Source organism: Chiloscyllium plagiosum, unplaced genomic scaffold, assembly GCF_037043375.1.
Source record: "Chiloscyllium plagiosum isolate Xiang-an unplaced genomic scaffold, Cpla_swu_hap1 HiC_scaffold_42, whole genome shotgun sequence".
NCBI classification, from domain to species: domain Eukaryota; kingdom Metazoa; phylum Chordata; class Chondrichthyes; order Orectolobiformes; family Hemiscylliidae; genus Chiloscyllium; species Chiloscyllium plagiosum.
In genome coordinates, this window is record NW_028270180.1 from 13542148 (window position 1) to 13830505 (window position 288358).

Genomic DNA, 288358 nt, shown 5'->3' on the forward strand with positions numbered 1-288358 from the left:
CCGAATGCTGGCAAATGGGAGTAGATTAATGTAGGATAACTGGCCGGCATGGATGAGGTCAATTGTAAGGTCTGTTTCTGTGCTGTACATCTCTATTATGAGACTGTGTCTTTCACACTTGGACCTGCAGTGGTGCAGATACACAAAGAAGTGGGATACTACTCTTATGCAAAATCCACCTTCTCCCACATAGTTTTACTCAGCTGAAAGCTGCTTTTGAATTCTATTTATAAACAAATGACTTGCTTTTCCATTTGATCCTCTCGTTGACAATGCTGCTGTTTTTGGCTTGTTTTAGTTGTACCTCACTTATTGTACACAATAGCAACAACATCAAATGTAATAAATAAGGAGCCCTTCACAGCATATTTGAAAATTTATTTTGCTGTTTACATTTATGACAGGAGCACAGCTACAAAAGCAAACCGTATTTAAGATTAGATTAGATTCCCTACAGTGTGGAAACAGGCCCTTTGGCCCAACCAGTCCACACCAACCCTCCGAAGAGCAACCCACCCAGACCCATTTCCCTCTGACTAATGCACCTAACACTATGGGCAATTTAGCATAGCCAATTCACCTGACCTGCACATCTTTGGACTGTGGGAGGAAACCGGAGCACTCGGAGGAAACCCACGCAGGCACAGGGAGAATGTGCAAACTCCACACAGACAGTTTCCCGAGGCTGGAATTGAACCTGGGTCCCTGGAGCTGTGAGGCAGCAGTGCTAACCACTGTGCTGCCCCATTTTTCAATGGAATACCTCAAATCGTTGTTGCTGCTGCTCAGTTTTATAGGTTTGCTTGCTCACTGGAAAATGTTGGCTTGCCATTAATAAAGTTTTGTGACACTGACTTGTGCTATGCATAAAAAAAGAATCACAAAGCCTTGCTTATTCCTGATGAAAATGCACATTTCCTTTCTCGACTCTGCCATTTTGTTGAGTGTGATTTTAATCTCCTGCCTGTAATAAAGATTCCATTCTTAGAATTTAAGTTATGTCTCTTCTTCCATGGAACTTGCTGCGTGGAGTGCAGTATCTGGCACGAATGGGTAATGCTGCAAATACCCAAATCTTCTCACACTGCGTGCTTGCTGAGCATGAACAGAATGTGCAAGGTTGCCAAAAAAAATATGTTTTGGGAGATAAATAAACTTTAATGTTTTAGAAACAGTTCACATGACAGAAAAAAGAAGTTTGGGAGGTCTTAAAGAATAAATCTCTGGGACCTGATCTAATGTATGCAGAATGCTTTGGGAAGTAAGGGAAGAAATTATGAGACCCCTTGTAGAAATATTTGCATCTTCTGTAACTAGGAGTGAGATGCCTGATGACTGGAGGGTGATTAATGTTATATCTTTGTTTAAGAAAGTTTGTAAGGAGAAACCAGAGAACTTTTGACCTGTGAGTCTGACTTCGGTTATCGGTAAATTGTTGGAGGTGATAATAAAAGATAGGATTTATGGACATTTAGCAAGGCAAAAATCAATTAGGAATAGTCAGCATGGTTTTGTGCTAGGAAATTCGTGTCTCACAAGCTTGATTCAGTTTTTTGAGGAAGTTACCAAAAAGATTGATGATGGCAGAGTTTGGATTTTCATAAAGTCTTTGACAAGGTTCTGCATGGTAGACTAATTGGTAAAGTTAGGTCACATGGGATTCAGGGCGAGCTTGCCAATTGGATACATAATTGGCTTAATGGCAGGAGACAGAGAGGACTGGTGGCGCGTTGCTTTTCCGAATGGAGGCCTGTGACCAGCAGTGTTCCATAGGGTTTGGTTCTGGATCCTCTTCTGTTTTTCATTTGTATAAGTGATTTGGATGAGAATATAGAAGGCATCATTAGTAAGTTTGTGGATGGCACCAACATTAGTGGCATAATATACAGTAAAGAAGGTTACTAAGATTACAAAAGGATCTCAATCAAGTGGATCAGCAGGCTGAAAAATGACAGATGGATAAATGCAAGGTATTGGATTTTGGTATAACAAGCAAGGGTAGGGCTTATACAGTTCATGGTTGGGCCTTAGGTCGTGTATTAGCACAGAGGAACCTAGGGGTGTAGGTACATAATTCTCTAAAGTTTGTATCACATATAGACAGGGTGGTTAAAAAGATATTTGACATGCTTGCCTTCATTGCTCAGTCCTTTGATTATGAGAGTTGGGACATTATGTTGAGGTTGTACAGGATGTTGGTGAGGCCTGTTCTGGAATACAGTGTCCAGTTCTGGTTGCCCAGTTACAGGAAGGATATTATTAAGGTCGAGATGGTTCAGAAGAGATTTACCAGGATGTTGCCAGGTGTGCAAGGTTGGAGTAATAAAGAAAGGCTGGATAGGCTGGGACTTTTCTTACTGGAGCGCAGGAGGTTGAGAGGTGACTTGAAAGAAGTTTATAAAATAAGGAGAGGTATAGATAGAGTTGATGGTAGTTGTCTTTTCCCTCAGATGGGGAATTTCAAGACTAGAGGGCACATTTTTAAGGTGAGAGGAGAGAGATTTTAAAAAGTGATGAGGCAAATTATTTTACACAGAGGGTAGTTCAAGTGTGGAACGAACTACCTGATGAAGTGGTGGATCCGGGTACAATTACAACGTTTAAAAGACATTTGGATGGATACATGAATGGGAAAGGTTTGGAGGGATATGGGCCAGGAGCAGGCAGGTGGGATTAGTTTGAGATTATGTTCGGCATAGACTGGTTTGACCGAAGTGGTGTCTCTGTGCTGTATGACTCGATGACTTTATAAGACTATTGTTTAGAATTCCAGCCGTAGCATAAAGCATAATCTGTGGCATCGGGTTTCCCATCACAGTGTAGCTCACCACATCAGACACATTCTCAGGAAAATCACTGATCGATCTCCCATTCGGAAATCTCACTACCCGACTTCAGTGTTGAGAGCAGCCCTTAACTTTCATGTGTTGGCAAACCTTCTCCTCCATCCGGAGCTTAAAAATGTGTTGCTGGAAAAGCGCTGCAGGTCAGGCAGCATCAAAGGAGCAGGAGAATCGACATTTCGGGCATAAGCCCTTCTTCAGCCCTTCTCCTCCATCCGGATCACTGAGAAAAAAGTCCTGCATTTTCATGTTGTTTACTAGCTCCCCCGAAGGTTGTGGAGCAGTCACACAAGTGCAAGCAACATTGAAGATATTTAATCTACCTATTTAGACATATTACAGGCACATCCAACTCATCTTCACTGATTTATGGTCCCTATCACCAGCTTTTCTCTCTGACTGGCTTACCATCATTCAGCCCTTCCTCTGCCTGTCTGTTGTTCTGTCTCTCTGGGCTCTATCTCTATTTCTCCTCTCACTATCTGGTCAGCATTTACATCATCTTTTTCTAGTTGCTAACAGTTCTGAAGAAGGATTACTGACCTTGAAATAATAATTATTCTTGGTCTCCACAGATACTACCAAACCTGCTGAGTTTCTCCAGCAATTTCCGTTTTTGTTTCAGATCTCCAGCAATCCCAGTTCTTTGTTTATTATTACAGACGTGTTTGGGGCGGGTGGGATTTGAAGTCAGGCCTTCTGGCCTAGAGTTAGGGACATCCTGACACAAGGCCCTCCAAAATCATTCAGCTGGTCATTCGAAAAGATTGAATGGGGAGAACACAAATTCAAAATTGGCACTCATTAATCAACAAGGGTCACTGTTTAAAGAAATGACTTGAGTTTTGTTGCATCTTTCACAACCTCACATTGTCCTTAAGTGTCTAAGAAGACAGCTAATTGGTTTATCAAAAAGTGAAAATGGCAGCTGTCAAATTGTTGTGATGGTAAAAGTTAAAAGAGTAATCATCATTCACAACAAACAGAAAATAAAAAGAGCTGTGCAATAAGGAATGTACAACTATGAGCTTCTCAGTGTATAAATAATTGCAATATGTCAGTCTCCTTAATTTATAAAATGAAAGTGGAAGAATTTGTGCACTCTATATTTTGTATTAAAGTCATGGGTCAGTTGCTTATTGAATTGACCTAATTAAATTCTTAAAAACTATTTGAGAGTTTTATAATCAAGAGGGACAGACAACCTTGTAATCTATATTTTTCCAAGTCTTATTTGAGGAATGATATTTTTCTTCCTTAATGTATTACATATTTATGTTTTTGTACCCCGTTTTTCCTAAATTTATCTGCCCCCAATGCATACACACACACACACATGCGGACACATACTGTCTGGTGCTTTGGGAGAATCTTCCAGACCTTAATTTTGCACCTCTTTCTCTCTTTCACTATCATTAGCAACCCTCCACACCATCTGTCTTCTTTCTGCTCCTCTGTCAGAAGTATACAAATAAACCTTTTGTTTCTGAGGAAGAAGTTTACCAGGATGTGGCCGGGAATCAAAGGTTTGAGTAACAAAGAGAGGCTGGGACTTCTTTCACTGAAGCGTAGGAGGTTGAGAGGTTTACAAAATCATGAGGGGCATACATAGAGTGAAGAGCCAAAGTCCTTTCCCCAGGGTAGGGTAGTCCAAGACAAGAGAGTATAGGTTTAAAGTGTGAGGGGAAAGATCTGAAAGGGACCTAAGGGCAACTTTTTCACGCAGAGGATGGTGCGTGTATGGAATGACCTGCCAGAGGAAGTGGTGGAGGCTGGTACAATTATAATATATAAAGGGCATTTGGATGGGTATATGAATAGGAAGGGTTTGGAGGGATATTGACCAAATGGAGGCAAATGGGTCTAAATTAATTTAGGATATCTGTTCGGCATGGCCGAGTACAACTGAAGGGTTTGTTTCAGTGCTGTACATCTCTGTGACTCTGTAACTCTCATTCTGGCCAGCACCAAAACGGTGAAGCCACAGTATAACATAAGCCAAACATATCAGCAGAAGTAATTGGAGGATCTGAGTAATCCTTCAAATTATAAGGAAAAAAAAAGCATATTTAGACGGCCAGTTGTCCAAAATTTCTTCAGCTGGAATTTGCCCCACTCTTGCTGTGTGCAGTCATGGACTGCTTCATGGTCTGAGGAGTTACAAATGAACACCATGTAATATTCTCAGTTCTAATGTTGGATGAAAGTCATTGATAAAGTTAATGAAGATAGCTGCGCTCAAGTACCTCCTGTGACCATATTCTGGAGCTGAGATGATTGGCCTCCAACAGCCGTACCATCACCTTTTGTATATTTCAGCAATTGAATTGTTTCTCCTAAATGCTATTGCAATTAATTTTAATTGCACACTTAGTCACATTCTGCCCTGATTTCGAGGGCAGATATGTTCTTCACTCCTGAAATTCAGCTCTGGTGCCCAGATATGGATCATTGAGGTTTGTAACAGAACCCAATGTGGGCATCAATGAACATTTCATTACACACTAAGCACTCCTTGAAATCCCTTTCCATTACTTTGCTCATGATCGAGATAGACCATGTGATATTTTCCAAAATGACCAGTGCTGGCATTTTGTGGTATTTGCCACCTCTCCCATTATGTCCTTTGCTGCCACTAATCCTCCTTTGCTTTACCTTAGGCTAATCCAATGATTATTGATTGACGATACAGCACAATATTGTATCTTCAGAAGAGGCACAATTCTTAAACAACAAGATGATTTATTCCATGATGGCAGTAGCTACATATTGTCAGACACAATTATAGGACCTTAGGGAGTTAGCAGTCATATCTGCTCCATTTGAAAGCAAGGTAACAGACTCTGAGAGGCAGTGGTAAAATTGGTGGAGCTGATGTAAAATGACCACTTTCAGAAACATTACCTTGTACAACAGACTGATTCAACAAAAAATATTGGCCAGAATGGATTTGACCTATGTTTTATGGACAGGGCAATTTTCCTCACTGTTTGCTAGATGCTAAGGTTGTGTATGCATGAGAACAATGTGACTAGGAGTGTGGCTAGTTGTGGAATGTTGTCATGGCTCCCAACCTTTGCTCTTCATAATAGGAATGTGGGTGTCCCAGTGAAAGTCAGACTGGGATTTGTATAACATCTTTCAAAAACATGAAAAGATGTTCGCAGAGATCTTTGCAGCCAGTTTTAAAGTGATGTCACTGCTAGAGTGTAAGAAATAATTCATTTTGCATACATCAACCTTTCCATGAACAGCAATCTGATTTGATTTTGCCTTAGTAATATCTTTTTGGGGGCTTAATTTTGGCCAGTACACCAGAGAAAATTTATTTCACAACAGTGACAGTGTACCTGATGTTTACCACTCTGTTTGCTTGCAGGGGTGGCACAGTGGCTCAGTGGTTTGCACTGTTTCCTCACAGCTCTAGGGACCGGGGTTCAATTCTAGCCTCGGGTGACAGAATGTGTGGAATTTGCACACTGTCCCCATGTCTGTCTGAGTTTCCTCTGGGTGCTCCGGTTTCCTTCCAAAGTCCAAAGATGTGCAGGTTATGTGTGTTGGCCATGTTAAATTGTTCAGAGGCGTGCAGGCTAAGTGAGATAGCCATGGGAAATGTGGGATTATGGGTGTGGTTCTGGTGCAATGCCCTTCAGAGATTCAGTGTAGATTCGATAGGTCGAATGGCCTGCTTCCACACTGTAAGGATTCCATGATTGGCACCTCAACAATCCCCGAGCAATGAAGTGATTCAAGATGTTCTGTTCTGAATATTTCTTGAACACAAACTTCTGACTCTGTGGCAAGAGTGTGATGAACTGAGACACAACGAGAACCCATTTGTTTCCAAAGAACTGCAGACAATGGATTACATGGAAATCAGGCATTCCTCAATGGGCAGAAACAGCAGCCATTGGGTGCTGGCAGATTCCCATACACAACAATGGGACGTTAAACCAGTTAATCTGTGTGTCATGCTTCAGAGGACGAGCTACGATCAGGACACCAGGAGAACCATGACCCTTATTTGAATTTCAGCCCAGATTGTTGGGGTGAGGTGGGTTACGGTGCCATTTCAGATAAGCAGAAAATTTACCTTTGCACAAATAGAAATAGTTCCCATTCTTTTTCTAGATTGTTTTGTGGACAGAAGGCTGCTAACTCTCGAAATAGTCAATACTTGGTGTGGGGTGGATATGGGGTACGATTCACAAAAAACATGAATTAAAATAATTGATGCATGCTTTTATTAAGTCAGTTAGGGGTGTGTCATGCAGGAATCATTTTAACAATGTGGCTTAGTGCCACTTTTAAGGAGTGTTCCTTTTTCCATCAAGATGCAGTCGTCACAGATTTTATGTAATCAAGTACTTCTTCCTGTACCTTTGTAGACGGAATATAAATCAGCACAGAACAAGTCTCTCTTTACTGGCCTAAAGCTTTATTTAACAACTCAGCACGAGTGATCTAGCTCTCTGATGGTGAAGCACTACATGAGTAACAGAGAGCAAGCAAGTTTCCACAAGGTGGGTTGTCTTCGTTACTGAATGCTTTGCAATAATTTTAATGCCATTATTTTTAATCCCTGGTCTTTAAACTTTTCATGACGTAAACAAAAAGTCAATTCTACTGAAGTTTGAAATTATCATGCAAGGCAAAAGTTACACTTAATGCTTATATTAATTTTATCTATGGTATGGAATTATCATATTACTGAAAAGCATTTTCAGCATAACATAGAAGTAATTTATGTAAATATAGTTACTTTATTGTGAATGAAAATCTGCATTTTCATTTTCAAACTGTCATTATTTATGCCCGTATGATATAACATTGCTTTGGATGAGCCAGTGAAATGTTTTATTGTTTCTGTCGTTTTCACGTTTCTCCCTTTACACCTTCTTCAATTGCTTTCTCTCTATCTTCCTATATTCTGTCCACCTTGTGTCCTAGCATTCTGTTCCATTTCCTATTATCTCTCCCTGATATTATGCTTCTGCCATTTCACTATTTCTATTTGGCTACTCTTTTGCTGCCCTTAATTTTCTTCATCTATCTCTTCCTTTTTGTCTTAGTTCTTTCCTTTCTCTGTCTCACTTGGTTCTGTCATTTTCATGGAGCTAATGATTGGTGGGATATTTTCCCGGAACTGGCAAACATCAACTCACTCCCTTGCTGTAGAGCTGTTGTTGTAATCCTGCCATTTCAGTTGCCACTTTTTTGTTGAATTTGATTTCGATGAAAATCAGGCACTTCCCATTACGGACAGTTAAAATTCGGTTTTGTATTCAGATGTTAAGTTAGAAATTACAATCTAATCTCAGTTTTAGTTCAGTGGCAGAAATCTTGCCTCTAAGCCTTAGAACGACTTGAGCTCATTTCTGTGCAGGTCTGAGGGAGTGTTGCATTGTCAGATCTGCCATCTTTCAAGTGAGCTGTCAAGTCAAAGTCCCCTCGTGAGCATTTGAAGAAAAACAGATATGTTCTTGACCTTATCCTTCAACCAATGTCACTCAAAAAGTTGATTTGCTTGTTGCTGGTTCATAAGATTTTGCTTTTTGTATTACCTATGGTATTTAACTCTTTCACAGAGTCTTACAGTGTGAAAACAGACTCTTCAGTCCAACTAATTTACATCAACCAAATTAAACTAGTCCTACTCACCTGTCCTTGGTGCTTAAAGACTTAAAAAATCTTTTGGATGTTCTGTGGTAGTAGAGAATTCTATATAAATATACATTCTTTCTTAACTGAGTGCTTAGGAGTATCTCTAGTCTTTAACAACTATTTTCAACATCAAGACCTTTAGGAAGTTGACATTACATATTCATGCCTCAGCTGGAGGACACTTTAGTGAAGTAGACCTTAGAGGAGTTGGTTCCTTTATTTGCCCTAGGCATAAACAGGGTGTTGGGAGCGTCCAGAGGCAATTATAAAGTGTGAAAGTGTTATCTCTGATGATCATGGGTACCGCCAAATAGGCTCTGATGCAAGCACAGCATTAAATAAACGGCAATACAGCTAGTGGGCATTTTAAATATTGCATTGTTTGTCATGAACCCAATTAGACAAACTACAACTGTGAACAACAGTGAGATGTACTGTAAACGATATACATATCACAGCTCATTTGGACAGTAACCACTTTTGGAAATGGTGACATTAGCTAGCTCTAATATAATTCAACAGCCAGCACAACCTCATCACCTGCCAAGGATAGTAATGGCTCGAGAACGTCTATTATGGGTATTCTGAGGAATGGAAGATATTAATTCTGAATGGGTCTGACTAAATGGACCTTACGGTAGACTCCATATTTGAGTTCACATAAGGAAGACAGGCATGGAGAGTAGCAGTAAGGAGACAAAGATAGAATCTAAAACTCAATTTGTAAAGAGTAGTGCAAATTTCTCTTTTGTGTTAGCCTTTAAGCTTGAATGATGTTCAAGCAATTGTCACTGTGTTGCATTCTGGAGAAACTGCTTTCCTTCCGTGGGTGATAGCCTTAAGACAGAAAGAGCTTGCATTTATATAGTGTCTTTCACTACCATAGTACATCTCAAAGATCTTTTCAGGGTGACACCAGAAGTGATTATAACTATTCAGAAACACTGGATAGTCATCATCATTTCTCTCTAGAAAAGGCAGTGGAGTGATCTAATTTATAGACTGGAACTACTTGTTAAGGGGAACCCACATCAAGGAACTTCCAAAGATAAATCAGTCACCAATATACTCAGAGGAGAAATGAGTATAACCCTCATTTCCCCAGAGCAATTAGAATGTAGAAGTTTATACAAAATGGAGTTATTGAAGCAAATGCCTTAAAATGGAAACTAGGTCAGTATTTAATGGTGAAGGAAATGGAAAGCTACACAAATGGGTTAGATCGTGGAGGTAGGGGGAGGCTAACAGAGCATTGATAATGATGAATTGAATCTGAAACTTCTGTAACTCTGCTGGCAATTTTGAATGCTTTATCAATGCTGTCTGATCCCCGATTTACATCTCATAATATTGGAACTTGTGTTCTTCAAGATTTCTTGGAAGAGGGTTCATCTCGTTTAATCTCATTCAGATAAACCTGTTGGACTATAACCCAGTGCCGTGTGATTTTTGACTTTGTCCACCCCAGTCCAACACCAGCACCTCCACATCTTGTTTAATCCTGATCAGGACTTTGCGGAGATCTTGTTTTGCCATAAGTGACAAAAACTGATACTCTCAAGAGGCCAAATCTCTCAACTGGCTTAGACGTCCTCGTCCACCCCCTGTTTATCCTACCCTGACATATCAAACTTCACTGCCCTTTGAGTACTACATTTCACATTCTAACCATTCTCCAAGCAAAGTGGTTCTTCCTAAATTCCCTGTCAGGTTTATTAGTGACTGGTTCCTATTTACACTGGCTAGTTTTGGATACCTGTACAAGTGAAAACCTCTTTTCCACTTCAACTCTAAGAAAATCTATCATAATTTTAACAATTCCTTCAGATTGTGCCTCAAATTTACTTGATTTCCAACAAAAGAGAGATCCAGTCTGTCCTAATAAGGAAAGTTGGCATAATCCTACCAGACCACAAGGCTACTCTCTCACTAGATCCAAAGTCACACAACACCAGGTTATAGTCCAACAGATTCGTTTGAAATCACAAGCTTTTGGAGCACTGCTCCTTCATCAAATGAGGCCCTGACAAAGGGACAGCGCTCCGAAAGCTTGTGATTTCAAATAAACCTGTTGCACTATAACCTGATGTCGTGCGGCTTCTGACCTTGTCCAGCCCAGTCCAACACCGGCACCTCCACATCACGGCTCTCACTTGAGACAGACAACTGGTCGTGGTTTAACCTACGGGTCACCACACCTTATACAGGGAGAGAATATAAGAAGGAAAATCCTTCAAAGTAAACTGAGTCAATGCAGAAATTGAACTCATGCTGTTAGCCATCCAGCTAACTGACCCATCTGCTAATAAAGTAGTTATTCGCTGTCAGTGCTGGTATCATCCTTATGTCTCTTCTTTGCACCTTTTCCAATGCCTCAATATTCTTCATATAATACCATTCAGACTTCGCCTGCCTGTGCATGTAAATGCACAAATTGAATTGCACTTGTGTCAGGTTTCATGCATATAAACATATCCTATACATTTATTTACATCTCTTCTTCCATTCTTTTTTTTTACTGTAGTTGACAGAACAAGGAGGAGCCTCCAAATCGCACAGGTTTAAACAGTTGAAAGATGAAGACTACAATGAGTAAAGAAGTACCTCTGGCCATTCTCTGGCCCCTACTACTGTGTTGCCTTTCATTTACCAGTAAGTTAATACTGCACATTGTAATCTCGAGATGGAACTCGTTACAGTAAAGATTGGTAGCCCTTAGTGCTGGCTTACTTTTAAATAAAGGAGTGACAAAGAATAAGATAATTGTACCAGATATGTGAATGAATAATACATCAGCAATTATATCTAGGAAGGCTGCTTTTACCAACATAATTCTGACCTAAATATCCAGAACCAGAACTAACACAAGCAGAAAGCTATTTTACAGAGTCACACAGTCGCATTGCACTTTTGTGTATTTGCCCGGAAGTAGTCAAGAACACGGAGCAGATAGTTGTGCACAAGCTAAATTTAAAGGAAACCAATTAAACATGGAATAGTAACACGAAAATGTATGCAGGTTTTCATACACTGTTTTGCAAATGTTTGGCTTGCAGTCGTGGAATTTAGAATCTCAACCTAAAGCTTGAACTTCCAAATCAGACACATTTCAGTGAGAGAATTACTTGAGGGAATCAAGATCGAAAAATATAAATGTATAAAATTTTAATAAGATGAATAGCAACTTACATGCATTTCATTGATATCCGTTTTCACAGTGCTGTTTTGTTTAAACATATTTATTAAAGGATGCACACCTTTGTTCAAAGAGGAAGGTGTTATATCTGTATAGGACACACATAGTGCAATCAGACCTGATTGCCATTCTTCCACCAGTCTTTCTTTGAGAAGTTATCATGTTGGGAAATTTCCATTGGAAATCCTGTAGAACTGTCAGAATCAGTTTCAGGGAGCTGTTAATGACAAGGACTGGACACCACACTAGTGCAAACCAATGACTTCCATTAACTAAAAGTAAATAAAGAATTGCGGCTGCTGGAAATCTGAAACAAGAACAGAAATTGTTAGAGTAACCCAGCAGGTCAGCATGCGTGGTGAGAGAACAGCATTACTATTTAGGGTCCAGTGACCCTTTTTCAGAATGTCCAACAATTTCTGCTTCTGTTTCAACTTTTATTAACTATTCAACTTTGAAGAGAAACATGGCAGAGGAGGAGTTCACCAGAGCTGTCTTGCCCCAGGTCTTAATCCCTTGTGATCTGACATCCTCAATGTTCTTGTGATTATCGTGTAGCTATCTTTCTTAACTCTTCCGTGGGATGTAGGCATTACCCTCAAGGCTGGCATTTGTTGACCATCCCTAATTGCCCTTGAAATGAATGGCCTGCTCAGCCATTTCAGAGGGTTGTTCAGAGTCAGCCGTTGCTGTGGGTCTGGAGTCAAGGACGTCAGATTTCCTTCCCTCAAGGACATCAACGAATCAACTGTTTTCAGAAAAATTAATGCTTATTGTTATGGTTATCTTTGCTGAAAGTAGCTTTTAAATACTTTGCACAATCAATTGGTGCCGTTAATGTTTGCTTAGTAGGAAAAGCCAAGATTACAACGGAGGAACTTCCTCTTCAACCTCTTCCCTCACCTGAGCTGTGCAGTGACCCTCAGATTAAACCACCACCAGTCATCTCTTTCTGATGAGGAAGCAGCCCTATTGTCCTGTAGGATTATAGTGACGTTACCATGAGTAGGAAAGGGAACTAATGCATAATGGATTAGATTACCTGAAAACAGGTCCTTTGGCCCAACTAGTCCACACCTACCCAGACCCATTTCCCTCTGACTAATGCACCTAACACTATGGGCAATTTAGCATGGCCAATTCATCTGACCTGCACATCTTTGGACTGTGGGAGGAAACCAGAGAAAACCTACACAGACACTGGGAGAATGTGCAAACTCCACACAGACAGTCGCCCGAGGCTGGAATCAAACCTTGGACCCTGCTGCTGTGAGGCAGCAGTGCTAACCACTGAGCCACCGTGCCAGCAGTGATCAAAGCAAAAGAGAAAAAAAAACTTCAGAAACTATCCTAAAACTGCTGACTGAATCTTTCTGTAATCACATTTAAATAAACATAATTCCTTAACAACCCTGCATGGCTACTGTAAGGTGCCGGTGAATGTCTCCTGTATCTTTAACATCTGAATGATGGAATGTAGTATCAAAATGAAAAGAAATGTATCAGTCATCTTCACTCTTGGAAGCAGTCCTGTCTCTGAGCCACAAAGTTGTGGATAGAAACCCCACTCCCAAGACCTGCGACTTGAAATCCAGGCTGACATTCTGGTAGAGTACTGAAGGAATATTGCAGTGAGGGAGGAGGTGAGACCTTAAACAAAGGAACTATCTGTCCTCTTTCAGGTTAATGTAAAAAGTCATGTCACACTACTCTGAAGAGGATCTGGGACGGTCACTGTTGTATATTGGTCTGACAGGCTCTAAAACTGAGGTATAGGCCTCATTGTGTCAGTGAAAATGATTCTGTGTCCTCATAGAACTGGTGAACTGAGCAGACGTCAAGGATCACGTGAGACGAACCAAAACTCCCTTGAACAAAAGGGGAAGTCTTAAATTTCAAGGTATTTCAGGCAGAAACAGCAACTTTTTAAAAATATTGCAGTTTTGAATTACCATATATCGCCCCTACAGGCCGAGACCGTTGTGAGACAGGGTCAGAAAAATGGAACTAAGAAAACTACAAGAGAAAACCTTTATAATCTAGGACTGGAAGGCTAACTAACCAAACAACCAACCAGGCGAAAGTGAGGCCTGCAGATGCTGGAGATCAGAGTCAAGATTAGAGTAGTGCTGGAAAAGCACAGCAGGTCAGGCAGCATCCGAGGAGCAGGAAAAGCGACGTTTCGGGCAAAAGCCCTTCATTAGGAGTCAACCAAACAACCAACCAAGCATATAACTGTTGGCCAATTTAAAGATGTACGTGATTTTTAACCGAACACAGCAGGCATCTTACCAAGACTCAGAAAGGCTGGAAAGCATTAACTGCAGCTACACAGCATAGGATTACCCTTCACTACATCAGCAAAATGCAGGAGGTGCACCATTACAGTACAATCAAACCTTTAAAGATAAAATAAGAAATCACATTTGCAAGCTGCAGAACTTAAACAAAAAGCAGAATCCTCTGAAGTTAATTGCATTGCAATAAAAAAAATATTGTTTATTCCATAAATGAGATAGCAAGTTATGATTGTAATTGTTTGGATGAAATGATTTTATTAAAATAGTAGAGTATTCAGATTCCAAAACTGCAAGCAAAGGGGCAGCAACTGAACAGTCTGCACCATTCAAGCAGAAGCCAAACCAGACAATAGAAGCACCTACTACCCTGAATCACATTATAATTCAGCACAGTGAAGAACCATCCTCTTCAAATTCAAGTCTTCCTTCGGGACTGAGTTGATAGGAAGGGACAAAGATCAAGAAAAGTATCTGCCTTCCCAACAAACAAAAATCACATTTAACAAGAATATCTCTTCAAGTAACCTAAACTGAGTGAACTAGCTGAACAGAGGCTGGTATCCAGTCACCGAGTAACCCTTATTTATATGTGCACCGTTTATGGGCTCTGACCAGCCAGCTCAGAGCCAATCCCGAGAATTAGGAGACTTTCTGAATCCCCTGTTTATTCTTTTACTTTTTTATTTCTTTTAAGACTTTCCTCTGCACTACTGCCTAACTACGGTAGTGCTTATTTTTCCTCAGCACACAATGTCGTGTGTTTGCAGGTGTCGGATACAGTGAAGAACAACAAGGTGTGTAAATGTTTAGATTCCACTACCAGGAAGAAAGGGAAACACCCAAGTGGCCAGTGACAAGCAGGGCCCCTCTTGATAAAGGGCAGTACTGCATGCGAATCTCCTGTTTATCCTTTCTTTCTTACCCCCGCACTACCACCTAACTGCGGTAGTGCTTATTTTCCCCAGCACTCAATGTTGTGTGTGTGATGGTGTGAGACACAGTGAAAGACACAAGGTGTACAAATCTTTATTCAATTTCCACCACCAGGAAGAAAAGAAACATCCAAGTGGCCAGTGACAAGCAGTGCCCTTCACATCAAAGTGCAATGCTGCGTGAAATTTCCTGTTTATTTTCTTTTTCTCGGACAGAACAGAACCTCTGATACTCTTGCTTTTTTTTTTCTTTTTCTTTTTTTGCTTTTTTTTAATCTTATTTTACCCCCACACCAGCGGCTAATTGCAGTAGTGCTTATTTTGTCCCCAGCACCCATATTGTGTGTGTGCAGGTGTGAGACACAGTGAAAGACACAAGGTGCATAAATCTTTATTCAGTTTCCACCACCAGGAAGAAAGGAAACACCCGAGTGGCCAGTGACAAGCAGTGCCCTTCACATCAAAGGGTAATGCTGCATGAAATCTCCTGTTTATATCTGTCAGCCGGGGCTCCCTAGTTGGCCCAAGTTAACAACCCCACTCAAGGATCTCACAGTGAATGAGATTCACCTGGTCCTGGTTCCAGTCATTGCATTGGGTCATGAAGAAGCTGGTTTGACCAATAGTTTATCACTGAGAGTCCAAGACATTCAAGAAGTTGAAGTAATATATCTGTGTACTTCAGCACAGATCTACAGGCAGAATGAGAACCAAATTCCACTGACACAGCGTGACATTGTGCTGCATACAACTCCATGGAATTTACCAATGAGAAGAGACAAAGAGAGATTCTACAAAAAAAAACTACCTGCCAAAGCAGGAACCGCACAGATCAACATAAAGCATAAATGCACATCACTGATGTCCTCTCTAAATGAGGGACAAGTAGTTTAAGACCTTCCAGTTCAAGAGAGAATGACAGACCTCAGACCATCCGGGAGAGAGTCAAACTCAACTGCTTGCTGCTGAACAAATAGTTTTATTTCAAGTCCGAAGAAAACATATTCAGGAAGAATAGTGAAACCTCCAGGTTGTATGACTGACTTTATAAAGTCAAAGACTTGAGAGGCGTTTCGAAAATGGTAGCTGTAAACCTGGAAGCAAATGTATGATGCTGTGATAATTGTGAGGGAAAAAGACTTAGTGGAGGTGAGCACAATCATGCATACAGGTCTGAAGGGTTAACACTTGATTAAGTGGAGGAAAGTAGTAGTGTAAAGTAGTAAACTAAAGAAGGAAATTTTGGGAGATAAGCCAAGGATGGTTGTGTCCTCCTTTTAGTTTCTGTAACAATGTAGGTCATATTCGTGTAAATTGTCACTATAATGCAATAAACTTTACACGACAAGACTGCTCTAGTTACACCAGAATGATGAATATTGTAGTCCATCTTGACCATTTTGGGTTTCAAGGAACTGGCAACAAGCTCCTCAGTATTCCGGTCAGTGTTTGGTGGCACAGTGGCTCAGTGATTAGCATGTTGCCTCATAGCACCAGAGACCTGGGTGGCGATTCCAGATTTGAGTGACTGTTTGGAGTGTGTGCACTCTCCCTCTGTCTGCGTGGGTTTCTGCCGAGCGCTTTGGTTTCCTCCCACAGTCCAAAGATATGCAGGTTAGGGTGGATTGGCCATGCTAAATTGCCCCATAGTGTCCAGGGATATGCAGGCTAGATGGGTTAGTCGTGGTAAATGCAAGGTTAGAGTGGGGACTGAGTCTGGATGGGATGCTCTTCAGAGGGTTGCTGTAGACTTAATGGGCCAAATGGCCTCTTTCTGCACTCTGGGGATTCAGTGGTTCAATAGTTCAACCAATAATTCAATCGATAATTCAACCAAAGTCACTCAAAGGGATTATCTGGTCGTCACAACATTGTTGTTTGTGGGGACATGCTGTGTGCAAATTGACTACTGTATTTCCTACTTTACAAAGTGACTACTCTTTGAAATGGTGCTGACTAGGGTTTAGGATGTTCTGAATCTGTGAAAGGCGATAAAAATGCAGGTATTTTCCAGTAGATCTATATCAGTGGGATCTTCCTACCTTGTTTGAAATGCTATTTGTGTTCATTTCAGTCTCTGTTTGCCAGCTGTGGAGCATATTGAATGTCTCAGGTCTGGCCCGTGAGTTATGGACCTGTTTGATCAAACGAGGCTGGTGTTCGGCATATTTCTCTCAGAGACAGCTCAGTTGGCTGGTTTGCGATGCAGAGTAATGCCAATTGCACAGGTTTGATCCCCGTTTCAGCTGAGGTTACTATGAAGGTCCCACCTTCTCAACCTCTTTCCCTCTCCAGAGATGTGGTGACCCCCAGGATATACCACAACCCTGTCTGATAAGACAGCCCTCTGGGACTATGGTGATATCACCTTTTACGCAGTGCTAGAAAAGTAACTCTTCTCCTATACATGCCTCAAGTGCTCACAGGAGCAACACAGCAAAAGCAGAGTTAAATATTCTATGAGATAAGAAATCCAATGAAATTATGTCATTTTAATTTAAATATATTACTCGTGGTGTTGATTCTGCCTGAGGTATGCCTGTTGCCAGGCATATTTTAATTATGGGTTGGGGTACTCAGGGAATGGCGTTGTTAATATTCCTCCAGTGGGAACAGCTCAGGAAAGTACAGAATTGCTCAAGCAATTCTGTCACCATGGCCACTGTTCCAAAAAAGGTTGCTTTGTATATTCTGCTGGCTATGAGTCACTCTTCAGTTCACAGGCTATTCAGAGTAGTTTTACAATCAAGTTCTCCCCATGCATCACAACCAGACCAACCAGATTTTTTGCGAGTGTTTCTAGAAATGAAAAGCAGCATTTTGCTGCTGGAAAGTAATTAATTAAGAATGGTTTGAAAGTAATTAGCACAGGATTGGAGTGACAAATGATCATGTTACTTCATGTGTTACCTACTTAACCAGTTTTTCTTTTGTAGATTGCCACAACCTCTGTAATGAATGTAATGAGATCAGCCAGCAGTTCCCAGATTGGGGCTGTTAACCTGGTCCAGCCAGGGCGCCCTGGATGACAGATGTAAACAGGAGTATCAGGGGCTTCTCTTCACTCTGAGCTGCCTCTGAGAAAGCGGACCAGTGTCAAATACTGTGCACATATAAATAAAGAGTGACTTGGTAATAGGATACCAGCCTCTGTGAAGTTATTTTAACTTCCACCAACAGCCGAAGACTATATCAAAGCCAGTGAGGAATCCCAATTGTGTGGCCAGTGTTTGCTTGAACTACTTATATTCAAAAATGGAATGAGAAGTGCTGGATAATCTAAAACATCTCCATCAGTAAGCTGGAAGCCAAAATGCCAAGTTAATGTTTCTGGGGAGAGACGTTTTGCCTGAACTGTCACACTGACAAGGGTAGACACTGAGATGGAGTAGAAGATTTGAACTAGGATGCAAACATGTAACGTAAAAGGATAGGCTTTATGAGAGGTCAGGTTTAGGTAGAGAATTTGAGCAAGTGCAGTCGTGATGTATGATGAATTTGCTTCCAAAAAGGGAGGAGCATAGCTTTGAATATGCATTGCCACAACATAGGATTGAGCTGAGAATCGTAAGAGGTAGAGAGGGACATCTTGATGTTTGTGAAATATGAATTAGAAATAAATAAACATACAAATTAGAAGGAGGAGGAACAGACCCAATACTGTACATGGTCTTCCAGATTAACCTGATGTGACATGGTGCAAAGTACCTGTAGCTGTTGTCTACATGACATCAGACATTGAACTCCAAATTCAAACTCATCATTTGATGATTTCTAATAAATGTAGGGGAATGGATCAAGTGTAACATTCAGCTTCATTCCTAGATTATAAATTTGGCACCTGGCTACCATCAAAGAGAGAATTATATCAATTTTTAGATACATTGGTCTTGGCTTTCATTGTTATTGTTTGGTTTTAATCTGGTGGGTCAGATCGGTTGATGTTCTAGGATGGTGGCTCAACAGTTAGCACTGCTGCCTCACTGCACTAGGGACCCGGGTTCAGTTCCAGCCTCTGTCTGTGTGGAGTTTGCACCTTCTCCCCGTGTCTGCATGGGTTTCTTCTGAGTGCTCCAGTTTCCTCCCACTGTCCAAAGATGTGCAGGTTAGGTGAATTGACCATGCTAAATTGCCCATAGTGTCCAGGGATGAGTAAGTTAGGTGCATTAGTCAGGGGTAATGTAAAGTAATGGACTAGGGGAACAGGTCTGAGTGATATACTCTGCTGAGGGTCGGTATGGACTTGTTGGGCCAAGTGGCCTGTTTCTATACTGTAAGGATCCTATGATTCTATGACCTGATCTGCAGTTCATTGATTTTTAGTGGGCTGCAGCTCATGTGGTGAAGATGAAGCCTATCTGAGAAGTGGAGAGATAGTGGAAGCATTGATCAAAATATTCCAGAGCTCACTGGATTCTGGAAGGGTTCCAGTGGATTGGAAATCCATTGATCTAATGTCACTGTTGAAGAAAGAAGGAGATAGAAATCAGGAAACTATTGGACAGTTAGCCAAACATCTGTCATTGGGAAAATGGTAGAGTCCATTATTAAGGATTAAGTATGAGCAGAACATTTAGAAAAGTTTAAATTATTCAAACATCATCAAAATGATTTTCTGAAAGGGAAATCATGTTTGATAAATTAGCTAGCGCTTTTTGAGCATATAGCAGGTAGCATTGATAAAGGAAAACCAGCAAACAGAGTATATTTGGATTTCCAGAAGGCATTTGATAAGGTGCTACATAAAAGGTTATTGCACAAGATGGGAGCTCATGGTATTGCAGGTAATGTATGAGCAAGGATTGAGGATTGGTTGGTTCACAGAAAATAGAGAGTTGGGATTAGTGGGTCTTTTTTAGGATGGAAAGGCATAACAAGTGGAGTGCCACAAAAATCAGACCTGGGACTTCAAGGATTCACTAACTATATTAATGATTTGGAGTGGGTGCAAAGTGTAATGTATCTAAATTAGCTGTGATATAAAAATAGGTGTGAGAACATGTTGTGATAAGGACATAAAGAATCTGTAAGGGAAATGGATAGATTGAGGGAGTAGATAAAATTTGGCGGTTGAAGTTTAATGTAGGAAAGTATGAGGTCATGCGCTTTGGTTAGAAAAATCAAAAAGCAGTCTATTATTAAAATAGAGAGAGCCTCCAAAAAAAGTGCATCAGCGAGAGACCTGGGTGTTCTTGTGTGGCGACTTCAAAAGTCAGCATGCAGGTATAATGAGTAATTATGAAGGCAAATTAAATTTTGCCTTTGGTAAGGCACTGGTGTTTAAATTCAGGAAAGTCTTGTTACAACTGTACAGCGTGTAGGTGAGGCCATACCTAGAGTGTACAGTTTCAGTGCCTGTGTTTAAAATAATATTAACAGATATTGGAGCAGTTCAAAAGAGTCTGCTGCGGCTGATTTCCAGATCGAAGAGTTTGACTTACCAAGAATGGCTAAACAGGTTAGGCCTTTGTTCATCGGAGTTTTGAAGAATGGGGGATGAACCATGCAAGGTTTTAAGGGGGTTTGACTGAGTAGATGTAGAAAAGATGTCTTTACTAGTGGGTGAGTCTCAGACTAGGAGACATGGTTACAGAATGAGGGGACTTTAATTTCTCCTCCCAAAGGACAGTGAATGTCTGACTGCCTGGAATTGTGGAGGAAGATCACTGAAAGTTTTTAATGAGGATGTAGATGGATTCTATGATTAATTATAATCTAAGCAATATATTCTTAACTAAGATCTTTTCAGCATTGATCATACAATTTCTGTTCCACTTTAGGTGCGGAATTGAACTGGGAAGTTCAACGCTACGATGGATGGTACAATAATCTAGCACATCACAGCAGGGGTACTGTTGGTAAGGGATATTTCTTTTACTCCAAATTAACCTGACAGAAACGCTGAGTATATCCAGTCTCTCTAAATAGTTATTATCTTTGCGAATGTCTGTGCATTTATTTATTTCATCAAAGTAAAAATATGAAGCATTGGCTCAGTAGTTAGTACTGCTGCCTCACAGCGCCAGCGACCCAGGTTTGATCCCATCCTAGGGGACTGTCGATGTGGAGTTTGCACATTCTCCCCGGGTCTGCATGGGTTTTCTCCGGATGCTACGGTTTCCTCCCACAGTTCAAAGATGTGAAGGTTCGATGGACTGGCAATGCTAAATTGCCTACAGTGTCCAGGGATGTGAAGGCGAGGTGAATTAGCCATAGGAAATGTAAGGTGATAAGACAGGGGATGGGTCTTGGTGGGATGCTCTTTGGGGGGTTAGTGTGGATTTGATGGGCTGACTGACCTGCTTTCACACTAAGGGATTTTATGATCTATTGTGAAACACTCTGAGCTGCAACATTTTTTGTCTGTCACTGCCAATGTTTATGAAACCATTGAATGGTTTGGTATTGACTAGTGAATAGAATTGCTGACAGAGGTACAATGGGCTGAATGGTGTTCTGTGCTTCATCACTCAATAACACAGCCATTCCCATGCCTTGGGGATAAGCAGGTGGTAGATTTTTTTTTAATAGACAAGGGCGTCCAGAGTTATGGAGGGGCAAACAGCAAAATGGAGTTGACAGTACATTCAGTTTGGTCATGTTCCTAAGCCACTAAACCACATAAATGAGGAAGAGTTCCGACTTCACTCCCTGTTATTTTTGCTGAATTTGCTGATATCAACAAATAGAGAGCACTTTCACTAGAATAGAGGGAGTGAAAATAGTCCCAGAGATCAAAGCAAACTCATCGTGAGTCAGCAGCCTATTTTCACCTTGCCAGTTTTGACTTCCCTCTGCCTTGGAAAACATTGGCAAGGTTTGTTTTGCCACCTGAAGTACAAATAAAAGTGACAGCAAAACTAGGAAATAAATCTTCAAAAAGAATGTGAGCTTATTATACCTTGGAATTCTCTGGAAGGAAGATTGGGTGTGATGTAAAACTGGCAGCCAATTCACTGGGAGCCTGTTTCACCACAGTATTGGCCCCAGAATCTTCTGAGAAGGACGGATTAGCTCAAGTTGGTTCGCTCATGGTTCAGATTGACACCAACAGTATGGGTTTGATTCCTGTATTCCGGCTGGGACCTCCCTTCATACCTTGCCCCTGAGAATGCAATGGTGATCTACCACTGATAAAAAAAAATCTGCCAAGGAAACAGCTCAGGTTGAAATAACCGCAGAGAATAGGCCAAAGACCTGGCATGAGTAGAGCACACATGAAGAAAGGGAGTGTAATTCAGCAGCAGCAAGCAATAGTCAATATGGAACCCTAACATTTCTCTAGCGATGCCCACCGGCTGCTAGGTTGAGGACAACATTGGACTTGGTACAAAGTCAGCCACAGTTGGACAGGTTGCCTGAACTCAATGACTTTTCATGACTCATGCCTGAATTTTTGGCATTAGCTTTGCTGAGAACGCAAGGGATTACTGGGGTGTTTGGGACATTGCGTAAGTGAAATAGTCAACACCTTCAGGGGAGAAGGAAGCAAAAGGAAGAACGTTTTTGGAGTTTTGATTTGGACTCACCTGCCTCAGACGTAAAACAGAATGTGCAGTTCTTAAAATAGCACATCATTTGAATAAATGAGCTGGGAAAGAAAGGTGGCAGGAAGTAAGTTTGTAAAATAAGGGTTTAGAATGCCAATTAAGCCACTTATTAATAATAGGATTGATTATGTAGAATTTTACAGCACAGAAGCAGGCCGTTCAGCCCATCATATACGTGCTCCACATGAACTTTCTCTAACCCTACTTCATCTTAACATATTCTTTATGTTCTACCATGTTCTTTTCTAGCTTCCCCCTTTGACAATTAAAGGTAAAGTCACCAGAATCTAATCAGACTATAGGAGCTGCTCTCTCTCATTAGAGTTGATGGGTGATGGTTTGACCTTAGGGTCACCATGCCTCAGGTGAGGAGTGAGGTTGAGAAAGAGAATCCTTCAAGGTAACCTCAGCTGAAGCAGGAATTGAACCCACTCTGTTGGCGTTACTCTGCATGGCAAAGTAGCCATCCAGCTAACTTTACCAATTGCCTCAACTGCACCATATGACAGAGTTCCCAACTGTAGTGGCTTCCTGGGTCAAGATATTTTCACTCAGTTCCCAGTTAGATTTATTAGTAATTGTCAAGAAATTGGAGCAGGTGGTGTGGTGAGTAGTGTCCATTCCAGATGCTCTGACTGTTGTGCCTGACTTGTTGGCCATGGGAGATATACTTGTCATGTGATCCAACAGGTTGATTGTCAGTCTCTAAACATTAGGTCAACCATCTTGAGGAGACATTTCCCAAACTATTGCTGTGCTTAGCCCATAAATGTGGACCATGTCAATGGAAGTCCATGACCCAACCATCGGAAACAATAACTGGAGAAATATAGGTTTATGGTAGAGGTAAGTGAAAGAATATCAAAGACACAAGATCAGAACTAGGAGCAGGAATAGACAATCTGGTGTATCAAGTATGCTCCCCCATTCATTATGGTCATGGTTGACTTTGGGGTCAAACAACTCTGCTTTCCCACTCACTCCCCATGACCTTTGATTTCCAGTGTGTCTATCCCAGCCATTAATATATTCAAAGATAACACATTCACAACCTTCTATGGTAGAGAATTTCAAAGATTAACAGCCCTTTGAGTGAAGAAATTTCTCATCAATCTAGTTCTAAATGATTAGCCCCTCACCTGGTAAACTGTGCCCTCATTTTTCAGATTCTCTAATCAGCTTCCATCCTAATGAGCCCCTTCTGGACTTTATTTGATTCGTCCTACATTTATATCTCCAAAGTTTGGTCTTCCTGAAAGTGGAAACATCTTCTGTGCCCTATCGAAGGCTTTCCTAATTTTAATGTGGTTCTGTAAGGTCACCCAATGTCTATTTCTTTATTAGAGTAAAGAACCCAACCTATTCAGTCCTGCCTGCAAATTATAACTTGTACTTTATATCATCATGTTTGTCAAAGGTTTGTGAGGTCTGCTTTGAAGTCATTCACCAAAAATATTATGTTGCTGCTTTCTATCCAGATGTGCCTTTTGTACGCTTACTGCCTGCCAATTATGCTGACGGAGTTCTCGAAGCTGTACAAGAACCCGAGTTACCAAATCCCCGGAACATCAGCAACGTAGCAATGCAGGGAATGTCGGGAATACCATGTGACAAAAACAGAACTGTGCTATTTGTCTACTTTGGTAAGCTGACTGAAAATTTGGAGATGTCTATAGAATTCCTACATTTTCACAGAAAAACGTGAGGTGCTGCATTATGGAAAAGCAAATCAGGACAGGACTTATTAAGGGTAAGGTCCTGGTGTGTGTTGCTGAATGAAGAGACCTTGGAGTGCTGTTTCATTGTTCCTTGAAAACAGAGTCACAGGTAGATAGGGTAGTGAAGAAGGCATTTGGTATGCATGCCTTTATTGGTCAGTGCATTGCGTATAGGAGCTGGGATGTCAGATTGCAGCTGTACACGACATTGGTTAGGAAACCTTTGGAGACCAGAATCCGTTCTGGCCTCCCTGCTATCGGAAAGATGTTGTGAAACTTGAAAGGGTTCAGAGAAGACTTACAGTGATGTTGACACGGATGGACGATTTGAGCTAAAGGGAGAGGTTGAATAGGCTGAGACTGTTTTCCCTGAAGCATCAGAGGATGAGGAGTATGATGGATAAGGTAAATGCTCAATGTCTTTTCCCCAGGGTAGGGGAGTTCAAAACTAGAGGGCATAGGTTTTAGGTGAGAGGGGAAAGATTTAGAAGGGACCTATGGGACAACTGTTTCATGCAGATGGTGGTGTGTCTATGTAATGAGCTGCTAGAGGAAGTGGTGGAGGCTGTTACAATAATAACATTTAAAAGGTATTTGGATGGGTATATGAATAGGAAGAGTTTAGAGGAATATGGGCCAAATGTTGGCAAATGGGTCTAGATTAATATAGAATATCTGGTCAGCATGGACGAGTTGGATTTAAGGGTCTGTTTCTGTGCCGTACATCTCTAAGACTGTTAGAGCATTGCAAAATAAACTCAAAGTCATGATTAGTCAAGTAAAAACATGTTAGGAACATAGGAACAGGAGTAGGGCATTCTTCCCCTCTAGCTTATACTTCCATTCCAAGAGATCATGGCTGATCTTTGGCCTAACTTCATTTACCTGCCTTTGGCACATGTCTTTTAATACTTTTACCTAACAAAAATGTGTCTCTCAGATTTAAAATGAGCAACTGTCATTTCTGGAAGAGTACCAAACATCTATCACCATTTATATGTCAAAGTGCTTTCTACCATCTCTCCTAAACCATGTGGCCCTAACACTCAGACTATGCCTCCAAGCTGTAGAATTTCTGACCAATGGAAATAGTCTATCTTTATCTACCTTGTCTTGCTTTATTGATATCTTTGCTCCAATCACCCCTTAACCTTCTAAATTCTAGAGAAAACAGACCTCATTTGTATAATCTCTCCTCATAACTTAACCCCTGAAGTTCAGGTATCATTCTTGTACACTTAGAGGTTACTAACATATGGTCACGGGCAGAGAGTAAATCTACTTTACACTGAAACCAATCTCAGAAACTAGAGATGGACAGCAAAGAACCTTTAATGCAGCCATACTTCTGGACCACAGATCTCTACCTGATCTTTTTCCTTATTCATTCCTGAAACATGGACATCATTGGCAAGACCAAAACTTATTGCCCATTCTTCATTGCCCTTAAAGTGAACTGCTTGCTCGTCTGTTTCAGGGGCGTATTGCTGTGGGGCAGGAGTGACATGTAAGTTTGCACACTCCAAGAAACCTGGGGGAGTGGGGGGAGGATTATCTGTCACTATATTGGTGCCACACTCTCACTATACCTTGGCTTTTTGGGGGGGGGGGGGGGTCATGTGTTTTAATCTCCCCTCCTTTGGCCTGATGTCAAGTTTTGTTGGATTATACTTCTGTGAAGCAACTCAGGCTGTGTTCAAAGGTGCAATATAAATGCAATACATTGTTGGTATATTACCTTCAAGTTTGACCCTACCTCTAGGTTGAAGCCAAGATTATTTCTAGGTTAAATTGCAATGTTTTGTTGATGCTATGAACACTCACATTTCTTCTCATGGAGTATAATGAAAGCAGGAATAAAAGAACAATGTACAAAAATTACAAATTTGTACCTAACAAGACTAATATCGCAAGGAAAATCATATCAGTAAGTGCTGTTTAATTTCTTTATTAAAGATTGAAATGATTAAAGCCATTGTTTTCAGCCCCAGCTCCAAACTCCACTGCAGCCACTGCATCCAATATTTATCCCTCAACTAATATTATTAAAATAAATCTAGTAATTTATTTCATTCCTGTTAATGGAACTAGTCATGTGGAAGTGGCTGCTGTATTCCTGAACGTCTATATTTGAAAATTACTTCACAATCTGTGAAAAGGTATGGCAATTCCTCAGGATGTGAAAGTTGTCAGTTAAAGATGCAGGTAGTCTTTAATTAGTGCTCTTTTAAATGGCATGGTTTTGTCATAACACAGATGTTATTTTACTTTCCATTATTCTAATGGTATACGTCCAGAAAGTCTGCAATTAATGCAGTTTTAAATAATGCAGTTTCACAGTAATATGGATTTTATTTTGCTCTCTATTATTCTAATAACACATGCCTAATTTGCAATAGTGTGAATTTTATTGATCACTGATATGTTAACAATGCTAGAGTGACTTTTAATGGATAATTGGCATCCTATCTCACAGAGGGCAGTGTTTCTTTTCTAAGTCTCTGTACTCAGCTGTTTCCACCTTCACTGTCTTTTTTCTCTTCGTGTGTTTAATAATCAATGTCAAATCCTACATGTCAATGAGCCTTTTTTCAAATGTTCAATAAAAGATGTCATCAAGAGTTACCCATAAATGACAAAGATCCCCTAGTAATGAGAATGGAGTTGGCATTATTCAATATAGAGGGTGTCCTCAATTTACGAATGCTCATACAACAAATGCAGTCCCATCTAGAGGTCAAAAATTAATATCAATCATATGAACATTTCCTATACTTATGAACAACTGCTTTATATTGTCATGCATTGTGTTCTGACTTGCATATAATTCAATTTGTGTCTCAGTGAACTGTAGTGATTAGAATCATGTGGATTTTGTTGAGTATGAGATTCTTGATTGGGGTTGTTGGCCTGGCAAAAGTGAGGACTGCAGATGCTGGAGATTAGAGTCGTGAGTGTGGTGCTGGAAAAGCACAGCAGGGCAGGCATCATCCGAGAAGCAGGAGAATCAACATTTCGGGCAAAAGCCCTTCATCAGTTGTTAATCTGGGCCAATCAGGAAAGCCTGGCTGACAGATATAACAGGGGATTTTTTTTTATTTTAAAACCCGCCATGTTGCTACCGAACAGCAGTAGTGCTTACTTCATCCCAGCACCCATCTCGTATTCAAATAGGTGTGGGACACAATGAAAAAATATCAAGTGCAGAAAACTTTATTCATATACCACCACCAGGAAGAGAAAAAAAAGAGTATATAAAACCAGGAGACTGAAATCTCCTCAGCTCTGGGGGAAACAAAAAAGAAAAAGATACAGAAAAAAATATATAAAGAGGGGATTCACAGTCTCCTCAGTTCAGGGGCAGACTCCAATATGGTTGGCCACAGCCAATGCACTTTGCAAAGGAAAATAAAGGGTGACTTGGTGATGGGATACTGGCCTTTGTGCTGTTAGTTCATGAACCTGTGTGTATAGGAGAAGCCAAACAGTGCAAGAACAGGTATTCCATTAAAAAGTTGCCAGATTAGTCTGGATGACTTCTGGGAATGTATCCCAAACTTTTATATAGGTTTCTTTGGGAACGTATGTTTCTAATCAGTCAGCCTCCGCATTGCGAAAAGAATGCATCTTGGATTTTTAATGCAGGTCAGAACACAATGTGAGATAACATAAAGGAGAGGTTTTCAAATATAGGAAACAATTGTATGTCATCTTTAAAATTACAGCCTTTTTTTTTTAATTTATTCAATGGATGAGGGTGTCATTGATTGGACTAGCATTTGTTGGCCATCCTTAATTGTTAAGAGTCAACCACATTGCTGTGGGTCTGGAGTCATATGTGGACCAGTCCAGATAAGGACAGCAGTTTCCCTCCCTAAAGTGCATGTGTGAACCAGATGAGTTTTTCCAACAACTGATTCATACTCATCATTAGATTCTTAATTCCAGGTATTTTTTTCACTGAATTCAAATTCCATCATCTGCTGTGGCAGGATTTGAACCTGAGTCTCCAGAGTCTCCTGGGTGTCTGGATTAATGGGCTAGTGATAATATTACTAAGCCATCACCTCCCCTTATGAGATCCTGTTTATAAGTATGAATGTTTGTCAGGCAGACCTTGGCAAATCAGGTCGGTAACATGGTTTTGTTTAATGTGCTGAGTTTCAGGATTGTAGCTGCCATGTTATTTGAGGACTACCTCAATTTTCACTGAATGTGCAATGGTTGAGTATTTTCTTGAGTAAAGTCATTAGTCCCAGTATGCATTTGGGCTCAGTGCTAACATGTTGAGCATCTGAATAATGACAAAATGGAATAAAGCTTTTACACATGAGAGTTCTTTGAACTGAAAGGATCTCGCTTTCTTTGGAGAATTCAGAGTGCTTTCAGCATTTTCTAATGCTAAATTGTTGTTTTTTCTAATCAACCTGTTGAGATATTTGGCGAGGTGGGACTTGACCCAGTCCTATTTCAGACCTTTAACATCTGTGTTCTATGCATGTTCTTTTATTGTGGCTGATATGAGAACCAGTTCTCCTGGTTTCCTGGCTGGCATCTTTTACAGGTTTACCTTCTTCTTTACTCGAAAATTTACTGTATATATAATTATATATACAGCTGTATTTGCCCATTAGCAAGTGTCTTTACCTTTGAAAGGACTTTGTGTCATGTGAAATGCTTGAAGGTGTTCTTCAGTAAGATCACTTCAAAACATTTTGTGACTTCACCTGGAAATAAATTTGGACATAGTTTAACAGGAGTTGCTGTCTCAAGAGCCTAATCTTGTAAAGAATTCATAGCATGCAAAGAGACCTTTCAGACTCTATCCGTATCTCTGCATTCCCTCCACAACACCCCTCTCAACTCTGTACGCCTAATCCCATCGAATGTCTTTCCCATCTCACAACAATTCAAATGTACCTTATTGGGTGTGAAGTGCTTTTGTATTTATTTAGCACCTTTCCAGTAGTAAAACGTCCCAGTATGCTTTATAGCTGTAATTATCCAAAAGAAAACCTGACAACCTGCTGATCGTGACAATTCTGGTGATTCTAATTGCTGAAGACAGATGGCCAAAAGTGTTAATCAAAGAAGGTGGCTTGATGGAGCATATTATTGGAGGACTGAGAGATAGAGAGGTGGAACGGTTCATTGAGTCATACAGCATGGATACAGGCCCTTTAACCCACCATGTCTCTGCCGACCGACAAACATCAAATTACACGAGTTCAGTTTCTCGGTATTTGATCCATACTGTGCCCTGGCCTTTGAAATGCTCATCGAGATGCATCTTAAATGTGGGACGAGAACCAGTCTCCACCACCCTCTCAGGCAGCACATTTCATATTACTGCCACCTTCTGGGTGAAATTTATTTTTCAGATCTCCTCTGAATCACTTACTCCTCATCCTAAATTTATACCCTTTGATCTTAGGCAAGTATGTAATGCAGAAAATATTCTCTCTATCTGCTCTGCATACCTCAATCAGATTCCCTGCCTAAGTCTCCTCTGCTCCAGGGAAAACAAACCCAGCCTATCCAAAGGTAGAAGACTGAGGGTGGTGGTGGAGGGTTGTTTTTCAGACTGGAGGCCTGTGACCAGTGGAGTGCCACAAGGATCAGTGCTGGGTCCTCTATTTTTTGTAATTTACATAAATGATTTGGATGCGAGCATAAGAGGTACAGTTAGTAAGTTTGCAGATGACACCAAAATTGGAGGTGTAGTGGACAGCGAAGAGGGTTACTCAGATTACAACGGGATCTTGACCAGATGGGCCAATGGGCTGAGAAGTGGCAGATGGAGATTAATTCAGATAAATGTGAGGTGCTGCATTTTGGGAAACCAAATCTTAGCAGGACTTAAACACTTAATAGTAATGCCCTAGGGAGTGTTGCTGAACAAAGAGACCTTGGAGTGCAGGTTCATAGCTCCTTGAAAGTGGAGTCGCAGGTAGATAGGATAATGAAGAAGACGTTTGGTATGCTTTCTTTTATTGGTCAGAGTATTGAGTACAGGAGTTGGGAGGTCGTGCTGTGACTGTACAGGACATTGGTTAGGCCATTGTTGGAATATTGCATGCAATTCTGGTCTCCTTCCTATCAGAAAGATGTTGTGAAACATGAAAGGGTTCAGAAAAGATTTACAAGGATGTTGCCAGGATTGGAGGATTTGAGATATAGGGAGAGGCTGAATGGGCTGGGGCTGTTTTCCCTGGAGCGTCAGAGGCTGAGGGGTGACCTTATAGAGGTTTACAAAATTATGAGAGGCATGGATAGAGTAAATAGGCAAAGTCTTTTCCCTGGGGTGGGGGATTCCAGAACTAGAGGGCATAGGTTTAGGGTGAGAGGGGAAAGATATAAAAGAGACCTAAGGGGCAACTTTTACACACAGAGGGTGGTACGGGTATGGAATGAGCTGCCAGAGGAAGTGGTGGAGGCTGGTACAATTGCAACATTTAAGAGGCATATGAATAGGAAGGGTTTGGAAGGATATGGGCTGGGTGCTGGCAGGTGGGACTAGATTGGGTTGGGATATCTGGTCGGTGTGGATGGGTTGGACAGAAGGGTCTGTTTCCATGCTGTACATCTCTATGGCTCTATGACTCTATAACTGAGACTATTCACCCCAGGTAACATCATGATGAATCTCCTCTGCACCTTCTCCACTGCAATTGTGTCCTTCCGATAGTGTTGTGACCAGAACTGCACAGAGTATTCCATCAGTGTCCAAAACACTGTTTTATAAGGGTGTAACAAGACTTCCTTGCTCCTGTATTCTAGGGAGGGCATTCCAGAGCTTAGAGCTTAGGCAGTCCAAAGCACACAACAATAGGCTTTCGTCCACTGAGTGGGAGAGACTAGAACTAGGGGACACAGTTTAAAATGAAGGGACGTCACATTTAGGATGGAGATGAGAAGGATTTTTTTTCTCACAAAGGGTGTGAATCTTTGGCGGTCCCATCCCATAAAACAGTGAAAGAGGGGGTCATTGAGGACTAGGGCTTTTTGAATAATTGCTGTATAAAGCATACTGAGACATATTACTAATTGAAAGGTGCTAAGTAATTGCAAAAGCACTTCACAGCCGAAGCATTTGAAGTATTGTAAAATGCAGACACGTTCAAGGGGGTGAGGTTTACAGAGATGAGAGGGTATGCACAGACTGGAATAAAGGCTGAATTTGGTCTCCACGCATGCTATGGATTCCTGATAAGATTGGGCACATGAATCAGCAACTCAGCTGTAAATTATACATACAGTCAATTTTCCAATGAATAAGAAGGTAAACAGGAAAAAGATAGCAGCTAAGAAATCAGAAGAACTGATTCTCACACGACCACAACATAGGCAGTGGTTGACAGATTCTTGACGAGCAAAGGAATCCGTGGTTGTCTGACATAGACCGAAATATGGAGTTGAGATCACAATCACATATTTGATTTTATTGACTGGCAGAGCAGGGTCATGGGGCGGAATGGCCTTCTCCTGCTCTTAATTTGTATCTTTATATATTAATATTGGAGTAATCAGAATCAGTGATGCACTATATCCCGGATGAATTTCACCCTAAGCACTGCCTACGCAGTAATAAGGAGCCACACAGACTGCTGACTGTCTGAACAGCATTTAAAGCCATAGAGCTATAGAGATGTACAGCATGGAAACAGACTCTTCAATCTAACCCGTCCATGCCGACCAGATATCCCAACCCAATCTAGTCCCATTTGCTAGCATTTGGCCCATATCACTCTAAATCCTTCCTACTCATATATCCATCCAGATGCCTGTTAAATGCTGTACCAGTCCACACCACTTCCTCTGGCAGCTCTTTCCATACACGCACAACCGTCTGCATGGAAAAATTACCCCTTACGTCCCTTTTAAAATTGATGAATCATCTGGGCTTTTAATGTTACTTTAATTCTAATTCCTTTTCTAAATAAATTACTGGATTTGTTGAATTGATGCAGAGATATGCCACAGCCGAGTTTACACTCATCACCCTCTCGATCACCGATCTGTTAACAGGATCATGGTTTAGCCTTTGTGTGACAACGTTGTCAAAGGCTGACATCTCTGCTCGTGGTTCTTCAGGGCAGAAAATCTATTCCTGACAGTTTCTGCCTGAGTGCTGTTTGTTCATTGACATCAGAGTGCTCCTGTGTGAGAGTTACCTAACATACCTAACCCCATTTCGATCACGAAAGAACAGTAAGCTGATGATGGTGTGGCCAAGTGATCTATCATGCTGGGTTAAGTCTTTAATCTGATTAGAGATAGGGATTTGAATTCTAGTGCTCTGTAGTGTATTGTGGTAAACTCTTCCATGACAATGGTGTGCAAACCTATGTAAGCCTGGATTTTAAATATATGTCACATATTAATTACTATATGACAAATGTATATATAGGAGGATGAGGGGTGATCAAAATCATGAGGGGCATAGATATGGTGAATAGCCAAGATCCTTTCCCTAGAATGTGGGGAGTTCAAGACTAAGGGGTGTATTTTTAAGGTGAGAGGAAAATGATTTTAAAAGGACCTGAGTGGCAAAATTTTCACACAGAGAGTGGCACATATGTGGAATGAACTGCCAGACAAAGTGATTGATGCAGGTACGTGAACAGGAAAGGTTTAGAGGGATATGGGGCCAAATACAGGCAAATGGGACTAGTTTGGTTTGGGAGACTTGGACAAGTTGCACCAAAGGGTCTGTTCTGTGCTGTATGACTCTTTATTAACATATATAGATCAAATATATTGCACATTTTTTTATATAAGCATATTTTATCTTCTGTTTTTCTATAAGGTTGAAAAGTCATCAACTATTTTTGACATTAATTCTGTTTCTCTCTCCATAGATGATGTCAGACCTGTTGAGTTTCTCCAGCATTCTCTGTGTTAGTTTCAGATTTTCAACATCCACAACATTTTGCCTTTATTAAATGATTTTCAAAAGTTTGGATCAGTTTTCCATTTACTGAAGCTGGACATTTTGGATTGCCTAGGTAGTGAATGTATGGGAAACTCAAGGCAAGCTCTTTCGGGTGTGTCATCTTCCTTGTTACCCTTATTTCCCCCATTATGCCCCCAGCACACAATCCAATACATCTGAGTGCAATAACAAATCTGCACCTTGCATTGCTGAAGATCAGCAATAGAAATAAGCAAGAGAATGGCCGATCTATGGAAGGGTAGGCCGAGGGAGATGCTGGAAGAAACTAATATCGATTCACTCAAATGAAAATTCACTTCAAATTCTTTCAGAAAATGAACATTTTGAATATATTATGTGAATAATTTGAGATGCAATATGTGGTCATTCTAGCAGGCATGGGAGAAATGTGAGTTTGGACCTATGTTTCCTACAGTTAAGGATTTTCCTCAGCTCATATCTGATCATGTTATAGACCTGTTGATGGAGGTTTAGTGCCATTGTTCATCAATAATTCTATTATCACTACTTTGTGAGACTATCAGGAGGTGAATTATGGATTTTGGCTTTTTTTTTGTCAAGCAGTTCCAATGCTCCTATGCTTAAACACCAGAAATAATATTTATGTTGATACTGAACAGATTAAATCTACATACTCACACTTGCAACACTGCCCTATTGCAACCAAACAAATTCTTACCCCCACCCCCGCCGAGTTTTTTGTATGTACTTAATGGAAGAAATACAGTTTTTCTTTAGACTGAAGCCTTTGCAATGATTTTTCTTCGACTTTGTTTCAGGGTTTCATGTCATTGATGAAATTTTGGAAGCAACTGGGTCTGGTTGTCCCGCTGAATTCCTGAACATTCAGATTCCTTGTGGAGACATAGTTTTTGATCCCAACTGTACAGGAGATGTGCAGCTCCCATTCCTACGTGGTCGGTGGACAACAAGTTCAGGCCAAAGTCCCAACAACCCACGATTGCAGGTATGTTATAGACAGAGAGCCACATATTCATTGGACCACCAAGTAAGACACACTTCTTGTTTTTTAAATATATAGGAAACAGATTTAACTGTTTGAGATGCATTTATCCACTTGTTGAGTCCCAATCTCATGTTAAAGTTGGATAGGTTGTAGGTGAGGCCGCTTCTTGAGTACTGCATGCAGTCCTCCTCGTCCTGTTATAGGAAAGATATTATTAAATTGGCAGGGTCAGAAAAGATTTACCAGGATGTTGCTGTGAATGGAGAGTTTGAGATGTAAAAATAGACTGGAAAAGCTGTGACTTCTTTCATTGAAGCGAAGGTAGTTGAGGGGTGACCTTGTTGAGGTCGATACAAATCATGAGGGGCATAGATAAGGTGAATGGCAAGGATCTTTTCCATAGGACAGGCGACATATTTTTAAGCTGAGGGGATAAAGATTTAAAAAAGGAAATGAGGGGCAAATCTTTTACACAGAGACTGCTTTGTGGAATGAACTGCCAGAGAAAGTGGTGGATGGATGGACAGTTACAAAGTTTATAAGGCATTTGGATAAGTTCATGAATAGGAAAGATCTGGAGGGATATGGGCCAAACACAAACAAGTGGGGACATGGTCAGTGTAGGCTGGCTGGACCAAAGGATCTACTTCCATGCTCTATGACTCTATGACTCTATCACTCATCCATTCCCTTAGTGGGAAGTGGGTAAGGGCAATCATTGAGGGGAATAATTCTTAGTTACACATGTTAATTAAAAAGGCAAAGCTTTATCCTTTTGGTGGTCCCCAACAAATACTGACTGTTCATGGAGCAAAAGTTGGCAGGACCCTGTGAGACACCTCACCTGAAGAATGAGATATAAATGTAATGGAGGGAAAATACAAAATAATTAAAGTGCAAAGTTTGCTCAAAGCACATTAATCGGGGATGAGGAAGGCTCATCATTCCATATATATCAATTTAAGAAAAATAATCACATACGTCATCCCATTGCACCCTAAATAATTAATATAATTTTTGCTGCCCTCACACATCCTACAATCATCCTCATTCTGTCTTGACATTTTTGCTGTTTGAACTTTTTATTAAATTTATTTTGTCATATTTTGTGGGTGTTGCTCACTCGACCAGCATTTATTGCCTATCTGAATTGCCCTTGAGAAGGTCGTGGTGAAGCCACCTTGTTGAGTCTCTGCATTCTACATGCTGAAGGTCCACCGACAGGCTGTTAGGAAACAGGTGACAGGATTTCAACCCACATCTCCTTCTGTTGAAGTTTACTTGGAAGTCATGTTTTAATTCAGCCTTTGTATGCGATGTGCTGTCCTGTTTGCCAGTCTGTAAGATCTTGGTGTAGCTATCCCCTTTCAATGCTAAAGGGACCAGGTTTCATTAGTTTTCAGTTATAACTCTGAAGTCTTACACTAACCTTTATAGTGATTTATAAAATCATGAGGGGCACAGATAAGGTGAATAGCTAAGGCCTTTTCCCTCGGGGAGGCAAGTCCAAAACTAGAGGGCATAGGTTTAAGGTGAGAGCGGAAAGACTTAAAAGGAAGCTGAGTAGCAACTTTTTCATGCAGAAGGTAGTTTGTACATGGAACAAGTTGCCAGAGGAAGTGGTAGAAGTGGGTACAATTACAACATTTAAGAGACATTTAGGTAGGTGTTTGAATAGGAAGGGTTTAGAGGGATATGGGCCAAACACAGGAAAATGGGACTTGTTTAATTTGGGAAACCTGGTTGGCATGAACGAGTTGGGCTGAAGGGTCTGTTTCTGTGCAGTATGACTCTATGATTTCATGCTTATTACTATCATTACCTTTCAGTGCATTAATGTCTCACTTGCGTTTGGATTAGTGACCAAAAGTTGACATAATCTACAAATTCAACCCTACTGGAATTAGCTCTAATTCCTTTTGACCAGATTATACATAATTCAGCTATGTCTCAATTGGTAGCACTTTTTCCTCTGGGTCAGAGATATTGGGTTCATCTGGAGGTTAGAGTGCAAAGCCAGCTTGATTTTAAAATTTTCTTTGTTGATTTCAAATCCCTCTCGGGCCTTAATACTCTCTATATCTATAAAACCCTCCAGCCCGACAACCTTCCAACATTTCTGCCCTCCTCTTGAGTGTCCACAATTATAAAGCACCCAACTATTGATGGTGTACCTTCAGTTGCCTGTGCTCCAAGCTCAGGAATGTACTCCCTCCACCTCTGCATCTTGTGTTGCATTTCAAAAGCACACCTTAAAAGGTGTACACTTTTTGACCAAACCTTTGGTCTTTTGTCCCAACATCTCATCATGTAGTCAAGATTAGAGTGGAGCTGGAAAAGCAGGAAGTTTTCCTGTTCCTCGGATGCTGCCTGACCTGCTGTGCTTTTCCAGCACCGCTCTAATCTTGACTCGAATCTCCAGCATCTGCAGTACCCACTTTCACCTAGCTCATCATGTAGCTCAATGTGATACTTTAATTCGTAATGCTCCTGTGAAGTAGCTTTAAGTATGAATGATAAAGGCACTATATAAATGTAACTAGCTATTATTATCATTAACTGACGTCCGTCTCATCCCTGGTTTTTTTCAGGTAAACCATGTCACTACCTGGATTGATGGAAGCTCCATCTATGGGTCATCCCATTCTTGGAGTGACGCCCTGCGTACGTTTTCTGATGGGCTTTTGGACACTTCCTCAGGCGGTTTGTTACCGAGGCCAAGTACTGGGTTGATTCGTTTGTGGAAAATGGCAGATCCTGTCGCCAAAAAGACTGGACTTCAGGGACTTTACGGTAACTAGTTCGATTCCTCAGTAAAATACTCGGGTTCATAACCGATATCTGTTTGCATTTCCTATTTTTCTTGACAGGAAATGATACCAGGTGTTGCATGGGCTTAATTTGCAGATTATTAGAGGTGGGAGAAGACTGTGGATGAAAATCATGAACGGGCCAGGTAGAGTAAACAGGGAGGAACGGTTTCAATTCGTAAAATGAGCAAGAATAAGAGAGCTTAGATTTAACAAGACAAGCAAGAGTGAAATGAAGAGAAACCTTTTCAATGAGCGAGTAGTTAGGGTATGGAATATACCTGGAAGTATAGTGGAGGCAGGTTCCATTGAGACATTCAAGAGGGCATTGGATAGTTATTTGGATAAAAATAATGTGCAGGAGATTGGCTCATTTAATGAGCTGGTGCCGACACAGTAGACCGAATATCAGCACCCTGTAGAGTAACAATTCTATAATCTGTGATGTGGGGTGGGGAGGGGTGGAATTGTCAGTGGTGGGGGAGACAGAAATTCCAGCACTGTTAAGGGGAAGGTGATGGCCTTGTGACATTATCGCTAGACAATTAATCCGAGAGACCCAAGTAATGACTGGGACCTGGGTTCAACTCCTGCCATGGCAGATGGTGGAATTTGAATTCAACAAATATCTGGAATTAAGCGTCTAATGATGACCATGGATCCTTTGACAATTATTAGGAAAAATCCATCTGGTTCACTAATGCCCTTTAGGGCAGGAAACTGCTGTCTTAACCTGGTCTGGGCTATGTGTGTGACTCCCAAGGTAAACTAAGCAGGAGGCTGGAAGAACACAGCAAGCCAGGCAGCATCAAGTGGTGGAGAAGTTGATGTTTTGTGTATAACCCTTCTTCAGGACTGGGGGTGGGTGTATGGGGAGCAGGGTCAAGGGACTGAATAGCCTCCTCCTGCTCTTAATTTGTATGTTTGTATATTAATATTGGAATGGTCAAAATCAGTGATGCACTATGTCCCAGATGAATTTAATCCATTCAGCATCACCCACACAGCAATAAAAGGCCACTTAGACAGATGCATAGGGCCACCAGGTAGGGTTGCCGAAGAGCACTAGGTGAGTCATCTGGGTTTTTAAATTCACTTTCATTCCCATTTCTTTTCTAAATAAATTTGTTGAACCTACGGGGGCTGACGGGGGCAGAGTGGTGGAGTGGGGATAGGTGAAGACAGGTCGAGGGTACAACCTTGTTGGTCAATGGGAGGGATAAATCCGGTTGGTGGCAGAGAGGAATGGAAGGGAGGGGAGGGGCTGGGCAGGGAGTAGGGTGAAGTGAAGGGAGGTTATTTGAAATTGGAGAACTCAATGTTGAGTCCTCCAGGCTGTAGGCTGCCCATGTGGAAAATGAGGTGTTGTTCCTCCAATTTTCAGTGTGGTTAATTGTGGCAATGGAGGAGGCCAAGAATGGTCATGTCAGAAAGGGAGTGGGAAGGGGAATTGAAATGAACGGTGACTGGGAGGTCCGGTCAGGCCCCACCGGCCTGGCTGAGATGCTCGGCGAACCATTCCCTACGTTTGGTGTCCCCGATTTTTTTTGCCTCTAACATGTGACTCCCACAGCAATGTAGTTGACTCATTACTGCTCTCTGAGCAATTTGGGGATAAACAATACTGACTGAGCCAGTGACACCCATTTCCTGGAAATAAATATTTTAAATAAACAGCCACTCAAGAGCTTCTTCACCATTGGGATCCAGTTGCAGAATATATGAGCACATGAAGTCTGGTTGACTTTTAAACTGGACAGAGTGCAAAAAACATTGACAAAGATGTTGCCAAGACTGGAAAGTGTGAATTGTAAGGCGAAGCAGGATAGGCTGGGACCTCTTTCCCTGGAATGTAGGAGGCTGAGGGGTGACCTTATGGAGGTTGATAAAATCATGAGGGACATGGATAAGGTGAATAGTTAAGGTCTTTGCTCCATGGCAGGGGAGCCCAAAACTAAACTGCATAGGTTTAAGGTGAGAGGGGAAAGATATAAAAGGGACCGAAGGGGCAACTTTTTCACATACAGGTGGTACGTGTATGTGAAAAAGTTGCCATCGGGAGTGGTGGAGGCTGGTGCAGTTACAACATTTAAAAGGCATCTAGATGGATATATGAACAGGAGGGGTTTAGAGGGATATGGGCTAAGTGCTGGCAAATGGCACGAGATTAATTTAGGATATCTGATCGGCATGGACTAGTTGGATCGAAGGGTCTGTTTCCGTGCTGTTCACCTCCATGACTTTACAACATCTGGATAAGGTTTAATAAAATCTAAGACGAAAGACTCGTTGATGATGGGAAAGAAATTAGTGATAAAGTTTTGCCTATTCTTCACAACATTTCTTTTTGTGTTATTTTCTGAAAGATTTTGGAAATGCACGAGCAAATGAAAGTCCCTTTCTCCAGGCGGAAAGCATCGTCTGGTTGCGATATCACAATTATTTGGCTCGCTGGTTTAAAGATAAGAATCCCAATTACTCGGATGAAGAGTTATTCCAGAGAGCTCGAAAGCAAGTCATTGCCGTTTTCCAGGTAACTTACAACTACAGAGGTGCTGCTCATTTGTATTCTTGTGGCTCATTTTCAATGCGAATTAGGTTTTATTATCACATGTACTCAAGCAAAAGGTTGCAGTGAAAGGTGTACAAAGTCACCATTTCTGGCCCTGTCTTAGGTGCAGAGGTGCCGAGGTACAAAATCTTCAGTATAAATGTGAAAAATAAAGACATAAAGCATTACAGTCCTTCTAAAGCAGAGGAAGAGAAAAATAAAGCAGATAGAACAGATGAGTCCTTGCTAAGATCCACCTCAGGTGGCATCGTGGCTCAGTGGTTAGCACTGCTGCCTCACAGCACCAGTGGCCTGGCTTCGATTCCAGCCTCGGGCGACTGTCTGTGTGGGGTTGGCGCGTTCTCCCCGGTTCTGCTCTGGTTTCCTCCCACAATCCAAAGATATGCAGGATAAGTGAATTGGCTATGCTAAACTGCCCATAGCGTTCAGGTATGTGTAGGTTAGGTGCACTAGTCAAGGGTAAATGTAGAGTAGGGGAATGGGTCTGGATGTGTTACTCTTTGGAGGGTCAGTGTGGACTTGTTGGGCTGAACGGCCTGTTTCTACACTGTAGGGATTCTATGATTCAAGGCCAGGAATCCGCACTAGGCTTCACCTTGAGGCCAGGAGTCCATGCTAGGCTTCACCTCAAGGCCAGGAGACCATGCTGGCCTTTACCTCAAGGCCAGGAGTCCATGCTAGCCTTCACCTCAAGGCCAGCAGTCTGTGCTAGCCTTCACCTCAAGGCCAGGAGTCCATGCTAACCTTCACTTCAAGGCCAGGAGTCCATGCTAGACTTCACCTCAAGGCCAGGAGCCCATGCTAGGCTTCACCTTAAGGCCAGGAGTCCATGCTAGACTTCACCTCAAGGCCAGGAGCCCATGCTAGGCTTCACCTTAAGGCCAGGAGTCCATGCTAGGCTTCCCTTCAAGGCCGGTTGTTCGCATTAGGCTTCACCTCAAGGCCAGGAGTCTGTGCTAGCCTTCACTTCAAGGCCAGGAATCCTCTCTAGGCTTCACCTTGATCTCAGGAGTCCTCACTAGGCTTCACCTGAAGCCAGGAGTCCTCACTGGGCTTCACTTCAAGGCCAGGATTCCTTACTGGGCTTCATTTTGAAGTTTAAAATTAATTCACAGGATGTTGTCATCATTGACCGGGCCTAGCTGTCCTTGAAAAGGTGGTAATGATCTGATTTCTTGCACTGCTGCAGTCCATTTGGTGTAAGTAGACCCATAATGCCATTATGGAGAGAATTCCATAATTTCAACCCTGCAAAACTGATGGAACAGTGATATATTTCCAAGTCAGGATCGTCAGTGACTTGGAGGATAATTTGCCCATTGTGATGTTCCCATAACTGCAGCCATTGTCCTTCCGGATGGAAATATTGTGGTTTTGGAAGATGCTGCTGACTTGGTGAATTTCTACAGTGCATCTTGTGGATAATGTACACTGTTGCTACTGAGCGTCGGTGGCGGAGGGAGTAGATGTTTGTGGATGTAGTGCCAATCAAGTGGGCTGCTTTGTCTTGGATGGTGTCAAGCATGTTGTTATTAGATATACCTATAGAAGTTTTGTTTTGTGAAAAAAGAAACTTTTAAAAACCATCCTTTGCTGTAAAGAAAATAGGCACCTTCATTGTGATTATAATGCACATTAGTTCAGCTTGGTACTGAATGATTTGGACTTCTTTGAATAAGATTGGATTTAAAATGTATTGTTTTGTTCAGTTTTAAAAGCAACTTTGCTTCATACTGGAGTGAGATATTAACCAAACTGTCAGTGTCCGTTAACTTACATGCAACATTAATTTGCACTCAGTTTTGTTGTACAAGATAATGGTTCTGAAATAGTTCATGTTCATGTTACATTGAGCTCCACTTATTTTGTGGATGCCACTCACAGTTTATGGGCAGAGACAGGAGGTTTTATCCTAACCTTCATCGGAAGAAGTTGTGTTTTGTATAGTTCCTGAGAGTCTAACTTAATTGTCAGTTGTACGTATTGCTGTCATGCAATAAACCACCCTGTTACTGAAGAACAATGTCTCTTCTCTGAAGACTCTGTAGTCCAACAGAGTCTACCCTACCACAGGTAGACCCTGGACAAAGAATTGACAAAGGAGAATAGGTGGCAGCATCACAAATCCCTTCGCTCTGAAACACATACCTATAGAGGTAACAGAAACTGTGAGATGCGGATAACAGCAATCAGGACAATACCACAACAATCTCTGTCTTACATCTTGTGTATGTGAAGTTTCAATCCCTTAATGTACAATAGAATAGCAACCAAAATGGGCTGACGTTCTGAAAACAATTAATTTGCCTTAATTCCCGAGTTAAAGGGATATGTAATCTATTGTTACAGGGATATATTTCAGTGGAACTCTGTCTAGCCCAATCTCCCCATGGGATTATAAATTAATTGTATGAGTCCAGGCAACTGGGGTCTTGTTTGCTAGGTGAAGAACTGTTAAGAACCTGCATTACCTCATTGAGAGAAGGCCTTCTATGTTAAGTCCCAGCCAAGTATTTAAGAACATCAGATCAGAACTAGGAGCTGGAGCAGGCAGTTCAGCCCCTTGAGATAGACCATTCGATATGATCGTGGCTGATTTCATCTTGACCTCATCTTCACTTTCCTGCCTGCTTTCTATAGCCCTTTAAACTTGAAAAATTTGTCTATCTCTTTAAATTTAGTTTAAAAATCACACACACAACACCAGGTTATAGTCTAACAGGTTAATTTGGAAGTACTAGCTTTCGGAGTGCTGCTCCTTTATCAGGTAGCTGTCCTGATGAAGGAGCAGTGCTCCGAAAGCTAGTGCTTCCAAGTAACCCTGTTGGACTATAACCTGATGTTGTGTGATTTTTAACTTTGTCCACCCTGGTCCAACATCGCCATCTCCACAACATCTTTAAATTTACTCAAGGTCCTGGGATTCGCCACACTCTGGGCTAGTGAATTCCACAGATTCATCACCTTATGAGAGAAGCAATTTAAGTAGCCAACAGCCAGCCTAGCCAGCAATCAAGGACCAGCCCCAGAGTGGACATGCCAGCCATTGATAGTTGCTGGGCAATAACATATCATCCATTGCACAAGGCATCACTAATGGCAGCTGTTATATCAGTGAGAGACCAGGTCATAGGTGAGTGGTCACAGGCAGGATGGGGAGAATGGGGAGGGAAACAATGGCCAAGTGCAGAATGTTGGTTCTCAAGGACCCCTCTCAGACATGGATCCCTTGGTGAGACACTAAATGCTTTTGAAGGATGCCTCCCAGTTTGGAGCCCATAAGTGAACATGACTGGAATTCATTTCCCATTTAAAGGCATCATTTGCATTTGTGGGACAGCAAAAATGTCCTTGTGCCTTCCTCCCCTAATTAAATCAGGCGTCCCACCCACCGTCCAGCTTCCTCAGCTCCAAATGTGCCTTCGGGAAGGGTCCTTGAGACTGTAGGAATAGTTTTGGTTTCAGACAAATAATACTGATGAAGTGATAGCATTGAGGCTAATCTATTTGAGATGCAAGGCAGATGCTACAAGATAACATAAATGATAAAAATCAGCAGCACTTTCTTGGCCTGAATGAACATTTGAATTTCCTATAGCAGATCCACATCATGCTCTCATTGGAACCAATTCTTAGACTGTTAGACTGCGGTGATTAGATTATCTTCAGGGCAGTTTGATTTGAGTATGATCTATCTCTATTCAACTAAAAATCATATCAGCAAATCTCATTTTAGTCTGAAAGGTAAGATGCGATTGTGTGGCATTTTCATCTTTTTGGAACAGACGGGACTGCATGGTATTTAATTTCTTCAAACTCTAATGCAAAGTCATCGAGTAAGGTGAAATTCCATTTTTATAGTACACGCTTATCTCACAACAAACAGATTGTGCTGAGGATGTGCTGTTACATTGAAGACCACCTGGTTGACACTGTTTCCTTATCTTGTGCAGAATATTGTATTTTATGAGTGGCTGCCAGCCTTCATTGGACAGAATGGAAGCAAATATGATGGTCAGTATGATTTATGGTTGCATGGTAACTCCAGTGAATTGGGGCAATTTGTTTTTTTAAATCCCATACATTTTTAGGAAGTAATGACTAACACCTTTACTTTTTCCATCTGTGTTTCAGGCTATAAGAAGCAGGTGGATCCTGGTATCTCACCCGAATTTCAGTCAGCCGCTATCCGAATAATCAACTCCTTGGTTCCACCAGGTGTCTACATGAGGTGATAAAGAAGAAAATTTAATGTTTCTCTGTATTTTTACAGGTGGCCCAGTGCATTTCATCCACTATGACAGAACTTTAAATTTAATTTGTGTAAATAATATAGAAATTATTTAAGGTCAAGTATCAGTTTGATGGTATAAAAGTCTGTGATCTCTCACAATAGTCCAATTGAGTTGATTATGCTTCTTAAGTGGTCTCACACTCTGCTGTAGAACTTAATCACCTAAACGTAAGATGCCATTTCAGTGCAGTACAAAAGAAAATAGAATGCACCAATGAGATATTAAGCCAGGGGTCTGTTTTCTCTCAGTTTGTGGTTGTAAAAGATCCTTTGATGTGTTTTGGAGTTCTTTTAGAGTCTTAATCATTGCGGTTCCTCAGCCAACTTCACCAAAACATATTTCACTAACTTTGGTGTGGTAGCAACATTGTGTCTACATTTCTGTAAAGGGTGGCATGGTAGCTCAGTGGTTAGCACTGCTGTCTCACAGTACCATGGTCCCAGGTTCGATTCTAGCCTTGGGTGACTGTGTGGAGTTTGCACATTCTCTCCGTGTCTGCATGGGTTTCCTCCCACAGTCCAAAGATGAGCAGGTTAGGTGAATTGGCCATGCTAAATTGCGCAGAGTGTTAGGTGCATTAGTCAGAGGGAAATGGGTCTGGGTGGGTTACTCTTTGGAGGGTCGGTGTGGGCCAAAGGGCCTGTTTCCACACTGTAGGGAATCTAATCTAATCAAAGAACAGAAATGAAACCTCAAAAATAATTGATTATCTGTGAAACAGTTTTTGACATTCTTCATGCCTATCTCTGTTGTAGAACTGTTGACAGAGATTAATTACTATGTTTAGTTTAGGGGTTGATTAGTTCAGTTGGCTGGAATGGCTGGTTTGTAGAGCAGTGTAATGCTAACAGTCTGGGTTAAACTCCTGCATCGGGCAGTGGCTGAGCTTATCCTGAAGGACTCTCCTTCTCAGCCTCTCCCCATATCTGAGGCATGGTGACCTTCAGATTAAACCAGCACCAGCTGTCTCTCTGTAATAAGCGGCTAGGACAACAGCACATTTGCCTTTAACCATGTTTAGTCGTTAAATGCATTTTCACTGTACCATATACTCCCAGAATGGCAAAAAAAAGATTTTAGTCTAATTTCATCATACAGAAGTTCCTAAATTCCAGTTCTTTTCATGTCATATGTAAGTGGGTTGCATAAACTGCTCTGAAATTTACTGTGATGCCAATATCAGCTTTTATTTGACTTTTCCAGGAACAAAGACTGCCAGTTTCAAAGTTTTTCAAGTAATGTTGGAGAAATGCCAGCACTTCGAGTGTGTAATAACTTCTGGAATCGAGAGGTATGGTAACAGAGCGGTCACAGACTGGTGTGACATTAAATTCAACCCTGACAAATTGTGAACTTGAATTTTGTAAGTCTGCATATCTGAGGAGTGATACTGTAAAATTACCATGAAACAGATGGAATACAATGTGTTGATATGTGAACAAGGTCAGAAGTCACACGACACCAGTTTATAGTCCAACAGGTTTATTTGAAATTACAAACTTTCGGAGCGCTGCTCCTTCGTCAGGTACCTGTTGCACTATAACCTGGCATCATGTGACTTCTGACCTTGTCCATCACAGTCCAATATGGAACCTCCAAAGCACTGCTGTGTGAGATAATCCACAAAGGCTGACACTGCAGTACAGTACTGGCCGAATACCAATCTGTTGAAATTGCTGAGTGAGACATTAAACTCAGGCACAGTCTGCCTCCTCTAGCAGATGTCAAAGGCATATTAACAAATATTTTGTAGCGAAACAGAAGAATGTTTCAAGTATTCTGCAGCAAAACAGGTGTTTTCAAAGTCTCCAAGCCAGTCACTCAGTCAATAGTTTCAATGAAAACAGATTTATCCAGTCACTACCTCCTTAATGTTCATGGGAGCTTGCTCTGCTCAGAAAATCTACCCATTTCCTACAGCACCACAGTGACTACGCTATACAAGTATTTCATTGTTTATAAAGCACTTTGTGGATGCCTAGTGGTCATATAAATGTAGGTCAGAACCAGTTAAGGACAACATATTGCCTTCCCTAAACAAACAAATTCAATTGGTTCTTATGGTCACCAGTACTAGTTTCAAAGCTACTGTTAGAAAAAAAATGAGAACTGCAGACACTGGAGAGTCAGAGTCGAAACGTGTGGTGCTGGAAAAGCACAGCAGGTCAGGCAACATCCGAGGAGCAGGAGGGTTGACATTTTGGGCATTAGCCCGATTCCTGATGGAAGGGCTTATGCCCGAAATGTCAACTCTCCTGCTCCTGAGATGCTGCCTGACTGGCTGTGCTTTTCCAGTACCACACTTTTCAACTCAAAGCTACTATTATTGACTGAGTTTTGCATTCAGCTTCAGAGTTTTATTAATTAAATTTATTAATTGGATCTACATTCTACCAATTGCCAAAGTGTTTGGGGATGGATTGACTGCATGAATCACTTGACACTCAGGCCCACTTTGTTGTCAAAGAGGTTTGTTGTTTTATACCAGTGAGGAGAAACCTTCTGGCAGTCCAGGAACGTCTCCATTGAAAAAAAGGGAAACATACACTTTCTTTAAATCTGCTTTTAGCCTGCCTTTGGCTGTTACAAAAATTAGCGTTATTATCAACTTGCACATCCAATCAGGTTAATCATGTGACTGCATGATCAGTCTTTTGACAGCTTTAGGTCATCCCATAATCTATATTGTTTAAAGGGCTCCCTTCTCAGTTATCCTTGGGCTTTCACAATGCCTGTATGTCTTGTTCAACAACATTCCAGACAGCACTCCCTTGCTGATAAAAAGGTATCTCTCAATCCGCCTTCAACTGAACTTTCAGTTATATCCCATAATGGCTGTATATTTAAAACTCCAGTTTGATATTTGATAGGTGGCTATTCTTTGTTATATTACTTTATCCAGTACATGGCTTGACATGACTATGCTTTGCTATGCCATACAATGTGTTACTATGGGTAGCTCCACCATAGTTCTCTGCACAAGCGTCTACATCAGTTTTGTGTAACAAATCTCATTGTATACTTTCAGAGGACCCTTTGTGTTATCTGTATCTCGTTACCTTGAATACTCGAACTTATACTTTGATTTGATTTGATTTAGCTGTTTCAGCTAAATATCTTCCCCAGCCATTTTATATCAACTGAGAACCACTTTCAGCTGCTTTATGTTGCTTTAGCCATGGGCAGCCCTAACATCATGACTCCAAATTATTTGTATGGGCCTCTGGATAAAGAGTCCAGTGACATTATCCCTTCCCATAAATTATAATCTTGTATAATTACACTATTTAAAAAATTTTTGGTATACGTTTGGAAGGATGGGCTTTGACACTTTGAAATCCAGGCCTTCTCTTGTGAGAATACTGTCAATTCTGATCGTGACTTCAGAGCTCATTTTTCTTTCTTGCCCACTGCAAAGTTCTAAGATGTTGCCTATAATCTCAATGAGATCTTGATGGTCTTAAACAAGCCATTATTGTGTGTGTACAGCAGTACGGAAGTTATGTTACTGAACTTGGGATCCTGAGAACTGGAGTAATAATGTTGGGCCATGAGCTCACATCCCAATATGGCAAATACAAAACTTAAATTAATTTAATTAAATTTGGAATAAAAATCAATACCAGTAAATCTCGGAGGAACCTCGACTTGCTTCGGGCAGCACGGGGGTGCAGTGGTTAGCACTGCTGCCTCACAGCACCAGGGTCCTAGGTTTGATTCCAGCCTTGGGCGACTGACTATGTGGAGTTTGCATGTTCTCCCCATGTTAGTGCGTGTTTCCTCCCACAGTCCAAAGATGTGCAGGTCAGGTGAATTGGCCATGCTAAATTACCCGTAGTGTTAGGTGCATTAGTTAGAGAGGGGTGGGTTGCTCTTCGGAGGATTGGTGTGGATTTGTTGGGCCGTAGGGCCTGTTTCCACACAGTAGGGAATCTAATCTAATACCGATCACAACACTTCTGTATTAATCAACTGACTCTCTGATGCCTTTTGGGACGGGAAACCTGGTACCCTTACTCTTCACACCCACAGTAATGATGTTGACTCTAAACAACCATCTGAATTGGCCAAGCAAACTCTGTTGAGACCAGCTACCCTAATGGCAATTGGGAGTTGGCTTTATGGAATTGCCTTATCAGCAATTCCCACAGTCTGCAAATAATTAATGAACAGGATAATTAGTGAACAAAAGCAACCCCTTTTTTTGTGCGAATGTTAGGGGTGGGTCGGATTAGAGCAGAAAAAAATCTTCCACTATCTGTTTCTACCAACTTGCAACCCAAAATATACTACTCACATATTTTCACAACTGTTCACCTACTTTTAAGGATGTTTATTTGTTGCATTTGATTTTTGTTGGTTGATTTATTTGCACATTTATTTGCAAGTTTTGTTGTTTACCTGTTGCTAGATTCTACATTTCGAAAAACCACAGAAGGTAGATGAGTTGATTATGGGCATGGCTTCGCAAATAGCAGAACGAGAGGACAATATTGTGGTGTCAGATCTAAGAGGTAAAAAAAACAGTCTTTGAGAAAGTATTTTAAAAAAGCTGACTGTGGTGAAATTTCTGAAACTGCCATAAAACAAACCTGACCAAATTAACCTAGATCCATTAAGAGTTTGAAACAAGTGGAAGATTTACACTAGAATCTTTTGGATCATGCAACCTTGGTCCGGCACTTTTTTTAGCATTAGTAAACAGAATGTGCATTGATTGCAACAGCAACTGAATATTGGACTATTAGCTGCTACATTAAGGAGCTGTGCTTGCCTTCTTGGGACAAAGCACATTAAAGAGATTCAGCAGGAAACCCTATGATGTTTTCAAATGAAACATGTTAAATCATTTCACTTTGAATGGGAATGGAAAAGGTTAAATATTCGTTTAAAATGCACCTCAAGGAAATGAAAATATTATAACTTCATCATTCCCTTGTACTCCTACCCCAGAATCATCAAGTAGTAATCAGTGAGTGTAATGATTGAAACTGTTGTCTGCTCAAATCAGTCACAATAAATTCTTAAAGCAATGGGCATGACATTGGAGCAATAAGCAGTGACACTTTCTGTGTTTATTTAAAAACCTGATTATTTAACCATATCTGATGCCAATGGCACACAACTTAAGTTAACTTCAAAACTTTCCTTCCCTTTTATGCATTCACATTGGGTCAAAAATTTGGGAAGTTGAACATTCCATGTTAATGTTAATTCATGGTACTGTAAGCACAAGGACAGGCCCTTCGGCCCACCTTGTCTGTGCCAACCATGATTCCATTCTAAATTAATCCCGTCTGCCTTCATATAGTCTGTATTGCTCTTTTCCCTGCTGATTCACATGCCTATTTAAATAGCTCTTAAATGTTCTTAGTGTATCTGCTTCTACCATCTCCTCCGGGAATGCCTTCCAGACACCTACCACCCTCGCATTAAAAAAAACTTGCTGCACACATCTCCTTCAAACTTCTGCCCTTTCACTTTAAAGCATTAAGCTTTCCCCCTCTCACTTTAACATTATGCCTCCTAGCTTTTGATATTTCCACCCGAGCCACCCTGAAGATGCCCCCATCTGTGCCTCTGATAATTTTATATACTTATTTTATGTTGCCACCTCAGCCTCTGATGCTCCAGCAAAAACAACCTAGGTTTGTTTAACCTCTCCTGGTAACCAATACACTCCAATCCAGGAAGCATCCTGGTAAACCTCTTTTGCACTCTCTCCAAAGCCTCCACATTCCTTCCAAAAGAGTGGTGACCAGAACTGCGCACAATATTTCAAATGTGATCTAACTGAAGTTTTATGCAGATGCAGCATGATTTGCCAACTTTTATAGTTAATGTCCCAATCAATAAAGGCAAGCATGCTGACACTGCCTATACAGCCTTATTCATTTGTGTTGTCACATTCAGGGATCTATGGACTTGCACCCCAAGATCAATCTGTATATCAATTTTCCTAAGGTCCTGGCATTTACTGTATATTTTGTTCTTGCATTTGATCTCCCAAAATCCATCACCTCACACTTGTCCAGATTAAACTCCACCTGCTACTTCTCCACCCAATTTTCCTACTGATCTATATCCTGTTATATCCTTTGACAACCTTCTTCACTATCCACAACTCCACCAATTTTCATATTGTCTGCAAGCTTACTCTTCAGACACCCCATATTTTCATCCAAATCATTTATACGTATTATAAACAGCAGAGCTTCCAACACTGATCCTTGCCTAACACCACTTGTTGGAGGGAATCCTGAGGGACAGGATGTACATGTATTTGGAAAGGCAAGGACTGATTAGGGATAGTCAATATGACTTTGTAGGTGGGAAATCCTGTCTCACAAACCTGATTGAGTTTTTTTGAAGAAGTAACAAAGAGGATTGATGAGGGCAGAGTGATAGATGTGATCTATATGGATTTCAGTCAGGCATTTGACAAGGTTCTCCATGGGAGACTGGTTAGCAAAGTTAGATCTCATGGAATATAGGGAGAACTACCTATTTGGATACAGAACTGGCTCAGTGGTGGTGGAGAGATGTTTTTCAGACTGGAGGCCTGTGACCAATGGAGTGCCACAAGAATCGGTGCTAGATCCACTACTTTTCATCATTTATATAAATGATTTGGGTGTGAGCATAAGAGGTACAGTTAGTAAGTTTGCAGAAGACATCAAAATTTGGAGGTGTAGTGGACAGTGAAGCAGGTTATCTCTGATTACAACGGTATCTTGATCAGATAGGCCAATGGGCTGAGAAGTGGCAGATGGAGTTTAATTTAGAGTCATAGAGTATTTGGTTTCCCAAAATGCAGCACCTCGCATTTATCTGAATTAAATTCCATTTGCCACTTCTCAGCCCATTGGCCCATCTGGTCCAGATCCTGTTGTAATCTGAGGCAACCCTCTTCACTGTCCACTAATTTAGATAAATGTGAGATACTGCATTTTGGGAAAGCAAATCTTAGCAGGACTTATACACTTAATAGTAAGGTTCTGGGGAGTGTTGTTGACCAAAGAGACCTCAAAGTGCAGGATCAGCACTCCTTGAAAGTGGAGTAGCAGGTAGATAGGATAGTGAAGAAGGCGTTTGGTATGCTTGCTTTTATTGGTCAGAGTATTGAGTACAGGAGTTGGGAGGTCATGTTGCGGCTGTACAGGACATTGGTTAGGCCACATGGAATATTGTGTGCAATATCTGGTCTCCTTCCTGTTGGAGAGATGTTGTGAAACATGAAAGGGTTCAGAAAAGATTTACAAGGATGTTGTCAGGGTTGGAGGATTTGAGCTATAGGGAGAAGGTGAACAGGTTGGGGCTGTTTTTCCTGGAGTGTTGGAGGCTGAGGGGTGACCTTATAGAGGTTTATAAAATCATGAGGGGCATGGATAGGATAAATAGACAAAGTCTTTTCCCTGGGGTGGGGGAGTCCAAAACTTAGACTGCATAGGTTTAGGGTGAGAGGGGAAAGATATAAAAGAGACCTAAGTGGCAACTTTTTCAAGCAGAGGGTGGTACGTGCCAGAGGAAGTGGTGGAGGCTGGTACAATTGCAATATGTAAAAGATGTCTGAACGGGTATATGAATAGGAAGGGTTTGGAGGGATGTGGGCCAGGTGCTGGCAGGTGTGACTACATTGGGTTGCGATATCTTGTCGGCATGGACGAGTTGGACCGAAGGGTCTGTTTCCGTGCTGTACATCTCTATGGCTGTATGACCATTGGTCCAAGACCTCCAGTCAGAAAAACGTCCTTCCACAACTACCCTCTGTCTTCTATGACCAAGCCAATTTTGTATCCAACTTACCAACTCACTGTAGATCCCATGTGTCTTAACCTGCTAGATCAGCCTGCCATGAAGGAACTAGTTAAATACTTTTGTAAAGTCCATGTAAACAATACCCACTGTCCTACCTTCATCAACTATGTTGTCACTTACTCAAAAGAAATCGCTTAAATTTATGAGGCAATACCTCCCCTGCACAAAGTCATGCTGACTATCCCTTATAAGTCCATTCTTTTCCAAATGTGAGTAAATCATGTCCCTAAGAATTTTCTCCAATAATTTCTCTGCCACTGATGGAAGGCTCACCGACCTATAATTTTCTGGATTATGTCCGCTGCCCTCCAATCGAAGAAACAACTTTGGCTTTTTACATGTCTCCTCGGACTTTGTCTATGGATAAAAAGAATGCAAAGATCTGGCCCAAAGCCCCAGCCATCTCTTCCCTTGTTTTACTCGGTCTCTTGGGATAGATTCCATCAGGCCTTGAGGATTTATCTACCTTAATGTTTTTCAAGATGCCCAATTCCACCGCCTTATTAATATTGACATGCCCTAGAATGTCAATTACTCCTCCCTAAATTTACTATCATCCATGTCCTTCTCCTTGGTGAATATCGGTGTAAAGTACTCATTAAGGACCTCACTCATTTCCTCTGGCTGTACACATAAATTGCTTTTTTTTGTCCAAGAGTGCACTTACCCTTTTCCTAGCCAACCTCTTACTCCTAATAGTTTCACCAGTTTCCTCATTTCCCCTCCCCCCACCCTGTCTCAGTCAAATCCATCAAATTCAGCACCGCCTTCCTAACCTGAGATCTTCTTCCCGACCTCTCCGCCCCCACCCCAGACTGACCTATCACCCTCACCTTGACCTCTTTCCACCTATCACATTTCCGACGCCCCTCCCCCAAGTCCCTCCTCCCTACCTTTTATCTTAGCCTGCTGGACAAACTTTCCTCATTCCTGAAGAAGGGCTTATGCCCGAAACGTCGATTCTCCTGTTCCCTGGATGCTGCCTGACCTGCTGCGCTTTTCCAGCAACACATTTCCAGCTCTTACTCCTAATAGACATCTGATGAAGTCTAATATTTATCCTTCCTATTTTTTGATGCTGTAAGATACTAGTATAGGAACAACATTAACTCCTGCTGTTCTACAACTGTCAATTGGCTGGTTGAAATAGCATACCATTCCCTTGACTATAGCCTTTATATTTTGCAGACTTCATGTATGGGCCACTGAGGTTCACAAGATCAGACTTGGTGGCTCTTGATATCCAACGGGGGAGAGACAGCGGCCTTCCAAGTTACAATCAAGCACGAAGAATATTTGATCTTCAGCCAGTTGCTAACTGGTCAAGTATCAACCCTCGACTCCACAGTGAGAAGCCACAGGTTTGGCAACTGCTAGTTGCTGCTTTGAAAGGAGGAATGAAACAAAATGTTGCCACAAGTTAGGCAGTGAGAAAATAAGAATGCTGTAACTATCTTTCAACATGCCAATTGTTAACAATATCCTGGCATTAAAAGATCAATTTGAAAAGTATGGGCCAAGTCAATCATTGCGATGACCTCAAAAGATCTTTCCTTGCCATCCGTCCACTATCTTGAATTGTTTCGTCAGGGATGGCCAATCAAACAATCCTGCCTCTGCCAGCCCTTTGAAAGAGCTAACAAATTAGTTGCATTCCCTTTCTCTTTTACCCTAGCCCCACATTTGTTTTGTTCGTTTTCAAGGAAGCAGCAACTTGTCTTCTGGTATTGAAACTGCCTCCACTGCCTTTTTAGACAGCATATTTCCAATCATCACCACCCACAGTATGAAATACTTCTATCTCCCGTCTGGTTCTTTAATGTCAATTTTGTATCTTGTTTCCAACAGACCAAACTATGGAAATAATTTCTCCCAATTTACTCCATCAAAACTGCTCAGAATTTTGAACACATCTATTAGAGTGACTGTTTAAACTGCTCTAATGAGAAGTCTCCTTGTTTCCTTACTCTCCAACTAGTAGAATTTTCATATCACTAGTACCTTCTGGCAAATCTTTCTACCCACCACTATAGTTTAGAACCCACAATGGGCTCCATCCTAAGGCCAAGACAGTAATTGACAAAGATTTTGTTGAGCTTCCTTGTTCCTATACTTCACAAACTTGCAAAACTGAAGTTGGATTTAGATCAAGTCACCGCAGTCCAGAGGGCAGTGCTGTCAGAGGTGCACCAGATGGTGAGTTTAACCTGATGATCACAACACCTCAGGCAAGGAGTGAGGTTGAGAATGTTCGACCTTCCTGGTGACCTCGCCCAGTGTGGGAGGCGAACCTGCGCAGTTGGTGTTAGTCTGCATCACAAACCAGCTATCCAGCCAACTGAGCTCCAGATGTTTTGATTTACCCCTGTTTTGGCTAACTCCCACTTTCTGCCCCGGCAGTGATAATGGGGTCAGTTTAGCTCAGAGGGCTGGATGGTTGGTTTGCGACGCAGTGTGATGCCAACAGTGTGGGTTCAATTCCCATCACTGCCTGAGGTTACCACGAAGGGCTCTCCTTCTCAACCTCTCCCCTCGCCTGAGGTATGGTGGCCCTCAGGTTAAATCACCACCAGTCATCTCTTTCTAATGAGAGAGCAGCCTTATGGTTTGGTAAGAGTATGGTGACTCGTTCACTCACATTGCACAATGAAAACTGGGTCTCTTCATCTGGGTTCCTGAAACAGAAGTGGCTGACCACCAGTGCCCAGGTCCCCAAAGGTGGAATCATTTAACTAACAATATGAAGTCAATGGTCGCAGCTCCCCAACTTGCAGCCCAAATGTGGGAGCAGGTTTGTTCAGTGCTGACTGACTCCACGCCTACACCACTGAGAAGACTTAATGGATCGCAAGCCAATTGGCTTGTTAAAGTTGACCCCAGTGAATGTCACGGCGAATTGCAGACTTTGATAATGGATTCTGTCTCATCAGAACCTGGCAGCCAATTGGCCTTTTGATTTCAGCCTCGGGCAACTTTCCGTGTGGAGTTTGCCACATTCTCCCCTTGTCTGCGTGGGTTTCCTTCGGGTGCTCCGGTTTCCTCCCACAGTCCAAAGACGTGCAGGTTAGATGGATTGGCCGTGTCAAATCACCCCATAGTGTCTAGGGATGTGCAAGCTCGGTGGGTTAGCCATGGCAAAGCAGAGTGTGGGTGGAATGCTCTTTAGTGGGAGAGGGTTGGTGCAAACTCGAATGTTCTCTGTCCTGCACAGTAGGAACTTGATTCTAATTGGTATATTGTCTCTCCCATAATCCAGCTCTTTGACGAGTTAGCAGCCATGTACAATAATGACATTTCTAAACTGGAGTTGCTGGTTGGAATCTTTCTGGAAAGTAATGGGGTCTCTGACCGACTCTTTCCCAAGCTTATAAAAGAACAGTTTGAACGCATCCGAGACGGTGATCGATTCTGGTTTGAAAACACCAAGAATGGGTGAGCAAAAGTCACGTGTTTTTTTTTTCCATTTGAAGATCAGTCTGAGGGCTGTTGGGAAGTACTGAAAAACCTTCTGATGACCCACATAGTGTCACTTTGAACTCACTGTAGCAGTCTCGGCTAACTGTTGATGGTCCTTCAGATGTGAAGCCCAGGAGATGGACAGCTTTATAATGAAATGGAGCGATTATTTGGGCATTCTTTTGTTCCAATAGAAATGAGTTGTTAGTCTCTCTTTTTTAACCTGTAAAACTTCTGAAGTATTCAATCCTTTAAGGAATAAGGGTCATTCTGTTATCTCTGTTTCTACAGCGTGTACTTTTAAAATGTGTGTTGGCACTTTAAGCGCTGTTTCTAAAGTGCGATTTTTCTATAACATGGGGTTTCACAAGGACACAACCATTGTGTTATAGAAGAATCACTGTGTAAAAATCTTTAATTGTAAAATGTAGAAATGATATTTTGACAAGGGCCTATGTTAAGTGACTGTATAATTCTTTCCCTAAAGACTATTGGACATTTTCTCTGCAGCTTTTAATTGTATTTATTTCCTGTTATACCTGTTACTCTACCTTGAAAGAGTAGTACTTTATAAGTAGGACAACAGCAATTTCTAAACCCTTCATATCTACCATCTTGGAGGACAAGGGCAACAGATGCATGGAAACAACACCACTTGCAAGTTCCCCTCCAACGATATGTTGTTGTAGCTGCACTGTTACAGGGTCAAAATCCTGGAACTCACTTCCAGAGGGCACTGTGGATGCACCTACACAACATGAACTGCAGAAGTTTGAGATGGTGTCTCACCACCACCTTCTCAAAGGCAATTGGGGATGTGTTGGTCTAGCCACTGATGTACACACCCCATGAAAGAATGTTTCTTTCAGAAAGGAGAGCTAGTATGGGAACTGTGTTTGAGTTAAGAAGCTTTTGCAGGAACTGTAATTGTTATCTACAAACACAGTTTGAATGTTTGTACAGATACATATGAGGAGTAATCATGAAAAGTTCTTAACATTGCATATCTATACAAATCGCTCAGATCAACTGGAGAAGAGGGCCTCAAACAGGGGACTGGAAAGGCATGAGCGTTGTATTGTGTCACGGGCAATTAAAATGAATGCTGTTTGGCAAGCCCCATAACATTATCTTCTAGAATGTTTACAGCCGGAGAACTTCAGGAAATTAAGAAGACCACATATGCTGACGTGTTGGGCGCGATAGGAATTGCAGCATCTCAGAATGACGTTTTCTTCTGGAAAGATGGTAAGCAACGTAATACCATGGTTGCCTCGGCCTTCAGCAATAAGCTAACGGACAGCAAGTTGTTCAGTTATAAATCTACTATTAATCTTTTGTGGTAAAATGGACTGTGCAGTCTTGGAAGCAGAAAGAAAGGCAGATCTCAGATTTACTGCAGGGTTTAGGTTTAGAATGCTCCCAGAAATAGTCACACCAAATCCTTGTTATACGCATGAGGATGTGTCAATGAGAAAAAGTTGGCATGTTGGTCTGACCTCGCAATTGCACAGATCCAGGATAGTGAATCAATGGATAACCAGGACTGAGCATATTAGATTAGATTACTTACAGTGTGGAAACAGGCCCTTTGGCCCAACAAGTCCACACCGACCCGCCGAAGAACAACCCACCCAGACCCATTCCCCTTCACCGAACACTACAGGCAATTCAGCATGGCCAATTCACCTAACCCGCACATTTTTGGACTGTGGAAGGAAACCCACGCAATGTGCAAACTCCACAGAGACAGTTGCCTGAGGCGGAAATTGAACCCGGGTCTCTGACGCTGTGAGGCAGCAGTACTAACCACTGCTCCGCTGTGACACAGGATTCACCTATTGAGACGTTCAACAACCAACTTGTTGTATTGATATGGACCAGGCCAGCCCCCCTCAAAACATTTCAAGAAAGTGACCCAGATCCTAACTTTGCTGGTTATGTAAAGCAGGTGTAACACAGATATTCCAGGAGGGGTGCAGCTGGTTAAACCACTTAGTTTTAAGCAAAACAGAATTTATTTACAAGATTACCGAATGAATGAAAAGGGAACAGAATACAGATCTATCTGTTGGTTTAATCTATGTGTAAACCAACAGATTATCCCAACTTAATGATGCTGTTCCCAATACTTGCAACAATCCCCATAAACACCCCTTGGCACAAAAGGTAAAATCAAACACAGGGTCTTACAGGAGAGAGGTCAGAGAGAGAGAGTACCAGTATGGAACCTGCTTCTTTGGGTCCAGCAGCTTCCAAACACTTCTGCTAAAAACCAAACTAAACCAGAGAAAAGCTGAGCGGGGAGAACTGGCCACTCCCCTTTCATTGTACAAGTATTCTTTTTCAAAGACTTGAAAGCCTGTTGCCAGAAGCAGTATCTGTTAGCTATAATCAAACTGGCCCAAAAACCCAAAAACCCGGAGAAAGTGAGGACTGCAGATGCTGGAGTACTAGAGTTGAAAAATGTGGTGCTGGAAAAACACAGCAGGCCAGGCAACATCCGAGGAGCAGGAGAATCGACGTTTCGGGCATAAGCCCCGAAACGCCGATTCTCCTGCTCCTCGGATGCTGCCTGGCACAAAAACCCTTCAACTTAGACTTTTCGGAGTCTGTGTCTCTCTGAAAAAAACAAAACTAAGGACAGCATAATCTTGTTAAAGGAGCAGTATCATCACAGTATCATCGTCCAGCATTCTTTTGATGTTGTTAAAAGAAAACATTTGCGTAAGGGAATCTTGTAATTGGTGGCATGAATGTTCTAAAAGCAGGTTAAACTATTCTGTCTGGGGGTAATACAGAGGCGCATTTATTTGCGGCATTCAAAGGGAATTGGGTGGTTATTTGAAGAGGAAGAATGTGTAGGGTTATGGGAAGAAGGTGGGAAAATGTCACTCGGTAAGATGTTAGGTTGGAGAGCTGAAGCAGAAACTGTAGACTGAATGTCCTTCGTCTGCACTGTAGGCTTTCTGTGATTCCAAATGTTTAAGTGTTCCATCACAATCTCTTTACTGATTTTTATTCTGCTTTCCTGCAGGTGACCCATGTGCACAACCAAGGCAGCTGACAGAGAGTGACCTGGAGCCATGTGTAAAAGTCAGCACCACGTATTATTTTGATGGCAGTGGAGCAGGCTTTGGGATACTTGTTGTGGCACTTTGCTGTTTCCCTCTGGGTTTGTATATGATATCCTTATATATAAAGGAAAGAAATTTAAAATACCACTTAAGTCCATTGTATGTAGTAAACATTCAGAACCAAGTAAGAGAAATTTCCTTCAAAAATGTACCAGGAATTCTGAAACCATTGTCTTCAGACCTTGCATAAACTTTGTTCCTGAGCCACTAACTCCATCGTTCTTCCTAACAACTATCCGAAGCTAAACCAGACTATTCACAATCTTGGCATTGCATTTGACACTGAGTCAAGATTCTACACCTTCATTAAGACTGCGTTCTCCCATCTCTGTAACATGGTCCAACTCTGACTTGGATTAGCTTATCTTCTGCTGAAGCCCTCACCTGAGACCTGACTGCTCAAACACATGATAAGCATGTCTTCAGGCTTCTGCCCTCCATTACCTGAGATTGTCCAAACCTCGACTGGCCGTGGTCCCACTTGTACCAAGTCCCATTCCTCCTCACTGCTGTGCTCACTGACCTACATTAGTTTCTTGGTCAAGCATTTGCACCATTGCATTCAAATTCTTCTATATCTAACTCTTCCTTATCCCTGCAATCTCCTTTAGTTGTAAACATTTTCTAGTTATCTCTATACTTCTGATTCTGCATCATGGTAGATCATGGATTTTAGTCACTAACCTGTTGCTGACTGTGGTTTCAGCTCCTGAGACCCAGAGCCCTGGAATTCTTTCCCCAAACCTATCAGCTTCTTTTCCTCCCTTTCCTCCTGTAAGGCAATTCTCACAAACGCTTTTTAACTGAACTTTTGGTTACCTGCTATAACACATCCTTTTGTGACTTGGTGCCATGCTTTCATTAATGTTTGCACCTGTAATTGTCCTTAGGATATTTTAATATGTTAAGGGCAGTATAAGAGTAAGCTATTGTTAATTGAAGCAAAATCAGAACAGAAACTTAAACTCCAATTTATACCATGTCCTTCACTTTCTTTGATTCAATACATAAATTTAACGTATATACTAAAGTGAACAAACATTAGTGAGTTTGGAGAAGATTTGTAGCTGAGGTTGAGGTTCTGGATGTAAGTTTGCTCCCTGAGCTGGAAGGTTCATTTTCAGACGTTTCGTCACCATACTAGGTAACATCATCAGTGAGCTTCTGGTGAAGCACTGGTGTTATGGCCTGCTTTCTGTTTATGTGTTTAGGTTTCCTTGGATTGATCACAGGAATCACCATTGCCTGTGGTGATGTCATCTCCTGTGTTGGTGATGTAATTTCCTGTTCTTTTTCTCAGGGGGTGATAGATGGGTTGCAAATCGATGGGTTTGTCACCTGACGAAAGAGCAGTGCGCCGCAAACTCGTGATTTTAAATAAGCCTATTGGACTATAACATGGTGTCACGTGAGCTCTGATTTTGTCCACCCCAGCCCAACACTGCACCTCCAAATCATTGCATATAACTTGAAATCTGTTTATTCCAGTCGATATTGATTCTCTTATTTTCCAGAACACACAGCCCTATCCGTGATGATGAAACCAAATTATACATAGATTCTATAATTAGTAAATCATCCTTGACCGAATATTGCTTCCATTATTAACAGAATCTAGTTTTCTTATCGAGATGTGCAATGTCAGTGCTGGAGAGTGGGATACTTGCCTTTTCAGTCACCCAGTGTTAAGCGTCAAGTGGTTCCAACCAGCTGGAGCACAGATGCAGTTCTTTCAACAGTGCCAAGAGAAAGTGCTGGAGAAGCTCAGAAGGTCTGGCAGCATCTGTGGAGAGAGAAACAGTTAATATTACGGATCCAATAGTTTTGTTTTCCAGAGTAACAATGATGAGCCATATCAGATTCGATGTTGATTCTGTTTCTCCCTCCGATCTCAAGCACCCACACTATTTTACTTTGATTGGAGTTCATTATTCCATCCCAACAATGTGTCCCAGCTCCAGTCTTGGAAGAGCCCTTCTTGTATTAGAGTGGCAGGAGCCCGCTTCCCAAGCAAGTTCTCCTTAGCCGTGTCAAATGGCACTATCAATGGCACTAGTTTGGTGGCTGCATGTCATTATAGGAACTAAAATAAGGTTAGGAAAATGCCAAAGTTTGATACTGGGAATCACAGCCAGCAGATGCAGGGGACTATCATCCCTTTAGAACATAGAAAAGTACAGCACAGAACAGGCCCTTCATCCCACGATGTTGTGCCGAGGATTAATCCTATTGTTAAAAAAAAACCTAACCTACACACCCCATAATTCACTGCTGTCCATGTGCATGTCCAGCAGTCGCTTAAATCTCCTTAATAACTCTGCTTCCACCACCACAGCTGGCAACGCATTCCAATGCATTCACAACTCTCTGCGTAAATAACCTACCTCTGACATCTCCTCTTTACCTTTCTCCTGATATCTTTAAACTATGACCCCCTTGTGCCAGTCAATCCTGCGCTGGGGAAACGTCTCTGGCTATTGACTCTATCTATGCCTCTCATTACCTTTATTCTGGCTGGATTTAACTGCTCTCTTCCAGAGGTGGAAGACAAGAATCTAATATATTCACTAAGTCTTGTACCTATATCTTGGCTCACTGTGGATTCTGCAGTACCTTGAATGTTTTTGGATTCTCAAAACATCACGCTCAATTTGTATTTTATCCTTAATTTCTGAATCCTATTTTTGTGCATATTTATTTGGATCTTCCCTTCGTTGACATTTAGTTCCTGCAGACTTTTTTTAAAATGCACTTGTCAGACCTGTGTGTTGCTGTTTGGTTAGCATGTGCTGCTCATCTCTGAACATCCTCGAGAAGGTGGTGGTGAGTTGCCTTCCAGATCTGCTGCTGTCCGTGCATTATAGTCAGACACCTGGTGCCGTTAAGGAGGGAATTCCAAGACTTTGACCCAGGAATTCACTTTAATGGCACTTGAATATTACAAATATTTCATCTGTTGTACAATCTACACAATCACTTAATTTGCAAGTTCATACCTAACAAATGAATCTAACTAGATGCAGAACTGTCCAAATCAGATCATGTTTAATTTGGAAACAACTTTGCAGTTCATTATTCTACTCCAGAAAACTAGGCAGTGAATGATGTAATGAATGATGGAGCTGGGGCCAGTATTTACACATGTTATCGACTTTTATTTTCTGCATACATATTACAAATGTGCCTTCAAGCTCACCAAACACATTTTTCGTAACCTGCTGTATATAGAAGCACAAGTGATTCTCCAATTAAAGTCCTCCATTTGAACACATTCAAATACTTCATTATTGTGCATTTGGCATTGATCTATATTATAATATAATTTATTAAAGTTTCTCCATTTTATGATTAACAGCGGCGTTGCTATTGGCTTTCATGGTAGCTGGCATTCGAAAGAAAGAAAAGAAAAAATTACAGAAAAAAAAGCCTTCCGTGAAGAAGTCGCCTAATTCAGCAGTAAATATCAAAGGTATTAGTTCTAAATGTTATAGAGTCATAGAGATGTACAGCAGGAAACAGACCTTTCTGTCAACCCGTCCATGCCGACCAGAAATCCCAATCCAATCTAGTCCCACCTGCCAGCACCCGGCCCATATCCCTCCAAACCCTTCCTATTCATATACCCATCCAAGTGCCTCTTAAATGTTGCAATTGTACCAGCCTCCACCACTTCCTCGGGCAGCTCATTCCTTACACGTACCACCACCTGCGTGAAAACATTGCCCTTAGGTCACTTTTATATCTTTCCCCTCTAGTTCTGGACTCCCCGACCCCAGGAAAAAGACTTTGCCTATTTACCCTATCCGTGCCCCTCATAATTGTGTAAACCTCTATAAGGTCACCCCTCAGCCTCCGATGCTCCAGGGAAAACAGCCCCAGCCTGTTCACCTTCTCCCTATAGCTCAAATCCTCCAACCCTGGCAACATCCTTGTAAATCTTTTCTGAACCCTTTCAAGTTTCACAACATCTTTCCAATAGGAAGGAGACCAGAATTGCACGCAATAGTCCAACAGTGGTCTAACCAATATCCTGTACAGCCGCAACATGACCTCCCAACTCCTGTACTCAATACTCTGACCAATAAAAGAAAGCATATGAAACACCTTCTTCACTATCTTATCTACCTGTGACTCCACTTTCAAGAAGCTATGAACCTGCACTCCAAGGTCTCTTTGTTCAGCAACACTCCCTAGGATCTTACCATTAAGTGGTTAAGTCCTGCTAAAATTTGGTTTCCCAAAATGCAGCACCTCGCATTTATCTGAATTAAACTCCATCTGCCACTTCTCAGCCCATTGGCCCATTTGGTCCAGATCCTGTTGTAATCTGAGGTAGCCCTCTTTGCTGTCCACTACACTTCCAATTTTGGTGTCATCTGCAAACTTACTAACTGTACCTCTTATGCTCGCATCCAAATCATTTATGTAAATGACAAAAGGTAGAGGACCCAGCACCGATCCTTGTGGCACTCCACTGGTCACAGGCCTCCAGCCTGAAAACCAACCCTCCACCACCCACCCTCTGTCTTCTACCTTTGAGCCAGTTCTGTATCCATATAGCTAGTTCTCCCTGTATTCCATGAGATCTAACCTTGCTAAACAGTCTCCCATGGAGAACCTTGTCGAACGCCTTACTGAAGTCCATATAAATCACTTCTATCACTCTGCCCTCATCAATCTTCTTTGTTACTTCTTCAAAAAACTCAATCAAGTTTGTGAGACATAATTTCCCACGCACAAAGCTTTGTTGACTCTCCCTAATCAGTCCTTGCCTTTCCAAATACATGTACATCCTGTCCCTCAGGATTCCCTCCAACAACTTGCCCACCATCTAGGTCAGGCTCACCGGTCTATAGTTCCCTGGCTTGTCTTTACCACCCTTCTTAAACAATGGCACCATGTTTGCCAACCTCCAGTCTTCCGGCACCTCACCTGTGACTATCAATGATACAAATATCTCAGCAAGAGGCCCAGCAATCACTTCTCTAGCTTCCCACAGTGTTCTCAGGTACACCTGATCAGGTCCTGGGGATTTATCCACCTTTACCCGTTTCAATGTTACAGTGTAAAATGTTTTGAGTGAGAGAGTTGGAACTTGGAATCACTCACTGTATCTTCTTGTTATCATTTACTAATGAACAATTTCACTCCATTTAATGGAAGCATTTTCATTAATATTATAATCATTTCAAGATTCCATCTGTATGGCCACTTCCCCAAAAAACACATTATTAACTGCTTTTCAATATGAAATTGGCAATAAGAATAAAGATTGAAGATAAATATCTTTTTTTTCCACTTTGTGAAAGATGCAAAGCTCAAGTGCTGAAGAAATATTTGTGCCCACTAACTTGACGATATTAGGATCAATACATCCTGGAGATCACCTGTTTGGTTCCTCCAGCACTGTAAATGTACATGTTCCTCATCATTCTGCACAGCTGTGTTAAAATCAGGACATCTTTTTCTACTGTTGTGGTCTTGGTAAGGGAGGGTCCTGCATGTCAGCACAGAAAAGTGGGATAATACAGAGGTATTCTGAGGTTCCTCAGTTTGAGCAAAGCTTTTCTGACTGCCCAGGCTTTTAAATGGACAGAGCATTTTCTGGCTTTTCCATGGAGCTTATTTCTCCCTGTGTGCTCGTCCTCTGTTCATTGAGCTCTGCATTATTCACTGGGCCCAAGTTCATCAACAAGGAAGTCTGCCCTCACTATCTTGGGCTACGTTTCCAATGTTGTTTTGTTTAGTCAAAGACATGAGACCCAAAGTGTTAAGAGGATCTTTGGTTATCAATGTTCCTGACATTATGTACGCATTTGATTTTTACTTAGTCTTTGAATGGCAAGGTCCAAAAGTATCAAACCGACCTATCAGCATCAATTTTGAAGCCAGCAAATGCATTAAGGTCACGGACAGCAAAGGTGCTCTGATCCGATTCATCAATCTCTGTAATGGGGGTTCCGCAGATATTATTCAATCTACCAACAATGGAGAGAAAACTTTGCTGTTGAAGGTTCCGAAGGAATATGATCTGGTAAGCAAAAACCCAGCCTTGAGATGACCTTATTTCTGAATGTTGTTTTTGATTTTCACAGAGCCCCTTCTTCATTAATGCATTCTGCATTTGTAATAGTTCTCGTCCATCATTTAGATTCAAGCTTAACATCAAACATAAACTTCAGCACTCTGGTATTTGCATGTAGTTGAGAGTGTGTTGCTGGGAAAGCACAGCATGTCAGACGGCATCCGAGGAGCAGGAGAATCGACGTTTCGGGTCGGAGTCCTTCATCAGGAATGAGGCTCTGCTTTTCAGCAACACACTCTCGACTCTGATCTCCAGCATCTACAGATCTCACTTTCTCCTTGTATTTGTATGTAGGTGGTAGGTATTAATTAGAATTTTGCTTGAGCACGTATTAGTTGATTTGATTTGATTTATTATTTTCACATGTATCGGGATAAAGTATTATATTCCATGCTAACCAGTCAGATCATACCTTACATAAGTCCATCAGGATAATAGAACAGAATGCAGAATATAGCATTACAGCTACAGAGAAGGCGCGGAGAAAGATCAATTTTAATACATGAGTGGTCTGTTCATAAGTCTGATAACAGTGGGGAAGAAGCTGCTCTTGAATCTGTTGGTATGTGTTTTCAAACTTCTGTATTTTCTGCCCAGTGGAAGAGTATAACTGGTCTTGGGCAGAGCAGTTGCCGTATCAAGCCGTGGTGCATCTGGATTGGATACTGTGTAAGGTGCAGCTATAAAATTGGTATGAGTCATTGTGGACATGCAAATTTCCTTAGCCTTCTGAGGACATAGAGGCATTGGGCTCCTTTTTTGACCATAGCATTGACATGGATGGACAAGGACAGATTGCTGGTGATATTTACCCTTGGGACTTGAAGCTCTCAACCACCTCCACCTCATAAACTCTGATACAGACAAAGGGTGTGTCCTTCACTCCACTTCCTGAAGTCGATGACCTGCCCCTTTGTTTTGCTGACATTGTGGGACAGATTGTTGTGTTTACAACATGTCACTGAGCTGTCTATCTCCTTCTCATCGTTGTTTGAGATCTGACCCACTACAGTGGTGTCATCAACAAACTTGTAAATGAAGTTAGAGCTCTATTTGTCCACATAGTTGTGAATGTATAAGCCATCGGATAAAGGGGGCGCAGTGCTAGTCTGGTGCACGACCTCTACACCGCTGAAGCCAAACGCCAACTCAAGGACACCTCTTCCTACTGCCCCCTCGACCATGACCCCACCCCCCCCATCACCAAACCATCATCTCCCAGACCATACAGAACCTCATCACCTCAGGAGATCTCCCACCCACAGCTTCCAACCTCCTAGTCTGGGAACCCCACACTGCCCGGTTCTACCTCCTTCCCAAGATCCACAAGCCTGACCACCCTGGCCGACCATTGTCTCAGCATGAACTCATCTCTACCTACCTCGATACTGTCCTATCCCCCCTAGTCCAGGAACTCCCCACATGCCTTCGAGACACCACCCACGCCCTCCACCTCCTCCAAGACTTCCGTTTCCCCGGCCCCCAACGCCTCAACTTCACCATGGATATCCAATCCCTCTACACCTCCATCCACCATGACCAGGGCCTCCAAGCCCTCCGTTTTTTCCTCTCCAGACGTCCCCAACAGTACCCTTCCACCGACACTCTCATTCGTTTGGCCGAACTGGTCCTCACCCTTAATAATTTCTCCTTTGAATCCTCCCACTTCCTCCAGACCAAAGGGGTAGCCATGGGCACACATATGGGCCCTAGCTATGCCTGTCTCTTTGTTGGCTACGTAGAGCAGTTGATCTTCCGTAATTACACCGGCACCACTCCCCACCTCTTCCTCCGCTACATTGATGAATGCATTGGCGCCACCTCGTGCTCCCGCGAGGAGGTTGAGCAATTCATCAACTTCACCAACACATTCCACCCTGACCTTAAATTTACCTGGACCATCTCTGACACCTCCCTCCCTTCCTGGATCTCTCCATCTCCATTAATGACGACCGACTTGACACTGACATTTTTTACAAACGCACTGACTCCCACAGCTACCTGGATTACACCTCTTCCCACCCTACCTCTTGCAAAAATGCCATCCCATATTCCCAATTCCTCCGTCTCCGCCGTATCTGCTCCCAGGAGGACCAGTTCCACCACAGAGCACACCAGATGGCCTCCTTCTTTAGAGACCGCAATTTCCCTTCCCACGTGGTTAAAGATGCCCTCCAAAGCATCTCGTCCACATCCCGCACCTCCGCCCTCAGACCCCAGCCCCCCAACCGTAACAAGGACAGAACACCCCTGGTGCTCACCTTCCACCCTACCAACCTTCGCATAAACCAAATCATCTGCCGACATTTCCGCCACCTCCAAACCGACCCCACCACCAGGGATATATTTCCCTCGCCACCCCTCTCTGCCTTCCGCAAAGACCATTCCCTCCGTGACTACCTGGTCAGGTCCACGCCCCCCCTACCACCCACCCTCCCATCCTGGCACTTTCCCCTGCCACCGCAGGAACTGTAAAACCTGCGCCCACACCTCCTCCCTCACCTCTATCCAAGGCCCTAAAGGAGCCTTCCACATCCATCAAAGTTTTACCTGCACATCCACTAATATCATTTATTGTATCCGTTGCTCCCGATGCGGTCTCCTCTACATTGGGGAGACTGGGTGCCTCCTAGCAGAGCGCTTTAGGGAACATCTCCGGGACACCCGCACCAATCAACCACACCGCCCCATGGCCCAACATTTCAACTCCCCCTCCCACTCTGCCGAGGACATGGAGGTCCTGGGCCTCCTTCACCGCTGCTCCCTCACCACCAGATGCCTGGAGGAAGAACGCCTCATCTTCCACTTCGGAACACTTCAACCCCAGGGCATCAATGTAGACTTCAACAGTTTCCTCATTTCCCCTTCCCCCACCTCACCCTAGTTCCAAACTTCCAGCTCAGTACTGTCCCCTTGACTTGTCCGGACTTGTCCTACCTGCCTATATCCTTTTCCACCTATCCACTCCACCCTCTCCTCCCTGACCTAACACCTTCATCCCCTCCCCCACTCACCTATTGTACTCTATGCTACTTTCTCCCCACCCCCACCCTCCTCTAGCTTATCTCTCCACGCTTCAGGCTCACTGCCTTTATTCCTGATGAAGTGCTTTTGCCCAAAACGTCGATTTCGCTGCTCCTTGGATGCTGCCTGAACTGCTGTGCTCTTCCAGCACCACTAATCTAGAATGAATGTATAAGGAGTATAGTAAAGGGCTGAGTATGCAGCCTTGCAGATACCAGTGTTGAGGATTACGGAGGAGATGTTGTTGCCTTTCCTTACTGATTGCGGTCTGAGGGTCAGGAAGTCAAGGATTCAGTTGCAGAGGGAGGAGCAGAGTCATAGATCTTGGAGTTTGGAGGTGGATTTTGTTGGAATGATGTTGTTGGAAGGGAACCAAAGTCAATAACTAGGACTCTGATGCAGATGTCTGTGTTATCCATATGTTCCAGGGATGAGTGTAGGGCCAGGGAGATGGCGTCTGCTGTGGACCTATTGTGACAATCGGTGAATTGTAGAGGATCAAAGCAGTCTGGGAGGCTGGAGTTGATATGTGCCAAGACTAACTTCTCGAAGCACTTCATAATGATGGAGGTCAGAGCCACCAGATGGTAGGCATTAAGGCACATTGCCTGATTTTTCTTTGACATTGGGATGATGGTGGTCATCTTGAAGCAGGTGGGAACCTCACATTGTAGTACGGGGAGGTTAAAGATCTCTGAAAATACTCTCACCGGCTGGTCTGCACAGGATCTGAGTGCACAGCCGAGGGCTACATCCGGGCCTGTTGCTTTCCGTGGGTTCACCCTCCAGAACGCTGATCTGACCCCTGTGGCAGTGAGTGTGGGTATAGGTACACCCGAGGCTGTCAGGGGCAGGTGACACCATTTCACTGACCTTCTGATCAAAACTAGCATAGAATGCATTGAGCCCATCAGGGAGGGATACACTGTTGTCAGCGATTCTATTCAGCTTAGCTTTGTAGTCCATTATGTCATATTAGCCTTGTCACAGTCGATCTATGTTTGTGTGGTTAGTCTGGGACTCTAGTTTAGTTTGGTATTGTCTCTCGGTGTCCCTGATGACTTTGTGAAGATTGTATCTAGATTTCCTGTATAGGTCAGGGTCACCTGACTTGACCGCCTCAGACCTGGACTTCAGTAGGGAGTGGATCTCCTGATTCATTCATGGTTTCTGGTTGGGGTACACTCAGATTAACTTCTTTAGCACCACAGTCCTCTACACTCTTACTGATGAAGTCTGTGATGGTAATGGCATACTCATTTAGGTTGACCATTGAGTTGTTGATGATGGATCAGTCCATCGATTCCAAGCAATCACTTCGGAGCTCATTCATTACCTCAGACCAGCGGGGTACACCTTTCTGTACCAGATCCTCACACTTCAGTTTCTGCCTGTGAGCTGGGAGAAGGAGCACAATCTTATTGACTGAGTTACCAAAATGCGGGAGTGGAATAGAATGGTAGGTGTCATTGCTGGTTGTTCAGCAATGGTCCAGGGTGATTGGTGGGACAGGAGCCATGTTGATGATATCTTGGTCGCACACTCTTGAGGTTATCCCTCTTGAAGTCACTAGCTGTGATGAACAAGGCCTTGGGGTATTCCGTCATAAGGCTATTTGTGGCAGTGTATATTTCATCAAGTATGCTCTTTACTTTTATATGGGGTGGGATATAAACTGCTGCCAGGATAGCAGAAGCAAACTGCTGTGGAAGGTAGTTGGGATGGCACTTCACCATTAGATATTCTAGGCCCAGGAAGCAGTATCTTGCCAGTCATCATGTCCAAGCAACAAGAGTTGTGTTGATCAGGAGACAGACCCTGCCTCCCTTTGCGTTGCCCGAGGATGCTGTGCTGTCCATCTGGTGGATTGAGAAACCCTCAGGTTGTAAGGCACAGTCAAGTGTAGCAGGAGTGAGCCATGTCTCCGTAAAACAGAGCACACAGCAGTCTCTCAATTTCCTTTGGTCGGTGAGTCTATCTTTCAGCTCGTTCACCTTGTTTGGCTTGGACATTTAACAGGCATATGCTGGGGAGGGGTTCTTGAAACCGAGTTGTTTAAACAATTGTCAATTTTGTGGTTGTGTCAAGAAGTATATACTTGTAATATTTAAGTCTATAGTGAAATGTAAAGCTGAGTAAATATTGGCTCCAATTCAATCCTTCTGGCTGTCTGAATCATAAGAACAATTGTTGCTTTCTTTACCATGACATTGTTTCGAATATTTACTATTTTTCAAGCTGATTGGCATTCTGTCAATTATTGAAGGTATGTGGTCAAACCCTCTGAATTTAACTGAATTGAATTGAATTGAATTTATTGTCATGCATATCGAGGCACAGTGAAAGACTTTGTCTTGCGAGCAATACAGGCAGATCACAGAGTTATTAGATTACTGATAGTGTGGAAACAGGCCCTTCAGCCCAACAAGTCCACACTGACCCGCTGAAGCGTAACCCACCAGACCTACATTTACCCCTTCACTTAACACTACGGGCAATTTAGCATGGCCAATTCACCTAATCTGTACATTTTTGGATTGTGGGAGGAAACCGGAGCACCCGGAGGAAACCCACGCAGACACGGGGAGAATGTGCAAACTCCACACAGTCGCCTGAGGCGGGAATTGAACCCGGGTCTCTGGCGCTGTGAGGCAGCAGTGCTAACCACTGTGCCACCGTGCCACCCTAAAGAGCAACCCACCCAGACACATTTCCCTCAAACCAACGCACCTAACCTATGGACAATTTAGCACGGCCAATTCACCTAACCTGCACATCTTTGGATTGTGGGAGGAAACCGGAGCACCCGGAGGAAACCCACGCAGACACGGGGAGATGTGCAAACTCCACACAGTCAGTTGCCCAAGGCTGGAATCGAACTTGGGACCCTGGTGCTGTGAGACAGCAGTGCTAATCACTGAGCCACCATGCCGCCCGTTATGTAGCATAGAGAAATAAATAATAGGTAACAGCAACAAAAACAAAAAACACAGGTATAGGAGTCCATTCAGTATTCTAACAACAGTAGGGTAGGAACTGTTTTGAAACCGGCTGGTGCATGTGTTCAGGATTCTGTACCGTCTCCCCAATGGTAGAGGTTGTAGAAAAACATTGTCAGGGTGGGATGGATCTTTGAGAATGCTGGCGGCCCTTCCTTGACAGTGGGCCTGGTAGATGGATTCTATAGATGGGAGGTTGGCTTTTGTGATTGTCCAGGCTGAGTTCACCAATCTCTGTAACCGTCTCCGATCTTGAATGGTACAGTTGCCATACCAGATATTGATACATCCAGACAGAATGTTCTCGATGGCGCACCTATAAGAGTTGGCAAGGGTATTTGTGTCATGCCCAATTTCCTTAGCTGCCTGAGGAAGAAGAGACGTTTTGGGCCTTTGTAACCAGTGCGTCCACATGAAGAGTCCAAGAAAGCTTGTTGTGGATGACCACTCCCGGGAGCTTGACACTCTCCATTTGTTCCACCTCTTTGCTAAATTGGTTTGAGAATTGTGTGAGCTACTTTCACTTGAAAACATTAGAGCCAGCAATGAGATGAAAAGAGACATTGATTTGATCCCAGAGTTGAACGGACAGAGCCCTCTCCCCTTATGCACCACAAGCCTACGATGTCAGACCGAGGCTAACGGTTTTATATTTGTCGGGAATTGCAATATGTTTGAGAGCAGCAACAGCATAAACAGACTGGAGGCTTGTGACCAACAGTGTTCCGCATTGATCAATGCTGGGTCCACTGTTGTTTGTCATTTATGTAAACAATTTGGATGAGAACTTAGGCAGCATGATTAGTAAGTTTGCAGATGGTGCCAAAATTGGTAGTAAAGTGAACAGTGAAGAAGCTTATCTAAGATTACAAAGGGCTCTTGATCAATTAGGCCAAATGGGCTGAGGAGAGGCAGATGGAGTTTTATTTGGATAAATGCGAGGTGTTGCATTTGGTAAAATGAACAAGGGCAGGACTTTCTCAGTTAATAGTAGGGCCCTAGGGAGCACTGATGAACAGTGAGACCTGGGGCTGAAGCACATAGTTCTTTGAAAATTGGTTCACACAAGTCAGGGTGGTAAAGAAGGCGTTTGGCACACTTACCTTCGTTGCTCAGTCCATTGAGTACACGAGTTGGGATGTCATGTTGAGGTTGTACAGAACATTGATGACGCCACTTTTGGGATGCTGTGTACAGTTCTGATCCCCCTTATGATAAGAAGGATTTATTATTAAAATGGAGAGGTTGCAGAAAAGATTTAGGAGAATGTAACCAAGACCGAAGGGTCTGAATTATAGAGAGAGGCTGGATAGGCTCGGAGGGTTTTCACATGAGCGTAAGAGGGATGAGCTTATAGAAGTTTAGAAAATCATGAGGGGCATAGATAAGGTGAATAGCAAAGATATTTTGCCTAGGTTTGTGAAGATCAAAACTAGAGGGTGAGAGGAGGTGAGGGGAGAAGGTGAGGGTGAGAGGAGAAAGATTTAAAAGGGACCTGAAGGCCAACTTCTTCACACAGAGGGGGTGGTTACATATGTGGAGTGAACTGCCAGAGGAACTGATAGATACAAATACAGTTACAACATTTTAAAGATATTTAGACAGGTACATGAATGGTAAAGGCTTAGAGGGATATGGAGAAAGTGGGGACTGCAGATGCTGGAGAGTCAGAATCGAAAAGTGCAGTACTGATAAAGGACAGTGGGTCAGGCAGCAACTGAGAAGCGGGAAAGTCGATGTTTCGGGCAAGAGACCTTCATCAGACAGGGATATGGATAAAATGCAGATAAATAGGACTTGTTTAGTTTGGGGAAATCTGGTTGGCATGGACAAGTTGGACTGAATGGTCTATGACGCTATAATTCAATGACTGTTATGAACTAAACTGTCACCAAGGTTCAGTTTGTTGTTTATGTGCGCCCAACATTTAAAAACCAGGAAGTCTCCAGATTTGATTTGCTCACTGACTCACATTGCTTCCTGATCTAACAATGATTCAAATTTACATTGCTCATCCTTGCGTTCAAATCATTCGATGGTATCAATGCACCCTATGTCTGTAACTATCTGCAGATCTTCAACCTCTGAAAACTCTGTCTTCTTTGAATCCTGTCATTGTGTGCAGCTTTGATTTTTAAAAAAATTTCAATCCAGAGTACTGGAATTCCTTCCTTAAACCTCTACAGCGGAAGTGGTGGAGACTCGTACAATTGCAACAATTAAAAGGCATCTGGATGGGTATACGAATAGGAGGATTTGGAGGGATGCGAACCAAGTGCTGGCAAATGGGACTAGATTAGGTTGGAATATCTGGTCAGTATGGATGAGTTGGACTGAAGAGTCTTTCATGCTGTACATCTCTATGACTATTACTCTATCTCTTTACCCATCTCGTGTTTAAGGTGCTCCTGAAAAGTGTACAATCATCCCAATTGTATGACTCAATATTTCCTGATTGGTCTCCTGTGCAGTGTCTTTGGATGTTTCTTCTGTTTAAGGGCACTGTACAAGTGTAATTTGTGGCTTAAGCTTGACCTCGACGAGTCTCAAATGAATTGTACTAAATGTCTTGGTCCCATACCCAGATTGCTACCCATTAAACTCTGCTTTCACTCCATATATGGGAATTCTAACAAGGGCAACTATGGTTGGTTTTGTGGTCAGGAAGAGGAAAATCAATTATATCATTCTCCTAAGATGATGAGAAATTGCTTTCCCCTTGTTCTCCTTGTGGAAGTCCTTGGAACGAGAGTATGCAGTGTCCACCAATACTCTCAATCTCTTCAGAGAGAGGTTGGTGCTGCAGGGGATGGAGCGCCTGGAAACCCCTTCCAACTCCATCTTGACTTAATGCTTTCCCTCTTTCCCCACCTTTCACTCACCTTTGGTGTCATTGTATTGCCTTTGAGAGGTTCTTCATGTAAATTGATAATTAATCAGAAATACGGATGGATACCATGTGAAAAGTAACATGGGTGATTTGGTGTTGGGGAGAAAAGAACATCGAGTTGTGCAAAAAAGCATTTCTGGATATAAAATAAGAAAAAGAAGGGAAAAGAAGGGGATAAAAGACAAGAAATCTGAACAGGGGTAGACCATTTGGCCCTTTGAGCCTGCTCTACCATGGCTCATCTCTAACTTCAATTATATTTTCATGCCCCCTTCACTCCTCCCCCGCCCCTGATTCCCTGAGACACCAAATTCTACTTACTTCATGTACTTGGTGATAAAATGTCCACACAGTCCTCTGGGGTGAGCAGTTCCAAAGATTCACAGCCAGAAAGTCTTGCTAAAAATGTGGGCAAGGTCAAAGCTAGATGAAGCCAAAATGGGTCTCAATTTCCATGTTGAATAGCCAATTACCAGATTGTCAAGACTGAAAGAGTGCTGGAAAAATACAGCCAGTCAGGCAGCATCGGAGGACCAGGAAAATCGATCTTTTGAGCATAAGCTCTTCATCAGGAATCCTGATGAAGAGCTTATGCTTGAAACCTCAATTCTCCTGCTCTTCGGATGATGCCTGAGCTGCTGCGCTTTCCCAGCACCACACTCTTTGAATCTGATCTCCAGCATCTGCAGTCCTCACCTTCTCTTGGTTGTTAAGACTATCCATGATTGGCCATAGTATCAAATTATTCCCAGGGCCTATGGTTCTGGACTTCAGAAAGGGCAAGGGTTCACTTAGTTCACTTGGCTGGATGACCGGCACTGCAGAGTAACGCCAACAGCAAGGGTTCAATTCCTGCACTGGCTGAGGTTATTGTGAAGGACATTCCTTCTCAACCTCACCTGAGCATGGTGACCCTCAGGTTAAAACATCGCTAATCACCTCTCGCTGATGTGAAAGTGAGGACTGCAGATGCAGGAGATGCAGAGTCAAGGTTAGAGTGGTGCTGCAAGTGCACAGCAGGTCAGATAGCATCCGAGGAGCAGGAAAATTGACGTTTCGGGCAGGAGCCCTTCATGAGGAAACATTCCTGATGAAGAGCTCCTGCCTGAAACGTCGATTTTCCTGCTCCTCGGATGCTACGTGTCCTGCTGTGCATTTCCAGCACCACTCTAATCCTGATCTCTTGCTAATGGCCGAGCAGCTCTTTGGTCCAATAAGGACTCAAGCTATTTTATCTTTACACCAGAAAGGGACCCTTTTTTCAGGAAAATGGGTGGCAAGCTGAGGGAGAAAAGCATTTACTTGAATATATGGTTTAAAATCCCACAAAAGCTCCAAATGTTTGCCAGATGGTCCAGGACAGAGTACAATGAAGTTCTTCATTAATACTGACAGCAGGATCTGCCTATTGTTTCATTAGGAACAATTCTGACCTTCCTGTGAAATATGACACTGGTCTATCTGAATGTTTTGTTGGGCTTCATAAAATAGTCAATAACAGTTTATTTGCTTTTTTAATGTGGTGTGCTATATAATCATATGGTTTTGTTTTTACACTGAACTGTCAGGTTAGTGCTCTCGAAAATGAAATATTATTCTGCTATTTAACTTGCAAAATGTCAAAGCTGCCCCACCTTATAAACTGATGTGTCAATATAAAGCACAGATTCATCAATTTACAAAGGAGTTGCCTAACTGGTTCTGGCCCAGTTCTGTGGTTGTTAGTCATGTAGCTAATGCCAAAGCTGACAATTAATTTTCTGATTTTAATTAATTAGCCAATTTAGAAAATGATGCGCTGACATTGAGATTAACAGTTTGAAGGATCAGTTTCTTTCAAGTCCTTTTTTCCAGAATGAAAATGTTCATTAATGGGATTAAAGTGTTTCTGCAAAACAAGCATTTATTGGCCATTCTGATTTGCTCTCGGGGAGATGTTGTTGAGACACTTCCTTGAGCTGAGCAACCCTACCGTGTTGTTAAATCACAACTTCCATGGTTTTGATGGAGGACTGGTGATATACTTCCAGTTCAGGGCCGTGTCCGATAAGGAGAGGGATGTGCAGCTGCTGATGTGCCTGTGCTGCCCTGGTTCCTTTTAAGTAGTAGATGTCACAGATTTGCAAGGTTATGTTAGCACAGTTGTGAGTTTTAATTTCATTCTGGATTTAGAGTTCAAAAAGACTAAACCAGTAAGGCCGCTGGAGCTGGTTTGGAGTCGTGAAGCAGGACACTTATTGAGAAGGGCTGATGAAGGGCTTTTGCCTGAAACATCAATTTTCCTGCTCCTCAGGTGCTGCCTGACCTGCTGTACTTTTCCAGCACCACTCTGATCTAAACTCTGGTTTCCAGCATCTGCAGTCCTCACTTTTGCCACTTATTGTGAAGATTGAGAGAGGCACTTAACTAAGGTAGCAAACTGATAACTTAGTCATAGTCATAGAGTCACCCTCTATGTCGAAAAAAGTCCTGCATGTCTTTTTAAAATTTCTCTCCCCTCACCTTAAAGATGTGTCCCCTAGTCTTGAATCCCCCATCCTAGGGAAAAGACAACTACCATTAACCTTATCTATACCCCTAAGTATTTTAGCAAATTTTATAATGTTTTGATTTAACTTTGTTATGGTCAAGCAGGCTACTGTGTTTCAGGATGGGGTTTCACCAGCTTCTTCTTAAGAGCAATTAGGAATGGATAATGAATGCCTTGGCCCATCTTGTTATTTATTCATGAACTATACCTAGGCCAGCATTTATTTGCTATCCTTACTTCCACTTGAGAAAGTGATGGTATGCTTCATTACAGAATGACTGCGATCCTTGGTTTATATGGATACCCAGAGTGCTGTTAGGAAGGAAATTCCAGGATTTTGAACCAACAACACTGAAGAAATGATAATATAGTTTAAAGTTAGAATAGTACCACACAGATGATGGTGTTCCCATGCACCTGCTGTCATTGCTCTTATAAATGGTAGCTATCGTGGGTTTGGAAGGTGCTATCAAAGGGGTTACTGAAGTGCATCTTGTAGATGATACATATGTTACCATCATGTGTTGATGGTGAAGGGAGTGTTTGTTGAGGATGATGGTTGAGGTGCCAATCAACTGGGATGCTTTGGGTGGTTTTGAGCCTCTTCATATTGAAAAGTTATTCCAGTATACTTTTAACTTGTGCCTTGTAGTTTGGATGCAGGAAACAAGTTACTCACTATAAAAGTACTAACCTCTGACCTGCTCTTGAGCTACAGTATTTGTATTGCTGGCCCAGCTTAGTTTTTGATCAGCATTAACCCCAGGACTTTTGTGTGTGATTCCGTGATAATGATGCTCTTGAATGTCAAGGGGAAATGGTTAGATTCCCTCTATTTATAGATGGTCATTGCCTGGAAGTTGGTTGGATGAATGTTACTTGCCACTTATAGGCCCAAATCTGGATGTTGTCCAGGCTTACAGCATATGGATACAGACCAGTGCAGATGCAATGAATCAAAAGGCCTTTTTTCTGTGCTGGAGATCTTTATGACTCAATGACCTATAACCATTTTGAACAAAATGGAAACAGATGTATGGGGAAAACCACACACCCTCTACTTCCCTTCCAGTCACTCACCATCCTGACTTGGAAATATATCACTGTTTCTTCAGTGTCACTGGGTCAAAATCCTGTAACTCCCTCCTGAACACCATTGTGCATCTACCTCCATCACTTGGACTGCAGCGATTCAAAAAGGTAGCTCACTACCACCTTGTCAAGGGCATCTAGGGATGGGCAATAAATACTGATCCAAACGGTAATGCCCATATCCTGTGATTGAATAAGAAAACCTTCTTGTTATATGTGAAGTGGATTGTATTGGCTGAAGACTGCCATTTTTGATGTTGGAGCCTTCAGGTGGAGGCATTGATAGATCATCCCTTTGGCACCTATGATTGAAGATGGTATAGATGCTTCAGCCTTGTCTGTTGCAGTGATATACTGGGTTCCCATCATTGAGGATTGAAATAGTTGTGAAGCCTCATTGTCATGTTAATTATTTAATTGTCTATCACCATTAATGGCCAGATGTGGTAGGACAGCAAAGCTTAGATCTGATCTGTTGGCAATGAGATCTCTTAGCACTGTCTGTTGTACACTGCATTGCTATTTGGTGGCAGAAATTTTCACCATTAACTGCAATTCAAACAACTCAATGTGTCATTATACGAATACTGTCATCTGAAATCTTCCAGTGATTCTGTAAGGTTTATATTATTGCATGTGTTAAACTTTTATTTTCAGAAGTTTACAACCTTGAGCAACATTCTTGTAATATACAAAAACAGGATTTGCTGGAAAAGCTCAGCACGTCTGGCAGCATCTGTGAGAGAAATCAGTTAACGTTCCAGGTTAAGTGACCCTTCCTCCGAAGTGAGGAAGTTCTGAGGAAGGGTCACCCGATCCAAAACGTTAACCCTGATTTCACTCCACAGATGCTCCCAGACCTGCTGAGCTTTCCCAGCAATTTCTGTTTTTGCTTCTGTTTGACAGCATCCGCAATTCTTTTGGTTTTAATTTAACATTCCTGTAATCATGGTTTCGATATCACAGTGCACAATTTTGATTTCTACTCTAGGAACTTAACAACAATACAATCATTTCAACCGTTTATGACATATTAAGTCTGGACAGTCATGAAAGAAACGTCTGTTTATGTCTCAACATTGCATGCACATTTTCCAATGAAGTTCCATCAATGCTTTTATTGTGACATGTATTACCCTCCCCATCTTTTATTTACTATTTGTATCTTAATTGACAGATGTAGGTTTCATCTTGGTTGCCGTCATCGTCACAGGAATATGCATGGTCTTTAAGTGGCATCTCATGAATCTAATCTGAATGCTACATCTTGCACACAGGTATTGATGTTTACTGGGGAAGAAGATCGTGCTAATTTTGTGGAAGAATTGACAGCACATCTCCAAACGCATCGCGTAACTCCACTGATTCATGAAGTGAAAGAACGGACGCTTTTGAAAGAAGCAGTGACAAAGCAGCAGCGGATTAAAATCTTAGATACTTTCTTCCGTCGTGTATTTGCAGAGGTACCGTTCCAGTTACATGAATTGCACCGTTTAAATAATCCTCTTGGTCATGCGTAGTGTTCTATTTGTTTCCACTTGGTACTACAATGAAATAGATGTACAGTTTCTCCAGATATCATAAGGAATTTTAAGTCATGGAAAGCTGTGATTATTCTCGTTCAAGGTGTTTGTCTTCATTAACAAAGTCAGGAATTTATTTTTGTTTTGAAGTGAGTAAAACTTCATTGTAACAGGGTGATGCCAGGTTTAACCCATTATTGGTAGTTTAACAAAATTGGTACGTTGTTCCAGCTCACTCCTGGCTGATCTCTCACATTCACCACTCTGTAAACGTGAAATCTTCCAAAACTGCAGTTTAAATCTTAACTCAAGTTTTTGCCCTCCGTCTTTTACTCACAGATCTACATTGATTCCCAGTCAAGCAACATCTTAACATTCATCTCTTGCATTCCCTTTAGGTCCACAACCCTCTGAGGTATCAGTGCTTCTCTAATTCTGGCCACTTGTGTATTCTCAGTTATATTCAGGCTACTATTGGTATGCATACCTTCAGGCCTAAGATTTGGAATACTCTTCCTAAATTTCTTTGTCCCTCCGCTTCACTTTCCTTCATCAAGACACTCCTTAAAGCCAAAAAATAATTTTTGGTCATCTGATCTAATTCCTTCTTTTATGGCTCAGTATCATGTATCATTTGATAAGGTGCCTATTCAGCAGCACTAGCTCATACACCAGACACATGCATCACACACTGCACCTTCACCAACTATATACACCCCACACATGCACACACGACACAAGTACAAGTTGCACACCACACGCACACCATGTACACTGCCCCATATTGTATTCACCCACATATATGGGAAGTTTCTGAAGACTGATCACTAAACCAATTTGCAGAACTAGTTGAATCAAGAGCATTGAGGCATGTAAATTATTGTTAAGGATTTTTATGGTGTTGTGCTTATTACTTCAATGTATACATTAACATTTTAATTGTAAATAATTTAACAAATTCAGTTAAAAAAAGAAAAAGGCTATGCAAATGTTTATCTGATAATATTGTCAGCAGTAGTAATCAGGGTCATGTTTTATCTACTTTTATGCAATGAAGAGTAGAAAATGGATTATTCTATACTATCTTGTTGCCACATTTAGGTTCTGGAGATTGATGGTTCAGATGCTGGTGACTTTGATATTGAAAGTTCAAAGAAAGCTAAAGAGTCCCTGAAGTGTGAACTGACTACAACAGAGTTTGCAGATGCATTGGGACTAAAGGAGAACTCTATGTTTGTGGAGCAGATGTTTGCTTTAGCTGACAAGGATGGAAATGGCTACCTATCTTTCCGGGAGTTTCTGGACATCTTTGTCATCTTGATGAAAGGTAATCCAGAGCTGAGGACATGACACCTATTTGAAATGTCATTTAGACGTTTGCTTTGTCTTGAAGGCATTGACGATTGACTGATAGAGGTGCCAGTCACAAAGCCTGGACAATGAAGAAAATGTCCTGTGCTATGGCATCTGCACATTCATGTGTATCCTGAACACATTTGTTCCTGCATTGTCGAAACTTCTCTCAAAACAGAAATCTTGTTGAGATTATATGGAGGTTTAAGATAAGGTGCAGAAGGTTTAGAGCAGATGTGAGAAAAATCCTTTTTACCCAGAGGGTGGTGGGAATCTGGATCTGTAAGGGTGGTAAAGGCAGAAATCCTCAATACTGAGAAGTGTTTAGATGTGCATTTGTGATGCCAGGGTGTACAAGGCCATGGGCCAGGTGCAGAAAAATGGGATTTGAATAGTTAGGTGGTTGTTTTTGACTAGTGTGAATGCAATAGGCTGAAGGGTCTTTTTTTTCTATCCTGTAGATTTCTATGACTCTATAACTTCTTGTTTGTTAGTTGAACTTTTTTTTTACATTTACTTTGATTAATCAGGTGTCATACTACTCTGATATGTATAAAGAAATGACCAAAACATTGATGTTCCTCACTCAGCTCTGCCTGTTAGAGTTAACATAAAGAAAGTAGCCTTGTATTTACATAGTGTCTTTCAAAACAACCAGCTATCTCAAAGCACTTTACAGCAGGTGAAGTAATTTTGAAGTGTAATAGCTGTTGTCATAAGACCTTAAGAACATAAGACATAGGAGCAGAAATTAGGCCATTTGGCCCATCGAGTCTGCTCCACCATTCAGTCAAGGCTGATAGGTTTTTCAAACTCATTTTCCCTCGTTCTCCTTGTAACCCCTGATCCCCTTGGCAATCAAGAATCTATCTATCTCTGTTTTAAATATACTCAATGACTGGGCCTCCACAGCCTTCTGTGGCAATGGATTCCACAGATTCACCACTCTCTGGCTGAAGCTGTTTCTCCCTATTTCTGTTCTAAAGGGTCTTCCCTTTCCTCCAAGGCTGTGCCCTCAGGACCTTGTCTGTCCTAAAATTGGAAACGTATTCCCAACATCCACTCGGTTCAGGCAGTTCAGTATTCTGAAAGTTTCAATCAGATCTCCCCTCATCCTTCTAAACTCCATCAAGTGTTGTCTCAGAATTCTCAAATGTGTAAGAGACTTAACAGCGAATTTACACAGAGCAAGCTCCCACAAACAGGGCAATGATTGCGAGTGCATGATTTTGTTTTATGTAGTTTTTGTTGATGGATAACTGTTGGCACAGACATTGAGAAGAACTCCCTGCTCTGTACATTAGTGCCATGGGATCTCTCACATTTATCTAAGCAGGCAGATGCCTCATCGGCTGAACATCTCATCCAAAGAGAACAGCACCGCTTCACTGCTGCCCTGGAGTTAGCCTATATTTTTGTGCACTGGTGTGTGACTTGAATACAGAACCTTATGATTCAGAGAAAAGAGCACTAACTGAGGTAATCATTGAATCCCTACAGAGTGGAAAGAGACGCTTCAGCCCAACAAGTGCACACTGACCCTTTGGAGAGTAACCCACCCGGACCCATTCCCCCTACCCCCCCTCCCCACCCTATATTTATCCCTGAACATGATGGGAAATTTAGCACGATTCACTTAACCTGCACATCTTTGGACTGTGGGAGGAAACCGGAGCACCCGGAGGAAACCCGCACAGACACGTGGAGAGTGTGCAAACTCCACACAGACAGTCACCTGAGGCTGGAATTCAACCTGTGTCCCCAGCACTGTGAGGCAGCAGTGCTAACCACTGAGCCACCGTGTCACCCTCAAATTCCTTTTGAGAACTCAGTGGAAGTCAGTTTCGTGGCTAATTAAACCGGCTAAAGTTAGCGAGGTGCTCATCATGGAAACAACTTGCTTTTCAGTCCCACAGTGAAAAGAAAATATGTGCATGTTGCAGAAGATTTGGATCATTTACCTGGAAAGTTTGCAGCTACAATCAATGAAAGTGAAAACTTTGTGGCTTTGATTGGAAATTTAAAGATAAGTTTCTGCTTTGCAGATCCTAGTCTGATTTTCATTGTAGTTTAAAAAGGAGGGAATGTTCTTTGAAATACCAGGCTGGTCAGCCTGTCTCCAAAACAATGACTGACAGCTCCTGCTTTGTTTGACACTGTTACTGTGAAGCTCCAACTCTGTGTTGTGCAGAAGCTAAAATCTGTTTTGTTACTTGCAAATATTCTGCCATATCACAAAATTACAGAGCAGGTTAGAAATGTTAATACATAAGACCAAAACGTCAAGTTTGGAATAAGTAAATGGATTAGGCACACCCCCGTCTGCGATATTTTACTGTTTTTCTTAGAAGTTTTAACTAATACTCGTTAAAATGTTTCAATCCACACTTCCTCAATCCTGGAGATTAAACCCGCATTGTAGGTTCGGTCACTGGAGGAAGGGAGACTGGACTTGAAACGTTAACTCTGATTTCTCACCACAGATGCTGTGAGACCTGCTGAGCTTTTCCAGCAACTTCTGTTGTTGTTGAAGGTTTGGTCTCCTGTCGTGAAAGCATTCAATTTTTCATTTCCACAATTTAATATTTAACTATTTGATTTGTCTAGGTACTCCTGAGGAGAAATCAAAGCTAATGTTTGCAATGTATGATGTCGATGGGAGTGGTTCCATGTCAAAGGAAGAGTTCTCACAACTGCTGAGGTAAATGAAATAAACATTATTCACATTTAATATTGTTCTTTATCCAGTGCGCATGTAATTGTTTCTCTGGACAGTACCTATTGTGCATTCACAGGCTTGCTTATATCTTATACTGTCTGCTTTAGCTCAAAATATTCCAGAGATGGCACTTGTTCTAAATCCAAACAGGTTTTATTATAGTACTTTGAAATATCTTTGAACTTTCAGGGTTTTAACACACATAGTCTCAATCCACAATCCAGAAACATTGTCCCTGTAGTTTTCATTACTTAACTCTCTAGTCTCATCAATAGGCTTAAGCAATCAAGTGGAGTTAGTAAGTATCAGTTCCCAGAAATAACATCATCAAACACTCGACAATAGAACCATTGAACACTAAAGTACATGTTGTGATATTATAAAAGTTTGATTGAGGATTTTCTCTGATGTGTCAAGTTCTGGGTGGTACACTTTCAGAAAGAATCTGAAGACATTAGTGAGAATGCAGAATTCACAAGAATGGTTCCAGGAATTAGTTACCTCAATTGTTGCTTTTCTTGGAGAGAAGAAGGCTGAGAATAAAATTGATAGAGGTATTCAAAATTTTGTACCTGGGCAAAGCCCTTCCCATTGGCGAAAGGATCAAGAAGGATAAATCACCAGATTGAAAGTGAATAGTAAAAGAAATATTTGGAGACACAACCAGAAATATTTTCATGCAGTTGGTGGATGGGATCTGGAAGCCTGAGGTTGTGGTAGTGACAGGTCAACTGAGGCATTCGAAACGGCATTGGGTTATTATCTGAAAGTGAAGTTCATGTCGGTCTATAACAAGAAGGCTGTGGCAATAGGTGAATTGCTCATGAAGGTAGCTGGCACAACACAAAAGGCTTTGTTTTGCGCTGCATCTCTGCTGTTGCACCTCTGCGATTCAGTGCCCTGTTTAGAGTAACCAAACAAATAGGTTGTTTCAGATAAAAAAAAGGGGACATTTTCTCAATAGCTCTGAAAGTGCTGTTACAGAAATCATGTAGATCGGTGCGTGGTAATAAAATCAAATATATTATTTGAGTATATCCAAACAATTTCATCATCATCTTGTTCCTCTTATAACTGAGGGGTCCAACATGAGATTGGCATGGATCTGGCAGCTCATGTTGATCCCCTAACCCTCACCCTCATCCTCAACTCATGCTCACCCAGGAGCTTCTGCAGTTGTGCAGTATCCGGCCTTCCTCTGGGAGAGGTGGGTATTGTGACTTTGGCATAGATGTTCCATGACACAGACCAAACCAGATTCTGATGTTTGCCTCCACTTGGGCCAGTCAGCTACATTGCTTTCCCAATAGAGGAGGCCTGCATTCCAAAAATTTGGAATGCCCTTTTTTAAGATCGTCCTGTATCATTTGTACTAACCACCTTTATGTGGCTAGCCTTGACACAGATAGCCATTGAAATCTGCCTGGAGTATCTTATTGTTCTTTAGACCTCTTGCCCCTAGAGCATTATGGATATTCCATCACTGATTATCTTTATTGATGTAGACTTTTGATCTCATTGAAAACCAGGGATGTTGGGGATTAGGAGAAAGTGAGGTATACAGATGCAGGAGATCAGAGTCAAGAATGTGGTGTTGGAAAAGCACAGCAGGTCAGGCGGCATCCAAGGAGCAGAAGAATTGATGTTCCGGACATAAGCCCGATTAGGCAAGAAAGTGGATTTGAGGCACAAGATCAGTAATAGCCACATCATACTAGAGCAGAGACGTGTAGAGTCATATAGTCTACTCTTGCTCCTTGTTTATTTTCTTCAAACAAACAGCAATTGGCCATTATCTCGCTATGAAACTAAATTAAACAGAGTACTACTCTAAAGATACTTTTCTGATTTGATGAGAAACATTAGTAACGTCTTTGTATTGAGTGGAAAGTTAAAACTCATGTGAGTATCATAATTTTTTGTTCCATTTGCTTAAAGGCAGGGCTGTTTTCCTTTTAATATTTTAGGTCTTTCATCGAGATCTCAAACAACAGCTTGCCAAAGGGAGAGATAGAGAATGTGATGGAGTCAATGTTCAAAGATGCAGGATTTGAAGATAAAGAGGAGATAATGTGGGAGGATTTCCATTGCCTGTTCCGTGACCATTACCAAGAGATGGAGCTTTCTCAGCCTGCTCTGAAAGGTCATCAAACCTTTTAGAGTATTAAAGACCGGTGAATCCTATGTTTCCAAATAGTAAAGGCAAATTGGTATTTTATAGCCATGATTATCTGGGTCATTATTTGGGGGCAATATAATGTGCAGGTTCGTTTATGTAAGGATTGGATATATTGCTGCACTCACCAAATCACTGACTAATACCTTTCCTTTCAATTACCTTCACCATGTTGGCTAATACCTTCCCTAATTTTTCCTCCTGATAAAATCTTTCTGTCTTTATTTGAAATAGGTACAGTAGTTAGTTTATGGCAGCATCTATGAAACAAGGAGCAAATGGTTACTGTTTCAAGTTAATGCTCATTCATCACACCTGTTCATCAGAAATGTTAATATTTTTCTTTTCACTAATAATGCCAGGTTTAAAAAGAAAATTGTGAGATCCAAGGGCACAATTCATTGTCCAACCCTAATTTCCTTTGAAAGGCTGGTGATGAGACGTCTTTTTGAACCATTGCAGACCTTGTGGCATGGGTATACTCAACAATGCTGTTAGGGAGGGAATTACAGGATATTGGCTGAATGACAGTGAAGAAAGTGACAATGTGTGGAGGTCAGAAGCTTATTATTTTGTAGCAACGGATTTCCCAAAGTCTGACCACCATCTCTAAGACACAAGTTAAGAGTGTGAAGAATACTCCCTCTTTGCCTGGATGAGTGCAGCTCCAAGATCACTCAAGAAGCTCGACACCAACCAGGTTAAAGAAATCCACTTGATAGGCATCCCATCCACCACCTTCAACGTTCACTCACTCCACTCCACAATGATGACAGTATGTACCATCTAGACAATGCACTGTGGCAATTCACAAACTTTTGATAGATACCACAATCTCAAACATGTAGAAGGACCTAGTCAGCAGATGCGATGGTCCCTACTAGCCGTGAGTTCCTCTTAAAGTCACAGATCATCCTAACTTGGAAATATGTGGTCATTCCATTAGTATTGCTTTGTCCAAATCCTGGAAAGTCCTTTTTGACAGCATTGTGGATGTAAGTAACCACCACCTCCTCAAGAGCAGTTAGGGATGGACAACAATTATTGGCTTCATCATTGGCATCCACGTCCCACAAAACAATTTAACCCAACCACAAGTCGAAGTAAAACTGAGAAGATGTTATCAATGGTACTTTTACTAACTTGTAGCTTGGTACTTTTACATTTGATGTTAATTGTTGTGAATTTATCACTTCAGGACCTGAAGGAAAGAAACATGACAAAGCAAACCGGGTTTCCTTCGTAATAAAGAAAAAGAATGAGTAAGTAAATCACAACCAATTAACGCGATCCAATAGAGGAATTCAAAATTATGTGGACACTGGGATACAGCGGGAAAATGTTACCACTTGTACTGGGGCCATTTTAGAGACCATCATTGTAATTGTGGGACTAATAAATTCTGTAATAAATTCAGACTCTAATCTCCTGCATCTGCAGTCCTCACTTTTTCTTAATGAATTCAATAACCAATTTAGAAGATTGACGAGCTTACTATTGCAGAAAAGTGATAAAGGTAAATAGCACAAATGCCTTTAAGGGGAAGTTAGATAGGTGCATGAGAGAGAAAGATATTGCTATCTGGGTTAAAGTAAGTATAGGTGGAGGAGGTCCATGGAGATAATATGGACCAACATAATCCTTTTGGATAGAATTGCCAGATTCTGTGCTGAATATTTTTTATTTCAAAAAATGCACCTTAAAGAATGATGGGCTCACACTACCAGTAAAAATACAGTGAAACAGACCCCTAATAAATTTGGAAATGGACTCATTTACACAGTTGGTACTTCGTTAGGGTGTATCAGTGGCACAAGTAGATGAAATCACAACATCTCTTTCATACTACCTCACTTGGAAATGTAAAATTTTTTTATCGAATAATAGAATCCCTACAGTGTGGAAACAGGCCCTTCGGCTCAACAAGCCCACACCGACCCTCTGGAGGATATCCCACCCAAACCCATTCCCCTACCCTATTACTCTACATTTACCCCTCACTAACACATCCCTGAACACTATGGGACAATTTAGCATGGCCAATTCGCCTAACCTGCACATCTTTAGACTGTGGGCTCATTTCTGAAGAAGGGCTTATGCCCGAAACGTCGATTCTCCTGCTCCTCGGATGCTGCCTGGCCTGCTGTGTTTTTCCAGCACCACATTTTTCAACTGTGGGAGGAAACCACAGCACTTGAAGGAAACCCACGCAGACATGGGGAGAATGTGCAAAAACCACACAGTCGCCCAAGGCTGGAATTGAACCCGGGTCCCTGGCGCTGTGAGTCAGCTGTGCTAACCACTGAGCCCGCGCCATCACTGTCACTGAATCAAAATCCTGGAATTTCTTCCCTAGGGATGTTGTGGAACTATCTTTCATTTTCTATTCCCTTGTGGGATGTAGGGGTCACAGGCTGGCCAGCATTTATTGCCCTTCCCTTGAGCTGCCTTCTCGAACTGCTGTAGGTCGACCCAACATGTCCTTTGGGAAGCAATTCCAGGATTTTTGACCCAGTGATAGTGAAGGAGCAGCGATATATTTCCATGTCAGGATGGAGTGTTGCTTGGAGCAGAACTTGCAGGGGGTGATGTTCCCATGTATCTGCTGCCCCCGTCCTTCTAGATAGAAGTAGAAGGTTCTGTCTAAGGCTCTTTGGTGAATTTCTGCAGCACATCCTGTACCTACAGCATGTGGACTGCAGCAGTTCAAGAAGGACACTCACTGCCACCTTCTCAAGGGCAACTACGGATGGGCAAAAGATTACTTGCCAGCCAGCAACACCCACATCTCACAAGTGAATACTCTTAACCTTAAGGTCTGACCTGGGCCCATTTGTGTGAAGATATGGTCAGTGCTCACAAATCAATATGCTTCTATTATTTTAACAAATTATCATACTACCAATAACCTAAAATGTCAGTATCCTGTATAACCAAAAGACGAGAGGCAAATGTAGGCCATTCAGCCCAACAAGGCTCCTCAAGAGATCTGGGAGGTGCTTAAAGACATATTTTATTGATCCATAAAATATAGGAAAGTTGTAGGTTTAATCAGAAGTCTACATTAATTATTCTTGTTTAAAGCAATGCAGTGGGTGTCAATAGCCATGGGGTCTGGAGAACATTGCTCAGAGTTCCTCCCCTTGCAAAAAGGGTCACTGCTTATAGTCATAAAGTCATAGAGATGTACAGCATGGAAACAGACCCTTCAGTCCAACCCATCCACACCGACCAGAAATCCCAACCCAATCTAGTCCCACCTGCCAGCACCCGGCCCATATCCCTCCAAACCCTTCCTATTCATATACCCATCCAAAAGCCTCTTAAATCTTGCAATTGTACCAGTCTCCACCACGTCCTTTGGCAGCTCATTCCATACACGTACCACCCTCTGCGTGAAAAACTTGCCCCATAGGTCTCTTTTATATCGTTCCCCTCTCACCCTAAACCCATGCCCTCTAGTTTTGGACTCCCCGACCCCAGGGAAAAGACTTTGCCTATTTACCTAATCCATGCCCCTCATGATTTTGTAAACCTCTAAAAGGTCACAATGGGTGTCCATGTCTGCAGATAGGCAATCCTGCTTCTCATTACTTTACATGGTCCTATCCTTCTGGTTAAACACAAATCACTCCCTTGCCAATGAATTATCCCAATCCCCTCCACTTTTGACTGTCCATGCTTCACTGTTGCAATAATCCTACATCCTGTGTTCATGAATCCTGCAGTAACATATGACGGTGTTACAATGAGAGAGATTCTGGCTGAACAGCATCATCAGGTTGGAAAGTGAATTTCACTTTAATGAAATCCATTCTGGGATTAGCAACTCCATGGAATACAGGTGTTTTTTTCAGACACAACCAAGTATGAAGCAGAAATAGCCAGAGAAACTCAGCAGGTCTGGCAGCATCTGTTGAGACAGGAACAGTCAGCATCTTGAGTCCACTGACTTTGCTTCAAACCAATCTAAAGAAAGGTCCCTAGATCCAAAATGTTGAGTGTGTTTCTATAGAAAGTGCTGACTTTCTCAGCTATTGCTGTTTTTGTTTCAGATTTCCAGTTCTTTCATTTTGTTATTCCAGATAGCATGACTCATTAGTTGTGTATTCACAGACATGCAGTTTGGCCAAACTAATTCACTGAAAAACACCATTTAACTGCTGATTGTGAATTTATCACTTCATGGTGGCACACTGCTGCCTCACAGCGCCAGAGACCCGAGTTCAATTCCCGCCTCAGGCGACTGACTGTGTGGAGTTTGCACATTCTCCCCGTGTCTGTGTGGGTTTCCTCCGGGTGCTCTGGTTTCCTCCCACAGTCCAAAAATGTGCAGGTTAGGTGAATTGACCATGCTAAATTGCCTGTAGTGTTAGGGGCAGGGGAATGGGTCTGGGTGGGTGGCGGGTTGGTGTGGACTTGTTGGGCCGAAGGGCCTGTTTCCACACTGTAAGTAATCTAATCTAAAAGTGATACAATCAGACAAATGAGTAGCTGCATGCTAATATATTCAAGAGGTCACTTTACTAGGTCTGGGTTTCATGATTTATGTTTTAAGTCCCGTTCCAAAGTTTCATGCAAGACATGACAATTGTCTGACCATTGTCCATTATAAGTAGCCTTTTTAATTTCCCAATACCGCACAAATTTTAAATCCTTTTAAATTAAATGTGTTCTTATCTGGAGGATTGGCTGCTGGACTGAGCTACCAGAACTAAATCAGACTGGGGGCGGAGGGGTGCTCACACCATTCTGATAATGGAAAACAGGCACAGAAAAATTAGATTCCGTACAGTGTGGAAATAGGCCCTTCAGCCAAACCAGTCCACACCGACCCTCCAAAGACTAACCCACCCAGACCAATTTCCCTCTGACTAATGCACCTAACACTATGGGCAATTTACCTGACCTGCACATCTTTGGACTGTGGGAGGAAACCCACGCAGACACGGGGAGAATGTGCAAACTCCACACAGACGGTCACCCAAGACTGGAATCGAACCTGGGACTATGAGGCAGCAGTGCTAACCACTGAGCCACCATGCCGCCCCAAATCCCAACCAATATGAAGCTTCTCTTTCCATGTTTTCCCAATGGAACAGCCTCCACTTTCCTAAAGTAATTATTTCCCACAGACTGTTTATCTCAAGTGGTACAGGCCTTGTGATCACAGTAGGACTCACGCCATATCTCAGCTTTCTACTGAGGCCCTGCTGAAACGAGTATCGTCTCACATTTCTTAAGTTAACCTGAGATGTGCCCAGCACATTTGTTACCTTCTCATGGCTGAGGGAGGAGACAGATTAATTGAGTTTTCCCTAGCCTGATGGAAAAGCTATCACTCATGTAAACAAAAGAACTCGTGACAAAACATGTCCAGAGTCCATTTTCCACTTCGCGTTATCTGGCAATCTGCCTCTGATCAGAGGAAAGTTTCGAACTGCAAAGACCTGAACATTTGGTTAGATACATGGATTTTATTCATTGTAACTGATCAGTTTAAAGAAAAAGAACTTTTTTTTATTTGTGATCTCTTCTCTGTGCAACTTCAGGATTTGCAAGGCTTGTTGCTTAATTCTTCAACCATTAACATTATATGGCGTATCTCAATGTGCCAAGAGATGGGCAATGTGCTTCACCTAACTTGGCATTCATCCCGCTTAACTATTGCCACACCTCCTGTTCACTGTCAGCAGACACTATCAAAAAACTGATTTCTCCCAGGATACATCCATCTTCCTTGCTGAAGGAGGTCATGCAGAATTAAGAAGCCTTTCAGAATAGGAGGACAGAAATCTTCAACAAAAAAAATGTTTTGTTTGTACTCCCACACCTAGACTTTAAAAGAATGTCATGAAACTTTGCCAAACTAAACATTCTTTTAACTTCATAATGACATCCAACTAAGTTTATCAGTTTAACTATGTTGGTTAAATTACTAAAATATACACAGGTATTTGTAAGATTCAGATGTTCCAGGTTTAATCCTTGCCATCAGGCTCTGAGATTTGATGTGTTCTATATTTCACTCTGAGCATGCCGTATCTCAGATTTTAAATTTAGTGTTGATCTTGCTGTTTGTGCACCTCCTCTGCAGCCAGACATTGTGTTCTTCGCTCTGTTCGGTTACCCTGATGTACTTTGTATGGTCTGGTCTGCCTGTGCTGCACACAAAACAGAACTTTTCAATACATGTGGCAATAATAAATCAGTTCACATCAAATGTGTTGGGCATCCAATCTACTTGTGAGCATGAGTTTGTGAAAGAGAGGACTATCAGTAAAATAAAGCCACAGGTGTTCCTTATCTGGCTGAGCCTCAGGATTAAAAGATAATTATTTAAATATCATTGATTGTCTCCACAATGTCTTAATTAGATTCCCTACATTGTGGAAACAGGCCCTTCAGCCCAACAAGTCCACACCAACTCTCCAAAGAGTTACCCAACCAGACCCATTTCCTCCTGACTAATGCATCTAACACTATGGGGCAACTTTGCATGGCCAATTCACCTGATCTGCATAGCTTTGGACTGTAGGAGGAAACCCACGCAGACGCAGGGAGAACGTGCAAACTCCACACAGAGAGTTGCCCGAGGCCGGAATCGAACCCAGGTCGCTGGTGCTATGAGGCAGCAGTGCTAACCACTGTGCTGACCCCAAATTTGTTGTTATTTATAATATTGTTAGGTTATTTTCCAAAATGTGTTACATATGGTAGGAAGGTGTCATATGATTCCTGTGTCAGAGAGGTGTTCACTAGACAACAGTACTTTAGTAAATCAGAACATGTCTAATCAAGACTTAGTAGCCTCCTTGCTTTGGAAGCAATAGGTTGTGAGTTGAACAGATTCTGGATCAGTGGTGCTGGAAGAGCACAGCAATTCAGGCAGCATCCGAAGACAGGCAAAATCGACGTTTCGGGCAAAAGCCCTTCATCAGGAAGGTCTGATCCATCAGTGCAATACTGAGGGAGTGCTGCACTGTTAGAGGTGCTGGTTTAGAGATAACACATCAGTGCAGCCTCATTTGGCAATTCAAGCAATAATACTATTCAAAGCAAAGAAGGGAGTCTGCATGTGTACTGCCCACCACTGATTTCAACAAACACAGCACACTACATGAGCTAATTGTTTGACACAACTAATGCATTTTATGGGATCTTGCTTAGCACAATTCAGCATGCCTGTATTCCTGTGTCACAGCAATTATACTTAATTGATTAGATAGGAAGTGTTTTCGGATGTTTTGCAAAGGTGGTTGTTGCTACAATAAACCGGTATTTGTTGTTCCTGTTTCTTAAAGGTGTTTTTGATTCACGTCAGTATTTTCTTGTGTAAACCTGGTAAACTTCATTTAGACAACAGCTGGGGAAGTTGCTTTCACATGGGACTTAGGTAAATTTTCTTTCAAGCCTCACAAGCCATCACTTTGACATTTTTCAGAGGGTCAAAGGGCACAGAAAACCAACAAGAAACCAGTCCAGCTGAAACCTTGAGCCCGGATCATTTTGTCCTGGATTTGCGGAAACGATTTGGCAAGAAGTAAGAAATGAAATACAATATTAGCTAAGTATCACAGCCGCAGGATTATTCAATCAGTTTAAGTCACAAGTTGCTTTTATATCAGGAGCAAATCTTTGCTAAATTTCAATCGGGGTGGGGGGAAGAATAAACATAGAAACATAGAAAATAAGTACAGGCCATTCGGCCCTTCGAGCTTGCATTCAATAAGATCATGCTGATCTCAGTATCTCACTCCTGCCCTCTCCCCATACCTCTTGATCTCTTCAGGGCCGTGTCCAGCTCCCCTCTTGAATATATCGAACAACCTGGTTCCAACAGCTTCCTGTGGGAGAGTATATTACAAACTGTCTGAATGAAGAAATTCTTCCTCATCTCAGTCTGAATGGCCTACCCCTTATTCTTACACTGCAACCCCTAGTTCTGGATTTCCTCAACATCAGGAACATTCTTCCCACATCTAGCCTGCCCAGTCCCATCAGAATTTTATATGTTTCTATGAGATCTCCCCTCACCCCCCCCCATTCTTCTATATTCCAGTCTATACAAGCTCTGTCAATCCAATCTTTCCTCATATATCAGTCCTGCTATTCTGGGAGTCAGTCAGGTGATTTTTCTCTGGACTCCATCAAAAACAAGAATATCCTTCCTCAGAAAAGGCGACCAAAACTGCACACAATACTCAAGGTGTGGCCTCACTAAGGCCCTGTATAACTGCAACAAGACAGCCTTTACTCCAATACTCAAGTCCACACCGTACAAAGGAGAGCACGCCATTAGCTTTCCTCATTGCCTGCTGCATCTGCATGCCAACCTTCGGTGACTATTCCACCATGACATCCAGGTCTCGTTGCACCTCACTTTAAAGTCAAAGAAACATTCAGCGCTCCAAACGCTATTGGATAACCTTCCTGCTTTTCTAACAAAATGTAAAAACAATTCTCTTTTTGACGATTGCTCTGTGAAATTTGGAGCATCTTTTGATTTACCTCAGTAGCAAATAAAATCATATATCTGAGCTATCAGCAGGGATAGCATCCTAGCAAGTAAAAAAAATCAAGGAATTGTTTTCATTTATTGTCTACACAGCTTTAGAAAAGAAAACTTTCTTTAGAGATGTTGATTTTAGAGGTTGTTTTTTCTTGATAGAAGAGGTTATCTTGCAAGATACAATAAATGCTGCTTCTCAGAGGACATTAAACTAAGGCCTCCTGGCTTTTGGTGCAATTTTGAAAAAGATTAGCATTGTTCATCTCTGCCCTGGCCAATATTTATTCCTTCACAAAAATTGCTAAAACTCAGATTATTTTGTCATTATCTCATTCCTGTTTATGAGAACTTGCTGTGCAGAAATTGTCAACTGCTTTTCCTACATTGGATAGTGAAGACATTTCAAATGTGCATCATTGTCTTTAAAGTCCTTGAGGCATACCAACAGCATGAAAGATGCTTTATAAATGTAATTCTTTCTATTCTATTCTGTTTGTGTTTCAAGATCTTCTCAAGCCATGAGTAAAGTCTTTGCAGAACCAAAACGGGAAAAGTATACCAAAAATAAATTTTACCAGAAATACCATGAATATAGACAATACATTCAAAATCATCAACGTCAAATTTTTTGTGTAATCATCTTCTTTGGAATTACTGCGGGTGTCTTTGTTGAACGTGCCTATTGTAAGTACCATGTTATATTTGCATAACCAACCATTTACAATTAACAGACCATGTTACCATGGGAGCAAGAGGAGGCTTTTTTTGGGCCTTTTTTAACTGCTTTGTTAGATTATGACTTATCTGTGACGTAGCTTCATATATTTGCCACCTTGGTTACAAACAAAATCTCAATATTGCAATTTCTATTTTACCCTCTCACCCTGACCGCAGCCTCATTAACCTTTTCCAAGAGAAAATTTAAGACTTCCACAACCCTTAGGTGAATAAATGATTCCTTGTTTTAACCCTGAATGACCCAATTCTAATTTTAAGCTTACATCCCTTTTGTTTTGTATACTTCTGTGAGATGAAGTGGTTAACTACCAAATGAAGAGTAATTATGCTTATCAAATGATTTGACGGTTTTAAATCCTCAATTAAATTGGGGTTGTGATCTCCAAGTGGTGTAACTGCTTCACTGTTAATCCAGCGAGCCAGTTAATGATCTGGGGACCTGGGTTTGAATCCTGTCATGGCAGATGGTAGACTTTTGAATTCAATAATAATCTGGAAATAAGGCTCTAATGATGACCACAAAACCATTGGAAAAACAATCTGGTTCACTAATGTCCTTTAGGGAAGGAAATATGCCATCCTTATTTGGTCTGGCCTACACGTGACTCCAGATAGCAATGTGGTTCACTCCTAACTGTCATCTGCACAATTAGATTGGACAATGAATGCTGCCATTGCCAGTGATGCTCACATCCCTTGAATGAAGAAACAAAAATCACTCTCTAATATTCTATTGCCTCAAGTGAAGAGAGGCAAAATCTTGGGTATCACTCTGATGTATCAATGCTACATCTTCTCCAAGACAAATACTTATTTTCTGAGTTGCGATAGCTGGAACTGAATGTGGCATTCCCCACATGATCTGATCAAATTTTGCTATAACCACAGTGCTGTTAGGAAGAGAGTTTCAGGATTGGAGCCCGGCAGCATTGCAGGGGTGGAGATATAGTTACAAGTCAGGATGGATATGACTTTGAGGTACAACTTTTCACACCTATCTGCTTTTTAAAACTATATGCGGCCGTACAGGACATTGGTTAGGCTACTTTCGAATATGTAATTCTGGTCTCCCTCCTATAGGAAGGACGTTGTGAAACTTTAAAGGGTTCAGAAACGCTTTGTTATTATGTTTGGAGGGTTTGTGTATAGGGAGAGGCTGAATAGGCTGGGGCTGTTTTCCCTTGAGCATCGGAGGCTGAGGGGTGACCTTATAGAGGTTTATAAAATCATCAGAAGCATGAATAGGGTGATTAGACAAAATGGCAAAAGTGAGGACTGCAGATGCTGGAGTTTAGATCAGAGTGGTACTGGAAAAGCACAACAGATCAGGCAGCATCCGAGGAACAGGAAAATGGACGTTTCGGGCAAAAGCCTGATGAAGGGCTTTGAATAGACAAAGTCTGATCTGAATAGACAAAGTCTTTTCCCTGGGTTGGGGGAGTCCAGAACTAGGTGAGAGAGGAAAGATTTAAAAGGGACTTAAAGGGCAACTTTTTCACGCAGAGGGTCGTGTGTGTGTGGAATGAGCTGCCAGAGGAAGTGGTGGAGGCTGGTACAATTACAACATTTAAAAGGCATCTGGATAGGTACATGAATAGGAAGGGTTTAGAGGGATATGGGCCAAATGCTGGCAAATGGGACCAGATTAATTTCAGACCTGGTCGGCATGGATGAGTTGGACCGAAAGGTCTGTTTCTGTGCTGTACATCTCTATGACTCTAGGACTGACCTGGTAATCACCAGCTCCACTTTTCTGCCTTTTCCCCATAGCTTTTAATTCCCTTACTGATTAAAAATCTATCTCAACCATGAATATAATTATTGACCAAACCTCTGTGGCAAAGAGCTCCACAGATTCACTTTTTCTCTGACAGAAGAAATTTCTACTCAACTCTGCAACCCCTTATTGTGAAACTGTGCCCTCTGGTCCTAGACTCAGTGACATGGGGAAACATCGACCCTGTCAAATCCCTTAAGAATCTTATATGTTTCAATAAGGTTGCCTCTCCTCATTGCAAATTTAAATGAGACAGTGATTCACAAATGGAGTGGTTGCTCGGAGCTGGACAGTTGGTTTGTAATGAACAGTGATACCATCAGTGCAGATTCAATTCCCACACCAGCTTCAGTTAACGTGAAGGTTTCACCTTTTCAAACTTTCCCCTCGCCTGAGGCGTGGTGACCTTAAGTTAAACCATTACCAGTTGCCTCTCAAATGACAGAGCAACCCCACAGTCTGGTCAGGCTTTACCGAGTTGCTAAGGATATCACTTAAATCGAGTAGTTACATTCACAGTTATGTGAACAGGCAGAATATTTTCAATGTATTGAACTGTTGCTAAGATAGGTGTGAAAAGTTGTACTTCAAAGTCATATCCATCCTGACTTGTAACTATATCTCCACTCCTGCAATGCTGCTGGGCTCCAATCCTGAAACTCTCTTCCTAACAGCACTGTGGGTATACTACCTTACCCCAGAGTGGCAATGGTTCAAGAAGGCATGTTTGTGATATGTTGATGAATGCTCCCTTTCCCTTCAGACTATGCGGTGCTGAGAGAACATTCGGGAGTGCCCCAGACCACAAGAGTTGGTCTCATAATTGCCCGTGGGTCGGCAGCCGCAGTCTCCTTCATGTACTCGTACATCCTTCTCACCATGTGCCGGAACCTCATCACGGTCCTACGTGAAACGTTCCTGAATCACTACATTCCCTTTGATTCAGCCGTGGATTTCCATCGTTGGGTTGCGATGGCTGCTGCCTTTTTCTCAGGTACTGAGTATGACAATACGCGTGCGTAGTGGTGAACGGAGATTCCGCTGACTCTGACCTTGAGCTTTCAAGGAACCACGTCAATCATGGCTCAGTGTCGGGGGGAGGAGGGTAGTGCTCTCGCCTCTGAGTCACAAGGTTCTGGGATCAAATCCTCCAGATCTCAAAAAGCCCCTCCTCTGCAGTACTGCATGATTGGAGGGAGATGCTCGCTTTCCAAACAAAAATTAAACTGAGGCTCTCTGTGCCTCCCAGGGTGCATGTAAATGATCCATTGGCACAGGTGAATTTATCCCTGGTGTTTTGGATAATACCCTAAAAGGAAACAGATGAGCTATTTCTGTGAGCATACTCTGCACAAAGTTGCTGCCATGTTTCCTACATTACATGTCAAAAAGCACATCATTGACTGTGATGTTGAATTGTTTTATAACTTTGAGCTGTGGCAGGGCCAATTTAGCATTGGCCTCATAATTATATTTTGAGTAAGTTACAATCAGGAGTCAATAATAGTTTCTGTAATATATGCAGTCCTGGTAAATTGATGAGTTCCCTGCTCAACAATAGCTGTAACACGGTGGAAGCTTCAGTCCCATCCACTTGTGTTATATTTGAATATAACAAGAGGTAGATCTCTAACCCACTGCACACTCTGCAGTATTGATTACCCATTGTAGAACTGGGATATTGCTCGCAGCTAATTACACAACATATTTAGTTGGCTTTTTTTTATTTGTAGTGCTCCACAGTGCGGCTCACGCAGTCAATATCTACACTTTCTCAGCCAACCCACTCAGCGTACTAGCCTGCCTATTTCCTGAGGCACTCTACGATGATGGGTAAGCTAAGTTCTTAATCAGAAAGAATTTCGAACATTGGAAATCAAGCCTGTTGCACCGCTCAGCAAAAGCATGGCCAATCAGATTTCGGTCTCAACCTCACTTCCCTGCTGACTCGCTCATCACCTTTAATTCCCTGATGCATGCTAATTTGATTTGATTTATTGTAGGCACATGTACCTAAGTACAGAGAAAAGCTTTGTTTTGTGAGCAGCGCAAGCAGATCATAGCGAACAAGGACTTATAGATCATAAGGTGCTTAGACAGAGCAAGGTATACAAGGTTATGGCTGCACAAGAGGGGGCAAGTAGCAAGATCAACATTAACAAGATCAATATTATTTGAAGTTCTCTATATCTCGAAGTTCTTTATATCCTGAAGTGATCTGTATCCCAAAGTGCTCTATATTCCAACACCCACAATACTACCAGGTTTCCCTATAGTAGCTCGACAGTGATCCTTATTCATATTACTTTTTTGTTACCATTTAAATTCTGTTTTTGGTATCCAATCGAAAAATCAGTCATTCATGCGATTGATTGATTCAAGTCAAGGTGAGATCTCCACTTTTGAAGTAGATGAGCATTGAATATACTTGATCTTTCTGGATCCATCAAATTCTTTCATCTGGTAAAGTCCCGGTCCATAGCTGTCAGAGAAACAAAGTCAAACCTGTAGTTAAAAACCTGAATGGCTAAAAGGCCAGGTATTTAAGAGCTGGGAGCAGGAGTAGGCCATCTGGCCCCTTGAGCATGCTCCGCCATTCAATAAGATCTTGGCCGATCTTTCCCCAGACTCAGCTCCACTTACCCGCCCGCTCACCATAACCCTTAATTCCTTCACTGTTCAAAACTCCATCTATCTTTGCTTTAAAAACATCAATGAGGTAACCTCAACTGCTTCACTGGAGGGGAATTCACAACCCTTTGGGTGAAGAAGTGCCTCCTCAACTCAGTCCTTAATCTGCTCCCCCCTTATTTTGAGGCTATGCCCCCTGCCAGTGGAAACAACCTTTCTGCTTCTGTCTTATCTTTTCCCTTCATTATTGTATATGTTTCTATAAGATGCTCCCTCCCATTCTTCAAAATTCCAATGAGAACAGTACCAATCTACTCAATTTCTCCTCATAAGCCAACTCTTTCAACTCCGGAATCACTCTAGAGAGCCTCCTCTGCACCCCCTCCAACACCTTACTGCATTTCATAACTGATGATGTCTCTTTTCTCCTGTAGGTCTGAAATTCCCTTGAAGTTTTACTGGTGGTTCTTTCAAAATATTACAGGTACTTGCATCCCCTCACCAAGGGGGTGAATTACTTCTCTAAAGGAAAATTTGTGCACAAACAGTAAGCTTGTGATACCATGTAATGTCTACTGTTGTGTTAACTGGTTATCATCCAAGTGATCTTCCTTAGATAAAAAGTGTTGACTGTGAGGATCATTAGAACCAAGTGTGCCATTCCTTGTCCACAAATATAGACTTAGCATTCAAAGTAATCTGATCTGCAAACCCAGGATGATTTTCTTCCTCTCCCAAGTTCAGGGGTCACACGTCACTAGGTTTTGATTCAACAGGTTTATTTGAAATTAAAAACTCTCAGAGCACTATTACTCCATTAGCTGAACCTGATGAAGGAGCAACACTACAAAAGCTTGTGATTTCAAATAAACCTGTTGGACTATAATCTGGTGTCATATGATTTCTGACCTTGTCCACCCCAGTCCAACACCGGCACCTCCACTCCTTTTCCAGGGTGCTATGTGAATTTTAATTATCTCAGGTAAAGTTAAAAATCACATCATGCCAGGTTATGGTCCGACAGGTTTATTTGAAAGCATAATCTTTCAGAGCGCTGCTCCTTCATCAGGTGCTAGTGCAAGTGCTTCCAAATAAATCTATTGGACTATAACCTACTGTGGTGAGATTTTTAACTTTGTCCTTCCCAATCCAACACTGGCACCTCCTTACATGGTCTGGCCTATCAGGCTCCAGGTCCAAGCCAATGTGGTTGGTTCTTAAATCCCCTCTGAAAAGGCCAATTGTACGAAGAATGAACTAAGGATAGGTCATTCTGTGCTACAAGCCTGCTCTGCCATTCAGTGCAACTATGGTTGATCTAACTCATTCAATGCAATTAAGAATGGACAACAAATGCTAGCCCGATCAGTAATACCCACATCCCATGAAAGAATAAAAAAGAAATCAGCTAAAGCTCAGCACAGCACTTAGATTTATAGTATGCTGTCGATCTCTCAGGGTGTCTGAGTTGCTATGGTTCCTTGCTCATTAATAGTTGGGAATTATGGATAATGATGGCAGCAATTCTGATGTTATTTCAATTATATGGCTTACCAGAATGTCTTGCCATTGGCGTGTGTTGGAAGGATTTGCAGCCTGTTTGGCTGCATTATGAATCCACCTTCCTTGATCCCCAAGCCCTTGAATGGGACTCAAATACAAAGCATCTGACTCAGCGACACTGATTCTCAGCTGCTGCGCCACAAAACCTCCTGTACATAAACTGCATGGCGGTAACAACTCCAATCCTCATTCCTGTCAACCCCCTATCTCCTCTGAGAGCAGCTGCTAATTTAACAACGACGAGCATTGCAATGGGTTACCTGGAACTGCAGACTCCACCATCTGGAAATTTAAGTTGTAACTGCCTGAAAGTCATTGAATTTGTGACCATGGGAAAAGGAAAGGAAATCTGAGCTGTTAGGTTGGGTTAATATTCATCTCCCGGCCCTTTGCTCAACCTAGTGTTTGCCATTGTTTCTCCTGGATTACGGTAGACTTACAAGAAATTAATAGTCTCTGTCAGAAGTGCTGAGTCATGCATTATTGAGGAGTAATCCATCAGTCAGAACCTTAATAGGCGGTCATGATATTTATATTGTTTTTCAGGGATGACTGGAGTGCTTCTCCTCTTTTTCTTCTCAATTCTGCACGTCTTTGCCCTGCATCATTTTCGGCGCATTAGCTTCAGAGCGTTCTGGGTGTCCCACCATCTCTACATAGCGATATATGTCTTGGTAAGGAGATATCTTTAGAACTTCACAAGAGTGTCTACAGGTCCTAGTGAAAAATCACATTGGAATCAAAGGTTAGGTTAGTTTGAATGTGAGATTTGTTGAATGCCCATTTACGAATGTGGCGTAGTAATGGAATGACTGTGGTACTGAGTGAGCCACCCTGAGGCTGGGGCAAGTTCATAAATGTTTTTCGTTTGCAACTTGGTATCAAAAGTAGATCATGCAAGCATCCAAAGTGTGAGTAATAGAAACCAACTGATTCATTCATATCCTCAGGGAAGCAGATCTGCTACCTCTGCTCAAACTAGCCTGTGGTTCATTCTCGAGCCATATAACACTATGTAACCTTGAATTTCCTCTAAAGTGGTCTGGCACGCCAATTAGTTAACAAAACAATCGCAAGAAAGGCTGCCAAGCACCCACTGCCTCAGGGCTTTTAAGGATCAATAAAAATATGACCTTAATTGTGTCTTCTGCATTTTGATAATGGCTAACCAAAACAATTTCAAAATTACAGGAACAATGCTTACATTTTTGATTCACATCATGAGCGGATAAATGTGCCCACTGTCAGTGGGAAAGCCTATCCTCATTTTCCAATCTTTAAAATGTACTGTCATTGAATTTGATTCAATATTTATTTATTTTAAGCAGCTCTCCTCTGCAACTTTATGATTTTTTTTTCTTTTCCTGCCTACTTTCTATTCTCCTTTCCCTTCTCTGAGACATGGTTCCACCTATGGACGTTACCTTGTTCCTCAGCACAGTGGCTAGTTTTGATGTGTGGGCCCTTCAGGAAAATAGTAGTCAGCTATTTGCAGTGATGATGGATGGGAAGCATTCAACCTTTTATTCTTAACTGAACATCTGCCCAAGCAGCATTGTGTATGCGTCAAAAAGGCTTAATACAGGCAGTCCCTGGGTTCCATTCTGGAGTTTGATTGCTAGTTCATTTGTACGCAAGTTGGAACACAGTGCAGGATTACGTTAAATGAAAGAAATGTTCATATGACAGGTCTTTGAAATTACACCCTTTTTATGGGATCATATTCATAAGTACAGGCATTTGTAAGTCAGATGTTCATAAATCACTCGACTTGATTGAGTACAGTAAGCAGCACTCCCTGAGGGACTCAGTCAGTGTAAAGAAGGAGTTTGTAGGAAACAGACCAGAGCTAGTGTGCTGTGAATCTCTGAAATAATGAGGGTCATATTCATGCCAACTGTAAGTGGTTGCAGTTCTACAATAAACTGCATATTGTTTGCTCGACAAAGCTCTTCGAGGGCAGAGAGATAGATATCCTAATCCACTATTTTAGGCTTTAAAGAACCCATGCACAACAAGGCTCACTGGTCTATAGTTCCCTGGCTTGTCCTTACCGCCCTTCTTAAACAGTGGCATCACATTAAACAACGTCCAGTCTTCCGGCACCTCACCTGTGACTATTGATGATACAAATATCTCAGAAAGAGGCCCAGCAATCACTCCTCTAGCTTCCCACAGAGTTCTAGGGTACACCTGATCAGGTTCTGGGGATTTATTCACCTTTATGCATTTCAAGATATCCAGCACTTCCTCCTCTGTAATATGGACATTTTGCAAGGTTCCACCATCTGTTTCGCTACTTTCTACATCTTCCATATCCGTTTCCACAGTAAATACTGATGTAAAATACTCGTTTAGTATCTCCCCCATTTTCTGTGGCTCAACACAAAGGCTACCTTGCAGATCTTTGAGGGGCCCTATTCTCGCCCCAGTTACCCTTTTGTCCTGAATGTATTTGTAAAATCCCTTTGGATTCTCCTTAACTCTATTTGCCAAATCTATTTCATGTTCCCTTTTTGCCCTCCTGATTTCCCTCTTTGGTATACTCCTTCTGCCTTTATACTCTTCTAAGGATTCACTCGATCTATCCTGTCTATACCTGACATAGGCTTCCTTCTTTTTCTTAACCAAACCCTCAATTTCTTTAGTTATCCAGCATTCCCTATACCTACCAGCCTTTCCTTTCACCCTAACAGGAATATAGTTTCTCTGCATTGTCGTTATCTCATTTCTGAAGGCTTCCCATTTTCCAGCTGTCCCTTTACCTGCGAATATCTGCCTCCAATCAGCTTTTGAAAGTTCTTGCCTGATACCGTCAAAATTGGCCTTTCTCCAATTTAGAACTTCAACTTTTTGATCTGGTCTATCCTTATCCATCACTATTTTAAAATGAATAGAATTATGGTCACTGGCCCCAAAGTGCTCCCCCATTGACACCTCAGTCATCTGGGAGAAAGTGAGGACTGCAGATGCTGGAGATCAGAGCTGGAAATGTGTTGCTGGAAAAGTGCAGCAGGTCAGGCAGCATCCAAGGAGCAGGAGAATCAACGTTTTGGGCATGAACCCTTTTGAAGAAGGGCTAATGCCCGAAACATCGATTCTCCTGCTCCTTGGATGCTGCCTGACCTGCTGCGCTTTTCCAGCAACACATTTTCACCTCAGTCACCTGCCCTGCCTTATTTCCCAAGAGTAGGTCAAGTTTTGCACCTTCTCTAGTAGTTACATCCACATAGTGAATCAGAAAATTGTCTTGTACGCACTTAACAAATTCCTCTCCATCTAAACCCTTAACACAATGGCAGTCCCAGTCTATGTTCGGAAAGTTAAAATCCCCAACCATAATCACCCTATTGTTCTTACAGATAGCTGAGATCGCCTTACAATTTCATCTTGGGCAAGTTATTGGAGGGAATCCTAAGGGACAGGATGTATATGTATTTGGAAAGGCAAGGACTGATTAGGAATAGTCAACATGGCTCTGTGTATGGGAAATCATATCTCATAAATTTGATTGAGTTTTTTGAAGAAGTAACAAAGAAGATTGATGAGGGCAGAGCGGCAGATGTGAACGATATTGACTTCAGTAAGGTGTTCGACAAGGTTCCCCATGGGAGACTGATTAGCAAGGTTAGATCTCATGGAATAAAGGAAGAACGAGCCATTTGGATACAGGACTGGCTCAAAAGTAGAAGACAGAGGGTGATGGTGGGGGGTTGTTTTTCAGACTGGATGCCTGTGACCAGTGCAGTGCCACAAAGATCGGTGCTGGGTCCTCTACTTTTGTCATTTACATAAATGATTTGGATGTGAGCATAAGAGGTACAGTTAGTAAGTTTGCAAATGACACCAAAATTGGTGGTGTAGTGGACAGTGAAGAAGGTTACCTCAGATTACAACAGGATCTTGACCAGATGGGCCAATGGGCTGAGAAGTGACAGATGGAGTTTAATTCAGATAAATGTGAGGTGCTACAATTTGAGAAAGCAAATCTTAGCAGGACTTATACACTTCATGGTAAGGTCCTAGGGAGTGTTGCTAAACAAAGAGACCTTGGAGTACAGGTTCATAGCTCCTTGAAAGTGGAGTCGCCGGTAGATAGGAGGGTGAAGAAGGCGTTTGGTATGCTTTCCTTTATTGGTCAGAGTATTGAGTACAGGAGTTGGAAGGCCATGTTGCAGCTGTACAGGACATTGGTTAGGCCACTGTTGGAATATTGCGTGCAATTCTGGTCTCCTTCCTATCGGAACGATGTTGTGAAACTTGAAACGGTTAAGAAAAGATTTACAAGGATGTTGCCAGGGTTGGAGGATTTGAGCTATGGGGAGAGGCTGAACAGGCTGGGGCTGTTTTCCCTGGAGCGTCAGAGGCTGAGGGGTGACCTTATAGAGGTTTAAGAAATTATAAGGCGCATGGATAGGATAAATAGACAAAGTCTTTTCCCTGGGGTTGGGGGAGTCCAGAACTAGAGGACATAGGTTTAGGGTAAGAGGGGAAAGATATAAAAGAGACCTACGGGGCAGCTTTTTCACACAGAGGATGGTACATGTATAGAATGAGCTGCCAGAGGATGTAGTGGAGGCTGGTACAATTGCAACATTTAAAAGGCATTTGGATGGGTATATGAATAGGAAGGGTTTGGAGGGAAAAAATCAAGGTAAAAACAATGACTGCAGATGCTGGAAACCAGATTCTGGATTAGTGGTGCTGGAAGAGCACAGCAGTTCAGGCAGCATCCAAGGTGCAGCGAAATCGACGTTTCGGGTTTGGAGGGATATGGGCCGGGTGCTGGCAGGTGGGACTAGATCGGGTTGCGATATCTGGTCGGCATGGACGGGTTGGACTGAAGGGTCTGTTTCTGTGCTGTACATCTCTATGACTCTATGACTATAAGCAGTGATCCTTTTTGCAAGGGGAGGAACTCTGAGCAATGTTCTCCAGACCCCATGGCTATTGACACCCACTGCATTGCTTCAAACACGAATAATTAATGTAGACTTCTGATTAAACCTACAACTTTCCTATATTTTATGGATCAATAAAATATGTCTTTAAGCACCTCCCAGGTCTCTTGTGGAGTCTTGTTTTACCATTCTGTTAAAATTGCCCTGAGACTCTTCTTGTAATAGGAAGCTAACTCTCCTTCTAAGATTTTACCAACCAGTAACATCTGCCCATCCTCTTTCCAGTCATGTGGCTAAGTTTGTTCTTTACCAGACAATAGTTAATGTGCATGCATGTGACAAAAATCCATAGAGTTTAGAAATTTGCTTCCCGTTCACCTTCTCAGCTCCTACTAATATGTGTCGTCTATTGTATTGGTATTAATTAGTGGCAATTAAATTACTCATATTTCAGTGTGACTGGTATTCATTTTCAAGCCATGGTTTGTGAGCTGGAAACAAACAAAAGGGGTGACTCAGTCGACCAAGAACTTGCCAGAATTGCAGGCAACAGTACAAGTACTTAGTGAAGCTGCAGTCAAAAGTTCATGGTCTAATGGTTTATTTATAGCTGCCCTGGCACTAAGGATCACTAAGAACAGGACCCCTCTGACATTTAATTACATCACCTTGTTTGCAGTATCTAAGGAATCAGTCCATAATTGCAGAATAATCTAAACAACAGGTGTGAAGGACATTAACAGTGCCAAATGAAAATGAATGTGAGCATGAGAAATATATTACACAGTGGAAAGAGTGTGTAATATTTTTCACAGAATGGCGAGCAGGTATTTTAAGAGTTGGCTGCCCATAACATTTACAGAGATAATTTTTCGGTCCATAATGTGGTTGAGACACCCCAGATCATATTCACACGTCACAGAGACACGGTTAAAGTGTTGGAGTTCATCCATGGAGCCAGAGTTGCTGTGGGAATGTACACTTTTACGTGGTCTGGAGCTGTGGATAATGACAGTAGGGGCTTCGACTTCCTTTCCAGCACAAGGCTGTGCAGGAATTGCTCCTGCACTCCCCACCTGTCACTGATAGGTTGTAAGTATTAGCAGACTGACATTCAACACCTTTTGGCTTTGTTGTGAATCTGGTTTTCCGAGCCATCAAATTCTCGTGTGGAACTCAAACCCAGGACACAGAAGCAGGGCCCCTACCCATCGCACCAGAAGACTCAAAGACTATTGTTGTCCTACGGGCAATTGGAACCCTCAGTCAATAACATAAATGTTGCCAGACTTCAAGGAGACCTTCAGAGTGACTTTGCAACAAATTCCTTGACCATTTGAGAGTTGAGAAAGCAGGACATGGTGGGGTAGACACTTTTTATCCATCCGTCACAGTGTCAAGTTCATCTTAGTTGATTTTACTTGAGGTTTTACCTGAATGTTTATGGAGCTGGCTTCAAGAAGGACATTAGAATTTGTTTGATGATCTAACCAGAGAATGCAGCAAAGACATTGTTGGGGGAATTTATCTAGATTGGATAGCAATCTCCTGTTAAAACATGTCATCAGCCATAATTGACTCCAATCAAATTGGCAGCCATATTGTTGCAGAAGTCTTTTAGTCTTCATAAATTAGACCGTCTGCTACTTTGCATAGTCAAGTTTGGAAAGATTAGGAGCAATGAGTGGTAAATCAAGAAGTCGTGCATTGCAGACATTGGGCTTGGGCTCTTTACAGTCTGTTGGTTGCAAGAGGAACACAGTAAGGCATTTCAGAGATTCGAGGTCGGGGGAAAGAATGTTTAATATTTCTCAACTACAATGCGAGAAGGGGGAAAATGATGTACATAAAGTTTATGAGAAACGATAAGTCAAAACTCAGATCTTCATTGCTCCATCAATCTAAGGAGAGAAAGTATGTGATTATGTGGAGACAATGAGTGAGAGAGAAAGTGACATTGGTGGGAAGAGACGAAATAGAGTGCTGGCCAGAAATGTGAAAACATAAATAGGATCAAAGGAGTAAAATCAACTCTAGAAATAGACACATCTGCATCTTTTTGAAACAGATCCTTTTACACGGCAGTGCTGCTCTCCTTCAGCCGCAAAGATTCCATGTGTATTTTATCATCCCCACCCTCTTCTTTGTTGGAGACAAGTTCGTAAGCTACAGCAGGAAGAAGATCGAGATTCCAGTCGTCAAAGCCGAGCTTCTGCCATCAGGTAGGGCTTCCAATTGAATACAATATTATGAAGCAATCCCACGTGTCACATATTACAGGCTTTCTTTACCTCCATTTGATGCCTCCAGTCTCTGAGGCCCCACTCTGTCTGGTGGTGCTACCAAGGCCTCAGAGCTAGAGGAATCAATTGCACGTGTCATCACAGCTCAGCTCGAGTCGGAAGACTGTGGGTTCAAACCCTGGGCCCAGTATTTCCTCTTTTGTACCTGACAGTGCTAAGTCCTGCAGGCAGCGTGCCAGGCAATCCCAAGTTGCCGACGGCTTATAAGTAGTGTTCCCTCTGATTTTCTTTCCAGTTGTGCAACCCTCAGAGATCCATGTGGGGCAGTGACTTCGGGATGGCCATGATCGGGTCCTTCAGGGAGGGAAACGGTGGCCCGGTGGTTAGCATTGCTGCCTCCCAGCGCCAGGGACCTAGGTTCGATTCCAAGGATGTGCAGGTTAGATGGATTGGTCATGCTAAATTGTCCATAGTGTTTGAGGATGTGTTGATTGGGTGCGTAATGTAGGGGAATGGATCTGGGTGGATTCCTCTTCAGAGGGTTGGTGTGGACGTATTGGGTCATGGGGCCTGTTTCCACACTGTAGGAAATCAATGGAAAAAACTCCATGAAATGGCCCACCTTACCTGGTCTGGCCTACATGTGACTCCAGCCTCACTGCAATGTGCTTGACTCTCAGACCTATCTATAATCAGTTCTGAGGAACGGTCACTGGATCTGAAATGTTAGCTCTGATTTGCTTCCACAGACGCTGCCAGATCTTCTGAGTTTTCCCAGCATTTTCTGTTCTTGTTGCTGATTCTCAGTATCTTCAATTCTTTGGGGTTGCTTTTAGTTGACTCTTGACTGCCCTCTGGGTCTTTAGGGATGGGTAATAAATGCTGGCACTGACCAGCAACACCCTCACCTGTGAATGAATTCTAAAGAGGAAAAAAGAACAGGAACTGCAGCACCTGTGGAGAAAGAAACAGACTTGACACTTCAGGCCGATGACTGTTTAGTTCCGCCAAGATGTGAACCAGTAACTAGTTTTCTCTGAGTCAACCTCCATTTTGAGACCCCCATGCTGTCTGGTGGGGCTGCCAAGGTTTCAGAGCTAGAGGAAGCTTTTTATTAATGTCAAAGTACACTTAATTCACATCCTTTACAGACATAGACAGTAACAAATGCTACTTGGTTCCGTTCAGAGGCATATCAAGGAAACAAGCAAACATTGGAGTTTGACTCTATCCAAACAAACCAAAGTCATCTCTTACTTGAACCAGACCATATTTACATGTATTTGAGGCAGCTGGAGGGTCAGAGCTAGAGGAGGCATTAGGGTTGAGAACGGCCCGTCATTATGCAGCAAGCTCGAGGCAGCCAGTTCTCGGATTATTGTCAAGTGTTCTCACTCTCAGCGAGTTTGAGCACAAGACCACAAATGGGGATGGGTGAGGCCCAAAGCCGTAGTGAAACCCAGCCCTAATGGCTCAAAGGCAATGTGGTCCAGCAGAGACACTGTTGGACCTGGACTGAAACTCCCTGTGACCTGTAGCAAACTCCAAAGAAATTCCAATTCCCAAAACATCACCACTTCCCATTCCCCAACCAGCAGCACTCCCCATTCCCCAAACAGGAAGACTTCCCATTCCCCAAACATCACTACTTCCCATTCCCCAAACAACAACGCTTCCCATTCCCCAAACATCACCACCCCCCAGTCCCCAAACAGCACCACTCCCCATTCCTGAAACATCACCACTTCCCATTCCCCAAACAATACCACTCCCCATACCCCAAACATCATCACTCCCCATTCCCCAAACAACAATGCTTCCCATTCCCCAAGCATCACCACTTCCCATTCCCCAAACATCACCACTTCCCATACCCCAAACAGCAGCACTTCCCATTCCCCTAACATCACCACTTCCCATACCCGAAACATCACCATTCCACATTCCCCAAACATCACCACTCCCCATTCCCCAAACAACAACACTTCCCATTCCCCAAGCATCACCACTTCCCATTCCCCGAACATCACCACTTCCCATACCCCAAACAGCAGCACTTCCCATTCCCCTAACATCACCACTCCCCATTCCACAAACAACAACGTTTCCCATTCCCCAAGCATCACCACTCCCCATTCCCCAAACATCACCACTCCCCATTCCCCAAACAGCACTTCTTCCCATTCCCCAAACATCACCACTTCCCATACCTCAAACATCACTACTTCCCATTCCCCAAACAACAACGCTTCCCATTCCCCAAACATCACCACACCCCATTCCCCAAACATCACCATTCCCCATTCCCCAAACATCACCACTTCCCATTCCCCAAACATCACCACTTCCCATTCCCCAAACATCACCACTCCCCATTCCCCAAACATCACCATTTCCCATACCCCAAACATCACCACTTCCCATTCCCCAAACAGCACTTCTTCCCATTCCCCAAACAACAACGCTTCCCATTCTCCAAACATCACCACTCCCCATTCCCCAAACAGCATTTCTTCCCATTCCCCAAACATCACCACTTCCCATACCCCAAACATCACTACTTCCCATTCCCCAAACAACAACGCTTCCCATTCCCCAGACATCACCACACCCCATTCCCCAAACATCACCATTTCCCATTCCCCAAACATCACCGCTTCCCAGTCCCCTAACAGCACTTCTTCCAATTCCCCAAACATCACCACTTCCCATTCCCCAAACAACAACGCTTCCCATTCCCCAAACAGCGGCACTTCCCATTCCCCAAACATCACCACTCCCCATACCCCAAACATCACCACTTCCCATTCCCCAAACATCACCACTCCCCATACCCCAAACATCACCACTTCCCATTCCCCAAACAGCAGCACTTCCCATTCCCCTAACAGCACTTCTTCCCATTCCCCAAACAACAGCACTTCCCATGTAAATGTGCCATTCCCACCAGCTTGTGAAGTCTCTGAATGTGGGTTTGCCAGTTCGGGCACTGGTCTGGGACATCGGAATTCCATTTACACCAGGTATTTCATTGACCACAAAAGCCTGTTGCTATCAACACCAAAACGATGTGGCCTTTCATGGAGTCATACAACAGAGAAGAAGGCTCTTCAGTCCAACTCATCTGTGCTGACCAGGTTCCCTACACCGAACTAGTGCCATGTGCCTGCATTTGGCCCATATCCGTCTGAACTTTTCCTATCCATATACATGTCCAAATGTCTTTTAAATGTTGTAAATTTACCTGCCTCTACCAGCTCGTTCCATATATGCACCACCTTCTGTGTGAAAAAGTTGCCTCCGGTCCCTTTTAAATCTTTTCCCTCTCACCTCAACTCATGCCCTCTAGGTTTGGACTCCCCTACCCTGGGGAAAAGACTTATTCACTTTATCTATGTCCCTCATGACTTTATAAACCTCTATAAGATCACCTCTCAGCCTCGTACACTGTAGGGAGAGAAGTCTCAGCCTATCCAGCCTCTTCTTATAATTCAATCCGTCTGGTCTGGTAACATCCTTATAAATCTTTTTTACATCTTTTCCAGTTTAATAATATGTAGCTGGGTGACCAGAATTGTACACAGTACTCTAAATATGACTTTATCAATACAGCTATAACATGATGCCCCAAATCCTGTACGCAATACTCTGACCGATGAAGCAAGTATGCCAAATGCCTTCTGCATCACCCTATCTACGTGACACCACTTTCAAGGAATATGTACTTGCATCCTGAGGTTGGTCTGTTCGACAGCACTTTCCAGGGTCCTACCATTAACTGTGTCAGTCCTGCTGTGGTTTGCCTTACCAAACGACTCTGGCAAATAACCTGTTGCATTTTTCTTTGTAGGGGTTACTAATCTTGAATTTAAACGCCCGAGAGATTTTGAATATAAATCCGGTCAGTGGGTACGTATAGCAAGCCTTGCTTTGGGAACGAATGAGTACCATCCTTTCACTCTGACTTCAGCTCCGCACGAAGACACCCTCAGCCTTCACATCAGGGCAGTAGGACCATGGACAATTCGATTACGGGAAACCTACTCTCCAGAAAATATATCGCTTCTCGGTAGATACCCCAAGGTAGGGAGAATGTAGAGATTTCTATCAGCAATAAATGTAATTTTATTTGGAATGTAATTGTCATTGTTTCTGTGTGCCAAGCTGAGTGGCATCATTGCAACAATGGATCACTTCTTGTTGTCTTTGATGTCACTTCCTTAGGGAAACACTTCTACACACAAAGGATGATAAATGCTTGCAACTCTATTCCACAAACTGCAGCACATATTGGATTAGAGGATAAATCTGAGATAGATAGATTTTTGTTAAGCAAAGTTATTCAGGGATATGGCAGGTATATGGAATTAGGTCACAGATTAGTCATGATCTCACTGAATGAAGGGACAGGTTTGAGGGGGTGAAAGGTCTACCCCCATTCTTGTGTTCCTTCACTGTCTCTCTTTTAATCCACCTGATGATGATTAGGCTCAATCCTCCCGCACTGTCACCTTTCAGTATTATTTCAGAATTATCATGAACTTCGTTCAGCCTTTCTTCATCCAGCTTACCCTCAGGATTCTTCTTGTGGATCTCATTCTGAAACTGGCCATTTGCTTCCACCTTCTCCATGTTCCAAGTGTCCCCAGAATGTTGCTAATTAATTTGCTGCCAAATGCTTTGCAACATCCTGAGGACATGATGGGCAATGTCCAAAACAAGTTATTTCTTTGACCGTCCTTTGTCCGTCTTAGGACATTTATAGCAGGACTAGACCCTGAGTATCTCCACTACAAATCTTGCCACCTAGACTGCCAGACAACACCACTCTGAGAATCACATTATCTCTCTCTATAAAGAGTTGTTGCCACTTTGAAAGTATCCTCTCTACACTGGCTGTCTGTTAGCCATTGGCTCATAATGAAGTGACACAATCCCTGGAGACTATGATCAATTTAGCATGGCCAATCCACCTAACCTGCACATCTTAGGACTGTGGGAGGAAATCAGAGCACCCGGAGGAAACCCACGCAGACACGGGGAGAATGTGCAATCTCCACACAGACAGGTGCCCAATGTTGGAATTGGACCCATGTCCCTAGCACTGTGAGGCAGCAGAGCTAGCCACTGAGCCACTGAGTCACCCATGTTTGTTAGATGCTCCTTCCCTCCTATACATGACATGACAGCACAGGAGGAGGTTACTTGACCCAAGATGCATGTACTGGCTCTTTGACTCTCACTTCCTTACTTTCTCTCTATACTCCGTCAAATATTGTTTTATCTTGTAATTATATAGTGATACAATTATTACTTAGTGGATTATCAAGTCTAGTGACATAACTTGAAGCAGTAGTCATATATAAGCAGTGGCTCTAGGGGCAGCACGGTGACTCAGAGGTTAGCACTGCTGCTTCACAGCACCAGGGACCTGGGTTCAATTCCATCCACGGGCGACTGTCTGTGTGGAGTTTGCACACTCTCCCCATGTCTGCGTGTGTTTCCTCCCACAATCGAAAGCTGTGTAGGTCAGGTGAATTGGCTATGCTAAATTGCCCATAGTGCTAGGTGTATTAGTCAGTGGTAAATATAGGGTAGGGAAATGGATTTTGTTGGGTTACTCTTCAGAGGGTCGGTGTGGACCTATTGGGCCAAATGGCCTGTTTCCACACTGTGGGGAATCTAATCTAAACTGGTTCCACTTACAAGTAGATTTGATCCATTTACAACACCATAGGGGCTACAAAAGCAGGTCAGAGCAACTCAACTCCTGATGTTCCAAAGCCTGCCCACGATTTACAAGACTCAGGTCAGGAGTAAGACAGAATACCCCCCATTTGCCTGGATGGGTTCAGTACCAGCAACACTTAGAGGTTTGATATCATCCAGGACAAAGCAGCTGGCTTTATTGGCATTGCATCCACAAACATTCACTCCCTCCACCACCAACGCACAGTAACAGCAGCGAGTACTATCTACTGCAGAAATTCACCAAAGCCCTCAGATATTACCTTCCAAACCCACTACCATTCCCATCGAGAAGGATAAATTCAGTTGATTCATGGAGCACCACCACCTGCAAGTTCCCTTCTAAGTCACTCACCAGCCTGACTTGGAAATGTATGTATTCCTTGTTTGTCACTGGGTCAAAATCCTGGAATTCCCTCCCTTGAGGCATTGTGGGTATACCTACAGCATATGGACTTCAGCAGTTCAAGCATGCAGTTTCTCACCATCTTCTCAAGGGCAACTAGGGGTAGGTCATAAATACTGGTCCAACCAGTATCACCAAGTCATGAGTGAACATTAAAAAAATCTCATTCAGCATCTCTCTGACAACTTTGTGGAACGTCAGTCATTTCAAGCATAACTAAGTTTATTTTCAGCTCCAGCAGTCACGAAATCCTAGTACAACCTTTTGTCCTCCAACTTGGCACATTAATCACCCACGATTAACAAGTGATGGAAGTTTCAGCATGTGTTTACAGACAACTCGTAAATGTGAATAAGCTGATGGGTCATCCGCAGTAACCCATGGTGCCATGAATGAGATATTTTCAATGGGATAGAGACCTTCCAAGACAAAATAAAAAAATGTTTTGTTCCTCTCTTTATTAAATCCACCAGGTTATACCTAAAAGTAGTGTGGAAACTATTCATTACTGTCCAGCTAATAACACAGTTGTGGTCTTGTCATTGTTTGTGGTCTTAGCTATCAGCTGTACCTCAGTTAGTAACCTCTGAGTGACAAGATTCTATGTTCCATTCAAGCTCAGGACTTGATGTAAAAATCAAGGCTGTTACTCTGAGGGGGTGCTGCACAGTCAGAGATGCTGTTTCTCACAAGGTCTGTTGAGCAGAGACTCCATCTACCTTCTTAGATAAATGTGGAGGATCTCATGGCACCTTTTCAAAGAATAGCAGGAGTGATCTCTCCAGTTGTCATCACCAATATCTATACCTCAATCAAAATCACAAAAGAATGTGATGGAATATTATTCACTTGCTTGTCTGAAACATCAACATCACTCAAGGACCTTGACATCATCTGGGACAAAATAGCAAATTGGAACAGCACCCCATCCACCTCCTCAAACATTCATTGTCTCCATGACATCACAGCAGGGTGTACAATCTACAAGATGCACTGCAGGAACTCAGCAAGTCTGCTTCAGTAGCACCCTCCAAACCCACGATCTCAACCACGTAGAGGGGCAAGGGAAGCAGGTACAAGGAAACATCACCCCCCTGGAAGTTTCCTTTGAAACCACCCTCTGCTCTGCCATGGAACAATATCGCCATTCCTTTATTGTCACTGGGTCAAAATCCCAGAAATCCCTCTGTGATCTGTGATGGTACTCCGCAAATACCTCTCCCAAATAAACCGCAAACGATCAAGAAGATCACTCGCCTTTACCTTCTCCAGGGCCGTTATGAGTAGGCAATGAATGGGGACCTTGCAGGTTACACCCATTTCTGTGGAGGAACAAAAGAAAGTTCTGGGGCCTTTTGTGATAGCTCGAGGCTACCTCGAGGCTAAGAGGCCTGTGTTCAAGTCCCACCTGCTCCAGAGATGTCTAATAACATCTCTAATTAGAAAATATCTAACAGAAAGTCCTGGGGGCTCTTGCGGTGCAGTGGTAGTGTCCCTATCTCTGGACTAAGAGGCCCAGGTTCAAGTGCCACCTGCTCCCACCTGTCCCATCAACTCTGAATGGGTTGCCTTAGAAATACCTAAAAGAAGGTTCTGTGCTAGCACCATGTGAATTAAAATTGCCATGTGAAATGGAAAGGGTATGATAACCTGAATATAGGGCAGACAATTTAATCATTTGTATTAACAATGGGATTTAAGCGACAGCAGCTCTGGACGGTTTCAGGAGTGCTTGGCTTTGCCATGGTGCAGGAGAGGGATGGGGAAAGAGTTCTTGTGTTCGCAGTACATTGTGGCGTTACAAATGCATTCCTGAAAACCCAGCAGTTCAGCAATTCTATAGCAAGGGTAAGTGGGGAATATCAGCGAAGAGAGATGTGTCATGATGCAACTGGATATCTCACTGCAGCTATTATGATTGTATTTCTTCTGGAAAATGGCAAGAGTTTTGCCCATGATGTACAGAAGGAAAACACAAATTCCAATTCATTGCAAATTATTTTCCGCAGCACATTTATATGGCACCTTTAATGTAGCAAAATTAAATATTTCACAGACATGATACAGAACAAAATTTGAATTGAGCCACATAAACAGACATTAATACAGACATCCAAATTTTTGGTCATACCAAGGGCATTCATAGTGTGAGTTTAACTATAATGCTGTATCTAAGACCAAACCTGACACAGACTTTTACTCCCCTTAGATCTATCTGGATGGACCTTTTGGTGAGGGTCACCAAGAATGGAACAAGTTCGAGGTGTCTGTTCTGGTAGGAGGAGGGATTGGTGTAACTCCGTTTGCATCTATCCTCAAAGACCTTGTCTTCAAGTCAACAACCAACAGCAAAATATTATGTAAGAAGGTAAACTGGCCTAAATGTGTCCTGATCCATTTTTAAACGTGACGCAGCCTTTGAATAAGAGCAGCGGGCATCCCTATGCCAGATTCCTCTCCTTCACTGCCTCTTATCGATCCACTGATCCATTTGACTGGCAATTAGTAATCATGTGTATGCCTGATGAGAGAGAGTGTGCCAACCACTAAGTGAGCAGAAAGGCCATAACAATCACAGCCTGTTGCACATTTATGCAAGACACCCAAGATTAGAAACACGGACAGCTCTCAGGAGCAGGTTAAGTGGTGAAATGCTTGCTCCTTTGCCTTCCTTCATTCCAAACACACTGAGGTCAGTTTTTGTAGTCGAATGACATTGTAGTTATGTTGCCAGAATAGCAATCCAGAGGCACAAACTATCCTACCGTGGAAATTTAAATTCTCAATTATATAAAGGGAGGAATGGCGATCAGGAAACTTCTGGACTGTTGTGAAATAACGCCAAATTCACCAATGTCCTTTAGGGAGGGAACTATGCCATCTGTGCCTGCGCTGACCTACATGTGACTCCAGGCCCATACTAATACAGTCAACTACTCAGAAGCCCATGCAGTTATGTTTAAGAATGTGGCTTATTACTGAATTGAATTGAATTTATTGTCACATATGTACCGAGGCACAGTGAAAAGCTTAATCTTGCAAGCAATACAGGCAGATCACAGAGTTAAGTAGCATAAATAAGTAAATAATAGGTAAACAGCAGCAAAAACAAAAACACAGGTACAGGCGAATGTTAAGAGTTTGAGAGTCCATTCAGTATTCTAACAACAGTAGGGTAGAAACTGTTTCGAAATCAGCTGGTGTGGGTGTTCAGGCTTCTGTACCTTCTCCCCGATGGTAGAGGTTGTAGAAAAACATTGCCAGGGTGGGATGGATCTTTGAGAATGCTGGTGGCCTTTCCTTGACAGTGGGCCTGGTAGATGGAGTCTATAGATGGGAGGTTGGCCTTTGTGATTGTCCGGGCCGAGTTCACCAGTCTCTGTAACCGTCTCCGATCTTGAATGGTACAGTTGTCATACCAGGTATTGATACATCCAGACAGAATGCTCTCGATGGCACACCTATAAAAGTTAGCAAGGGTATTCGCTGTCATGCCCAATTTCCTCAGCTGCCTGAGGAAGAAGAGACATTGTTGAGCCTTTGTAACCAGTGCGTCCACATGAAGAGTCCAAAAAAGCTTGTTGTGGATGACCACTCCCAGGAGCTTGACACTCTCCACTCATTCTACGTCTGTGCTGTTAATGTGTAAGGGGGCATGAGTAACATCCCGTCGGAAGTCAGTAATGAATTCCTTGGTTTTGCCAGCATTGGAACTAGATTGTTCTCAGTGCACTATTTTTCCAGGTCTTCCACCTCCTGTCTGTAATCTGTTTCGTCGCCATCTAAGATTCGACCAACTATGGTGGTGTCATCAGCAAACTTAGGGCAATTAGTGGTTGGCTGGAGAAAGAGGAAACGAAATGAAGAGATCAGCTAACCTTGTCACAGACCATGAATTGGTGTTCTGACCTTTGTCTCAGTCCCACACCAACAGTACACTCAAAGAACATAAGACAAGGATAGTGTTCTTATAATCATGAGGGACACCAAATCACAATGCTGTCTTTGTTTTTTTTGAAATCCAGAGTTAATCTGATTTGGTTCACATATTCCTCATGCATGTATCATATTATGCGTGCTTTCAGAAAACAAGGAAGGAATACATTTTATAATTTCTTCATATTGTTTGCAATATTTCACTACTTCCGTGATATATGACTGAATGTTCTATCCCATTATTTATCTGGAAAGTATTTTGAAGAGCAGTGACTAATTTTAGTTTTAATTAAAAGATTCATGCAAATAGTTCCTCAGGCACTTGATGGTATGATATCTGCAGAACACTAATCTTGCCCACCTGCTGACCATTCAATGTCGCTTTTCTTAATCTAAAAATTTACAGCGCATTCCAATCTGCCAGGCTGTAATCATATGGTGATAATAAAAGGGAACACCTTTCCTGGAACATGATGCAAAACTGTGATCTTTACTCTGCTTTCTCATTTAATAACCTGAGGAGGCTTTATACAAGATCTCATATTGGTTTTGAAACCTGCGCTTAGGATCATAGAATTCTACAAGGCAGAAAGAGGCCATTCAGCCCATTGAGTCTGCACTGACCCTCTGAAGAGCATCTCACTCAGATCCAGCCCACTACATTATCCCCGTAATCACATATTTACCATGGCCAATACACCTACCTACACCATCCCATGATATTAAGGGCAAGTTAACCTGCCCAATCCACTTAACCTGCAAATCCCAGAACACTATGGTGCAATTTAGCCTGTCCAATCTACATAATTTGCACATCCCTAGACACTACAGGGCATTTTAGCATGTCCAATCTACATAACCTGCAAATCCAGGGACACTACGGGACAATTCAGTCTGCCCAATCCAACTAACCTGCAAATCCTGGGACACTATGGGACAATTTAGCCTGACCAAATTACACAACCTACTCATCCCGAGACACTATGGGGAAACTTGGCCTGCCTAATCCACCTAACCTGCACATCCCAGGACATTTATCTTTCTTCATCTTGTGTCCCACAGGGTGGCCAAAGATTCCACTTCTGCAAAGCAAAGGGCTGAAACTCCCCTCTGTCTGAATCCCAGCCCCCCCTTTCCCACAGCCTTGCAATTCCTTCTTTTCAAATATATATCTGTCTTCCCCAGAGAAAGCTCGATCACTGCCCGTGAAATAACTCCATGTCATTTCCTGTTAGCAGGAGAGACATCCTGGTAGCAACCAGAAGCTCAGAACTTCTGGTTCTGAGCATGTAGTTGCAACAGCATTAAATATCCAGGACTTTAGGGTCCTGATTAAGCTTCCCTTCACTTGTGGTTACTTTGCTAATACCGTGTTTCCCACATTTATACATTGCATGGATCCCCGTCAGGAGAAATTAAGAAGTGTTTCTTCACCCAGAGAGTGGTGAGCCTGGGGCATTCCCTGCCACAGAAAGTGATCGAGGCCAAAGCTTTGAATGTTTTCAAGAAGGAATTAGATACAAAAACTCTAAAGAGCTGTGTTGCTGGAAATCGGAACCACCAAGCAGAAACTGCTGGAAAAGCTCAGCAGGTCTGGCAGCATCTGTGGAGAGAAATCATGGTTAACGTTTCGGGTCCAGTGACCCTTTGTCAGAACTGATGGTAGCTAGGAAGCTTTTTTTTATACAGAAGGTATGGTGGGGTGAGAGGTAAGAAGCAAACAATGGGTGGGGAAAGAGCCTAAAGAGAGAGAAGAACAGTCAGACAGACAAAGGAGTTGGAATATTGCGTGCAGTTCTGGTCTCCTTCCTATCGGAAAGGTGTTGTGAAATTTGAAAGTGTTCAGAAAAGATTTACAAGGATGTTGCCAGGGTTGGAGGATTTGAGCAAAAGGGAGAGGTTAAATAGGCTATGGCTGTTTTCCCTGGAGCGTCGGAGGCTGAGGGGTGACCTTATCAAAGTTTATAAAATCATGAGAGGCATGGATAGGGTAAATAGACAAGGTCTTTTCCCTGGGCCGGGGAGTCCAGAACTTGAGGGCATTGGTTTAGGGTGAGAGGGGAAAGATATAAAAGAGACCGAAGCGGCAACATTTTCATGCAGAGGGTGGTGCCTGTGTGGTATGGGCTGCCAGAGGAAGTGGTGGAGGCTGGTACAATTGCAACATTTAAAAGGTATCTGGATGGGTATATGAATAGGAAGGGTTTGGAGGGTGCTGGCAGGTGGGACGAGATTGGGTTGGGATAGCTGGTCGACATGGACGAGTTGGACTGAAGGGTCTGTTTCCATGCTGTACATCTCTATGACTCTATGACTCCTAGAACAGTTCGACAGACAAAGGAGTGGATAATGATCAGCCTGGGAGAATGAATTGCTACTAATGGGGACAATTAGGTACAGGATTTAGATGCAGTTCTTAGCGCTAAAGGGGTCAAAGGGTGTGGGGAGAAAATGGGAACTGGGGACCGGGTTGGATGATCAGCCATGATCATGTTGCATGGCGGAGGCTCAAGGGGCCGAGGGGCCTACTTTGGATCCTATTTCCCACGTTTCCATGTTTTGCTTTGCTCTAATTCCTCTTTAAAACTCCACGTTGACAGATTTACTTCATCTGGGTGACTCGGACACAGAAGCAGTTTGAGTGGCTGGAGGATATCATCCGTGAAGTTGAAGAGGCTGACAAAAATTCCCTGGTGACCGTCCACATCTACATCACTCAGCTGGCGGAGAAATTTGACTTGAGGACCACCATGCTCGTAAGCATAAACTGGAGCCCTGATTTGTACAAGGCCTAGTCAGCACTGAGTTAACCAGTGACTTATTGGCTCTTGTTCTCTCATCTCCAAACCGTGAGGGATGAGACCAGGGTGTAGGACAGTTCTGGGCCTAAGAAGTAGGTCACCTAGAATCTGGTCCAGGGCGGGTGCTGCTGGGTTGGCGTGCAAGTCTGTGGTCTTTGGAGGTCTGTTCCAGGAACAGCAAAGCGGTCTGTCATCTCTATCCCTGGCCCCGATCAGGACCCTCTGGTTGTCCTGGTGCTTTGACATACCTGGGAACGCCATGGGATATTTAAACTTCTGACAGGCTGGATTGTGACCCTGCAAAAGTGACACTGACCTTGAACTCAGGGCGAAGGGACAGACCAGAGACATGTGATTTATCCTGGAAATGTTCACAGGTTTATGGTAACCCCAGAACTGACACAGCCCCTCACCCGTTCACCTAACAACACCCTTCCTTGACCACCCCCAACCAGACCCGAGTACCCTTCCAACCCATTCACCTTCTACCTGATTACACCCGAGCCATTCTGACTTCCCACCCCTCCAGCTAACCCCCAACTAAAGCCATTGACACTTCTCTCCCACCCAGGTTACCTGACTACCCACTCACCTATCGAGCTGCCAAACCAGCCAGCTACCTGTTCACTAATCCACCCACTCGTCCACTCACACATTCACACATAGATTAATAGAGTCATCCAGCATGGAAACAGATCCTTCAGTCCAATCAGTCCATGCCAACCAAATTTCCCAAACTAAACTAATCCCATTTGCTTCCATTTGGCCCATCTCCCTCTAAACCTTTCTTGTTCATGTACCTGTCCAAATATCTTTTCAATGTTGTAACTGTACCTGCATCTACCACTTCCTCTGGTAGTTCATTCCACACCTTCTCTGTGGAGAAGGTTAAAATTATGCCCTCCAGTTTTGAACTTGTCAACCCTAGGGAAAAGACCTTTGGTAGTCACCTTATCATACCCCACATGATTTTGTAAATCTCTATTTGGTCACCCTTAAACCTCCCACACTCCAGTGAAAAAGATCCCAGCCTATTCAGCCTCTCCTTATAACTCAAGGCCTCCAGTCCCAGTAATATCCTGTTAGATCTTTCCTGCACTCTGTAGGAGGGCAACTAGAACTGTACACAGTACTCCAAAAGAGGCCTCACCAATCTCCTGTACAACTGCAACATGACGTCCCAACACCTATACTTAATGGTCTGCATCATGAAGAAAAGCATGCTAAACACCTTCTTTACCACCCTGTCTACCTATGATACCTGTGTACTCCTAGGTCTCTGTTCGACAACACTCCCCAGGACCCTACCATTAAGTGTGTAAGCTCTGTCCTGGTTTGCCTTACCAAAATGCAACACCTTACATTTATCTGAATTTATGTCCGTCGGCCGCACCTCACCCATTGGCCCAATTGATCAAGATGCCTTTATCATCTGAGATAACCTACTCAGCCACACTCATTCATTCAAAGACTGGGACCTTTAAAAACATGTCTGAATAAAGTAGCTACTGTCATAAAGGCAGTGGGAGAAATGTCCTCTCCTTCCCCTGACTCGACTCCACTCACTGGACTTGCTCAGGAGATGTTGCATCAGTTGGGATCAGAAGATCCCTGGAGAGATGTGTAATGTTGTTATTATTAGATCAGACGTTCATGAACAGTGGCACCCAACATTGCCACTGACTGGAATATCAAGGCCATTGGGCTGTCTTCCTGACCTCACAAATGAAATGTTCTGTGTTTCTTGCTTTAGTACATTTGCGAACGTCACTTCCAGAAGGTGTCAAACCGCAGCTTGTTCACTGGACTTCGCTCCATCACCCACTTTGGACGTCCCCAATTTGTCCCTTTCTTCCATTCACTAATGGAGGTGCACCCAGACGTGAGTACTGGTGTAAGGGTTCGACATTGTGCAGTCGGTTCTGTTGTAACGCGTGTTTCTGCAACGCGAATTGGCTTTAATGTGATTGAAGAATTTAGACCGCTATTTGCAAAACGTGAATTTTACTTACCTATTGCTTAAATGGCATGACTTTCTTCTAATTTGAGGCCACACGATATATCAGAACCCACTGTATTTCACACCGTTAGATCTTCGTTGTGAGGAACATCATGCCTTTGGCAATTGATGGCTGGGGCGGCGGTGACAGTCTTGAGAAGGAAGTTCTTATCTGTCCTTATAGGTTTGTCCCAGTCTTAGATACGCTTCCAAATTGAGAAGATATGACCAGTGCCTCAGGAATTGCCACCTCTTTTTTTGTGGCCTTGCATGTCATTGAGAGTGTCAGCTGTGACTCAAGAGGTCAAACTCTTGTGTCTGGGTCAGGACGCTCAGTGTTGAATCTCATTCCAAGACTGGAGCATCAAAGTCAAGGCTGCTATTCCTGTGTTTTACTGAGGGAGTACTCCACTATCGGTGGTATCTTTCTAACGAGGTATTAACTGAGGCCCTATGTCTCTGTCCAGGGGGATGTTAAACATCCTGGAGCAGTTTTTCCAATACATATATTCTGGCCAACATTTATCTCTCAATTAGCATCAGGAAAAATCAAAATTATGTGTCTGCTTTCTCCATCCCAGCTTCAGGGGCCGGGATAATACTAAGAACCCAACACACTAGCAACATGAATTATTCTCCCTGAGCATTTCTATATTTGCCTCCCAATGGAAATGAAAATGCAGCAAGAAGCAGAAGTATGTGAGGTATATAAATAGTTACCTGACCATAAGAAAGTGAAACTATCAAAGCTTTTGGTCTTGCACACACCAGGACCGATGCAAGAATACCAAATTTCAAAGGAAGTAACAATTTATGTTGGGAGAAAGTGAGGACTGCAGATGCTGTAGATCTGAGTCAAGAGTGTGTAACTGGAAAAGTACAGCAGGACAGGCAGCATCAGAGGAGCAGGAGAATCGATGTTTTGGGCATAAGCTCCTGCTCCTGCTCCTCGGATGCTGCCTGACTTGCTGTGCTTTTCCAGTATCACACTCTCGACTACAATTTATGTTGCACAGTTATTTAGAATGAAAACAATATTTCCTATTGTATTCTCCATAGCAACACCTGGCCCAATCAGAGCTCACTTGCCAACAACTCAGCACCTTTTTCTCATGCAGTATAAATTGTTGCTCTCTTTGAAATTTGGTATTCTTGCATCTGTCCTGATGAGTGCAAGATGAAACGCTTTGGCAGCATCTGGTTCCTCAGAAATGCTCTTGTATAGTATATTTTGGAGCTTGTGGAATCAAAAAAGTAAAGTTCAGACGAATACTCGATCCTGTGCATAAAACAGGGACAAAACGTCACAGGAAAAAAAATCCATTGAGACAAAGAATGTCAATCTTTATGTAATTGTTCAGGCTTAGTGAAAGAGGTATGAAGTCCGAACTGGAGTTAAATAATCTCTTCGGAGAAAGTGAGGACTGCAGCCTCCTTGGGGATCCCCCACATTCCTGATGAAACGTCGACTCTCCTGCTCCTCAGATGCTACCTGACCGGCTGTGCTTTTCCAGCACCACACTTGTTGACTCAAACAATCTCTTGTTCATTTGACCAGGTTATGAAGATTGGGGTCTTCAGTTGTGGACCTCCTGGTATGACCACAAATGTAGAAAAAGCTTGCAAGGACATGAACAAGCGACATAAGATCCAATTTAGCCACCACTACGAAAACTTCTAACCTCGCCGTCAATCAGGGAGCAACCTCCCCACGATTCAAACTGATCAGTTTTGTACAACTTACTTGGAATGAAAGAATATTTTTTTTGAATGATGAAAATGTTTGACTCTTTCTCTCACATTAGATGCACATCTAAGGATACTTGTTATTTATCTTTGTGTCTAACCTTGTTGCATAATCTGTAAATCTGATTTGATTCTCCGGCAAGTTAATTTTTCAATTGTAAAGATTTGTGACAAAACATTGTATCTAATGATCCAGGTTTTGCTGAAGGTGTATTATCTGAACCCATCATATGGTTATTCATGTTTTTAATAATTATTAATATTAATCAGCCAGTGGGTTGCATAAAGGAAGGGATGTCTTCTGACCTGAAGCCTGATGATGGCAATATCACTGTGATAGTGGTCAACATTTGTGCTTTCGGAACATGGGTTCGAATCCTGCCACGACTGACATTGGATTTATGTTGAAATGAATAAAAATACTGGAACTGAAAGCTAGTCTCAAGACCATGAAGCTACTGTGCACTAAATGATCTTATGAGCAAAGATTAAACAGGTTGGAACTCTGCTCACTGGAGTTTAGAAGAATGAGAGGTGATCTCATTGAAACATTTCAGATTCTGAAGGGACTTGACAGGGTAAATGCTGAGAGGATGTTTCCCCTCATGGGAGAGTCTAGGACCAGAAGGCATAGTCTCATAATGAAGATATGCCAATTTAAGACTGAGATGAGGGGTTTTTTCTTCTCTTAGAGGTTTGAGAGTCTTTGGAACTCCTTGAAAACTGTGGGGGCTGAGCCCTTGTGTATATTTAAGGCTGAGGAAAGTTCTTGGTCAGTCAGGAATTAATGGTTGTGGGGAAAAGGCAGGAAAGTGGATGTGAGGAATATCGGATTAGCCATGATCCCATTGAATGTAGGAGCAGGCTCGAGGGGCCAAATTCCTGGTCTTGTTTCTTATGGTTTTGATTGTCCAGAAAAAGCCATCTGGTTCTCTGATCTCAGTTAGGGAAGGAAATCTGTTGTCTTTACCTGGTCTGACCTACATATGATCCAGACCCACTGCAATAGGACTCTTACTGCCCTCTGAAAGGGCAGAGCAAGCTATTCAGTTTGAGGATAACTGGGAAAAGGTGCTGACCCTGCTAGTGATGCCCATATCCCATGAAAGAGTGTTTTTTAAATTACCTCAAGTTGCTACACAAGGTCTGGACTTAAATGCAACCTATTTGTCTCTGATCTATTAGCACAAATTAATCTGGACAGCTTAGTGCTATTCTCCTTCACGTTACAACGTCCATATCCCACTCTTTAACTCTGTTGCATGAGAGACAAATTGTCCATTGAGTTCATGTCCCAGTCATTTCATCAAGTTTGCTCAATCCTTTGGTAAAATTCCTTAAGGCCAAACGAACTGGAATGAATTGGTCATTTCAGTTTAGAGTCGTCCTGAGGGATATGTTCTGGTTTTGTATCAAAGCTGTGTTCTCCCTCAAATGGACCATTAACTCGAAACTTAAGCAAGCAACGACGGAAGGAAGTAACTTTCAGTTTTTACATTATGGTCGGGGGAGTGTTGCTGAACAAAGAGACCTTGGATTGTAGGTTCATAGTTGCTTGAAAGTGGAGTGCTGGGTAGATAGGATAGTGAAGAAGACATTTGGTATGCTTTTTTTTTGGTCAGAGCATTGAGTATAGGAGTTGGGAGGTCATGTTGCGGCTGTACAGGACACCTTTGGAGCATTGTGTGCAATTCTGATTCCCCTCCTCTTGGAAGGATGTTGTGAAACTTGAAAGGGTTCAGAAAAAAATTACAAGGACTTTGCCAGGTTTGGAGGGCTTGAGCTATAGGGAGAGGTTGAATAGGCTGGGGCTGTTTTCCCTGCAGTTTCAGAGGCTGAGGTTTATAATATCACAAGGGGCATGGATAGGATAAATAGACAAAGTCTTTTCCCTGGGGTCGGGGCAGAACTGGAGGCATAGGTTTAGGATTAAGAGGAGAAAGATATAAAAGAGACCTAAGGAGAAACTTTTTCATGCAGAGGGTGGTACGTGTGTGGAATGAGCTGCCAGGGGAAGTGGTGGAGGCTGGTACAATTACAACATTTAAAAACACGTGGATGAGTAAATGAATGGGAAGCGTTATGGGCCAAGCGCTGGAAAATGGGACTAGATTAGTTTAGGATATCTGGTAGACCTGGATGGGTTGGACTGAAGGGTCTGTTTCCCTGCTGTACCATCTCTATGATTCAAAACAAACACTGAAGAGGCAGCAGTTGTATTTTCGACAGGAAGTGGCAGAAATGTTGCAAAGTTGGGTAGAGTACTTGAAGATTGGGAGGCAGGAAGTTAGAATTTGGTGTTATTAAAAGGGGGAAAGTATTGCGTGGTCCTTTTAAAAGATCATGTGCTTTTTCTATGCTTAGAGTTTTAAAATGGATGTATATGAGCAGTAGCTTTAAAGTTTGCAAGTATACAGAGAGCCTGAACTGAAACATTTATATCAAAAGGCCAAGCAGTAGTTTTTACCAAGACAACAGGCTTTTGAATTTAGGCAATCGATTCAAACAAGGTACTTAGTTACCAAAAATCTGTTAAATTTAAGTCTGATGGTTTTGACAATATAGGACCAATCCTGTTGTAAGAAATACTGATATGTCATCACGGGTATAAAGGAAGGAGTAAGTTGGACAAGGATCCCAGAGTTAGCTGCCATCTGCCAGAGCTAATGGCCCTCAAGAGAGAGAGAGAGAGAGAGAATCACTGGCTCTCACAGTCTCATCGATGTCTTAGAGAAAACATCATCTAAATAACAACAGTACCGACGGCACAACTAGTTAATATTCCTGACAGAAGAATAAATGGAGAAGGCGCAGAACATTCTGGAAGACAAGTGACCTGGCTGTAATTTTGAGAGACTAATTTCTATTTTTTTTAATATGAGTGGAATTTGTTTTTATTGGAACAGCATAGCATTAGATTCTTGCTTTATTCAGGAATCTTTAGTAGTTAGAACGGGTTTATTTGGTTTGTTAATAGTTTAGTTACTTTGTATACTGTTAGAGTTAGATAAATAAATTGTTACCTGTTGATTTTAAACTGAGTGTCAGGAATTTAGTTTGTTTAACCACTGGAAGTTGCTGAAAAGCAGGTTACGCCACCTTTCACACTCAGACAGATTATACAGCGAGGTGCTCCTCTTTGGCTGTTTCAGTTTTAGTTCTCAAAAAAGGGGGTCAACCTCCGCTATATACCAGATAGAAATTGAAAAGTATGTGCTTCATGTGTCAATTATCTTTTCAAAGGTAGGATAAGTTTACAGTAATATGATCCTAACAAAAACTAAATCAAAAAAAGGTAATATGAACTCTATTCTTAGTTTAAAGTTTCATAATTAAAATAATCTGGCAGTGCTTCCAATTTGCTATTTTACTGATGTTGTTTAAGACAAATTATTGTTGAATAATATGTAATTTTTAAATGCAGACAGTGATTATGAATTGCCAGTCGTATTCAAATAAAGTTTAACACCATCTGAAACAGAGAAACCTACTCAAGCGACACCCCATTCCCCACCTTAAGCATTCACTCCTGCCACTCTGAAGCATAGTAGCAGCAGTGTGTAGCATCCCAAGATGCATTGCAGCCATTCGCCAAGGTTCCTTTGATAGCAACTTCCAAACCCATGACCTCTGCCTTCTGGAAGAGCAAGGGAAGCAGACGCATGGGCACACCAACCACTTGCAAATTCCACCCCACCCCCAACCAAGTGACACACTATCCTGACTTGGAAATGGTGGAAGGACGATATAAACTGAATGTCGGGCCCGAGCAGTGAAAAGCTCGTTTGAGTTGAATTTCTCAGTTATTCTACAATTCGGAAAATTTTACAAACGCAACGATTTGATGGGAGAATGTGGTGTGCAATGACCAGGTATCCACTATCGATCATTATCAAAGCAATTCCCCTGATGGTCTGAGACAGGCAAGTTTGGGTCACATTCAAAGTCGCACCTTGACGAATAGAAGGTTCTAGACTTTGGGAGGCCATGCGCTCAGGAGGAGGACTGGTCTACTGTTGACTGAGAGCCAGATCTGGTTAAACTTTGGCAAGACTAAAGCTTTTCTGGATGGCTCATTCCATCACAACCTCCATTCCGAACACTCGCCTGGTAGTATAGAACTCAAGTGTTAGATTAGATTCCCTGCAATGTGGAAACAGGCCCTTCGGCCCAACAGGTCCACACCGACCATCCGAAGAGTAACCCATCCAGATCCCTTTTCCCTCTGACAAATGCATCTAATTGACAATTTAAGCATAGCCAATTCACTTAACGTGCACATCTTTGGATTGTGGGAGGAAACTGGAGCACCCGGAGGAAACCCATGCAGACACGGGGAGGATATGCAAATTCCACACATACCCGAGGTTGAAATTGAACCCGGGACTCTGGTTCTGTGTGACAACAGTGCTAACCACTGAGCCACCGTGCTGCAATGGGAGACTTGTTGCTTAATCGGTTCTTGTCTTGTGCTCAATAAAACATGTCTCCACTTCAGGAATACTTGTTATGGACCAGGCCAGACCCCCTGAAGAAGGTGGCCCAGACCCTAACATTTCGACTTGTTTTAAGCAGGTGTAAGGTGGATAGTCCAGGATTGATGCAGCTGCTTACACCAGTTGGCTCCAAGTAAAACAATTTATTTACATACCACTGAATAAAACAAGCAAAAGAAAACAGAATTTAGAATAATGTCTACGTGAAAACCCAACTGACACTCTATCCCCCCCAAACAAAGGAACTCTTGCAGGAGACATGGTAGAAAGATGGTAGAAGGAATTAGGCAGAGACATTGGTTGAATCAGGGAACCTTTCCAGCAGCTTCCAACAGGCTGCTTGCGCAAAGCAAACCAAACCAGACAAAAACCCAAAGCTGGGAGAACTGGCCACTCCCCTTTCATTGTCCAAGTGTTTTTAAAAAGACCTAGAAGCCTTTTCCCTGATTACTGCCTTAAGCAGTACCTGTTATCCATTAGCAAAGTCCCTAATCCCAGACAAATCGGAACTTCTGCTGTTTTATCACTCCTCTTGAAAGAAACCAAGGACAGCATAACCTTGTTAAAGGAGCAACATCGTCACGTAAACAAATTACATTCCCTCACCTTCGATGCAACACTCCTCTTTCATCACAGTCCGTTCACAATCCCATCTAACTGACAATGCATAGAGTCATAGAGCACAAGCAGACCCTTCGATCCAACCAGTCCATGCCGAAGGGAATCCCAAGCTAAACTAGCCCCAACTTCCTGCTCCTGGCCCACATCCCTCCAAACCTTTCCTATTCATGAACTTACCTAAGTGCCTGTTAAATGTTGTAACTGTACCCACATCCTCAGGAAGTTCATTCCACTCACAAACCACCCTCTGTATAAAACTTTTGCCCCCCCATGTCTTTTTCAAATCTCTTTCCTTTCACCTTAAAAATGTGCCCAGTTGTCTCGAAATCTCCCATCTGAGGGAAAAGAAATCTCCTACCCTCCAGTGAAAAAAGCCCCAGCCTATCCAGCCTTTCTTTATAACTCAAACCTTCCATACTTGGCAACATCCTGGTAAATCTCTTCTGAACCCTCTCCAGCTTAATAATATCCTTCCTGTAACTGGGTGAACTGGGCACATGATGTTATAGTCTATAGTGCCTGCTCCCACTAATGTAATATCATGCATTACCATTTCTGTCTCAGCCCATCTGAAAGCCTCACCCATGCCTTAGCCACCTTCTAACTTTAATATTCCAGTTATGCTTGATGGGCCATCCATAAAGGTCTTATTTTCAGACAGTCCCGCAGCCACCATCTGCCTTGAGTACCTGGCCACCAATCATCTCTTTATTCTGTGCTGAGTCTGGGGACCTGTCTAATTATCGATGGTAGAGGAGCGACCACAAGTGAGTCTAATGTTCCTGCCCAGTTACAAACAGTAGATGTTTTTGCATATTGGACGAATGTGATTACCACTACACTGTAGAAGTTCTCGCATTAAAAGCTTTTTACATTTTTACTGTTTGCAGTTTCCCATTAATTAGTGTAAAGTTAGGTTCCAATCTGGACTGAGATATGTAAACCTCTGTTTGTCTTCACACTACACTGCAGAAACATAGGACCACTGGTGCGTCAAAGCAAACGAGGCACTTATATAACAGAAGTATTTTATTGCATCATGCCGATACGTTAAGCATATTTATGAAGAATTCTCCAGAGTTGTACAGAATACATCTCTTCCATTCGGGTGCTTAAACCCGTAGTGATTGGAATGATGTCAGCCAGCTCATTGAATATGAGTTGGGGCTGTTAATTTGGTCCATTCAGGGAGCCCTGGCTGACAGATATAAACAGGAGTGTCAGGGTTTCTGCTCACACTAGGAGCTGGCTGGGTCAGTGTCACATACAATGCACGTGTAAATAAAGGGTGACTTGGTGATGGGATACCGGCTTCTGCGGAGTTACTCCAGTACCATCTCCTGTACATCCATTATTTCTATGCTGGTTGACCTACATTGGCTCCTGTTTTTGGTTTAAAAGTTCTCATCTTTCTTTTCAAATCCATGAATGGCCTCATTCCCTTCCACATCTCTGCAACTTCTTCAAGACCTATAGCCAATCTATACTCCTCCAGTTTTAATCTATGGTAGGTCTCCCAGTTCCGTCACCGTTACAACAAAGCAAAATATTGCAGATCTGAAATAAAAGCAGAAAATGCTGGAGAAACCCGGCATCATTCGTGGTAAGAGAAGCAAAGTTAAAGTTTCATATCCGCGGTGGTTCTTTCTAAGATCCTTTTGGTCAGCGATGGTTTGACCTTGCCTTTAGTCCCCAGAGGTCGTTCCCAAAGTCAACCTCATTGGAAACGGAGGATCGAACCCAAGCTGCCAGTGTTGCTCTGACTGGACGATAGCCAACTGAACTAACCAGGACAAAATGAGGACTGGAGATCAGAATGGGGAGTGTGAGGTTGGAAAAGCACAGCAGGTCAGGCAGCACCCGAGGAGAAGGTGAGTTGACATTTTGGGCAAAAGCCCTTCATCAGGAATGATGAACTGAACTAACCAGCCCCCTTCATAAATCCATGATTTAGGACATGCTCAGTTACAGGGAACAGACCCACTGTCCCTTCAAGAGATCATGAAGGACTCTAATTCTCAGTCTGTCACCTCACCCAAAGCATTATGATCGTCAGGTTAAACCACCATTAGTCATCTCTCTCTAATGACGGAGTGGACCCCATGTTCCAGTAAAACTTTGCCATTATCATCAGGAGAGTTAAAAATCACGCAACACCAGGTTATAGTCCAACAGGTTTTTTTTTTAAAGTTGCATTCTCAGGTTAACTGTAACAATTGGTGTTAGCTAGACAATATGTTGGTGTTAGAAAAGGTTTTGTGATTTACACATGAAAGAGGTAAAACTGTCATGATATTCGAACAGATGAAATACTCAACAGACAATCAAGGTCTTTTTCAATGTATAATTTCAGTTACATCACACTGTAAACTTTTGCTATAAATTCTGTGCCCTACAATTGTGTCCTCCACAATCACCTGATGAAGGAGCAGCGCTCCGAAAGCTAGTGTGCTTCCAATTAAACCTGTTGGACTATAACCTGGTGTTGTGTGATTTTTAACTTTATACACCCTAGTATAACACTGGCATCTTCAAATTATCTTCAGGAGAAACTTTGGACCAATTGAAGAATTAACTGGTCACAATAATGGTTTCTTTCTGCCACCATGTGGTTGTGGTTTGCTATTACATCAAAGTAAATGCTCAAGCCCGTCTCCCTTTTTAACACTGGAAGTTTTGAGGTTTTTTTTCTGTGAATTCTCTTTCTCCTTTGCTCATCGTAATATCTCTAGAAAGAGTGAGAGAGAGACTCAGAGAGAGATTAAAGAAAATGAGCAGAGCCCCAACAACACTGTATAGCTGGGCATCAATTAGAAATTTCAAAACACTGTGAGGAAATTTGTTGCACATTGGTAATAAGAATTATGGAATCAATTTTGGAGACTTTTCCTTTCCTTCAACTGCTACTTGTGCAGTTAAATCAGAACAGGGATTTTTATTACAGTTAAATGCAGAGATTTTAATTTTGATTCTATAGATTTTATGTTTTTAAAATTTGCACTTTTATTAATACAAGCCATTGTAAAATCGCAATAGAATTCACTGCCAAAGTCACCCAATCACCGCCAAAGTTTCCCATTCAATGCCAAAGTCACCTATTCATCACCAACGTCACCCATTCACCGCCAAAGATACCCATACACTGCCGAAGTCACCATTCGCTGCCAATGTCACCTATTCATCACCAAAGTCACCCAATCAACACCAAAGTCAGCCATTCACCGCCAAAGTCACCCATTCACCGCCAGTCACCCATTCACCACCAAAGTCACCCATTCACCGTGAAAGTTTCTCATTCAATGCCAAAGTCACTTATTCACCATCAAAGTCACCTAATTACCACCAAAGTTACACATTCAATGCCAAAGTCACCCATTCACTGCCAAAGACACCCATTCACCACTAAATCACCCATTCACCACTAAATCACCCATTCACCACTAAATCACCCATTCACCACCAAGGTTTCCCATTCAATGCCAAAGTCACCGATTCACTGCCAAAGTCACCCCGTCACTGCCAAAGTCATCCATTCACCACCAAAGTTTCCCATTCAATGCTAAAGTCACCTATTCACTGCCAATGTCACCTATTCACCACCAAAGTCACGATTCACCAGCAAAGTTATCCATTTGGCCATCTGACTCCTGTTTAGACTAAAAGCAATTCATTTCATAATTTGTCATTAACAGAAAATAAGTTGAATTATTGTATCAGAATTAACTATTAAAAGGATTTGTCTCTAAATTATCATTCAGTTAGTATGGCAATGTTTGGCTATTGTCTGACTAGTCTATGAGTCACCTCTCCCAGTTTTGGTGCGAGCCCTCAGATGTTAGTCCCTGCTCAGGCAGCAAGAGATTCACGTGACTGCCAGTCAGATTCACTAGTTAACTTAAGCCTATGGCAATGCCAGGCCAAGCCGGACATGGCTGCACCTCAGCCCAGGGTCTTCTAGCATGTCTCAGGTTGACTTGCCATGGCTTGGAGTCACAGGCTAGGCCTAGTGGCAGATGCTCCAGATCCGCCACTAGGCCTAGGCACGTGATGGAGGAGAAAGGTGACCTCGGCCCAGTATGGTGGTCTTGTTCTGGCATGGAGGTCTTGTCCCTATGTGGAGGTCTTCTTTGTTTTCAGTGTCCAGCTTTCTGACAGGCAATTCTCATCCAGAAGTGATGGTCTTGGCCAGGCATGGTGATTTTCTTTGGTGGAGGCTTCCAGGCAGTATTCCAGGAGCGGTGGTCTTCTTCCAGAATGATGGTCTCATCCGGCTGCATCCTCAAGGTATTCCATCATTTCTAAATCAACTTTCCCCAATCCTAGGAACCATTAACGGAACTGTGATAAACTTTTTCTCAATTTTACTTTTCTTTATTATTATGTATGACTTCTCTCATTGTACGTGCTGTGGTTGGGTGACATAAACTTTTCACTGTATTTTTCATGTAAAAGCACACATGACAATAAATTTGTATTCAATTCCAACAGATAACAAAGAAGAGAAATGATTTCTAATCTACTACTACATGACTTAACTATACGCCCTTAAAAATCCAAATACGTATGTACTCATTCTCAATTAAATAGACAAAAAAAACTGTCAGTTTGACACAAGTATTAAGGCCGTATTATGATTCAGCTGATGCTATTGATGGACATGTCAAACCTCAGACTGAAATTCTGCTTGATAAATCATAGTTTTGTTTTGGTTTAACAATGTCATTGAAACACAAGCTCACAATACTGCAAATTTGGGTTTTCACAACAATGCAAATAAAAGAAATAAAACTAAAATAGAGTAAACCAAAGTATGTGTAACATATATTTAAAGATTTTCAAACATCTGGCAAAATACAAGATTGGACCACATGGAATCCAGTGGGAACTAGTCATGTGGATGCAAAATTGGCTTGAAGGTTAAAGACAGAGAGTGGTGGTGCAGAGTTGTTTTGCAAACTGGAGGCCGGCGTGCCTCAAGGATTGGAGGTGGATCCACTGCTTTTGGTCATTTATAAGAATGATTTGGATGTGAATATCAGACTTATGGTTGGTAAGTTTGCAGATGATACCAAAATAGATGGTGTAGTGGACAGTGAAGAAGATTATCTCAGAGTACAACGGAACATTGGTCAGCTGTGTCGATGGAGTTAATTTAAATGTACGTGAGGTGTTGCATTGTGGAAAGGCAAATCAGGGCTGAGCTTAATGAGAAGATCCTAGGGAGTGTTGTTGAACAAAAAGACCTTGGAGTGCAAGTTCATAGTTCCTTGAAGGTGGAATCACAGGTAGGCAGGATAGTGCAGAAGGCATTTCGTATATTTGCCTTTATTGGTTAGAGCATTGAGTATAGGGATTGGGGTGTCATGTTGCAGCTATACTGGAATTGGTGAGGCCACTTTTGGAATATTGCATTCAACTCTGGTCTCCCTATTATAGGAAGGATGTTATAAAACTCAAAAGGTTTCAGAAAAGATTTACAAGGATGTTGCGAGGGTTGGAGGGTTTGAGCTATAAGGAAAGTCTGATAGGCCTGGCTGTTTTCTCTGGAGTGTCAAAGGCTGAGGAGTGACCTTATAGAGGTTTGTGAAATCATGAGGGGCATGGATAGGTTGAATAGCAAAGGTCTTTTTCCCAGGATAGGGGAGTCCAAAACTAGAGGCTATCGGTTAAAGGTGAGAGGGGAAAGGTTTAAAAGGGTCCTGAAGGGCAGTATTTTCACGCCGAGGATGGTGCATGTATGGAATGAGCTGCAAGAGGAAGTGGTGGCATCAGGTACAATTACAACATTTAAAAGGCATCTGAATGGGTACTTGAATAAGAAGGGTTTAGAGGGCTATGGGCCAAATGCTGGCAAAGGGGACTAAATTAATTTAGGATATCTGGTTGTCATGGACAGGTTGGATCAAAGGGTATGCTCCCTTGCTGTCATCTCTATGACTCTGTGACTCTGTCTGTATGGAATTTGCACATTCTCCCCGTGTCTGTGTGGGTTTCCTCCAGGTGCTCCGGTTTCCTCCCACAGTCCAAAGATGTGCAGGTCAGATGAATTGGCCATGCTAAATTGCTCCGGTAGTGCTAGGTGCAGAGGGAATTGGGTCTGGGTCTTTGGAGGGTCGGTGTGGACTGGTTGGGCCGAAGGGCCTGTTTCCACACTGTATGGAATCTAATCTAATCTAATCTCATTAAACATAATAGCTTCTGTTAAAGTACATCTCCATCTCACATAGCATTCGTGGCTCAGCTCCTGGTCTTAAGAACCTTGATTCATCATATAGCTGAACATAAACATTCTCAGCTTCAAATTGCTCCTTCAGAGTTTAGACCAAACACTTCAGGTCTGGAACTTCTACTGAACTGTTCACAATAAAGTAACTCAATAATTCTATTTTCTCCCTTTTTATGAACAATTTGTTGTAAATCCAGCTTCAACCAAGAAACCTGCAGAACTGCCACAAACTGAAACAAAGAAACTATTTTTCCAAGGTTTGGTTGTTTCCCTTAAACCCCTCAAACAAAAATCTAGAATCTTCCATCTAAAATCTTAATGCACAACATTTACTTTGATCACTCACAGTCTCTCCCAATATAATTCTGTTCCCATTAAGTTCCAAATTTATTGCTGTCATATGTGTTTTGTAAACCTAACTATGGTTGTAGAAATACTTACAAGTTAATCATTAGATAGCTTCAATACACAGAAAACCCCATATGCTACTAGTTAAAAAGTAAAATATACTATACATAAAATGATCACATACTTTACACCTCGGTGCAAAAAAAATTCCTGAAGAATTTTCCTGAAGAAGATTCCTGAAGAAGGGCTCAAGCCCGAAACGTTGATTCTCCTGCTCCTTGGATGCTGCCTGACCTGCTGCGCTTTTCCAGCAACACATTTTCAGCTCTGATCTCCAGCATCTGCAGACCTCACTTTCTCCCCGCAAAAAAAATTAGACAGAGAAAAAAATTCCGAAGATCAGTTGTCAAAACCATGAGGATAGTTTAAATTGCCTCTCTCAGTTTATTTTGATTTCAGCAATGATGATGTGATGTTGTTTGTAAAGTAATAGTCAATCTTTACGTCAGTAGACAATCCAGTGATAGGTCATTTCTTGCTAGAATTGTTTTTTTCAGTTTTCTTACTTCACTCACACTGAAAGGGGGATGGGGAGGTGCAAGAGAGAGAGGTACATTCCATTCATAGGCTCTGAAGTGTCTGGTTGCCCTGCACTTAAAGATTTGTTGCAAACTGAAGTTTAACTGATCTAAGGGCTTTCATCAAACAATCATTCCTTCATTCAAAGGCTCTTGGTGCCACTCGGTTTCAAAGTAGAGATCCCACTGCTTTGAAAAGCAACATTGTCTTACACAATTAAAAACGTGCATCAGTTGAATTCGCCAAGTTGTGGAGATCTCCTGATATTTCAGCTGTATAACCCTAATTTGGCTTCCATTTCAGTTAGAGATGATGCTGTCCCTTAAACAAGGTTATGCCATCCTTGGCATTTTTTTTCAGAGAGGTCATAAAAGCAGCGATTCCAGAAGGTCTGGTTTAGGTGGGTTTTAGGGCCATTTTGATTATGGTTAACAGATACTTCCTTAGGCAAAGGGCTTTCCAGTTTAAAAAAAACCCACTGTACAATGAAAGGGGAGTGGCCAGTTCTCCAAGCTCAGCTTATCTCTGGTTTGGTTTTGGTCTGGTCTGGCTGTTCACTGAAAGCGGTCAGTCTGTTGTGAAGCTGCAGGACCCAAAGAAGCAGGTCCATGCTGATCCTCCCTCTCTCTGACATCTCTCCTGTAAGACCTGTGTTGGATTTTACGTCTTGTGCCAAGGGGTGTTCATGGGGGATTGTTGCAAGTAATTGAAACGGCATCATTAAATTGCGACAGTCTGTTGGGTTTTCGGATAGGTTAAGTTATTCTATATTCTGGATTAGTGGTGCTGGAAGAGCACAGCAGTTCAGGCAGCATCCAAGGAGCTTCGAAATCGTCGATTTCGCTGCTCCTTGGATGCTGCCTGAACTGCTGTGCTCTTCCAGCACCACTAATCCAAAATCTGGTTTCCAGCATCTGCAGTCATTGTTTTTACCTCTTTATTCTCTATTCTGTTCTCTTTTGTTTGTGTTTCATTCAGTAATCTTGTAAATAAACTCTGTCTTGTTTAAAATTAAATGGTTTGATCAGGTGCATCACTCCTGGAATATTCATGTTACACCTGCTTAAAACAGCTAGCAAAGTTAGGGTCTGGGCTACTTTCTTGAAATGTTTTAAGTGGTCTGGCCTGGTCCATAACCAGTTTTATGATCCAAAGAAGGGAAGCTGTAAAGTCATAGAGTTATACAGCACTGAAATGGATCCTTCAGGGTTTGCCATTGCTCTCTGTCTCCTGCCATTAATCCAATTATGTATCCAGTTGGCAAGCTCACTCTGAATCTCATGTGACCCAACTTTACTAATTAGTCTACCATGTGGTATCTTGTCAAGTGCTTTACTAAAGTCCAAGTACACAATTCCTACCACTTTCAATAACTCGTTGGCATGGACGAGTTGAGCCAAGGGGTTTGCTTCCATGCTGTACATCTCTACGACTATGACTCTCTATGACATGAAATACGCACAATCCCTTCAGAAATGTTTCTGCTGGTGAATGGGATTATAGCAGACGGATGTTTGATGATCAACGTTGATCGATGGGCCAAAAGGCCTTGTTTGATGCTGTTAAAAACTTTATGACACACTTCTGGTGCAGGTGGGACGTGAAGGTGAGCCTCCTGGGTCACTACCCTGCACCACTGGAGCCCCAACACAGCAGATTTTATCACAAACTAATTGAAAGACGAGCTTTCAACTCCTTATGTTATTAATAGAATTTGAATTGCTCCAGAGGTGTGTACTAATGACGCTGAATAGGACAATTAGATAATATCTAATATCTCTGAGTTACAAAGTAGGATTTGAACTCGGGTATTAGCTTGAGACCTTGGATTACTTAATTCTGACATTAGCATCATGGTTATTTCCCTACTCAGGGACGCTATTAAACCTTTCTGGAGCAGGTGGGACTTGAACCTGGACCTCCTGGCTCAGAGATGTGGACACTACCGCTGTGCCACATGAGCCATTAAGAAACAGCTCCAGCAATTTTTATCACCCTGTTCAGAGATATTATTACGCACCTCTGGAACAGGTTAGACGTGAACCCAGACCTCCTGCCTCAGAGGCAGGGAGGCTACCTCTGCGGCATGAGAGCCCTTGACATTTCCATCATACCATCGCCACCCCTGAGGGAGGGCAGGTGGATAATTATTGTTAATTATGAGGTTGGCACTATCCTCCTGTTGCTTTGCCCTCTCTGGGCCACATTTGAGGACAATCCAGGGGTTCCTTTCAATGGGAGGCTTTGGCAGAGACTTGTCCCATTGAGCATCCCTGATTGACAGTAGGCGGGGCGTTGCTATTGGAGACCGTTTGGAGTGACAGGGGCAGCAGCCAATGGGGCGAGCCCCTGTTGGTGAGGGGCCGGGGCGTTGCTCTTGGGGACAGCTTTGCGCCAGTGGCACGGAGCGTTGCCACGGGAGATCCATCTGAATGACGGTCTAAACAGCCACTGGGCTGAGCTGCTGGTCGAGGGGGCGGCGAATTGCCGCGTGGGATTGATTTGAGTGACAGCGGCAGCAGCCACTAGAGAGATCGGCTGGTGTCGCGGGGTGGGGCACTGCCGCACGAGACCGGTTTGAGTGACAAGGGCAGCAACCACTGGTGTGAGGGGGCGGGACATTGCCACGGGATACCGATTTGAGTGACAGCGGAATCAGCGGTTGGGGCTTACGCCAGGTGGGAGGGAGCGGGGCGTTGCCAAAGCATATGACTGACAGGAGCGGCCGGGCGACCAGTTTGAGTGACAGGGGGCGCAGCCATTGGAGTGCGCGGCTGGCGATGAGGGGCCGGTGCGTTACCACGGTAGACCGGTTTGAGTGACAGGGGCGGCAGCCACTGGACTGGTCGCAAGACAATGCCGGGGGTACGGTGGGGTGTTACTACGGGAGACTGCTTTGAGCGACAGGGGCAGCAGCCACTGGACCGAGCGCTTGGCGGTGTGGGGGTGGAGCGTTACCACGGGAGACTGCCTGGAGCTCGCGGCCAACTGGAGCGAGCGGCTGGCGGCGAGGGGGGCAGGGCGCCGCCGCTGGGAGACCGGTTTGAGTGACAGGGGCGGCAGCCACTGAACTGCGCGCCTGGCGGTGAGGCGCGAGTGGGCGGGGCGTTACCACGGGAGACCGCTTTGAGTGGCAGGGGCGGCAGCCACTGGACTGCGCGCATGCCGGTAAGGCGGGAGCGGGGCGTTACCACGGGGGGGGGGAGACCGCTTTGAGTGGCAGGGGCGGCAGCCACTGGACTGCGCGCATGGCCGTGAGGCGGGACCGCTTTGAGTGGCAGGGGCGGCGACCAACTAGAGCGGGGCGGCTGGGTGCTGCCACGGGAGACCGGGTTTGAATGGCAGGGGCGGCGACCAACTGGAGCGGGACGGCTGGGCGCTGCCACGGGAGACCGGGTTTGAATGGCAGGCGGCGAAGGGGCGGGTTCAGAATGCCTGCTCGCGAGAGGTGGCTCCCGTGAAGTGAAGGCGAAGGAAGCGTCTCCGGGGGAGAGAGAGAGAGATTAAAAAGGGAAGCCGTCTCGACGGTTAACCTGGACACCCGGGGTGGTGGTGGTGGGGGGGTATGTGTGAGAGGGAGAGAGGGTGAATATAGAGACTAGAATGAAACCAGCAAACTGAACCTCCGATTCCACCCGCGGGCTGTCCCCCTGGCAGTGTCAGCCACTGGAACGGTAAGGGCAGGACAGGCTCGGTCAGGTCAGGCTAGGCCTGGCGTTGCAGCAGGGGAGCTGGGTCTGTGCAGCACGGGTGCAGAGGGCAGGCATTGACACAGAGGGCAAATGCACCATCCAGCTCAGGCCAGATGTATTGCACGGCGGCGGCGACCTTGCATTAATAAAAGTGCAAATCATATTGACATCGCGTCTTTGAGGTGACTGTCACCGCAGATTTATTTGGAATAAAACCCGCTGCCGTTTTCTAAGCAGGGAAAATCTCGTGCATCGTTTGCAATTAGATGTGTTTCACCTTATGCATTTTTTCCCAAGTGATTATGCAGGCTCTGCTGTTGGAATTAAATCTACTTGCCATATTGTGTATGTTACCTAAGCTTGATTTAACAAAAAAAAAATGGTATTAGGGGATATTAGCCAAAGGCAGACAAATGGAATTAAGCCACAAGTCGCCCATGATCTCCTTAAATGGTGGAACAGATGCAGGGGGACTGAATGGCTGACTCCTGTTCTTGTGTATGGACATACCTGTATTTATTTGGGAGTGTATGCCAATATGGTGGCTGGTTACTGATGAACCTTTTTTGCCTTCATGTTGCATTATATAATTTGCACCAGTGCTCTGGAATTTGCTCCTAGCTTATTGTCTGTGTTTTTTTTTTCTCTCCCCATTTGTTGCAAACTAATTACTTGAGGGATTTTCGTCTCAATAAAAATCAAATTGCTGGAAACATTTTAGGTGAAGCTGCTTTGGTAGAGTGAGGACTGCAGATCAGAGTCAAAAAGTGTGGTGCTGGAAAAGCACAGCCAGTCCTGCAGCATCCAAGGAGCAGGAGAATTAAGTCATCAGGAATGATGAAGAACTTATGCTAAAAGCGTCGATTCTCCTGCTGCTCAGGTGCTACCTGACTGTGCTTTTCCAGTGCTGCATTTGTCAACTAGTGAGGGACAGTTTAACTGGAAATTTGTGATTGTTTTCTCTTTGCAGAGGCTGCCTAACCTGATCAGTATTTTCAGCATCTGTGTTTTACTTTTGTTAACTGGTTTGTGAATGTATGAAATAGGAACATAAGTCATCTGTTGCGCCCCTTAAGACTGCTTTACCCTACAATTACACTCATGGCTATTCTCGCTTGAGTTTCATGTTTTTATCTACCCTGATAGACCTTTATTCCCTTGCCTATCAAAAATTGATCCAATAGTCATAAAAATACTCAATGACCACACCTTCACTGCCTTCTAAGACAGAGGTCCAAAAGTGCACGACGTTGAGAGATTTGAAACAAAACCTCTCCTCATCTATGCTTTTGAAAGGGTGACCCCTTCATTTTTTAAAAAATCACCTAATTCTGGACAGTCCCACAAGAAGAAATCTCCTTTCTATGCCATTTTGTGAAGATCATTCAGAATCATTTACACTTCAATCACATAACCCCTCTTCTAAACATCAGTGGAAACAACTGCACCCTATCCAGTTTGTCTTCATATGATTAGCTATTGACAACCCACGTGGGTACTTAGGATACCACCCTCCAAAGCATAGTTTTCAAGACATGGTCTCACTGGTACCTTGTACAACAACCATTAACTTGCTAGATTATACATGTATCTCCATGAAACATATTGTGACTTGTGCCAGAGCATCTGACTGTCAAGATTCTGCAGTTGTTCACCTTTTTAAGTAATAATCTGTTTGCTTGTGAGGATTTGACAAGATGAGTTTACAAACTGAATTTAATAACTTCAAGGCTTAATAACTTCAAAAATGCCACTTTTAAAATTGATGTTAAGCTTGCTGTGAAGTAAAAGAAGAGCTGTATGTGTTTGTACCATATCCGAACCGGTTGATTAAAATAAATGCACATTGCAAACGATACAAGCCAAGTGAGTTAGCAGATGACAATAAATGCAGACAAGTTTTGAAATGATTTATTTTGGTAGCAAGCAATGAGGAGGATGAAGTAAATTCAGAAGGAGGTGCAGGAGCAGAAGGATACATGCTCAGGAGTAGCTCTAACTTGGTGAAGATTGCTGTAAGTGAAAAGTTGGAGTTGTACCAGTTAAGTGTTGGAGTATATTTTTTTGGAGTCTGGGGGAACATAGACCCAGGAAGGAAGGAAGAGTGATCAGTTAGAATGTTAGTAGGCATTGAGTCAGTTTGTGACTCAGTAAGTTTTGAGGCCAACTTGGTTGAAGTGAAAAATTTACAATCTCTTGTGAAGTTTTAATAAGATACAGTGACCCATGTCATTAATATTTGAGGGAATTTGCTGAGTGATCCCTGGGCTTTGTTTTCATTGCGTATCTTTTTGGTGTGAGCTGCAGTTGTTCCATCACAGTTTCTTAACCATATTTACCATATGCTAATTTTGAGTTTAGAATGTAAGTTATACATTGTTCTAATGTTGTATGGTATAGTGTTTTTTTTTGTTCAAAACCTTGGAATCCTGTTAATGGTCCCTTCTAGTCAAATTGTAACATCAATTTCATAGTTTGGTCTAGGACTATAACAAAACTTGAGTTGGAGACAGATGGGAGAAGTTAAGGTTGTCCTCCTTGAAGAGGAAGAGGTTGGGAGGAGATTTGCCAGGTATTCAAAATCAGAATCAAGAGAGAAACTGTTTGTATCAGTAGACAGATCATGGAGCAGAGGACACTGATTTTTAGTGATTTGCAAAAGAAGCAATGGTGATACGAGGTAAAACAGTTCTAAATAATGTGTGGTTAAGATCTGGGATGTATCACCTGAAAGTGTGGTCTTGATTCAGAAAGTAATTGAGTCATTATCTGAAGAAAGATTTGCAGACTTGGGGAGAAAAGGGTGACGATGTAGTTTCAGTGGAATTGCTTTTGCGGAAAGCCTGTCAATGCAACAGGCTGACTGCCCGCCCTGCTGTAATGTTTAATTATTTTCATAGAATAAAAAAAACTCAAAATGCTAGAGTGATAGAATCCAAGCTGGTACAGATTGTTTCAGCTACACGCAGCACCAGTTAGATTACACCAGAGTACTGTGTGCAATTTTTGACTGACACCTGAGGACATATTGGCCTTTGGGACTGCGTTTATAGATAAATTGAGATGCAACCTAGGTTGCAAAAGTTGAGGTACAAAGAAGCAATCAAACAAGGAATGTGGATTATCTTTATTCAGTCATTTCAGACATGTTATGACAAAGTCTGGAACAGATAGCACTTCAAGCTTTCTTGCTCAGAGATAGAGACACTACAACAGCCCTAAACATTCTCCATTCTTTATGTACAACACAATCTCACAGATTAGCCTAAAACTGGAGTACACCTGGAGTTTAGAAGGTCAGAGAGTGATTTGATTAAAGTTCTCTAGAATTGGACAGAATAGATTGGGAGAAACTACTTTGCTAATTAAAGACTGGTTAAGGGGTGAGGAATAGTTTTAATTTGCAAATCTAGATCTTTCAGAAGTGAACATGAGGAAACACTTTAAATAAGTTCTGCATGTTTGTCTGCAAAGGTACTGAACAATTAATTAGCCAGGTTTAAAAATTAGGTTGTTTTTTTGTTCTTTCTAGCTATTTGATTCTAAAACCGGTAAATGAAGTTAAGTCTTAGATTGGCCATGATCTAATGGTAGCTAAATGGCCAATTCCTGTTCCTCCGTTTTCTAGGTTGCCCATGACCTGGAAGAAAATGTGTTCATGTTTTGATCACTAAAACGAGACCACATATCCTGAAATTCCTCACTTCCTTTTGGAATCTAATCGGAAGTGAGTGCCTCTTTTCAACTTGCCAGGATGAATGCAGATGCGACAATATTCAACACAAGTGTCACGCAATCCAGGACTAAGCAGCCACTTAATTAGCATCTCCTCTGACACCTTAAACTGTTAGGTCCCTCCACTATCCATGCACTGTGACCTCTCGCTTGACAGCACTCTCCAAATCTGTGGTATTTGCCTGGAAGGATGAGGGCAATAGATTCTTGGGAACACCGCCAGCTGCAAGTTCTCCTCCAAGCCACACACCATCCTCACTTGGATCAGTTTTGTTGTTCCTTTGTTGTCACTGTTTGAAAATCCTGGAGCTACTTCTCCAACAGTACTGTGGATGTACCTAAGAATGCAACTCACCACCATCATCTTAAGACTAACTGGGGAGTTAATGCTGTCCCAAAATGTGATCAGCCATGACCTTATTAACAATATTGAAGGACAAGTGGCGTACTGCTGCTCGCAATTCATAAATTTGTAAAGCAAGATCAGATCATGTTTGATTCAAAGATGGGAAGGATAACTTGTTTATTACTGCAATTCATACTTTGACTACATGTTAATACTAAAATAGCCATATCTATAAATGGCTGACATTGCAATTCTAACCCAGTGTAACATTTTGTTGATCTAGTATTTGTTACTTAATGGATGCTCTGTTTTCTTGATTAGCTAACCCATGGTGTTGCTCACAATGAGTCTAATAATACTATTTTTAACAATTGAGTTTTTGTTAACAGTGAGAGATAGGAGAAAGTGTTGCACTTAGCAATGGTTTTGTTTATTGTACATAAATTTGGTTCGATTGCTATTGTGTTGAAGTGAATTTTGCTTTTCGTTTTGTCATGGCAATGTCACCAGCAGGGAGTGATTCTGCTCACTGCAGTCATTTTAGTACAATGGAAGCAAACACCTGTTTTGTTCAAAGAAACCATTTCTTGTACTGTTTAATATTTTGGCGTACTGCACAATTGAGGCCTTTAGAGTGTATCCTTGTGGATTGGCTAGCTTTCTGTGGCGGAGCTGGTGTTGGCTCTAATTATTATTATGGAAATTGCAGCACTTAGTTTTGAAAACCATTAATTATGTACACAAACATCCTTGAACAGCACCCACGCTGGGCTAGAATTTAAAACCTTTTCTTTTGTGCTTTTAAAAATTGCAGGACAAAAGAAGTTGGAGGCTGATAAGAAAAGAGGGGAAAGAAACAGCACTGGTGGCATCCTAATATAACTTGTGACAGAGGTAAGGACCTATTTGTGAGAGTTCTGGTTTGATTTCTCCAACCACTTTAATCCTGTTAATTTGGATCCTTTGGGCAATTTAGAAATGAACTGCTGGATATGACCGAGTTAAAGCTGTTAGTCCCAGCACTGTCAGGTGGATCATATGCACATGATAGTCAATTTTGATCTCTTTCACCAGAGTACTGCAGCATTGGCTCCATCTATGTAAGTGGATGCTATTTGTTGGTTAATGTTGCAACAGAGAGCTATTTAGCTTACAAGACAAAGTTCTGTTTGACTCCGACACGTCATTTGTTCTACAACAAGTTTTTTTAATTTAGACTTGCTGTCGTTTTCAAATAGATTTATTATTAATATTTTATTAACTGATGAGCATTCGAATAACTTTTTGTTTTCAAGGTGATCGGAGTCTGTCTTCGTCGCAGACTCCCAAGAGCGCTCAAACCCGACTACCTGCTCTATAATTATATCCAATGTGGCAGTGTCTAATTACAGACGCACTGACCACATCCTGTTGTTAGCCATCTGTAAGTATCTGACTCTCCAGCTACTAGCATAGTTTATTCCCAAATATGTAGTCTCAGCTATCACAAAGATATTTTAATTTGTTCTGCAGAAGCCGTGTCTAGTGTTTCACAACACTAGCTGTTATAGAGTTAAAATAAATTATACTCCTTTCTCAAATTTTTAATTTTCCTCCGAGCTGGTTCTGGTAAAACTCTGCCCTTCATGGCAGTTACTTGTCGTCTTGGAATTGATGTATTTAAGTATTGGTTCCAGAATGACTTTCTGATTTTTCCTACACAGCACTAATCTATCTATCTATATACCTCTCTTTCTAAAGCAAGTTCCAAAAATCATAATATTTTGCACAACTTTCATCACAAGGGAAGTAAGCAGTATAGTACAATACAGGAAAATGGCGTTGAGGTTAAAGATCAGCAAAAGTTGTTGAATGGTAATATAGGCTGGAAGGACTAAATGACTTCCTACTGCTGGTATTTCTTATGTCCTTGAACATTTATATTCACGTGCTATGTAGTATATGCTGGAGTTAGTTCTTTTAATAACTTTAACATTTGGAGGGATATGGGCAAGGAGCAGGCAGGTGGGACTGGTTTAGTTTGGGATCATGTTCTTCATGACCGGTTAGACGGAATTGAACTCTCGCTCTCGTTCCTCTGATGCTGCCAGACCTGCTGAGTTCTACAGGACTGTTTATTTTTGATGGAAAGCCATCTCTCCCTGTCATGTGTGTGATTATTTGTCTGAGAGAATGACTTGCATTCACACAGTGCTGTTCACAGCCACCAGGTATCTCAAAGTGCTTTAAAGCTGATGTAGTACTTTTGAAAACCAATCACTATGAAGTGTTTGTTGGAAACACGGCAGCCAGTTTGTGAAGAGCAAGCAGCAACACAATGATCAGGGTTTGTTTTTGAGCTGCTGTTTGAGGAATATGGGGGGATCGTTATATGGCGCAGAGCATCATGCTGCTTTGCTTTTGAAAATAGTGCCAACGGAGCTCTTAGAGCTTACAGTCAGATGGGACTTTGAATGTCTCATCTCCTCAAAAGGTAAAATCACCTATTGCTCAGTATTGTGCTGCTGTTCTGGTCATGGTTTTTATACTCCAGTCCTGGAGTATAACTTGAATCCACAACCTTCTGACGAATGTGAAAGTGCTACCACCAGAGCTATGGCTACCCCACAAGTGCTGAAGAAACTAGTGAGTTTCAGTTCTGGAAGATGTGAAGATATGGTCAGGATTGATATTGCTTGTTCTTTTCCTTGAGTTAGTATTATATTGCTTTGCCTTAAGATGTGTCTGGAAACATCTGATGAACATCACGGCTGAACTTCAGTAATTGCTGTCTGTTTTGCAAAGTTACTTAAGGTTGATTCAAGTTGTTAGGTTCCAAGTATGTTTTATTGCTTATGACACTCTCTCTCATTTGAATTTTGTACTTGTAGCAATCTCTTTCGGTTGCAGCTGACAACATCTATCCATTCAGGCCAGGTGTTAGAATTGGAGGTAGGTGAGCACTTTGGGGACAGTGACCACAATTTGGTGACTTTTACTCTAGTGATGGAGAGGGATAAGTGTGCACTGCAGGGCAAGAGTTATAGCTGGGGGCAGGGAAATTATGATGCGGTGAGGCACGACCTAGGATGTGTGGCTTGGAAAAGTAGGCTTCAAGGCATGGATACAATTGATATGTGGAGCTTGTTCAAGGAGCAACTATTGAGTGTCCTTGAAAAGTATGTACCTGTCAGGCAGGGAGGAAAGGGTCATGTGAGGGAGCCATGGTTTTATAAGGAAATTGAATCTCTTGTTAAATGGAAGAGGGTGGCCTATGTAAAGATGAGGCGTGAAGGTTCAATTGGGGCAATTAAGAGTTATAAGGTAGCCAGGAAGGATCTGAAGAGAGAGCTAAGAGCAGCAAGGAGGGGACATGAAAAGTCCTTGGTTGGATTAGGGAAAACCCTAAGGCTTTCTATAGTTATGTCAGGAATAAAAGAATGACTAGGGTAGGAATAGGTCCAGTCAAGGATAGTAGTGGGAAGTTGCGTGTGTCGATGCTGAAGAGATTGGGGAGACACTGAATGAATACTTTTCGTCAGTATTCACTCAGGAACAGGATATTATTGCCGATGTGAATATTGAGTCACAATTAATTAGAATGGATGGCTTTGAGGTACGTAGGGAAGAGGTGTTGGAAATTCTGGAAAGGGTGAAAATAGATAAGTCCCCTGGGCCTGATGGCATTTATCCTAGGATTCTCTGGGAAGCAAGGGAGGAGTTTGCAGAGCCATTGGCCTTGATTTTTATGTTCTCGTTGTCTACAGGAATAGTGCCAGTAGACTGGAGGATAGCAAATGTGGTTCCCTTGTTCAAGAAGGGGAGTAGGGATAACCCTAGTAACTATAGGCCGGTGAGTCTCACTTCTGTTGTGGGCAAAGTCTTAGAGAATTGTAAGGGATAGGATTTATGAACATTTGGATAGGAATAATGTGATCAAGGATAGTCAGCATGGTTTTGTGAAGGGCAGGTTGTGCCTCACAAACCTTATTGAATTCTTTGAGAAGGTGACTAAGGAGATAGACGAGGGTAAAGCGGTAGATGTGGTGTATATGGATTTTAGTAAGGCGTTTGATAAGGTTCCCCATGGTAGGCTACTGCAAAAAATACGGAGGTATGGCATTGAGGGTGAGTTGGAGGTTTGGATTAGGAATTGGCTGGCTGGAAGAAGACAGAGGGTAGTAGTTGACGGTAAAGGTTCATCTTGGAGTGCAGTTACTAGCGGTGTTCCGCAAGGATCTGTTTTGGGACCATTGCTGTTTGTCATTTTTATAAATGACCTGGAGGAGGGGCTAGAAGGTTGGGTGAGCAAGTTTGCGGATGATACGAAAGTCGGTGGAGTTGTTGACAGTGAGGAAGAATGTGTCATGTTACAGCGGGATATAGATAAGCTGCAGAGCTGGGCAGAAAGGTGGCAAATGGAGTTCAGTGTAGGTAAGTGTGAGGTGAGTCACTTTTGTAAGAGTAACAAAAAGACGGGCTAATGGTCGGATACTTGGTAGTGTGGATGAGCAGAGGGTGTACACAGATCTCTGAAAGTTGCCACCCAGGTAAATAAGTGCGGTGAAGAAGGCATATGGCGTACTGGCTTTTATTGGTAGAGGAATTGAGTTCCGGAGCCCTGAGGTCATGTTGCAGTTGTATAAGACTCTGGTGCGGCTGCATCTGGAATATTGTGTGCAGTTTTGGTCGCCATACTATAGGAAGGATGTGGAGGCACTGGAACGGGTGCAGAGGAGGTTTACCAGGATGTTGCCTGGTATGGTAGGAAGATCGTATGAGGAAAGGCTGAGGCATTTGGGGCTGTTTTCATTGGAGAAAAGAAGGTTTAGGGGTGACTTGATAGAGGTGTACAAGATGATCAGGGGTTTAGATGGGGTTGACCATGAGAACCTTTTTCCACGTATGGAGTCAGCTATTACAAGGGGGCATGGCTTTAAATTAAGGGGTGGTAGGTATAGGACAGATGTTAGGGGTAGATTCTTTACTCAGCGAGTTGTGTTCATGGAATGCCCTGCCAGTAGCATTGGTGGACTCTCCCTCTTTATGGGCATTTAAACGGGCATTGGATAGGCATATGGAGGATAGTGGGCTAGTGTAGGTTAGGTGGGCTTGGATCGGCGCAACATCCAGGGCCAAAGGGCCTGTACTGCGATGTATTTTTCGATGTTCTATTTCTTTCCCTGTGATCAGTTATCCAACTTACGTGGGTTTTATAGGTCATTGGATCCAACAGGCCAGTGCACTATCCATGCTGCAGGCAAGATTAATTTTCTTAACATGGACTTCTGTTTGTTTTGTTTTTGCAATCTAGCTTTCCTTTTTAAAACAAAACCTGTTCTTACCCTATAGCAAAAATACAAACAGAACAAGGAAGAATTGGAATAACTTAATTCTATTAGGAAACTTAAAAGAAAATCCCAAGCCTTCACAAGCTGTTTACTTTATTGGCTTGAAACAGACCATTTTCCACCTCTAACTCAACCTCTTTTCATTTGAAAAAACCAAGACAAAGTGCACCTTCGAGCTATAGTATCAGCACAAATGGTATTACCATCACTGAGTATCCTGCGTGTTACCACCGTGTTTCGGGCGGCACGGTGGCACAGTGGTTAGCACTGCTGCCTCACAGCGCCAGAGACCCGGGTTCAATTCCCGCCTCAGGCGACTGACTGTGTGGAGTTTGCACGTTCTCCCCGTGTCTGCGTGGGTTTCCTCCGGGTGCTCCGGTTTCCTCCCACAGTCCAAAGATGTGCAGGGTCAGGTGAATTGGCCATACTAAATTGCCCGTAGTGTTAGGTAAGGGGTAAATGTAGGGGTATGGGTGGGTTTCGCTTCGGCGGGTCGGTGTGGACTTGTTGGGCCGAAGGGCTTGTTTCCACACTGTAATCTAATCTAATCTAATCAGAACTGAACTTGACCAGCCTTATAAATAATATTGGTTCAAGAGCAGGTCACAGATGAGAAATCCTGCAGTGAGTAACTCACCACCAGACTCCCCAAAGCCTGTGCACCATATAAAAGACACAAAGTCAGCAATGCAACGAAATACTCCCTATTTGCCTGACTCAAGAAACTTGATACTGTCAAAGACAAATCTGTCTGTTCGATTTACTCAACCCTGAACTTTTATAAACAGTGCCTCTAAACTCCTGACACTATGATTTGGGAGAATAAGGGTAAAGGGTACATCAGCTGCTGTCCTAACCACTCACCGTCCTGACTTAAATGTTTGTGTTCCTTCATTGTTGCTGGGTGAAGTCCTGAAACCTTCCCCCCCCCCCCCCCCCCCCCCCACCCCAACTGCATTGTGAGGAGCTGGGTGCTGGCAGATGGGACTAGATTGGGTCTGTTTCCATGCTGTACATCTCTCTGACTCTAAATGGACCGCAGAGGTTCAAGAAAGTAGCTTACCACCATCATCTCAAGGGCAGCTAAGGATGGGTAAGCCTGCAATGCCCACACTTCATGAATGAACTTTTTTTAAAAAAAACTTACTTATTCCTCACGTAAAGATGCTACTTGTGATGTCCTTTATTATGCCTAATTTTGAATTCTTAAGTAACATCACCTCAAACCCGACCTTAAATCACGTCATTGCATTTGAGTTCTTGATTTTTGGATCACCCTTACCCTTTTCATTTTTTTATGTATGAAATTTCTGGAAAAGAAAATTCAGTGCTAGTTATCCAGCAAGCAAATCACTCAGCAATGGGAGGTATGTCAGAAAGTCCGCTAAATCATATTCTGATATTTTGGTGACTTTTATGCACTTGAGTGTCTTACCAATTCTGCAATCCTCAAACTCTGAATCTTGAAGTCTGGGATTAAGCCGTTATTGCTGTGTTTAATTCTGAGATGTAGAGGCACTTATCTTTGATATTGGACTTTTCTAAAATTGCACAAACAACATAGAAAAGAACTTGCATGGCTGTGGTGTCATATATTTTGATATTTTAGATTTAAAAATACACCTCCGCAACTGAATGGATAAAGTATTTGGCGAAGTTTGCAGTCAGCTTATTAACTGAAGGTGTTTTTTAAACATAAAGTAGGTTGCTTGAAGAAGCATTGTTTTGTACGTATTCATTTCAGCATAATCACTAATGAAAACTGATACGACTGCACAATAAAAGGTAATGTTTCCAAGATGGGTGTAAAGCTAAAAACACCTCAAAGATTCCCTTTGCCTTTTGCAATTTAAAAAAAAAAATCCGCTTTAAAGCTGTTGAATGCAGATCATATGGTGAGAATTGCAAAATGCAAGAGAGGTGGTGTTGGAACTTTCTGCATAGACAGTTGTTAATAATCCATTGTGTATAGAATTCAGTAAAATCTGTCTACCTTTGCAGTGGATTGATAAAGTAACTTTGGCAGAAGCTGCACTTTGTTTATTGGCTAAGATTTTCAGTCTTTATTTAAATTTGAAAACATTTTATGAATCTGTATTTGTAAAATGAATAATTTAGCAGAGGAAAAGTCAACAACTCCAATTCCAGAGTTGAACAGTGCTTTGTGCAATTTCAGATGCAAATAAACACCTCGTAAGCTTGCAGTAAAATTGTGAACTGTTACATTTAGCTCAAATATTTTTTAAATAACTTGTTCAGTTGTCTCATTGAAGTTATTTGTTTTATTCTTTTGTGGGATGTGTGCATCACTGGCAGAGCCAGCAATTTTGCTTATCCCTAATTGTCCTTGAACTGAGTAGCTCCCTAGGCCATTCCAAAGGGCAGCTAAGAGTCAACCATTTTACTGCAGTTTAGTTTTAATATTTATATTTTGGGTTTTTGTGCTGTAACTGTTTGGACTGCTTGTAGGGAAGTGGGCATAGTCTCGGGATAAGGAATCAGTCACTTAGGACTGAGGTGATAAATTTCCTCACTGAGACATGTATAAACCTTCAGAATTCCCAAACCCAGAAAGCAGTGGGTCATCCATTGCTGACTAAATGTGATGGATGGATCTTTGATCTGTCAGGAAACTGAGGTATATGGGGAGTAGCTGGGAACAAGGAGTTGAGGGAGAAAGTCAGCCGTGATTGTATTGAAATGTGGATCAGACTGAAGAAGCTGTATGGCTGCTTTTGTGCACGTCCTATGCACCAGCTTTCATTTTGAAGGTCACTTCTTGAGACACAGACTTACCAGTAATTGAGTCCTATTCCAACGTGATCACCTGGGCTTTTCCCAAAGTTTGACAATGTGTCACTATCTGTGAGCCTGAACAGGTTTTCTGTCCACATGTTTACTCTTTCTAAAGTTGTCTTTGCCTTCAAGCTTCTCCTACTTTTTTTTTTGCACCCTGACACTGAACTAATTTTCATCTAGCATAATGTGCGTTTTCCTTTTGCTGCTGTCTGCTTTGTTTCTTTCATGAAGGACTTAAGGTTCTTTTGTAATAAATATAAACAACTTACAATCTAGGAGGTAAAAACAATGACTACACCCACACCAGATCCCAACTACTCCACCCCCATTCCTCCCACCATCACACCCACTCCAGTTACAGGTTCCGCTCCCACTCCCAGCTCTGCACCCACACCAGCTCCCAGCCCTGCCGAGTTTTCACCATCCCCTCCCCCTCACTGAGGACGAACGATCAGTCCTCAGCAAAGGACTCACCTTCATCCCCCTCCGTCCACGCATCAATGAATTTAATACACGCCATGACGTCGAACAATTCTTCCGTCGCCTCCGCCTCCGAGCTTACTTTCACAATTAGGACTCCCGCCCAACTTCCGAGGACCCCTTCGCCCACCTCCAACACACTGCATCCACCTGGACACCCTGCGCTGACCTATTACCTGCTCTCGACCTCATTTCCAACTGCCGCCGGGACATTAACCGCCTCAACCTGTCTACCTCTCTCCCCCACTCCAACCCCTCACCCTCACAAGGCGCAGCCCTCCAATCCCTCTGCTCCAGTCCCAACCTCACCATCAAGCCAGCGGATAAAGGGGGTGCAGTGGTAGTCTGGCGAACTGACCTCTACACTGCTGAAGCCAAACGTCAACTCGAGGATACCTCTTCCTACTGCCCCCTCGACCATGACCCCACCCCCCATCACCAAACCATCATTTCCCAGACCATACAGAACCTCATCACCTCAGGAGATCTCCCACCCACAGCTTCCAACTTCATAGTCCGGGAACCCTGCACTGCCCGGTTCTACCTCCTGCCCAAGAGCCACAAGCCTGGCCAACCCATTGTCTCAGCATGCTCCTGTCCCACTGAACTCATCTCTACCTACCTCAACACTGTCCTATTCCCCCCAAGTCCAGGAACTCCCCACATAAGTTCGAGACACCACCTACGCCCTCCACCTCCTCCAAGACTTCCGTTTCCCCGGCCACCAACACCTCATCTTCACCATGGATATCCAATCCCTTTACACCTCCATCCACCATGACCAGGGCCTCCAAGCCCTCCGTTTTTTTTTCCTCTCCAGACGTCCCCAACAGTACCCTTCCACCGACACTCTCATTCGTTTGACCGAACTGGTCCTCACCCTTAACAATTTCTCCTTTGAATCCTCCCACTTCCTCTAGACCAAAGGGGTAGCCATGGGCACATGTATGGGCCCCAGCTATCCCTGTCTCTTTGTTGGCTACGTAGAGCAGTTGATCTTCCGTAATTACACCGGCACCACTCCCCACCTCTTCCTCCGCTACATTGATGACTGCATTGGCGCCACCTCGTGCTCCCGCGAGGAGGTTGAGCAATTCATCAACTTCACCAACACATTCCACCCTGACTTTAAATTTACCTGGACCATCTCTGACACCTCCCTCCCCTTCCTGGACCTCTCCATCTCCATTAATGACGACCGACTTGCCACTGACATTTTTTACAAACCCACCAACTCCCACAGCTACCTGGATTACACCTCTTCCCACTCTACCTCTTGCAAAAATGCCATCCCGTATTCCCAATTCCTCCGCCTCCCCCTCCACCGTATCTGCTCCCAGGCGGACCAGTTCCACCACAGAACACACCAGATGGCCTCCTTCTTTAGAGACCGCAATTTCCCTTCCTACGTGGTTAAAGATGCCCTCCAACGCATCTCGTCTACATCCCGCACCTCCACCCTCAGACCCCACCCCTCCAACAGAACGGCCCTGGTGCTCACCTTCCACCCTACCAACCTTCGCATAAACCAAATCATCCGCTGACATTTCCGCCACCTCCAAACAGACCCCACCACCAGGGATATATTTCCCTCCCCACCCCTTTCCGCCTTCCGCAAAGAACGTTCCCTCCGTGACTACCTGGTCAGGTCCACGCTCCCCTACAACCCACCCTCCCATCCTGGCACTTTGCCCTGCCACCGCAGGAACTGTAAAAGATGCGCCCACACCTCCTCCCTCACCTCCATCCAAGGCCCTAAAGGAGCCTTCCACATCCATCAAAGTTTTACTTGCACATCCACTAATATCATTTATTGTATCCGTTGCTCCCGATGCGTTCTCCTCTACATTGGGGAGACTGGGCGCCTCCTAGCAGATTGCTTTAGGGAACATCTCCGGGACACCCGCACCAATCAACCACACCGCCCCGTGGCCCAACATTTCAACTCCCCCTCCCACTCTGCCGAGGACATGGAGGTCCTGGGCCTCATTCACCGCCGCTCCCTCACCACCAGACGCCTGGAGGAAGAATGCCTCATCTTCCGCCTCGGAACACTTCAACCCCAGGGCATCAATGTGGACTTCAACAGTTTCCTCATTTCCCCTTCCCCCACCTCACCCTAGTTCTAAACTTCCAGCTCAGCACTGTCCCCATGACTTGTCCGGACTTGTCTTACCTGCCTATCTCCTTTTCCACCTATTCTCTCCACCCTCTCCTCCCTGACCTAACACCTTCATCCTCTCCCCCACTCACCTATTGTACTCGATGCTACTTTCTCCCCACCCTCTAGCTTATCTCTCCACGCTTCAGGCTCACTGCCTTTATTCCTGATGAAGGGCTTTTGCCCAAAACGTCGATTTTCGAAGCTCCTTGGATGCTGCCTGAACTGCTGTGCTCTTCCAGCACCACTAATCCAGAAATTTACAATCTAGCCTACTGTATAGCATGTTCAGTTCACAGCCTTTACTTTCATTGATTCAATTTGATTTTCTTTTTTTATTTTGTGGCCAACATTAATTAGTTATAAATTATCTGTGGTGAATTGCCCATCTTTTTCACATCCAGATACAAAACAGGACAATTGAATTAGCTTATACTTTTTAATTAAAACTGAACCACTAGCTGATGTATTAGAAGTTGTAAATATTAGGCAGAAGAGCTTGTGGGAAGTATTTAGTGTTTAGTTGCTGAACATCTTAAGTGAAGAGGTTGGGGCAGAGAAAGGAAATTGACTCTTTGTCCTTGCATGTTTTCATTTCATCTTGGCACTATTTTTAACTTAGATGAAATGAAGATTTATTGTAAGCAAATGCAAGCTAATTTTGACTTTGTGGGTTGGAAATGAGCTTTTCAGGGAATAGTCCAGAGAGTCCCTGCCTTGGCCTTATATTTGTATAACCAAGAAGAAGATTACATGTGTTTTTTAAAATTGTTTATTGACGAGCTGGACAATGTGTTATGAAAAATTAAACTTAGGCCCTCCTTGTGGACTGGTGATAATGTAGTTTGCGTTGATTCAATCGATATTATCCTCTAAACTGGATAATCGTGATACGTTCAGTATGCCAGTTCAGCTCAAAGTGGTTAATGCCAGGAAGTCTTCCAAGTGAGCGTGACCTATAGGGGTTAAAACTAGCATTTTATAATTGGAATGTTTATGAGCAATTCTTTGTAAGTCAAGTGGAGAAAACCAGCAATGTAAGACATCTGAGCTGGGTAGAGGCAATAGGGAGGGAAAATGACACTGAGGTAGCCAATGATGAACTGAAAGGAAAGAGATGGTTTTGGGGGGTATTAGAAGGCTGTAATAGAGAGATGAAGGAATAAAGCACATATAGGTCAAGTAAATGTGTTTGGGGTTATAGGCTTAGATGAAAGATAACTGCCAACAGGTTGGGCCAAAAAGCATTGTGGGAGAAAATAAGGACTGCAGATGCTGAAGATCAGAGTCGAAAAGCACAGCTGGTCAGGCAGTATCTGAGGAGCAGGAGAATCGACATTTCGGGCATAAGCTGTTCCTCTGAAGAGCTTATGCTCGAAATGTTGATTCTCCTGCTCCTCTGATGCTGCCTGACCGGCTGTGCCTTTCCAGCACCATACTCTTCAACCCCAAAAGCATTGTGTTTGACATGAGCTCAAAACTGGCTATTCAGCCCAAAAGTGGTGGCATTTGGGCATGTCATGAGCCAACTGGAGTTGGTACAACTACACAATCTTTGTTTTCCAAGGAAATCAGGGATGGTAGAAGAATGACGAGAATTTCAGTTTGAAGGTTTGCAGATATCTTTTTTTTTTGCTGGAATGCTGTTCAGACCACTTTCCAGAAAGAAAGCAGAGGCTGCATGTTGGCACATGCAAGATGTTGATTAATGTGCAGCAAGAATTCTCCATTAAAATATTCAGTTCTTTCATGCATTTGTACGTATGTATGTGTGGGTGGGTGTGTGAGACAGAGGAATAGGTGCTTTTGTCGTGCTGACTTGCCATTGCTCATTGAGGTATGCTTTAATTTGATTGTCACCCTCCAGTAGAAGAGACCATGCACTCAATTTTATTTGAGATTTTTAAAATTCTTTGAAAGAACGTGGGTGTAGCTGGATAGGCCAGCACTTGTAGTTCATCTCAACTTGCTCTTGAGATGGTGAGTTGAATCACTGCAGAGTGTGTAAATGAGCATTGTAGGGAGGGAGTTTCAGGGCCTGAAAAGAGCAATCTAATCTGAACTATTGTATATACTCATGTATAGGTCGATGCCATGTATAAGACAACCCCTCATTTTGGCAAAAAAGTCTTGTTCTTTCCATATATCTCATGTATAAGTTGACTCTACTATATTGCATTCATTCATTCATACCGGTAACTCTATTCATTGCTATTTGCTTACTATATCGTATTTTCGTTCATTCGTCCGTCTGTCCGGCCGTCCATCCATTTTCCGCACTAGCCCACGTTTTAAAGTTTATTGTCTTGTTTTTCAGGTTAGATCGTATTACACATTTGAGACGTCAGAAACTGAGCAAACACCATCTTAAATATGACTGGTAAGGATGGATGGCATTTAGTTTGTACAACTGAATTTCTGCTCAGCATTCCCTGGGAACAAAGGGCCTTCTCTCCAAACCATCAGCAGGTCTCCTTTCCGATGTGTGATTTCGATAATTCCTATGATGTTTAAATTTTTTTTAACCCATTTTCTTTCACTTGCCTCTGAGGAGCTAATTCTGTCAGAGTTTTTTGTGTCAACAATCTCGCCCTCCTGAAACGTCTGAATACCCTGATCCATCTCCTTGTCTTCTGCTTCTGCATCTAGCCCTGTCCGACCAATCGGCATGCTGAAGACTGATCAGACAGAATCTGATTTAGAGTGACAACACATAGTGCTCTTTCTGTCTTGTGAATGACTAAAGATAAAAGCAGAATAATGAGCACTTTAAAGGATTCAAAGCCACATCCTGGGTTCTGCACATTCCTTCAGTGAAATTGGATCATTGAAACCTGCTCATTATAGTAAAAGTGCTCAGTGTTTTTAAGCTATAAGCACACCAAATACTTGGACCTCATATGTTCAGTTGATCAAACTGAATGCAGTAGTGAGGAGACTTGAAAGTCTTGGAAAGTTGAATGGAGAAGCATGCTTCCCTCATTCATAATTGTTTTCCAATCTCTGGCAAGAAACATTATTTTGTGTAAGCCACAAACAATTACCTGCTGTGCTCTGTTGATTTTGCATTTTGAAAATTTGAGTACGAGAACCCTTAATGCAAGGTGCTTGTATTGCTTGAAGGGATGACTTTGCAAATTAATGCTAAATGATATTCTGTATTCTTGCTCCATATTATAAGTTGAATATTTGTCTACGAGCAATGCAACACTTACAATGAATTGCAGTATAAAGGTCAATTAAATGCTATTGCATAATTGGAATAACTTGCTGAAAGCTATTTGACAAGCCTTCTGCTGTGGTTTGGCAGTGAGGCCAATGTCTAAGTAATCCTTGCCCAAGACGAAATCAGAGGGGGTTGACTACTTATTGCTGTTCACTAATTATAGTACTCAAAACTTGTTTTTTTTTCCCCCCTTTACACAAAATACCAAAAGATTCCACCCCCATTCAAGTAAAAAGAAATTGAGAAGCATCTATTATAAATATTCCAAAATATGCAGTGCCAAAAAGATAGCACAGCAAACAGGAAAATCACAGCATTTCTCCAACATCTCTCCACTTGCTACTATTTCAGGACCTTCTTGGCACAACCTGTGAATCTGTGGACATGTGGGATTATTGACTATACCCCACATTTGACTTTTGAGGTGCAAGTGAAAGATGATAGGGATAGAAGTGGCAAACCTTTCTGTGCAGATTTACTGGCTGTCAGTGCCCTGTTAAATGATGAGTATGAAATGCTTTGCTGGGAGCATCTGCTAGCTTGAAATCCACCTGTGGCCATGATGGACACAGGCATGCATGTCCAATAGTGCCCCTCTGGTAGGTGACCCCCCTCTATTTTGGTTGGAGAGCTGAGCAGTTATCTCTGTGTGCATCTGGCAGATGAGAAAAAGTCTTCAGTTTTAGGGCAGATAAGTGGAGTGTTTCTGAAGAATAGAAATTAAACAAAGGAACTGAGCAAAGTGATGGAAAGTATAGAAAGCTGAACGAGGATACTTGGAGAAAGAGGAAAATATAAAATGTGGCAGAAGGGTAAGTGTTATGGATCAGACTAGACCTCATATTAACAACATAGTCTAGACTTTTTTTTTTCTTAATTTAGAAATAAGTGCAAGGTGGTGCATTCCAGATGCAGTTCGATTGGTCAAATTACCAGATTTGAAGAGCAAAACGTTATTCGTACACTGCAGTTTAAAATACAGCAAAAGAAAGCAAAAAAAGTTGGCTTAGCTATAATTCTATTGGAAAACTTAACAGAATAAAGGATTACTTAGCTACTAAATGGTAACTGTTCCACTATAGTAACATCCCATAAACACACCTTTGGCAAAAGATTCAGAAAACAGATTGTCTTCCATGCAACCTCAGGAGGAAAAACATCAAGAGAACTGAGTTAGCAGGGGGGAGATGTACTGCAGCAATAGACCTAGCAACAACTGCTAATGCTGACAACTCAAAAACTAAAAATCCTGGTTCTGCCAGAGCTTGACGACACCCCATCAGACTGCTTCTATTGTTCCAACTTTTAAAAATATAACCCAAAGATCTAACAAACTGTTTAAGTTTTCAATAGATATCTGGCACCTCTGTCTTAAAACATTGTTTTTAAAACAAAAAAAAAAGCAGAACAAACCCATAGGATCATCACAGTAAGAGCTGGTGCAAAAGAACATTATTTCTGCAGAGAGAAGAAATATTAGACCTGGATCAGGAAAAATGTTATGGAGGTACAAACAGAAGCGTGGTAAATAGTGATGGGTAAAAGGAATGGAGCATGAACTCCTTGTGTGTCTGCCCCTCTGTGGAAAAGGGAATGTAACATGGTAAGAGAGAGCATCTTTCAGTCAACTTGGAAATGCTATGGACCTTAGCATATTCACTTTGTGGGTCTGAGGACCTAAATGAATGAGAGCTGGGAAAGTAAGAGAGAAACCGTTAATGAAGGGGGCTGGAAAAGTAAAGGAAATGCAGCCCAGTTATCCAACTATATTCAGAAACACCCATCTAAGGGCTTGGAAAAACTAATGGTAGGAAGAGAAAAGGGTGAGTCGGAGGAATTGTTGCTGTCCAGAAGTAGACCCAGTATAAAGCAACATTCTTTAACTTTGCAGTGGTGCCTAAGAGTCACCATTATTAATAAACAGCAAATCTTAAATTATTTTAAACCTGACTACTTGTAAATTATTCTAAACATGATGCTTTTGTTTTCTAGAAAACAATTTTCCACCGCTCCCAAAGTTCATTCCGTTGAAACCGTGTTTTTACCAGGATTTTAATGAAATTCCAGAACCACACAAAGTCCTGGCAAAACGCATTTACTACCTTTGGATGCGTGAGTATGAGAACTATATCACAAGTGAATGTGTTTGCATCCTAGATGTGCTGTGGACCCCAGTAACATCTCTAACCTTCCAAACATTGTTACAGACCCTTTTTCTTTCAAGGGCATTAAGGTTGATTGTGTCTATATTTCAAAATGGTGAAATTTCTATTCAGTTTCTGTGTCATAGAGTCCATGCAAGTTGGATGAACCAATTAAATGGTTTAATCTTCTCTGCTTACACACAGAATTCTACACTGATTAAAATATATGTAATCATCTTTTTGAATAATGAGCCTAGGTAGAACATTGAACTGTAAACATGCCATTTACCTCCTGGAATCCAGATACAAATCCATATTCTGTAGGTGTAATCACAAACTTTTGTAAAGGTTTAGGTCTCCTGTGTGATCAGTTTTTAGCTCCTGACTCATGCATATACCTTAAAAACTCCATGTAATCTTATCTTTACCAGTTATAACTAGTGCAGCAAGCTGAATAATTAGTCTTGCTATCGTAATGTTCACGTTGGTTTTTGAAGCATTGCAAAACACACATTTCTCTGCTTCTGCCTTAAGGAGTTGATGCTAGTAATCTTTGAGGTTGGAAGGGTTATTTCAGTCTCGGTGATCCCAGCTGATGAGAATACTGGACAAGTCAGATTCCAGAATTAAACCTCACTTGATCTTTTTTTTGCCTTGGGGCAGTCACTGAACATATTAACTAACACAAGGCAGTCCATGTACCTTTGACAGAAGTATGTTAGGTTATTATACAAAAACAAAGTTTTGATAAGTTGGAAAGCTCTTATGAACAGCACAAAGAAAGATTCGACCTTTTTGTTTCCCAGCAATATCCTTTACAAATGCTCAACCCCACTCTGATCTTCACTTTTAAAATTTCCTATTAAACTGCAAAGGTTGTAAGCATTGCATTTTGGTGACTTCCTACACATTTCACCAGACGTGTTTCTCCCCCATCTTTCCTAGTGACACACTAACAGGCTTGCTGATTGACCTTTTTATTGAGCTCTTGAGAAATGCTCAGGACCTTTTCCCAGCCCTCCTATTTTAACATTAAAACAGCTTGCAACTACTTTTGACCTCTGGCCTAGAAAACTAAAACTGCCCTTCTGATTGTTTTCATTCTTCTGAACTGACCTCCTTATGGCTCCTGACTGCCTTTATGTAGGTAATTGAAAACTCAATTTATTAAATACTTCAATTATCTCACCCGGCATTTATCTGATCTCTTAATCTCATGCTTTTTGTGAGATGCTGTTTTGAACTCACTGTTCAAAATTACTTGATAACTCAAAGTCACTGTCACAGGTTTAAAACCAAAAACACACTCTTTGAATTCCAAATGATATATTGTAAGCGTTCATCTCAGTCCTAGGTGGGCCTTTCTCATTTGTATAATGCTCAACATAAAATACTCCTTTGGGAGAACAAAAAGTATACATATCACTGGAGTTCAGACTTAAGACATGCAAACTGTCAAATACTACCAATGCCAATACCAGTATTTTAGATTTAGTAGAAGGGCACCCAGCCTGTTTGATCAATATATTGGGTGAGAACTTTCTGGAGTGGCACAGTGACTCAGTGGGTAGCAGTGCTGCCTCCCAGAGCCAGGGGCCATAGTTCGATTCCACCTTCTGACTATTGTCTGTATGGGGTTTGCATGTTCTCCGTGTCTGCATGGATTTCCTCCAGGTGCTCTGGTTTCCTCCTACAGTCCAAAGATATGCAGATTAGGTGGATTGGCCAGGCTAAGTTGCCTGTAGTATCCAAAGATGTGTATGCTAGGTGGGTTAGCAATGGGAAATGCAAGGTTACAGGGTAAGGGGTGGGCCTAGGTGGGATGCTGTTCAGAAGGTTGGTGTGGAATCAGTGAGCTGAATGGCCTGCTTCCACACCATAGGGATTCTATGATTTGTGGGTGCGGTGAATTCTGAGGGATGCAATTTATTGATGTACTGTTTACCTTCTCCAACGATTTGAAAATTCAATTTTTGTCCATTACAGAATAAGAACCGTTCATGAACTATGTAGTTCTTGCTGTGAACCCCTATCCCGATTGTTTAGTTATTAGTGTCTTTAACACACTTTTTATCAAAACAGATTTGTTAATCTGGCATTGAGCAATTGTCTTTAATAATTTTGAACCATGATTGAGCATTACAAATGAAAATCTATTTCATTGAACAATCAATTTAAAAGCTGTCAAGTTAGAATACAGAGGATCTCTCGATAGCACAAATTAAATGAAATCTCTTTCTTTACCTGCCACACTCCCAAACAGCTTACCTAGTGTAAATCAATTATCCGCAAGGTTCAGAAAAGGAATCAATATAATAACTTTAATCAGAAAGAATATTTTTCTTCCTTTGACTGTGCTGCTCCCCTGGGACGTGTTTTTTTTTTGATAATTCTTCAAAGCTTTGGAACTTGACTGTTTGATATTGCTTTCATTTACTGCAATCTTCTCACAACATGGACAGCTGCTATTTCTTAAGTCTGAGTATTTGCCTGTTCATTTTCAATACCTTGGGATAGGTATCAATATTCAATTAATTGAGTTTTAGCTTTTGTAGTATCCTTGAGTTATTTTCTTTCAAGTTTGTTTGTTTGTTTCTATAAAGCTTTTAAGATCAGTTTTATTTATATTTAAGAAAGAAAACTACGATAAGCAAATAAGATGAATTTTCATCCTATTGCAAAGGCACGCACAACAGTTCCCTATACAACACTAAAGAGATCAGGATAAAACTGAACAGAATTTATAATATAAATGCATGTGGTTTGGATTGTATCTTTCTGTTGAAAGAGCTTCTTGATAGTCATGTAATAACAAACAGATAATGGGCAGTTACAAAAAATGTAACACTGCTGGGCTTAATCTTCAGGGGACAGGAATGCAAAGGATTGGAAATTACATGAAGTCTTGATTTGCTCCATTCTGGATAACTGCATTCAATTATGGACTTTCACCTCCCTTCTTCTACACACGCGCACACAGTCTTTAATGCAGCTTAGTATCTATTGCCAGAATGATACCAGGGCTTAAATAGTAATACTGTGAAGAAAGTTGGTATCAACATTGCCCGTGTTTCCTTTGCATTTAGTGGGTCGCGAAACAATCTCATTGTGGCATTTACAATGTGCAATGATAGGCTTGAAGGGCTGAACTGTTCTTTTTATCCCCAAAGACATAGATTCCAGCTATTAACTCTGAGCCCAGTAATTTTGAAAGTTGAGGGAGCTGGAGAAACCTCAGTTTCATCTTAACATGCATGTGATTCAGAAGCTGCCTGAAAGCATTTACACTGGTCTAGACTTTATTCATTGTCATGTTAGAGCAGTATAAAATAGGTCTAGTATATCCCACTTACAATTACTTGATTAAATTGCTGGTGTGAATCTTCTGTGTCAATAAGCAGTTTATTTCGGTGTTAAAACAGTGATGTAATGACAAATAACACACTGGGGTAGTAGACTGCAGGAGCTTCTGCTGCAGTACTTGATATTTGCTGCTGGATGGAGCTGTTTGCTTGTTAATTCATATTACTGTTAAACCACCACCAGGTCAGGTAAAGTATTGCAATCTTTTGTTGTCATTGTTGGCTTCTGAGACTGTCTCTTCCTTGTACTCTGGCTCTGTAGCCACTCAGATATTGAATGTTGGACCAATACATTGCAATTTCCTAAGACTCTTTAAACAAAGAATGAATGAAATAATGATGTGAATTCTGTGTGAAGAATTTTGAATGTACAAAGGATGTACAAATGCTACATACAAATTTGATGTCTGTTTATTGTTACTTAAAGTTTTGATAACACTGAACAAATATTTTAAGAGAAGGATCAAAGCTAAGTAAAGTCAAAATTTAATCTAGTCTAGTCAAGTTATGATTAGATTAGATTACTTAGCGTAACCCTTCGGCCCAACAAGTCCCCACCGACCCTCCGAAGAGCAACCCGCCCAGACCCATTCCCCTACGTTTTAGCATAACCAATTCACCTAACTACACATTTTTGGACTGTGGGAGGAAACTGGAACACCTGGAGGAAACCTCCACAGACACGGGAGAATGTGCAAACTCCACACTCAGTTGCCTGAGGCGGGAATTGAACCCAGGTCTCTGGTGCTGTGAGACAGCAGTGCTAACCACTGAGCCACCATACCGCTCACAAACCAGTTTTAAACAGTCTATCCCTGGTCAACAAATTCTGTGAAAATGCAATAATACAGATTTTATACAAATTTTTATTCAATTGTACTATATATTCTGAATATTAAATGGTCTTCATACTTCTGTTGAAGTACTGTACCACATGGTAATATTAGTTTTAAAATTATTTATGATAACAGCAATCCCAAATAATACAGTACTTCTGAAGTGTAGTCAATGTTGTATTGTAAGTTAATGCAGGAGCAAGTTTGTGCATAGAAAATTCCCATAAGTAGGAATGAAATAAACGATTGAGTTGGGTGTTGATTTGAGGGGTACATTTTAACCAGGATACCAAGTGAATATCTGTGGTTTTTCTTTGAATTGTGTCATTTGATCATTTATGTTCTCCTGCGAGAATGGCTAGCTTAAATCTCAAAATGAAGATGACATCACAGTGAAAATAATGTGCTGAGGTCTCCAAAGTGAGACTTGAGCTTGCAACCTTTGGACTCTGAGATGGGAAAACTACCATGGAGACAACACTGAAACCTTCGATGCTAAAAAGAAAGAACTGTGTGTGTGTTGGAAATCTAAAACAAAAACAGTGCTGGAGAAGCTCAGCAGGTCTGGCAACATCTGTAGATGGGAAAATAAACTTAATGTTTTAAATCCAGTGACCCTTCATCAGAACTGTTCAAACAAAGGACTCTGTGTTTCTCTCTACAGATGCTACCACACCCGAGTTGCTGTAGCACCCTAACTGGGGGTTTCTGTAAGCTTTATATTCTTTTGACTTTGAAGCTTATTCCTAGCTTAGATTGTTGGGAGCTGTACTCTGCATGGCAACTACATTCTGCCTCATTGAAGAAACCTTCAGTAACTGTTCTGGGTTTAACGTTAATGCTCATCTATCTTCTGTTCATTTATCTTCGATGCAAAGGCCAAAAGATGAGCTGGAAACGCTGAGTTAATAGTGTTTGTATGCTGTTAGTTTTACAAACAGAGAATGTTAATCAAGTTAATTGCTGTGTGTGAAATTTATTTTGAGGAAGGGAAATGTAGCGAATTTGTATCTTATTGGTCAGTCCTAAATTCATTTCCTTTGACCTCTGGCGCGCTTTGCTGTCCAGTATTTGTTTATAATACTTTTATAGATGTAATTTAAGTTGCTTCAATGTAATGTTTCAAGGTAAGGATACCCAGCCAACAAAGTTACAGCAAACCGCAGTGCATTTTTTATTGTCCAAGATATCTTTTGAAATAGATATTGAATTTCAGTGCGTTATGTTAAACGGTTTTTAATTCCTCACTAAGTGGAAGGTTTAATGGTACAGCATAGTAAAATGTGTCAGGCTTTAGTCTTGCATATATCTTTATTAAAAAAGAAATTGTGTTCTGGTGCAATTACATTGTCTGAGCTTTTGTTTGAGGTTTTGAGTTTGTTTGAAGCAAACCTAATTTCTGATCAACTGATTTCTCATCGCATCCACTTGCATAAACATTGCGTTATGCTGACCAAGAGCTGCTTTTTTTTTGGTAGTTTTTGATTTCTGTTAGCTCTCTAGCACTGTCAGAACTTAAGAGGCAATACTAAGGTCAGATTATGGGTGTACAACAGCATAAGAACTGGGAGCAGGAGTGGGCAATTTGGCCCTCAAGCCTACTTCACTACTCAATGCAACCATGGCTGATCTCATCTTGGCCTCAACTCCACTTCCTGTCTGCTCTCTATACCCCTTAATCTCGTATTCATTTAAAAAAAAATCTTTCTCCTCCAATTCACTGTGTCCTGATGTTCACTGCACTCTGGGGTCATGAATTTCACAGATTCACAACACTTTCTGACATAAATCCTGCTCATCTGTTTAAATTTGCCACCTCTTAGCCTTAAAACTCTTATTCCCATAACTGGTAACATTTGCTGTACTTTGTCAACCTCCTTTAGTGTCTTCTTTTAAGCCTCAGATAGATCTCTCATCTTTCTAAACTTCATCAAATGTATGCCAAAACTGCTCAACGTCTCCTAATACGCACCTTTCACCTCCGAAATTAAACGAACCTTCTCTGAACTGCTTCCAGTACAATTATATCCTTCCTCAAGCAAGTGGACCAAAACTGCATGCAGTGTTCCTGATATGGTCTTGTATTTGAGGTTCCCCATACCAAAAACCTTGAGCACTATTGAAGTATACTTAATTGCCAAGCAATGCTCAATAAAAGTAACTTCGTACTAGTGAAGGAATCAACAGTTTAGAAGCAGAGCTGCTAGTTTAAGCTGTTACTAAGGAAGGCGAACAATCACTACAGATTGTACAAAGGAGAAGATTTGGAAATTACCCAAGAAAACATCCTTTCAGTACCAAGTATTGTGGAAATTTTGGGCTGAGAGGTTTGTTTGGATTTTGCAAGTAAGATGTAGGTACACAGTGCAGTTCAGGATTATAAGTGTAAGGTAGCTAATCTTGTCAGCATGCCTAAAATCTCATTTAGAAATTGAGTAGTTGTCATTTCACATAGAAAGTACCATGACCCTGTGTGCGCTCAGTGATTCAGAGGCAAGATTTAGAATATTTCCAGTAATAGCAATCTTACTGCAGAGTTTAATTATTGAAAGTCCTTGTTCTATTTGTGCTTTTGTTCATTCAAACTCCAATTGTCATTAAGTTGAGAAATGTTCAGAACTTTAAATCCAAGCTACAATAGTAAAATGTAGAAGAATATGGACAATACTAGCACCAATTCAAATTTTTGAATGTCATTGGTGAATATGCGTCCAAAGAAATTTACACTATCACTTTGCATAATGGTCGAGCTTGTGTAAACATTGACCCCCAAATCTTAGCCAAGAAATCGTTCATTTTTCATCAACCTCATGTATATAAGTCAACTCTTTTTTTTTTCTTCTCTGCATCCATGTTCCAAGTTCCTCTTGCACATGCTTCTTGGATACCCTTGATAAATCATAATATAACACCTGAAGGTGGTTGTTCCCCTCTGTGTCTGTGCATGCATGTATGTTTATGCTGCTTTTAGGTATAGATTTGGCAAGAACAGTCTTCAATCAATCCGCTGTGATGAGATGAGTGGAATTCAACCTCTTCAGAATGTTACTCCTATAATGACTAAACCCTACTTTTTTTAACTTAAAAAATTGAGCTGAGACTAAACTGAACCTGAATAGACAGCATATATTAACCTTTTATAAATTTTAACAGGAAATATAAACACAAATGTTTAACATTTTATTTAAATTCAATGACCTAAAGCATCTGAATCTGTTGTTTGGGACAAATCAAAAATATAGCTGTTCACTCTTTAGTAATAGATTTTGAATGATTTAGCCCCACATCTTTTTATTTTTTCTAAATTAGCAAGTTGTGAAACTGAAGTGATTGCTTTGCACTGCTGCTTCACTGTGGAGAAAGTGAGGTCTGCAGATGCTGGAGATCAGAGCCGGAGATGTGTTGCTGGAAAAGCGCAGCAGGTCAGGCAGCATCCAGGGAACAGGAGAATCGACGTTTCGGGCATAAGCCCTTCTTTTTATGCCCGAAACGTCGATTCTCCTGTTCCCTGGATGCTGCCTGACCTGCTGCGCTTTTCCAGCAACACATCTCCGGCTCTGCTTCACTGTGGAGTTAGACAAGCCTCACTGTAGTGGGATTTTTCTCTTCCTGAAATGGGAAGTCAAAATTGTGAAGAAACATATTGCAGCTATAGATTGAGTATTGGTTTACATGAGAAACATCACTTTTTTTTTTCTGAATCCCTATCTAAAAGGAGATTTAATAGAGGTGTTTAACTTTTTAAAAGGGTTAACCGGTAAAACTGTTTCCTCAGGTTGAAGTTACCAAATCAGAAAAGGAGGCTATTTGGCTCATCACGTCTGCACTGTTGTACCTCTTTTTTTTTTTTTAAAAAAAAAAGAGTTATCTAATCAGTCCAACTACCTTGCTGCTTCCTTATTCATTTATATTCTTTTACCTTCATGGATTTGGCCAGTCCTTTTTGGATTGTTAGTACTGAATTTCAGTTTCATCCCTGTCAGATGTTGCATAGAATAACAGGAGTAAAGAGAAACTCCCTCTCTGGTTCTTTTGTCAGTGATGTAAAGGGAACTTATGAGTCTCATACGTAGAGTTACTCTATCCTTTTAACCTGTAAGTGAGAAGAATTTAAAATTGCCGTTGAGGTTGAAAAGCAAGATTGAGGAATTATTTTAGACAAAGGGTCTTTCAGAGCACAACTCTTTTTTTTTATACATAATAAGTTGACTGTGTGGCCTCTTTCATGGGAAAAAATGATAAATATAAACAGAAAAGTTGCAAGGTAATGGAGAGAAATCAGGAAGGTGAATTTGTCTTCAGATACCCTCAGCTGAAAGTTGAGACAGATGAAGTTTTCATATATTCTTTCCCAGGGTGTTCCTATTGCTGGCTGAGCCAACCCTTGTTGCCTCTGCCTAATTGCCCTTAGGCTGTCAAGTCTTTAGTTCTTGTGCTGTAAACCTCGAGACTTGTCTGAGGAATCTGATATCTGTTACAGTTCAAGTTTATTGTCAATACCTTTACTGATTTAATGAGCTTAATGGCACTTCTAAATTGAACAGTGAACTGAAGCCTGTATTTATTCTCCAATGGGACCTTGCTATGCACATACTGCCAAGTTTCTCCATGTTGTAGAAGGCACTGCACTTCAAAAGTACTTCACCAAAGTGTTTTAGAATGATTAGAAATTATGAAAATCATTTAAATGCTAGCTAATAGATTCTGCTTAAGTATCACTGGCCTAACAATTAACTTGTGGGAAGCTTCTACCTGAAAAACACATCTAACTGATATATTATTTTAAAATAAAATCCATAACACTTAAAAGGTTGAACACCGATACTAAATAATATAAAACATATAAAGAAACTGGACGTTAGCACAAGACTAATGTGATTCTTCATCATGCTGAGGAGATGGTAATTTAATGGTCATGTCATTGGTTAGTACTCCAGAGATTCTGGTTCACCCTCTGGAGATTCAGGGTTCAAATCCCATCATGGCAACCGGTGGGATTTAAATTGAGTTAATGAACTTGGAATAAAGCTATCTCAGTAATGCTCATCAATTGTTTAAAAACCTATCTGGTTCTCTAGTCCTTTTGGAGGAAGGAGGTCCATACTTAGCTAGTGGAGTCTATGTTTTACTCCTGATCCACAGTCATTTGGTTGACCTATTCAGTGTCCTGTGCAATGGCTTGGCAATTATTAGGTTCAAGGACAATTAGGGATGAAGAATAATTGCTGGCCTTGCTAGCAGTAACCCATATCAAAGAATGGAGGAATAAATCATTCTTTTTCCCCTCTGGAAAATTGATCGATCAGTTTCTCATAATGCTCCCTTATATTTAAGTTAAGCCTGTGAACAATCACTTGGCTTTCCAGATGAGATCATAATGACATGAGCGCGTGAGCTGAAAGTCTCTGTAAACCTCATGAGCAGAAACAATTTCTGGTGGTCACAAATGTCCTGTTTAATTGTATAAAACAATTTCTTATTGAAGCAAATGCTTTGTGTATTTTAGCACTTTAGTAGACGAGTACAATAACTTCGATTTGGTAGTTCTTTCTTCAGTCTGTTTTCACACCTGACAAGGTTTGGAAGTTACTGTTTGGCTGATATAAGTCTACAGCCGTTAACATTTAATCCATTCTGCTCACAACCATATCCCAATTGAAACCGGATTGAAAGATATGTGCAATTTTTCAAAATCCTGCTGTTTTTGACTTTTGCAACTGTACCCAAAAGTAGAAGCTCACGAAACTTTTCCTTAATTTTTTTTCAATTTAACATATTTTTCCTTGACAGCCTGCTCAGATGTTATTACCCACCTCTGGAACAGGTGGGTTTTGAACCCAGGCCCCTCCATCCAGGCTTGTGGACACTACTACTGTGCCACAAGAGGGCCTCTCCGTCTCTTGTGCAACACTTAAAACATTATACATTGTAAGGTGTCACTTACCAAAGGAGCTTATCAGAAAACCTATTCTCAGATTTTGGTCAGCTCCTATCTTTCTTTTTCTCCTTAGTTGGAATAAAGTCCACTCTGAGGCATAAACTGCTGCAAACTACATATGACAAAAGACAGAAATTTCTCGACCTATACCCACCTATAGGTGTAGCCTAAGAGAATCATTAAGCTAGAGATAATGCCTGCTTGCGAATGAATACACGAAAATTGCAGCCCTGTTTGCTGTACAAAATAAAATGTGTAATATTGGGACATACTAAGAAATATTTATTTGTTTGCTTCATAAAAGGAGTTGTCCAGCTCCCAAATGGACTATCACAATTCTTAAGTCATATTTGTCCAGCTGAAATATAGCTCAAGATCATTTTCTCTGTTCCCAGTGAATGTTGAAAGTTGTGTTACAGAGCAGTCAAAAACCGACTTGGTAGTGTTAGCAGGGCAGTGTTCTCAATCTGCTTTTATACAGTAATTTCTATTTTTCAGGTTTGTGGTAATGTATATTCTTTCTTTTTGGTATTTTGCCAACAGAAATTGGGAAGGATTAACTGCCTCCACGTTCATTGACAATTTGAACTGCTTGTCAATGTCTAATTTAAAGGTGTTAAACCAGGCCTCTGCAAATGCAGCATTGCATATCAAATCTTGCATTAACATTAGATGCTATGCTGCAAGTGATTGCCAGTAGATGGCAGTACTTCACCATTTTAAAGCACTGAAGCAATTGATTAACTATGCACTGTCAGGATTTACATTGGCACTGAACTTGAGCAAATTATTTGAACTTTAAAAATTCTTACTGTGACCTTCATTTAAAAATTTGATTTCAGCATGTGGTGATTATTAAATGTTGAGTTTTTAACTTCAGTTTTGTTCGGCAGTATCATTGATTGGAGCAACAGCTTTGTCTTTCTGTCTCTAACCTCCTCAAATCTTAAAGCCATAAGACCTTTTTGTTCCTCCAATTCTGGCTTCATTTCATGTATTAGGTAGCTATAGTTCTAGACTTGCTATCCACTCCTACATAAATGCAAGTTATTGGCTTTTCTATCTATTTATCTTTCTTACCCACTATGTAAAGGGAGTTTTAATTGATCTCCGCAAGATGCACATCTGATATCATGCTAGCATTAAGGAGTGTGAATTAACTGAAGTACAGATGAAATGATATTTACATTCATGTTTAAAGTGGCCTGTGAGGGGTGCTGTAGGACTGTTAAACTACTGATTCCAGCTGCTTTGAGGCTGCCTCTGCATCTATGTGAAGTATTTGGACAGCGTTCAAAATGCTGGTAGGCAGAGGATTATTGTGTGCTTTCATCATCATGTCCTGAACACTTGAGCGGTAAACATTGTCCATGTAGAAATACAAACCCAGGCCTGCAGTCTGTTACCGTCCATTGATCAGTTCTATTGAGCTGCTTGGTTAATGATGTACTCTAGGAAAGTCCTTACTATTTTATAGCAGTCCTGTTGGTCATTGCACTGACTTGCTCCGATCTTTTAAATGTGTTGCCTCTGTAATTAGATTTCTACTGAGGTGAATAGCTTCTCTTGCAGGAGTGGGCACGTAAATAAGAATTATCCACATGATTTGCACAAACCTTTTTATTCCATTATATGTAATTAGTTATTTGGTTGAACACAATTTGGACGTTGATGAAAGGAGAGTCCTGCCATCGAAGCACTTTGTCTTGTACTTATCAGGACAAATGCAAGAATGCCAAATTTCAAACAATTGCTATTATTTTTACTACAGGAAGTGAGAGAGGTAGGGGAGCTTAAAGTTCCCTTTTGCTTTCTCTATAGCAATGTTTTGTCTAATCAGTTGACTTGTTAATCAGTCATCACCCTTTTCTAGTATAAATTATTGTCATCATTTGAGATTTAGCATTCCTGATGAGTACAAGATGAAAAATTCAAGCAATCCATGTTTAAAAATATCGTTTTAATTTTAAGGATAATTCTATGCATTTTTAAACCACTTCAAAGACTCTTCATAATTAACTGTCCCTGTATTATTAGCATTAAGAAAAATGGTACATAGATATCATGTTTACTGACTGACAAAGTGGAGTTAGGATATATAATCTTTTGAAGTTGATTTCCTATTTGAGGATTGTTATTGAAAGGGTGTTGTAACAATGTTTGCTTTTATTTTGTGTGACTGTTGTATGTGATACTGACTCCCTAATGATGTAACTGCTCTGCATGGAGGTCAGCTGACAAATTATATTTTTCTAAGGTTAGCTTTTATAAATTTTTCTTAAAAATCATCCTTTGCATGTTAATCTTAAAAGTGCAGTTCTGCACATATGTTCACTAAATTCCATCTCGGAACTCTGGGATATTATCCGAATGTAGATGGCTCATTCTTGTGACCTACTGTATGACAAATATAACCTTCAAGTTGAGTGCTGACACTTTCAAACTGGGGCTAACCCAAGAGTTCCAAAGAGCCATTGGAAATTGGAGCTAAAGTTTTAACAAGGTTATTTGGATGTTTGCTCAAGATGTTGAGAATTAAGCGCTAATGAAGTACAGGGATAAAATATTTTAGGAATAATTTAGAGAGGATTTTACGCTTCAGTTGAAAAGGGGATCTTGAAATCTGTGTGCAGTTTTATTCGAGGCAGGATGGAAAGGTGGGGATTCAGAGGTGTGATTGATACCAGGAATGGATGAACTGTCTTATGATTAAAATATTGGTCAGATTTGAGACATGTTTCCGCTGATGTTTTAGAATTCCATGATTTGAAGTATACAAGCTCTCTGACTTTGACCAGATGGACGTGGAAAAGATGTTTATTCTTGTGGGTTAGTCCAGAGCTAGGAAGGATGATCGTCTTAGGGCAGAGGTGGGAAGTTTTTTGTGATTTTGAACACTAGTTCAAAGTGGTGATGTTGAAGGTCATTGAATAAGGTGGCTGTAGATGTATACTTGTTAAATAGGAAATCAGCAATGATCTTATTGAATGACCTCCTTTTGCTCCTAATTCAGATTTGATAAGTTGATCATAGGCACCATCATATAAACAAAAGGAGAATTTAACATGGAAACATAGATGGGAGTAGGAATAAGTCATTTGGTCCCTCAAGCCAGCTCTGCCAACCAATATGATTGATTGTTGAACTCAGATTCTAATCCCATCTGACTCCCATCTAATCCCATTCATCTCCCTCACCTTATCTCAAGATGCCTTTAGCCGCAAGACCTATATATATATATATATATATATATCATCTCCTTGAAAACACTGTTTTGGCCTCAACCACTTTCTGTGGCACAAATTTCACAGGCTCACCACTCTGGGTGAGGAAATTTCTTATCATCTCAATCCCTTATCCTTAAACTATTATCCATAGTTTTGACATTTCCCCCACTATCCGAAACATCATTTTTGTATCTAACCTGTCTAGTCCTGTTAGAATTTTAAGTTTCTGAGATTCCCTTCATTTTTTGAAACACCAGTGAATACAATCATAACTCTGCAAAAGTGAGGACTGCAGATGCTGAAGATTAGAGTTGAGAGTGTGATGCTGCCTGACCTGCTGTGCTTTTCCAGCACCACACAATCTTAACCCAGCCAGTCTTAGCATTGGGTCTTACCACCCCAGGGATCAGTCTGGTAAACCTTTGCTGCACTTCCCCATAGCAAGCACATCCTTCCTCCTCTGATAAAGAGACCGAAATAGATGTGGCCTCGCCAATGCTTGTGTAATTGCAATAATACACCCTTGTACTTGAATCCTTTTGCTGTGTAGGCTTACACACAGTTTGCTGTCTTTACTGCTTACTGCACTTGCGTGCTTACTTTCATTGACTGGTGCATATAAGGACACCCAGGTCTCTTTGAATATTCCCCTCTCTTTTTTTAAATTACAGCCATTCAAATAATGTCTTTCTATTTTTGGTACCAAAGTGTATATCCTCTCATTTATGCACACTAAATGCACATCGTATATGTGGATAATGTGGCATTATCCACATATGCTCACTTGCTCCGCTGTCTAAATGGCATTGCAACATCTCTGCATCCTCCTCACAAGTCACCTTTCCTCCCACCTCTATCATCTCAAAGTTTAAGAGATCATATCTAGTTCCCTCATCTAAATCATTAACATATATTGCGAATAGCTGGACACCTAGTGTAGTTGAAGGTACCCCTTTCATCACACTTACCATTCAGCAGATGACCCATTTATTCCTACTGTTTCCTGCCTTTAATTAATTTTGCTATTATTTAAATACACTAGCCCTAATCCCATTAGCTTCAATTTCTTATGTGGGACTTAGCCAAATACCTTCTGAAAGATCAAAAACCATTTCCACTGGCTTCACCAATCAACAGTACTAGTTGCATCCTCAACTAATTCCAGTAGATTTGTCAAGCATTATTCCCCTTTTGTAAATCTATGCTGACTGTCTGTCTGATTCTACCACTGTTTTCCAAGTGCTCTGCAATAAAATCCTTGATAATTAACTCTGGCATCCTCACTCCTGATGACAGACTTCTGGTCCAGAAGTATCTTTTTTTTTCTTTCTATCTCACACTTGTTAAATGATGGGGTTACAGTACCTACCTTCCAGTCCAATTCCACAGTCGAAAGAATCTTTGAAGTTGACCACCAATGCATACAACTGTTTCTACGGCCAAGTCCTTAAGTACTCTGGGATTTAGATTATCTGGCCTTATTAGTCTTCAATCCCATCAATTTCTCTACTAATACAGACTTGCTCCAGTTGCTCCCTCTCACTAAAGTCTGTATGCCCTATCATTTCTAACATGTTGTTTGTGTCCTTCGTTAGGACACTCAAAGTATGAGTTTACTTCAGCCATTTCTTTGATCCCCATTCTGACTGTAAGGACCTACATGAGTTTTCACCAATCTTTTTCTCTTTGCATATAGATAGTAACTTTTACACTCCAATTCTTATGTTTCCCATAACCTTGCGGTCATATTTTACTTTCCCCCTTCCTAATCAATCCCTTGATGCTCCTTTGATGTATAAAACTGTTACAAACCCTCTGGTCTGTTGGTATTTTTCTTGCCAATTTGTATCCCTCTTTGCATCTAATACCCTATCTCTAACTTCCCTTCTGAGCCATGTTTTTGCTATTGTGTTTTTTTGCAGTCTTGCGCCAGACAGGAATGAAATACTTTTGGAGATCACCCATTCAGCTCTATAAAGAAAGCTGTTAGGATAGGGAGTGCTGGAGTGACTCGGTGGATCTCCTCCTCCTGACATGGAAGATACTCTCTGGTTCAAACCAAATTTCAAGACTATAAATGCTTCTGGTCGAAACCAGCCACTGGTGCAAGCAAGTTGGCATGTGTCTGTACCCTTGCCTGCTGTCTGACTAAATGGAGTGCGTTAGTGATAGGAAAGGCATCCAGCTGCAAACCCACCTGCCAAATACTTAAACTGGTTGCTGACATGAAGGTGCTCAAGCAGCACTGTGGCAGCCTCACGCAACCTGAATAAAGCTGGAAGTCAAAGGAGGAGTGGGTTATTGGGAACCGGGAGAGAAGAATAAGATATGCTGTATTTGAGTTGAAGGCAAAACAAATTTTGTAAAACGTTAATCTGTTTCTCTCTCAAATCCTATTCTACATTTTTATTTTCTCTCTTTTAAGGAGGACTTCCCTATTCTAAAAGCATTCAAAAACAATTCTTCAAGGTGCTCACTATATTCTTGTAGTGATGTTCTCTATTTATCAGATAAAACCGTTCAGAATCGAGTTTTTCGAAGAAAAAAAAATTGCACTGGAGATTACGAACCATGTAGACTTCTTTGAGAGCTGGTAGTAAGTATAATGGGCCGTGCGACCTCCTTCTGGTCTGAAATGACTCTCTGCTTCTCTGACCAGGTTTCAGTCCACCCTAGTGAGGTATGTTCCTTATGAGGTAAAAACAATGACTGCAGATGCTGGAAACCAGATTCTGGATTAGTGGTGCTGAAAGAGCACAGCAGTTCAGGCAGCATCCAAGGAGCTTCGAAATCGACGTTTCGGGCAAACCGAAACGTCGATTTCAAAGCTCCTTGGATGCTGCCATGTTCCTTATGAGCACAAGCTGTGCTCTTTTTTTTTCCCCCCTTTGCCTATGAGCCTATCGTTCCTGCTCTAATATGGTAACAAGTTCACTTTCTTTTCATGAAAGCCTTTGCAGAGCCATCCTTTTCTTCCAGATGAGTAATTGCTGAAATGTGTTGGTTTTTACAGGGAAATTCCCCCATTGTTGAAAATCGATAGTTTAGAGAAATGTGATAAGTTTCCTCTCTGTGCTCATGGTGGAATAGATTGTCACAATAAATAGAACCTACTCTCTCAATTCGTATGTGCAAGAATTCTGCATTGCTAAACCTTGATGTAAATTCCTAATATAAGTGCACATTGTGTACTGTGCAGGCATGCCTCTGAACTTGGTAGCCTAAGCTAATTGAGAGCTATGTCATTGATCTTTGCTTCAGTTATCTGTGCATCCTGATGTTGCCTTAGATCTCTTGCATCCCAACAACCTGTTTTCTTTATTCTGTTTCTCACTCTGTCCTTGCTATGAAGATAGTCTTAACACCCATGAAGGGCGAGCAGCCTGAAACCCAACTGTTTTCTTGAAGCATAAACGGGTCTCAGTTCCTTCTTGCTTCATGAGAGCAAGCATCCCGTGTGCCCAAAGGGAAATCAATTGGGCAGAGTGTTGCAAATTTGAATTGAATATATACTGAACTTCTAGCGTGTCTGAATTAAAGTGATGGTCAAACAAAGCCATGGCTTAATGGTTTTAATAGTGGCCTTTTTGATGTGCTTGAAAACTGGAAAATCTACTGATGTGTGAATCACTTAAGCCATTATACATGGTGAGATTAGTTAGCTCTAAGGCAAGCCTTTGATGGTGCAGCCTTGTTGGAATTAATATTGGTGAAGAAAGAAACTTATTTTTTAGAAAAAATGTTGGCTGCTGTTCCCACATGTTACTCTGGATTCCTTGTCAATTGATCAGGAAATAGCAAAGGATGTCATGGGGTAAATTTGTATAGCATACTCCTGATGTGAATCAGATGCCCTTGTGAAGCCCTCTAGCAGGTGGTGAGATAAAGGCAAATTATCTCTTTAAAAATTGCTTTGTTTTTCTGTGTTGTACTGATGAAAGGTAGCTGCTGCATCGTTATGATGCTCCACGTTCTGTTTTTGTGATATATCGCTTCCAGTTTGAAGAAGCCAAATAGCTGAAGGTGAAAAGACAAGAATGACCCTTGCTCCCGTATCCAAGACTTTGTTGTAGCGGTTCATTTTGTTTTTGCCTCCTTTAAAAGACTGCTTTTTCTGGGACCTTATCTGAAGATTAATCTATATCTCCAGCTTCTCCACAGATGCAAGGTTAGGTTAATCAGGTGTTAACATATCTAAACTGTATTATTTTATCTATGCAGTGAAATCTTAATGTATTGTTCCTTAGCATGGCTATGATTAGCCGTGAGATATTTTTAAAAAGTGCTATTACACCTATGTAATGGGAGCGAAACGGACAGAACAACTGGTGGGTTCCTTAATGGGGAAAAAACCAAAACCAACCAAACTCTCATTTTGTATAAAGACGAAAGCGCAATATTGTGTGTATGCTGGAAATCTGAAATAAATACTGCAAATGCCCAGCAGCTCAAGTAGCATCCATGGTGAGAGAAGCAGTTAGTTATTTTTCCATCTATGAAAAGAATGGTTATTCAAAAATTTCCCCACTCCTTTGCCCAGTGGGCTCAGAAATGCCTAGTACAATGTAGCGGTTTTTTGGTGACTGAGTTCTTAGGGCAAATATTTTCTACGCATCAGCCTCCTAACTCTTGTGCATTAGCATGTATCCATCATAAATACCACAATCGAGCCATATATAATTCCATTCAAGTGCCGTACAAGGAACTGTCTACGGCTTTAGAGCACTGTTACTGTGGACATGTTGCTTCTAAGACTATTTGAAGAATTGCATTTTGCAGTGCACCAAGAAATTGTGGGATGATCTAATTTAGTCGGCCTGTACTTTTCTATTGCAGTAGTGAAATAGCAAATCAAGAGATTGCTAAGATCACTGCTACTTTCTTTGCAGTGCATCAGCTTAGGAGGAATTTGTGTCGTTGCACAAATTATATATTACCTGAGAGCTCTAGACCAGATTATAATTTATCACCTGCAGTAATTCTATGTTGAGCAGCATCACCATCTATTGGATGCTACAGTCTGCGTTTAACTACGTCACATGATAAAACAGTCATGTGTTGAACAACTATTGAACTTGGCTTTTAAATTCATCTGGCCACAAGACATAGGCACAGAATTAGGCCTGTCGAGTCTTCTCCACGATTTTGGTTACAGCTGGTTATGTTTCTTGACCCCAGGTCTGTCAGTATCTGTAGGTTTCAATCAGATACCCCAACCACTTCTAAAAACCACTGAATACAGACCCAGTCCTTAACCAGTCCTCATGACAAGCTCTTCATCTCCAGGATCATTCTTGTAAACGTCTCTGGATCCCCTCCAGTGCCAGCACATCCATCCTTAAGATACAGGGCCTAGAACTGCTCTCAATATTCCAAATTTATTTTGAAATTGTGATTGTTCTTCAAATGATGAATGCCTTTTATGCATAACAAACTGACATCTCCATAAATTCTGAATGATGTAGTGTTTCATGGAAAGGTTGGGACGATCAAAAATGAGTGGCTTCCTAGTTTGTTTGGTTTCAGGTTAATATTGGCTAGTGTAGTATTGGACATCCTAGGGCTTTGTCATATCTAAATGACAGGTAACTATGAAGTTTTCATAAGTATGCTCAGAATGTGACTTCTGTACAGTTTATGGAAAATAGTAAAAGGAGAATAAGTATTGAGTTGACCTAAAGGTAGATTGCCTGCTCCCATTGCTGATGTCAGAACAGTTGTGCCATGTATAATTTTATTAAACAAGTTCTCCAGCATAACACCTTGCCGGGCATTGGCTTATATCACCGCTTTGCTAATTGGCTCATTGCCTTACTTGTGGAAATGCTGACCTCCATGTTAGTTGCCTGCAATGTGAATGATCATTGGCTGTTGTGTGCTATTGATACTTTGTTGCAGTGAACAGCATCACACTTGCAGTGAATCTGATTGGCTGTCTAGCTTGGTTGATTGGAGGAGGTGGAGCTGTCAACTTTGGACTGGCCTTTCTCTGGCTGATTTTGTTCACACCATGCTCTTATGTTTGCTGGTTTAGACCAATCTACAAAGCCTTCAAGTAAGTACTCTGAGCTGTCGCTCATTTTTCCTCCGCCCCATTCACATGGATGAGAACATTAGGACACTTTTGTTGAAAACACTGTCCAGATTTCGTAGAGGGGTGCTTGATGAGATAAATTGAGGACAATTCTTTCCACTGATTTACTGGTTTCTTAGAGAAAACAAAAAGACATTTGGAACATTTTACTTTTGATGAGAAACTTCACATTCTTACAACCCTCTGCAAAAGTAATGACAAATTAATATCTCAAGGAAAATGAATCAATATTTGTCAATCTTAGGGAGGGGAAAGAAAAGCTACAGTTCTCAGTTTAATGGGGTTGGGAGCGGGGTGGTAAAGAAATACATCTGGTGCCACTTAATAGATTTCTCTGTACAACCACCAGTGTTATGGAGTTAGCAACACCAAAATTTCTGAAGATTGGATGCAGCATGCTGAGACGATACAGATCTGCAGATGAAGAGACCCAGTATGCTGGTGACTCCATACATCATGCATCAGATTATACTTAGCAGTCCACTCAAGTGCAAGCAATAGAATTTCATTTGGGAGGGGGAGAAAGAGACTTGAGGATTTCTAATAGCATTTTGAAAGCTACCCACATATAAAGTGAATACAGCAGGTGAAAAATTACTCTAGTGCTGGGCTGACTAAATTACTTTTCAGTGTAAGTTTCTGTGCTGATTATTGAAACCTCCATGTCAGTGGGGCTTCTGATTCATGTCTAATTCTATTGCTGTGTGCTTTCTATTTCTGTTTTTATTTGGCTGAGGACACAAAATCCATATTAATTGAATCCAGTTTTTCTAATCTTGGGTCATGCAGTGGGATTACTCCTTTGCCTGAAATTATGTTCAAGATGCCAGAACTATTGTCGATGGTGCACTGGTTCCTGAGCCAAAATACCATCTGAAAGAAGGCTCTTAGCATATGAAACAAATGGAATCAATAGGACAAAGCATCAAAGTCCCAAACCAATTTTTGTCTGTTTAGTGGGTCTTTGCAAGCAAAATTTTCTTTGCTTATTTTCTATTCATGCTGCCGCACTTCCTCTGTGACACTGACTCGAGCAGTTCCAATCTGTAATCCTCATCGGTTCTGCTGGGTGCGACTGATCCTCACTATTGTTCTTTCTTTCTTCTCTCCACCCTTCCTCCTAACAACAGTCAAGCTACAAATAATCACCTCGCCCAACCCAGTGAAGTTACTGGTGTTGTCTTTGATTTCATTATATTAATTTTAATTGAAACCTCTGTCATAAGCACTGTTTGCCGTTTTTTTTGCTAACCGTTAAATAAATGTTCCCTCTTCCCAGGTATGTTATTTAATGTGAAAGGAAACAAGTTTTGTTACAGAGTACCCTATGGAAAATGCAAATGAAACGTGTATATGTAAGACTTTCGGGTTGTGTAGGATACTAATTTTGTGTGTAAAATCTTTGCCAGCACAACTAACCTTTTTATTTACAATCTATGCCATTCATATTAATTAACATCCTTTTTGTTTTAACTTTTTTTTAATTGCTAAGGTACTGTTCGGTTTTATTGTGCAAGGCAGCCTTGATTTTAATAATTAAGTTTGTGCAGTTTTTTTTTGGAGATATTCTTTCTCAGCTTTCTGACCATTCTTAATTGCTGCAGCTATTTGGAGATTTTTAATGTAGTTTTCACTTAAGCGTGTTTCAAGTGAGCACGAAATTGACCCTTTTTGATCCAAATCTTTTATATCTTTGGAGACCATTGTGTACCTAGAGATGAAGAGGCCACTTTGAAAAAAGCTCTTGAAAATGTATTATGTACTATGCTTGCACTCCTAGGTCAGATAGTTCATTCAATTTTATGGCATTCTTCTTCACGTTCATGGCCCAGCTGGTAATCAGCATTATTCAAGCAGTGGGAATCCCTGGCTGGGGAGTCTGGTAAGAATCAATTTCTTGTTGCACTAGCTATAGTATATTGAGGAATTAAGGCTTGAATATTGCTGACATTTGTTATCTCTCACTTTAATGTGTCTCATCTAAAACAGGTTTATCAAAGGGATCCAGTCAGAATTAAGCAACTGGATAACCCAGTTGTGAGTGAGCTGTGAAGTTTCAATCTTAGTTGGCTATTACTGAATGTTAGAGTGTTGGAGGTGGGGTATCTCTGGATAAGCAACCCTTATTTCCTGTGAACGTTCTTTTCCTCCCCAATTCTAGAATTCTCCAAATTCCTCAAACTTCAAAAGTATCTTTTAAAACTAGTGTTTTGTAAACCACACACATGCTCACCTCTCCAGCCGTGTACCTTACTTGTATGTGTACTTGACCTTGTTTGTGAATTACCTTTTGGATATTCAATACTTTCCATAGAATGTGTAGCACAGAAACAGGCCATTCAGCCCAAATGGTTCATGCCAGTGTTTATGCCCCACCAAGCCACCTCCCGTACTTCCTCATCTATCTCTATTCGCATACGTCATGTTCGTCAATGGTCCCGTATGACTTCTCATTATGAAACCAAAGATGATGGCTTGTTAGAATAGAACTAGTTCATGGATTATTAATTATAGTATTAATGAATAGATTTTAAATTTCTTGATTGTTCACATGGTAAGAATTTACTCTATTTGAAGCATTTTTATTTCTTGCAAAGGATGTTTCAGGTAGCTATGGTGATCTCCGTCTTCTTTCCACTGATCATGAGCAGCAGCTGTTTAATCAATAAGGTACCAAGTTGACTATGATTCAAAAATCCCCTCTGCATACCTTGGGTAAATCCGTTTCCATCCATATCTCCCTTCTGATTTTTTTAATAACCAAAATTGTTGTTAGTGCAGGTTGTGGAGCTGCTGTTAAGTCAACCCTGTTCTCTCATTTAGAAATTTTGACTAAAAATATTAATACAACAAAGCTGTTACCAACAAATGTTTAAGAAATTGCTTCTATCGTGAACAAGAAAATTTGACATTTGTGAACATGAACTGTCTATTCAGTTTAAACAAATTTCATGAAGACTCTGGTGCCCAGATTAACAATTACAATCTTCTGGGTGTGGCGTTTGATTTTTGGCTGTTTTGCTGTCATGGCAAACACTTCCCTAAGACCAAAGAACAATCCTGTATGTTGATGGCACTGCTTCATATTTATTACTATGATTAGACAAAAGTGAGAAAGAAAGCATGCCACTTGGAGAACATTTAGTGTGTCCAGACTTTATGATCTGCAAAATTTCATCTTTAAGGGTTCTCCTCCTCATGGAATTTGGAGCACTTTTCTATTGATGGCTGTTTTCAACATGCTGTGGTAAACTGGATTTGGTGTAAAGACAGGATGCAAAGCAATTGACTAAACTAAATTATGGTAAATAATGCTGGAGTAAGCCATTTAAGCTGCCTGAACCTACTTGCCCCACAAACCTTCTGATTCTCTTATTGATTTAAAAAAAAATCTAGGCCAACCTTTTGATTATATACCATTTACCCAGTTGCCACTGTTCTCTGGAGTTGCCTATCTGAAGACTCAAACCCCACCCCTGGAAGAAATTCCTACCTGCCTTCATCTTGACTAGGAGACAATGCTCCTTCTAATTTTTCTTTTCAGTGCTTGAACTACAGAGTTCGAGTGACTTCCATGACTGTGGGTGAATTTGTTGGAACGTCAATTGACGTGTGCAGAACCTTAGAGGGCTAGCACATCTTGGAGAGAACATTGCAAGGACATTGCTATGTTTGTAATTTCTATTTAGTTCCAGGTTTCTCTCTCTCCCGCACACCTACACACACCAACATCTACCCAGCCAACCGTCAGTATTTATTTTAATAAGATCATCTCTCATTCTTCTAAACTTCAGTGGGTACTGGCTCAACGTTTCCACATAGGCTAATTACTTCTTTCCAGGATTACACCGTGCTGAATTGCCTCTGATGCAAGTATATTCCTGTTTAAGTAAGGAGACCAAAACTCTGCACTGTACACATGGGTGTCCTGCACTGTTGTAGCCAGACTTCCTTCGTTTTATACTCTATTCCCCTTGCAATCAAGACCCACATTCTGTTTGTCTTAATTGCTTGCTGTACCTGCTTGCTACCTTTTTGTGATTCATGGTCATCTTAACATTTAAGTTTCCTTTAACTTTTTCAGCCCATTTTTAAAAAAAGTAGACTCTAGGTTTCATATCCTGAATCTAATAATAACTATACTGTATTGAAACTTGTCTGAAAAAATTTTAATAATATAAATTTGCTGCAAGTTAATTCAACTGGTTTGATTTATACCTTCTGAATGAATTAAATAGTATGTAGGCTTCAGTAAGCTTAATTTATATCAAAATGACTCTCAAAACATCATAATTCATAAGTGGAATCTAACTCATTTTTTAAATATAATAGAATTTAGTGGTTATATATTAATGTGACAGTTGTAGTTTGTATTCTAGACACTTAATCAGTATAGTTTCGGACTAATCAGTTAACTGCAGGAATGAACATTGCAATGTAAATCTTGGAATGGTATTTATTTCCCATTTCCTTCAGAATAAGTACTGTTAGGATCAGTTAAAGGAAAAATTAGTGTTGAACAGCTGAATAATCATTAACAAAATGTCACAATCTAATGTTCTGATTGTATGTACCCTTGGTAAATTTGTTGAAATGGGTGAATGATTTAGGATGTTTCTGTCTGCAGTATTTTGCTTGCTACTTTATGGTGGATTTGTCATTTCAGATGGTCTGTTCAGAGAGCTGCAGGGGTTTTTAGAGCGCAGTATTAGATATTGATTTGGTGTTGGACTGTTGATTAGGGATTTATCCAGCGCATTAAATTTAAACACCAATGTTGCTCGTTGCAAAACATTGAAGAATCAACCATCCAGCTGTTTATATTGTATTGAGTTCATCGCAAGTTTAGCCCCAAAGTAATAAAAGGTGCTGTAATTAAATGCTGAAAATTGGCTGCAGCAGGTCTAAACAAATTATAAGATGCCAGCTGCTAAAAGAGCATCATTCTCAACTTCAATCTGTCCAATGTCTCATTAATTTCTTCTGATTGCCCACTTTTGTGCAAGTTTTGGCATTAAGAATGATAAATACTGTATAGAAAGCCCATGTTTTATTGAGTGCCCCCCCCATCCCAAACCACTAATGTTTTTCTCCACTTCTGAGAAATAGATTTGTGTGTGATCTGCTATCAATCAGCAAGCGTTGTCCACTTTGGGGGCAACATGGTGGCTCAGTGGTTAGCACTGCTGCCTCACAGCACCAGGGACTCTGGTTTAATTCCAGCCTCTGGTAATTGCACATTCTCCCCGCATCTGCGTGGGTTTCTTCCAGTGCTCCGGTTTCCTCCCACAGTCCAAAGATGTGCAGGATAGGTGAATCGGCCGTGCTAAATTGCCCATAGTATTAGGAGCATTAGTCAGAGGGAAATGGGGTCTGGGTGGGTTACTCTTTGGAGGGTCTGTGTGGACTTGTTGGGCCAAAGGGCCTGTTTCCACACTGTAGGGAATCTAATCTAATCTAAATTCTTCTGTTCTGTTTTCCTTTTGGTTCTATGAGTATCTATGTGTACACTAGTCTGTGGACGTTTGATACCTCCAATCTATTCTGTCAACAGCATTTTAATGAGTTCTTAGGGTGAATAAATGTATACACTGTCACAGTGCATAAGTGTCAAATATCATTTGAAAGCCTCCTGGCAGTAGAAGAGGAATGAATCCGATCTGAATTTTTACTTTTTTTTTGGGACTAGGCTTAGCGATGAGCAAATACAAATAGTGTGTGACGGATTCAATGGAAATTTCATTTACTAAACCACAAGTCCCATGTGTTTTGCTCCGAGAGATTGCTGTAAATGAAGTATTGACCATGCTGCTTCGTAAGGAATGGAGTGGAAAGCGAGTCGATGTCTGACTAAAGAGTGGGTCATGGTGTAAATTATTGGAAAACATCCCATTTTTGTAGGAGAAATTGCTAGCTGCAAACTTTGTTTCCATTAACTACGAAGTTTTGCAAATGTATATTAAATGCTAATCGATATTCAACATTTTTGTAGAAGTACAATTTTTGATTGTTAATGTGCTCATGTGCACAGTAATTTATTTTCCAATAACTGCATCATTTGGAGTATGTTGGTTCTGTTGGCTAGGGGGTTAGCATGTGGTTCAGGATCATGTTTACACAGCAAGTGCAATTCCACTTCCAACTGAGGTAGACATGAAAATGTCTCTGGATGAAACATCAGACAATGCACCAAGAATCTGCCTTCAGATAAAGCACACGAATGAATAAACAATCTGCATCGTACTCGGCGAATGGGAATGATTTAATCAAGTGAATGTTTTGAATGCCAACGCATGTTCCTGTTTTATCCTGATATTGTTTTCCATGGAAGGCTTGGTTTCCTGATATGGAAGGAGTCTGGAATTTAGTGTCATCGGGTCACCAGTACTGCTATTGTGCCTCCTCACTGTAATGCAAGGAAGTAAAAATGGCCATGGTATAGTGAGTGATATCTCCAGAGAGGTAAAACCAAATTTTCTGATGATGGAAATTTGTCATGTGAGTCTGTAAATCTGTGCCTATTTGCCACATTGGTAATTATAAATACTAAATGAACAGATCATCTGGTCATACATTAGTTTCATGATAGGGGAAATAGGTCATCCAGTGTCATTCCTATGAATGTCAAATGCAATTAAAATGAGGTATCCCTGCTTCAGGAAACTTGAAATAGTTCAGAAAAGATTTACAACGATGTTGCCAGCACTGTAGGGTTTGACCTATGGGCTGAATAGGCTGAGGCAATTTTCCCTGTAGGGTGACTAGATGTTTATAAAGTCATGAGGGGCATGGATAGGGTGAATAGTCCAAGTCTTTGCCCCACGGTCAGGGAGTCCAAAACTAGAGGGAATAGGTTTAAGATGAAAAGGGGAAGATTTAAAAGGGACCTAAGAGGCATCTTTTTCAGAGAGAGTTGTGCATGTATGGAATGTACTGCGTGAGTAAGTGGTGGAGGCTGGTAAAAGACATCTGGGTGGGTGTATGAATAGGAAGGGCTTGGAGGGATCTGAACCAAGTACTGTCAAATGGGACTAGTTTAATTTAGGATATCTGGTAGGCATGAACAAGTTGGACCGAAAGGCCTGTTTCCATGCTGTACATCTCCAACTATGACTCCCAATATGCCTCCTGACATGAAACCCCTGAAGTTGTAGCAGATTTCATAAAGCTGGCAGCATGAATCTCGTGTTCACATTCCTAATATACCCCCGCCTCTTCCCCCAAATTATGCAGTGATTTTTTGAAATTGTAAGTAATCAAGTTTTTCTAAATTATAAAATTCTATTCACATTGTTTACAATTAACAATGCTAATAGTTTTGGCAATTTTGCCACTGTCTCTGCCAAATTCATCCATCTTCTGCACAATTTCATAGCCCTTGATCATTTTGCCAAGTAAAACATGCTCTCCGTCCAACCATGTAGTTTTAGCAGTTGCAAATAATCCACTCCTAAAACTTGTAAAATAACTTGTTATGGAAGATGTTGGGAAGTCAATAGAATTGTTTTTAAGAATGGTTGCAGGAATTGTGGCATACATCTGATGCAGGAAAAATCGTGCGTTTTTGTAACGCTGTGTACTGTACATGGGGTACAAAATGCCTCAAATCAATAAATTTACATTGTGATCCCAGTTATAAAGGTATTGTGTAAAAGGTATGTAATATTGGCATTGTTTTAATATGTGCTGCCGTTCAGGTTACTCCAGCATTCTTAAAACAAGATTAATAGTACTTGGTGGATGAGTCTAATGTATATATCACTTTTTTTCCCCTCCCCTCCTCTACAGTGGCTGGATAGCTACAATTTCCTTCTTTGGAACAAATGCAGGCTCAGCGGTTGTGATGCTCTTCCCAACTGTGATGTTCACGGCAGTGGCTGTGCTGTCTTTCGTTGCTCTAACTAAGGTAAAGTTCATTTGATTGGGCTGTAGCATGGGCACCTGCTGCTGTTCAGAGCTATGTATTCGGACAAAGGAGTAAGTTTTAAGGAATATGAAGTTGCTTAAAATATAATTCATTTGAACAGCACAGAAATTAAGCCACTTTTTATTTATCCATGATTTGGGAGTATTTTTCGGCAGTACCACCTTGCAACTTAATTTTTCAATACTGATGTTCAGGACTTGCCACCATGGTATTTAATAATTGAGGGAGATCTCCAGTTGCTGCTTTACGAGGAACAACATTTTGCATTTTAATATAAACTCCAAAAGAAGACACAGTCACTTCATTTTGTTTCAAAGGATCCATCTGCCTCTGAGATTCATATGGCTGAAATTTCCGCAAAAGCTCTGACTAGTTGTTTCTGACAGTGGAATTGTCAGCTTTAGAGAGCTGAATCAACTGGAAGTTAGGTTGGGCAGCACAGGTCCCAAACCCATATGCAGGTGAAAACAGCATCTAAGAAAAGGGGTTGTCATGGGGAAATATTAGAGGATCTCATTGGAAAAGTGGCACTTTTTGAGCACTCTTTTTTTATCTGTTTTGTTGAAAGTTCCTTGAATGCCCGTGAAATAGCTTGCAGCTATTGATGAATACTTCCTGACATACCCAACTAATTGTGAAATCTTTGAAACAAATCAGTTGGGGGACTGCAGTCTGACTCCTGGGTCAGCTGGGCTTGCACAGTCCCAGTTGGCGAAGATCAGCTAAAAATTTCAGCTGACTGGACGCGATCCGATAGCTCAGGCAATAATTAGTATTTACTATTTGAGTTTTATTGCCATCCATTTGCTGGGTATTGATAGGCCTCTCCCTCTCTGTTTGACTTTTTTTCTCCTCTACTACTGTGCAAAGAAAAGCATTAACAATAGGAACATCTGTCTGAGTATAGACTGCTGAAATGAAATGCTTAAGTTACTCTTCTGCCCTAAGATGGACATCTGCACTGGTTTTTGCATTAGGGTTAACCCCTAACCCTAAACCCTGGTAATGCTTTGGTTCTAGTTGGTCCAGGCCAGGAGGGTATTTAGATTTTTCTCTTTGTGGGCCTTGCCTGTATTGCACAGTTCCCTTTTGTCTAGAGTCATCCAAATCCTTCATATTTGTGTGGTGCCAAGTTACTTTTCTGACTCTCTAGCAAATAAGAGCCAGTGCTCAAAGAGAAAAGTGCATTGGGGAAAGATGAGGGCACAGAATAGGTTGTACAGGACAATGTTTTTCACTGCAGGAAAGTTGGTTTCCAAAATTTATTAATGATATTTATATAAATGATTGTTAGGTTGTGGTAATGTTAGAAGCAGACACCGAAGAGGCCAGGAAAGGATTTTAACATCCGGGTGAGAGTTGTAAGATTTGACAACTTGCTGAGGGCACAGAAGCCACTACAGGCTAGCACGGCTGAAGTAATGGGTGACTGGGCATTAATGCAGGATAGCATATGGACAGAAATATTTGTTTGAACGAACTGAAAAAGTGGGTGATTTATGGGAGGCTGTTCAGGAGATAAAAAATGTAAGAGGATTTCAGCAGCAGATGGCCCAAATTAAGGTTGAAGATCCTCACACACCTGGTTACCTTGCTCATGGCTTTGATGATGAGATAATAGCAGAAAAGTGGATTTGATTTAAGAGTGGCATCTGTTTTCCTATTTGGTTTAAATAGCAAGGAAGTGACTTAGAAAAATTTGAGTTAAAAATCTCACAACGTCAGGTTATAGTCAACAGGTTTATTTGGAAGCACTAGTTTTTGGAGCACTGCTCTTTCATCAGCTGGTTGTCAGAAGGAGCAGTACTCTGAAAGCTAGTGCTTCCAGATAAACCTGTTGGACTATAACCAGGTGTTGTGGCATTTTTAACTTTGTACACCCCAGTTGAACACCGGCTCCTCCAAATCGGGAAAAGTTAGAGGCTGTGACAGTGTGACAAAGGTGGATTAATGCATAAAATTGAAATGTTCACTGAAGCTTGCAAAATTATTGACTGTATCTGAGAATGTTAATTCAACTTACTTCCACTGATCGTTAATCATCTGCACCCAAAGCTCCCTTTCAGCAGTCTGCGTATGTAAGCACTTTCACACTTGGAAGGGGTAAATATATTAAAACCTAATTCATTCTGTTCATTTAAAAGTTTTTGTCATTTTTTTTTTGTAATGGTCTTACTGCTGTTTCTATATGCTCACTTTTCACCTCAAATAGAAGGTATCATGTTCTGTATTTTCCTCTTCCAGAGATGCATTCCAAGACTGCTAACTGTTAACCTGGTTTGTGGGTTAGGAGTTGCTAGATTATTTTGCATTGCATTTGTTATATTATACTGATGTGCTGTTTGAGATATTTGAAGAAATCCTTATTATTTTTAAGATATAGCTGTTAATTCCTTGATAAATTTATTTGCCAGTGAAGGCAATGGATATATGAACCGAATAACCACCTTCAGCTGGATTCTGTTAGTTTTGACTTTTAACAAGTATTGTTTGAACAGGTTCAGTAGATTAATGCATAGCCTGAGTTTTCTCAACAGTCTTTGAATGCATTTCTCCCTCTGTTCTCTCGGCTTCAAAATGTGCACTCCTGGCATGCTGCATGTTTTCATTTCAATTTCAAATCAAACAATATGTCCTGCAGTTCCACTGTTTCATTCATGAGATTGTGATAATGAATCAAATGTATGCTGAAAACCCATTAATCTGGAAGTCTATGATCTGCACACCCACCAAGACAAAATATTCTCTTGAGAATAAAAAAAACCTTCCAGGAGCCTAGGAATTGGATTTGTTAATTGAATCAGTGTTATTTATAATGGAATAAACCAGAACCCCTTTATCATAGAAAACAGCTGCTAATTAAATCCATGAGTCAACCTGATCGGAGATTAAGCTGCACATTTGAACATTAAAGCTCAGAATTGAAGACTTGTTATTGATGGCATACACTGATGTAAAGCAGAAGGCCCCCATAATGTTGATGGCATCAAGAGATGTGGGATTTTTTATTGTTGATGTTCCCAATTTCCTTGATTTAATGTTGGGAGAGTGTAGTGCATGGCAGTCCACCTGAACCCTAGTTTCAATTTAAAAAAAATTCTAGGGAAAAAGAAATCAATTTAGCAGTATGTATTAACTTCTCTGATAAGAGGGTGATGAACTTTTGTACTTGAACCAAGAAAAAAAGAAAAAAAAATTGCTTCATTTTGTTGGGGCCTTTTACTTTTTGCGTTCTGAATCTGTGTAGTGTGTATTTGATTAATGACCGTATTAGAATAATGTACACTGCAGCACTCCTAATGAGTTCAGCTGCCACTTTTTGGATTCAATTAAGATTAGCATATATTGCCAGTATAAACAAATGCCATGTCCTGTAATTAATTTTCAATGTAAAGTCCACATAATGTAAAGCTGCATGTTATGGGTTCTGTCTGTAGTTTTCTGACAAAAGAACTATAACACTAATTTCTAGCAGTTAATGAGCCATGGTGCGTTTTTTTTTATATAAATGGTTCCTTGTTTATTGTGCTAATCCTTTTAGAGATGCTGATTTATCCAATACTATTGAAGTTTGCAACACAGTATAACCCTTTACAATAGCTGAGGATTTGAATGTAATGGTTTAACACAGTTGTGTTGTCTGTCTCCATTTGTTTAGATGCACTCACTTTTAGCAGTTTCACACTCTCAAGAGGAGTTTTCAGGAGAATGGCCTTCAGCTTAATGTCCTGGTTTGATCACGTGGAGTGTGTAATGCAGAACTTGTTTTGGAGTTGAATGATTCTAGGATTCATTTGTTGGATTAAATATGGTCCAGATATGATCGTTGTCCTTCTCCGTATATCCTCCTCTTCTACTCCAGCCCATAACCCTGTCCCACCCTTGTAAGCACTCGAAATAATAAGTCAACCATGCCTTCACTCTATTTGTACTATTAGGAATTCATTAAAATTACTGTGCTATCACAATCACCTGACGAAGGAGCTGCGCTCCAAAGGCTAGTGCTTCCAAATAAACCTGTTGGGCTATAACCTGGTGTTGTGACTTTTTTAAATTTTGTATACCCCCATCCAACACTGGCACCTCCAAATCATGTGCTATCCTTTGTCAGAAGTCACACAACGTCAGGTTATAGCCCAACGGGTTTTATTTTTGACATCCCAAGCTTTTGGAGCCCTGCTCCTTCGTCATTTCACCTAACCAAGGAGCAAAGTTCCAAAAGCTTGTGATCTTAAATAAACCTGTTGAGCTATAACCTGGTGTCGTGTGACTTCTGACTTTGTCCACCCCAGTCCAATACTGGCAGCTCCACATCAATCCTAGATCATGGCTTTTTATTTGCCTTTTCTGCAATCTCTGCAGATTTCCTGATAGCATCCTGAAATGTTGTGATTTCTGTCTTGGCCATGTTTGATTTTGGTTCCACAGCCTCTGGGTAGAGAATTTCAAAGGTTCACTGCTCTCTGAAGAAATTCCTCCTGCTCTCTGACTTTATGGCCTAACCTTTGTGCACGTTCAGAAATGGAATTTAAACAGTTTGGTTCCACTTATTTTCTTAAGATTCCTATATAATAATGAGGCTGATGGCTACAACATGTAACGGTGGTGTGGGTATTTGCACTTGGCTGAGAATTGCATAAATTGAGTAGGCTTAGATGGTGACGACCAAGCACCGTGTTTCTTTGGTCATGATTTGTCTAGTGTTTATATTCCTTCCTTCCTCAATGTTTAGTGTCTATATTTTTGCATTTTGCTGAATAGATTATCATCTGTAATATTTGAGATTCTGTGTTCAATAAGCATTGCACTAATTTGGATAACGAACTGGGTTTTGGTCGCTTGTACCTGTATTTGGAAGAAATCAGCTCTGCATAATAAATGCTAAATAGAGTGCAAATATTTAATTGTGCATTTGCAAGCTACTGCATTATCGCTTACAGTTGGCAGGTCCAGAGACATGTTGGCACCCTGAAAAGCTGAATAAACATGCATTAAAATTATCCAGATGTTGACCTGCACCATTATTATTGTAACACATTTTTCAAATTGAGAAATATTAGCACTAAGTACTTCTGGCTGCTACATCTGTCTTCCTGATATTCCTTTATAGTCTTTTACTATTTCAACTTAAAAGTTATTCATTTCTTTTGATTAAAACCCAAGTTATTTATCTGTTGCTTTCGCTTACTGAAAGTGTTATGGTATTTTCTCTTGAATATTCTGTTTTTTAAACTATAGTTCTTTGCTCTCTATTTTAGAGATGGGAGCACCTCCAGGATCTTGAGAGCTTGAATTAGCCATTTTTGTTGCTTTTGAGCCTGTCTCACTGCTAGCAAGATCATGACTGATATGATTCTCATCTCATCTCCATTCTCATTTTCCTGTTTGTCCAATTCCCTTGAAGGTCAAATCTATCTAACCTAACCTTGAATATTCTCCAAGTCCCAGCCTTCACTGCTGTCAGGGATAGAGAATTCCATAGATTGAAGTCGTCATTGTCCAATCAGACCATTGGGCTGCTGTCTCATGAGAGAGAGAGAGAAACCCCTCAGACCTCGTAAGATTGCCACTCGTGTTTCTAACTTCCATTGGGTATAGGCTATCCTTTCATAACATAAATTATTCTTCCTAGGAATAAGTAAAATGAATGTTGCAGAACTGCTTATAGCACAATTCTAACCACTTTCAAAGAAGACTACCAAAACTCTGCATACTATTTTGTAAAAGTCATTGGATGTTGGCCTCACTGGGCCAAAACCCAAGGGGAAGTGAAGAGTCTTTCACGTTGCTTTGGGTCTGGAGTCACATGTCGGCCAAACTGGTATAGAACAGTAGGTTTTCTTCCCTTAAAGGACATTAGTGAACCTCATTTCTTGGAGTAGATTAGATTACTTACAGTGAGGAAACAGGCCCTTCGGCCCAACAAGTCCACACCGCCCCGCCGAAGCGCAACCCACCCATACCCCTACATTTACCCCTTACCTAACACTACGGGCAATTTAGCATGGCCAATTCACCTGACCTGCACATCTTTGGACTGTGGGAGGAAACCGGAGCACCCGGAGGAAACCCACGCAGACACGGGGAGAATGTGCAAACTCCACACAGTCAGTCGCCTGAGGTGGGAATTGAACCCGGGACTCTGGCGCTGAGAGGCAGCAGTGCTAACCACTGTGCCACCATGCCGCCCACTAAACTTTCAGCCAAATGCGCTGACTATTTGAGACACCGAAACTGGCCATGCATATATCCGAAAGCAGAGTGGTTGAGGAGGCTCCGACACTGTTTTCCGAGTCAGTCTGGATCACAGGCCTGAGCAGCTGCAATCGCAACAACGGCAATGCATATGACCTGCAGTGGAACAGCGACGATCCAGGTAGCGGTGGGATTCGAACCCCCGACTTGGTAGAGCCTGGAGCTTAAAGCCAGCGCATTAGACCACTCGGCCACACTAACCGACACTAACCTGATGGGTTTCTTTTGACAGCCAACAATATGGTCATCATTCAGCTCTTAATTCCAGATTTTTATTAAATTCAAATTCCACCATCTTCCATGGCAAGGTTTCAGACCTGGGTCTCAAGACTGGTAACAACTCTGCATACCACTAAGGCATTACTTCCCCTTGTATTGCTGATGGGGTCTTACCATGACACTTCTTTAAAAAGAAGTCTTTGATTTTGTTTGCTCCAAATCAGTACTGCTGTGCTGTAGGTCAGCTGCAGCCCAGTGTTTGAATAACAAAGTATTGAAGCCCTGGGTTCTACAGCTATTTGAATGTCTTCCTCAACCATTGAGCTGATGATGCAATATGAACAACTCATTTTGATAGCTAATTTCTGTTCCTGTTTTTGTCCCCAGCTTTATTTTTGCTCTTTCACTTTTATTTTTGTAGGGATTTTGAAATTGGGGGTCATAAAGAGATAGTGATTATTATGAAACAAATAAAGAATTCGGAGGAAACCTTTTGCCCAGAGAGTGGCTACATTAGGCAGCTCACTATCAATTAACTTTTGAGGTAAATGGCATAGATGTATTCACGGAGAAGGAGAAAGGAATAGAAGTAGTAGGAATAAATCCAAATTTGCTGGAGAAACTCAAGTCTGGTAGTATCTGCGGAAAGTAAGCTTTCTGTTTTTTGTTTCTGACTTCCAGTACCTGCAGATCATTTTCTTGAGAAGGCTGAGGTGAGATGAAATCTGACGGGAGGAAGCTTCAGCGGAGTGCAAATGCCAACCTGTTCATCTGCATGGCTTCGGGTTCTGTTAATTGAGGCATTTTCCTTCTGAAAAATGTTTTTTGAAGACTAAATTCCATAATTTAATCACCAACTGCAGGTTCACAACTATTACCGCGGCAGCGGCGGCAGCATGAGCAAGGCACAAGAGGAATGGACCACAGGCGCGTGGAAGAACCCACATGTACAACAGGCAGCCCAGCAGGCTGCTGTCGGCGCAGTGCAAGGGACCATGCAAAGCCCGCAGTACTCGGACACTCCCAACTACGCTTACAACAACCAGATGTAAGCCTGCTGCGTTAATGTACCCTAAAGTTTACAGAGCCTCTCCTGGGTTCAGTTGGGACATGCAAAAATCCCCCCCCCCCGCCTCATATGTATGATTCGGACAGCTTACTTTTCTCCAAAAGCGTCTAATGTTTGTGGTATACTCTTTAAAACTGAAACCGTGGTGGCTGTAGAACAATGTGCAAATACCTTTTTTTAAAAAATGTGATGTTATTGGTATTGAAAGTGTTTGTGATGATGTAGGTCACTTCCAACTGGAGCAAAAAGATTTAAGAAAAAATATCTGTGTACGCACACATGCACAGAATAATATCTGGTACTTTGACCATAATAACACTAACCATATTGCTAGGAATAATCAGGTATTTTCTGGATGGGTGCAGAATTCCCTGCCCTTGTATTACATTGCACTCCTACCCAGTATTGATTGTTAGTTTTGATGTATCCTAGAGCAACATTGTGAGTACCTGCAAAGCTGTTCTGTGAAATGCTTATTGTATAATCCAGTTTGTAGAGATAATGTAATGGCACTAAATAACAAAAGACCCCAGATAAGTTAATCATAACTTGTAACTGTACAGTGATCAAATCTGTACCTGTAAGGGATCATGATCAATGAGTACATGACGGCCTTTCAGTTTTGAGTTCGCCATAGATTACTTCTCTCACACTTTAAAAAAAAAAATGCTTCTTACCCTTGAACCTAATTGGGCCCCTTCAATAAGCACATACTGAGATTTCAAAAGAAAATTCTGGTACTGATTATTGTAAATTCAAGCTAATGCAGACACTTTAAATTTCCTTTGTGTGGAATGGGCAACATAATTTGTAACCATCCTATCTTGATATCTTCAGTATTCCTGCAGTACTTAGTGAGCTAAGGGCATGGACAACAAAGAGGAAAACATATTTAATTTGCTTATTTTCCAGTTTGTTTACTTTCTCTGCATACTTCTAGATTGAGGTTTATTTTGCAGACTTTTTATTTAAGGGGTAGATCTGTTTATTTAATGCACTTTGTATGCTGAAAAAGACTGGTCAGTTCTTCAGTATGTGCCCTCCCCAAGCTCAGTTGCAAACAGTGCTTTTTTTTTGGTTAAACACTGTCCTGGTTAAACTTCTCTGCTATTTAAATTAACCATATCTTTGCAATGCAGTCATGCTTTGCCTCATGTGGACTTTGAAGCTGGAACACTAAACTGTGTAAATAACTTGTCATAATGCACAGGAGATTAATTTATTTTAAGTTAGCTGTGTATTGGTTTTTGTCATTTAATTTTTAAACTGTTCTGGTTGTGTTTGGTTTTTCTCACTTCAAGGAATTTTTATCTTGTTGCACATCATATGTTTGTAGAAAGTGTTTGACCCTTTGATTCTGAAAGGAAAAACGGACATAGCAACACACAAACATTACTGAAATGTCAGGAATTATCTAGATGATAATCCTCTCATGTAATATCGTCAGGGCCAAAAGAGTGCCCCTGAAAACTGATACTATGAAGTAAAAGATGACTACAAAACTAATGCATGTTAAACATTGGGCTGCTAGGTTTGGGACTTGAATATATAACTTTATGCAATAACTGCAAGGAAATTTATTTGCATCCACATTGCTATATGCTGTACATTCCTGATGAGGAAAGATTCAATTTGTGACTTCAATTTATTTTCTAAATCTGTCTCAGCAGGTGAAAATATATTTTATTATACATGATTTAATTTAAGATCCACTTTGAATTTTGTTGACCCGTTACACAAAAGGCAGAAGCATGGATAGATGGGTTAAAGGTCACGAAATGAACCAAGGTGTGAGAGAGCAAATGGTATCTGTGGCACTTGCTCATAGAATCAACTGCAGAGACGTGGCCAGTTGATGTTTTCAAACCAAATCAGAGAAAAATAACATTTTTTGTTCTTTATTATCTCCTTCTAAAACTCTATTCCAAATTGCAGTCTCTGCTCAAATCTTCAACTTGATATGACTGTTGTATGACACAGTAGGGGAAAGGAATGAGGGCAATTTGCTTGGAATAATGTTTTGTACTTTGGTTTGTTTCAAGAAAAATTCTTATTTGAAAAGATGCTAAGATGTTCAGTCTATAATGCTCATATTTAGGGAGAGGCATAAAATGGATTAATTTTATATAATGAGAAATTAGAAGAAATTAAATTGAGCTACGTTTGAGCGTATGAGATGTACATAAGACTATTTAATCTGTACATTGAAACCTGTGGTATTAGTACGGACGTAGTATAAATCATCATTATTAGCTACATCTGGTCTAGCTGTTTTGCTCGTGCTGTTTTGGTTTACACAGAGGCTGTTTTGACCTGCGTCTCTTTCTGGTGATTGCTGTAGAAGTAGTGCTCTACATGGTACAAATAGTGTATAACCTGTCAACATGCATTTCCTTTTAAAAGTGCATTTACACAATTAACATTTCCTGGCTTTTTTTAATCATCTTAATCCCCCAAAATTTGGTTTTAGATCATTTTATTCTGAAGCTAACGTTTTCGAAGGCATGCTGGTATTTGGCATTCTCGATGTTGGATTATTGTTTGCAGAAGCTAGCACTTAGAAAATGTTCTATCTAGATTTAAGATGTCAAATTATACTTTGAGGAAATGTTATGCCATTTGGCCAAGCAATTGTAGCACTTGGAGCGTAGCTATATTTAAGTAAGTAATGTTCTCTACATTGCAAAATAGCAGTTAAGTGAACACTAAACACTTGCTCACTAAGCAGAAATCCTTGCATGTTAGAACTACAAATTATGCCCCTTAAATGTTTCACAGTAAAATATCTTTGAGTGGTTTCATTTTCTTAAGGATTTGCTGTAAATAATTGAAGTGATTTTTAAAAACCGTTCCTTATTGTGAAAAGACCTCAAGGTGACTGATCATCCTTTTGGAACACTACTCGAACTGCTGCTTGATTCCATGCCAGAGTCCTTGTTTAAAATAGTTGACTGCCCTCTTTAATGTACCTCCATTATTTCAGGTATTTCATTCTATCCTATGCACAAAACATTGTGCTATGTAGTAATCAAAAATTAATGCACTTATTCTCATTGTTATCCCATTTGATATAGGGGGATTATTTTGCTACAGAGTCTTAAAGAGTCTCAAAGTCCACGCTTGGATGAAATGATTTGTTGATTTATCTAACACCTAGGACCAATTGACAGTTGCATTCTGGCACCTCAGTATCTTGCAAGTGTACAGGAGCTATTGGCTAGCTCAATATACTATAAAACAAAACTGTTATTTTTGTGTTTTCTCATCAAATCATTGATTTGCCTAAAGGCAGTTACAATCATAAAGTGAACATTAATTTGTACTCTTCTAGTTTTAAAACAATTTGTCCAAGGTGAAAGAGAGGCTTTAATGTAAATTGCTGATGGTGGCTATTTTTCATGCAATACAATGGAAGGAAGCCTAGACCCAAGAATATTTCCATTCAGCACTAAGTTAGGTCCCTGATTGTCAGCACAATGGGGTCAGATTTCTCACAATTAAACTGCGGATGAGAGACCTATTTTTGTATTGCCAGTGGGCATCAGAAAATCACCAGTGTGTTAGCTAAATATATTCTTGCCCCAGAACTGAATGAATGAATTAATCGAGCTAGAATTTTCTAATTTAAACATTATTGCTGGTTGATAGCCCGCACTCTGAAGATTCAGCAAAGCAGTTCTTCCCCTATGTTGGTACTTTCATATGCACAGGAAGAAAATACATTGAAATAAACTGCATTGCTGTGATGCAAATTTTCTCTCCTGACACAGCCATGGCAAAACAATATGCTTGTGTTGGCATTTTATTGATCCAGTCCTAAGCATTAAAACAGGGTGATTAATCTGAAATCTGAAGTTCCTAGCAGTTTGATAAAGGACATTTTATTTTCCTTTATTATACATGTATAGGATTAATGATTTTTCAATTTCAAAAGAAATTGAATCATTTGCTTTTTTTAATTTGACCAGCTGCTGGATTGTGTTATCATTTGCAGATGACTTACTTGCTTCTCTTTGCCGTATACTTCCTGCTCAAATGGGAACTTTCAGGAACTCGACAATTTTTAATTTTTGCTTGCAAATAATTTGTTACACTTGGATTTGAAGAATACAAATAAATGAGTTTCAGTCCAGGTGAGGCATATTTTCCCTCTATCAACAGTTCCAACATAATGTATGTTATACCACGATTATTGAGGTTGGTGGAGCTACTTTAGAAGTGTTGCTATACAGACGAGACTTGTCATTGTAAAGGCTGTTTTGGAAGGCTCCCAATTTCAATTGATTCTGATAGCCAGGATCCAGGTTTGTGTGTTCCTCCTCCCCACTGGTTACCTGCAAATCATGGCATGCTGGTAATTACTTGTCAAATTTTGGGTATCACTAAAGACTCAAATTTGAGCAAGTGAAATCTAAATCTGGGTTAACCCAGGCAGAGGGTTAAGATAAAGTAAGTAAATTTAAGAAATCATGACACAATGAAAAATGTAGATGCTGTTTCTTTCTTTAAAAAACTTGGAGCTGCCATATCTAGATTTCCAGTGAATAACGTTGGCCATTCATCTGTACAATTTTCACCATCCAAAAATACTTGAATATTTGTAAATATATTTTAAAAGTAGCAAGATGGTAATTATGCTTTATTAAGACTTTGCTGTGTACTGAGGTTATATAGAAATTGTATCTGTATTGGTGACTTTTGGAATTTAATTTGGTGATATAGTGAAGGCATTAGGATTAATTCAGTATTAATGTTTAATGAATTATAATTTGCATCAGATTGGTGTAATATTGCTGAGTGAACATATTATATTTGAGTCATAAGATTATGCAAAACATGGATACATGTTTCCCCCTATTAACTTGGAACTGCTGTTCGATCAGTTGGAGGTTCATTATTTAACTCCTAAATTACTGTCATTCTAACTGCACAGTGCAATTTGTTAACTCTCTATAACTTAAAAGGGCATTTCTACAAAAACCGCTGAAGAATTGTTACTGTATGTGTTATTTAATAGCTACTCTGCTAATACAAATGCTACATAGAAAGCGTTGTCTGCATTATTTTATCACTTTTTACAGTACAGTAATTCTTCAAAATTGTCTTTTTCCTATTGAGAAATGATATCATTGTCATTCCAATACGTCAATGTGTCAGTATCATTCTGGACAAATAAATGATAAAACCCATGTAGCTGTGTTATCTTGTACTGTCTCTGAAGTTGTTTTGCAAATCCTTAATCCCATCTCACCAGAATAGTGCCTTCATCTATGCAAACACATATTTCTGTCTCCATTTTAAAACAATATGGTACCTATTGCTGTAGTTCACCACCTAATTAAGAATTGCCTCTTTACATGTATTTTTAGATTGGGATACTGTGTTGGAATCCAAAATAATGGGGGAGAAAAAGTCCCAATTTTTAAGCTGTGAAAATTGATGTTCCTTCAGGAGTTGTGATTCTAATTATTAGCAAAAAGATTGGTTAGCCAACCCGAAAGAGTTTGAGGTGACAATTTCAAAGTTTAGCAAGTGCTCCAAACCCATTGCTGATACCTTTTCAAAGTTAAGGATTTGGGGGAGGGATGCTTTTATGGTGAAATATTGAATTGACACCTGTGTTTTCACAGAAGAGCAAAGAATTTGCTCATCACAAGTCTTTGTGAGGAAACTCGGTGCTTATGAGTAAAAATACTTCATTGTTTACAAATGGATCCTAAATGTGGCTCCAACTTGGATAGCAAATATTGAGGTTCTGTAATAATGATTTTGTGCCTTTTTAAATGGTCACGAGGTCTTGATTTTCATTCCTCCTTCAGTCGTTTCACATAAATATCCCCTTTTTAGTAATCTTATTAGCAAAGGCAATACAGCAGATCTAAATTAGTGTGCAAAGTGTAGCCCTCATTTAATATAGAAATGAACACTTTTTTATGTTAATAATCTTTAGAGAAATTAATCTGGAGATTCCTTAAGGGTAACAACGGTTCCTTGCTTAATTTACTACACCGTTTCTTGTCTCTTCATAGATCCACACAGCATTGAAATAAAGCCTTTGGTTCATGTCAAACATTTCTTATTCATGAACTTATCCAAACATCTTTTAAACGTTGTAAATGTACCTGAATCCATCACTTCCTCTGGAAGTTCATTTTACACATACATCAGTCTGTGTAAACACAAACAAACAATTGTCTCTAGTGTCCTTTTTTAAAAATCTTTCTCCTCTCTCCTTTAAATATATATGTCCCCTAGTCTTGAAACACCCCTCCAGAAGGTAAAGATGCCTGCCATTCATCATATCTATAGCCCTCATGATTTTATCAGTCTCTATAACATTTACCCCTCAACCTCCAGTGCTACAGTGGGGAAAAAAAAAATTTCTCCCTTATAACTGAAGCCTTCCATTTCCAGCAATATCCTGGGAAATATTTTCTGAATCCTCTCTAGCATGATAATATCCATCCTACAACAGAATGACCAGGACTAGAGTCTCCTGGGATCTGCTCCTGGCAATAGTTTCTCCCCACTAACCCCCCCCCCCCCCCCCCCCACCTTCTCTCCTTCCTCCCCCTACTCCCCAATCCTTGGTTTGTGCCACTGTCCCCACCAAAACCCCAGGTACCTTCCCTGAAACTGTTTTTTTAAAAAAAAAAATTCAAAACCTGCTGGCTCACTAGACCCCTCACCTCCATCCAGGGTCCCAAACAGTCCTTCCAGGTGAGACAAAGGTTCACCTGCCTCTCCAACCTAGTTTACTGTATGCAGTGCTCCTGATGTGATCTTCTCTACACCAGGGAGATTAAACATAAACTCAGGGGATAACCTCACCCCCAAGTCACCACCCAGTTCAATTCCCCTTCCCACTCCCTTTCTGACATGACCATCCTTGGCCTCTTTCATTGCCACAGCAAATTAGACTGCAGATTGGAGGAACAACACCTCATTTTCTGCCTGGGCAGCCTACAGCCCGGAGGACTCAACATTTGAGTTCTCTAATTTCAAATAACCTCCCTCCCCATCCCCCTAACTGCCTTGCCTTCCCAGCCCCTCCCTCCCTTCCATTCCTCTGATCGACCCTTCCTTCCAGCTACCAACCGGATTCATTCCTCCCATCGACCAATCAGGTCATACCCTCTGTCTTCACCTATCCCCACCTCACCAACTACACTCCCCTTATCTGCAGCTCACCTGACGAAGGGTTACACCTGAAATGTTTACTTCTCTAGTTCTTGATGCTACCTGGCTTGATGTGTCCTTCCAGCCTCCTGCTTGTCTAACATAATCTTTTGACCAGGATCAGAATGAAATCTAATTGTGTTGCCCTGTCAAATACGAGTAGTATTTGAAGCTGGCCTAAAAACCAGAGTTCTTTGTTTAAACAACAGCTTCAAACTGAAGAGCTTGGCTTCCTCCTACATTCGGAATAGTTTCTCAAACGTTGGGTTGGCTGAAAAAGTGATGGAACCATCTTAATCAACCTCTTGGTACAAAACACTCAATTGCCAGGAAGTATTTTCAATTTTATCTACTAAAATGACTTTACATTTAAAACAATTGAATTCTTCAAAAACTGCATCTTACTACAATGATTTGGAGATGCCAGTATTGGACTGGATTGTCAATCACCTCATGAAGGAGTGGCGCTCCGAAAGCTAGTTTGCTTCCAATTAAACCTGTTGGACTATAACCTGCTGTTGTGATTTTTAATCTTATTACAATGAATAGGTACATTATTGGTGAAATATAATTTTGAGTGAATGCATTGGAAGTAGAAATGTATAGACTTTTACTATAGTAACTACTTAAAACTCCATCATTGGCTAAAAAGTGCTTGGTGTTCCCTGAGGTAATTGAACTTGCAGCACAAATGGCTATACAAGTGGCTGAAATTATATTTATAATATTTACTCTGGCTGGTAAGATGGTACTTAAACAAATATATGGTGTAATTTAATTGTGGAATTTTTCTTAATTGTTGTAGAGATGTTGACAAGAATTTCTCTATTTGTACAGTTATTGGATTCCTATGGATCTGTTTTTAATGAAATCCCTATCCTTGGAGCATTCAACTTCTCAATTTGATTTAATTTGGCATTTTTCTATATTTCCATTCAGTTCATTTTAAAATATTCTGAAAAGTGAGGATAAGAGGACTAGTCCCTCAGGGTTCAGATGGTCACTGTTAGCCCAGTTAGATCAATTACCGCTGACAGCGGTACTGCTTTCCATTTATCTAGGCAATTAATAAAACAATCTATAACTTCATTGTAGGTCCCCTGGGTTTTCAATTGAGACAATTCTGAAAGACCAGAGAGTGCGCAACATCTTCTCAATGGGCTTTAAGCAATTCAGAGTAAGAGTAAATTTGTTTTGTTTTACACCTGGACTTCGCAGCATGTGATTGTTTGAATTTCTAAAACTCTGAATTTCTCCTTTTAATACACTTCAGTGACATGGAACCAATAAAGTTATGAGTTAGGGATAGGCCATTCTGCCCTTTGAGTCTGCACTGCCTTTCAAATAAATCAGGGCTGATCGGATCATGGCTTTTATCTCCATTTTCCTACCAGCATCCCATCACCCTTCACTGATCAGATATCTAACTGCATTTAATATGTTTAGTGGCCAATCCTTTGATTTGGTTTATTGTTGTCACCTGTACCTAGGTACAGTGAAAAGTTTTTTGTTTTGCATGTAGTATAGTCAGGTAACATACAAAGATCATTGGGTAATTGGACAGGTGAGGAATGCAAAGCTATAGCTGCTAAGAAAGTGCACAAAAAGCAAGGTCAACAGTAGATATGAAATTGAGAGGTTCATTCAGCAGTCTAATAACAGTAGGGGAAAAGCTGTTCTTTTACCTGTTGGTACGTGTGTTTAAGATTTTGTATCTTCTGTCCGATGGAAGAGGTTATAACTGGAGTGAGAGGGGTCTTTGCCTGTCTTTCCACAGCATTGAGAAGTGTAGATGGAGTCAACAGGTGGAAAGTTGACATGCATGATCGACTGGGTTGTGGTAACAACTCTGCAATCTTTTTACAGACCTGGGCAGAGCAGTTGCCTTACTATAATCCATGGTCCTCCACTGCTGAGTTGGAGTGAGAAATTCAAAGTCTCTTTGTCTCGTAGACTTCATACTAGATTGTGCCTCCTAGTTCTAGACATCTCAGCAAGGGCGAGCATCTGCCCTGTCAGGCCCACTCAGAAACCTTTTGCCTCTCAGGTTTTCTTTTATTCATTCACAGGATGTGACCAGGCCAGCATTTGTTGTCCATCCCTAATTGCCTGGAGGGCACTTGAGAGTCAGCCACATTGCTGTGGAGTCTGGAGTCACATGTAGGTCAGACCAGGTAAGGTTTTTCCTTGCCAGCCTCTGCATTTCAAGGATCATCCTCCACCTTTACTCACTACTTCAGTCGTGATGGCAATGTCAAACATCTTTTCCCTTCTCTCCCTTGTCAAAATTCTACACTAGTTATTGCAACCACAACAACCTGGTTCACTCCCCAATCAGTCCTGATGTTTCTTCACCACGTTTTCAGTGGTCATGTAATCGCCGAAGGTGTAACACTTGCCTTTCCACTCTCTACGTTATCCAAGCCTCCAAACACACCTTCCAGGTAGAACAGTGTGTTATCTGTACCCGTTTCCATCTACTGTATCCACTGCTCACAACGCAGTCTTCCCTAAATTACCGAGACCAATTGCAAACTGGGTAATGACTTTGTGGAACACATGAGCCCTGTCCTCAGTCTTCCAGTTGCTTGATAATTTGATACCCCATTTCACTCTTGTTTCTTTCCCAGATCTAAAGCAGTCTTTCAGGGAAGCACAAAACAAGGGAGAATACTGCCTAATTTTCTGCTTGGATATGGACTCTATATCAAGTTCAAACAACTTCAAATCGTAAGGTCCTCATCATACTTTCAATACCCTCCCCCCCCCCCCCCCCCCCCCAAAACCAGTATGTGCGATTTTTCTCTCACTTTTCTGCTATTCACTCCCTCTATTAACATCTATTCTTCACCTGTGGCTTTCATCTACTATTATCAACCCCATTGCCTTTTACTCTCATCGCTCTCCCCATTTGTTCTACTGAGAGTCATAGAAATATACAGCACAGAAGCAGAGCCTTCAGTCCAACTCATCTGTGCTGACCAGATATCCTAAATTAATCTCGTCCCATTTGCCAGCATTTGGCCCATATCCCTCTAAACCCTTCCTATTCATATATCCATCCAAATGCTTTTAAAGTATTGTAATTGTACCAGCCCCCACCACTTTCTCTGGCAACTCATTCCATACATGCACCACTCTGTGCACAAACTTTGCCCCTTAGGTCCCTTTTAAACCTTCTTCCTCTCACCTTAAACCTATGCCCTCTAGCTTTGGACCCCCTTACCCTCAGGAAAAGACTTGATTATTCAGACTATCCATGCCCCTCATGATTTTGTAAACCTCTATAATGTCACACCTCCAGCCTTCAACACTCCAGAGAAAACAACCTCAGCCTATTCAACTTCTACCTGTAGCTCAAACCCACCAATCTTGGCAACATCCTTGTAAATCTTTTGTGAACCTTTTCAAACACAACAATGTCCTCTCTAGAGCAGGGAGACCAGAATTGCCCATAATATTCCAAAAGTGGCATAACCAATGTTGTGTACAGCTGCAACATGACCTCCCAACTCCTGTACTCAATGCACTGACCAATACAGGTAAGCATAATAAATGCCTTCACCATCCTGTCTACCTTGTGATGATTCTATCACTGTTTAAAAAGGTTATTTTGTCCTGGGTTTTCTTGTAAGGGAGGATTGTAAAGGCAGAGGTGCTGAAGAGGCTCGGGAACTAACCTGATTTGATCAGTGTGGACTTATTGGGCTGAAAGGCCTGTTTCCACAGTGTAGGGATTCTATTCTATTCTTCTATTCAATAGTGTAAGAGCCTATAGGTTACTTTTTAAAACATTTAAACGACGAAAGAGGAGTGACTGCCTGTAGTTCTCCCAGTCTAAGATTTTCTAGTTTTTTGTTTAGCTGTAGCAACCACAAGATGTTTGAGTCCAGAAGAGTTGCAAGCTTCAGTAAAGAACTCCTTTTGACTTTCTCTGAAATCTCTCTCTGGATGATGTTCCCTCCTGCCTGTAAGAATGTGTTTGAATTTAACGTTTTGCCATGGGCTGTATTTATGGGATGTTGCTGTATTAGAACAGTTAATTAGTTAAGTTAGGATATTGAGTATTTGGTTAGGTTATCCAATAAACAAGTTATTCTACATTGCACTTTCTTTCGTTCATGTTTTAAATGTAGTGTTTAAATACATTGTGTTGCTTAAAGCAGAGTGGTTTGACCAGTTGCATCACATCTGGAACACCCACTTCCTTTAAAATAAGAAAAAGTTAGGATCTAGGCTACCTTAAAACATTTTGAGGGGTGTCTGGTCTGGTCCATAACGACTTGCAAAAAACTATGCACCTGCACTCCAAGTTCCCTTTGTTTGGCAACACTATCCACCCTTACCAGTCCTGCCTGATTTGCCGAAGTGTTCCGAGGCGGAAGATGAGGCGTTCTTCTTCCATGCATCTGGTGGTGAGGGAGCGGCAGTGGAGGAGGCCCAGCACCTCCATATCCTCGGCAGAGTGGGAGGGGGAGTTGAAATGTTGAGCCACGGGGCGATGTGGTTGATTGGTGCGGGTGTCTCTGAGATGTTCCCTAAAGCGCTCTGCTAGGAGGCGCCCAGTCTCCCCAATGTAGAGGAGACCGCATCGGGAGCAACGGATACAATAAATGATATTAGTGGATGTGCAGGTAAAACTTTGGATGTGGAAGGCTCCTTTAGGGCCTTGGATGGAGGTGAGGGAGGAGGTGTGGGCACAGGTTTTACAGTTCTTGCGGTGGCAGAGGAAAGTGCCAGGATGGGAGGGTGGGTCGTAGGGGGGCGTGGACCTGACCAGGTAGTCACGGAGGGAACGGTCTTTGCGGAAGGCGGAGAGGGGTGGGGAGGGAAATATATCCCTGGTGGTGGGGTCTGTTTGGAGTTAGCGGAAATGTCGACGGATGATTTGGTTTATGCGAAGGTTGGTAGGGTGGAAGGTGAGCACCAGGGCCGTTCTGTCCTTGTTACGGTTGGAGGGGTTGGGTCTGAGGGCGGAGGTGCGGGATGTGGACGAGATGCGTTGGAGGGCATCTTTATCCACGTGGGAAGGGAAATTGCGGTCTCTAAAGAAGGAGGCCATCTGGTGTGTTCTGTGGTGGAACTGCTCCTCCTGGGAGCAGATAGGGCGGAGGCGGAGGAATTGGGAATACGGGATGGCATTTTTGCAAGAGGTAGGGTGGGAAGAGGTGTAATCCAGGTAGCTGTGGGAGTCGGTGGGTTTGTAGAAAATGTCAGTGTCAAGTCTGTCGTCACTGATGGAGATGGAGAGGTCCAGGAAGGGGAGGGAGGTGTCCGAGATGGTCCAGGTAAATTTAAGGTCAGGGTGGAATGTGTTGGTGAAGTTGATGAATTGCTCAACCTCCTCGCGGAAGCACGAGGTGGCGCCAATGCAGTCATCAATGTAGCGGAGGAAGAGGTGGGGAGTGGTGCCGGTGTAATTACGGAAGATCAACTGCTCTACGTAGCCAACAAAGAGACAGGCATAGCTGGGGCCCATACGTGTGCCCATGGCTACCCCTTTGGTCTGGAGGAAGTGGGAGGATTCAAAGGAGAAATTGTTAAGGGTGAGGACCAGTTCGGCCAAACGAATGAGAGTGTCGGTGGAGGGGTACTGTTGGGAACGTCTGGAGAGGAAAAAACGGAGGGCTTGGAGGCCCTGGTCATGGCGGATGGAGGTGTAGAGGGATTGGATATCCATGGTGAAGATGAGGCGTTGGGGGCCGGGGAAACGGAAGTCTTGGAGGAGGTGGAGGGCGTGGGTGGTGTCTCGAATGTATGTGGGGAGTTCCTGGACTAGGGGGGATAGGACAGTGTCGAGGTAGGTAGAGATGAGTTCAGTGGGGCAGGAGCATGCTGAGACAATGGGTCGGCCAGGGTGGTCAGGCTTGTGGATCTTGGAAAGGAGGTAGAACCGGGCAGTGCGGGGTTCCCGGACTGAGGTTGGAAGCTGTGGGTGGGAGATCTCCTGAGGTGATGAGGTTCTGTATGGTCTGGGAGATGATGGTTTGGTGATGGGGGGTGGGGTCATGGTCAAGGGGGCGGTAGGAAGAGGTGTCCTCGAGTTGGCGTTTGGCTTCAGCGATGTACAGGTCACTTCAACCCCAGGGCATCAATGTGGATTTCAACAGTTTCCTCATTTCCCCTTCCCCCACCTCATTCTAGTTTCTAACCTCCAGCAACACGATCCCCTGACTTCTCCGGACTTGTCCGACCTGCCCAGCTCCTTTTCCACCTATCCACTCCACCCTCTCCTCCCTGACCTATCACCTTTATCTCCTTCCCCACTGACCTATTGTACTCTATGCTACTCTAGCTTATCTCTCCACGCTTCAGGCTCTCTGCCTTTATTCCTGATGAAGGGCTTTTGCCCGAAACGTCGATTTTTGCCTGTCCTCGGATGCTGCCTGAATTGCTGTGCTCTTCCAGCACCACTGATCCAGTATTTGGCCCAACATGTCCACCCTGACTGTCCAATGAGTAACCCACCCAGACCTGTCCCCCTACCCTATTACTCTACATTTACCCCTGACTAATGCACCTAACTTACACATCGCTGAACACTATGGGCAATTTTAGCATGGCCAGTTCACCCTAAACTACACATTTGGATCATTTTTCCTCTTTGAAACTGGTTGATGCTTTTCGTAACTCGACGATGATACTGGCGTCCTCTTTGCATGTGCACATGCTCTATTCAAACCAGTCATGTTCCTATTGGGACACTCCAATCCAAGCAAAGTTGGTGGGGTGGGGTTGAAAATATCCTTCATTTTGAATTTACTGTATGAATGTTCTCCAGTGACTCTGTATTTTTGACGCCAAGCATTTCTTAAAATTGTTTTTTGCGAAGTAAAGTAGAAAGGTTAACTGGTACCCAACTTTGGTGCCTGGCTCCACTGTTCTCCCCCACTACCTCCCCCCCCCCCCCCCCCCCCCCAATTGGAGTTTAGCACCTCCAACAGTGTCTTGTTCAGATGATTCAGAAAAATGAAGCTTTCCATCAAATTACCGAACTGCTTCTGTCCAGCAGCTGCTGATTGCATAACAGACCAGTGCAAAAATGACCCACAAAATGACAAATGTTCTGAAATGGACCAATTGCTTTAAGTGATCTCTTTATCCTCCTCCTGCAGCATCATTTGTTATTTCTAAATCTAAATCTCCTGTTGGAAAATAGGAACCTTTTGAAGCCTTTTCTTAAACAAATTCTTTATATTACTGTTCAATCTTCCGTCATCTCAGTTTTTACTATTATTTAATCCCATTACTTTGCACATATATTAGTATGTCTATGAAAGAAATATAAGATTGGAGGCTGCTGGTTGTTGTGGGAGTTGGATCTTTTATGTGCTTTTTTTTTCTGCATTTATTCTGCAATGGCTCAAGATGTTTTTTTTTCTGATTAGAGCCAGAGATGGTTACAACCATAGCCTGTAGATTGCCAATTTAACAGATACAGCACATAACTATCAAACAGTCTTAATGAATAAAATGTATTTATTCTTTATTTTAACAGCTATTTACTCCTCCTAAAAGAATTGACAACTACACTAAAGCTATTTTATAGACTCTTGCAAAACAATTACATGGATGTAAAGATGCCTGGAATTTACAGAATAGAAGGAAGCTGATTGTACAAACTGGTGTTTATACTTCACTCTCTCCAGTGTCAGAGCATGGAAACAGACCCTTCAGGCCAACTAGTCCACGTTGACCATGTTTCCAAACTTCTAGTCCCACGTGCCTGTATTTTAGCCAATATCTCTCCAAACCTTTTCCTATTCATGCACTTGTCAAAATTTATTTTAAATGTAACTGTACCTGCATCTGCCACATCTGTTAGCCTTTACAGGGTGCTTACCTTGGAACAGCAGCAGCCATGAGGTGGGGAGGGACACATTAACCGGTAAGCCAGTAGATCTGGCGTTGTGGATTCGGGCCTAGTCTTTATTGGGCACCTATCTCTGAGTAGCAGAGCTACTCCTGTTTCTAATTATATGTCCCCTTCAGTGTGTTGATGTCATTCATTCCATGTACTCGGATCTAGCAGGCTTCACTTTCTAACCACTCTCTGGCTGCAGCCATTCCTCTTGAATCCCCTATTCAATATTTAGTGGCTATCCTGTACTTATGACCACAGGTTATTTACTGCCCAGAAAAGAAGTAAGCAGCAAAATTAATGTAGGATTATTTTTGCTGCTTGCTTCTTGATAGTGGATAAGATGACTGGGGAGCCCAAAGGTAGATGTGTTCTATGTCATTAAATGTACATTGACCACACCTGAGATTATCTGTCAGTTGATACATTGTCAAGAAGGGGAGTGAAGAACTTTGGGTAGAAATACTCAGCCAGAGGTTTTTGAAGTTATCATATACTTTTCCTCTCAGAATTTCTCTACTGGTACATGTGTATATGAACATTGCAATTTTCAATACACTACAGTGGCAGCCATTGGCACATTAACTTTCTTTTGAATGAGAGCTGCAATCGAAGGATGTTCGAAAAGATACTATACAAAGTCATAAGGTTTTCGCTTTGGAAGTAACTATTCCTAGGCAGCTTGGACCTGACCTATGTTTTCTGGTCTGTTACAATAATAACTCCATTTCAATGTGTAGATTTTCAATCCCTAATATGCAGTAATGGAAGGTTATGGTAAGTTAGATGCAATTCATTTTCCTGTGTCAGAAGAGAGAAATGTAGAAATGAGTTGTCCAGGTAATGCATAATCTTCACACACATTGTTTTCCAAAATATTTCCTTTCAAAGGCTTGCCTCACTACACAGTCATCTATCTAGCACAGTTGCTGTAATATAAAGTACACCTAGGAAATCTGCTACTTGATGTCTTCCGGCCATTATGATTGGAAGAGGATGAATGTGCAGGGCTAATGGAACAAAAAAGACCGATGAGTTGCACCTTCAGAGAGCCAGGGAGGGCACAATGGGCCAAGTAGCCTCCTGCCCTGTTACCATTCTATGATTACAACTGGTAGGTCTGTGAGACTTGCTCTGGGTATTTTTAATTTTTGAATTTTCCCTATTTTGATTTATACACGTCTGATCAGAAGTTAGCAAAATGTGCTTCACAGCACTAGGGACCTGGCTTTGATTCCACCCCGGGCATCTGTCTGTGTGGAGTTAGCATATACTCCCTGTTCTGTGTGGGTTTACTCCGAATGCTCCGGTTTCCTCCCGCAGTCCAGTGATAGAGATGTACAGCATGGAAACGAACCCTTCGGTCCAACTTGTCCACGCCGACCAGATATCCCAACCCAATCTAGTCCCAGTTGCCCATATCCCTCCAAACCCTTCCTATTCATATACCCATCCAAATGCCTTTTAAATGTTGCAATTGTACCAGCCTCCAACACTTCCTCTCACAGCTCATTCCGTACACGTATCACCCTCTGTGTGAAAAAGTTGACCCTTGGGTCTCTTTTACACCTTTCCCCTCTCACCCTAAACCTATGCCCTCTAGTTCTGGACTCCCTGACCCCAGGGAAAAGACTTGTCTATTTATCCTATCCATGCCCCTCATAATTTTGTAAACCTCTATAAGGTCACCCCTCAGCCTCCGACGCTCCAGAGAAAATAGCCCCAGCCTCATTAGATTACTTAGTGTGGAAACAGGCCCTTCGGCCTAACAAGTCCACACCAATCCGCTGAAGCGCAACCCACCCAGACCCATTCCCCTACACCTAACACTACTGGCAATTTAGCATAGCCAATTCACCTAATCTGCACATTTTTGGACTGTGGGAGGAAACCGGAGCACCAGGAGGAAACCTACGCAGGCAGTGGGAGAATGTGTAAACTCCACACAGTCAATCGCCTGAGGCGGGACTTGAACCCGGGTCTCTGGCGCTGTGAAGCAGCAGTGCTAACCACTGTGCCACCGTACCACCCACTTCTTTTCCTGACAGCCTGTTCAGCCTCTCCCTATAGCTCAAATCCTGCAACCCTGACAATATCCTTGTAAATCTTTTCTGAACCCTTCCAAGTTTCGCAACGTATTTCCGACAGGAAGGAGACCAGAATTGCACGCAATATTCCAACAATGGCTTAACCAATGTCCTGTACGGTCACAGCATAACCTCCGACCTCCTGTACTTAATACTCTGACCAATAAAGGAAAGCAAACCAAATGTCGTCTTCACTATCCAATTACCTGCGACTCCCCTTTCAAGGAGTTATGAACCTGCACTCCAAGGTCTCTTTGTTCAGCAACATTCCCTAGGACCTTACCATTAAGTGTATAAGCCCTGCTAAGATTTGCTTTCCCAAACTGCAGCACCTCGCATTTATCTGAATTAAACTCCATCTGCCACTTCTCAGCCCATTGGCTGATCTGATCAAGATCCTATTGTAATCTGAGGCAAACTACTTTGCTGTCCACTACACCTCCAATTTTGGTGTCATCTGCAAACTTACTAACTATACCTTTTATGCTTGCGTCCAAGTTATTTATATGAATGACAAAAAGTAGTGGACCCAGCACCGATCCTTGTGGCACTCCACTGGTCACAGTCCTCCTGTCTGAACAGCAACTCTCCACCACCACCACCCTCTGTCTTCTACCATTGAGCCAGTTCTGTATCCAAATGGCTAGTTCTCCCTTTAATTTGTGAGAGCTAAGCTTGCTAACTACTCTCCCATGGGGAACCTTGTCAAATGCCTTACTGAAGTCCATATAGATCACATCTACCACTCTGCCCTCTTTGTTACTTCTTCAAAAAACTCAATCAAGTGTGTGAGACATGATTTCCCACGCACAACGCCATGTTGACTATCCCTAATCAGTCCTTGCCTTTCCAAATACATGTACATCCTGTCCCTCAGGATTTCCTCCAGCATGTGCACGTTCGGTGAATTGCGCATGCAAAATTGCCCATAATGCTCAGGGATGCGAGGGTAGGTGGATAAGCCATGGGAAGTGCAGGGTTACAGGATAGGATAGAGGGTGGGTCTGGGTAGGATGATCTTTGGTGGGTCGGTGTGGTCTCGATGGGTGGAATGGCCTGCTTCCACACTGTAGGGATTCTATGATTTCTCTGTCTCGTTTGTGACTCACATTGTAGGTAGATGGCTGCAAACATGGATCCTATCACAGATAACCATTGATGGAAAAGTTGGTGGTGTGGTAAATAACCAGGAGGAAAGCCTTGATGGGCTGGAACAATGGTAAATGGAGTTTAGTCCTGAAAAGTGAGAGGTGATGGATTTTAGGAGGGCAAGTAAGGTGATGGAGTACACAATGTATCGTAGGATCCTAGCATGTTCAGAGGATCAAAGGGGCCTTGACATTTGTCCAAAAAACTGAATGGTGCCAAAGACTCTCCCGAGGTTCTGGACACATGACTTTAACACACCACCGTACTCCTACACCAACATTTCTGGCGTCGGCCTACTACAGTATTCCACTTGGGGACAGTACGACTTCTAGGACTCTGCATCAAGTCCAATAGAGTCTGACTCCATCCTTCCATGTTCTTTACTGTCCCCAGACTCTGGTACTGTCATGACATTAGTTGCTTTCAGCACAGCCAACCCATTCTCTTCTGCACTCAGCACTAATTATCATTTATTCAGCTTCTCTTCTGTGCTGGCCTGATATTAATAATCCCCTTGTCTTGTGGTGGCATAGTGATATTATCGCTGGGCTGTTAATCTAGAGACCCACATAACATTCTGGGGAGCTGGGTTCGAATCTCATCACGGCAGACGGGACAATTTGAATTCAATTAATACCTGGAATTAAGGATCTAATGATGACTATGAATCCATTGCCAATTATTGGAAAAACACATCTGGTTCACTAATTCCCTTTAGAGAAAGAATCTGCCATGCATACTTGGTCTGGCCTACACGTGACTCTAGACTCACTGGGGTTGACTCTTAACTGCCCTTTGGGCAATTAAGGATGGGCAATAAATGTTGGCCCGGTCCAGCCAATAGCGTTCTCTTTCTGTGAATGAATAAAGATAAAGGTAAACATCTCTCTGGCCACCCATCTGCTCACCAATTTCTGTTCTTGTTCCAAAGACTCTTTTCTGAAAATCATTAAGTCGTGGTTAAAATGCTTCTGCTGTTGTGTACAACTTTTTTTTATCTGTGTATTTTAGTGCCCTTCTGTCAGCGTCCTCCTCGAATCTTCATGCATAATCTCCAGCTTGGGAGGAAAGCGATGTGCTCAAAGGCTCCTGTCAGTGATATTCTGTAAAAAGAAAAAAATCTGCCAAAAATGGCCTTATTGTCATAGTTCCACTGCTCCTGGGCTCGACTAAAATATCAGAGCATGTTTAGTGAAAAATGTGACTGGAGTTTTCGGTTATCTTTTATTAACTGCTGTTGCTGGTGGCTAATGAAACAGGATCAATAAATAGGGCTGAAACATCAATAATAATGTTTGTTGTGGTAGTAGCAGTCCCAGCTGTTGACGATGATGAGTGAGTGAGATGGAACAGGCCTCCAAAATGAGCAATGTAATTTAATGATCATTAATTAAAGCCTTGTAAGAGGACCTCTAGAAAATGTACGTATCTGATTTCCATGTAAACAAAGAATCATAGAATCCCTGCAGTATGGAAACAGGCCCTTCGGCCCAACAAGTCCACACCAACCCTCCGAAGAGTAATCCACCCAGACCCATTCCCCTAACCTATACTTAGCCCTGACTAATGTACGTAACCTCCACATCTCTGAATACTATGGGACAATTTTCCATGGCCAATCCACCTAACCCACAATCTTTGGATTGTGGGTTAGGTGGATTGGCCATGGAAAATTACAATCTTTGGATTGTGGGAGGCAACCAGAGCAAACCCAAACAAACATGGGGAGAATGTGTAAACTCCACACAGACAGTTGCCTGAGGTTCAAATCAAGCCTGGGTCCCTGGCACTGTGAGGCGGCAGTGCTAATCCCTGAGCCACCCAGTGCATTAATGAGGACAGCAATATCAAGTATCTAATGGAAAAGAAATGATCACTCAAATGCTTTGTGTTTTGGAGGAGTTTTATGCAAATAGACTTTGAAAGCATGAATATTATTCTCCTCAGACAGTGATTCAATAGGGGGCCCAGTTTGCAATGGTAATGACACTGACTGACCACAAAGCCTGCGGTCAAGTTCTAACTGCCCCAAACATACTCCAGCCACACTTTAACTCTCCCCTTTACATCATTTGGGTGCCAAGAATTGGGAACCATGGCTACAGTGGGATCGGAAAGTTTTATATAGATTTAGCAAAACTTTGTATGCCTCTTTGTAAAGCCCATCAAAAGCTCAAATTTCAGTATGACCCACTTTACAATGACTGCTTCATTAAACAATTACACACAACTTGGTTGTTCATGTAACAAAACTGTAATATTACGCAACCAATCAGGTTGCAGTGATTTGATCATCTGTGCTGTTCTTTCAGAAAAGTAAATACAAATTTGGTGCACAGGCCACCAGTTCTAAAAGGTAAACTGAATCTTTCTCCACTTACTTTACTGTTCAAACAGTTTGGGAATTCCCAGGTGAGTAACTCATCTCCCACCTTGCCAAACCCTGTCTCCTATCCACAAGTCAGTAGCATGATGGAACATTGTCCTGAAAGCATACAGCTCCAACAGCACTTCAGACGCTCAACACAAGCTAGGGCAAGTCCGTCTGCTTGGTCAGTACACTATCATCCAGTTTATCCACCTTTCACTCTCCCTATCACTGTCATATACATGGCCTGTTATTGTCACGTGTGCTCCATCATAGGAGTGCAGTGAAAAGCTTTTACAATGTCTGCCTTCTTATGGTGATATCTTTAGGTACAAGTACCTAGGTATGATTCTTGGATACAGCAGAGGAATAAAAAGTAGCTGTGTCACTAATGGAATTAAAAACATAAGTTAAAAGTAGGACAGCATTAATGGATTGACATTACAGTGAGGTAGGAAATTTCAAGTAGCCATTACATTGTAACAGCTCAGCACAGGGCCTCCGCACATGGTCTGACCGCCTGCACCAGATTCTAGTCCAATAGCCGCCCCTCCTCCACTCCAAGCCTCAGACCCGCTCTGCCCCGGCACTCAGCTGCTCCGAGGTAAGTTTCAGGACCGCCTCCGCTGTCCCCGTCTCCGGTTGGGACTCGCTGGCTGCACCATGTTCCAGCGCTGTTTCCCCACGCTGCTGCTCTAGGTCCTTGCTACTGGCACCTGCCCTATGCTAGTATTTGCTCTGGTGCTGAGGGGAGAGAAGAAGAAAACCAAAGAGAGGGAAAGGAAAAAGAACAGAGCAGAACAGAGGCAGCAGTGCGTCCCATGTACAAGGTGCTCCAGGACTCCTTTGATAGCAAACTTACATCTAGAAGGACAAGGGCAGGTGAACATCACCACATGCAAGTTCCCCTTCAAGTCATGCTCCATCCTAACTTGGAAATATATCATCATTCCTTCACATTTACTGGGGTAAAATGCTAGAGCTCCCTTAACAGCACTGTGGGTCTACGCACACACACAAAAGGAATGCAGCAGGTTAAGAAAGCAGCTCAACACCACGCTCTAAAGAACAACCAGCGATGAACAACAACTTCAGGATGTGGGTGTTGCCAGATGGGCCAGCATTTAATGCTCATCACTAACTGCCCTTAAGGAGATGATGGTGAGCCACCTTCTTGAAGCGTTACATTCCCTGTGAAAGAGGAATACCCAGAACAGAGGAAGTTTCAGAACTTCCATGCAGTGACAGTGAAGGAGCAGTAATGTTGTTCCAATCAGGATGGAGTGTTTGGCTTGGAGGGAAACAAGTACTCACGCACACAGTGATATCCATGTCCATGGAAAAGAGGTCAGAAAGAAACTAACACAAGCAAGATTGAGCCTTGTCAATGGATGGGCCATTGGCAGATGATGTCCTACTTTTGGGTATCATTCTTCCATACTTACAGAGCAAAGCTTTGCCTTATTTAGTCCTCTGTGACATTGCGCAGTGGTGTATGGACGGCTAACAGTCAGGACAGGGAGAGAAATCACGGGTGCCAGTTCTGAACCTGGCCTGGACCCCAGAGCAGACAGCACAGTGACTCCTGGCTGGAGCAGAGGATCCGGCCCTTGACCCCCAAGCAGAGGCCTCACCTTTGACCCGAGCACAATGGACCTAGAAGGGTTCCAGGCCCAAATTGTTGGGCCCTGATATACCCTAATTCTCTCTGTGCTGAGCCCTGGCATTGAATCATATCATAGAAGCTATAACATGTAGGAAGAGGTCATTCAGCCCATCAAGTCTGCGCTGAACTTCCGAGCAGCATCCCACCCAGACCCACCCTATCCACTTAACCCCACATTTTCCATGGCCAACCCACCTAGCCTGCATCTCCCTGGACACAATGGGCAATTTAGCATGGCCAATCCATTTCACCTGCACATCTTTGGACTATGGTAGGAAACCGGAGAACCAGGAGGAAATCCATGCAGAGAATGTGCAAACTCCCTCCACTCAGACAGTCACCAAAGGCTGGAACCGAACCCAGGTCCCTGATGCTGTGAGGTAGCAATGCTAATCACTGTGCCACCATGTATTCTGTGCTTTGGAGAGAAATCACCAACAGCACTGGGAATACCTAGCGACCTGCTGCTCTCGATGGTGATAATGATCATGTTGATGACAACAAAACTCAAAATGGGCCCGCAAAGGTCAGTGCTTGAAAGCAAAACAACAACAAGAGCTACAACTTATTAACTAGGCATGGAATCTTTACTGCTCCCAATTATCACAGCAGGTATTTATTGGATCGGGGTTAGACTTTTAAAAAAAACCTCAACCTGTTCACAGGTAGGAGTGAACTTGGGGTTCCTGACTCAGAGGCAGGGATGATTCCATTGCATGCAAGGGCTCCAGGGCGAGCTGGAGAACACAGTAGTAAATGTTAATCAGCCTGCTCAGTATTTATCCTCTGCTTTCCTTCAAGGCTCTTTGATCATCTATTTATCTTGGATGGATGGTTTAGATGTGTGTAGGTGTAACAAAGCAGAGGTAAAGAAAAATCAATGATATTGTCACTGTGGAGCTAATACAGCATGAAAGAAGCATTTGCATTTATATAGAACTATAAATAGCCTCCTACAACTGGCAGCGATCTCCCATAAATGCAGAGATTGTTTTGTGAGGAAATGCAACACACATGCATTGAGTACAGCAAGATCCCAAACCTGCAGTGGATTGGATGTCCAGTTATTCTGCTTCTTTGACTGATGGAAGAATGTTGGACTGAACACTGGGGTGACTCCCTGTTTTTCTGTGATTACTGTCCTGGAATTCCTCACCTTCATTACAGAACCCAGTACGATTGCAGTGCAAGTTCATAGTTCCTTGAAAGTAGAGTCGCAGGTAGACAGGATAGTGAAGAAGGCATTTAGTATGTTTGCTTTCATTGGTCGTTGCATTGAATATAGGAGTTGGGAGGTCATGTTGTGACTGTACAGAACATTGGTTAGGCCACTATTGGAATACTGTATTCAGTTCGGTCTCCCTACCATAGGAAAGATGTTGTGAAACTTGAAAGGGTTCAGAAAAGATTTACAAGGATGTTGCCAGGGTTAGAGGGTTTGAGGGGAGAGGCTGAACAGGCTGGGGCTGTTTTCCCTGGCGCGTCGGAGGCTGAGGGGTGACCTTATAGAGGTTTATAAAATCATGAGGGGCATGGATAGAATAAATAGACAAAGTCTTTTTTTTTTCCCCAGGGAAAACTAGAGAGCCTAGGTTTTAAAGTGAGAGGGGGAAGATATAAAAGGGACCTAAGGGACAGCTTTATTATGTAGAGAGTGGTGCGTGTATGGAATGAACTGCCAGAGGAAGTGGTAGAAATTGGTACAATTACAACACAGGTAGATAGGATAGTGAAGACGTTGTTCGGTATGCTTTCCTTTATTGGTCAGTGTATTGTGTGAAGGAGTTGGGAGGTCATGTTACAGCTGTACAGGACATTGGTTAGGCCACTATTGGAATACTGTTTTCAGTTCCGGTCTCCCTGCTATAGGAAGGATGTTGTGAAACGTGTTACAAGCATGTTGCCAGAGTTGGGGTGTTTTGAGCGATAGGGAGTGGCTGAATAGGCTGGTGCTGTTTTTCCTGGAGCATCAGAGGCTGAGTGGTGACATTGTAGGTGTTTATAAAATCATGAGGGGCATGGATAGGGTAGAAGGCACATGTTTAATGTGAGAGGGAAAAGATTTAAAAGGGACCTAAGGGGCAACTTTTTCATGCAGAGGTACATGTATGGAATGAGCTGCCAGAGGAAGTGGTGGAGGCTGATACAATTGCAACATTTGAAAGGCATCTGGATGGGTATATGAATAGGAAGAGTTTATGGGGATATGGGCCAAATGCTGGCAAGTGGGATTACATTTACTCAGGATATCTGTTCGGCATGGATGAGTTAGACCGAAAGGTCTGTGTTCGTGCTGTACATCCCTCTATGACTTATGACTCTAAAAGGCATTTGGATGGGTATATGAATACAAAGGGTTTAGAGGAATGTGGGCCAAATGCTAGCAGATGGAACTAGATTAAATTAGGTTATCTGATCAGCATAGGTGAGTTAGACTGAAGGGTTGGTTTCCATGTTGTATATTTCTATGACTCTAAAACAGTTGCTTATTTAACAAGACCTAGAATAATAATGATGGATGGTAATACAATAATGGAGTGGCGATACACATTGACAATGATCCCACTGAAGAGCAGAACAAGCTTGAGGGACTGAATGGGCTACTTGAGGTGTTTCCATTGACAGTTTATTGTGGTGTTAATACAATTTGAGTTGTTAATCACTTTGACTTGAAGTACATGAAATGCAAATTCATTGAACAATTATAATTAAGACAGGTAAGAGAATCTTTTATCTAGGAGGAGGCAGCTAAAGGGATTTTGCTCTGACTTCTAATGATTGTCCCTTGTGGCTAGTTTTGCATGACTAATATAATAAGCAGAGCTCCCATGCTGTGAAGAATGTTTACTTATTAAAATCAAATGATGCACTCAGTCCTCAATGCTAGTAATGTAGTGGAACCTTGCTAATTTAATTAAAGCCATGGTTGTTCTTTGAATTGAGATAATAGGTTTTTGGAAAAGGATAGTGTGCATTACATGAGGGACTATTAATTTGCTTCTGTCTTCTTTAACTGAACATAGGGTGATTGCTTTTATAAAGTAAGGAAACAATGTAATGGACCAAGTGCTGCTTTCATACAGCAGTGGTTTCCTGCATTACAATACGGACCACACTTCTAAAGGCATTTAATTGCCTATAAAGTATATTGGGATGACCTAAGCACGTGCTCATGATGTATTGGCAATCCAGAGGGCCAGGCTTGTATCATTGGGTCATAGGTTCAAGCTCCAGTTCAGGAGTGCATGGAATTTCAATTTAATGAATAAAATCTCTAGAATGGAAAGCTAGTCTCATTAATAATGATGATCAAACTATCAATGCTCTCTTTCCCAACAACATAAATGCCATTGCTTTTTCAGTTCTGAAGAAGAGTCATATCAGACTTGAAACATTACCTCCTGCTTCTGTCGGTGTCCATACTGCCATACCTGCTGAGTTTCTCCAGCACCTTCTGTTTTAATTGGAAAACTATCATTGATTGTTGTTAAAACTCATGTGGTTCACTAGTGTCTTTGAAAGGAAGAAATATGCTATCCTTATCTGGTCTGATCTACATGTGATTCCATATCCACAGAAATGTGGTTGACTCAGCTGCTGTCTGGAATGGCTTAGCAGGCCTGTCAGTTCCAGGATGGGCAAAAAAAAGGTTCCTCCCTGTTTCCATGAAGAAACAAATCCATTTGGATTGAACCTACACATGAGACAATGGATTTCGATACAGCTTCAAAATCAACTGTATTGTATCTTGTTCAACTGGTCATTGTACGGCTCACTAGTCTGAGTTTAGAAGGACATTTGACTTATAAATGTTACCACAGATGATCCCAATCCTATCCTTACGTTATGGTGACACACACTAGATTTAGAGTTAAGTGGCAGTGTTTTGGAAGGTGGAACAGGGCTAACAATTCTTGTCTGATTGTTCCATTGCATTATCTATTAGTGATATAAAGTACAGTGATACCATAGCAGCCATTGGAATCAAATCAAAATCAGAATTCATTTTTATTCGTTCATGGGATGTGGGCACTTTTTATCCAACTCTACTTGGCCTTGAGGAGGTGGGGTGAGCTGTAGGTTGACCCACAATGCAATTCGGAAGGGAAATCCAGGATTGTGAACTAATGACACTGAAGGAACAATGACATACTTCCAAGTCAGAGTGGTGAAAAAAAGTGAAAGAAATTAAATTTACATAGCAATTTCCATGACTTCCCAAACTGTGTTGCAGCCAAATACATACTTCTTATAATATAGTCAATTTTGTAAGGTAGGAAACACAGTAACCAATTTGCATGATGTGTTAATTTGAATTGTAGAATCCCTACAGTGTGGAAACCGGCCCTTTGGCCCAACAAGTCCACACCAACCCTCTGAAGACTAACCCACCCAGACCCATTCTCCCTACCCTACATTTACCCCTGACTAATGCACCAAATCTACACATCCCTGAACACTACAGGCAATTTAGCATGGCCAATTCATCTAACATGCACGTCTTTGGATTGTGGGAGGAAATCGGAGCACCTGGAGACAACCAATGCAGACACAGGGAGAATGTGCAAACTCCACACAGACAGTCGCCTGAGGCTAGAATTCAACTTAGGTCCCTCATGCTGTGAGGCTGCAGTGCTAACCATAGAGCCACCGTACTGCCTGCTTATGGGTTATGGGTTGAAAAGAAAATATTAGGGAAATACAGTTCAATAGCACCAGTCCACAGAATTCAATGAGGTTTCCATTTGCTTCTTCTGAATCCTTCTGATCTCCAATTTTCTTTCACTTCTTTCCAAGTCCATTCAGTTCTTTACTGCAGACGCAAGGCAGTCAGCACACTCATTGCTCAGTGTTTCAGTCACTGGTTAAACGTAGCAGCTAATAAGCAAATGGTGAGTGAGGATATTTCCAATTCTTTGTCACTTCCCTGCAAAAATAAAGAGATGTTTCCATAGCCTGAATGCTTTCTATTGCTGTATTTCAGTACACAAACAGTACACCTGCCCAGGAGCCAATCAGAGAGGTGTTACTATGCTGTTGACACATGACCTACACAACTGTTTTGACTGAAAACCAATCACCAGTCTGTTGCTGGGCAAAACTGTTCTGAATACTCACCCATTGCGCCAATCAGTGTTCACCATCTCCCCACCAATCACCACTCCCCTGCACTGCTTGAACAAAGAACTGCGTAAATACAACTGGCAATGAGTTTCAGTCACTTGTTTTAAAACTTCAACATCCTTATCCACAGTTTCATGTGTTGAAGGTAGTATCATTTTTCCATTTTGATTCACAATTGAAAATTAATGATTTTAAAAAAGAAATGTGATCATTACAACAAGCTGTGCCTCACTTTAACAGCTCATCCAGAACCTAGCACCACCCCTTGTAAATACTTACATCTGGAGTTTTTTCCCGTAAGTTATATGCTGTAGTTTCTGGAGTGAGCTTTGAGCCCACAATTTCACAGAATCATTATGACTCAGGAGGAGGCTATTTGGCCCATCAATCATGGGATGTCGGTGTCACTGACTAGTCCATCATTTACTACCCATCCCTAATTGGCTACAGGACAGTTAAGAGTCAACCACGTTGTTGTGGGTCACAGGTAGGCCAGAGCAGGTAAGGATGGCAGATTTTCTTCCCTAAAGGAGATCAGTGAACCAGATGGGTTTTTATGACGATTGACAATGGCTTCATGGTCATCATTAGATCCTTGATTCCAGATTCATTATTGAATTCAAATTCCACCATTTGCCATGGTGGGATTCAAACTTGGGTCTTTAACCAAGTTTCCAGTGATAATGCCATGAAGCCAGGGCCTCCCCTGTGATAATAGAACCTGCAGTTATTTAGTCGAACTTCATTATCTATTCTGGCTCAATCTTTGAGTCTGATTCTATTATCCAGTGCCAATGTCCAGCCTTTTATCCATATCTCTGCACACCATTGCTATCCAAAAAACCATCCAGTGCCCTCTTGAGTACCTCAATGAATGCAGTGATATAACTGAACCATGACTAACATTTTGGGAGTTCATGTTTTTAGGCAGAGAGAAAAGGAGATTTCCTGTAAATTCAATGCACCTTCTTTAAATAGCTTTAAATCCACACTGACCAAGTATTCAATCTGCCAATATTAACCTTCTCTTACTGTCATGAGCACACTAGTTGATATTTTATGCAATGAGCAAAATTTTAATAACAACTTAATTTAACTAAACTGATAGTTTGATGCAAGAATGCAGTAGGAACTCAATTGCCTATGTGTTTTCGAAAGTGAGGTTGATTTTGTAAGTGACATTTAAAAAGGTGATAATCAGAATCTGGGAGATATAGTGCTGAAGTCTTTTTTTTCTTGGCCTCTCTGAGGGATGTAATTATACATAATGACCAAATAGTGAGGTTGATTTCGCTGAAAAATTACAGACAATTATTTCTTGTAGAACAGAAAAATAGATTTAATAAAAAAAGTGAAATTGGGAATTCCATAGTGAGTAGATTATATGTTTAATAGCCTGAACTAAACACTCACTTGGTGTAATTAAACTGGAGAGGATTTTTTTTTGGTAAGGGTATTTGGGAACAAATAGTAAATTATACCTCTCAATGCGGATAAATTTGTATGGAAATTATAATATTTAACATGGGAAATTATTAAATAGGTTCCCACTAACTCCCACACTTTGTTTCTGTTCAAATAGAAGCCAGCTGTCAGTCTTTCAATAGAACTAACAAGGGACTGTAATGAACAGTTTCAGGGGGTGTGGGTTCAGCAAGGTTGGTACAGCAAATAAAGGATTTTAAATGATAGCTTTTAGATGTTATCGTTGTACAGGGAGCTATTTTGTTTTAGGTAAGACTTGGCAGATTGTAAGCTACTGCCACAGAATGTGGCTTGCAGCTATGCTAATATTTTTATGTTGATGAGAAACATAAGAATGACTTGCATTTGCATAGCACTTTCCTTGTTCAATGAAGGAATTATTTTTGTACAATTTTGTTTCATCTCTGTAGGCGGTAGCTTCTGTTACTGCAACCATTGTATTTGATCTGACAGGACCATGTCACTTGCACCCATATCACACTTAAAATTAACAGGTGCTTAACACTTAAAAGTGACATGCATGAATATTATAAATCTCAAATCAATTGGATCACCAGTTCTCCCAGGAAATTTTCAGATACCTTTTCAAATACAGGTTCATTGACTAATGCAGAGATTTTATTTTGAAACAAGGACCTTCTACTGCATATCCTCTTTGGATGTGTAAGTGTCTGTTTTTCTTTATTCATTCACAGGAAGAGGACGTCACTGGCTAGGCCAGCTTTTATTACCCATCCCTAATTGCCCAGAGGGCAGTTAAGAGTCAACCATATTGCTATGGGCCTGGAGTCACGTGTAGGCCAGACCAGGTAAGGACAACAAGCAGGAGGCTGGAAGAAGACAACAAGTCAGGCAGCATCAGGAGGTGGAGAAGTCAACATTTCAGGTGTAACCATTCTTTGATCCTGAAGAAGGGTTACACCCGAAATGTTGACTTCTCCACCTCCTGATGCTGCCTGGCTTGCTGTGTTCTTCCAGCCTCCTGCTTCTCTACCTTGGATTCTAGCATCTGCAGCTTTTTTTGTCTCAGACCAGGTAAGGATGGCAGTTTCCTTCCCTGAATGACACTGGTGAACCAGATGGATTTTTCTGACAATCTTTTGCTGCTCTGAAACTATATCTTGCATGGCCGCGCATTTTCAGGAGGTGACATTTAGTTCTTGGAGACAGTAAGGATTGCAGATGCTGGAAGCCAGGGTCAATAGATGTGAAGCTGGAAATGCACAGGTAGGTAGGTCACACAGCACCCAAGGAGCAGGACAGTCAATGCTTCCAGTTAAACATGGACTTTCCTGCTCCTCAGATGCTGTCGAACCTGCCTGTGTTTAACCTTTAGTTCTATTCTTTGTTTTGGCTTGTCTTGTTTACCTATAGAGATGTGCACCTTATGAAATGGATAGGTTCTATTCTGTAGTAAGGGTGTTCTTCTCCTCTTAGGATTTAACACCATAAAACCATAAGAAATAGGAACAGGAGTAGTCCATTCGGTCCCTTGAGCCTGTTCCACCATTCAATATAATCATAGATGACCTGAAAACTCACATCGTCCTGTATTTCTGACTCCAACTTCTGACACAATATGAATAGCTCTCTCCAAACTCATACGTTCCTTGAGCTTTAATAAGTCTGACTGACTCAGCAATAATTTCAACAACAAACTTGTCTCTTATGTATTCTAATTTCAAAGCTTCATCATCAAGAGTTTTCCACTAATCTGTAGAGGTCAATAATGGTGTTATGTAAGAAATATGTTGATATTGAACTTATCTATTATTTCAGTCTCTTTCCAGGCCTTTTCTTCTCAATAAATAAACATTTCTTTCTTTGTTTTATGTATTATTTGTTAACATTGCAAGTTGTTGTAACTTCATACAGTATTTGTGCTTTTATACTTTGGAGATTTACCACATCATCTGCTGAAGGCCCTACTGAATAATATAATATATTTGCTCAATTTGAGATTTAGGGTTTAATTTTGAAGGAACAAATTACTGCAGATGCTAGAATCTGTACTGAAAACAATAAATGCTAGAGACCACAGCAGGTCAGACAACATCCACGGAGAGGGATCAAGCTAATGTGTTAAAGGAGCTTTGTATCTTGTGAATTGTTTTCTCAAAGTTTCCAATCATATGTTTTGTTTGGTTTATCTCTGACATGAAATCTATGATGTGGAGATGCCCAAGTTGGACTGAGTTCGACAAAGTCAAAAATCAAACATCAGGTTATCGTCCAACAGGTTTATATGAAATTGCAAGCTTTCAGAGCTCAGCTCCTTCCTCAGGTGTGGTATGATCGAGAGGTATTAGACACAGTGTTTATAAGCAAAAAGGTAGCAACTTTAACCTTCTGCCCTTGTTGAATCTTTTAATCAGTTAGGAGGTAGACTGCTGATTCAAACGCAAAATCCAGATTGCTTTGAAGACATTGTCCTTAGATAATTAAAGTTTTTATCAATGCACAAGAGATGACATCTCAGGTTAGACAATGCATTTTAGGTGTGAGGTCCTGCATCAAATCTATGTTTTAAGCTGAGGTCTAGTTTTATTTTTTGACAGAAAAGAATCTTGAATGAAATAATTCGCCCCAGAGAGCGTGTGTGTGTGAGAGAGAGAGAGAGAGAGAGAGTGTGTGTGTGTGTGTGCGCGAGAGAGAGAATGTGTGAATGTGTGAGAGAGGGAGTGTATATGCATGCATGTGTGAGAAAGAGTTGTGTGTGTGCATTTGAGAGAGTGAGAGAGTGTTTGCACGTATATGTATTTGAGACAGTGCAAGTGCATGTATGTGTATGGGAGTGGGTCTGTGTAAGTGTGCGAGTGTGTGTGTGAGAAACTGTGTGTGGGAATATATAGTGTGGTGGGATTACCTGTAGTGTGACATGAACCCAAGATCATGGGTGTGGAACTTAGCTGTCAGCCTGTGCTCAGCGATTTCGCATTGTTGCATATCTTGAAGTCCGCCTTGGAAGATGCTTATCCGAAGATCAGAGGCTGAATGTCTTGGATCGCCGAAATGTTCCCCCACTGGGAGGGAATGCCTCCTGTGTGTTGTTCATTGTGCAGTGTCCATTCAGTCATTGTCATAGTGGGGGTGTATGTGGTGGGTGATGTTCCCACGTGTGATGGTAGTATCCAGGCCGATGATCTGCCAGGTCTTGCATAGGTTGCTGTGGCAAAGTTGTGTGGTGTTGTGGTCAATGTTGTCCTGAAGGCTGGGTAGTTTGCTGCAAACAATGCTCTGTTTCAGGTTTGGCGGTTATTTGAAGATGAGAAGTGGAGGCGTAGGGAAGATCAGGGCGAGGTATTCATTATCTTCGATGATGTGTTGAAGGCTGTGAAGAGCATGGCGTAGTAATTTCCAGGGAAGTACTGGAATGTGAAGGGTATCCTATCGGTCATATCTCATGTCTGTCTCCTCAGGAGGATATTACAGTTTTTCGTTGTAGCACAATGGAATTGGCGATCGATGAGCTGAGCATTGTATTCTGTTCTTATGAGTGCATCCTTAAACATCTTCAGGTGTCCATTGCGTTCCCCCTCATCTGAGCAGATCCTGTGTATGCACAGGGCTTATCTGTAGGGGATGGCTGTTTTAGTATGCTTAGGGTGGAAGCTTGAGAAGTGCATCATCATTAGGTTACTGCTTTATCATCTGTTGTCAAATCTCATGTGGCCTGCTTCTGCGATGCTTGTTTCAAAGAGAAAATGCTTTTCCCCATCTACCCTTCCTGATCTATACCTTTGTGCCATTATTATAAACATTGCCTCATTACCCGTTGGGTGTGTTGCCTTTTGCCATGCTGCATCTCACATGTTCACTTGCCTGACCGTTTGCTCTTTTATGCATTTTCAGTTGATCACTGATTGTACCAACTTAAAATGGTAATGTTCTACAATTGGTAAACTCACCTTTACTCTGAAAATGTTTTGCCATGGTTGAACAGATTATTTTTCCCATCATTGTTAGCCATGGAATTTATGCAATCGCTGATCGCCATGTTTATATGTTTTCCCAACGATTGGTTGCTTGAGTTCAGGATCGAGTGTTGCCACTAACCCTTTCTTTTTGTGCTCAGTCTAAGGGTCTATCTAATTAGTAGTGACAGAGGATATGCTGCTCTTGAGTCTTAACAAGAAGAGGAAAGTGCCTTAATAACAAAATGTAGTTTATTGCATAATGTCAATAGCTCCAAGTTACTTCAACCAGCTAAGCATAATTACTATCAGGAGCCAGAGGTGATGTCTCTGTCTCCATAGAGGTCTTACCCAGCAGTGTGTGACATTATCGGACTGGGTGGAGTCTAATGCAATATCAACGTTAATTCTTTCAGGATCAAGCACCTTTCAATAGGTTAAGAGAATATTTACTGGAGGAATTCAAGATTACTAGTGGTCTTTCTGGAACAGATAAAGAGACACATTGTTTAAACAATCAGGATAGTTTAGTAAGTGCAGATACAGATGCAAGGTAATTGGCAAAAGAACCAGAGCAGAAACTGGACAGGTTTTTTTTAATGCAGCATCTTGCTATGACCTGGAAGGCGACATGAGAATATTCCTGAAGAAGGGCTCATGCCCGAAACATCGATTCTCCTGCTCCTTGGATGCTGCCTGACCTGCTGCGCTTTTCCAGCAACACATTTTAAGTACATGAGAATATTAGCAGCTTACAACAGGCAATTAAATGTATACATGAATATGAAAAGCCTGCAGGCTGTAGAGAAAGATTAAGGGAATGAAAATAATTAGATATCACTGTAGAGGAGACAGCACAAACACAATGTAATAAATGGCTTGATTCCTGAACCACAGAAATATAGGAAATAGGAACAGGAGTAGATTGTTTGGCCCTATGATTCTCCTCCACTATTGAATATGGTCACTGCTGCTCATCTAACCCAGTAGTCTGTTTGTGCTTTCACTATATGCCCTTTGATCCCTTTATCCTTAAGAACTATAACAATCTCCTTCTTGAAAACATTCAATGTTATGGCCTCAACTGCTTCCTGAGACCAATTTCCACAGCGTCACTACTCTCTGGGTGATGAAATTTCTTCTCATCTCAGTCCTGGGATAGATGGGCTTCAGATTGGATCCACGGGTCAGCACAACATTGAGGGCCGAAGAGCCTGTACTGCGCTGTAATTTCTATGTTCTATGCTCTAAATGGCTGACCCGTGGATCCTTAGACTGTGAGAGCAGGAGCCAGTTACTGCAAATTCTGGAATCTGTACTGAATGCAACAAATGCTGGAGATCATAGTGGGTCAGGCAGCATTCATGGAGAGAGAACAAGCTGACATTTCAAGTGTAGATGGCTCTGATGAAGCTCTGACTGGGTCTGAAGCCAGTCCTGATGAATGGTCCTGCCCAAAGCATCAGCTCCTCTGCTCCTCAGATGCTGCCTGACCAACTCCACACTCTAACTACTCTGAATCTCCAGCATCAGCAGTCCTCACTACCTCCTTGTTTCCTCTTTAGACTGTGACCGCGGTTCTGGACTCCCTGGTTATCAGGAACGTCTTTCCTGTGTTACCCATCTTGTACTGTATAGGTTTCTCTGAGACCTCCCTTTATTCTTATAAACTCCAGTGAATCTAGTCCTAACTGATCTAATCTCTCTTCATATATCCCATAAGTCTGGTAAGCCACTATTGCACACCGTTTATAGGCAGAGCATCCTTTCTCAGGTAAGGAGACCAAAATTACACACGACATTTCAGGTGTGGTGTCACTAAGGCCCTGTCCAATTTCAATAAGACACCCCTGCTCCTGTCCTCTCACTATGAAGGTCAACATACAGTTTGCTTCCTTTCAGTGACCGGTGGGCAAAGATACCCAAGTCTTGTTGCATCTTCCCTCTTCCCAAGCTATTGCCATTCAGATAATCTGTCTTCCCGTTTTTGGTCCTGCCTACTACAGTCTGATTCTAAGATTGCACAGAGCCTGCTTCCACAGTGCTGACGGTATCTGGTCCTTGGCCTACTCTTTGTGTTGGCCTGTCACATGTGGCTGCAGAGACTTTGTACCTTAAAAGGTGACTGGTGGCTTGCTGGGATAGATAGCCCATTCATTAAAAATGCTTAATGTGCCATCAGGAGGAGATTGTGATTGGCAAAAGGTATTACCCCACAGAGATATTTGTGGCACGGTGGGTAACTTCCCCAACTCTGGCCTAGAAGCCCGGGGTTTGGGTCCCTTTTTGGGTTTCAATGTCCAGAGATGATCATAAGACAGCCGAGCCAGTTTAGCTTTTATCTGCTGGAGGCCAGCAGAGTATGAGGTGACTTGAATAAAACATATAAGATCTTGAAAAGTCTTGACAGAATGAATATGGAGGTGACGTTTCCTCTTGTGGGAAAATCCAGAACTAGAGAACGCTGTTAATTAATAAGTGGTAGCCCATTTGAGGCAGAGATGAGGCTAGTTTATTTTTTCTCTTTTGAGTGTTTTAAATATTTGGGGCTCCCTTCTATATATAAAAAAAAAGGTGGCAGTAGAATCATAGAGTCATGGAGACGTACAGCGCGGAAGCAGATACTTTGGTCCAACTCGTCCATGCTGACCAGATATCCTAAATTAATCTAGTCCCATTTGCCAGCATTTGGCCCATATCCTTCTAAACCCTTCCTATTCATATACCTTTTAAACATTGTCATCGTACCGGCCTCCCCTGGCAGCTCATTCCATACACACACCACCCTCTGTGTGAAAAAATTGCCCCTTTCGTCCTTTTTAAATCTTTCCCCCTCACCTTAAACCTATGCCCTCTAGTTTTGGACTCCCCTACCCTGGGAAAAAGACCTTGTCTATTTACTCTATCAATGCCCTTCATGATCTTATTAACCTCTATAAAGTCGTTGAGTATTTTTAAGGCAAACGTTGATGGTTTTGTACAATCATAGAATTCGCACAGTGTGGAAGCAGGCCATTTAGACCATTGATTCCACACCTACACTCCGAAGAGTGTCCCTGCCCCCATCCTAGAATTTCCCATGGCTAATCCACCTAGCCTACACAACCCTGGACTCTACAGACAACTTAGCATGGCCAATCCATCTAACCTGCACATCTTGGATTGTGGGAGGAAACAGGAGCACCCGGAGGAAACCCATGCAGACACAGCCATAATGTGTAAGCTCCACGCAGACAGTTGCCTGAGGGTGGAAGTGAACCCAAGTCCCTGGTTCTGTGAGGTAGCAGTGCTAACCACTGAGCCACCGTACTGCCCTTTCTTGGTAATCAAGAGAATGGGGAGGAATATCAGGGAGAGGTGAGGATGTTGCTTTGGGGTTACAAGTAGATCAGCCATAATCTTTTTATTAGATTCTCTACAGTGTGGTAACAGGTCCTTTGGCTCAACAAATCCATACCGACCCTCTGAAGAGTAACCCACCCATAACCATTTTCCCTCTGACTAATGCACCTAACACTATGGACAATTTAGCATGGCCAATCCACCTAACCTGCACATCTTTGGACTGTGGGAGGAAACCAGAGCACCCGGAGGAAACCCACGCAGACACGGGGAGAACGTGCAAACTCCACACAGTCGCCTGAGGCTGGAATCAAACCCAGGTCCCTGCGTTGTGAGGCAGCAGTGCTAACCACTGAGCATCTTATTGAATAGGAGAGCTCAAGGGGCTGAGTGGCCTACTAGTTCTTTGGCATGTACATCCTTTCAACATTTGCCAGTGTCAGGGGAGGCATTCCTATGGTCAGCTGGGCGATGGAAAGAGAAGTAAAGTCTCTATCATCACTATCGATTGCTTCAGATTATAGTACACCTGTAAAATCACATGGTACCGCAAAAAAGTAGACTCCCTGAGTGAACTATAACAGTGGAAGATCACAGAAGGTGATCCCTTGTATTATTGCTGGTCTGGAAGCAGGTTTGATGAATTTCCAGTGGCACAAAGGTTGTTTGGTGTTTCCACACTCATTCCTAGGAGAAACATTTGGAGACCGAATAACAGTTTGACAGGCCATGACGGGAACCCATTCCTATGGATATGACAGATTTTATATAGGCAGTCAGGCACATATGGCTGAAGGGATTAATGGACTCTTAAAGCTCAGACAATGGTGAGAGAACAGGGGGTGGTTCCCATCTTCATTTGGGCAAATATTCTCTTGAATACTGATGCAGATTTCAGAGCCAAACCTCTGGTCTACCCTTGTCAGGACTAAACAACTGGTCTCTTTAAGTTCCAAAGAAATACCATGAAACTGAAGGCTCACTCAACAGAGGCTTGATTGTTAAATAACTACAGTTGTGAACGAGAGAAAAGATATAACTTACTGAACATAATTATTGTTGGAAAAAGAGGCATGTTGTTGAAGCTTTCCATTTTGCATTCATCAGGACAGATGCAAGAATGCCACTCTTCAATGGGAACAACAACTTACGCTGTATGAGAAAAGGTTGGCATGTGGAATCTGATTGGTTGAGGCATTGCCATGGAGATTGTATCAGGGAACAGTTATCCCACTCCCCTCAACAATTTTGTTTAAATTCAAGAAAAAGCAAGTTATCCCAGGCTGTAATATTGCCATGGAGCAGATTGATAGAATCGCTGGAGTTCAGCAAGAGGCCATTCACAGCCTATGGAGTCCCACACTGACCCTCTAAGTGCATTCCACTCAGACCAGCTCCCACCCTATCCATATAGCCACACATTTACAATGGCTAACTCACCTAGCCTGCACATCACCCAGGCACCACAATGCAAGTTTAAAGGCCAAACCATTTAACCTGCCTGCACGTTATTGGATGTGCCTCTTTTCCCGGCAAGATATCATGTACCATTTGTGTTTCCTTTCAGGTGGATATAAACATCTAATTTAGACATTTCTAATCAGCGTCATCTCTATTAAAAGTACTAGCGTTTATATCACACCTTTTACATCCTCGGGTATTTCCCCTGTAAATGTATCACTTCTGAATTGTAGTTACTGATGCAACGTTTTGGCAAAATCAACAGCCCTGTTTTTTATTCATTCATTCACAGGATGAAGGCCAGCATTTGTTGCCCATCCCTAATTGCCAAGAGGGTTGTTAAGAGTCAACCACATTGCTGTGGATCTGGAGTCACATGTAGGCCGGACCAGGTAAGGATGGTACTTTCCTTCCCTAAAGGATATTAGTGAACCAGATGGGTTTTTCTAACAGTCAGCATTGGATTCCTGGTCATCATTAGATTCTTAATTCCAGGTGTGTATTGAATTTAAATTCTACCATCTGCCTTAACAGGATTTGAACCGGGGTCTCCAGGACATTACCTGGATCTCTAGATTAACAGTCCAGTGTTAGGCCATCACCTCCCCTTAATTTGTGCTCGGCAAAATCCCACAACAAGCAGTTAAATAAGTGGAAGCCGAAAGAACTATGGACGCTGTCAATCAGAAACAGAAACAGAAGTTGCTGGAAAAGCTCGGCAGGTCTGGCAGCATCTGTGAAGATAAATCAGAGTTAACATTTCAGTGACCCTTCCTCAGAACTTAAATAAGAGGCCTATTGATCCATTTTGCTGGTGGTGTTGATGGAGGGGTGGATGATGGGGAGATGTTGGGGGCAGGGGATGAGGGGTAAATGCTAAATTGCCCCATAGGTTAGGTGCATTAGTCAGGGTAAATGTAGAGTAATAGGGTAGGGGAGTGGATCTGGGTGGGTTACTCTTTGAAGGGTCGGTATGGACTTGTTGGGCCAAATAGCCTGTTTCAACACTGTAGGGATTCTATGATTCTATCAATGTTGCCTTGCATTCTTTCCATGGGAAAGATTGTGCAGGACCTGCTGCATTCACCCAAATAAGCAGCCAAGGCCTCAGTGTCACGTCTCATCCAAAAAGCAGCACTTCCAATAATGTGGCGCTTCCTGTATGTAACAACAAAGTGCCAGCCTATACTAGGGGCTGGAAACTGGAATGAGACCTTCAACTCTGCAGCAGTGAGAGAACTACCACTAAGGCATCCTGATAAGGGAAGGTTGGCAAATAAAATAAAGGAGACCAGCAGATGCTAGAGGGCAGGATGGAAATCAATTGGACAGCATCCTCGTTCAGATCAAATGGTCACGTCAGAAAGCAGTTATTCATTTCAGTAAAAATGGACTACTTCAATAAACTAAAATCTTTCCTGAGGTCAAAAAGAAGTTGTTAAAGCAATAACCTCATACGTCATGAAGAAATTCACCAATGGTCCTCACACACTGGCTGCTCCATTAGTTTCAGTATGACAGAGAAGGTAGCAAAGCTTGAAGATTCAATTTTGCACCAAGGAATCTGATTATATACTTTTACCAAAGAGCTCTCCGGGAAATGTTATGTGATGGAGCCAAGCAATGATACAATTTAAATACCTGAAAGCGATTCAGTTTTTAAATGATTCGCCGAGTCAAAGATCCATTAGTAATTAAACGCACTATTTACTTATGTTATTGCAGATCTAGCATTGGTCTCTGGGAGCTGGAAGATAAGATGATAACAATAAACACTGGTGGGTTGGAATCAAACATCTAAGCCTTGCTGTGTAAGAAGAAGCCAGATTGCTATATGCATAGACCTCACGCACATTGTGAGATGATACAAATGAGCTCAAAGTTGAACTATTGCATCTGAACATTGCAATGAAAATTAATTTCTTCACATTTACAGGCTAAATTGGTAATGATTTGCTTTGGCTTCTTTTTCCTTGATTCTTGTTGTAGGAGCCCAGACAAGGTTGTTCAATAAAAGACAAGGATCTGGGTGCACAGTGACATAACTGATTGTCCCATTTGACCTGTTGAACATAGCCACTTGTTGCCACTTGCAAGCCCAACCATGGCAAAAGTCACTCTCCACCTCCCAGTTTCCTATGGCACCTATTAAATGGTTTTGGTTTGATTTGATTTATTATTGTCACATGTACCTTGGTACAGTGAAAAGTTTCTGTTTTGCAGAAGTACAGGCAGACTATATCAGTCAAAGTGTGTTAGGGTAATAGAACAGAGCGAGGAATGCAATGTAATGGCTGCAGAGAAGGTGCACAGAGAGCGAGATCAACATTTAAAATTTGAGAATGCTAATAACAGCAAGGAAGAAACTGTGTTTGAATCTTTTGGTATGTGATGAGTTGGGTGCACTTCCACCCCTAAGGCATAAAATTGTGGTTTTTGATTCCGATTCCCATTTTTTTTAATGGAGGGAAAGGCTCTGTGAAAAGTGATACTTAACTAATTTATATACAATTTTGTCTAAAGTTTTTATAGTGATGTTGGTTGAGGGATAAACATTGACTTGGATACTGCCAATATTCTCTCTAATCTGTGCACACAGGCTTACACTCAGCCTAAATAGAAGAAGAATCTCTACAATGCAGAAACAGGCCAAATGGCCAAACAAGTCCACACCAACCCTCCGAGAGGCAACCCACCCAGACCCATTCCCCAACCCTATCACTCCAACATTTACCCCTGACTAATGCACCTAACCTACACAACCATGAGCACTATGGGCAATTTAGTACGACAAGTTCACCTAAGCTGCACATCTTTGAACTGTTGAAAGAAACCCATTCAGATATGGAGAGAATATGCAAACTCCACATACACAATGGCCCAAGGCTGGAATCGAACCCAGGTCCCTAGTAGTGTGAGGGGGGCTGCACAGTGGCTCAGTGGTTAGCACTGCTGCCTCACAGCACCAGGGTCCCAGGTTTGATTCCAGCCTCGGGCGGCTATCTGTGTGGAGTTTGCACATTCTCCCCGTGTCTGCGTGGGTTTCCTCCGGGTGCTCCGGTTTCCTCCCACAGTCCATAGATGTGCAGGTCAGGTGAATTGGCCATGCTAAATTGCCCATAGTGTTAGGTGCATTAGTCAGAGGGAAGTGGGTTTGGGTGGGTTACTCTTGGGAGGGTCGGTGTGGACTGGTTGGGCCGAAAGGCCTGTTTCCACACTGTAGGGAATCTAATCTAAATACATTCATGCACTCATCTCCTACCAAAGTAAATGGTCTACCAATCAAACCAATGCAGGGAGACCAGAATTGAATGCGGTATTCCAAAAGTGGCCTAATCAATATCCTGCACAGCTGCAACATGACCTCCCAATTCCTGTACTCAATGTATGACTTTGTGGAAATGCACAAACAGACACAGGAGAAGCAGGCTAGAGACACTTGGAAAACTTGGATTGAATTTTTGCCTGCAGTGGTTCAGTGGTTAATACTTTTGCCTCACAGGGACCCGGGTTTGATTCCAACTTTGGTCGACTGTCTGTGTGGAGTTTGAACATTCTCCCCGTGCCTGCATGGGTTTACTCTGGATGCTCCGGTTTACTCCAACAGTCCAAAGATGTGCAGATTGAATGGATTGGCCATGGGAAATTACCCATAGCATCCAACTTGTTTAGAGTATGTGGATTAGCCATGGTAAATGTGGGGTTGCAGGGATAAGGTAGTGGGGTGGGTCTGGGTGGGATGCTCTTTGGAGGGGTGATGTGGATTTGATGGGCCAAATGGCCTTCTTCCAGACTGTAGGGATTCTATGATTCACAATGGCCCTCATTGAAGAATGGGCTTCCTTAAGTCAATGGAGAAAGTGAGGACTGCAGATGCTGGAGATCAGAGTCAAGAGTGTGGTGTTGGAAAAGCAGGAGATGAAGGGCTTTTGCCTGAAACGTCGATTCTCTGGCTCCCCGGATGCTGCCTGATTTGTTGTGCTTTTCTAGCACCACACTCTCTACTTCATTATGTCTATGCCTGACCTCAGTCAGATTTTGACTCTGTTAGGAAATATGAGGCATCGTAAAGGGTAGATCTTGGGAAGTGCTAAAATAACCTGGAGTGAACACAAAAAGTATGAATGAAAAATACTTTGAATGAGTTTTTCATTTGCAGTTCATTCACCAGATTTTCATTTCAGTTCAGCCAACTGAAATATAAATCATTCGTTTTTTTCAATGTTTGTCTCTGCAGAGTTTTGCAATTTTAAAGCAGACTCACTCTAACATGGACAATTTGAAAAGAACCAATTGAATCCATCTCTTGAGATCTTAATATTGGTGACATTTCAAAAGGTAAGATTCAGCAAACAATTTAAACCTAATATTTAATTAACACACTCCATTGGAACTCAGTTTGCTGTGGCTCATTTACTCTGCAGAATTTGACCAAATTACAGCTACATTAGTTATTACATTAGTTGTTATCCCAGTGTTTGAGTTGATGATGCACAGTAAGTAGAATTATTCCCATTCCAATGGAAGATGCACTATAATGTGGATAAATGTCTCCACTAAGGCAGCAACAACACGAAGATTGTTCGCTGATTTGCGGTAAATTGAAAGACAGGAATATGCAGCGAAACCTGAGAGTCTTTGTACACCATTCTCTGAAGGTAAGAATGCACTTGTGATGTAGAGTCATAGAGCTGTATGGCACAGAAACAGACTCTTCAGTCTAACTCGTCCATAACCAGCAGATATCCTAAATTAATCTAGTCCCATTTGCCGGCATTTGGCCCATATCCATCCAAGCCCTTCTTATTCATATACCCATCCTGATGCCTTTTAAATGTTGCAATTGTACCAGTCTTCACCACTTCCTCTGGCAGCTCATTCCTTACAGACACCACCCACTGCATGAAAATGTTGCCCCTTAGGTCCTTTGTAAATGTTTCCCCTCTCACCTTAAAACTATACTCACTAATTTTGGACTCTCCCCTTCCCTGTGGAAAAGATCTCGACTATTCACCCTATCCATGCCCCTCATGATTTTATGAACCTCTTTCAGGTCACGCCTCAGCCTCTGTTGCTCCAGGGGAAGTACCTCAGCCTATTTGGCCTCTCCCTATAGTTCAAACCCCCCCAAACCCAGCAATATCTTTGTAAATTTTTTTCTGAACCCTTTCAAGTTTAAAAACATCCTTCTGAAAGCAGGGAGGCTAGAATTGAACACAGTATTCCAAAAGTGGCCTAACTAATGTCCTGTCCAGCCGCAACATGACCTCCCAACTTCTACATTCAATGCACTGACCATTAAAGGCAAGCATACCAAATGCCTTCTTCACTACCCTGTCTATGTGCGAATCCAATTTCAAGGAACCTATGAACATTGGCAGTCAAAAAGACAAATAGCATGTTGCCCTTCATGGCAAGAGGATTCAAGTACAGGAGCAGTGATGGCTTATTGCCATCATACAGGGCATTGGCGAGACCACACCAGGAATATTGCGTGCAGTTTTGGTCTTCTTATCTGAAGAAGGATGTTCTTGCTGTAGAGGGAGTGCAGCGAAGGCTTAAACTGATCGCTGCAGTGGCAGGACTGATGCATGAGGGCAGGTTTATATTCACTGAGTTGAGAAGAATGAAGGGAGATCTCCTAGAAACCTACAAACTTTTAACAGGGCTCAATAGGATTGATTTGGGAAGGATGTTCCCAATGACCAAGGAGCCCAGAACTAGGATTACAGTCGAAGGAGATGGGCAAACCATTCAGGACTGAGATGAGGTGACATTTCTTCACCCAGAGAGTGGTAAGTCTGTGGATTTCGCTACCATAGCAAGAGGTCAAGAGTGAAACATCATATGATTTCAAGAAAGAGTAGAATATAGGACTTGGGGGCAAAAGGGATCAAAAGGTATTGTCGAACAGCAGGAACAGACTATTGAGTTGGATGATCAGCCACAATCAGAGTGAATGGCACAGCAGGATTAATGGGCCGAATGGCTTACTCCTGCTCCTTTTTAAAAAATATTTCTATGTTCAATCACTTCTTAAAGTAACACAATTCTGTGCCCATTCCTTTTAAAATCTTACATACCTCAACTGACCAAAGGAAAAAGCTTTCCTCTTTAATAGAACTTTGAATAAATATTCTGCCTGGCGTGATTAAGCGAGCAGATTACAGCATTATACGACAAAGAGACACAACGACCATGGCTTGGATCCATGGCTGACAATTGACTTAACTGTTACCAAGCCATCAGTGGAAAAAACTTTAAGCAGAACATACTGTGGTCATTCTGCATCTGACTCAAAAGTGTCCTTACAATCAAATAGAAGAAGCTAAGCTGGCATGGAAAAGATCTCACAAACAATCTTGCAGCAGGACAGCATTATTTTACAGTTTATGCCTTTTTCAGACTGCGACAGCACAGATAGGAATACAGAACTGAGTCAGACTAAAACCGTTACCCAAACAAGCAGCTCCTTTGAATCCTGAAACTTTAATTCAGCAGTTCATCGGAAGGCAAGTAAGTTTCATGGTCCATGCACAGTTATGCACATCAAATATTTAATATCCATCTGGCAAATAATAAACGATAATAAATGATGTTTGGAATGAAAGTGCAGCAGCTTGAATTATTTGTGTGATATGCCACTTTATATCCATTAGAATCCAGCATTTTTCTCACTTCAATAAATCCTCGGACCTGAATATCAATCTCAGTCAGAATTGTAATGTGTTAAAATACATAAGGAGGCCATTTGGTGCATCATACATGTGCTGGTTCTTTGACTAGATTGCAATAACACAATTGCATGTAATGCATCAGAAGGTAGAAAGTAAGAGCAGGAATGGGCCACTTGGTCCATTGAACCAGTTCCACTATTATGCTGCTAACCAGATTTAAAACAGAGATGAGGAGAAATCTTTTAAAAAGCCAATGAACTGTGGATGCACACAAATCTGAAAGAAAAGCAGAGGTTGCCGGAGAAACTCAGCAGGTCTGGCAGTATCTGTGGAAAGAAAGCAGAGTTAACGTTTCAGGTCCAGCGACAATTTTTCAGAACTGATTGTAGCAAGGAAAGTGTTGGCACATATACTGAAGGCGGGATGGGGGGGTAGGAGGAAATGATATGTGGAGATGGAGCTCAGACAAAGAGAAAACAGGTTGGACAGACAAAGGAATAGGTAAAGGTCAGCCTGGGAGAATCGATAGCTGCCAATGTGGACTATTAGTGGCTGACAATGGGTTGGATGTGGTAGCACCCCTTGTGATGACAGAGCCTGGCCCTAATACTTAATCTATGCTCCCTGGTTCCAAATTCCCCAACTAATGAAACAGTTCATCTTCATCTACCCTGTCTTTTCCTGTTAATACCTTGAAGACTTAACTCAGGTCATCCCTTAACATTCTAAATTCTAGAGAAGAAAGGCATAGTGCTAGAAAAAGCACAGCAGGTCAGGCAGGATCCGAGGAATAGGAGAGTTGACGGTTTGAGCATCAGCCCTTCATCAGGAGTCATTAGGAATTATGCCCATAACATCGACTCTCTTGCTCCTCGGATGTTGCCTGACCTGCTGTGCTTTTCCAGCATCACACTTTCCGACTCTGACTCTGGTGTCTGCATTCCTTACTTTTTCATGATCCTTGAGAAAACAAGCCTAATCTGTATAATCTCTCCTCACAACTTAATCTTAAATATCGTATTTCATTCCTGCTTGGGGCCGAGGGTGCTGTGGGCAAGGAAATGTGTTGCTACTACAGTCACAAGATCCAAATGTGTAACAAGGTTTGGCTTAGTGTACAATATCGTAGAATTGGCTTGATCCAAATGTGTAACAAGGTCCAAATGTGTGGCTTAGTGTACAATATCGTAGAAGTCCACATAGAGGTTTTTCTGGGAAGGCTTCGTATCTCGAAGCATTTCAGGGCCCTCTCTGTGGAGGGTTTTTATATCCTACTGTGTCCCAGTGTTTTCATTTGATATGACTGCTCACTGATCTCTGATAAGGCATTATAGTTCTGATTGAATTGAATCTGATATTGAGACTGGCTCTAATGCAATGAGGGGTACGTCGGCTTCCAAGAGATCAATTGTGTTAGGGGATTCTGTAGTCCGAGGTACAGACAGACGTTTCTGTGGCCAGCAGAGAAAAAGCAGAATGGTGTGTTGTTTCCCTGGTGCCAGGATCAAGGATGTCTCAGAGAGGGTGCAGAATGTTCTCACGGGGGAGAAGGGCCAGCAGGAGGTCATTGTCCACATTGGAACCAACGATATAGGAAGGGAAAAGGTTGAGATTCTGAAGGGAGATTACAGAGAGTCAGGCAGAAATTTAAAAAGGAGGTCCTCAAGGGTAGTAATATCTGGATTACTTTCAGTGCTACGAGCTAGTGAGGGCAGGAATAGGAGGATAGAGCAGATGAATGCATGGCTGAGGAGCTGGTGTATGGGTGAAGGATTCTCATTTTTGGATCATTGGAATCTCTTTTGGGGTCGAAGTGACCTGTACAAGAAGGACGGATTGCACCTAAATTGGAAGGGGACTAATATACTGGCAGAGAGATTTGCTAGAGCTGCTTGGGAGGATTTAAACTAGTAAGGTGGGGGGGTGGGACCCAGGAAGATAGTGAGGAAAGAGATCGATCTGAGACAGGTACAGCTGAGAACAGAAGTGAGTCAAACAGTCAGGGCAGGCAGGGACAAGGTAGGACTAATAAATTGAACTGCATTTATTTCAATGCAAGGGGCCAAACAGGGAAGGCAGATGAACTCAGGGCATGGTTAGGAACATGGGACTGGGATATCATAGCAATTACAGAAACATGGTTCAGGGATGGACAGGACTGGCAGCTTAATGTTCCAGGATACAAATGCTACAGGAAGGATAGAAAGGGAGGCAAGAGAGGAGGGGGAGTGGCATTTTTGATAAGGGACAGCATTACAGCTGTGCTGAGGGAGGATATTCCTGGAAATCCATCCAGGGAAGTTATTTGGGTGGAACTGAAAGGGATGATCACCTTATTGGGATTGTATTATAGACCCCCTAATAGTTGAAACTTTATTGCTGGAACAGCACAGCAGGTCAGGCAGCATCTAGGGAACAGGAGATTCGACGTTTCGGGCACAGGCCCTTCTTCAGGAATAAGGCCCTCCTCGAAGACCCCCTAATAGTCAGAGGGAAATTGACAAACAAACTTGTAAGGAGATCTCAGCTATCTGTAAGAATAATAGTGTAGTTATGATCGGGGATTTTAACTTTCCCATCATTGACTGGGACTGCCATAGTGTTAAAGGTTTAGATGGAAAGGAATTCCTTAAGTGTGTACAAGACAATTTTCTGATTCAGTATGTGGATGTGCCTACTAGAGAAGGTGCAAAACTTGACCTACTCTTGGGAAATAAGGCAGGGCAGGTGACTGAGGTGTCAGTGGGGGAGCACTTTGGGGCCAGCGACCATAATTCTATTTGTTTTAAAATAGTGATGAAAAAGGATAGACCAGACCTAAAAGTTGAAGTTCTAAATTGGAGAAAGGCCAATTTTGACGGTATTAGGCAAGAACTTTCGAAAGCTGATTGGATGCAGATGTTCGCAGGTAAAGGGATGGCTGGAAAATGGGAAGCCTTCAGAAATGAGATAACAAGAATCCAGAGAAAGTATATTCCTGTCAGGGTGAAAGGGAAGGCTGATAGGTATAGGGAATGCTGGATGACTAAAGAAATTGAGGGTTTGGCTAAGAAAAAGAAGGAAGCATATGAAGGTATAGACAGGGTAGATCGAGTGAATCCTTAGAAGAGTATAAAGGAAGTAGGAGTATACTTAAGAGGGAAATCAGGAGGGCAAAACGGGGACATGAGATAGCATTGGCAAATAGAATTAAGGAGAATCCAAAGGATTTTTACAAATATATTAAGGACAAAAGGGTAACTATATATAATATATATATTCTCAAATATATTAAGAGAGAATAGGGCCCCTCAAAGATCAGCAAGGCAGCCTTTGTGTGGAGCCACAGAAAATGGGGGAGATACTAAATGAATATTTTGCATCAGTATTTACTGTGGAAACGGATATGGAAGATATAGACTTTAGGGAAATAGATGGTGACATCTTGCAAAATGTCTAGATTACAGTGGAGGAAGTGCTGGATGTCTTGAAACGGTAAAAGATGGATAAATCCCAGGACCTGATCAGGTGTACCTGAGAACTCTGTGGGAAGCTAGAGAAGTGGTTGCTGGGCCTCTTGCTGACATATTTGTATCATCGATAGTCACAGGTGAGGTGCCGGAAGACTGGAGGTTGGCAAATGTGGTGCTGGAAAAACACAGCAGGCCAGGCAGCAGGAGAATTGCGTTTCGGGCATAAGCCCTCCTTCAGGAATGAGGCTGGTGTGCCAAGCGGGCTGAGATAAAAGATAAGGGGGAGGGAATTTGGGGGAGGGGTGCCGGGAATACGATAGGTGGAAGGAGGGGAGGGTGAGGGTGATAGGCCGGAGAGGGGGTGGGGGCGGAGAGGTCGGGAAGAAGATTGCAGGTCAAGAAGGCGGTGCAGAATCCGAGGGTTGGGACTGAGATAAGGTGGGGGGAGGGGAAATGAGGAAGCTGGAGAAATCTACATTCATCCCATGCGGTTGGAGGGTTCTTAGGCGCAAGATGAGGCGCTGTTCCTCCAGGTGTCATGTGGCAATGGAGGAGACCAAGGACCTGCATGTCATTGGCGGAGTGGGAGGGGGAGCTAAAATGTTCAGCCACGGGGCGGTTGGGTTGGTTGGTCCGGGTGTCCCAGAGGTGTTCCCTGAAACGTTCCGCAAGTAGGCGGCCTGTCTTCCCAATGAAGACTGGAGGTTGGCAAACGTGGTGCCACTGTTTAAGAAGGGCGGTAAAGACAAGCCAGGGAACTATAGACAGGTGAGCTTGACCTCAGTGGTGGGCAAGTTGTTGGAGGGAATCCTGAGGGACAGGATGTACATGTATTTGGAAAGGCAAGGATTGATTAGGGATAGTCAACATGGCTTTGTGCGTGGGAAATCATGTCTCACCAACTTGACTAAGTTTTTTGAAGAAGTAACAAAGAAGATTGATGAGGGCAGAGCAGTAGATGTGATCTGTATGGACTTCAGTAAGGCATTTGACAAGGTTCCCCATGGGAGACTGTTTAGCAAGGTTAGATCTCATGGAATAAAGGGAGAACTAGCCATTTGGATACAGAACTGGCTCAAAGGTAGAAGACAGAGGGTGGTGGTGAAGGGTTGTTTTTCAGACTGGAGGCCTGTGACCAGTGGAGTGCCACAAGGATCGGTGCAGGGTCCTCTACTTTTTGTTATTTACATAAATGATTTGGATGCGAGCATAAGAGGTACAGTTAGTAAGTTTGCAGATGACATCAAAATTGGAGGTGTAGTGGACAGCGAAGAGGGTTACCTCAGATTACAACAGGATCTGGACCAGATGGGCCAATGTGCTGAGAAGTGGCAGATGGAGTTTAATTCAGATAAATGCAAGGTGCTGCATTTTGGGAAAGCAAATCTTAGCAGTACTTATACACTTAATGGTAAGGTCCTAGGGAGTGTTGCTGAACAAAGAGACCTTGGAGTGCAGGTTCATAGCTCCTTGAAAGTGGAGTCGCAGGTAGATAGGATAGTGAAGAAGGCGTTTGGTATGCCTTCCTTTATTGGTCAGAGTATTGAGTACAGGAGTTAGGAGGTCATGTTGCGGCTGTACAGGACATTGGTTAGGCCACTGTTGGAATATTGCATGCAATTCTGGTCTCCTTCCTATCGGAAAGATGTTGTGAAACTTGAAAGGGTTCAGAAAAGATTTTCAAGGATGTTGCCAGGGTTGGAGGATTTGAGCTATAGGAAGAGGCTGTACAGGCTGGGGCTGTTTTCCCTGGAGCGTCGGAGGCTGAGGGGTGACATTATAGAGGTTTACAAAATTATGAGGGGTATGGATAGGATAAATAGACAAAGTCTTTTCCCTGGGATTGGGGAGTCCAGAACTAGAGGGCATAGGTTTAGGGTGAGATGGGAAAGATATAAAAGAGACCTAAGGGGCAACCTTTTCACGCAGAGGATGGTATGTGTATGGAATGAGTTGCCAGAGGAAGTGGTGGAGGCTGGTACAATTGCAAGATTTAAGAGGCATTTGGATGGGTATATGAATAGGAAGGGTTTGGAGGGATATGGGCCGGGTGCAGGCAGGTGGGACTAGATTGGATTGGGATCTCTGGTCGGTTTGGACGGGTTGGATCGAAGGGTCTGTTTCCGTGCTGTACATCTCTATGACTCTATAATTGAATTTATTGCCACAGTGAAAAGCTTTGTCTTGCAAGCAATACAGGCAGATCACAGAGTTAAATAGTATAGATAAGTAAATAATAGGTAAACAGCAGCAAAACAAAAACACAGGTAAGAGTTTGTGAGTCCATTCAGTATTCTAACAAAAGTAGTGTAGAAACTGTTACAAAACTGGCTGGTGTGTATGTTCAGGCTTCTGTACCTTCTCCCAGAGGGTAGATTTTTTAGCAAAGCATTTGAGAATGCTGGCAGCCTTTCCTTGACAGCGGGCCTGGTAGATGGATTCTATAGATGGAAGGTAGGCCTTTGTGATTGTCCGGGCCGAGTTCACCACTCTCTGTAACCGTCTCCGATCTTGAATGGTACAGTTGCCATACCAGGTAGTGATACATCCAGACAGAATGCTTTTAATGGTGCACCTTTATAAGTTGGCCGTCGTGCCAAATTTCCATAGCTGCCTTTGTAACCAGTGCGTCCACATGAAGAGTCCAAGAAAGCTTGTTATTGATGATAACTCCCAGGGAGCCCACATTGCCCACAATGTGTTCTTTGATCCATGCCACATGGATCCAGCCACAGGAAGTGCTATAGCTGTCTGTTGCATGGATACATAGACAGGGTTGATGCATTGAAGAGAATTAAAGCCCAGGGACACCAGAAATCTCCAGCAGAAACTGAATGTTGTCCACATGAAGATGACACAGCAAAATATGCTCCTCGGATGCAAAGGAGGGTTGGTCAGCTATGAGTGTATCAAGCTTGATCTCATATCCTCTGGAAGCTCAGTGTAAGCACAAGGCAGACATTTTAATGGAGCTGTGTATTCTTCTGGAGCAGAACATGCTCTGATAATGGCCATCCCATCCCAGCATCAGTTAAATTGTAGGAGACTGGCTCATTCCAATTGCCCACAGGCAATTTGCGTGGCATCTGCCAAATCTCAACTCACAAATGTATCAAACATGTATCCTAGCTTGGCACAGTGTGCCACTGTCTCATGGTGCCAGAGACCTGGGTTTGATTCCAGCCTCAGGTGACTGTCTGTGTGGAGTTTGCACATTCTCCCAGTCTGAGTTTCGCCGGGTGCTCTGGTTTCCTCCTCCAGTCCAAAGATGTGCAGGTTAGGGTGGATTGCCCTGTAGAGTTCAGCGATGTGTAGGCTGGGTGGACTAAACATGGTGAAATGTGGTGTGTAGGAATAATGAATGTGGTCTGGATGTGATGCTCTTCAATGGGTTGATGAAGATTTGGTGGGTCTAATGGTCTCTTTCGCACTGTAGCCATATACAATTTGTGCAAGATCACACTGTTGCCCCCTTCTCCCTGTGTTGAGGCCAGTACTGAAACACAGGCATTGGGATTTCCAAGCACCTCTTTCTTCTTCTTCTTGGGCCAGGGCACCATAGACTGTAAACACGTCATGTTGAGTGTATTGTAATACAGTTGAATTCACTAACAGTAAAGAACTCCTTAATGATCATCGTTACCATAACCAACTATATTCTTGCTAACTCTGAACTTGCTATTTCATTCAGAAGGCTGAATATCATGTGAGGGTGGTTGCTGGGAGATGAGGCCTACCCTCGCCAACCATGGCTGATGAATCCTTTAAGGAATCTCCTGGCTGAGGCAGAGAGCAATTATAATGCAATGAACCTTGGCTTCAGAGCTATTGTGGAGCAGATGAGGGGGCTGCTCAAGGGGAGAATCTGATACTTGGCTAAATCAGGAGGGGTTCTACAATCTGGTTCCGATAAGAGTGTGCAGCATAATGCTGGCATGCTGTGCTCTGCATAACTGGAACAGGCAAAGAGGAGGTGACCCAAATTCCGACAAGCCGGGAGAGAGGTAGCAATCTTCCGAAGACAAAGATAAGGACTTTGAGCTAAATATAGATCAAGATTAAGTGCTCACTAACGTGTGAGAGCATCAGAGCTGGTTCGGGAGTCGGTCTTGCTGCTGCATCCTTTGAGAAATCCATGGAGGAGGAGCTGATAACCAGAGGGAATGGGCTCTTAATGGCAGCTGGCAGTGTAGGTGCCATTGGTACCTGGTGAAGAGAAGAGAAGGAATTGTGGGTAGGAAGGTCACAGGGTTAGTACAGGTGCACAATCCTTTACTCAAAATGCTCAGGACCAGCTGGTTTTTGGAATTCATAAATTTTCAAATTTCAGAGTAAGTGACAGTTTGATGGTGAAATTTTAAAACATCTTACTGGAGGAGCATGACTCACTCAGTAAAATGGAGCCTTGAAACAAAATTGAGACCTACGGTGCTGGGCCATGCCCCCACACATCCCATCTGAGTGACACGCATCGAGTGGTAGTGGGAGTGGACTTGGGTTAACTGTTTGCACATCAAACAACCCTGTTAATGAAAAAAAACTTCACAAAAAAAGCCTTCGGACTTTGGAGCTTTTCGGATTTTGGGATTTCGGAAAAAGGATTGTCTACCTGCAGTGTAAGAGGATGAGAAGCCACTGAAGGGAGATGCTGCACACAATGGTGAGACCGTTAGACCTAGTGGGAGGTGTGGGCAATGGCAGAGTTAGAGAGAGAGTGGCACAGCAGAGTAAAGGTGGTGTCATTTCCCTTGTGGAGTACAGAGGATCATTCATCTTCATGTGGTAGATGTTCCGCAGATTGTGGGCACCCCTTGCATTCTCCAACCAGGCTGGTAGTGACTGCTGTCGTGACTGCCCCTGGCTGGTCCCTAGTTAAAAGTATAAGCCATCCCTCCACCTACGTACCCACCTGGAGCTTCAAGTCCTTGTTGGCGAAGTGGTCTCTCTCCCTCTGCCATTTTTCTGTTCCGAAGTGCAACGGCGCAAAAGCGTCTGATGTTAGTTTCCCACTCGTCGCGTTTGTAATGGTGCGCAGCTTTGCTTTAAGTGTGGCACCCACAGTGTCTGCACCAGACGGTCCCCACAGCAGAAGCACTATGTGTCAGTGAGTGCACAGCTCAACGGGAAGGGAGCTGTGGAGGCCAATTGCCCATGAGTATAAGATTACATGACAGACATTGTCAGGGCTCCTGGAGAGATGCTATCTCAGAGAGTCATAGAGATGTACAGCATGGAAACAGACCCTTCAGTCCAACTCATCCATGCTGACCAGATATCCCAACCTAATCTAGTCCCATTTGCCAGCACTTGGCACATATCCTTCTAAATCCTCCTATTCATATACCCATCGAGATGCCTTTTAAATGTTGCAATTGTACCAGCCTCCACCACTTCCTCTGGCAACTCATTCCATACATGCACCACCCTCTGCGTGAAGCAGTTGCCCCTTAGGTCCCTTTTATATCTTTCCCCTCTCACCCTAAACCGATGCCCTCCAGTTCTGGACTCCCCCACCCAAGGGAAATAAAACCTTGTCTGTTTATCCTAACCATGCCTCTCATAACTTTGCAAACCTCTATAAGGTCACCCCTCAGCCTCCGACGCTCCAGGGAAAATAATCCCAGCCTACTCAGCCTCTCCCTATAGCGCAAATCCTCCAACACTGGCAATATCCTCATAAATCTTTTCTGAGCCCTTCAAATTTCACAACATCTTTGGAACTCAGCGTACCCTTCATTATGTTAGAGCCTGTCTTGATACCAGAAACTTGGCTGTTCATGCTACATTCCCCTGAGAGTCCATCACCCCGTACATTTTGCAAGTTAAAAATCACACAACACCAGATTATAGCCCAACAGGTATAATTGGAAGCACTAGCTTTCGGAGCGCTGCTCCTTCATCAGGTGGTTGTGGAGTGCTCAAAAACTGCATGAATCCAGACTCTGTTAACTCATTTTTTAGATTAGAATCAGTCTAAACATTACGGCACAGCCAACAGCACACAGGGAGCTAACACCTTCAACACATTATCTGGGCCAACACCAATTGTCAAAGTTAACCTGAGAATGTAACTTTTAAAAAAGGTTTTGTGATTTACATATGAAAGAAATGAAACTAGCATGGTCATTCTAACAGGTGAGAGACTTAACAAACAATCCAGGTCTTTTTCAATATATAATTTCAGTTACATCACACTGTAAACTTTTGCTATAAATTCTGTGCCTTACAATTGTGTCCTCCACAACCACCTGATGAAGGAGCAGCGCTCCGAAAGCTAATGCTTCCAATTAAACCTGTTGGACTATAACTGGTGTTGTGTGATTTTTAACTTTGCACACCCCAGTCCAACACCGGCATCTCCAAATCACGATTACATTTTCCAAAACAGTATATTTGTTCGCAATGGGGGCAGCCACAGGAGACTCCTGCACTACCTGCCTACCCCTCCTACCTTTCCTGGAGTTAACCCAGCTACCTGACTGTACCCGCAGCTTTTCTCCCTTCCTATTAGTGGCATCCATCACACCCCGAGGTGAAATGCCAAGTAATTACACAGCTAGAATGCCAGAGTAAACACCCTTCTCATCCAAGAGGACTAAATTACATTTTTCTGTTCAATCAATGTGCCCTCTGGTCAGTGATTCCGAAAGAATCCTGGTTACTGCACTTTAGAAAGAATGTGAAGGTGTCAGAGAGGTTGCAGAAAAGATTTATTTGAATGGTTCCAGGTATGTTAGAAAATTGATAGGAATAATAAAATCCCATGTAATGGATAATAAAACTGAAGGTTTCAGTGCATTTGGAAATTAATCAACAATTGAACAGATTTTACATATGTACTATATAGAAATAATTAAAGGTAACTTAGAAACACTTGAGGAGCCTTTAAGCACAATATTTAAAGTGACAAATTGCTGTTAGTGAATAATCAACACTAGAATGCACCCTCTTAGTAAAAGAATCTTCTTGGTATGAGTGATCGTAACATGATCAAATTCACATTGAATTTGAGGGTGAGAAATATGGGTCCTGAACTAGTGTCTTCAATGTAAATACAAAGGCACAAAGACAGAACGAATGGGATATGAAAATGGGTTAAAGGGCAAGGCAATAGAGAAACAGCAGCAGACAATAAAGGAGATGTTTTATAATTGTGAGCTAAGGTAAATTCCATTGAGAAAGAGAGACTGTGAGAAAGGGGCGCCATTTGTGGCTCACTCATGGTAAATTCACACTACAGTGTTACACAGCAATTTTACTTTATGTCAATGCTGCTATTCTTTGAATACTGTTCGAATCTGGAGTCTAAACGTGATTACAGTTAAATGCCTGAAACTCCTCAGATGACGCACAGTCCATATGACTTTACTTTGGAGACTGATTGGGACTCAACTGCCAGAGTGAGCCTCCACATTTCACATCCACTGAAGCAGTTTCGTCTTTGCAAGTCATGCAGACCTGTAAAATGTGGATGAAGAACCTGCATTAGCTTTACCACACATGGAAATTGAGAATATTTGGCAAAGTTAGGAAATCCGTGAATTCACTCTACAGAATCAATTACTGTGATGTGGAACGTGCTGCCTGAAAGGGCAATGATAGCAGAATCAATTATAAATTTCAGAAGGAATTTGGATGTCTGTTTGAAATAATTGCAGGGCAATAGGGAGACTGGGGCTCATTCTAACAACTCTTTCAAAGAGCCAGCACAAGCATGATGGATTAAATGGATTTCTCTGGTTTTTTTGAATCTATGATTCCACAATGTTTGATCAGCAAAATGATCCATCTAACTCAAGCTCACTCAGTAGATTACTTTATGCTATGGTGTCTACTTATTTTTGACAAGTGCCCACAAGCTCAGTACTGCAATTGTCTGCCTTTCAGGACCTGTTCACACTGATTTAGGTACTTAACAGTGCAACTTGGCTGATTTATATAGTAGCTTTGACAGAACATAACAATCCCAGAATACAATAATCTTGATTGTTACAAACAGTTTGAGGGCATATCATCAAGCTTAGAAGAGAGAGGGTAAAGAGACAGCTTCCATTTAACTGCACAGAAGGTGGTGGGCATCTGAAATGGACTGCCAAAGGCAGGTTGTAGGGGGCTGATTGCATCAGAAATTCAAGACTGAGTTGGATAAGGGCCTGAGGGGATCATTTGATGGACTATAATGCGCAATATCGCAGGCGTGATATTTCTAAGATGCTTTGACCTGTCAGCTGATCAGTCGCAATCATCCTTTGCATTCCCATAGACCCCTGTCTTCCTAAGACACAATTACTGTGTGCTTGGAAATCATTCTGCTTTTTCCATCAGCCTGTCACTTTTCATTGATTTTAGCATTTCCTCATCTGAGGAGTAGTTTAAAGAATATAAAGTAATCCAACTCAATGGAGTAGAAATTCAGGCGACGCAAAAGAAACAGACAAGTTTGGGGGCAAAACAACTTTAAATTGCAATGCTAGCTGTTCAATCATTTGTTTTTCTGTGGGATTCATCCTATTTTTCCACCATTATAATTGTACTGTGGAAGAAATTATGGAAAGTGTTGGTTAAAGTGGTGCCAGAAAATTTTGCTTTAATCTTAATGGAAGTGCTCCAAGCACTTAGTGTAAATATTAGTGTAAATATTATTCCCTCTCTGAATGCATTAAAGGAGAAAGTGAGGACTGCAGATGCTGGAGATCAGAGCTGAAAATGTGTTACTGGAAAAGCACAGCAGGTCAGGCAGCATCCAAAGAGCAGGAGAATCGACGTTTCGGGCATGAGCCCTTCTTCAGGAATGCAGGGCTGAAGATTCCTGAAGAAGGCTCATGCCCGAAACATCGATTCTCCTGCTCCTTGGATGCTGCCTGGCCTGCTGGGCTTTTCCAGCAACACGTTTTCAGCTCTGAATGCATTAAAGTCAGTCAGAAAACTTAAAGAGCTGCTGACAGGAAACAGATTAACTGCTGCTAGCAATGCAGTTTTCTAAGATTTTGGCTTCAGTTCCTCGTCTCAGGAAGTCAACAGAAGAGGGCAGGTCGGCACTAAGAACAAGCCATGTAAGAAAGTCACCTTCAGAGATGAACTTTGTGAAAATTCAATGTAAATGACATTCTTATCTTTGGCCAGCAGATGGGGCTACTGCTTTATTTATATGGACCTATATATATTCAGAGAGCAATTTTGTAATTGGAAGACAAGGATTTTGCAAATAGAATTCTTAGAATGCCTAAGGGAAGGATTGAAAGGATTTGCATTTGTATACAACTGCAACTTGCCTCCCCAGAGCAACTTTGACATAGTTCAACTTCATTAGGGGCTTAATAGACGCAATTATCAGGAAGCAATTCGGATTCACATCAAGAGATACAAGCACGTTGGCCTAAAGCATTGTCAGAGGCAAGGTTCAAATAGCTTAAAGGAGGAGAGGGAGAGATGATCGTGCTTTAAGAAGAGCATTCCAGCTAAGGGCTTGAGTAGCAAAAACATAATTGCCAATGGTGGCGGAATCACAATGGGCATGGATGAAAGTCAAGAAGATAGGACCCTGTAAATGGCTTCATAGCCAATAAATTATCTGTGAATAGCAGTTACAGCCATTGGACAGTGTATATTGTGGGGGTCGGTTAGCTAGTTTGCAATGCAGTGTGACACCATCAATGCAGGTTCAATTCCAAGTTAAGGTTACCATGAATGTCCCATCATGTCAGCTTCACCTCTTACCTGAGGTGTGATAACCTTCAGATTAAACTCACCACCAGTCATCTCTGACTAATGAGAGAGTGAGACTAAGGAGACTCTACTAATGATACCGCAGTCTACATCCAAGAAAAAAACATTGCATACTTATAAGAAAGGTACAGTAATAAGATTGAACTTAATTTTCATATCAATTGTATAAACCAATTTGACAAATGTAGCCTGGAGGATGAATACATAGAATGTATTATGGACATTATCTTAGAACTATATGCTCTAGAACCAAGCAAGGAAGAGGCTATTTCAGACCTGATAATGCATCACAAGACATTATTAATTAATAATCTTGTGATAGAGGATCCTTTCTTCAAATTTTTTTCAGATTTGTTCATGGAATATGGGTGTCGCTGGGTGGAGCAGCATTTATTATCATCCATAATTGCCCCCTGACCTGAGTGGTGTGTCAGGTCTATTTCAAAGAGCAGATAAGAGTGAACCACATTGCTGGAGTCACATGTAGGCCAGACCAGTTAAGGATGGGCATTTTCCTTCCCTGAAGGATAGGAGTGAACATGATGGGTTTTTAATACAATTGTCAGACCCTTAATTCCAGATATTTATTGAATTCAAATTCCACAATCTGCCATGGCGGGATTCGAACCCAAGTACCCAGAACATTACCTGGGTCTCTGGGTTAACAGCCAGCAATAACCCCACTAGGCCATCACCTTCCCCTACAACTATACAATTTTGTATATGACTTCACTGTCGCAGACACATAACGCATCCATGTAATAAGAAAAAAGAGAGTAGGAAAGTTAAAACTATCACAAACCTCAGAGAAATAAGGACCAAGAAAATCCAACTCTGGATGTAATGATCTGAATCCTAGGGGCTTAAAAGAAATGGCTGTAGAGATTGTGGATATTGAAATTACTGAATGGAAGCCAGTATCCCGTCACCAAGTCACCTTTTATTTACACATGAACAGCCCTTGACTTTAACACTGCCTTACTCAGAGTCAGCTATTGGAGTGGCACACCACGTTTTTTTTCACTTTTTTTTTTAGCAGAGATAGTAACAGCTGCCTGTGCAGCTGAACACAGCTTCAATAAGGCAAAAAAACAGGAATGTCAGACCTCCTGTTCATTCTGAGAGCTGGCTCTGAGGGTGCTGGTTCAGTGTGGAGTGAAGGGAAGGACTCTGGCCTCTCAAGGGAAGAGGAGACTGGTTTTTGTTGTTAGTTTCTTTGCAGTAAGGAGGAGTTTTATTTTGAAGTTCGTTTGGTTCTTTATATTGTTCACTGAGATTATTTGTTTGTTTGTTTTCTGGGTTTTTTTGGCAAACCCCTTTTGTTTTCTTTTCTCAGAGTGAAAAGAATGTCTGATACTCCCCATTTTTTTTTCTTAGCAAAACCCCTGACACTCCTGTTTATATTTTTTTTTCACCTTTTATTTACACGTGCACAGTACTTGGCGCTGCTCTGTCTCCCTCAGAGCCAGCTCTCAGAGAGAGCAAACCCCTTTTTTTTGAGACATAGTGAGAGACACAAGGTGCACGAATCTTTATTCAATTTTCCACCACCAGGAGGATAGGAAAACACCCGAGTGGCCAGTGACAAGCACTGCCCTTCACATCAAAGGGCAGTGCTGTGTGATCAAAAACAGTGAAGGGGAGGGTAGGGACTAAATCAAAATAGAGTTGGAGGGAGAAATGATGCACTCCACTCCCTGCGGCGCCCACCTCTCCCTGAACAACTCCAGGGTGTTGGTGGAGACCGCATGCTCCTTCTCCAAGGACACCCGGGCTCTAACGTAACCGCGGAAGAGGGGCAGGCAGTCGGCCCTAACGACCCCCTCCACGGCCCGCTGCCTGGACCTGTTGATGGCCAGTTTGGCCAGGCCCAGGAGCAGACCCACGAGGAGGTCTTCAGACCTGCCCTCCCTCCTCTGTACCGGGTGCCCAAAGATCAGGAGCGTGGGACTGAAGTGCAACCAAAAGCAGAGGAGGAGGTTTTTCAGAAAATCAAAAAGGGAGTGCAAACGCCCACACCCAATATACACGTGGTCCACGGACTCCACAGCGCCACAGAACAAGCAGTTGGGCAGCAAACCCTTTTTTTTTAGTGTGATCAAAACAGTGAAGGGGAGGGTAGGGACTAAATCAAAATAGAGTTGGAGGGAGAAATAATGCACTCCACTCTCCTGGTTTTATATATATATATTTTTTTTCTTTTATTTTAACCCCCACACTACCACCTAAGTGCGGTAGTGCTTATTTTTTCCACAGCACCCATGGTGTGTGTGTGTGCAGGTGTGAGACACAGTGAGAGACACAAAGTGCACGAATCTTTATTCAATTTCCACCACCAGGAAGATAGGAAAACACCCGGGTGGCCAGTGACAAACACTGCCCTTCACATCAAAGGGCAGTGCTGTGTGATCAAAACAGTGAAGGGGAGGGTAGGGACTAAATCAAAATAGAGTTGGAGGGAGAAATGATGCACTCCACTCCCTGCGGCGCCCACCTCTCCCTGAACAACTCCAGGGTGTTAGTGGACACCGCGTGCTCCTTCCCCAAGGACACCCGGGCTCTAACGTAACCGCGGAAGAGGGGCAGGCAGTCGGCCCTAACGACCCCCTCCACGGCCCGCTGCCTGGACCTGTTGATGGCCAGTTTGGCCAGGCCCAGGAGCAGACCCACGAGGAGGTCTTCAGACCTGCCCTCCCTCCTCTGTACCGGGTGCCCAAAGATCAGGAGCGTGGGACTGAAGTGCAACCAAAAACAGAGGAGGTGGTTTTTCAGGAAATCAAAAAGGGAGTGCAAACGCCCACACCCAATATACACGTGGTCCACGAACTCCACAGCGCCACAGAGCAAGCAGTTGGGCAGCAAACCCTTTTTATTTTTTTTTTTATTTTTTTTTTCTCTTCTCTTTTTTTTTCTTTCTTTATCCCATGGTGTGTGTGTGCAGGTGTGAGACGCAGTGGAAGACACAAAGTGCACAAATCTTTATTCAAATTCCACCACCAGGAAGATAGGAAAACACCCAGGTGGCCAGTGACAAGCACTGCCCTTCACATCAGAGGGCAGTGACACTTCCCTTTTTTTAACTTTTTATTGAAGTTCCACCACCAGGAAGATAGGAAAACACCCGGGTGGCCAGTGACAAACACTGCCCTTCACATCAAAGGGCAGTGCTGTGTGATCAAAACAGTGAAGGGGAGGGTAGGGACTAAATCAAAATAGAGTTGGAGGGAGAAATGATGCACTCCACTCCCTGCGGCGCCCACCTCTCCCTGAACAACTCCAGGGTGTTGGTCGACACCGCGTGCTCCTTCTCCAAGGACACCCGGGCTCTAACGACCCCCTCCACGGCCCGCTGCCTGGACCTGTTGATGGCCAGTTTGGCCAGGCCCAGGAGCAGACCCACGAGGAGGTCTTCAGACCTGCCCTCCCTCCTCCGTACCGGGTGCCCAAAGATCAGGAGCGTGGGACTGAAGTGCAACCAAAAACAGAGGAGGTGGTTTTTCAGGAAATCAAAAAGGGAGTGCAAACGCCCACACCCAATATACACGTGGTCCACGAACTCCACAGCGCCACAGAGCAAGCAGTTGGGCAGCAAACCCTTTTTTTTTTTCCTTTTTTGTGTGTGTGCAGGTGTGAGACACAGTGAAAGACACAAAGTGCACGAATCTTTATTTAATTTCCAGCACCAGGAAGATAGGAAAACACCCGGGTGGCCAGTGACAAACACTGCCCTTCACATCAAGGGACAGTGCTGTGTGATCAAAACAGTGAAGGGGAGGGTAGGGACTAAATCAAAATAGAGTTGGAGGGAGAAATGATGCACTCCACTCCCTGCGGCGCCCACCTCTCCCTGAACAACTCCAGGGTGTTGGTGGACACCGCGTGCTCCTTCTCCAAGGACACCCGGGCTCTAACGTAACCGCGGAAGAGGGGCAGGCAGTCGGCCCTAACGACCCCCTCCACGGCCCGCTGCCTGGACCTGTTGATGGCCAGTTTGGCCAGGCCCAGGAGCAGACCCACGAGGAGGTCTTCAGACCTGCCCTCCTTCCTCCGTACCGGGTGCCCAAAGATCAGGAGCGTGGGACTGAAGTGCAGCCAAAAACAGAGGAGAAGGTTTTTCAGGAAATCAAAAAGGGAGTGCAAACGCCCACACCCAATATACACGTGGTCCACGAACTCCACAGCGCCACAGAGCAAGCAGTTGGGCAGCAAACCCTTTTTTATCTGTTAGCCAAAGCTCCCTGATTGGACCATATTAACAGTCCCAATAAAGGAAGTCGTATTGTATGAGTTTGAGTTGGCTAACTTCGTTACAATCACCACATATATAATCTATCAATATTCTCAGGGTTCAAGAATGGTTCCACCAGATTGGAAAACTGGCAACATATTTACAGTGAGAGCAGGACAGAAAGAAGGAAATGATGGATTGGCATTAACTTCATTCAAGAAGTATTCAAATCCATTATCAAAGAGGCAGTAGCAGGACATTTAGATATTTATCTTGCAATCAGGCAGAGTTAACATGGTTTTGTGAAAGGGAAATCATGTTTGACCAGTTTATTAAAGCTGCTTGATGAAGTAACAAGGTCGACAATGGGATACCTGTAGATGTAATGTATGCAGACTTCCAATTTTCATTAGGTGCCACATAACTTCAGAAGGAAAGGACTCATGTTTTTTGCAACTGAACACCAAGAGTCAGGATAAATGGATCATTTCAGAAGGGCAAACTGTTACTTGTAGGGATCACAGAATCATAGAATCCCTACAGTGTTGAAGCAGGCCATTCGGACCATTGGGTCCACAATGACCCTTCAAACAACTTCCTGAACAGAGCCACTCTCCTACCCTATCCCTGTAACCACACATCCCCCCTGGCTAAACAACCTAACCTGTCTGGGCATTATGGACAATTTAACATGGCCAATCCACTTAACCTGCACATCTTTGGATCTATTGGGATTGGTGCTGGGTTTTCAGCAACATATGATCTTTATTTATGACTTGGGTGAAGGGAAAGTCTGTGTTATCAAGAAAGTTGTTGACAATAAATGAATACGCAAGAAAACAAGTTGTGAGGAGGATACATATAGTCTGCTAGGGTTATGAGTTTGTTCACCTTAACAGGAACAACAGGAAAAATCGTGTTAGAGTTAAGATTATGCCCTACAGTGTGGAAACAGGCCCTTCGCCCCAACAAGTCCATACAGACCCTCCGAAGAGCAGCCCACCCAGACCAATTCCCCTACATTCACCCCTGACTAATGCACCTAAGACTACAGGCAATTTAGCACGGCCAATTCACCTAACCTGCACATCTTTGGACTGTGGGAGGAAACTGGAGTATCTGGAGGAAACCCACGCAGACACAGGAAGAACGTGCAAACTCCACACAGATAGTTGCCCCAGGCGGGAATTGAACCCAGGTCCCTGGTGCTGTGAGGCAGCAGTGCTAACCACTGAGCCACCATGCCACCCTAAATGAAGAGAGATTGCAGAGCTAGAGAGAGATCTAGGCATTTTTGTACATGAACCACAAAACATTAGCATGCAGCTATAACAAATAATTAGGAAGGCAAATGGTATGTTTGTCTTGGGGAACAGAGTCAAAAAGTAGAGAAATCTGGTTACAACTGTACAGAGCGTTCATGAGACCACAGCTAGTGTACTGTGCAAGAGTTTGGTCATGATACTGACAGAGGAGTGCACTTGCATTGGAAGTAGCTCAGAGAAGGTTTAGTGGCTTTTTCCAGAGTTAAAGGGGTTGTCTTGATGAGGAAAGGTTGAGCAGGTCAGACTGATACTCATTGGAGTATAGAACAATGAGAGACTATTGAAACACCAGATTCTGGATGGTGTCGAAGAATGGTCGGATGTTTCCGCTCACAGGAGAAATGAAAACCTGGGACCATAGACTGAAAATAAGGGGTGTCCCAGTTCAGTTAGAGATGATGAGGGGTTTCTACTCTCAGAGGATTGTGATTCTTTAGAATTCCCTTCCCCAGCGATTAATGGAGACTGTGTCATTAAAAAATATTCAAAGCTGAATTAGACAGTTTTTTAGATTTGAGAAGTGAGTCGAGCAAAAAGGAAAGAGGAACGAAGGCCGTAATCAGATCCGACGTGATCTTACTGAATGGTAAAGCAGGTTCAATGAGCTGAATGGCCTCCTCCTGATCCTATTTATTATGACCTTACTGATGTGCCAAGATAAATAAATGAATAACCAATATCAGCGTCCGGGTAAGAGGATATCCCCTCAGGTTTCCCAGGAAAGCGTGCAAGAGGATATTTTTGTCTTAGACAGCAGACATGGCCTCAGTTTAACACTTCAACCAAAGGATTTCTGACAAGACAGCACTCCTTCTGTACGAGACTGGACTGTCACTCTAGGTTGTGCATATAATGGGAAATGAGCCAGGATCTTCTGAATCTGTGGCATTTGTGCGACATATTGAGCAAGTTGACAGCTATGTGCAAATAACGAAACCAAATTCTTTGTAATTTGAACTTAGTTATGACACTGCAATATTCCCTTACAATGATTTCATTACTTCATTCATCAGTGCTTTAACTCCTTATTTCAATTGGTCAATGAGTTAAATTTAATATTTAAACATGTTAAACCTCTAACCGCAAACATTGCATTTTATAATTTCTAGCTTATGATATTTGGTCTCAGCTTCTCTTCTCCAAGGTTAAACTTTTAGTGACCCTTTGTCGATGTATTTTTCCTTAAATCTTCAGCAGTGTGGAGAGACTAGAGGAGCTAGGATTATTTTAAAGCACAAAGTGTTAGTTTTAAAAAAATTTTCAATCAATCTATTGAGAGAAGTTATGACAAATTTCTGGAGCAGGTCGGGCTTGAAGCTAGGTCTAAACTGGCCCAGGAGTTAGGAACACTGCACCATGATAACCCCTTAAAGCAGAAAATGTTCTCGGAGATGTTCAATGGACCACACCTGAAATTTCCCACATTCTGTTTTGCTCTCCCAACTTATAAAGGATATACATGTCCTGAAGAGAGTGCTCCGAAAGGTCATTAGGCTGATACAAAGGGTTTCTGGACTGTCCTGAGGAGAGATTGGTTTGACTGGACTTGTATTCATGGCAGTTTAGAAGGATGAGAGAGGATCTAATTGAACCATATACAATTCTAACAGGCTAGCCAGATTAAATACAGGGAGGATATTTTCCCTGGTTGCAGACTCTATAATCATTTCAGACTGAGATGAGGGGAAAATTCTTCATTCAGAAGGTACTGATCCTGTGAAATTCTCTACCACAGAATGCTGAGGGCGCCAAGTCACTGACTATATTTAAGAAAGAATTAGGTAAAGTTTTAGATTTTCCAGGCATTCAGGTGCATGGGGCGAAAGTGGGGAAATGGCATTAGCACAATTGGCTTACTTCTGTTGGTGTGTGTGTGTGTGTGTGTGTGTGTGTGTGTGTGTGTGTGTGTGTGTGTGTGTGTGTGTGTGTGTGTGTGTGTGTGTGTGTGTGTGTGTGTGTGTGTGTGTGTGTGTGTGTGTGTGTGTGTGTGTGTGTGTGTGTGTGTGTGTGTGTTATGATGCAACTGGTCAAACCACTCGCCTTTAAGCAGAATTGATTTAAACACGATAGTTTAAATATGAACAAAAGAAAGCAGAATTTAAAACTCCTTAACGGCTGGATAACGTAACTGATGCAGTAACTATTACTAACTGTTCCAATACAGTAATATCCCATAAACACACTCCTTGGCAGAAAGGTAAATTCAAACATGGATTCTTACAGTCAGGAGGGTACAGCATCCAGAGAGAGACTTCAGTGAAAGTCAGACGAGTTCTTTACTGAAGCTTGCAACTCCCCTAGACTCTCACATCTTGTGACTTGTACAGCTGAAATAAATGAGAGAAAACCTGAACTGAGGGAACTGATCACTCCCCTTCCATTGTTACACTAGAGACTTCAGAACCTCTGAATTTACGAACTCTCTTCGTAAAAGCGACAGCATTGTCACTCTGTGTGTGTGTGTGTGTGTGTGTGTGCGCTCGCGCACGTTTGTGTGCATTCATATACAGAATTAAGATTTTTTTTGTTCACAGAATTTTGACTGAACCAAAATTAATTAGCCACCCCGAACTTTTGCCTTTCCGTGGGAAGATGAGTGAATATCTTGATCGCAGGACTTATACACTTAATGGTAAGATCCTAGGGAGTGTGCAGGTTCATAGCTCCTTGAAAGTGGAGTCGCAGGTAGATAGGATAGTGAAGAATGTGTTTGGTATGCTTTCCTTTATTGGTCAGAGTATTGAGTACAGGAGTTGGGAGGTCATGTTGCGGCTGTACAGGACATTGGTTAGGCCACTGTTGGAATATTGTGTGCAATTCTGGTCTCCTTCCTATCGAAAAGATGTGAAACTTGAAAGGGTTCAGAAAAGATTTACAAGGATGTTGCCACATTGGAGGATCTGAGCTACAGGGAGAGGTTGAGCAGGCTGGGGCTGTTTTCCCTAGAGCGTCGGAGGCTGAGGGGTGACCTTATAGAGGTTTACAAAATTATGAGGGGCATGGATAGGATAAATAGGCAAAGTCTTTTCCCTGTGATCAGGGAGTCCAGAACTAGAGGGCGTAGATTTAGGGTGAGAGGGGAAAGATATAAAAGAGAACTAAGGGGCAACTTTTTCACGCAGAGGGTGGTACATGTATGGAATGGGCTGCCAGAGGCTGTGGTGGAGGCTGGTACAATTGCAACATTTAAGAGGCATTTGGATGGGTATATGAATAGGAAGGGTTTGAAGGGATATGGGCCGGGTGCTGGCAGGTGGGACTAGATTGGGTTGGGATATCTGGTCGGCATGGACGGTTTGGACCGAAGGGTCTGTTTCCATGCTGTACATCTCTATGACTCTATGACTTTATGTCTGTATGTAAGGGTGGTGGAAACAGATTTAATAGCTTTCAAAAGCTGGTTGGGTAGATATTTGCAAAGCAAACAATTGGGCAGCTGAGGTAAAAGAGTAGATGAGAGTGGAACTAACTGAATAGTTGTTTCAAATAGCTGTCACACATAAGATAGACCCAAGGTATAAATCTGGATCCTTGAAGCATATTAGATAAGGCAATATCAACAAATCACAAAAATTGGATTATCTGATCACATTTGTATCACGTGTTCTGGGTTCCTCCACAACACGACATGCACTGTGTTTTGTGTCAGCTACATAATGATTGTTATGAAGATGTGGGTGTACTGTACCTTTAAGAGAATTAAAAGCTATCAGAACTACCTGACAGCACCAAGTGTTCTGAACAAATGCAATGTACCCTTTTGGTCCAGCAGCTAGTGTAGCTGGTTGCCTGGAGACAAAAACAAATTTGAATTAGGCCAATCAGTTTAAATTATACCCTAAAAAAAGCCAAACTCCAATCAAGTTTGAATTGAGTATATTGACAATATCAAAAGCCAATGACACAACTCAATGCTTTGGGGGTACAAGACCGAGAAAACTTGAACAGTTGGGAGAGAACTGCCGAGCCACCAGCATGTACAGACTGCCCAAGATACAGCTCTCTTAAAGGTACATTTATCCATCAACAACCTGTGAAAGAGAAATCCTAAGAAGAAAATCTCCAGAGGAAAATACAAAGAAGATGTGACAGCTGGCTGATTTTGAAATTTGAATTTTTGGTGAATCTTAATCGGGGGTTTTATCGGGCTAATATTATAGAAGGGAAAATAAATGATAGGTTAGAGGAAGGAGTTGTAAATAGTTGTTAGTTATTTATTCTCTGTTATACTTTAAGAAGTAAAGTTGTTAATCTTTACTTTAAATAGTTCACAGATTACCGCATGGGGTAAATCATTGCCTCTAAAATTAGCGGGGGGGGGGGGGGGGGGTTTAACCCCATGTAACAATGATACACATAGGATGGTCTTCCAAATCTCAGAGAATGATTAGTATGATTTAGGTGGTAAAAAATTGCCTAAATATATAGCACAGGAACCATGGTTGTGTGGTTCGATGGTTCAAAGCTGAATGTGAAACGGACTGGTAAGCTAGAGGAGATACTTGTTAGGAAGGAAGATGTGTTGGACATTTTGAACAACTTGAGGATAGACAAGTCCCCCGGGCCTGACGGGATATATCCTAGGATTATGTGGGAAGCAAGAGAGGAAATTGCAGTACCATTGGCAATGATCTTTTCGTCTTCACTGTCAACGGGGGTGGTACCAGGGGACTGGAGAGTGGCGAATGTTGTGCCCCTGTTCAAAAAAGGGAATAGGGATAACCCCGGGAATTACAGGCCAGTTAGTCTTACTTTGGTGGTAGGCAAAGTAATGGAAAGGGTACTGAGGGATAGGATTTATGAGTATCTGGAAAGACACTGCTTGATTAGGGACAGCCAGCACGGATTTGTGAAGGGTAGGTCTTGCCTTACAAGTCTTATTGAATTCTTTGAGGAGGTGACCAAGCATGTGGATGAGGGTAGAGCAGTGGATGCAGTATACATGGATTTTAGTAAGGCATTTGATAAGGTTCCCCATGGTAGGCTTATGCGGAAAGTCAGGAGGCATGGGATAGAGGGAAATTTGGCCAATTGGATAGAAAACTGGCTAACTGGTCGAAGTCAGAGAGTGGTGGTAGATGGCAAATATTCAGCCTGGAGCCCAGTTACAAGTGGAGTTCTGCAGGGATCAGTTCTGGGTCCTCTGCTGTTTGTAATTTTTATTAATGACTTGGATGAGGGAGTCGAAGGGTGGGTCAGTAAATTTGCAGATGATATGAAGATTGGTGGAGTTGTGGATAGTGAGGAGGGCTGTTGTCGGCTGCAAAGAGACTTAGATATGATGCAGAGCTGGGCTGAGGAGTGACAGATGGAGTTCAACCCTGCCAAGTGTGAGGTTGTCCATTTTGGAAAGACAAATAAGAATGCGGAATACAGGGTTAACGGTAGGGTTCTTAGTGAGGTGGAGGAACAGAGGGATCTTGGGGTCTATGTTCATAGATCTTTGAAAGTTGCCACTCAGGTGGATAGAGCTTGTAAGAAGGCCTATGGTGTATTAGCGTTCATTAGCAGAGGGATTGAATTCAAGAGTTGTGAAGTGATGTTGCAACTATACAGGACTTTGGTTAGGCCACATTTGGAGTACTGTGTGCAGTTCTGGTCGCCTCACTTTAGGAAAGATGTGGAAGTTTTGGAGAGGGTGCAGAGAAGATTTACCAGGATGTTGCCTGGAATGGAGAATAGGTCGTACGAGGATAGGTTGAGAGTGCTAGGCCTTTTCTTGTTGGAACGGCGGAGGATGAGGGGTGACTTGATAGAGGTTTATAAGATGATCAGAGGAATAGATAGAGTAGACAGTCAGAAACTTTTTCCCCGGGTGCAACAGAGTGTTACAAGGGGACATAAATTTAAGGTGAAGGGTGGAAGGTATAGGGGAGATGTCAGGGGTGGGTTCTTTACCCAGTGAGTGGTGGGGACATGGAATGCGCTGCCTGTGGGAGTGGTAGAGTCAGAATCTTTGGTGACCTTTAAGCGGCAATTGGATAGGTACATGGATGGGTGCTTAAGCTAGGACAAATGTTCGGCACAACATCGTGGGCTGAAGGGCCTGTTCTGTGCTGTATTGTTCTATGTTCTATGTTCTATATTCTATGTACTGAAATTATGAGAATGTTTGTCCATAGAGTAGTCTGTGATGTGTCTGAAAATCATTATATTTAAGACCTTTACATTCAGTGAAGAAGAAAAAATTTTAGTTCACTACTGAGCACCCGAATCCCGAATGTGCCAGGACAACATCTTAACCTAATCCTCATTGCAATGCACTAATATTCTTTTAGTTATGATCTCCATCTCCAGCAAGAGTGCTGAACAGATCATATATGGTATTGGAGGCAAAAATCAATATATCACCTCTTTGTTTCATAATCGGTAGGAAATTTGTGCTCCTAACATGAACATAACAACTTATGTTTATATCACACCTTTGACAGAATGGAAGGCGTTTCAGAGGAGCATTATTAAAGTGCAGTCTGAAACTGAGTCGCACAAGACGATATTAAGTTATCTGACCAAAAGCTTGGACAATGAGGTTTTAAAGAGAGGTGGAGAATTACAGGAGGGAATTCCAGAGCTTGCAGCATAAACAATCAAAGCTCACAGAATGGCGGTAGCATGTTTAAAATTAGGGATTCCAGGCCTGAATTGGAGGAACACAGATAATTCACAATGTTAGAGATTAAAGAGAGATGAGGAGGGCTTGAAACTAAAGATGAGAATTTTAAAATTAAGGGAACTATTCATTGAATCAATTGATCTCCTGTTTCTTGATTAACTATCTGGGGTGGCACGGTGGCTCAGTGGTTAGCAGTGCTGCCCCATAGTGCCAGGGACCCAGGTTTAATTCTAGCCTCGGGTGAATGTCTCTGTGGAGTTTGCACATTCTCCCTATGTCTGTGTGGGTTTCCTCCCACATTCCAAAAAAAGATGTGCAGGCTAGGTGAATTGCCCATGCTAAATTGCCCATAGTGTCCAGGGATGAGTAGGTTAGGTGCATTAGTCAGGGGTAAATGTAGGGGAATGGGTCTGGGTGGGTTACTGTTCGGAGGGTCTGTGGGCCGAAGGGCCTGTTTCCACATTGTAGGGATTCTGTAAGCATCTACTTCAAGCTATGATGGACTTTAAGCATAAATTGATGTAGTAAGTTGAGTACCAAACAAGAATGTCGCAAGTTTCAATCCCATTGTTTCCTGTCGGTGGATGTTATTTTGCTCAGTGAAGTGTGTCTCCTCATTGCTGAGCCAAGTTATTATAACAGGATATCAATGGATAAAAACTCTTTCAGAGGACGAGAGGGAAAGAGTTGACATCATTTGGTTGAGTCATGCCTTCCTGAATCTTCCTGGAAAGCCCCAAATAGTGTTTGTTGTAAACATTGTAGCAGGAAGGATTGCAGGAAAGAGATTAAGTGCATTCTGATTGTGAGGGGGAGAGAAAGAGAGAGAGAGGGAGAGGGAGAGGGAGGTGGAAAGGGAGAGGGAGAGATAGAGAGAGAGAGAGAGAGAGAGACAGAGACAGAGAGAGAGAGCGATGTTTCTCCTTCCTGCAGGCACAATTGTCAACAAATAAAATATTGAACTCTAGTCTCTAAGCTCCAAGTTCCCCAGCCAGCATGAAAGTGGTTATGGGTGACTGAATGGAGTTTGTTCAGCACTGCTTCCCCTTGTCAGTGCAGCGAATGTTAATTATGTCGCAGATGGTGTTTTTGTTTCCCCTCTCGATTACATTTAAGGTTCTACTTGAGCTGCATTGAATAATTTTCTAAGTTGCCATTCACCCATGTAATTTCAAAATATCATCTGCTGTTATTTCAGCATATGCTTGGCTAATGACACATCGGAGAACACTCCTTTTCTTTGTTATCCTCAGCAGTCTCACGGTGAACTCAATTGCAGATGTTTGAAAATTAGGTCTCAGTTTGTGTGTTTAAAAGGAAATCTTGCCTCAAACTTCTCACCTGCCTTCTGTAGCACCCCACTTCAGTGCAGCAATGATCAGCCAAGAAAATTCTATTGTTCAAGATATTATGTCCAGTTCTGGTCGCACAGTCACAGGAAGGATATTATTAAGCTGGGGAGGGCTCAGAGGAGATTTACCAGATGTTACTGGGTATGGAAGGTTTGAGTTATAAAGAAAGGCTGGATAGGCTGGGACTTTTTACACTGGAGCGTTATAGGTTGAGAGGTTTATAAAATAATAAGGTGTACAGGTAGGGTTAATGGTAGTTGTCTTTTCCCTATGATGGAGGATTTCAAGACCAGGCCGTGCACTTTTAAGGTGGGAGGAGAGAGATTTTAAAAAAACATTTGGGGCAGTTTTTTTTACACAGAAGGTGATTCGTGTGTGGAATTAACTTCCTGAAGAAGTGGGTACAATTACAACGTTTAAAAGATATTTGGATAAGTACATGAATAGGAAAGGTTTGGAGGGATATGGGCCAGGAGCAGGCAGGTGGGACTAGTTTAATTTGGGATTATGGTCGGAGTGGATTGGTTGGATCAAAGAGTCTGTGCTGTTTGACTCTCTAACTTTGTTACTCTATTATAGAACATCTAGATACATTTTGAGACTTGTACATTGCCACTCACACATATGTGATGGGCTGTTATGAGTAACATTCAATAAACCTATTGGTCTATCCATTTCTCAGTAATAAGAATGGAATAAGAGTAGTACAGTGCACTCCTAATATAGGTGTTCCCTAATTATTTTTGACTTCCTTCAGGGTATATGTCAAAGGAGACATTATTAACTAGATGAAGAGTCTCTCAGGGAATCTCTAGTGGCTTGTGGGTTTATATATTTCACCTGATGTGATTTTGAATGACTTGAAGGTTAAAAGAGGTCTAGTTTCAAACCCTTGTCTTTGTAGATCTCCATTGAGACACCAACTGGGAACATAATATCTCCAGTCTCAGTAATGGGGGAGGGAGAATAGAATTTAAGATCAACCACATATCTCTCTTCTTTACTGGAATATGTGTGTGGAATATATAAGATTAGGATGTTGCAGCTGATTCTCACATACAAGACTGAGGGAAATGTTCCTATTTCTGTATAACTGTAACTGGGTATAATTCATCTCTCTTAGCAGGAGAGTTAAGGAGAAAAAACCTGAGTCATTCTCTGGTCTGTGTTGACTTTATAACATGGTATGATTCCTGCACAGCTCACAGGAGTCAGAATATACTTTTATTATTTTAAAAATATCTCCCTACTTTTTCAATTTTCCATTAAATTATATGAATCATTTCCCAGTTCGCGTCATACTCCATCCTCAGACAAGACAGGGATGTTGTCTTTCTTAAGTGTATTTCACTCTCACTGCTTGTTTATTCACAGGTGGGTTAATAGTCAGGTGGCTGGACAGCACCTTTGTGATGGAGAGTTCATTTCCTGTACCTGCTGAGGTTACCATGAGGATTTCACCTCCTCTAACTCTCCCCTCACCTAAGGCATGGTGAACCTCAGATTAAGTGACCACCAGTTGTCTCTCTGTCATGGCCTGCTTCCACACTGCAGGGATTCTATGATTCAAGATTAACTTCAGTGGAACACTATGGTCTGATAAGACTTTGGCAAAGTTATTTTTTTAATAAGGATCATCTATGTGTGCCTCCTTGCCCCATGTTTGACATGGAATGGTGTCCTTCTTGTTATATAACCAATAGTCCCTTTCAAATGGAGGGTAATAGTGAACAGCTCCTTAAACATTGACTAATTACCATTACCTTGAGTCACATAATGGTGAACCATACTTTATTGGGGTCTTATTCTTACACTGCGCTGCACTTTCTAATTGTCAATGCACTACCAATGAAAATTATGAAGGTGTTACCCTAATTCATGGATGTGAACATGTTATGGAGGTGCCGCTGTTGGACTGGGGTGGGCAAAGTCAAAAATCACAAGACACCGGGTTATAGTCCAACAGGTTTAATTGAAACCGCAAGCTTCTGGAGCCCCGTTCCTTCCTTCTTGACTTGTTCTAGATATCTAAGATTATTTAATGTTTTATTTTATCCAATTTTTCCCTCTTCTGCTACATTGTAGAAGGACAAAGGCAGCAGATACATGGGAAACACCACCGCCCACAAGCTCCTCACCAAGTCACTCACCATCCTGACTTGGAAATATGTTGCTGTGTCTTCAGTGTCATTGGGTCAAAACCTGGAATTCCCTCCTGAAGGGCATTGTGGATCTACCTACAGAACATGCATTGCAGCGGTTGAAGAAGACAGCTCGCTACCATCTTCATACTGAAGTGTTACGGTGTCTCAGTGGTTAGCACTGCCATCTCATAGCACCAGGGACCCAGATTAATTCCACTCTTGTGCAACTGCCTTTCATAGAGTTTGCATGTTTTCCCCATGTCTGTGTGGATTTCCTCCGGGTGCTCTGGTTTCCTCCCACAGTCCAACGATGTGCAGGTTAGATGATTTGGCCATGCTAAATTGCCCATAGTCTCCAGCAATGTATAGGTTAAGTGGATTAGCCATGGGAAAGGCAGGGGTGTGGTGGGATGCTCTTTAGAGGGTCAGATTGGGCTTGGTGGGCTGAATGGCCTGCTTCCATAAGGTAGGGATTGTGTGATTCAAAAGTAACTGCAGTTGAGCAATAAATAATGGCCCAGCCAATAACACCCATTTCCTGTGAATGGATTTTCTTTTAGAAAATGGAATAGACTTGTACCTGGAGAAGACCTTAGTAATATTAAGTTCTGGCAAAACATCAAATGGGTTTAACAGTTGAGACTGAAAAGTGGAAAATGTTAATTATAAATAACAAAAGATAATCTTATGTTGTACATTTATCCAACTATTTTTCATTAATGTGGTACATTGGAAGAGATAAATGGTGACATGAATGAATCAATATCAAAGAGCTACTTAATTATTGAAAGATGATAAGAACTTTAATATCACACAATGGAAGCAGCTTGCATTCACACAGCCGTGATTTGTATGTGTTACTTTATCCTGCAAAAGCATTACTGTTCTTTATCACCTTGGGCCAGTCTTGCATTAGATTCAACCTGACGGCAGAGATCAATGATTTGCCCTCTGGTAATGCAGGAAGCCCTGTTGTCTATCCATCTGGCATCTACCATCCATTATTAAAATGCACGAGACTTCCCTTCGAAGATAATTCCAGGCCACCTCAGATAACTGGCTTTATTAAGCATCACAAAACACGTCTAACATCCTGTGCCTCGAATGATGCCTTTGAATGCAAATTTTTTTGTTTTGCAAGGTGCTTTCCAAAACTAGTTTATTTTTGATTGTGGGTTTTTATTACTGTATTCAAGACAGAGACTGCTCAGCCACCAGAGTTTTGAAACTGCTTTCAAACTGATGGTATACCTGATACATTGATATTAGCAACAAAACCGAATGACGATAAACTCTATCACACAATCCCTAGACAGCGTATTTATTATAATATGTACAGGCCGTGTTCCTCATTTCAAAGTTTCTTAGTTCACTGTTTGCAGCCCTTTCACCTGCCTCACTGCTTCGTTGGAGTTGTTTGATTTACTCATTGATGGGATGTAGGCATTATTGCCAAGGTCGGCCTTTGTTGTGCGTCACAATTACCCTTGAATGGAATGGCTTGTTTAGCGATGTCAGAGGACAGTTAAGAGTTAAGCGCTTTGCTGTGGGTTTGCTGTCTTGTGTAGGTCAGAACACTGAGGTGCGGCAGATTTCCTTCCCTAAAGGACATTCATGAAACACGTGGCATTTTCCAGAATGACTTTTTGGGCTTCCATTTCCAAATTTTATTGATGTTCAATCCACTTCTTTTACCACACCAGTATTTGAACCCAAAACATTATCCTTCATTGTTCAGAAGGCAGAATTAATGTTTCAGGTCAAGTGATCTTTCTTTAGAACTTCTAAAACCTCAATTCTGTTGCCTCTTCTCTGCAGATGCTGCCAAGTTTTTTTAGCAATCTCTATTTCCGATTTCCAGTGTCTGCATTTCTTTCAGCTTTTTGTGAGCCTTCATTGGCTGAGTTGTTGGTCGAGTAACATTGTCACTACATGGTTATCTCCCCATGGCCTGTTGGCCAACAACACCTTTCTTGTACAAATAAAGCAAGCAGAGAATCTCTACAGCATGGAAACAGACCATTCGGCCCAACAAGTCCACACTGACCCTCTGAAGAGTAACCCACCCCAGACCCATATCCCTATCCTATTACTATACATTTACCCCTAACTAACAGACTTAACCTATACATTTCTGATACATTACGGGCAATTTAGCATGGCCAATTCACCTAACCTGCACATCTTTGGATTGTGAGAGGAAGTCACAGCATCCAGAGGAAACCCATACAGACATGGGGAGAATGTGCAAACTCCGCACAGACAGTTGCTCGAGGCTGGAATCAAACCCGGGTCCCTGGTGCTGTGAGGCAGCAGTGCTAACCGCTGTGCCACCGTGCTGCCCACTTGGAACAATCAACAGTAAACTGAACATTAATGCAATGAGCCCATCCCAGTAAAATATTTAACATTGACGAGATCTATAATTTTGCATTTCTATTTCACTAAATAATAGACAACATGAGTGTACCCATTATAACCAGTAGTGCTGCCATAGAGCCATAGAGATCTATAGCACGGAAAAGGGCCCATTAAGCCTGTGCCAGTCAAAAGCAATCTCCCCCACCTTTACTACTCCCATTTCCCAGCACTTGGCCGATTGTTTTGCATGCCTTAGCATTGCAGGTGCACATTTGAATACTTTTTAAATGTTACTGCCCTTTCATGTCATCATTTTTAGATTCCCACCACCCTCTGGGTGAAAAAAAAAGATGTTCCTTACACCTTCTCTAAACTTTCTGCCCTTTCACTTTAATCTATGCTGCCCCTAGCCATTGATACCTCTACCAAGGGGCTAAGTTTCTTCTTGACCGCCATACCTTCACCCCTCATACTTTTGCACATCTCAATCATGTCCCACCTCAGTCTTCTCTGCTCCAAGGGAACAACGCCATTCTGTCCAATCTCTTAACATTTATATTGGCATTTCCAAGGGTCGTAAATCCTAAGACTGCAGAGTTCACATTAGCTGTAAAGCTATTCAGGGCTGCAGTGAGCCGATGGGAGATTCCCAATCTTTGTGTTTATGAAACACACTTAAATTTAGTGCCATCCATCATTGACAAAATTAAGAGCAAAAAGGACGTTGATGACTGATTATGCATTTCAACTTTTGTTCCCGCTGTACAGGGACTGGATTACAGTATAGTCTCTTCATCTTAACCCATGGCATCATGAGATTTTCTTTTTGTAAAGATAAACATTACCATTATACTTCACTGAAGTGCAAGGGGACCATATAAAAATATGTAAGAAAATCATTTTAGCTTCACTTGTGAAGAAAGTCTCTCCCACAAACCTGCAAAGAAACAATGCTTAATGTAAGGTCAATAAACACCCCAGTGTTCTCCATTGGAGAGTAGCTATGATCACAAGCAATGATATCTTTAAGCTTGATGACAAAGTGATGCACCAAAGTGGAGTTAATATAATTTATTCAATAGTCAACCATAAAATTTAGAATCTGATGGTTTCGGGCTTAGCATGCAAACAGATTATTCAAATCTAATATTGTTGACGTTCAGTTGCAACCAATCAAAATTATAAGGAGACGATGTGTATTTAAGGCTGTACATCTAAGGCTATAATAGGTAGATTCTTGATCAGTAAGGGAATCAATGATTATGTGGAAAAGGCAAGAGAGTGCAAGTGAGGAATATCAGATCATCCATGATTCTATTGAATGCTGGAGCAGGCTTGAGGGGCCAAATGGCCCACTCCATTTCTTATGGCCTTGATATTCACTCAAGTTGGGGAACAGTTGGCTGTTAGAGCTTGCTGGAATCTGGAGTAGTCCACTCGTACCTCTGAGGAAGATAGTTGTAGCTTCAGATCCTTCTTAAGAAGTTTAAGAACATAATCCACCGTCAAGCAATCTGTGGGAATGTTACTCTGGTACAATGGCTGTCTTTCAGATGAGTCATTAAACTCTTCACCTTTTCAGGCAGATGCACGAGATTTAATTGTGTTTTTTTTTTAAATGAGCGGGAGAGCTCTGCTTTTTATGCTCTTAACCAACAATGGAGAAAAGCACCGATGACCATGGGGTCATAGAGCTGTACAGCATGGAAACAGATCCTTCAGTCCAACTCATCCATACTGACCTAAATAAATATAGTCCCATTTGCCAGCTTTTGGCCCATATCCCTCTGAACTCTTCCCATTCATAGACCCATCCAAATGCCTTTTAAATGCCGTAATTGTACCAGCCTCCACCACTTCCTCTGGCAGCTGATTCCAGACATACACCACCCTCTGTGTGAAAAAGTTGTCCCTTAGGTCCCTCTCATATCGTTCTCCTCTCACCTTAAACCCATGCCCTCTTGTTTTGGACATCCCTACCATGGAGAAAAGACTTTGTCCATTCACCCTATCCATGCCCATCAATGTCTATAAGGTCACCCCTTAACCTCTGACTCTCCAGGGAATACAGCCCCAGCCTATTCTGCCTCTCCCTATAGCTCAAACCCTCCAACTCTGACCACATCCTTATAAATCTTTTCTGAACTCTTTCAAGTTTCACAACATCCTTCCTATAGCAGGGAGACCAGAATTGCATGCAGTATTCCAGTAGTGATCTAACCAATGTCCTGTACAGCCGCAACATGACCTCCCAACTCCTTTACTCGATGCACTGATCAATAAAGGCAAGCCTACCAAACACCTTTTTCACGATCCTGTCTACCTGTGATTCCACTTTCAAGGAACTATGAACCTGCACACCAAGGTCTCTTTGCTTTCATTATCACATGACTGCTTTGGGATCTTGCTGCACACATATCAGCTGAGATGTTTTCCACAATACAACCACGATGGCATTTCAAGAAGCATTTCATCGGCTGTGAAGTGTTTTAGGATCTTGTAAAAGATGTAATTTGAACACATGTCTTTTCTTTAGATGGTCATTTCATGTATTTAGCACCAGCTATCACCATGAAAAATCAAAACTAACAACAAACTATGCTGATATAGCGTCTTTGATGGCATGCAGTGTCATAAAACCAAGTATGTCATAAGGAGATATTTGTTAAGCTGATCGATATCTTATTCAAAGAAGCTGGCTTTAAGGAGCATCTTCAAAGAGAAAGGTGAGGGGAAAAAGTATGGAGAGGTGTAGGGAGAGGGACCACTGTAATATAGGGGTTTATAAGATCATGAGGGGTTTGATAAGATGACTGGCAGGTGTCTTATCCCTCGGATAGGGAGTTTCCAGACGAGGGGGCATATTTTTAAAATAAGAGGAGAGAGATTTAAAAAGAGACATGAGAGGTGATTTTTTTTTCACAGAGAGTGGTTCGTGTGTGGAATGAACTTTCAGAGGAAGTGGTGGACGTGGGTATAGTTATACATTTAAAAGACATTTGGATAAGTACATGAATAAGAAATGTTTGGAGGGATATGTGCCAAAAGCAGCCAAGTGGGACTAGTTTAGTTTGGGATTGTGCTCTGCATGGACTGGTTGGAGAGAAGGGTTTGTTTCCGTGCTTTATGACTCTGATTGATTTTGTGGCTATATTTTGATAGATTAAAATGGAACCAGCTGAGAGGAGTCCCACTGGATAACAGTCGAGAGGCATTGTGGGTGACTGGTGAGGCTTGCTTTGTCATAGACTGCAGACAAATTGGGAAGGGCAAGGAGAGAAAATAAACAAAAATACTAATTGCTGGAGAAACTCAGCAGGCCTGGCAGCACCTGTGGAGACAAAGTAGAGTTATCGTTTCGAGTCCAGTGACCATTCTTCAGAAGCTCAGTCATGCTTTGTCGCAGTCAAATAAGATGTCATTTGTGACTTTTCAAGAGCTGTTTTGATATTAGGAACAGAAACTTGTTTGAATGGGTCCAAACCTGGAGTTCTGGGAAAGAATGGAATGATTTTGGGAGGCAAGAATCTGTTTAAGAAGCAGAAATACATTCAACATCATTAATTAGTGAGGATCTGCATGGACTGGTCTTGGGTAAATGTAATACCAGCACAAAACTGTATAGGGCTGATCCAAGCAGTGGTAGTGTTGTAGAGGCAGATTTGAAAACTACCTATGCAGCATTAATTTGTTCAAAAATAAATAATATTGTCTGGAAGAGAAGGGAAACATTTTAATAAAACAATTTTTTAGAAGATTTGTGGCTCAGGCTGTAAGTTTGCGGGCTGTTCTCAGATCTTTCGTCACCATGCTAGGTAACATCATCAGTGAGCTTCGTTGAAGCGCTGGTGTTCTGTCCTATTTTCTGTTTATGTAGCTTGCTTTGTTGAACTGGGTGATATCACTTCTGGTTCTTTGTCTGAGAGGTTGGTAAATGGGGTCCAAATCGATATGTTTGTTGTTTGAGTTCTGGTTTGAATGCCAGGAATTCCCGTGCATGTATTTGTTTAGCCTGTTCCAAGGGTGTAATTGAACCCAGGTTCCTGGCACTGTGAGGCAACAGTGCTAACTACTGAGCCACTGTGCTGCCCAATGTAATGTACAACAAGGATCAGCAATTTGTTTGGATCAGTCTTTCATTATATTTAGAATTTTGGGTAACATAACATATGGAGAACGTATTGTAACAGCATGTTATAGCTTTATATCCAGGCTCTTTTTGCACTTTTCTGGAGCACTTTATAGCTTGTCACAGAGTTATCCAGAGCAGGAGAAACACTTTGTTCATAATTAGTATGAACACGTGTGTTTTAGTCGAAAAGTGTGCTGCTGGAAAAGCACAGTAGGTCAGGCAGCATCTGAGAAGCAGGAGAATCGACATCCCTGCTCCTTGGAAACTGCCTGACCTACTGTGATTTTCCAGTGCCACACATTTCGAAACTGATCTCCAGCATCTGCAGTCTTCACTTTCTCGCTGTGTGTCTGACCAAGGCAGATTCTCCCATTGTTATTGTCACCTTCATATCCCAGCATGCTTCCTGCCCAACTGAGCAACGTCCCCTGACCCACACAATGTTTGCAGAGGGACCTTCCCAGAGGCAGTCAGGGAAGAATATTCATCCAAAGCTTGTTCTTAATTTTTACTGAGCATGCAGAACGTTGAATGGATGCTTATGTTATGAAGAATGAACATCTTCTGATTTACTGCAATCAAATAGGATGCAAAATAGCATCCAGATCCAGAGGTCACAGTCTAGGGATATGGGATAGGCCATTTAGGACTGAGATGAGGAGCAATTCTTTCACCCAGAGAGTGCTGAGCTATGAAATTCTCTATTGAGGCCAGAAAGCTATTGAGGTCAAAACATTGAGCAATTTCAAAAAGGAGTTCAATATAGATCTTGCTGCTAAAGGGATTAAAGGGCATGGAGGAGGGGACTGAGTTGGATGATCATATTGAATGAGGTAAAAATAATGACTGCAGATGCTGGAAACCAGATTCTGGATTAGTGATGCTGGAAGAGCACAGCAGTTCAGGCAGCATCCAAGGAGCTTCGAAATTGACGTTTCGGGCAAAAGCCCTTCATCAGGAACAAAATTTTGAATGGTGGACCAGACTCGAAGGGGTGAATGGCCTACTCCTGTCCCTATTTTTCATGTTTCTATAATCAACAGATTTTCTGTAAGTTCTGTACTGTGATTAAGAGCATACCTTGTGGCAAAATCAGTGACTACAATAAATTTTTACTTTTCATGTAATGAAACTATTTCCTGATCTGATTTTAGGAAGCGTACACCTTAGAGGCCAGTGACAATGACCTAGCTGACAAATTACTCTAATAAAGCACAAAACCCTGAGCCTTACAATAAAGTCAGTTGACCTGTTGACCAACAAGGTTAAAAACTACCTCTTAGAGCATTTGAGAGTAAATCTTTGGTCAGCAAAATGCAGATTTCTCAGTATAATTGGCAATTAAGTGGTCAACAATACACTTGCCAGTCTCTGGTCTCTGAAAGGCTCTGTTTCGTCTTTAATGCCATATTCCTGCTTTCAAAAAAAAATCTTTTTGATAGTGTCTCCTGTGAATATCAACGGATTAGTGCTGGCTACCTAACAACAGGACAAAGCGTGGGAAAGAGCACATGCTGGTCTTGCATTGGCAGAAATGGAAAAGCAATACTCCCAGCATGCAATTCTCTCACTGTTAAGTCTGATCAATGGTTCGGTCACTTTATCAGCTATTTGTATGAGATTTCATATGGTCCCTGTGGACTCTAAGCTTTAAAGGCATTAAAGAGAATGAAATTTTGTCCTTGCCCCTAATCAGATAATTATGCAATAGTGCTGTTGGCAATGAAACCGTGGTCATGTAGATAAAGCACTTTGCTGATAAGGTCAAAGAAGCATGAATGTAATTCTACGACATTGGAACTCAAGAATAAAATCTAGACTGACGCTGTAGTGTGGTATTAAGAGAGGGCTGTGTGTACAATTTTCTCCCATCCTCTCAATGGGACATAAAAATAATTACTTGGCATTATATGAAGAGGGTATGGGGCATTTTCACCAGTGTCCTGGTCAATAATATCCCTCATGGGGAGCCTGCTTTGGTCTTGATAGCTGCATTAACTGAACACTAGGAGTGTCACAATTGCTTTAAGGTCCAACTCTTTGATTGGAGCAGGTCCCATCTTCGTTAGGTGCCGACCAATCAGAAGGCCAGCAGCTCTGTCCTCCCAGCAGCCCAAGCTGGAGTTGGTTAGCTCGGTTGGCTGGACTGCTGGTTGGTGATACAGAGCAGCATGAGGTCAATCCTTGCACCAGCTGAGGTTACCAGGAAGGGTTGTCTTTCTCTAACCTTTCCCCTCACCTAAGGCATGGTGACCTCAGGTTAAACCACCACCAGTCATTTCTCTCTAATGAGAGGGAAGCCCTATGGTCTGGTAAGACTATGGTAACCTTGCCTTTACCAGTTGGGAGTGGTGACACTTTTGTGTCAGGGTTTTACATCTGCAAATCACTGAGGATAAATAGCACAGTGTGAATGGAGTTAGTTGGACCAGATCAGAATCAAAGGACCAGGAGTGAGATGGCCATGGAAAACTCACATGAGCACGTAAGAATGAAAAAAGAGATACATTAACCTTTACCAAAGGTAACAATCAGTCAAAGGCTGGTAAATCTGTGATCATCATTTCTGCCAGTACTTAACATTATTGTATAATATTGTTACATTGAAATGTAAGTTTGAGGATAGTTCTTGACAAATCTGTAAAGAACTAAAACTCATAGCTTGGCATCAGACCACACAAATAAAGAGTGACCACTGCAGGGGTGACTGGCAGTCCCACCGTGGGTGGCTCAGCAGTTAGTTCTGCTGCATCACAGTGTCGGGGACCTGGGTTTGATTCTAGCCCTAGGCAACTGTCTGTGTGGAGTTCGAGCATTCTCCCCGTGTCTGTGTGGGTTTCCTCCTGAGGCTTTGGTTTCCTCCCACAGTCCAAAGGTTAGGTGGATTGGCAATAATAACATACCCATATTGTCCAGGAATGTGTAGGATGGGTAGAATAGCCATGGGAAAAGCAGGGTTACAGGGACAGGGTATGGAGGTGGGTCTGAGGGGGATCTTTTTAGAGCATCAGTGTGGATGTGATGGGCTGAATGGCCTGCATCCACACTACAGAGATTCTGTGATTCTATTGAGGGGTACCTGGTGAGCCCAGGGAGGAAGGAGGGATGGTCTTAGTGACAGAGAGTGCCTGAGAGAGTGGTGGACGAGGGGAACTAAATTCAAGGCACTGAGAGGGAAGAGTAAAGCAGGGATACAATTTTGATGGAGTGGGGTGGGCTTATCTGCAACCACATCTTGTCTGATAAAGTGAGGCCAAAGCTGCTGTACCTTCCCCACCCTCCCAGCCTTGAGGTGGCATGGGATGGGATGGTGCCCATGTGCGACTATTAGTTGGCTATTTAAGTGTCTCAATGGTGGAAGAGGTGGGGAAGAGGCACCTGGCATCTCCACCATCACCGTCTTCCAATTTCAGACAGATTTGGAGGCAGCCAGGTCCGTCATTGTGCCCACCCTTAACCTCCTTCAAATCTGTCAGACGCAGGATGTAAAATCCAGTTTTGAGACTCTACAGTTCCTGTCATTCATAATCTGATGTTAGTGAAAGCATTATGTCAACTGTTTGAAATGTACTTCAATGTTGTTTCGTAGCCAGCACTGCTACTGAGTTTCAGAGATAGTCTATCAGTAATGTCAACATTATCCCATGAGGCCGCAGTCTCTTTCGAGAGAGACGTTACTGGTGGTGAGTTATTTCTGAGGGTCACCATGCCTCAGACGAAGGGGTGAGGTTGAGAAGGTGTCCAAACCAGCTATCCAGCCAATTGAGCTATCTGGCATCCTACCTTATATCCAACCAGCATTTTGCTCTATGTTCCTGGCAGCTGGGCATCCTGACCACCTGACACCTTCCACCTCTTACCTAATTGGCCCCTTCCCTCCTTGCACCCTAACCCCCATCCCTCCTTGCACCCTAGCATAACACTTACTATATATATAAATAAAATATATACACTTACATATGTATATAATATATATATATACCACACGCACACTTACACTTACAAGTGTGTGTGTGAATGTATATGTACATATATTATATAGTTTTACAGCAGCTGTCAAAGTGGCTTCCTGGATCTTTAATATTTCAGAAGCTGACTGCCTGTGCTACAACATAAGTGTCAGAATGGAAGTACAGCTCTGAGTCTCTGAGGGAGACCTCAACAGCATTGCCTCTCAAAAAGGTGAAGCCCCCTCCTTTCCTGGAAAAAGAAGTGGCAATCTGTGTGAGATTGCCTCTCCTCAGAAAATCCAGAAAATTATTTTTTTAAAACCGTAGCCATCTCTTCATTCAGCCTGCTTGGTTTAAAGCAGTTTCTTCCTTTTTAAATTCATAGTCCACACTGTCATGCAATCCTCTCGCGTGCTTCAACCAGAATTATATCGACTGAGCAGATTTCAGGCTTCCCTCCTTCTCGTTCATGGAGTCATGGAGCTGCACAACATGGAGACAAATGATTCTGTCCAACTCGTTCATGCCAACCAGATACGGTAAACTGATCTAGTCCCATTTGCCAGCACTTGGCCCATATCTTTCTAACCACGCCCTGTTCATGTACTCATCCAGTAGCCATTCCTTTTGGTTCCGCCATTTAATATGTCTTCAAGGTGAACCTGGCTTTAAATGTGGTTCTTCTGACTTTCCCTGCTCTGTGAACTTTCTGCCGACTTTTGTCCTGCTTGGAAATACATGAATTTGCTCTCTCTTCAGAACTTAAGGTAACAGGAGAGATGGTTGCATAATGTTTGACTGACTGGTCGAGGAACCTAAGGTCCTCTGAAACAGCCTTGCAAGTCACTCAAGGACAATTGGGGGATGGTCAATCAATAGTGTCCTTGCCAGAAATTCCCACATACCATAAAGGAAATAAATAAACAGTTTGGTGTGAGCCATGTGAAGTTTGGGTGAACATCATTCCCACCATAACCCTATGGCTGACAGCATTGGGGAATCGAAATCCTTGGCCACTTTAAATTGCATTTCCCTTTGATCTTAAGATTAACAAGTTAAACAAAATCAGATGTCAGCACAAATAACTGATCTGAATTTGTTCTAACTGAAACGTAGTGGGGTGCAGAGTTTGGATCATTAACATTAAGCATAAATTGTGAAAGAGCTTCTAGCCTAGATAATTCAGCGAGTGAGATTGTGCGCTCTGTCAAATAGCATTCCAAAGTCAAGATTTGAGTGTTCACAGAGGGTTGAAATGTTCTAATACCTTGGAGTTAATGAGGCAGGAGTGGGTTGGCATTGGTAGAATTAAATTACGATTTTAAAAAATCCTGAAGAGAGTGACATGTTGGTGAAACTTTCTGCCTTACTCTCTTCAGGACAAATGCAAGGACACCGAATTTTAATTAATCACTACAAGAGAAATGTGTTTTGCAAAGTGATACCGGGATTGGTTGAGGTGTTGCAATGGAGAAAGCAATGGGGAATTGCTCAGATAATTAAAAAGAAACAAGCTTCAAACTTTATACATATATTGTTCTTTTTTTGATTTACTTGGGAAATTAGGGAGTCTATACTCATTATTTCTGTCTTTGTGACAGTTCTTCAGCCCATTGGAGTTAACTTGCCAACCAGTCAGCATCCTTCTCCCAGTAGCATAAATTGTTATGATCCCTTGAGATTTGACATTCTTGCAATCTGTCCTGATAAGAAGCTCCAACAAAATAGTTTCCTTTCTGCGGTATTCGAGTTCTATATTATCAAATGACTGCCTGTAAAACAAAATAAAAATTAAATTCATAATGCTTTCTAAAGTTTCCTAAACGTGTGGAATGCATGCATTACCTAGCAGCAGGATCTCCACTGACAGCCAATTATTCTGAAAGATATTTGACTCTATTCTCCATATTGACATAAATACTGCACTCAACTGGTTTGTTAGAGCTTAATCACAAACAGATTCCCATCAGGGAGGAGAAAGTGAGGGCTGCAGATGCTGGAGATCAGAGCTGAAAATGTGTTGCTGGAAAAGTGCAGCAGGTCAGGCAGCATCCAAGGAACAGGAGAATCGACGTTTTCCTGAAGAAGGGCTTATGCCCGAAACGTCGATTCTCCTGTTCCTTGGATGCTGCCTGACCTGCTGCGCTTTTCCAGCAACACATTTTCAAAGCAGATTCCCATCAGGTTTGGTCTGGATTTCTTGAAGAGTATCATTATTCTGCTCACATTTTCCAAGAACTGCAAGTGCATCCTAATGTAAAAATAAACTCAATGTAGAAGCGTGGAAAAGTTGCATTGTATCCCTGCCAGGTATTTGCAATTGAAACAAATATCACTGTCTTTTTTGGTACTTTAGACTTGATGATATAATGTGCTCCTGACTTTTTAAAATTCATAAAATGGCTGGGCCAGCATTTATTGCCCATCCCTAAATGCCCCAGAGGGCAGTTAAGAGTCAACCACATTGCTGTGGGTCTGGAGTCACATGTAGATCAGGTGAAGAAGAAAGTTTTCTTCTCTAAATGACATTCGTGAACCAAATGAATGTTTTCCCCTGAACAAGGGACAACAGTTTCATTGTCATCATTAGATATTTAATTGTAGATCTGATATTGAATTCAAATTCCATCATCTGCCATGGTGGGATTTGAACTCAAAACCTCAGAGTATTATCTACGTCTCCTCATTACTAGTCCAGCAATGACAGCACCAAGCCATTACCTGACCCACAGCCTCCCTTATTCACTCTAGTGTCTCTCTCCTTGTTCAGGCACTGTGCCCTACGAGGGTAATGGTAACCATGGGCTTCTAACTAATTGATATTGGTCCATGATTATTCTGAGCAAGGTATCATTACCTTTTACTGTATGGCTGATAAGGAGATTGTCCTACTCTCAGTACCTTCCCCCTCCATCGCTACAGCCCTCCCATTTACTTCTCCACCCCTGAGGCTCCCAGCCTCATTGCTGATGAAGAGCATTTATCCAAAACGTTGATTTTCCTGCTCCCTGGATGCTGTTTGACCTGCTGTGCTTTTCCAGCACGACGCTTTCGACTCTAATCTCCAGCATCTGAAGTCCTCACTTTCACCGACTCTTACTGCCTGTAGCATATTATAATTGATAACTATTATAATGGCATGACTGACAGGCTTTCTGTAATCATTGCTACCAATCATTCTTGCTGGTATTAGACTAAGTGATGACACTATGTAGGGAGGAATGTCTAACTAAATTCTTTGGCGGATTTTCCTGTAAAAATAAACAGCATTATGTATACTACTGTAAGGATCATGCCTTTTAATTTTTTGTTGATGTTTTTAACAATTTGAGGACTGAAATGAGGAAGAATTGTTTTAAATCCACTGTTTTGGAAGCATGTTGGGGTGGCCTGGTGGCTCAGTGGTTAGCACTGCTGCCTCACAGAGCCAGTGACCCAGGTTTAATTCCATGCCTTGGGTGATTATCTAAATGGAGTTTGTATGTTCTGTCTGTATGAGTTTCCTCCCATAGTCCAAAGATTTACGGGTTAGATTGGTCTTATTAAATTCGAAAGTCTTGTGCTGGAAAAGCACAGCAGGTCAAGCATTATCTGAGGAGCAAGAGAATCAATGAATCATTGATTCTCCTGCTCTTCAAGTGCTACCTGCCCTGCTGTGCTTTTCCAGCACCACTCTCTCAACTCTAATCTCCAGCATTTGCAGTCCTCACCTTTACCTGGACTTATTAAATTGTCCATAGTGTCAAGGGATGTGTAGGTTAGGTGGATCATTCATGGGGAAAATACAGTATGAGTGAGATGCTCTTTGGAGGATTGGTATGAACCCGATGGGCCAAATGGCCTGCTCCCACAGGGATTTCATATTTTGAAGAGAAAGCAACCTGACACCCATGACAATTATTGTAAATAGCTCTTTGAACAAGCAGTAAACAAGATAAACACGACCTGATGGATTTTGTATTCTGGTTGGCAAGAAGAAGTTAGTTGGTCAATGGAATGGTGATCAATTACTGAAGATAAGGGCCTCTCATTAGCCATCATCTGTGTATCAATGGTTCTCGGATAACTGAACAGCTTAGGGCTGGGAACAAGACTCAGAAAAAGGATTTGATTTCCACCAGCTTGGGAGTTGTCTCTCTCTGTTCTTTGCCAACAAAGCTCACTTTGAACATGGTAAGATTTCCTTCTGCAGTTGCTGTAAGCTGTGTTTCTTGAATTTACAAGTCAACCAGCCACCTTGTGTCTCTTGTAAGCCACCTGGAAAAGGGAAAGCCAGGAAAAAAATTTCAGACCAGTAAGAGTCAACGCAACAGAATTTGTGGACAAAATCAATTGAACAATCTGTCTAGTTTTCTCCCCTTCCCTCCATGTGTTTTTTTTTATTGTCTGTACATGGATATGTATGTAAAGGGGAGTTAAAAAAAGGAAATAAAGTTTTAATTAGTAATGTTATATGCTGATGTTTCAAAACTGTTTACTTGTAGCTAGATTCAAATTACTTTTAATAATTAAATGGTGAGTGCTCTTTGCCACCCTAGGTCAAAATATTAGGTAGTTTGGGGAATCTTGCATACCTGTTTAAAATGTTTAACTTTTGAGAAAAATTCAGTAATAACAAGGTCTTGATTTCCAGCACGTTACTCCATGACCTGTAACAATTATTAGTAAGTAGTTGCATTACCTCTGAATACATGATGGTTTATTGTGAAACATCAGATTCAGCCTAAGAGTAATTTTGCATTACTGATAGTAAACCATTCTCACAGCTAATAAACATGTCTTCAAAGGAGCAGCCCTTTATACTCCATTACATGGACCTTATCATGTGATATCAAGTAATCTTTTCAGGTACTAACTGTCCTATATGGAAGTACAGTTGGTTCTGCTATAACGCATGCTTCTTCAACGCAAATTGGCTTTAATGCGATTGAAGAATTTAAACCGTTATTTGTAGAATGCGAACTTACCTTACCTATATTGGCTATAACACAATTCTGGCCCAATTAGTTTAACTGGCACGGCCATTGCACGATTTTCTTATAACGTGGTATCGCACAAGAAAGGAACTGTCACGTTATATCAGAACTGACTGTAATCAATCTTATTGACCGCATTGTGGATACACCTTCCATGGCCATGATGTTCTTGTCTGGGATTGCACTCCATTTAGAAGCAGAGACACTACCCATTGCATCCCGGCACCTGCACCTCCTGCTTTATCCTGCTCCCTGTAAACATGTGGTCAGTAATCACTCCTGCCCAGTTATTAACTCACATCAAGTCCTGTTCACCTTCCCCCTGCTATGCCTGAGGGCTGACATTGGATAGTTAATTAAAACAAAGAAATGGCCAATTAAGGCTGAATGGCAGAGGCCTATTGGAGATTTCAAATTGGTCTCCCACATACCTACAGCATCAGGGGAAAATCACACATACTTGAAGGCAGCCTTCTAATGACCTTCTTGGGGTTATCAGTATAGGCAGACTTTCTAATGTCTTGGCTATAATTCTGTACATTTGAGATAGGAATGAAAGTAGACCATTTGTCGCCTGGCACCAGCTATTCATAGTTGTTTTCCTTATTCCACATTCCCAGCCATTCCTAAAATAACCTCGATTCCTCTACCTAATGAGAATCAATACACCTCTGCGTTAAAAATGTTCAATAGTCCCACCTCCACTGCCTTCTGAGACAGAGCGAATGACGTTTACCTCAACTGTGTCCTGAGAAAGTAACATCTCCTTTCAAAACTGGGACCTCCCAAATCTAGTTTGCCCCACAAGAGGAAAGAGTGTGTCTACACATCCACCTTCTCAAGACCATTCAGAATCTCACACACTTCAGTCAAGTCATCCCTCACTCTTCTGAGCTCCAGTGAAACCAAGCCCAATCGGTCTAATTAATCCTCATAAGACAATCTGCTCATTCCAGGGATTAATCTTGTGAATTGAGTTGAAGATGGAAGTACTCTTTCCTTTAATTTAGCAGTGGGTAGATGAATCTTCAGTGCTGGGAAATTCCCCTTTGCTGACCAGGTTTCAGAGCCTGTTCTTGCTTGGACAGTAAGGCTGGCCTCTGACCACAAACTGACTAAATTTGTTCATGGATCAGTGGTGCTGGAAGAGCACAGCAATTCAGGCAGCATCCGACGAGCAGCAAAATCGACGTCAGCCATGATCATATTGAATGGTAGAGCAGGCTCAATGGGCCGGATGGCCTACTCCTGCTCCTATTTATTACATTCTTAAGTAATTCACAGAAAGTCACTGCTAAGTGGCTGTTTGCCATGTAGTATGGGAACACGACCCCATTTGATCCAAATGTGGAAATACTGACTCAGAATCTTTCCCATGACACCAAAACCATTTAATTAGCTAATGGCCATTTTATCTGCTTGTGGTGACTGTTCTCACTGTGTGTTATGAGTGTCTTAGAGAGTAAGAAATACCCAGGTGCTCCATACCTACTTGATGGACAAATAACTTTCAACTCTGCCCACATCAAATATTTTTAGGTTTTTTTTTTAGATTACATTCCCTACAGTGTGGAAATAGGCCACACTGATCCAATAAAGAGTCACCCACCCAGATCCATTTTCCCTCTGACTAACGCACCTAACACAATGTGCAATTTAGCATGGCCAATTCACCCTAACTTGCACATCTTTGAACTGTGGGAGGAAACCTGAGCACCCGGAGGACAACCCATGCAGACACAAGGGGAAGAATGTACAAACTCCACACAGACAGTTGCTCCAAGGCTGGAATCGAACCTGGGTCCCTGCTGCAGTGAGGCAGCAGCAATAACCACTGAGCCAGCATGCCGCTCGTCATCTTCTGCACACTTGACATTCTAGTCTTTGGGGTGGTATGGTGTTTAGCACTGCTGCCTCATGGCACTAGGGACCCAGGTTTGACTCCACCCTCAGGCGACTGTGGAGTTTGCACTTTCTCCCTGTGTCTGTGTGGGTTTCCTCCAGGTGCTCCAGTTTCCTCCCAGAGTCCAAAGATGTGCAGGTTAGGTGGATTGGCCGTGCTAAATTGTCAGGGATGTTCAGGCTACATGGATTAGCCATGGGAAATGCAGGGTTACAGGGACAGGGTAGAGGAATGTGTGAGATGCTGTCTGGAACGTTGGTGCCGACTCAATGGGCTGAATGGCTTGCTTCCACACTGTAGGGATATATGACTCTAGTCACCAATACTTAATAGAAAAACAGCTAAAAATTCATTTTTGTCATTGACATTAGATGTATTCAGTATATGAACCAGCATTTCCCCATGTCAGATTTTCATTAATTCTGCCAGTGCAGGCTTGTGTTCAGATTCCACTCTCACCCATTTTGAAACAAAAACCATAGAAGCATTTGCTATCAAGTAAGAACAGGCAATAGCTGACTGGTTAAATGAGGACAGGTCTGTTGCTCACCTGCTCAATTCCGCTGCCTGGTATTTCATTCAGGACAGTATCCTAAATAGTTAGAGTTTTGGAGGATTAGATTGGTGCAGTGTAACAAATTGTATAATGATAGTGTCTTTGGGTCAGAACTAATTAATATTGTGGTTCTGTTGGAAGGGGTAATTATTTAGAAGAATATAATGATACATCTACCTCAAAGAAATGAAAGTTAATGCTCACTTACTTTCGGGAAAAGGGAATTAGCTTTATTTTATGTTGGTCCACTCCAGTCAGTACTGAAGGTAGTCCTGCAAACACCTTCCGTGCAGTGCTTAATCTGTCCAGTCTTTGGTCATTGCTCATCCCATTGAGGGTTGAGTGTAACTGTTCTTTTTTTTTGTACTACTTCCAAAATAAGAATACATTTATTATAGCAGTGCAGTGACCAGAGTTCTGAAGAAATCGTATTGGATTCAATGCATTAACTCTATTGCTCTTTCCATAGTTAATGCCAAATCTGCTGAGCTTTCCCCAGCATTCTCTGCCTGTGTTCCAAGCGGAATCTGACCGTTGCATAACGCAATTCTGAAAGTGTCTAGTTCAGTCGCTCCATGTATTGCAGAGTACTGTTTTATCTTTCCACGGCTCTGTCATGTTGCCTAAAGAGAGACATTCTATTTCTCTAAGTCGAGAGTGTAGTGCTGGAAAAGCACAGCAGGACAGGCTGCATCAAAGAAGCAGGAAAGTCCATCTTTCAGGCAAAAACCCTTCCTGATGAAGGGCTTTTGCCCAAAACGTTGACTCTCCTGCTCCTCGGATGCTGCCTGACCTGCTGTGCTCTTCTTTTTTTTAAATAGATATTTTTATTAGAAATTTAACATTTTTACAAGTTTACAAAAATAAACAAAACTCTCAGATATAAACATTGATATACAATTAGCTCAAATATACAATAGCCAAAATTTGACAAAAAAAACAAAACAACAAAAAAAACCGAAAAGAAAAAAAAAACAAACAAACAAAACTCAACTATCTACCAATCTAACCTACAACTAACCAGGGTGTATATTTCAGTCTCTTACATGCTCGGGATGTGTTAGCATCAGATATGATAAAACCCGTATTCGTGCGGGATTCCTCCCCCGAGGGGCCGTGGACCAGCCAGGTTTGTAATCTCAATTAAATAAAAGCCCTTGTTAGGATAGCCGAAATATCTGTATTTATGTAATTCAAAAAGGGCTGCCATATTTTATAAAATACTTCGGTCTTTCGGTGCACCATATTTGTAAGGAAGTCAAGGGGAATACATTCCATAATTAGTCTGTGCCAATTTGAAAGTCCAGGGGGGCCCTCAGCCGCCCAGTTCACCAAAATATTTTTCCTTGCACAGAAAGAAAGAATAGAAAATAGTCTCTTCCCATACGTGTCCAGGGAGGGAAAGTTCGAAAAGCCCAAGAGAAGAGATACAGGGTCCACTTTTATTTCCGTTCCTAAAATTTCTGTCAGGGTACTTGCTACTTTAGTCCAATATCTACGGATCTTATGACAGGTCCATAAGCAATGTACAAGAGAGCCCACCTCTATTTTGCATTTAGGACACATTGGAGATGCTCCTGCCTTAAATTTTGCCAATCGAACCGGTGCTATATGGGCCCTATGAAGTATCTTCAGCTGGATAGCCTGGGTTCTGTTACAAATAGTAATTCTTCTAGCATTTTCCCAGATATCATTCCACGTTTCTGTGGAGATTTCTAGTCCCAGATCCTGATCCCATGTTTTAAGCAGATTATCCATATCTCCCGATACTTCATCATGTAGTAAATGATAAATATTACTGACGGAAGATACCCCCACTGGTCGTAGGACACTACATTCTCTATCGGATTTATAAAGACTATCTAATAACGTAGTCTTCTTCTGTATATAATCTCGAATTTGGAAGTATCGAAAGAGGTCTCCATTGGGTAATCCGAATTTCTGACGCAGCTGTCCGAAAGACATCAGGACCCCATCTTTAAATAAATCCCCTAGACATGAGATACCCCTGGATATCCAGAGTTTAAAAGTGGCATCTGTTAACCCCGGTTGGAATCCCCATGCTCCCACTATCGGTGCATGGGGGATGTTTTATGTGAATTACCCTCATTTTGCTGCATTATATTCCAAGCCTTGATTGTATTTAGTATTATAGGGTTTTTACAGTGATCTGTAATGATTTTCCTCTTGTCTGAGAATAAAAGGTTAATAAGTGGGTATTTTACTTGAGAAGCCTCGATGTCCAACCAGATTGATTGTGGATCAGACAAGACCCAATCAGCTATGTAACTTAATAGGGAACTTAACTGATATTTCCTAAAGTCTGGGAAGTCCAATCCACCCCTTGCCTGTGGAAGCTGTAGCTTCTTCAGCTTAATGAGGGGCCGCCTATGATTCCAGATAAAGGAACTCAGCCAGCCGTATAATTTACATAAAGCCGTCCTTGGCAGCATCACTGGAAGCATTCTCATGGGATATAGGAGACGGGGCAGGATATTCATTTTGATTAATGCTATTCTACCCAACCAGGAAATTGGTAGGCCTCCCCATCGCTGGAGGTCCTGCCTTATCCTTTCCAATAAATACACAAAATTAGCCTTATATAACTGAC

At 42.1% G+C, this 288358-nt stretch overlaps 2 protein-coding genes and 1 long non-coding RNA gene across 6 annotated transcripts; all 3 read left to right on the plus strand.

The window, feature by feature from the left end:
* Positions 1-7229: 7229 nt before the first annotated feature.
* LOC122542470 (dual oxidase 1-like) lies at positions 7230-127084 on the plus strand. Its single transcript, XM_043680203.2, has 34 exons — positions 7230-7366; positions 11032-11159; positions 20716-20793; positions 23964-24128; positions 33939-34126; positions 36718-36919; positions 39303-39469; positions 43462-43522; positions 43643-43739; positions 45007-45094; positions 48215-48317; positions 52810-52982; positions 54878-55053; positions 56216-56325; positions 58115-58252; positions 61570-61683; positions 64046-64248; positions 78112-78297; positions 79459-79684; positions 82318-82411; positions 84397-84572; positions 85804-85867; positions 92050-92148; positions 93623-93801; positions 96396-96626; positions 97366-97465; positions 98698-98747; positions 100373-100500; positions 106796-106949; positions 110821-111053; positions 115334-115492; positions 119661-119816; positions 121615-121743; positions 123419-127084. The coding sequence occupies exons 2-34, from the start codon at positions 11084-11086 to the stop codon at positions 123539-123541; spliced, it is 4626 nt and encodes a 1541-aa protein (XP_043536138.1). The 5' UTR covers positions 7230-7366; positions 11032-11083; the 3' UTR covers positions 123542-127084.
* A 12300-nt stretch (positions 127085-139384) lies between these two features.
* Positions 139385-199905, plus strand: scamp5a (secretory carrier membrane protein 5a). Of its 4 annotated transcripts, none has more exons than XM_043680200.2 (9): positions 139385-139550; positions 144464-144543; positions 144945-145072; positions 156737-156799; positions 159638-159757; positions 179051-179207; positions 181027-181128; positions 187035-187152; positions 194511-199905. In XM_043680200.2, exons 4-9 carry the CDS (start codon positions 156793-156795, stop codon positions 194697-194699), a joined length of 693 nt encoding a protein of 230 aa, XP_043536135.1. In that variant the 5' UTR covers positions 139385-139550; positions 144464-144543; positions 144945-145072; positions 156737-156792; the 3' UTR covers positions 194700-199905. The 4 variants fall into 4 exon arrangements, with proteins under 4 accessions (XP_043536135.1, XP_043536134.1, XP_087838202.1 ...); XM_087982076.1 differs by lacking the exon at positions 139385-139550 and adding an exon at positions 139618-139750; XM_043680199.2 differs by lacking the exon at positions 144945-145072.
* Positions 199906-232653: 32748 nt separating this feature from the next.
* Positions 232654-268248, plus strand: LOC148137558 (uncharacterized). Its single transcript, XR_015754098.1, has 3 exons — positions 232654-232744; positions 236590-236690; positions 267811-268248. It is a non-coding gene; the product is annotated as an uncharacterized LOC148137558 (long non-coding RNA).
* Positions 268249-288358: the final 20110 nt, after the last annotated feature.

Excerpts from the sequence above, each read along its gene's own strand:
- LOC122542470 (XM_043680203.2), top strand. The coding sequence starts at position 11,084 with ATGAAGACTACAATGAGTAAAGAAGTACCTCTGGCCATTCTCTGGCCC. Across the intron at positions 36,920-39,302 it reads TGGACTTCAGGGACTTTACG|ATTTTGGAAATGCACGAGCA; the intron begins GTAACTAGTTCG and ends ATTTTCTGAAAG. Across the intron at positions 98,748-100,372 it reads GTTCTTTCAAAATATTACAG|GGATGACTGGAGTGCTTCTC; the intron begins GTACTTGCATCC and ends ATTGTTTTTCAG.
- scamp5a (XM_043680200.2), top strand. Across the intron at positions 181,129-187,034 it reads ATCCCTGGCTGGGGAGTCTG|TGGCTGGATAGCTACAATTT; the intron begins GTAAGAATCAAT and ends CCTCCTCTACAG. Across the intron at positions 187,153-194,510 it reads CTTTCGTTGCTCTAACTAAG|GTTCACAACTATTACCGCGG; the intron begins GTAAAGTTCATT and ends CACCAACTGCAG.